The sequence below is a fragment of the Calonectris borealis genome, chromosome 3, assembly GCF_964195595.1.
Source record: "Calonectris borealis chromosome 3, bCalBor7.hap1.2, whole genome shotgun sequence".
NCBI lineage: Eukaryota > Metazoa > Chordata > Aves > Procellariiformes > Procellariidae > Calonectris > Calonectris borealis.
The window spans coordinates 116789520-117057902 of record NC_134314.1 but is presented as its reverse complement, the minus strand read 5'-3'; the positions used below and the strand labels follow the sequence as shown (position 1 = coordinate 117057902).

The following is a 268383-nucleotide window of genomic DNA, read 5'->3' as shown; positions in this document are numbered from 1 at the left end:
ATTATCTCCCACACTAGTACTGATTTTTCCCTTCCCCAGCACTTGATATCAGCCATGCCCCCCTGCCTCCCCAAACCACCCTGGGGCCAGGTTGTTGCTCCTGGCTTTCCATGGCTGGATGTGCCCAATAAATTCTAGGGAGAATTTATTCAGGCTAGAAAAAAAAAAGTCTGGTCTGAGAGTTAACTCTTACCTGGTTTAACCTTCTGATATTCCCGAGAGGACCCACATGCCTATAAAGAAAAGAGAGTCTTACTGCAGACCTGAGTACCACTGCCCATGTTTGTAACGCTGCTCAGAGAGATCCCAGCCTGAGCCCGATGGGAAGGGAGAACCAAATCCACTGTGTCCTGGTAGCTTGGGGTTTTGCCTGCACCTGGACTAAGCCCCTAGGCCACCTCATTTTTTACGCATGATAATAAATATTCACCCCTCCCTACCTCCAAAAGCATTGCCTGATTTATGCTGCTAGACCACAACCAGTACAAAACCACCCCCAAAACACAGTAAGCAAAGCCCAGCTGTGCTTTAATCCATAGGGGCTATGCAGAGGAGAGAAGGTTTCGTAAGCAGGCAGGATGCTGCACCCAGGAAGGGAGTTTCCCTACGGGGAACTGAGTCCTGGCTTCCCATCACTCACCCCCGGGGCAGCACCGCAGCCAGCAGCATCGCAGCGGGACCTCAGCATCGGCCCGGGAGCCTGCCTGCCAGCAGCCAGTCCCCAGGCCCAGGGCACCAGGAGCAGGGCCAGAAGCATCAGGGAGGGCGAAGGCTTCATGGCAGAGGTTTACCGGAGGCACAGCATTACAATGAGACAAAAAAAAAGAAAAGGAAAACCTCTCCCTCCCTAAAATAATCCCCACCCAGGCAGAGCAAATACAGGATCAACAGCTTTCCCAGCCCCTCTCCAAAACACATCCCTGCAGCAAAGGGTCTGGTCTGGGAGCCCACTCACTCATATACTGCCCTACTATCCCTGTGATAGCAATTAGCTAATCAATGAAATGAGGCCAGCTATCACTCGTTAGGGACAGACCTGCTCTTTCAATTTGCCGTCCAGTACTCCTCCTTTCCTAGGCGTTTTGGTGAGAAGGCATTATCCGTTTATAATGCATAATGCCATAAACTGGAATTAAAGCGATGCTGATACCCTGATCTGACCCAGAAGCAGAGCCCAAGTTGCTTGTTCGCTTAAAAAAAGAAAAAGATTCAATTACTGGAGGGGGAAAAAAAAGCCCTAATGTAAAAGTGAGTATTTTCATCACAACATTCTAACCAGCTTCTGCTGAAGGCTGTGATTTCCCCCGGGGCTGCGCCGTCCTGACGCAGGACTGAGTGAAACAGGTGAAACCACCTTGAAACACAAGCAGCTCCTCTCCTCATCTACACTTAGTGAAGTGTGGAAAGCAAATAGCCCAGGTGATGATGTGTAAATTATTAGATGCTTAAAATTCTTTCAGCTGTAACAGTCTATCTTGTCATTAAGGGCCACGCAGATAAGGCAATTAGGCTGTTTGACATGCGGCTTTGACAATATTCCTTTTAAAATGTCAATCATCATTTAGCAAAATAAAATAAAAAATCCTTTTTTTCTTCTAAGTCATCGCAGCTTGGCAGGCTGATGGATGTTGAGGGACAAATACACCTTTTTTTTTTGGTAGGTCGAAAAAAGCAGCATGTCAGACCTTCCCAGCCGCCCAGGGTTCGCAGCGGCGTTAGCGTAAGTGACCACGTCCCAGCTCCCGATTTTTAAGCTTTTCCACCCATCCCATGTACGGTCCCCATGGCCAAAAGGCCGGCAAGAGGCTGTGATTCTTCCAGTGACACAAACCTTCTCCTCCCATGGCCGTGTGTCTGTAACTACACATGTCCAAAGCGACTCCAAATTCCCTCTCGCTGTCCTACAGCAGGCGCGGACAGATCTGCAAACCTCGCTCCATGCTTACCATGTAAATGGGGTTCGCCCTCATGAACATCAAACAGGGTTGTGCTACCACAATGTAAACCCTGGAAGATAAGCATCCTGGCTGGACGCCCTGTTGCGAAGTGGGGAGGTCCCTAAAGTATCATTTGGTTTGCGAGGAGAACAGGAGTGTTTGCTTGATTTTAGCTTAGCAGATGGTAGAGCGGAGATGGTGAAATAAATCATAAGGCCGACTTTCTTTTTAATTTGCCGATACGTACGTATTTGAGTGAGGTATTTTAACACGTAGGGGGGGTTTTTTGTTTGTTTGGTAGCTTTTTTTTTTAGTTTTATTGTGAGTATTTCCATAAAAACGTAAATTGTCCATTAGGATGTTTGGCCCTTTTGACTAAATCCTTGTGCTCAGTGGTTGCTGATTTTCTTATTTATTTTGGGGTTGTCTGGCCCAAAAGTATCTTTTGGGGGAGAGCTGGTGGGCACATTTATGCTGGCCCGTGCTCAGCTGCACAGACAAACTGCACCACAGGGCCAAAAAACCCCAATCCCAATCTCATCCTCTCTACCAGCTCCTGAGCTCCCGGTTTCTCAGGACGGGGTTGAATCTCTCCCAGGACGAGCCGATGGACCCAACACGACCCTCAGCAGCTGGGCAGCTCCAAAGCTGCTGAGGCACCTGGGCTGGCTGCAGCCGCTGCGGGGGACACAGCCGCCTTGGGGACCGCTGGTGCAGGCAGGGCCATCAAAGGGAAAGCCACCAAAATTAAGCTAATTTCAGCAAGCACTCAAATTTCATCCCGAGGCAGCATGAGGTATCGGGTGCTCCTACTTACAGCTGTTCTGCTGTCATTTATAAGGCAACATAAACTGGCTGAGAGCTTGGGATAGATAAATTTACCATCTACCTCCCTCTAGTGATTGCATTGCTGCATAAAGAGAGGGAGGAAATCATGCTGGGCAATAGTTATTTTCATTTTCTTTCTTAGAAAATCAAAGTAACTGAACGCTTTCATTTTTTTCTGTCACTTATTCATGATTCTCTTACACACCAAAAGCAAAAGGGAAGAGCTAAAGGAGGACGAGAAATTAGGAGTTCACTCATCACCTCGTTAACTAGAAATAACTAAGGTCCAAATAAAAGAGTAACATGGGTGGCAGCTAAACGCTGCTGCAAAACCAACATTTTTATCAAAGTTGAGAATATTTTTTAGGAAAAAGAGTAACATCACTGATAAGCTTTTTTTTTTAACAGGTTTCAAAAGTTGTGTTGTTCTTTAGAGCTCGGCAAGGCGCCCAGCTAAATACCGGGGGATGTGTCCTGGGTGCCCATCTTAATGGCATCATCCCTCCGAGTGAGCTGACAGTGCAGCGCTTGCAGGGGCTACTCTATTATTTATGTATACATTATGTAGAAGGAGATCCCTGTATTTAGTTACTGGAGATAAGCATCAGTTTAATTCCCATTTCTTTGTGTCACTCGTTAGCCGGATTTATTTTAGGTCTGTTGGGGCCAAAGATGCAATTATGCTCTTAGATACAATTAAAGGTAAGGGATTTCTCAGGAGCTGATGTTTTCCTTAAATATGGAGTTGGCTTTCCTTGATCACCGGCTGCTTTTCATTGATTTGGCTGCTAATCATCTGGACTGTGCTCAGGGGTGTTTTAAATGAGCAATGCCATCATGCTCCATTTTATCACAGTGAGTGTTTTACCCATGTTGATGGTGAACTGTAATACTATTAATAAAACCAATATATAGTTTAGACTTCACGTTTTGTGGGATTTCTATAGACTAATGGCATAAATCACACACCTGCAAGATTTGTGTAAGAAGATGTGTAGCATGGGAGGGCTAAAGTGAATTTTCTCTGGGCTTTCTGATGCCTTCAAGGCACCTGTTCCTTCTTTATCCTGACCTGGGAGTCCATGGACACCATTATTTAACCTCAGTTGGAGAAAGCTATAGGATCCATCTTGGCTTAAAGGTTCCCCCTGTTGATCGTGGAGCACCTCAAGTTTGCATGGAGCCCACCTCCATAGCCCTTAGAGCCAGGATGTTTGTGTCCAGATGTTTATGTGCCTATGTCCAAATGTAGAGTCGAGATGTGTCTATGGCTGTCTCTCTGTAAAACAGTATAAAAGGTCCTGAAGATGACAATAAATTGTATAAAGTGAGCAAGTCCCTAGCTCTCTTCACATACCTGGTAAGCAGACAGAACTACACTGGCAGGGCAGAGTTTCAGCTTTCCTGGGGGGGGCACTCAAAGCCCATCCTGGCCTGAAAGACCACAAGCTTCTGAGTTTTCACCTGGTTATAAGATGAAATGGAAACAAATGCTGCTGCATGCCAAGAAAGCAAGTGCTAGCGGGCATTTCCCAGCAGACGGGCCCCGGCGGTGGGAGATGTGCCTCCAACCCCACCGGCCAGCTCAGCCCCGACCCGAAACTGGGCTGGCCCAGGGCTCCTGTAGCTCCCATCCCCGCCTTGCTTGGGGGCAGCAAAGCCTTCACCCCTGGGGTCAAACCCCGCTCAGCACCCCCATCTCTGCCCTCGCTTAATCACTGCCTTGCCATATTTCATGGTACAGTTTCTCCCAGGCAGGTGCACAGGGCAATTACCTGTTTAAACCCAAAGTATTGTCCCTGCCTTTCCCACAGCTGAGTTGTGGGAGGCTTGGTAAGACCCGCTACTGCATCCGTAAAACGAGAGTTGCTGGTCCTGACCCACTTCTGACCTCCAACCTCACCTCGACGGATGCTCCCGCTCCCCAAAGAAGCACAACCAGTTGTGCTAACACCTGCAGTCAGCTCCCACCACAGCTGGAAAGGGCAAATCTGGCTGAAAAACAGTATTGCTCAAATAAAATAAAATAAAAACCACCAAGAAGTCCAAGTTTAACACCCAAGTTGCAACATCTTGTTTAGCCCATAAGGGCAGCCTCGGATGTTGGCACTATTTTTTTCCCCATGAGATTATCCTGCAGGGTAGAGTGGGGTTCATCGGGTGCATCCCGCTGCCGGACCGAGCATCTCCCTGACACCTTGCTATGCCACTTCAGCTCATTAGCAAGGCAGGAAAAACATCCCCGTTTTTTTCTTTTTTTCCCTCCAGGGTGACTTCAATCTAAGGGCTCATGGCAGCCCACCACTGCCATAAGACCTGCCCGTAGGTCTGTGTCCAGACAGAAAAGCTGCTTGCAACCAAAAAAGAAGATGAAAACCGCCGAGGTGGGTTTAGCAGTGCCTGAGACACGGTTCACCTGGCGGCAAGAGGGACGGAGCAGCCGTCACCCTGGCCAGCCCACAGCAGCCCTGTGGTTTCCAGCTCAAGAAACGCAAGCAAGGAGCCCTTCGTGGGCTGCGGCTGGAAACCAAGTTAGGGCTCTACAGAGTTATTTTTAAATTCTTTTTTTTTAAAATTGTTTGTTACTATTTTTCAACTAAACTAATTTTTTTGACTCTTTTTTAGCTGGCCCAACCTTTGTGGGAGACGCAATGTCAGCAGGCTGCCGGGGCAGCGCAGAGGGGACCCATGAGCAAGGTGATGCTGCCGCTGCTTCTCAAACATCCCCCCAAAGCCTGGTTGGTTGTTCCTCTCCTCAGCCGAAAATAGCCCCTGCTTCCAGTTGCAATAATTTGTGATGAAGACACAAGGCTGGGCTAAAGGGCCATCGATTAGTCTCCTGTGTTGATGCTGGTTATTTCTTCAGCTGATTAATTAGCCCTGATTAATTAGAAAAGAGTGTATTTTAGCCCCGTTTCCCATGGACAAGGAGCTCGTCCACTGGAGGCGTCTGGGTCCCGCATGTCCCATGGCGAGAGCAAAGCCCTGTGAGCTTTGTTGGTGGAAATGCCCTGTGAGCAAACCAGGTGATTTTCCCAAAAACTGTGGGCTGGTGGGGACCTGCCCAGCTGGCAACGTCAGAGCAGCCCCTTCACGATTGAGATGAGGAGGGCTGGTCTCAAACCACCACCTTCCCCACAGGGGAAATGGTGCCTTTATTCCCCCATGGTCTGGAAAAAATGAAAAAAATGAAGAAAAACGAAGAAAAGGGGGAAAAAGAAAAAAGAGGAGAAGGGGGAAAAAAGAAAAAAGGAAAAAGGAAAGAGGAAAGAAGGAGGAGAAAAAGGGAAAGGAAAAAAAAAGGAAAAAGGAAAGAAGGAAAAAGAAAAAAGGAAACAAGAATGAAGGAAAAAAGGAAAAAAGGAAAGAAGGAAAAAGGAAAAAGGAAAAAAGGAAAACGGGAAAAGGAAAGTAGGAGGAGAAGGAGGAGAAAAAGAGGAAGAAAAAAGGAAAAGGAAAAAGGGAAGAAGGGGGATAATGAAAAAAAAAGGGAAAAGGGGAAAAAGGGGAAAAAAAAAAAAAAAAGAAAAAAGGAAAAAAAAGGAAAAGGCAAAGAGAAAAAGCAGTGCACTTCTAAGTCCGTGTCTGGTAGGAATATACTGGCTTTTCTAGCTGCAAACTCACCCTGGGGCGGGGGGTACGTGTGTGAGGTGGCACCTCCCGTGCCTGGAGGGAAAAACACGCCGGGGTTACCAAATACCAAACACACAGGATATCGGCACCCAGTTAATGAGTAACCTTGGAAATTCGCCACCCTCGTTACCGAGCGGACGCACGCACCCCTTGCCCTTCTCGCCTCTCGAAGGAGATTTTTTCCCACCCACGCCAGGGCCGGGGCTTTCCCGGAGGAGTGGCTTTGCCAGAGATTTGGGAAATGTCCTCATCCCTCTATTTAGAAGAAGTGGGGTTTCCCCGAGCCACTTCTCAGTCAGCAATTTCTGTGCCCATGGCTGAGTTCAGGTGATGATCAGCCTGGCTGGCGTGTTCGCTACGTGCCGGTTTTGCTTGGGCTGGTGGCAGAGGTCGAGCGCAGCCATCGCTCTGCTCTGATGGGAACAAAAAAAAAAAAGAGTTTTCCAGATCTTTCAGCTTAAAGCATGGCAACATGATGGCAAATGAGCTGCTCCCCAGAACATGCAGTAAAACACATTTTAAAAGAGATGATGTAAATAAATACCTGCAGAAATGTTTTTAAACAAAATATTTTAAAAATTGAGACACTTATGCATCTCGCCCATATGACATGCGAGCCGCTGCTTCATTGCGCTCGGCCTTTTTTCACTCAGTTAATTCAGCATCGCTCTGATGAACTGTTTACAAAAACTAAAGGAAGTATTTTCCTGCTAATAGCTCCCAAGACCAGTTTTCCATCGGGAAAGCAGGTTCATAAGTGAGCCCACGTGCCCACAGCAATACATGGGGAATTGGACTCTGCAGGGAATACCAAAAGATAGAGAAAATGGAGCCCTCACCCTGCTTCGGTGGACAGAGGCAACCTCCCCTCCTCTTTGATGGTTCCTTATTCTGGTTATGAGCCCGACACGACTCCGCCTGCGAGCCTTTCTCCTCCGGCAGTGCTGGGGGTTGGCGCTTTGCCCTGGTGTTTCCCCATCACCCGTTTTAAAGGGCATCGCAAGAAATTCACACCTAAAATTGGTGAAGCCCTTCGTTCCTCCCTGAGTCCTAGTCCAGGCTTTCAGTGGAGCTGCTGACCTAGCGGGTGCCAAAAATCACAGCATCCCTGCCGGGAGCCGCCGAGGAGGCTGGCGAACACAAAGGGTCCGGGAGGAAGGAAGCGCATCGCTGAATTGTTATGGGATCCCCCTCCATGGCCGTGGATGACCCGTGGGGCTGCGGCGGGGCTTGTCCTCCTCAGGAGAAAACCAAACCAACCAAAAAAAACCCAACCCAAATAGGAGAAGAGCACCGAGGGAATGGGAGGTGCCGCTGAGCCGGGCAGCGGAGGAGAGGATGATTGGGAGGGTGAGCAGGGAGGACCATGCGGCTGAACCAGCGAGGAAGATGACGCTCCCCGGGGGGCTGAAGGATTCCGAGGAAGGGTCTGGGGATGGACGCCTGGATGCGGGTGGTGCTTCTCCGTTCACAAGATGTTTGGAGCAGCCCTTTTCCCTGTTTTCAGGTACCTGAGGATGCCAAGCCGGATTGCTTGGCTGAGTGTCCCCAGCGAGAGAGGATTGCCAGGGCACTGGGGGGGGATGACCCAAATGCCTGTGGTGCTCAGGGGGAGCCATGAGAGCACCCCCGAGACAGCCTGCGCGGCTCCTCCATGGCTGGGGGAGAGCAAACAGCCCACGCAGCCAGGACGCAGAAGGGCTTCAGCACCTCAGCACGATCCTGGGCAGACCCCAGGTCAGCACCTACCTTGCCCAGCTGATGCTTGACACGAGTGCCTCACGGTCCAGAGAGTGCCACACAATAAATGCTCTTGCAAGGCGGGAGGGAAGTTTCTCTGTGCACATCTAGTTTCTTAGCCCTGTAAGCCACTTGCGACTATTTTCAGACACTGGGTCACATCAACCCAGGGGACAGTACAGCTCTCTTTTAACCTTGTTCCAGCCCAAATCCCAGCCCGTGCTCAGGATGAATCCCCTGTGGAGGTTTCCTCTCCCGTTGCTGCGATGGAAGGCGTCAAAGAAAGTCAATCTCAGAATCTGCCCACTCACAGTAATTTCTGCTTGGCGGTGGTGGAGAGGAGACCCAGGGCTGGGACAAGACAGCTGCCAGAAATAACATGTGGCAGGACCAGACCCTCTTCCCTGCATCCCTGTGCCTTCCCCGGTAGGATTTATACACCCCAAGTCTCTCCTGGCAGGGGCAGACGCTGCCCTTCTGCCCCAGACGCTGGGAACGATGGTGGGCGAGAGGGCTGGTGGCCGTCCCTTCAACCACAGGAGGTTCCCAAGCCAGGGCTTACTTGGGGGGACCAGCTCTGGAGGACCTGGGAGGGCTCGCATCCAGCCAGGCACAAGCAGCCTCATCCCATTCCCAGAGTGATTCCCATCTTCTGCACATCCCGAGCAGCAGGAGGAAGGAAAGGCAGAACAAAAGCCCCGCAGCCACGATGCCCCGGCCGCTGACCCACGCGCCCGGCCAGGCCGTTCATTCTGGTGGGAGGAAACCCAGGCTGCAGGCAGCTTTGTGTCCTTCTGCAAACCACTGCAAAACTGATTTATATTAAAAATAAAGAGCACACAATACCAAAGTGGTTGGGGTTTGTCTATTAATCTCTCAGCAGTCAGCTGCAAACCTAACAAATCCCCTGAAATAGCAGCAGGGAGGCATGTCCTAGCTCGTTCCTCCCTGCCCCCTTTTACAGCTAAAAATAATCAATAACAACTGTCCGAAACAAGGAGAACAAAGCAATTTTATCAGTTGCGGGATCATGACTCATATTTTTACTCGCACAGTGGCTGGGCACAAAAAAACCACGGGGCTGCGTTTCCCAGCAGCCGTGGTGGAAAATCACCTCCGAACCGCCGGGGACCCAGCCAGATGGGCCACCGTTGTTAGGACGAGCTCCTGCATCCCCTCCTTTTGCCGTGATGCTGCTGTGATGCTTTGCTGGGAAGAAATTAAAACAGAAACGATGCAGCCAGGTTGAGAGCGGCGTTATCGGCCCTGTTTTATGCAGGGAGCGGTAATTGAACCGCTCAGGAGCAATAAGCTCTGGGGAGGCAGCGGTGGTTGTTATTCTGCTGGTAATTGCTGTTTTCAGCCGCCATAGGCAGCAGGAGGAACATGTCCTGGGTTTCCTGGGGTGGCAACAGTGCTGGAGGAGATTTCTATCTGAATACCCACCCAGAAGGGGCCACCCTCCTCCCCGGGCAGCCACCCTGCTTGGGTGGGTCCATCCTCTCTCGTGCACATCTGCGCGCGGCCGTTTTGCCTCGAGAAGCAGCAGCAGCACCAAAGGAGATGCTGGCAACAGCCAAACCGGGGCCCATTTCCTCTGCGGCAACCGCATTTCAAGAGCCGGTAACAAAAACTAGCGTTTCCCACCCAGCTTGCCACCATGCTGGCTCCCACCGCGTCCGGGCAGTTTGCCGGGGAGAGGAAGACGCAGCTTCGTGTCTCTGCGTTGGCGTCACTGACGTGGAAAAAGCCCAGCGCCTTGGGGAGTTCCCCAGCCTGGCAAAAAAATGAGCTATATTGGTCTCTTCTGCCCCAAAAGAGCCTGGCCTGGCCTCGGAAAGGTGGTGGCAAGATGCCAGCACAGAGGTGCATAGCAAACCGATGTGTAAGCTCCTGCTTTCAGGATGACTGTACCTAGATCCCTGTGCTGAGAAACATGCTTTTTTGGTGGCCGGATCCTCTCTCCCCCACCGCGTTTCCTTCCCCACCGCTCTCTTGCAGCAGTGGGTGTGAGATGGCCGCAACCTTTTGCCTTTCCTCACCATGTTGGTTCATTGTTGCAAAGCTGGGGGGAAAAAACATCCTGACTTCTCCATTAAAAAAAAGCTGAAGCACCTGAAAAAAAAGAAAAAAAGGAAAAAAAAGAGGCCATGAAGGCTGTGGCCAGATTGACGTGATTTACTCCCGGTCTGCTCGGGAATGGGGTCCCAAGCGGCTGCATAGGTCCCATCCTGACCCCGGTGCCGGCTCAGCGCAGTGTGACGCTCTTTGCATCGGGTTATCCCCGTTTCAAGCCAGTGTGGCCGGGGTGATGTGCTGGTTTGCAAAAAGACTGACCCATCGCAGCTACCTGTAGGTAGCAAAACACCCTGTGAAGATGAGGCCCTAGAGGAGATATTTTCCTGAAGCCTGGATCTGCACAGCCCTGGTTAGACAAGCTCCCCAGCTATACGTTAATATGCACCCCATTTTCTCAGAAAGGTCTGTTACACACGTGCTTGCTTCTGACGCTCACGGTGCATAGGTAGGGATGATGTCACATTGCTGAAACCTTGACCAGATGTGTGCGCTGAGCTGGTGGTGGTGACCAAGGGCTGGCGGTGGGCTCTGCAGGGGATGCTCATCGCCCTGCACACAGACGTGCATGGCCTAAGGGCTTTGAAGGCAGAGGCAGCGACCTGATGCACGATTTGCCTACACCAGATACTTTCAAATATGCTTTATCCGGGCTGATACCCACCTCTCTTCCCATCTCCTTTGGCCCCACCACAGTCAGCAGCTACTCCAGGAGCCTGGCAGCACCATTGCCTTACGACGCCCTGCACGGGGAAAGATTTCATTTCCAACACGCTGCCGCCGCTGCCACCGGCTCCGCTGGGGACATAGCGAAGCTGGGACTGGAAGGTGCTGGAGGAAGGCAGCAGGGATTGCTGGGGTGTGAAAAGGCCCAGTGATGCTAGCAAAGAAACCGGTGCTTTGAGGATGATGTTGCAGTCAGGAAGCGGTTTAAGAAGCAGTGCAAAAATTCAAATCGAGAACACGTCACCGTTTTTTCTTTTATTGCCCCTAACTGCGCGCGATTCTGGAGAATGATGTTATTCCTGGTACAGAGCTACCGCTTCCTGCTCTTGCTGAAGATTTTAACACAGAGGAGAAGCAAAGAGAAAATCCAACAAACAAATCATAAAAATGAGGACGAAGCCCAGCTCTGAAAGGCTGCAGGAAATGCTGCTCCGTACACCCACGCGACAGAGCCACCGAGGGACTGCAGCAGCAAAGCCAATAAAAGAGATGGATCCTTCTTACTGCTCCTCACAGGGAGCAAATGGCTCCCAAATATCATGTCTGACAGCATCTCTTTGGAAACCATCCAGGTATGAGCCATCACGCTTCCAGCTTCAGCCAAAAGTTGGATATTTTGGTGTAAAACCCTTGGGGAATGGGCTGCTCAGAAGCAACTGTTGCATGCACCGAGGGTGTTCAATGAAGCCGGTGGCCTGATTTCAAGGCAGACACAAATTCACCCTGAAAGGTCTAAAGCCAGGATACTTTGTGTGTGCTCGCAGGGGCGATGACTGGGTCCATGCTGGCAGCGGCCATCACCCCAAGCATCACCCCACCATACATCAGCTCTTCGAGAGAAAATCAGAAACGCATCCAATTCCTCCAGCAGGACGTTCAAATGGCCACGCCAGTAATGGGAACATCCTCAAACAACAGACTGGAAGAGCTATCGAAGGGGAATTTCCCCTCCTTTCAGCCTGAACTCTCTTTTACTTCTGCTAATGACTTCACATGAAGGAATCCAGATGTTAAAAACAGCAGCCGGTGTGTGACACTTCCCCGCTCTCCTGGCTGGCTGGGCTGTGCAGGCGCTCAGGAGCAAAAAACCCAGCTGAGCAACAGCTTGCATTAGCTGAACGACTGCCAGCAGCCTCAGCGGTTCTCCAACCAAAAAGAAAAATCCCACCTGGAGTAAACTAGGATGATGGTTGGTTAAAAAAAATTAGACCAAGCAAACATCGCAGCCCTTCATGACTTTGAAAATTAAAATGAAATTTTAAAAAGCTAATAAAATATATGCTTGGAAAGGGTATTTGTAAAATGGTAGCTTGACCCCCACTTCTCTGGGTCTCTCTTCAAAGCAATCGGGCTGTGAGTGCCTGCACTGCCATGGAGGAGGCTGCTCCTATCAGCCCTCCATGCCGGGCTGGGGAAGATCTTGTACAAGAGATAATCTGCAGGGGTCAATTCATCCAATAACACATATATAGGTACTTTTGACAAATAGGTCTATTCACAGTGGAAAAGACCAGGCAGGACCGTACATCCCCAGGTGAGACTCGCTAGTGTCTATCAGCCACCAGCACTGATGAAAAATGCTCCCAGTTGGGGCATTTGTGCTCAGCTGGGTGCTGTGGGGCTTGTACAACTTCAAGGCTTTCGAGGTCTCCAGCCCCAGTTTGGTTGAAAACGGCTCGCCCACCGCCACCCTCGCCCCAGCAGCGTGCTTGCCGTGGAGCAGAGGGGCTGGGAGAGTCGACCGCATTCTTTAAATGCAGAAGTATTTCGACAGCCAGGCTTACGGCAAATGATCCTAATGAAAAGCAGCTGCTTCATGCCTGTAAATGGGATTCTCTATGCAGCATTTTGCCCTAATAGAGTAAAATCAGAAGACAGGAATTTTTATATATATATATATAAAAAGACTTGCAGTCTCAAATCTAAATTTTACTGACAGGCCAGCACCGTTGGTTGGAGGGGGAGGGTTTAGAGACGATCATTTATTGAAATAATTTATTCAAATGTGTTCAGTAAGACTTGAAGCCCGCCTGAGGCTTTACTTTGCCCACACCTCCCGGGCTTTGAGGGGGGTCTGAGCACGCAGCACCTGCTTCTGTCCCCCCAGCACACCTCAGCCCTCCAGCTCTGCTGGGCCCGGACTGCCAGGCAAACCCTTGGCTGCCATCACACCAGCATCTGGGAATAACGTCCTTCGGTCAGAGCATCACTGGTTCGGAAGACAACTTGCATCTGAACGCCCCAGCCTCTGCAAAAAAACTCGGCGATGGAGCTGTCAAGTGACCTCAAACAGCCTTAAATATCTTCCCCTGCCTCCAGCCACACTGTAAATCCCTCTGGCAAGAGAGATACACTTTATATCGCACAAACCTCTTCATTCCCAGCCTTCCCTCGTTCCCTTGGGCTGGTTTCTCTGCCAGGTCCCTCCTTGTTGGCCTCCCCGAGCTCTGGCTGGTGGCTCAGCCCCAGCTCCCGCTTGCCGGGCTCGTCCCCAGCTGGGTTTGTGTCATACGGCCATGGAGAAATCCAGTTTAACCTTCCTCACCGAGCAGGCACTCGTCCCAATGAAAACTTGTCCACGATGCATAGCGAGTGTAAGCCAGGGCTGCAGCGTCTGTCCAAGCCCAACCATCTCCATCCAGGGCAACAGCGGGTGCTCCAGCGATCAGTGGATGTGGACACGGGTGGACAGAGCAGCAGAAGCCTTTGTGAGAGGCAAGGAGCGTTGCCGTGGGGCAGGGCAGCTTGCCCATCCCATCCCATCCCACCCCATGCCTGCAGGCATCGGGGCAAAACACCTACCGATTTCCAAGTGGCCTTTCCTTCCCAGGCGGTTTCACAGCCTGCAAAAATGGTTGAGAAATGGTATTTACTCCTTTCTCTAAGGGGACAGTCTCCTGTGGAAAGAAAAAGCGAGAACCAAAACATAAACCTCAAGCATTAGAATCGTAGAATCATTAAGGTTGGAAAAGACCTTTAAGATCACAAAGTCCAACCGTTAACCTAGCACTGCCAAGTCCACCACTAAACCTTGTCCCTAAGCGCCTCATCTACACAGCTTTTAAATACCTCCAGGGATGGTGACTCAACCACTTCCCTGGGCAGCCTGTTCCAAGGCCTGACCACTCTTTCAGTAAAGAAATTTCTCCTAATGTCCAATCTAAACCTCCCTTGGTACAACTTGAGGCCATTTCCTCTCATCCTATCGCTTGTTACTTGGGAGAAGAGACCAACACCCACCTTGCTACAACCTCCTTTCAGGTAGTTGTAGAGCGCGATGAGGTCTCCCCTCAGCCTCCTCTTCTCCAGGCTAAACAGCCCCAGTTCCCTCAGCCGCTCCTCATAAGGCTTGTGCTCCAGGCCCTTCACCAGCTTCGTTGCCCTCCTCTGGACACGCTCCAGCACCTCCATGTCCTTCTTGTAGTGAGGGGCCCAAAACTGAACACAGTATTCGAGGTGCGGCCTCACCAGTGCTGAGTACAGGGGCACGATCACCTCCCTGCTCCTGCTGGCCACACTATTTCTGATACAGGCCAGGATGCCGTTGGCCTTCTTGGCCACCTGGGCACACTGCCGGCTCATGTTCAGACGGCTGTCAGCCAGCACCCCCAGGTCCTTTTCCTCCGGGCAGCTTTCCAGCCACTCTTCCCCAAGCCTGTAGCGTTGCCTGGGGTTGTTGTGGCCCAAGTGCAGGACCCGGCACTTGGCCTTGTTGAACCTCATACAGTTGGCCTCGGCCCATTGATCCAACCTGTCCAGGTCCCTCTGCAGAGCCTTCCTACCCTCGAGCAGATCAACACTCCCACCCAGCTTGGTGTCGTCCGCAAACTTACTGAGGGAGCACTCGATCCCCTCGTCCTGATCGTCGATAAAGATATTGAACAGAACTGGCCCCAATACTGAGCTCTGGGGAACACCGCTTGTGACCGGCAAATTATAATTGCGCCACAGATTAACGTCATTGGCTACGATACTGCCCTGGGCGAAGGTTAATAGTAGACACATGAGCAACAAGCATGGCCACCACTGAGTGACACCAGCTTCCTCTCTTTCTCCGCTCGCTTCTTCTCACTCAAGAAGCTGGCAAGTTGTCCACAGAGCCAGAGTTACTCTTGCTTCAAAAGCCTGGGCTTTAGGACTGTCTTTTTGGGGAGTCTCTTCAAAATGAAGACAACAAAGAGTTAGTAAATGAACGCTGCCTACATGCAATGGCTTGTTGTGAAAATGAGGAAAATAATTATCTTCTGTGCAGTTATTACAGAGTTGGTGTTCCTGCATGTTGTACTGCTGGTAATTGCTAGGAATTTCGTTTAAGAAGAAAACAAGGATTTTTGGGCCAGCTCCTGACATGGACACAGGAACCAGCACTAGCTCAGGCCCATGGTCCATCTAGCCCACTGGCTTCGCCTCCAACAGCAGTCATGAGCAAACGACCAGGGAAGAGTAAGAACAAGACAACCACTTAAGGTATTTGCCCTAAAGTGCTCTCCTGCCTTCAAATGGCTTCAGCGCAGGGGTCTTCTGAGCCAGGTGTGATTTCTGCTCAGGGACACCCGCCACAGAAACACACCGCGCTCCTGAACCAGACTCCCTTTTTCAAGTACTTGCCCAGTTTCCTCTTGAGCCCGTGTAAATTTTGAGCATCCAAAAATCCTCAGACAGGGAGCTCCACAGATCTGCTGCCTGCTGTGTAAAAAACCCACCGGTTTTTGTTGTGCTTCTGGCTTCGAGTGGCTCCCTTTGAAAATCCCCGTTTCTTGCTTTTCCAGGCCACTCATGGTTTTGTAGACCTCTGTCACGCCCCTTTTCAGTCATTTTTTTCCAAATTGTGAGCCATACCTCACATAACTGTCCCTAAGACTGAAGCTGCTCACTGCGGATCCTTGTTGACTCCTTCTGCACCTTTTGCAGTTCTCCTCTATCCTTTTTAGATGAGGAAACCTGAACCGTGTGCACTAATGAAGATATGAATAGACCACGGATTTAGAGTGCCATAAAGATGTACTCTATCGCTTTCCTTGCCATGTTTGGTGTATGATGGGCTTTGACCACTACCCACCACTACTTACATCACCCCACCATCCTGCTCCAGAGTGGCACCAGATTATCTTACCTTCTCCCTCCACTCTGTCATCTTCCACCTATCTTCCTTCATGTCTACTTCCCCTTTTACTTGGCCTCCTACAGCCCTTCTGAACTTCCCCCAGGCTGCCCACGTCCTCATCACCACCACCCTCAAAAACTTCATCTCACGAGCAAGCTGTCCCATCCCACTGCTCACCTCCAGTTCAGCACGAATACATTGAAGATCATCTTGGTTCCTGTAAGAAACTGCCCTGTGTTCACCTGCCTAGGACTCAAGATGGTGAGCGAGAAGGATGGTCCAAACAACAGAGGTCTGATTTCTGTTACAGAACGTTTGGCTTTTCTCAAAAATATGTGTGTCTCAAATCTTTCCTGAGAGCCTGAGTGGTTAGGGACAAAAGCTGTTCACTGAATTCTTAGGTATATTTATACAGCACATCTCAGATGCTCTTCTCCTCCACCATAGCTCCATGAGTCAGTGCAGAAGCATCCTGGAGCTGAGTTTCAGAGGTTATCCTTTTTTACCCCCAAAACACCAGCCCAGGAGGATATGATGCAGCTGGTAAGAGCACTGAGCTCTTCTAATTCTTTATCCCGTTTCTTAAATACCAGACTATTTCTCCTCCAAGGGTGTGTTTATAAAGATTTTCAAATCTTAACATGAACAAAAATTCCCCGGAGTAGAGGCTGGCATCATGCCACACTATATATCATTATAAAAGACAAATTCCAGACACTGGGATATTCAGAACAGACCAGAAATAAAAGAAAGAAACGCAGGGAGAATTTAAAGAGAAGTAGGCATGAAGAATGTTTAATATAATGCTAAAGCAGCACTCTTGTATTTAAGCAGATGACAAGTGACTAAATGAAATGCCGGTTGTAGCATTTTTCTTTTGCACAATTCGGGCCCTTTCGTTGCACGGATCTCCCTTCTGGGGACAGAAAGCCCCAAAGCACCATGTTTATCCGCTCACCCTCACAGAACGACAGCCACATGGGTATTCTGGTGGTTGCTTAGCCACTGGAGACATGCAAGGTGTAAACATGTATTGTATCTAGAAATAAGCTATCCACAGTGTTTTTGAAACCACGGTGCTTCACTTGAAATCATAGAAGAGAGGCAGACCCAGGGGAAAAAAAGCCACTCAGATATTTCTGTGCATCAGTTTTCCACCAGGTTTTTCATCAGGTTTTTCCTGGGATGCAGGAGTGGGCCAAGGTTCCTGCCTGCAGCTCCTGGTTTGCCGTTGACCGTGAAATCCTTCCAGCTCCGATGACCCTGGCTGCCCCTCAGCAAACTGCAGGCCCTCCATTTAGAAAAACACTCCCACGCCGAGCTTTTTCATCTTTGTTTATATACCCTCCTTCCCCCTCTCCTCTGCAGAGGAGCACGGGAAGTCATTTCGGCAAGCCTCAGCCGGCAAGAGGAGTGCGGTGGCTGAAGGCCATCATTTACCGCTTCAGCTGATCTACACGAGACTGGGTGCAGCGCCGTCCTTGCCCGGCTGGATTGCTGGTTGAAGTGCGCAACTGCTTTATTACAGACGTGATGTAGGTCTGAAATCATGCTGGCCTTTAATGCTTTTTCCCCTTAGCCTGGTGAAACTGGGAGAGGTGATGTCTTTATCATTAGGACACAACCCTACACACTCATCAGTTAAGAAGGTAAAGGATAACTCTACCGGGTTACGTAGGAGCCTCCTCTCTAGACAGACACTTTCGGGATGGATGTAAATAGGATCACACATAAAGATGTATCTTCTCTAGATCCTTCCCATTTAGCAAACACGGCTTAAGGTTTTCCTGAACAGAAAGCTGCGCTGTGCACAACAGCCTCGGACAAAGCTGTAGTCTGTGAGTCTCCCTATCCCCGTTTGACCTCTGCAATCTCCTACAGAGATCAAAGTTCATTGATGTCCTCTCCTGGTTTAGATGAGGAACAATATAGCGTCACTGAATTCAACCACAGCTTTCTCTGCGGAGAGGTTAAACTGCAGCAATTTCCCTTCCTCCTCCAGGCAGGAGGCACGGGGACTCAGAGAGTTACCCAACACAAAATAAACAGGGAATTCATTTCATCAAGTGCCTTTATTCTTTGGAGGCACGAAAGGCAAAGGACTGAGTCATAGAGGTGGGGAATTAAGAATTCTTCTAATTATTAAGTACCATTAAAAATTCCAGTGCAAAAATCATCCTTGTAATTAGGTCAGTATTAATTACCCTGAGTGAATGATTCAGATCCCTCTGGCATTAAACACCAGCTACATACAACAAACATCCTCAAACAGGGAAAATCCAAAATGGACCACCTGAGAACAAGCAAAAATAAACCAGGGGAAAGGATATCACACTCTTAACTACCCGACTGAGAGCAGAACCAGGAGGTCCATGTTCTCTCCTGCCCTAAAACACACTCAGAATAGAGGAAAAGCACATGCACACGTGACAGGACCCTCACATGTGCTGGAACTGCCGGGGAAGTGGGATAAAGGACCAGGCACCATCTGAGAATCACTACGCTGGGTCCACGCCAGTTCCTCTTCCCAAGACACAGGCACATATTTCACTTCTCCTTGAGCAGGGAAACACTCTAGAAGGCAGCTGCAACTACATCACACAGTATGGCTCAGGCAACACACAAGAGAGCTGGAAAATATGACAAATTTTGGCATATGCAAATGCAATTTTGGTGTAGCAAATAGTAGGAAATCAGTTCCAAAGTTAGATCAAATGTGAATATTTTGGAAGTTTTGAAAAAGATGCTTCAATTAGAGGTCCAAAGACAACTCCTCCATAATGCCCCTACTGTGGCATTCACTTTCTGGCAGCTCTGAACCCGATTTTCTCGCATTTAATATTCTTTCACTTGTAGCTAAAATGGTTTGTCTTGCTTTCCTGTGAGGAAGAAAGGACAGGAATTAAAAATCAGGAAGCTATAAGAGAATAAATGGATAATCAGCATCAAATAAGAACTGCTGACACATATCACATGAAGGAAAAAAAGCTCTGTTCAATCCATCACGTAACCGATAACCGACTACCTATAAAACTTTCAATTTTTCCTGTTACACTTTGTTACTAAAAGATCACAAGGGCATCAGGTTTAAGTTATATCACTGATGGCTGGACCACCAACACCCACTGGGGATGGTCCATTCCAAAAAGAGATAGATAGACAGTAAAATAAAGATACTCTTCATGCTAAATCCACATGCCGTATGGATTCTCAGGGGGCAACACCTCCCTCAATGCCCGTTTTCCTCCATGCAGAGAGTGCTTCAGGAGCACTGCAGGCTTCTACTGAGTAGGCATAGAAGATGCAGGAGAACAGGACAGTATACTATACATGCGTACCAGTTCTCACACATCACGGTGTTTTGCTCAAAGACCCTGTTTTGAGACCTGTGATCCCAAGAGTCTCAGCTCTCAGAGCAAGAAGCAAGTTTGTACTGCTCAAGTAAATTCTTCAAGCTTTTAGGCGCAGATTTCTGGCTTTGATAAGGAAGGGGGGTTAAGGCTTGTGTCCACTCCGAATTGCAAGGGAGGGAGGAGTCAGCTGACGAATTATTTTCTCATTCTTGGAGTTCCAGATACTGAATTTTCATACAGCACATAATTATGTCACAGAGCTCTTTGCCAGAGCACACAGTGAAGTCAAAAAAAAAAAAAAAAAGACAAATTCCTGGAAGATATTTTTGTTGCTCGTCACTAACCACCGTGGTCTAGAAGCAACTTCTAATCACGATTAAACGCTCTCCCGAGCTACCAGAAGCATTTTGTGCTTCCTCTGAGGGGCCTGAAGGACCAGTCTAGCCTTGGTTTGGCTCAATACAGCTCTTCTTAGCGTATAAGTTAGAACAATCCAGGTTATATTTATATAGAGAATGGATGACAGCTCTAATAACAAGAATAAATTCTCAGACTAGTTCCAACGAGGAATGTCTCTGAAATCTGAAGGGCACAAGCAAAGCTAGGTTGTGCAGCTCACCCCTTTTTAAACTCATCCAATTTCTAGGTATCTTAAAGCATGGCTTAGGTTTCAACTTTTTTGATAATTATATTCATCATTATCTTCATCTAAATGTCATTAGTATTTTTGCTGAGCACCTGGGGTTGTATCAAAACCAACTAGGATAGATTTAAGAAAAACAGAACAATTCACTGCCCTCTCTGGCATTTATTTTCATATAAGCAAAGTGGTCAACAACTAACAAGATGATGAAATTTTCTCTCTCAGGTCTCTTGGGCAGCTGCCAAACCTACGTCTAATGCAGAAGTCTGTTTCCTCCCGAACTAGAAAGATTGAAGGGAAAGGAAAACAGACAAATTCCTTTGGTTTTACATCTTCAAAAAATATTCCCTCACGCTTCACACTGTGCATAATAAGGGATCCATCTTAGCGAGGGATCATTTGTTCCTTAAGCTTAGCCTCTTATTTCCTACCCTGGCTGTTGCTTACCTGAAAGCTTTTGCAATGCCTGTAGTGGGGATTTTTGCATCCCCTCCCGCCCCCCCCCCCCTTTTTTTTTTTAAATCATTTGTATGTGCTTGAATATGGGACAATAATAAATGCAAACCATGATGCAGATTTTGGAAAAGAAGAAAAACACAAGGGGTCTCTAGGTACAGAAATGTGCTTCTATTTTCTTCAGTAACATTATTGAAGAGTATTTCAAATCTCAGTAAAATTTTGGTGTAAAATTGGATATTTTTGGCCTCTACTCACAAGGTGAGCTCTCAGGCTTAATTTCTGTAACGAGTTGACAGATGCTAGCCTCCCTACTCGCCTGAGTAGTTATACATAAATCCCACAACTGTTTCCAGCTCTATCACAACAGCTAACAATCTAATGTTACAGGATATCAGGAAAATAAGAGCACGAAATACAATGAAAACATGAAGAAAGTGAGTGATCCTACAGGTAAGAAAAAAGGAAAGAGGTGACTTGAAGGATGACATTGTTTTCTGAAGTAATAACCCAATGTTATTGCACAAATGAAAAGCTTGTCTTCTTAAAAGGAAGTCACAGGTTTTACGGAGGGCTTTCAAATACTCATCACATGTGCATTCTTGCTGGTCTGCCGGCATAACACATATGTGGTGTCCCCAAAAAAGACAAAATTCAGACCATCGTGAGATAATTTATTTTTCTGGAGGAGGAGGAATATCAGTGGCGGTGGTAGGAGTAGTGGGTAAAAACAGATGACACATTTCAGCCACACGAGGAAACACAAATGAATGAATCATGTACAATCCCCTCGCACAGCAGAAACAGCAAAAAGCAGAATTCAGTCAAAATTTAGCCAGAGGAATGGAGGAAGAGGGGAAAAGGACACAAAAATACAGCTGGAACAAATACTAAGCTGCAGCTCTTGGCTTTAAAAGCTAACAGGGGATATTTAGGGATTATTTCTAACCCTTGTAGAAACTCTCCCCAAATCTGCCCAGAACAGTTTTGTTGAAAGAAATGACAGTGGCAGTGACAGCAGAAAAGCTAACTTCAAAATCATAAAGTTCACAGCTTGATTTGCAGCTCAGCACTTTTTTTCCCCCCACTTACTCCACTGTTTGAAACAGTTTGAATCAGGCTCTGATAGAAGTCAGTGATTTTTTTTGTTTTGGTTTGTTTTTTTTGTTCTGTTTTGTTTTTTTTTTTTTTTGGGGGGGGTGGTGTGGTGTTTGGTTTTGTTTTGGTTTGTTGTTTTTTTTTTAAAAAAAGCTGAATTCCCAGGTAAATTCCCAGTGAACACTGTCCAAACTGTCTTTCCTCCATAGTCGAAGGGTCTGTCACTGAACATGAAGCCACAAAAATTAAGTACCTTAAGACTATTCAGTCCGAGGAAACCAAAATCCATTTGCTAGAGAGGGGAATATCCATCCATTCCAGCGAATCCAAAGAGGTGTTCCTGTTTCTCAATAAACCTTGAGGTTTACTGGAGAGGGAAGCATTGCATCTCCACCAACAGCTGAGACAACACGGGATAGAGGGGACAAAGACATGACGACAACAAGGCAAGAAAGATGTATGCATTTAGATAGGGAGCTCAGCAGGAAAGACTGGAAAGAGCGATGCAGGTCACTGCTTGAAGAAGCAGAGGTAGTCAAAGAGCCCAGAAATTAGAAGACTGATTGGGAATTTTCTCTCTATAAAATTTGATATTGTGCAAATTTCTATCTTGATAAGTCTTTGACAGGAAATTCAGTATTTATTCATACGGATCCCCCTCTCAGAAGAGAGCAGGGTAAGATGGAGAGAAGGGCCTGACCTAAGATCAGAACTCAACCAACACCAACAGGAGAGATCCCAAAAGCAGAGATCCCACCTCTTTGTTGTCCTTCGGGGCTGAATGAATTCCCTTTGTGCCACCACAAAACTGACATCCCAACACACCTAAGTGTCACTGAGTGACACTTGTCAGGCCTCTGTGATCATAACACATACCAGACATGCTACTGCTGACCTGAACAGACAGTTTGGGCTATAAACTTGCATGGGCAAGTTTTGAGGCCTCCCTCCACAGCTCTTCAGCCAGCAAAGATGCTGCATGCTGCCAAGTGCCCCAGCTCCTGCAGTGGGGCAGGGTGCTGAGGTATAAGCACGTAACTCATGGTCTGAAGTCCTTACGCTGGAGGGCAATTTAAAAAAAAAAAAAAAGAAAACTGCAATAACACATGAATATGGAAAACAGAGCAAAATCTGAGATCACACAGGTTTGTTCTGTACTTACACAAATGTTAACAGACCCTGAAGTGAAGGCTGACACATGAAGACCAGCTTAGGTCCAACTCACCTTGTTCAGCCAGATGTTAGACAGGGTACAAATGTTTTCACTGACAAATGAAAACAGACTGTAAATCTTTCGAAAAGGCTGGCATGCAAACTCCACGAGGTGCTGTTCAGCCATCCCTCAGCAGAGTCTAGCCAGAGTTGTTTAAACACTACTTTGAGCAGGCTGGACCAATACAAATATTATAAACTGTGATTAGCAACTGAAGACCTGGTCTGAGCACAACGAAAGAAAAGAAAAACTGACCTGCTCAGTATTTCATCCCCCCTGACATTTAGAAAATTTGCTTACATCTGTCAGCATACAGTTTGTAATATGATGTGGAGCTACAGGGAAACAAGACATCAAAATGTTCCTGTGAGGTTAAGATCAAGACTGGCTCTTTCCCACCCTGTCTTTATTCAACTTTCCTTCTTGGGAAAACCACTAGCAGATGTCTCTCTTTGCATAGCATGGGGCTTGTGGGCCATGACTTGGCTTCCAAAACTGCGCTTGTTTTACTAAGTTCTCACTCCCACTCCTGTTCTCATCTTCATCCAGCAAGGAACAGGGCAACAGCTTTAAAAAAGTTTGAGAAGAGGCTGAAGAGAATTTGAAGAGTGATGTTTTGTGCTCATGCTGATTGACATTCCTCCTTTCAGACCACCTCCATGCGTTCTTGTCTGTAAAAGGGATCCATTAAGCAGCTCTCCCAGTCCTATTTGCTTGCTAAGTTGGTTTCATGATTATTATGTGAGGAGGAAATAGTTCAGTGTAGACATGAACTCATTTGGATTGGTGCCCTCAGGCAAACCCAACTACAGTGGAAATCTTATGCATAAGAGGTGTAATAAGCCCGAAGGGAAAGGAGGCCAGGGAGTAAACTGCTTACTGTAAGCTAGATCAGCACAACAGCAGCACCAGATAAGAGCTAGATTGCTCATTACCACATCACAAAGGCCAAAATTAAGAATTACCTGCATGTGGATCCTTGTTGAATAGCATACCTAACACAGAAGTTTTCCTAAATTCTAGTCTGCATCTTTCTTGTATTCTCCAGCCAAAACTCTTTTCAAGTTTGGCTTTCAGGGCTTCCAACACCAAAAACCAGAAAGGATTGTCAGGAATTCTGTTATCACCAGTCCTGTCAAGTGCTACATTTCACTCAAGCCTACATAACATAACAAAATAAAACTGGGTAGGGAGAGAAGGAATCCAAGTGTAAGTGCATACAGTCCAAGTAACCGACCGGCAGAAAATTCTTCATTTAGAAAAAAGGGACTCCATCCTCTAGAAGATAAACATTATAATTTGTGCATTAATTATAGCTCACTTACCTTCCTTATCCAAAGGCCTGTATTTCCTCCTCCCAACTGGATTTAGAAGCAAAGGCCTGAGCCTTTATACAAACAAGCTAATGGATTCTAATGGCTTACCCTGATGCAATGTCATTTAATCACAGGAGCACTTCATTTTCCCTGCTGTATTCAGAGAAGGGAAAAAAATAAAGACTGCCTCCACATTCAACCATCTCATCTAAACACCTCTTATTTCAGTTTTCAAATTCCATTATTCCCATTATTCTCATAGTAGTCAAATTTTCTGATGTTTTCATCTTAGTAGACTCTTTCCTCTCCCTTAAATTTAAGAGAAAAAAAAAAATCCATCTTTAGCTCCCTATATTTCTCAGATCTCTTTTCACCAAATAATTCTAAGAAAGTCATTCATCTATTTATTTATTTTATAGTAGTTACCAGTTTTGCTCATTGTTTCCTTAACTGTAAATTTACTTCATAGGAAATCAGTCCATATTAAAAAAAAAAAAAAGATTACTCCCAATTTAATTACATTACTTTCACTTTTCATTTAAAGTAGCTAATACTTAAGCAATGCTCCAAACACCAGGAACTGGCAAACAAAAAAAAAAACCCCAAAACACAATCAAAAAAAACCCAGATACAACAACCTAATACTATATCTGCTTTTCAAAGACTTTTCATCTTCATTTCCCAACTGTCCCCAAATCCCATTCCCACACACTGGGAAACGTTTCTTTTCGTTTCCTTCTCTCTGTTCTTACTTATTTCTCTTACTTTTTACTCCACACACTCTCAATTCTTTGTCAAGACAATTCTTTCTCCATGGGAGTGGACCGGAGGCCCTATCAGATAGTACAGTCACCGGTGCTTCTCCACACCCAGGGTAAACAAGACAAGCCCGTCCAATTTCTTCTCCAGTACCTTCTACCTATTTAGCCCACTGGGGCCACCCGCTCAGTCTTTTCCTCTCCCTTCTTTCTCTTCTCTAGTCACTTCAGAAGGTCGGTAGATGCCTTCTCACAGCATTTCTCCTTGGCAAGTACCACTCAGCCTGTTGTTTCCTTATTCTCAGTCATGTCCTATACAAGAGGCCTGCTTTTAATCTCATGATTACAGGAAGGATATAAAGTAAATAATTAATGCTGGCACTCCACCAATCCCACCCATTTCACTAACAGGTTAATATCACATGTGCACTCCACCCCATCTTACTCATAAGAATCAATTCCTTTTCCTCTCTCTCTCTCTCTAGAGAGTCTAGAAGACTCTTAACACCACATCTCTACTTGCATTCCTCATCATCAGCATAACTTCTTTTCTTTCACTTGGCCCAAACTCTCGACAAAAATCCCACTAACATTTAGAAAGAAACAGGGTGCTTAGCATGGCTAGGAAGAACAGAGTAGGAAGTAACACATCCACAGTAAAATCTGCAGCTCTTTCAGAAAGGTGTAATTTCTCATGAGGAATGACAAGGCGCAGGGGCCAAACCTCACAGCACAATACCAGAGCACAGTCTGTCTTTAATCTATCTATCCTGGGGGTTGACAGTAAACACCTACAGAACAGAAAGGTGGAAGACCAGAAGACCTCACCTCTCCCCAAAAAAAAAGCACCACATCTGTTCAAGGTAAACGAAGGAACAAGAAAGCAGGTGAAGAAGCCAAAAGAGTTGTAGCTGCCAAGTTATTTCAAACAAAAACTTGCCAGCCATTCAATCCATTCCTTGATTCCTTTCAATTGTACAAGCAGTGTTATTGTACAGGCAATTATTTGTGTACGTACTGTTTTTCCTAGGGCACTTAACGTTCCCTTGCTTTTGCCAGAGTTTTCCATCTATTACAGCATCTAACAAATCCATGCACAATTGCGACGTTTTCTTGATAGTCTAGTACATAAGCACTAGAGAAAGTTGCCAAATAAAGCCTTTTGCTTATGAACTTTTGAAAGGCGTTGTTACTGAATGCCACACAGTAGAGTGCAACTGCTCTGTAAGGCAACTTTATGTCTCAAATGAAGCATTACAAGAAATATTTAAATCACATTTTATTTTTCAAATTCAAAAATAACAATTAGCTTTATTTAACATGTTACACATCTCACAGATTTAAAATATCATGCTCTATTTAAATATCTGAGTGACAACACTATACAAATAAAATGTTACACAAAATATATTTAAGAAAATGTTTTGGTCTTCAATCTGAACAATAAATAGACAGGCACTTCTACATATACAAAGGAAGCAACCACTATTTAGAATAACTCTTATAAGCAAGATGTGGAAATACAGAAGAAAAATCTGAATTCTGAGAACATAACTCTACATGAGACATCATGCAACTTCAAAGTTTGTTTCAAAATTCGAAACTCTTAGGATCTGCACAATTCTAGATTTGCTACCGCTTTATAGGAGATCCAAACCATGCTCTCGTAAGCAATGTGCAATTTCAGTTATTTGCATCAAATCAAGCTACCTGATCACATTTAGTGCCAAAAGAGAAAACAAGGACTGACCAGAGTAGCTTTTCACATAAATAACATGAGCAACAAGTCAGCTTTACCTCATGTAAGCTTGGGGCAGGAGGCAGACCTAACTGTATCTACTGCCCAGCCCCAAACAAAATCTGTTCTTCCTTTTCCTTATATATTCAGCTCTTTTATGGGGTGTTTCAAACAGTATTATGCTTTTTTTGTAAAAAAAGCATCATCTAATAAAAGGATAAATCCTTCAAACACAGGCACGCTTTGTACAAAAGATCATAAGTGAAGGAGAAAATACTGTTCTGGGGTGCAAAAAGACTGAAAACTATAAATTAAAAAAATCCAGTAAAGTCTAAGAGTGTTTCGTACTTAAAGTAAAACTACATTCCTCCAATTTGTGAATTTTCAATTTACAGTGGTTTCCACACACCCACACACAAACACTACTCAAGGAAAAAATATCTTTCACCATCACAATTAATGAAAGATGCATTGTAGTAGGCAATCCCTGTTTCCAATACAGCTAATCAGTCACTGACAGCTAGTTACATCCTTGAAGTCCTTTTTAAAATTAATTTAAGACAAATATTGAAACATAATGACCACCAGGACAGTGGAAAAGTCAGGACCAAGTCTTCAAGCCATCCCCTCAAATTTTAGTATTATTCTCATTTTCAAAAGTAGAGGAAAAAGTTTCCAGAGAAAATTAAACTATTAAACAGAGCTTCAATGGTCCACCAAGAAAGTCAGACCCAAACTTGGAAAGTTATATGGACTTAAGACACTTATGCACATTACTTTAACAATTTAAGTGTGGATCTTGCAAGCGTGTCCAAATCTTAATCATTTCTTGAGGTTTTCTACTATGTACTAACATTAAGTTTGTGTAGGAACATATGTTATTTCTGTATTTCTCTTCGATATCAAATGTTTTGAAGCCTTTGTGTTTTTCCGGAGCAAGCCCAAGCTTCTGAAGGCACATTCCAGTATAAACATCATCAATAGGGTAAAGGAGTACCTGGTCAGATGCATTATTCAGTCTTAATGCCAGATCACCAGAGTACAGAAACCCACCACCTCCTGCGTATGGAGGATATGAACCTTCATAAACACTTTCTGGGATGTAGTACTTCAATTTTTTTTCTCTATGAGGTCCAGCATCTTTGATCACATCGCCTATAAATAAGTCTTTGGCTTTGTCCTTTGATAAGCTCTTCAAGTAATCCAGGATCTGATGGGTATTCACAAAAACATCATCATCACCCTTAAAAATAAACTGGACATCTGCGCAACTGCTGCTGACCCACTTCAGAAACAGCACCTCTTTCAGAGTTAAATTGAAGAAAGTGTCTCTGTAGTTCCAGAGGAGAATGTCTTGGTGGGTTTCACTCTCAAATTTTATCATGTCTGAGAGATCAGGAAAATTATCCTCTGGTGGGGTCTGTCCAAGTAAGAAGACCCTTTTGACTGTCACATCCCCCGATTTTATTTCCTTGCCCCAGGATTCCCTAATTGCTTGCCTTCTATCAAAATGGGGTGTAAGTGACTTAATAGCCAGCAGCAGAAAAGGTTTATGTTTGCACTTGTTTGGCTGATCCATTAATAATGAATAATTTCTACATCTCAAATAAAGTAGAAAGTCTTTGAATCTGTCTGGCAAGTTTGCAAAGTCACTAACCTCTGAAGGTACCCACGGGTCAGGCTCACAGGAACTGAGAACACTCGAGTTAGAAATTAAGTTCTCTTCCACAGTCATATTGGAAAGCAAGGTCAGAATAGGGTTGTACAGCAGTTCCAGCTTCTGTTGCTGTTTGTTCCAATAAGCTTTGTGAGGAGTGTATTTTCTCCAGAATTTGCTGCGTGGTATAATAACACGGCCTTTTGCATTCTTCTCTTGGCTGCCGCTTTTTGAGACTTCCACAATCACATAAATAAAAATGTTTACCATCATCAGAATTCCCAGCAGCTTTAATCTTCTGCGTCCAACACTCATTTCTCATATCTGGAAAGAGAAAAAAATGACAGATTTTTTTAGCCTTCTTCCTATCGAGTTCTTGATCTCATAAAAATGCAAACTACTTTCAGACTGTGCAAGTTAGTAGCCTAAAAACAGAGGTTACCTACACCCCAAAAAAAGCAAAAACTAACTTACCTCTAATACATGCACACCTACAGCTAGTAAGGGTTTGGGGTTTCATCAGCAAACAAGAAGCTGGTAAGAATGTAAAATTTCCATTCGCTACTTAGGAATTTTACACAGCATTTCACAGTGCGTCTAAATTAGCCAGCAGTTTTTGCTCCTTATTTAAGTCTCCTTGAAACACCTGACTGTATAATAATTAGAATCTGAGCCCTCAGCTTGGCAAAGGCAGACAGAGAAACTTTTTTTTCTGCTAGTAAGGTGAGCTTAAGGGTATAGAATAAATTGCTATACGATAAGGTCAGTTATTTTTAAATGAAGTTTCAAGCTTTTATACTTGCACTCTTATACCTTCCAACTACATAACAGGCAGAGCTGAATTTTAAAGCATAGAATTCGTTTCTGTCCATTTCACTTGGCTGTTCCTTGGGAAAGAGGCTGACAAAACTGGCCAGCTGCATTGCTGGTATTCAGATCTCTGCAAACAGAAGAGAACATGAATTTTGATTTTTTTTTCCTCCAACTGGAAAAGAAAATGAATGGCAGCAGAAAGTGAAAGTGTCATTATTCCTAGGAAGGAAAAAGAAAAAGAAACTGAAGAGAAATCAAAAAAGGAGGGGAGAGGTTTCCCATATATGTAAGACCAGGAATACTAAGTGTACATCTCTTTGTTGCAGCAAAGGTAATTTTGTGACCCATCTCCAGTTTTTACTGAGAGAGAAAATGGATCAATCCCTCTTTCTTCCACAGCTGTCAGAATGAAAGGTGCACAGTACAAGAAGCAACATGAAAACAGTGTGTTCCTCTAAAGTAGTGCTTATCAAATTGTTTACTAGCCCAGGGGGATATCAATGTACAAGCTACACAAAATTTAACAAGCTATTCTAAATTGGGAAGTCAGACTAGAAAATTATGAGAATGAGTAAGGAAGTTAGTAAGACTACATTTAAGTCAGATACGGAACTTATTGTCGTAGATGCTTCCAATTGCCAGGAGAATAAATGATTATTGGAAGACCAGAAAAATCTAATGAAACGGAAGATTTGTAATGCTGTTAAGCCCAGTTGTAAACACTGCCTCAGAGGTCCTAAAGTCACAGAGCAACAGCAGTCAGGAAGGTACGCTTGAGAAGCACACCTTGTACTTGCTCTTCTTTTCATTTTATTTCTAGCCATCACCAGACACCTGAGCTAGACTGACCCTTGGTCTCTTCTGGTTTGACCAGTTGTATTTTCTTTTACTCCTCAGCAAGTTAAACACAAAATTTAGTAAGAAAGCAGCAGCTGAATAATCAGTAATCTTCCCCCCCCCCATCATTTGACCCCTGGATTCTCATTAAATCCAAGGGCGGGGGGGTGGGAGTATTTCTGAATTTAAATAAAAAGCCACTCCTAGAAACAATGGACTATGAGAAAAATCCCCACTCTTCCTTCATTTGACCTCATGTCCCATCTGCATATTTATCTTTGTATACGCTCAGGTTACATCTACTTTATTTAATGTCCTGTTCTCAGCCAGCTATGAAGTTTGCTGTTCTATTTTTAAAGTAGTTTTCTTCTATACCTCGAAGACAAAAACATACTTGTGGTCAGTACCATCATTTAAGCTAAACAGCTGAACTGTTAAGAACGTACTGGTTGGCCACACAGAGTTCAAAGAAACTTTATCTTCCTCTTTGAACTGCCACAGCAGCTTCCACTAAAAACAGATCGCTATATACTATTTTTCTCCACTTCCCGTTCAGTACACACAAAAATATGGAGAAGCAGCTATCCCGCGTTTTGTACCATCCCCATGCAGTTCAGCACGGACATCAGTGCTATCCACTCTGTCGTGTATAGCACTTCTCACTAGAACAACAAATGACGTGGTATTTGACCTATGATCCCAGGACTCCCGAGCAACAGGGTGAGAAGCTCCTCCCTATTAATAGCTAACGATCACAGAATTGTCAAGAGCTCAGCCGGAGCCTGATCTTCCAGGATATGTAGCACTACACAGCTCATCTGTTCAGAGCCCCCAGCTACTAAGCTATGAGTATTTAGCACCTCTAAGTCATCTGGATGCTTGACCTGAGACTGTTCTGAACACAATGAGACACCATTGTGTGCAAAGACTTTATTTTCAATCGCTTAACAAAATCCTTCAAATCACTAAGTCTTTTGGGTAAGCATTCAAATTCTGTCACTACAAGATCCTCCTTAATCTTTCTGGTTTTCACTTGCAGCCTTGCAATCCCCTGCAGCAAATGAGACGGGCATCCTACACAGAAAAATCTCCATTTACTGTTAAACTTGGTAGAACTTTTCATCAGAAAAAGTACCAGTCTGGTAAGATGACACTGGTTCCATCACATAAAGCACGGTAAATGCTATCAGTCCCATATGTAAATACTTCCAGTATAGTTTTCAGTCTCCTTTTCAAAAAGCTATCCAATATTGGTGATAAAATTAAATATTTCTGATAAAAGATAAGTAACAAGTGACATTGAATATCAATAAGAGTTTTAAGACATGAACACACCCCCACAATTTTGCATGAAAGCATTCTTCTCTTCTGTAATCAAAAAGCTATCTATATGTGTTTTTTATCAATTCGTTCAGAATATAACTCGTTAAGAATATCAAACCAATACTAACGGCTACCAAGTAAAAAAGGGATAAAAACTGCTTTGTTAAAGGAGCGTCCTTCTTCTAAACTAGACAAAGACAGGTTGTGTTAAACACTTATTCATAGTGTTAGATCGAGGTTCCTGAACTAAAGCAAATAGAAAACAATCAGACTTGAGAAAGGCTATTTCTATAAATTGAAATAGAACCCTCAATTTTTCAATTAATACGTATTAGCTTTAATTATTACACCTGAAGACAGCAATTGATATAAAAGGATGCCAGTTCGGCAATTGCACATTAAGTGAACTGGATTTATCACAAAACACAGTATTACAACCCTCATCACAATGGTGGGGGGGTGGCAGGGGGGTGGGGTGTTGCATTTGTAATGTTTGCTAGTGGAGGGGTTGGGTTTTTTATGCGGAGGGTGCGGTTTTTGTTTTGTTTTGGGGGTTTTTGTGGGTTTTTTTTTTTTTTTAAGTAAACACCCACAGCCCCTGCCTCAAGGCAAATCTCATTTCTTCATCTGCTTTGCTGACACTGCAGTAATTGACCAAAGTGCCAGCATGATGGAGATTTTGTGCGCTGGGCAGCTTGCTAAGGAGTAGCATCATAGAGCACAAGACAGCGCCCATTTCCTACTTACAGCTTACCGACAGCAATCTGGGCAGATCACAACAACTTTCTCCTATTCCAGTAATAGCTTCTTCTATCAGCATTAATATTACAAAAATTCCCAGCTGCTTCCTTTGACTGCTGAGAATGGAAGATGTGTTAGGGAAGCCAAAAACAAACTAAAAGTGATCTGGTTCATACTTAAATCTATCCGATGCATTTTTATATGAGTTTTGTTGAAGAACTGACATGAGCAGTACAAAACAACACATTACTTGCAAAATTCCTGTTGCTTTAGGTGTTAAAAAAGGGCTAGAACACATAGCTAGCTAGCAGAAAAAGCAGAACGCAAGAGTAAACACTATATATTGGTAAAGCAAATCACAGTACACACAGAACCTCTGGAACAGAAAATCCTGCAGAAATGTATTCCAACTTCAGCAGGTAAGGTGAAGAGAGTTACCTATACTCAAAGTTGATCTGACACACAGTTTTTCAATGCCTGTTCTCAACTTCTCAGCTACACCGATATGAAGACTGTTTTACCAATCAGTTCAAGTTTGTATAAATGATTACATTTCTGCTTATGTAACTTCCAGCTGTGCAGAGTTATGTGTCAGTATCACTGCATACATGAAGTCCATTTGTTCAAAGCCTTTAGAAAATATGCATGTAGCTAGGAAAAAAAAGGGTTAACATTAACCATACTCTGGATAAACCAAGGTTCTGCTACAGATACAGAAAGATTGATTCTGCAGAAATGGGGGGGGGAGGAGGGGAGAGTTGCCCTCTTCAGCTTCACTCCACTCTTACACTTCACTGCAGTCAAAACTAAGGTACTGATAGAAGGGAACAGATTTATGGAATCACAAAAGCAGCACTGGGATGAAGAGATGGATGGGAAAGGCAAGCCAGCGGAACCTGGGAAGAAAAACAGCTTCACTGTGAGACCAGGCAGCAATCAATAAAACAAGATGAACCGCCAACAGAAGAAGAAAACAGGTATTGCAAAGAAGCCATGAGCTACAAGAAAAGATTCTGAATGCCCCAAAAGCTTTCAGTCCAAATAACATTAATGCAAAATGGTGAGAAACTGTTCACAGATTGTTTTTAAACAGTATTATTTTATGCTTTATCTCAAGAGTGAATGTATTCCATATGCCTAAAAGGAACCTATTCAGAAATCTAGAAGAGTAGGTGTAAAATGAGAATCAGAATCACAGAATCAATCACTCTCCTGAGCTGGAAGGGACCTATGAGGATCCAGTCTAACTCTTGACTGGGAAACCTAAAAGTTAAACCATATATCCAAGAGCATTGTCCAAACACTTCTTGAACACAGAATATGAGCACTCCATCCAGTTCCAGGAATAAATTATACAAGAGACACTCTTTGCTGGAGGCAAGAATTTACACAAACAGGGGCCATGATGCCTCCTGACAAAAGACAGGGGTTACACCTGGAAGAGGCCAAAATTAAGGTCAAAACCAAGAAAAAGTACATCTAAGTGTACCAGCCCCTAACTGAAGGCACACGTGATTCATCAGTTTGAACTTCTCACATTAGAGTTAGGATCCTGCAGAAGAATTCTGATTAGCCCTGTTACAGCACTTGATTTTCTGTAATGACTTCACAAAGTTAGCATGTGAAACACGTGATGACAGCTTTAACTTAGTTTTTTTAAACTGATGCTACTAAGACATTGCTATGCACAAAAATAAACTTAAACCTCTAACTGAGGTTTAGCTATAGGAGACAAAAACACAAGAGAGAGGCAGGTGTTGCAAAGAAGTGGCTTAAAAAGCAAAGTATATTTAGAAGTTCAGAAAAAGCAATCCTCTATAGGATAGACACAACGAAACACAGTGGATTCAGATGGTGCACTAACTAGTCCTCTATAGCAAGATGTCAAAACAAACACACCTAGACTTGCAGTCCCTGAGTGCAGCCTATAATCAATCCAAACAGGAATTCTGAAGACTTAGAACTTGCTTCAAGATCCAGATTTTGGTAGATGCTGGACATTGCCCAGAACTATGAAGTAGTTTCTCTTTCCCACAGTTTTTAAGCAAGGCGCTACTTCATTTGAGTTCGAGATGTTACCATAGATAGTAAAAACCTTCAAGGTAGGACAGGCAGGTGCTCTTTTGGAAAGGTCACCAAAACATAAAGGGCATTGATAAGCATGAAAGCAAGTGGCAAATAGATACTTTGAGGTCAATCCTACCAATTTTACCAACGAAGCAACAAAAAAACCTCTTTCCTGAGAAGTCAGACCAAGTCTGTATCTAACTTATTTCATTCTGCTTATATTCAACAAAACACCCACTGAGTGTTTAAAATCCCAGAGGATTAACTGCTTACACATTAATTGAGATATCATAAGACAACTTCAGGAACGCCACTTACCTAAATGAGTAGAACTTTTATTCCAGCTTTCTATTTATCAACCCGAGTATCAAAGAACCATATATTCATACACCAAATACTGATCATATTTGTTGATTTTTAGTGATGTTAAATTTAAGTTCCTAACCAGTGGAGCCTCTTACTAAGATGCCCAATTGTTATACATTGAAGCTTCTTCTGCAGCACTCTACACATTGTCTCAGTCTCTGTAGAGAGATTAATTTCCATCCCAAGCTTCCCCTTGGAATGCCGTAAGAGTATATCTATAGCTTGAAATGAAAAACAAGCCTTCAGAAGGGAGCTACAAAAGGGAAAGCAACTGTTACCTCATGTGTCTTAATACTGACAGAAAAGTCATCCTCCTTGCTCCTAAGTACTGAAGCCCATGATAAATCATGCAAGTAGACAGATTGCTGGTGACTATTTAAAATTTAACACCTAAAAAGGTATTATTGTTATTATTGCAGGAGGGTTCCATCATTTCCCTTTCAAATAAAGGGCTAAATTTTATTAAAAACACCACTGGGCATGATGCAATGCAACAATACCCAGCAAGGATCTTTAAAAATAGTTTCAGGTCAGCAAGTAGGTTCACACAGCACAACACTGAACAGTGCAAGGGTGTTAGCTTGCGTTCAAAAGGCAGGGTAGCCTGTGGTAGCACAGTGGCCCGTGCTGCATTCCACTGCACAGCACGGGCATACCCACAAACTCTTCCAGCAAGATGAAGAAAATGCAGTATTCCTGTTTATTACATAAAGAAGGAAAGTTTCAGGGAGCAAAAGACAGGCAACAGCCATTTTCAAGGTTATAGTTCTATTTAAAAATAAGTTTAAATGGTGTTTCTAGGGGTACCAAACATCAATTTCTTCACTCCGAGACCAGTCCTTTGCTATTAAAGCATTCTTCCTATATGCTTTTACTTATGAATGATATTAATCTCTAGTCCCAACATGAAAGCTCAACAGCAGTAAAAGTAAGCTGTGACTACCAGTGAGCAGTCTCAAAAGCAGCGTATCATACAGATTTGCAACTAAGCAAACCACCCAAAGCAGAACTCCCTTAAACCAGCCTAAATATTTAGCACTGACAATTAATAATTCCCCTGGGAAAGGAAGATCAGATAACATGATGCGGACTACCTCAGGTGGTGTTCCTTCCCACACTGCATATACCCACACAAGCATTCCAGCGAAGTGCTCCACAGCAGATGCAGCCATAGTAGCACATCCGTACTTTAAGGCACTAAACCAAACCTAGGCACACTCAATGCAACCCCAGAATGAAAGAAAAAACAGTATGTTTAATCAGACTACCTGCCTCAACCCTCGCCTCTCGCAGCAGTTCCAGGCTGTTGATCCACAAGCAGCTGAACCGATCTAATCGCCTGACCCTCCTTTTGATGGAGACTTTCTCCTCCTCCCTTTCTGACTCCAAGAACTCAGGTCCAATCCCTCCCTTGCACTGGCTCTGGTGCTCTGCCAGGCCTCTCCGTAAATCAGTTCACATCACTAACCCAGCAGAAAACTAACAATGACCAGAGATGCACTCCAGATAAGCACCAGAGCGGCTACAGTGAAAGCACACAGCAGAGAGAACGGGAGCGGACGGATCTCCCCTCTTCAGCAGGGATGACAACACACCAGGAACTGAGCCTTGGTTCTGGATCCATAATCCCTTCCACCCTCTAACACAAGAGGCTATCTAGCATCATAGCAATGACAACCTTATACCTATACCCTCGTGCAAACAGTCATATAATGCCAGTCTTTGAACAGATCATGCAGACACAAGGTAAAACATCGAAGTTTTTCTCCTCCATTAAGTCTGGCAGAAGCCATGATCTTTAACTGCAAATACTTGTATCTTCTAGTGAGGACAGAAGTTATACTGTATTTTCTAAGTGGGCTGAGTAACCTGTCTGCATTATTTGACTGCCAAAGCCAAGCATTAAAAGTCAATTTATTTACTGGCGCTTACAAAAGATAAGATAATCCTTACTACCTGCAGGTATTATACCTACCACTCTACTGGTTCAGGACTAAACTATCAGGAATTTGGCAAAACAAAGCTGTAATTCAGGTATCTAACAGATACTACCACCTTTTTCTCTTTGCAGAGACCAGCTATAACTGAGGCTATAGCAGACTTGGATCTCACCATGTAACTTCATTTTGAAGCCTGATATCCCTTATAGCAGTTGTACACGTAGCACAACTTCTGGTAGTTCTAGCAATAGCGCATGCAATAGTAACACTACAGTTGTGAAGATAATTTTTTAAATTATTATTATTAAACACATCACAAGCCATATGCAGTCCCTCTAACCTCCCGTGAGACGCATCAGTTCTTCTAATACCTCAGTTCTGTTCAGTGAGTCAAAAGACATTCCTGGATTGAGCAACAACACAGTTTTAGAACGTGAAAATGTTGTTAAGAGCCCCAGGGTGTTATAAAAAGTCTGTGCAATTTCCAACTTTAAAGAACTTGGACACTCTATTTATTTTTCAATCGTACCTCTCTTTCCCCTCAGAACTTTACACAAGTCCACTTTTACACAATAGTAATTAAGAACTTCTTAAGAACTGGCAAATATTCAACAGATACCAGTATTCTGCTTCTGCAGAAGCACATCACAGTGGTTACCACTGATTAACAGTCAATATTTTCTGTGCTCTTCAAACATCACAAACAGTCTCAAACAATGTTCCAGTTGGAGGAAAGTTACCAAGATAACAATACACTACACAAAGCATCAAAAAGTGCAATGAAATTCAGAGCAGTTAATGTTTATTTTAACATCCGTTTTAATTAATTGCATATACCTGCTTTGAGCCATCTTTCAGCATATTATTTGGTTTTGGGAGAAATCCTATTCTTCCAATATTTTAATACCAAAAGACACCAGTGCAACTTGGGCATGGAATTTCAAGATCCAAGTAAATAGCAAGACTGGAGAAGGACGTGCTTATATTTTCCTAAAACACAGCCCGAGGCATAAAAAATTATAAAGAGTCTGAATAAAAGCCAATCTAACTTCACATTCTGTTTCCCACTAGTTATCCTCAGCATATTTGCATATTTTGCTTAAAAAAAAAACCCAAAACAAAAGCAAAACCAAACAAACACACCAAAAAACCCCACACCCAAAGAAAAACAATGATACAGTGAGGCATTTCTCTAGTAGTATTCCCCTGGGTATCTGTAGTAAGGTATTAGAGGGCCAGGAGCTGCATTTGAACCATGTTTAATTACTGTTATTGAACCTAATTTCACTTTCTCCAATCCCTCTTTTGAGCCCGTTTGTATTTTCTACTTTTATGAATTCCACTGGTGATGAATTCGTCAATTTTTCACACAGCGAGAACTTGGGATGACTTGCTTTTCTATTACCACACAGGAGGGGAACCCTCAGAAAATACAACGTAACAAAAAAAATTGCAGTTATTTTCTCTATGTACATTTGCCATACCAGCTATATAACGAACCTTTACCTGTCCTCTGTTCCTTCTTTGCCACAATAAGAAGTCCTAGTCATTTTATTTCTGGAACTATTTTGCACTTCTGACTAACCTTGTCTTCCCCACCCCCTCCCTTCTATTAGGTCATTTTTGATATGGCAACAACCACAAAAAAAGCATTTAGTACTTAAAGCTCACAAATAAGAATTTGTGGGGACTTTTTTAGAGCTATATGTCAATGGGGCTTGATATAAGGTGCAAGCCAGATAGTATACTCAGTCTCACTAAATATAATAAGGAGAGAGAATTACTTCTAAAATAACCACAAAATTTGAGAAAGAACTCTTCCCCACACACATCTCAGGGTATTCCCACTAGCTTAGAAAGCTTTCTCATCTAAAATATCCACACATGTAGCTGGTTGTCCAAGACCCTCACAGCAGGTAGATGATGCTTTTGCCATTTACTTTTTCAGGAAAGTCATCATTGTCTTGTGACCCATATGAAGTTGGATCTTCTCAATTCAGTTTCCAGCACCCACAAATTTTAGGACTAAAATTATCAGTAATCAACACTTATTTTGGCTGTCTGGTAAAAAGATTAACTGGACCTGAAGCCTCAATGTTCCTAATACTACACTTAACTAACTCGGTTACTCCCAAACCATGCCCTACAATTTAAGGGAATGAAGCATACACTGCACAGAATCATTGACCGTTTAATCAGTTTTGTGCTACACTTTAAAAGTTACTTTGCTTATCTTATCCATGCCACAACTCCTTTCCCAGATGGATTCTGCCCCATTCTTCTGAGATGGGCTGATGAAAACAAATAGTAAAATCCTCATAAATATTAAAATCAATCTGAAACTGCCAGTGTGAAAGAGGATTGTTAGACAGTTGCCAGTCTTCCAATGAAACAAACATTTTTGTGGTCATCTGCTCAATTCAGCCTTTGCCTTAAAGGTACTGCTTCCTTGTTACTTACTATTTTCCACTCCCCCTAACCCTCACCCGTGTACTCAGCCGCTTCACAAAGTAGCTTTACAGTAGTTACGATAATAAACTTGGGCCCTCATCAGCTCTACCACTCGTTTATCTTATAGGTTAGAAACTCAACACTATCTTTTCAATCTGAAACTAGTACAGGATTGAAGCCTGTTACATGAAAGAAAATGACCCCCAAACCTCAATCAAGCATTGGAGCGACCCGAGGCATAGTGACAAAGCTCTCCACTGTCCCTCCTCTTCTGATAGTCCATTTGTAGCCCTATTCCTACAGAAAGGTTCTCAAATATGCTCTTGTTCTGGCGTTGAAATAATGCCTCTCAGCTTCAGTAGTGGTTTTCAGAGAGTTCTACATTGCGCACCCCCCCAATTACAACAAAAGCTTCTGCAGCAGCAGCAATACTGGAGCTATCTACAGACTTCAAGAAATAACTGCACCGTTAATTCTCAATTCATTTGACACATCACATTTGCAGTCACAGGGATAAGAGCTTAGACCCAGCTTCTAAAAATATGCTGAATAAACATATGTCTGCACACAGATGGGCGAAAAACCATAGTTTCCAACTGAAATGGTGTTAAAAAAAGGAAAAGATATAAACTGTTGCAACTTCCCCACACAGAAAACGTCTCACTCCATGTGGCATTTAATCCAGTATCCTACAGAAACTTTTTTTTTTCTTTAGTGGTTAATATACTTAAGACAAGCTGATCTAATGAACATGTACTATTCAATCCAATGGTAATTAACTGGATTGAATACAAACCTTTAAAGCGTTGTAATGTAGTACTCATAAGGTCCATTGTTTTAATCATCAAAATGAGGCCCGCAAACTATTTTCAACAACCCAAACTTTCCATCAGCCAAAAAAAAAACTATGGTGAAAATGAAAGAATATATTTCTAAACTTTGACTGACTTTATCGAGCACTAAAGCAATAGTCCATATCTGAACAGCTCCCTTCTCATTCATTCTTACAGGAGCTACCATATTATGAAGGTGATATTCCAAGAAGCCTATTTGGATTATTTTTCCTATGATGGATTGAACGCAGCAATTAAGGAATGCAGCCTCAAACAGCACGTAAGGTGGAAATTAACATCACCGTTGCATTTACTACTATATAAATAAAAATTATTTTATAAAAACATCTCATGAAGGTTATTACCCAACATACGAATCTTAGAAACGCGAGAGAACATAACTTTATGCCTTAAAGAATTTTAGGTGCAGCGGTACATAAAATACATGGCATTTTCTTTAAATACAATCTAGAATTGTAACTCACAGTCCAGTTTTGTGAACCACTGCTGGCTTACAGAATAGAAGTTTCTATTTTAACTACAGAACAGGTAAATATTTTCCTCCACACAGGCTGATAGTGACTGTCATCTGGCACCATGTAAATACACACAAAATGGCTTTATGATGTTAGTTATACCATCTCATTTGTTTCCTATGATCCATAGGACAACTTCCAAATATTCTAGGCAGCTGCCTCCAAAAAAACTGTGCAATTACTATAGAAGGAAGGCACAAAGAAGTCATCGTGCACCCCACATGAGCTACGGTTCTGAAGTGAAAGAATAACACAAGACTCCACTTGCAGCCTCTCAACCTCATCCAAGTCACAACCATAACCCAGTAGATAGAACGTGTTCTGACGAGGTTCTTCTACAGCATAAGCCAGATTTGACCACACTCCATCACCGGGTCTCACCAAGACTCCAAATCGCATGGGTTAAGAGTCAGTCTTCATAAGGTAAGAACACCATACTACAAGCTTGTCAGTAGACAATCAGATTATCATCGAAGCCAACTCCTGTAGGTGCAATGCAGACAGACCCTGCAGCTATCTGAAGGGATCTGTGAGCACTACAGACATTTAAATTTCTCAGACTACGACTACCTAATGACAGCAGGTTTATCCTCTGCATAGTCTTGCTCCTCAAAGCAATCAGATAACGCACAACATTTAAAGGCATTGCTCAAAGCAGTTATGTTAAGATGAAATACAAGTAGTTAACTTGTCAGAAGCTGCTACAAAAAGGTGGGGAAATCCCTGCTACATTAAAGTTTGTAAAAGCATAATGAGAATCCAAAACTCCCTATCCCTAATAGCCTACTTGACTGCTGTCCTAAGACTACTGACGTCAGCTTCCAACTGTGGTATTAAGACTGAATAGTCCTTTCATTTACTGCTGAATGTTAAGTTCTGAATATCAGAATCCCAAAATCTTCAGAATAAGTTATACTACTATGTTTCCTGTCACCATTTTGACTAATTCCAGGTGCTTCCCTCCCTCTAGCTCCTCAAACAGGAAAAAGAAATTACCAGAACATCACCTTTTAAGGTACACTATTTAAAATAACATCTGTGAAACACAAGTTTTGTTGACTTTATATTACTGCTTAGAAATATTGCAGCAACACCCACAAAGTTTGCATCAGCTTATCTTTACAAAGTAATTCAGGACAATAAAAGCTTTTTTTTAACTTAATTAAAACCAATTTCTGCGAAATTCCTGCCTGACAGAATACTTACAGTGGAGATCTGGTGGTATCTCTTCCATCTATCTCAAACTGAACACTTCTAACCCTGAATCAAACTGATAAAGTCACAAAACCTTCAACTGGAAAGTGATCCATTTTTTCATCCATTTTTATTTAAAAAGTCAGTAAATCACTCAGATCATCCCAACCCTGTCTATATTTTAAGTTATTATTATTTGAGTTATTCTCTCACAAAAGATCTGGGTTTAATTAAGAAGATATTTAAATATTGTGTACCTATTGAATTCAATGCAAGTTAGGCCTAAGTATTTCTTTTACCTGTTAAAATTAAATCCTTGGATTGGCTGAAAGAATGTTCAGTTCATATTTGAGTTGTTTCAAGTGTTCCTAAAGAAGATCAAGGTATAAACAAGGAAAGCCCTTCGGTCATTATGAAAAGTTTTCTGTAAACTCAATCCCAGGTTTAATGTACATTCCAATTTTTCTACTGGTATAAACTACTTGAGTTTGGTCATGATTTTCTACAGGGATAAAAAAAGCAACAGAGCTCCGCATGTATACACCACAGTTACAATAAAGCAATTTAAACCATGGCAGTGTCCCTATAAATTAGTACATTGTGCTATTATTACCATTCTACACTGGCATACCTGCAGCCACACTAAGCATCTATGAAGGTGTTCCAAACTGCATGTGCAAAATAACTTGTGATAAAAAAAGTTTGGTTTCTTTGTTTAAGAGTAAAAAGGGTTTGGGTTGTTGGTTTTGGTTTTTTTTTCGGTAATTGAGATGTCACACTGACAACCAAGGGTAGATCTCAACTTGCTGTAAAAACTAATATTAAAGTTTAATACCTCAGTATTTGAGGGCCCGCAGTAGTGAAAGTGACCTGCTTTTCCCAATCCAGTATACAAAAAAAAAAGAAAAAAATCACATGTCATTCTAAGGTCAGTTCAAGCTTTAGAATTATGACATTGTGCAATTTGTTAGGAATAATCCAGAGCTGCCAGCTTCTGATTTACAAACTTCAGTTTTTACGCATCTTTGAAAAGGCTTCAGCTTGAACAAATATTAACAAATCAACAGAAGAGGTTTAACTGAATGGCAACAGAGAAATATTTCTTGGAAGAAAATTAATTGTCATTCGTCACATCGATTACAGGTTGGGGGTACAATTCCATGGTGGTTTAAAACAGTTTCAGCCATGGCTGACACATTCCTGTAATTTATTCCCTCCCCTATAAACTGCACAGTCCCATCCCACCTTTGCACTGATTTGACTGTGGTGAGTCAGTTCAGGGAGCTAAAGAGGACAATAAAGAACCTAGCAATACAGCAGCAATTAGTTTTCAGCTGGCTCACATCACTAGATTTGCTTGCCACTGTGCTGCACAAACACCAGTAACAGTGCAGGAGGGAGAAGACTCACAAAGCCAAGCAGATGCCATTTTCAATCATCTTAAGCTTTCATGTACCAGCACACTGCCGCTGCAGCCTGACACTGATCTTGTTCCCACCTTCACTCACAGAGGTCCCACAGGCAGGGCCAGACAAGCACCAGCACCCCACCAGAAGCAGATATCCTTTAGGCAATCTCAACCATAACAAGACACACCCTGGGGTTTGAATTTCTCGAACACTTTTTGTAATCAAGTCAGCAGGTTAGCTATTGAACTAGCATGACCCACCCATTTCCGCTACTCCTAGTGTGGTCTGCTGGAGTGTTATCTTCCCGTAATTACCGGAAAGCTAAGGAAGTCGATAATGAATTACCTTCCTCCCAGATATTTAGCATGTGGATCAATGCTAGTTCTGGTAATAAAGAATGAAGAATGGGTAACATGTTGAAAGCATCAGTCAGGTTTGCAATGGACGTTTAAAAAGATAAAGTCTGCTGGAGAGACACTGTCTTACTTCTTACTTTTATGCTGTATTTGAAATAAAAAAGGTGATTTAGTGTACCTATTCAAGATGCAGATAACCATAATTTCCACAAACAAGACAATTCATCTCCTCCTGGCATCTCTTCCAGCTTTATCTTAAAACCAGTAATTACTACTGCCTTAACCATATTCCAACCACCTTTATGTCTGCATAGAGAGCATTCTCTATTTAGTCAACTAACAAAACCGTCCTTCAAGCACCATACCTCAAGTCATCAAAATTTTACCTGTGCTTTGTCTTCTTGCCCGTTTTAGACCGTCAGACATAAGCCACCTACTAAAAACTACGTTCAAAAGCAAGGATGCTATAACTTGGTATGTCTGATGAGGTTACTGCCCCCGATCACCATTCTGCTTTTGGGTTAAAGGTAAACAGACACTGGTTTTCAATTTGACTTCCACGAGACGCTGCCTTTGCAGCCAGTGGCTGGGACAATAACCTTCCCAGCCATCTCAAGACATGTTTCCCTGCAAGTGCTATGCGGTTAGTCAATCAAAAGTCAATTCAAACCAAATTCACACTGTGAATATTCAGGTCAGAATTCTGAGATCTGCCTCTGAATTTACAGTACTGAACTACATAAATGTTTAAGAATGCAAAACTTGCATTTTAAAATGCAAACACATGAAAAGTTTTTCACCTTTAATTGGTTTTGGTTTCAAGTGTAATTAACAAGTAAAATTAACATGTAAAAAAAGTTTTTCACCTTTTGAAGAATTCATTTAAAGTTCAGAAAATCAGTGGAGTTGTAAGCAGAGAAGTTCATTTTTCTCATTCAAACTTGTAAAACGTAAGATACAGATCTCATTCCAGCCTATCAAGCTTAAGGAAAACGGAACAATTTCTCCAGCAGTTTTAGGCAGCTAAAGATGCATATAAGTACCAGGAGGATTTTGTGAAACTTCTTTAAGCAGGTTAGGCAGCTAACTCCCGTTTTTGTTAATAGCAGATAAGCACCTAACCCGATTAGAGACTTCTCAATCCAAGCAGGAACTTCTTCTGTACGTGTTAGCTGCAGACCAATGTGAAGTATCCACTACATTTGAGAGTGGTTCGAGTAATCAACTTTAAGCTGTTTTGCATGTCTTTTAATTGTTTTTATTCAAAAGCAAATCAACAATAAGTTTGCAATAACATTCTCCATCCCAAAGGCAGCCTTCCATTACCATTTTCTAGCATTCAAATATCAGATTAAAAAATGTCATTACTCAAGTATGATGAAACCGCTAAATTCACGTTACAGTCTAACATTCAGCCGCACCGCTCCTAAACTGAATTAAAAAATCCCACTCTTCCCCAGTCCATGAATTCCCGTATTTGCACAGTCCACTGTTATTACATTACGTATAACCCCAAAGACAAGCAAACAGAAAGGTTATTTCTCAACCCCCTTGGTTCCTCAATTCAGTTCACAACACAGCTGCACAAACAGCCAGGCCAGCACAAGAGACAGGCGTCGCAGACAGGAGCACTGCTTTAGCTGCTATGCCTCAAAACGGCACCAGCCTAGAGAAGGATGGTATCAGCAGGAAGCTGGGTGCAGGCTGAATGGCAGGTGTCTGCGGCAGGAAGCTGAGCATCCCACATGCACGCACACCTTGGCAGGGCATATAAACTTTCAATACCACACTGCTACTGCAAGTTTCATACAAATATGCATATCCTCTGGTGGTTCATACACCATTGAAAATTAATCTTTTATAGAAAAAGAATAAAATTAGTCATCCACCAAAAAAAAAAAAAGTCAAGATTTCGTGCTCATTTGATTTAGAGAACTAACTTACCAATTAAGTGAGTTAGTCAATCCACTCTCAGAGTAATTCTTCTGTGAGCTTAAGATGAAGCAGCTGCTAACTTTCAGAAGTTATTTACAAAGATGAACAAAACTAGTTCCAAGTTAAATGCTCTTCAGCTCTTACTATTGTATTTCTCTCCAACAACAAAGCTTTCTTAACCAACTGCTGATTAAGTTGTTTCATCAATTCTCCCTTTAAAAATTTCAGCACCACACCCATCACACACTGGGATTCTTTTCCTTATTTAAATGCTAATTGCTTCTCATGAGACATCAATTCAATCATTCTTTTGCACAGTTCATCACAAGACATTTTAATGATCCAGACTTTTCACTGGGTTTTACATGATCTGGAGACCTGGGGAGGCTTACTTACCTGTCTTTTAAATCCTAAAAGGCCCAATGAAATCGGTGAAAAAGATACAAGAGAAGTGCAGGATCAAGCCCAAGACACCCGTCAGTTCTTCCTATGTTAAAAGCAAAATGTGCCTGAACAGATCACAAATATTTATTCCCCAACTTTCATTTAGTGACTTGCTCATTCTGTACTAAAATGATGGGAAGAGCCTGTATTTCATTATATCATCATCATCTTTTCTTGGTTATTTTTTGCTGTTTTTTAAGCACAAAAGGATTGTGCAATGCAACTATGAAGTAGCAGCAGACTGATAAAAACATCTAAATATACATTTGTGAGGTCAGAACATGGCATAACAGGGAGATTACATTAGTAATTTTTGTTAACTGCACTCACAGGCATAAATTCTTCTCTAAACCATGTGAAGCACTTGTCTGAATATAGCCTACGACCACACTAGAAACACCAAATACAAATCCGGTGATTTCTCATGCACACAACCATAACGACCGCACCTTCTTCCTAAACTAATTGTTAACACTTTGGTTAAAAATGTTAGTTTACAAACAACCATTAAGGATTAAAATTGGGTATACCTGAAAAATATTTCAAAAGTTTAAGTTTGAAAAGCAAATGGATGCCCACTTGCTTCAAAGTACTTCTACTGCATAGTAATAGAAAATATAATAAATAGACATACTAGGAAAAAAATCCCAAAACGACAAGCTATGAAAGGGACAAAGATGGTTTCAAACTTTTGGAAGGTGATCAATCCTAATGGCCTTCCAGAAACATTAACATGAAAACCAGACATGTTAAAAGGCTCATTATTTTAATGAAATACATCTTTTTTCTATATTCTGTACTTTCTACAAAAACACACCAATCAAACTCAATAAAACAGATTATTAAAACCTTGTTGCCACAATAAGTATACTCTTGCCAATAGCTTCCCCCCATCCCCCTCTTTGGCCTATTGACAAGTTTTATAATTATACAGTTTAAGAAGCTTTAAGCGTGTGACAAACCTACAAGAAACCTACCAGGCTCTACTACTTAGAGTGCAAATGCTTCAACTGAAAAAGAAGAAATTAATGGGATTTTTACAGCAGGAAACATAACCAAATCCAGTAAAATACAGAGATCTGGAACATCAACCCTTGATGCATTTCTGACAGAGCTGCTCAGTCACTTTCCATCAAAACCCACAAGTCTGACAGCAAACAGAAAAAGCCCATCAAGTAACTATCTTCGTGAAGTTTCACAAGCTGTCTGAAGTAAAGATTTTACAAGAGAATTTGACAAAAATGAAGTCATCTGCTGAAAAAGAACAAGTTACCAAAGAAGTTGGCTGAGCATTTTAATTGACACTGTTCAATTTTTTTCCTCTCCTTTAGTTAATTTGGAGAAATACAGCTATACAGATTTCAATTAAGTACACATATCAATGACAAGCCATCCCTGCTTCTTGACTGTTGTGATAATGACAATATTGGCTGTGGTAGGAGACATATGACTTCACGTCCTATGTTTCAACACGGTCAGCACTGACATAGGCTGTCTTTTACCACCACCATTTGTTCTCCTTCAAGTGGTTTCACACAGCCAACAGGACAAACCACTATCAGAGCTAGTCCCATTACAAAAATAGCTGCATAGGTGGCAGTGAAATGACAATTGCTAAGGCTCTTGGCATTGACAAGTCACCATGGAGGAGTACTCCTCTGAAAGACTTCATTCTCCAAGGAGTCTGATGGGTAGGCAATAAGATGAAAACTCACATCCTGCATTTTTTCCCTCCATATACAGTGTAACTTATTCATGCAGACAATTGCATGTATTTGTCAGTATAGAATACAAAACCACTTTATCCACTCCTCATTTTTCATCAAAGTCTTTCTGAGCAAGCACTACTTCTATACTGATCTCCTCAGCAGCACCTTCATTACCCAGAAGTATTTAAAAAATTTAGGAGGCGCTTACAGGCAATAATAATACAATTTTTGACCACCAGTGACATTGTGTTCATTAGGAACAATCTCTAGGGAGATTAGTGAGCTGTATCTATTATGAGACAGGGCATCGGATGGCTAGCTAGCACTCCCAGTCATCTAATGCATGACCTTCAAAACAAGTCCCTTCAGCAGTGTTACCTTGCTGCTGTACCTCATTTTCCTCCATTTTCCTCATCTATTCATAGTACATGAGGAAAAGAAACAAGCAAAAATCCAAGCAAAACCAGTTTACAGATAACAGAATTACTTAAGTTCTTATTTTTGATCACTTTATGCAGTGCCTGTAGCTTCCTTACAGCCGTACAACAGTATTGCACAACATCTCAGGTAGAAAGTCACACGGTCAAAGCAAGCAGCAAAATCGGGGTTTCCTTTAAGCCAAAAGATTTCGATTCTAACCAACAGCATTATATTTTTAAGTATACGACAAATATTCTGTATTTTAATTCATCTCCACTGCAATTTTTTTTTTTAAAGAGTCTATTCTCTTTTCAAGTTGTTCACGGCCCCAGAGGAAAAAAACATCAGAAATTACATCTGCTGCACAAGAGAAGCTGATGCTCCGTTTTGTTTCCTCCGCGCATTTGGTAATAATTCGGAGCTAATTCAACTCCTCCGGTGGTTTCAACAGGCATTAGGCTGGGTCACTGAGATAACAAGGTAGCCGTTGCCAGCAGCCAGCTCCTCGGCTCGTCATCTCAACAAAGCACCAACTGTACCACTCACCGGAGTGTCATCTGCTCCCCCCACCCCACCCGCGCACACACACACCCCTCCGTGACAGCACGAAAGTCTGACGCAAAAGCGGAACTGCAAGAAGAACGTGAAACCGTTTTAAGCAACTTTAAAAGAGAACTAAATTCGAGGCTGTCTCTCTTTAAGACAGGGGAGGAATAATTAACCAGAAATTTCCTCAAAGGAGAACGCTATAATCATGTTTCCTCAACAACTTTCAGATTATATATTTAGCATGTAATTTTATGCATACATCCTTCCACAGCCAGATTAAAGTCTTCTGTGCCCAAACCCACTTTCTGTGTCCAAAACAACATTTAAAAAAAAAAAAAACCAAAACAGGGAAAAAAGCAACTGAACCAAGTAAACTCTCAATTTGCATAGTTAAAACTAAACATTAGTGTTTAATAATCAACTCCAGCAGCACTGAGCATTTTGGGAAGTCGGACTAAAGGGTTACTCAAGTAACTTTCACCATAAATTTTTGCAGGATGACTAATGAATTGTGAGCTGCAGTTTGGCCACAATCACAGCGAATAACCTGAAGTCCCCTCCCGGCGGGGTGCAGTATGTCTCGGGAAGTTAGAAGGACTAAAAAGCATCATCTCGTGAAGGAGCACATATATTCAGGCTAACTCTAGCAAAAATATCATTTTTCCCCTTTCAGATTGACTGAAGTCCATACTTCAGAGCCACCACCTCAGCACTATACTGTAACAGCAAAATCCTAACACTGCGCAGACATTAATAATTAACCTACTCGGTTACAGCTTGCTAATTAGCAGACCCCACGAGCTGTGCGAGTCTTCCAGCTCCGTCACCACCCCCGAAGAAAACCCGACGGGCGCTACCGTGCCCGCGTCCTCCCCTCTGCTTCTCTCCTCCAGCCAAGGAGAGGACTGCAGCAGCACCCAGCACTGCAGCAACCCTACGTCTTAGGTTTTCTTAGGAAAAAGCTCACGGTTTCAGCATCCTTCTCCCCACGTTTAAAAAAAAAAAAAAAAAAAAAGCGACGACAAACATACGGTCATTTAACTCGGCTGAGCTGGCCTAAGTTTCATCCATGCCAACAGATTGCGCCTCTGCCTTCCTCTCACCGAGTTTGTTGCAACATGTGCCGGCTGCCGATGCTCCTGTGCGCCAGGGTAAAGATCTCCCGTCCGCGTGGTTTAACCCCACCCTTTCCACCGCCTGTCACCTCCCCCATCGGGGGGGGGGAATTAAAAAGGCCCCCAAAATCCCAAATAAATATATATACGTCTCCGACCGTTCGCCCCCCACCGTCAGCTTATAGCTGTCAGTACACAAATAAGCTAGAGGCTACGAGGAAGAAAAACCTCACGATCTGGAAAACAAGGGGAGGCAAAAATTAAGTTAATTTTTTTTTTTCCCCGCCCCTCCTCAGCCCTTTTCGCAGCGCCGGTCCCCGCCGCCCCGAGGAGGCAGCGCTGGCGGGGGCAGCAGCGGAGCCCCCTCACGCACGTACCTTGCCAGGCTGCCGCGGGTCTCCGCCGGGATTCTTCCTGCCGCCGCCTCCACATCCACCATGCTTTTGTCCGGCCGCGGGCCGCCCGTACGCGGTGGGGGTCCCTCCGCCCCCGGCGCCGGCCTGCCGCCCTACCACGGCCCCTGCGGCCGGCGGGGCTCCATGCCGCCGCCGCGCTCCGCCAGCCCCCGCAGCGGGCGGGGGCTCCGCACCTGAGGGCGATGCCGGGGCGGCGCCGAGGCGGCCACGGAGGGCTCGTTCCGTCCCGCCGCCTCCCCGCGGGACGGCGCTCGCCGCCGCCGCTCTCTCCTCAGGGCCGGCCGCGCCGCGCCCCGGCGGAGGTGCGAGCCCGCGGCGGCCCGGCGGACGGAGCCGGACTGGGAGCGAGGAGAAGGGATGCGCGGGGAAGAACACCGGCCCCAGAAGAGGCGCTCTGGGCGCCGGCGGCCGGGGCGGGGGGGCCGAGGCGGGCCGGCCGTTGGAGGGGGCGGGAAGCGCCTCACTTGTTGCCCTGTGGCAGAGCCGCGCGCCCGCCTTCCCGCTCGTCACGCGCGCCTCCCCGCACGAGAGCGCGCGCGCGCGCACCGCCCGCCGCCTACCAGCCCGGCGCCGCCGCGGCAGCAGCGCGAGCCTCCCACGGCTCGCACCACGCGCTGCAGGCGGGTGGTGGGGGGCGGGGGGAACGGGGGGGGCGAGGCACCGAGCGCCGCGCTCCCGCTGAAACCCCGCCTCTGCCCGGCCGGCGGCGCAGCGGATTGGCGGGGCGGGCGGCGCGGCGCGCTGTGGGGGGTCCCTGCGCCCCCTCTGGCCTCGGTCGTCCCCGCGGTTGTCGGACCGTCGTGTCCCTGGGGAAGCGAGCGGGCGGGCGGAGGCGGGAGGCCTTGGCACCGCCGCCTCGCCGGCCCCTTCCCCAGCAGGACGCAGCCTCCCCACCATCCCCCCCCCCCCCCGCCACCCTACGGCTTGCAGGCACCACGCCTCGCCACCCTGCCCCGCGGGGCCGCCCCCTGAGCCCAGCGCCCCGTCCCGACCCCGCCACCATGGCGCCCGCCTGCAGCCCCGCCTCCCGTCGCCATGTTCCCACTCGACGCCTCACCCCCTTCCTGAGGTAAGACACCCCAAGAAGGGGGAATCGGTGTCCCCCAGGTGTCCACAGACACCCACAGCTCACTGCAAAACGCATCAGCACTGACTGTCGGCACAGGAGCGAGGTGTCACCCGGGGTCTCCCGCCGAACAGGAGGGTGTCAGGTTTAGGGGCCATTTCCACAGGGAGGGAGCAGCACTTGGCCCGGCAGAAAGGCAAACACCAACACGTTTATGTCTGCCAGCTTCATTTGCAGGAGAAGTTGAGGTTGCACCTCCTTCCTTCCCTCCCACAATAATAAAAACGTGTTCTGAGGTAAACATCTACTAGTTTTACGGACTGGCAGCCTCTACAGCTACAGGGGCTGCTGGCTGCGGCTACAAAACATCTTTGTGATAATGTTTATTCCTTTGGTTTTTTCCCACGTGGCATCAAGCAGAAGAGGAGCCATGCTGAAAAATGCTGTTCCACATCATTTTTTAAAAAATTTTTCTCCTGTTTAAGCAAGGTAATGGCAGCTGGCTCAGTTTTATGTGGTGGTCCTTTTTTACTGAGTCCAGGGGGGAGAAGAAATGGACTGTTTTAGGCTGTCAGTGCTTCCCTTAGTAAAGAAGTTTCTGAGAGTTTCAGATTTTGGAAATTTGCCCTCCAGAGCTGATACTAATCATGCATGACTCACTGATTAGTAACCCTCTTTTTTTTTGTTGTTTGCTTACTTGCTAAGTTGATGAGACTACAAATCCTGGCCAAACATCCCTATTAAAACAAACTAGAGATATCTCTGAGACCCAGGATGCTTACTGAAATAAAACGTGTGCTGTTACAGCAAGGAGTACAGTCTTCAGTCTCATTGTGGCCAGATCAATAGCAACCAGCAGATGGATTTACAGTTCCCATGGACTGGGAATCTCACAGCTTTTTGTTCTGTACAGGAAGAAAATGAACACATGCCATTTGTTTCTATTTTTAGCACCTGCATTCTCAATTCAATATAAGGAGAGGCCCAACCAAAGCAATTATCTCCATGTCACCTGGCACAGTCATTTAAAAACTGTTTTCACTGCAAAAGGAGAAGTAAGCATGTCCCCACAGTCCACGAAAATACACGTTTTTGCACTTCCATTTTACAGCACTCATTTTCACCAAGACTCATTAGCTGATGTGCACAGCCATAAACACAACCGGTTTGGTAAACAGCATGAGTATCCACAGCACGTACTGAGCTCCCCATACTCAGTGTCATTAAATATTGGAGGCCCATAGAAAACCTGCAGCGAGTCTCCTGGAGCTGCTCCAAAATCTCGTTCAGGAGTCTGGAAGGAATGTCCCCATCCACGATGCATTGGGAGGGACATTGCATATTTCATTCCTCTTCAAATATTTATATATGTAGTTCACGTTTGAGTAAAGCTGTCCTTTTCATCAGAGTAGAAAGATTACAGCAAAGGGAGGAATTACCCTAAATCGGCAATCATCTTTGTCCGTTAAGTAACATAAGGCTCGAAAGGAGAATTAAGCGTCTGGCAGCCAGGAGCTTGGCTCCACTGCTCGGGAGATTTCATAACAATATCTTTTGAGACCAATTAAAAAAAAAAGGAAAACAAAAATCAGCTAGAACAGTGTGTCACGTAACACTGGGTGCTAAGGAGCCTGGAAAAACACTTTGAAGCTGAAAAGTTTGGACGATGGTGAAATGGGTCTGTTGTCTTTGGGGGAAAGACATTTCTCCCTTCTCCCGGTCCCACACCCACGGCCGTGCCTGCTCCTCTGTAATCGCACCGACTCAACTGGTCACGGGGCTGCGTTGTGAAACCTTCGGGGGGGAGGTGTTTTAATCCAAATATATTCCCTGATCCAATTGGCAGCCAAGCCTCAAAAATTAGCAGAAAGGGGGAAAAATGCCTAGAATCAACATTGTCACCGAGCACAGCATATTTTCAAACCATTTTCTATCTGTGATGCCTCTGCTGTGCTCAGTGCAGCTACCCTAAAAACCTCAGCGAGGAGTAAGGCAGGAGCTCACTTTCCAGGCCTGCTCCCCTCAGTGCAGGCTGCTCGACCTTTCCCAAATCCATGCATCACGCCAGGCAAAGTGTTAAGCCTGGGAAGGTTTCTTACCTGATGCTGCCAATTAACAGGTCCCAGTACGAGTAACACTGAGTGTAGCACCATCCCGGGTAGGGGCTGCAGGGCTTCAGTGTGCCTCAGCCTGCTAAAACGGCATGAGAACTGCTCCAGTTATAAACTCAGATCTCCTCTGTCAGTCGTCAGGTTTAATAAAGTCTCATTAGCACAAAACAATCCCACGAAGCAACTCTTCCCCATCCCGGTGTGACATCCTCCCTTCAGGCTTCACTCCAAAGCAGCCTCCTTCCCTCCTGCCCCACACTCACTGAGGGCCAGGACATCTCCCCGTACGTGCCTGTCCCCACTGGGGTTTAAGGGAGGGATCTTGTTTAAAAGCACCTTGTTCACTCTCAGATTTATATGTATTTTATTTTATTTATATCTCTTTCTCCATTTTCAGCAGGCCCCGTTGCTTACAGCCACCGACACAGGAGAAAACAATGCTGTCAAGCGAGGACACAAATCCACCTGATGCCCCGCCATCCCGTGTCATGACCTGATACAACCTTATACATTAATTAATGGGAACCGGTTCCTAACAGCACCCAGACATGCTGTTCCCAGGCTTTTGCTGTTGTTGTTGATGTTGTTGCTTTGACAAGGCCTGTGGACAGGAGGGTTTTGTATCCAGCTGTTGAGACAGGTAGTGGGGTGCCAGAGTAAGGAGTAACCTCATAAAAGTACACTTTTTAAAGCACTGACAATGGAGTAGACACTAATTACACCTGCCAGTGTGACTAGCAGGGAGTACGGTCCCTGGGCCACCTCCAGTATGCGTGGTAGGATGAAGCAGGACATGAGGGACCATATCTAAATACAGATGTACAACCTCTCCTGGATGGCTGGTTGTGCTTGGGTGAAACTAAGGAATCCCTGAAAAATTTGATGTTAAAATTGTTCTGCAGTTTGCTTGATAAGAAAGGAAGTAGGATTTTCGTGTTTCAGGTCTGTAAAGCTGAGCTTTGTTACGGACACAGTAGTAAATTTTTGCTTTTTTTTTTCTCCTGAGAAAGAGAGCAAATGCTTTTGATTGCAGCTGTTGTCAGCGGCACGTACACGCTTTAATTTGGTCTGAATCTGGAATAACTTTTTTGCCTATGTATTAAAAAATACCACCTCCACTCCACATCATGATGGAAATTATGAGATCCAGTGTAGAGCCCTTGCCAGTGAGTTGCAGAGCATCAAACATTTCTCAGGGGCTGGTTACAGGGAAGTTGTACGTTCAGGGCATTGGTGTTGTGTTACTTGGTGACATGAATTCTTGTTGCCTGAGTTTTTCCATAGGTAGCGTGATATGCACAACAGCCAGAAAAGAGAGTCTTTCAAAAGGATTCAACTCTCATTTTTTATCAAGTTCAAGATAATTTCTATTTTTTCCAGGCTATTTATTCATTGCTATCATAGCAATTGGGTTCACTGGAATAAAAGCTGACTGGGGGGCTACCACGTTTACAGCTATGGAAATGAGCTATGTACATAGGCCTTTCCTCTAGCATTTGCCTGTTAATTAATAATTGGTACATTGCCAGAAGCAAAGGAGAAGTAGGAACAAGTCCCAGGTTATAAAATCTTCAAGGTTATCTTGCTCTTCTTGTTTCACAGCAGCAAAGCAAGAGCGAGAGAAGTCAGACACAGCCAGGTTGCGGCAAGACGGAGCCTGGCCAAGGGGCGCTTGCCCCTGGGGGCCATGGGCTGCTCTCCCGGGGGAGACGTCGCAGTGTGTCCTGTCCCGACACATCTCCCGGGCTCATCACAGCAGCTGCAGGCACGTCCTCCTCCAGCTACTGGAAAGCAGCAGACACTGGATTTTCCCTTGAACCTGTGTATTGCCTGGGATTCCGAGGTACCTGCTTGCAGCCACCCTTGTGAACACGGTCAGTGACTTCTCCCTGACAGCAGCTCGCCGTGAGGGACCAGCACCTCTCTCATTGAAACACCAACTAACTCCTTTCCACAGGGAGCACCTATAAGTCCAGGACAGCTGGTAGTCATTTACGTGAAGGAAGTGCTCAGCCCAGACCCCTCACACCACATCCCATAATATTAATGACGCCTCTTAGCACCACAGCCCCTGCTCCAAAGCGTGCACCCGCCGCCTGGGCCAAAAATGCTGCTGGCTGCAGGCACACACGTACTGAAATGCTTCCCAACCTCCTTCTTGTAAATACTCACCTAGTTCTCCTAGGTCAAATCCTCCCATAAGGCCAGTGCAGCTGGAATGTTTTTCTGTGATGGACCAAAGCTTATCCAGGACACAGGTCTATCTGATTTTTGTGGACAGACTGGTGTGGCTAGAGGACACCTGGAAAGCATGGGATTAACCTGAGTGTGCTTCTGTGACCAAGGAGGATAAGAACACAAGCTAAGAGGTTAAAATGTAAATAATAACAGGACCCTAAAGAATGCACAGGATATCTACCTGCATAAAAACGAGAGATGACATGCACCGGGAGCTCAGTTGCTCCAGGAATTAACTTGGTTTTTCCCACCCAAATATTGGTGACAACAAATGTTGGTGATGTGAACACAACGTTTCGGTGGTCTTCTCACACAGTCATTTTTCCTGCTTTCTCCCCCCGATACACGCATGCAAACCAGCGCGGCAAGAGCAACCACTACAGAGCTGTTTTGCTCCATTTCCCTTTGCTTTCGTGCTTTGGTGAGAAGGGGGAGATGCGAGTGGTATGTTCAGCTTTGGCAAAACCACTCAAACTGAAGAGATTGGCATATCCATCCATGTCCCCCAGAGCGTGAATTTTTTTCTGGAGCGTTGCAGCTTGCTCTTGCAGGCAAAGTGGGGCAGGATAGCGATGGTGGAAAGAAACTCACCCCTGCTACGTTGTGTGCTGTCATTTGCAAGCTGTGGGCAGAGCTGCATTGTGCTTGTATTGGTTCACATTTGCCAAGAATAATTACTCCCTGAGCTGCTTGGATTAAAGTCAGTGTTTCCCTGCTCTAGGACAGTACCTGCCTTTTTCAGACAAAGGCTGCCGTAACTAATAGCGTTTTCCTCCCAGTGAGGCTCTTTTTCCTTGTAGACAGAAGGCACAGCAGTGCAGGCAAGAGGATGGAGAACCCACTTGAAATTCAACTTCTATATCAGCAGAAACTGGACGATAATTATTTTGCAAACAACAAAAAAGTGCCCGCTATGTACAAAACATCTTTTTTGAATCCTAGAAACATGAGCCCTTACACCTCTCCTTACCTCTGTTCAAAGGCATCTCACAGCGGCGTTTTGCAGCAAGACCTGAAGAGCTGCAAAACTGAAAACTGCCAGGCAGCAGAGGCTGCAGCCGAGTCTCTTCAAAGGTAAGAAAACTGTTGACATTTAGGAAAAAACGTACTGGACCCACTTCAGCTGAACTGCTTCCATTTTGTTTTTATTTTTTAGCAGATGCAGTTTTAAGCACCAGCAAAACCCCAGCTGTGGGAAAACCTCCAGTCTTCACCTGTAACTTAAGATTTTTTAAACCATCTTGACTTCAGGCATGTCCTGGATGAGGCTCTGCTGCGTAATTTCCCTTGGACTCTTGCAGTGCCAGCTTGGGTAAGGCAACTCCAATTAAAACCAGTCCTGTATCTGGAAGGGTGCTGACATCCAAGCTGGCTGTTTCTGGGTGGCAAAGAAAACTAAGCCAACACTGTGCGCGGGAGGTTTTCCAAGACACTCCCAACAGTTTGGCAAAGCGCTTCCAGCCACCACCTGAGTGAAATCCTGCTGAGCCCATAGGAGTTGCAGACCAGCAGCGGTGGCACAGTGAGTGTTTCGCCACCGGGGCTTGGGGCTGGCACTCCTCGCTGAGGGCTCCTCCTTTGTGTGACATGAGCAGAAGGGTCTCCAAAACCAGGGTGGGGAGAGTGGCCCTGTCTCAGGGGGACAGCGGTGGGTGGCTCCTAGGGCTGCAGGGTTGGAGTGGGACCTAGCTGGGCTGTTTGAAAGCTTCCTCCGAGGCATTCGTCAGGGCCTATCCAGAGGGAGATGCAGGGCATCCTCATTTTTGTGCCAGCTCTCTGGGAACCCCCACAGGACAGCAGTTATAAGCCCTGGTTTCAGCCCCGCTACTCCCCACATCCTCCGTGCTGGTCCCTGGGTGCAGGCACCCATCCAGCACATTGGGCGCCTAGCTTGCAGAGCACCCAGGGGCCTTACTCCCAGCTGGGAAGCTCCTGCCCTGCACCATCCAGCTGCTAATGGCTTCTTGCAGGCGCTCAGGGCTCATCTGTTTTCCCCCAGGCCCCATGGATCCCCTGTAACCATTTTACGTATATTTATGCTTGTAAAAGCCACCTCAGAGGCCACAGGCCATTTGCCATGCCGCATTGCTCAGTTACACACACCCATTACTACCTGGACCTCACTGCAATGAGCAGAGGCCAGCGGTACCACCCAGGATGCAGGATGTGGCCCTTGGTGTATCAGAATTACAATATATCAAAGAAGGAAATCAGAAAACTTTTATCTTGTTATTGTAGGATCTACAGATAAACTTCAGAAATAAAAAACAGGGCAAAGGGAAATTAAATAATCCACAATATGTAGTTTTAATATCCAGCCTCATACTACGGGTTACTGAAAAATGGCCTGGAGGGAAGATACCTCCTGCATTAGGGACTGAGATCAGCAACATAATCAGAGTAAATGAAGGGTTTTCTTCATGCCGCTTGTGGAGAAATCCCTCTGACATGGATGTGCTCACTATAAATAAAACAAACTTTAGAAACAGCACAGATGAGATCTCGCCTCATAAATTAGTAAACCACTGCCCCATGTATGAAATCGCTGCAGGTTTTGTGACTTATCCTAAACATATTTAACCTCCCCCATGTAAATAGTCCTCTGAAGTTAATGGAGCTATACTAATTTGCAATGGCTGGGGATTAAGCCGCGGGGGTTAAGCATTTCTGCCGGCTCTGATTGCAGCACATTGTAGTTACAGGACTGTAGGATGACTCAGAGATGTTCCTGCTCTGGAAAAGAAACATCTGTGGCCATTACACCGTGTCACCTGTGGCCCCGTGGCACAGCCCAGATACGAGCATTCTCCCTTCCCAGGCTGTGTCCTCGGACAGAGAAATCCCGCTCTCGCCCTGCAGAGGAGGGTGCAGACAATTTGTCGGACGCTGCAATGTAAAGCTCATTTCTTTCTTTCATTCTCACTGGGGACATGCCAATGTTTTCCAGAGATTGTTTCATTACTATTATGCTGCTTGCAAGCATCTTAATTTAAATCACATTATAGATGCACCAAGGCAAAATGATCTATCCACAGCCTAAATAATAAACTGTAGTGAAAACATCCTTGGGCTGCGAGAGGCTAGAACAAGCACTAATTGAAATGTATAAACTTACATACATTATTTATAGAAAGGATCTCGATTGTCAAAGGCCCTGAGAGAGCTGGAACATGGGAATGTTTGTTCTGCCCGCAAAGAAAAATTAATTATGTAAGTTTATAAATTCCAGTTGCTTTGTTTGCTCGTCTCCTGATGTGCCTAAGAACTGCTTGAAAGGTATTTATGGTTCCTGGCCACTGCTTCTTGATGGCGTTTTTTAACCTTGTACTTCTGCATGCCATTGCCTTGCAGGATCTTGGAGCAGGGGATTAGCTTTACGCACTGTGTTCCTCGGCCGTAGAAAAATGCAGATTTATCCTGTGGTTCTGCAGTAGCAAAGTTATTTTAGGAGATGCCTGGAGGAGATCAGGGCTCACCAAGCCACCAGATATTTTGTGGAGGGTGGTGGGGCAGCTGCTGTGTTTTGGGAGCATGGGGAGAGCTCTGAGCGACTCGCAGGCAGCTGGGATCAAATGGACACCTCTCTCTGCTTGAGCCTGCCATCTCCTCCTTATGTGGCTTTGCTTATTTTCTTCTTTCACTGCCAAGAACAGAGATGCCATGAAGCCTCTAACACTTTACATGGTTTATTTTGCAAGGCAGGAAGAGTGCCACTTATTACTAAAATACAGTATATCATATAATTTCCCAGTAATGCTGTATTTGGCCAAGGCTGCCAACTGGCCAGAAAGCTCAAGAAGTATGGCAGAGAAATTACGTATCTTCAAACCCAAATGATGAATGTTTCCCCCCAGGCTCTGCTCAGAAGCACTATGGCTTTGGGTTTTGTGCTGCGATCACTGTTTTTCCCCCCATTCACCCCTGTAAAACGTCACTTCTCAAGGGTCTGAGACACTCGCCGGAATCCAAAAATGCCATTTATTCAATTACCTGGTTTTACGTATTCTCCAGTACCATCTCATTATGAAAGCTAATGTCTGAGTGCCGGAGTTTCAGTGCAGCCAGCTGCTAAGTGAATTAAAATGCAAGCTCCAGGTCACCTGCGCTCGGGGGAGATAAGAAACAAGAAAACATCTTCGGAGAAGTATTTCATACCTCCTTGTTGGCCAATGTCCTCTGACAGCCCTGCCTTTCAGGGACCTCCCCTTGGGTCCTGCTTGCTGCGATAACACCTGCAAAACGCCCCAGGGCCAAATGCCCCAGGCAGGCTTTCCATCCCTGGCTGCCCCTGCCCCTCCCTCCGACATGCTTTCAAACCCGTTTTTCCTGCAATTTCTTGCATTTCAAGATCTGCCTTGTTACCACCAAAAGGAAGGAGGAAGGGCAAGGCATTTGGGCATTTGAGCATGGGGATGATCAACCCCATTACGTCTAGGAGGAAAGCTTCATAGCACCAGCCTCTACCATCCACGGATTTTGTGCTGGGACAACAAGCTCGAGCGATATCCCAAAATAATCCTACCCAAGTGGTACCGGCAGTTCAGAGGTGGATTTGCACCAGATGAGGTTGTAGCTGCATCCCCCTTGCCACCTGTTCATGGGAGGTGACACATCATGTCCTCTGGGGACTCCTGTGGCCCCAGGGATCACCCCTGGGATTCATGCTACCGGGAAAAGGCATTTTTGTTGGTGTATGTGTGTCCCTTTTGAGGAAAGGGGGACTCATCCGCAGCTTTGGCAAGGCCTGGCTAAACCAGGTAGAAACAGCTTTATTTTGCTGCGTTGAGGGGAGAAAGCATCGATGGTGACAGCTGCCTGTCACCCTGCACCGTCACCTTTACCTCCCGACATGGCAAAGGAGGCCCAGGAGTGCAGCCTGCCCTCCATGTTGGATTAAATGGCACCCCAAGCCCTGCTTCCCCGGGATTTGGGAATAATTTAAGAGGTGGATTTTAACAGTCCCAGCTCCAAGGCGAGGAGTCATTGTCTATTTTTCCGGATGCAAGCCACATGAAACGTAATGCATTAAAAAGTCGTCAGTGGCTGCTGCGAAGGACCGCTGCGCTCTCCCCACCCGGACATTGCCGTGCGGTACTGCCTTCTTAAAAAGGCTCCCTCTGTCCCTGGCACCCACTGAGCGCCTCTTTATAAATATTTGGAATGCATGAATAAACTGTTGAAATTCCCGAGAAGGGGAAGGAAACGTTTCCACGAGTAATGTGGGACAAGCGTGAGTCATCAGGTAAAACCTCTGAGAGACTTGCGCATCTACAAATGGTCAGTAAATATCTAAATCAGGAAATCTCCTCAGAAAAATGGTAAGCGATTTATTTTATCAATAGATAGCAAAGAACTGACGTACAGAAAAGAAAATCTCTCAAAACATCAACCAGTTTATCAAAAAGTTAAAGCACAATAAAATGTGGAGGTGATGGACTCCAGCAAAAACCCTCCTATGAAACACAATAAAAGCACAAACATTAATTCTGACATTTACACTTGCAAAAAGAACCTGTAAGAAAGAGAAATAAAAAAAGAAATGTAAAATAAAGTGAGATGAAGTAACCTGAAAAATGGGAAAGTAAATCAACACCAATATAAAATAAGTATGCCTCGTCATCTGCTGCTTTCCATGGCCCAAATCTCTATGAAATATAGCGCTTGCTTGGCTTGGATTTGGAAAAACATGGTGTGCCTAAATTATTACTTTCTTCAAATACAGATATGCCTAGAAAAATACTCTAAAAATTCAGCAGTTCTGGGAATACGTGAACCAAGAAAAAAGAAAATTGCGCTAAGAGGAATTGTCTTGCCAAGCAAAGAGCAAGTGCAGGGCTTGCCAATTGTGTAATGCATGATTGAAGGTGACGGCACTTGCAGGTATTTTAGGGAGCACCAGATCATAAACGAGTGGCAACTTGGAGGAATTCCCAGAAAACAAGAAGTGATTGCATGAATAAATTGCAGGGCATTTTAGCAGTGCAAAAGGTGACATCTGAGGAAGAACCAGAATCTGAAGGTTGCAACAACATGTGGCTGCTGCTTTTGAGTCTTTGAGGTAAGAAGCAGCAGAGCTTGGGATGGGCTGCACATCTGCACTTGCACATCTGGAGTCATCACGTACACGGTGCCAGAGCTGCAGCAGCAGCCCTCGCTCACTGCGGACTTCAGTGAGCTAACCCCAGGAAAGCGCCAGCAAAAGTGGGAGCGAAGGAAATTGCTGGTGCTGCCAGGTGCCATCCCCTGCCTGAGCAGCCTCTACCTAGCTGCTCCCTGCCCTGCCTGCGCCAACACAATGCAGGTAGGTTAAATATCCAGGCTTTGATGGCACCGAGCCTGCCCCAGCCCGGCGGCACATGGCAGTCCCACTCGCAAGTGGTTTTTATTTGTTAGTAAACCAGGAAGGATGGAGATTGGGCAGATCGCAGGCAGGTATACCTGCAGGGGGGCAGGTATGAAGGAGTTTTCTGAGGTTAAGGACATTGGAGCGTGGCATGAGTTGTGTCCCAGCTCCTTCCCTGGCTGCTTTTGAGGACTGGGCAGGGAAACCTCTCCCAGATGGGACTCAGGCAAAGGCCCTCCTTCAGCCCTTCCTCCCGCTGCTTCCCCATCTCCCTCACTTTCCTCCTCTGGCTGTGCTGAGCTGCTCGTGTCCCTGCTGTAAATCTACAAACTGCCCAGCAGGCTCGACCGGTGGCTCAGGGCACGCTACCACATGGCTGCTCCCCTAGGGAAGGAAGAAGAGGAGGAGGAAGTGATGGCCCTGGTGTCATACTGCTGGCATGGTTCAGCATGCAGGCACGGGAGCTGATGCCACGGCTGGCAGCAGTGGTCTTCAAAATAGGATGAGGCCCCTATGGCCAACAGGGCTGTGCTGGGATGTCTGCTCGGATGGACCCACGCAGGAGGCCAGCATCCATGCATGGCCTCAGCCACAGCAGGAGCTGCCCGGCCACACGCTCAGGCCGAGTCTGGTTTACGTCTGGGCTTTGGGGAGGGAATTTGAAATCTCTCCTGAAGCATGTAAGCAGCAGTTTTCGTTTCCCAACACCACAGAGATATTTAGTGGGACCATCGATAGCTATTAACACCCATGAATCCCAACAACAAGCCACAGGTGCTTGTGTTCTTCACTCAAGGAAGCAGAGCAGCATCAGAAGCCTCTTCTCCACCAAGTTCAGCCAAGAGTGACCAATAGGTTGAAAACGCCATAGCAAGGGACAGACGGATGGACACACAGATAAACCATCCCAGTAGGAAGGCACAGTCCTGCCCAAGGGGGAAAAGCTGCTCTCTGTGCCCCACTAGCAGCTTGGCATTACAGCAGTCTGGGGAAGCACAGCATCTTCTTTCCCTGCCCACGTCAAACCTCGTGAAGCAGAAACGATTTTGCTGCCCAGTGACACTCCTGTGCCCTTACCCAGGGCCGGGCAGAGTGCGGTCCACAAAACACTCAGCTTTTTTTTTCCTTATTTTGCACAGTAGTTTACAAAGATCCACCAAGAAGAAAATCAGGATCATTAGGTATTCAGGGGAGGGAGGATTAGGAAGAGAGAGAAGCATCCACCCATAAAAACGTGCCCCTTTTTAACTTCTCACCTCTACTAGGAAAGTATCCAATTATTTCTTAAGTGACCCCAACATTTTTTGCCTCAGCCTCCTTGCCTGGTTAGCCATTTCACATGTTTATTATTCTTTGCATGAAATAATACTTCCTGACATCTGTTCCCAGTTTGTTTCTCTTTAATTTCCATTTATAGCATATTTTCCTATCCTCTGACCATGTTAAAATAAAACAATAAGTATGTTTGACACGGTGCAAGTTACTTAAGATCATGATCCTTCCCTGACCTTGATTTTTTTTTTTTTTTTAAACGTGCTCTAAAATGCAGGAAAACATTTTAATGAACTTTGATGAAAAGGCAAGCGGAAAGCTCAGAGAATCAGCAACACTCAGCATTTCACACCCATGCCGGCAGCCGGTTACCCGGGGACCGGCGTGAGCATCAGTTGGTGGTTACAGTCCAGTTCCACTCTGACAAGTATCAGCTGGAGGCAGATGGGGAAAGTGAGGAGACGGGGGCTGCGCAGTGCCTCCATGAGACAGAGGGGAGAACCAGGTGGCTTTAAGAGATGAGAGAGCAGTGGGACAGGCACAGTAAAGGAAATGTTAATTCCCAATGCAGTGATACAAATTGGCTTGAGTGATGCTTTCCCTTCTGACCAGGCAGATGGGAAAAGGTGCCCTTCCCTTGCTCTGAAGAGATTTTGCGTCCAAGTACAATCTGGCAGCTCCACAAGCAATAAATTCACAAGGAGAAGCAATGAGAAGTACTTTAGTTATGGCACCAGAACATTTTATGTTGTCATCTCTATCTTGAGGGTACAAGCCCTCAATATAATTTTAGCTCAGGAGGAGGTTGCTTATGAAGCTAAAATAAAATAAAATAAAATAAAATTGAAAGAATCAATGTAGCCTCCAACCAAATGTGTGTGCGCGCCTTCCCGTTAAGTAACAAAGCAAAACAGCAAGCCGGTGTAATCTCCAGCTGGTCCGTCACCATTTTATAGACTGTTGGGCAGTTCGCCAGTAGGGACCATCATGCTCCATACAAGCGTTAGCCTGCTCAGAACAGCCCCTCCACGTCCTCCTGCAGTGATAAGCTGGTAAGCGTGGTTATACATCCTGCTGTGATAAAGCCGATAAGGTTGCACCCCTGAAAGGAAACATCTGAAACTGAAAACATTTCTGCCCAGTCCTCTTTAGTCGGAAGGGTAGTGGTTGCTCTGCAGTTTGGCGCCATGGCAGAGAGATGTGGGTGCCTGCGACAGCCAAGAGCCACAGCAACCCGGGCAGTTCAGATCGTGGTGCCCTGTACATACCTTGTCTGCCTCTGGAAGCTTTCTTCACCCAGCTATTTTATCAATAGGGCTTTAACCTGCCAGGTTGCCAAGGGCGTTTTCCTTTCACCCAAATTCCGCGCTGAACAGGCACACACTAGAAATCCTCGGTTTAACCTGGGGCTTTTTTGAGGTCAAGAACAAACATCATGACAAACAGGACTAAGAGCAGCCAAGTTAAACTGTGTCCTGTCAAAGCACCGTCCTCTCAAACACACCATGCAGCTCGGAGCCAGGGCTGCACCACTACAGCTCGAGAGCCGGAAGGCTGATGAGGGCGGACAGTCTTCAGGGAAGCAGAGCAGAAGTGGCTTTGAAGGCTCGCCAGCAGGTTGCTGGATCAGGGGCTCAGCACATGCTGGAGGGCTGCTCCTTTTGGGAAACCAGCACCTCCCACTGCCCAAGAGATGCTCCTGATTGTCCCCTGGCTGCCTGTGGTGTGGGGAAGGTGTGACTCAATGGGCAAGCAAGGTTGGCCACCTTACACCCTTGGGAACTGTTTATTTAATCCTCAGCAGCACAGAGGCTCGCGATTACAGAAATGGACGTTTGTGTCTCTGCTCCCTGAACTCGCTGCACTTCATCTACTCTCCCGGGCTTTAAGCTCTAAGCAGGCAGAGTTCGCGCAGGTGGATTTGTCCTACGTAGCCCATGGTTTGGAAGGATAAACATGAGTCCCCCCTAGTCTACCTGTTTCTTCTGCTCATTTCTCCCCTGCCACAACTGGCCAATTTACCTTTGCTGTTCATCCAGCCCAGTATTTACAGCATCTGGAAGACTCAAAAATCAATTAAGGGGAAAAAGAGAAGAGCTGCGCCACACTCGAAAGCCTGATTATGCAAAGCTTTAAGTGAACAACGCTGCCGCTGCCTTGGAGAATAGGCCTGGAGGAGGGGAGAGAGAAAGCTTCACAGTGTGACTTAGCCCATACTTGGTTGTGAATGCATTGTGCAGTTATAACCAGGATTTAACAATCATTACCTATTCTATGTGCAGAAACAGGAATTATGAAAAAGTACCAAGGGTCATTTGTTTTCTGAGTTGCAATCTCTTTATTTGATTAAGTGGTCTGAGTCAACAAAGTCATGCTCTCCTCTATTTCCGCCAGTTTCTTCAGCATCTGGCTCACCTTGGCCTCATCAAACTCCAGACAGAGAAACTCCGATTCCTACAAAACAAAATTGCAAGAACAATAGCTGAGAAAGATAATGGTTTTTCAGGCATACAATGGAGGCAGGATAGCAAGTTCTGGTTTCCTGACGATCTGTGTCCCGTGTCTCCTTTTTTCCTGGTACCAGTTAAATAACCTCAGTAGACCCAGAGGTTGGCTACACACCTACCGAGCAAGAGCAGTGCGTGCCGGCAGGCCAGCCAGGGCTGCCAAAGAGGACATAGGAAGGCTGAACTCTGGCCACTTTTCCTTTCAATGTAGGCATCAGTTTGGGTCTCTCCTTAGCTACAGGCTTTTGCAAAACTTGTAGAAATTTAATTATATCTGAGATTTCCACTTTTCTTTCCAGTCTGGTGATCCCCAAAGCTGTTGCTGCAGATCCTGGGAACTGCAAAATGGTTGGAGCCGCCACACAAAGCTCATCACATACGAAAAACAGATTTTATACAGGGGAAAACAAGAATCTGAAACACAGTACAGGACATTCCAGTCTGGAAATTCAGGAGAGTTTTATATTCTCTTACACATGGGCTCTAGTGTCAACATAAACTTATGAAGCAAGTTATGAAGCAGCACTGGTTTTCTCTAAAAAGTCCTGTCACATCTTAAAAAGTAATTATTCTCTGATAAGATGGATATTGGGAAATAGTAAAAGGATCTTGTCAAAGGCCTAGAAAATAAAGAAAAAAATTGTGTAATATATCTATATATATAAAGTTCAAATGATATGGAACTCATTAATAAACACCAATGTGAAAAGGCCTCCTGAGATGTCCAGTCCATTAGCCTTACCTACTGGTATGTCTATAGTCACAAAGTATTTCCTACAGTGAGTCTGGCAGAAGAAACGTCTGCCGAGAGCGTGACTGTGTACCAAACGTCATTCCAGGTGAAGCATCATCAGTGACAGAGAAACAAATTGAAAATAGTTGAAGATGAAAGTGCAGCCAGTATGGAGGGAGGTTTCATTACGAAACATTGGAATAGTTTTAGCCATCGGAATCACTGTATATCCACTGAATTTCTATGTGTAACACAGACCCTGTGGTGCTCATAAAAGCAGAAGGGCATCTCCAGGTCTCATCTGTTTTCTACCAGACTAAAATTTCTATCATTATTTCAAAATACATTTTTCCCCAAAACATCTCCCCAAAACAATGCAACTTCATCCTTTACATTTATGGAATTAATACACAAGGATAAAATAATCCGACAAATTAAACCCATCAGCTTTTACTAACCACATTGTAGGACCGTTACAAGTGTTTTCTCCCAGGCATCAGGAATAGTTTTACCTTTTACCCTCTCTCGTTGTCCCAAGGATTCATGGGTTGTTTCATTTTTGTAAGAACCAAACCAGCAAGTGAGATATGAACCAAAATGTTGACAGAAGAAGCAAGGGGATCATTTTGTGTGCAATAATCACGAATGGCACTGCCAGAAGAATGCTAACGGGAAAGAAATGAGGTGCCAGAAGTCAGTGATCAGGAAGCCGAGCATGTGGAAGCACATGGAAGAGTTGTGCCAGGGCTTCTGCCCGGACATCAGTCACACGGGGAACTATCACAGTTCAAGGCAGAAATCAAAACGGTGATTTAAACCTTAAAACTTGAAACTTTCTAAGAAGGAAGACCTCATACAATGAGAGCAGCGTGCACTTTTTAAACTTTTTTTTTTCTTCAAATATCGCTGTCTCTCCCCTAATGCTGGGACGTAGGCGCTGGTAAGTCACTTACCATAGCTACGTTGAATGAGTCAGTCTTTGTGAAATGTTTATCTGCTAACGACCAAATCAGCCAACAGACCAAGGTGCAGAGATCAAGTTATGTATTTAGTATGCGGGTGCTTCTGGTTAGAAAATGTTTTGTAGAATTAGGGAGAACTTTGACTGAATCAGTAAAGTATCAGTAAAGTTCAGTAATAGTCATGTAACTAAATATATACCATGTAGAATATACAGATGACTATGAGGAAAGGCCTCTGCCTGAGCAAGCAATTATGCTTATAAACAGGATCCTATTGGAAACTATTACTGTAGGTTGTGGGTTTTTTTTTTTTAAATTAATTGTTCATCTCTATAATATTACATTCCAAAACATCACAAAAGTAGCATTAAACATTCGGGATCAATAACACAGATATGAAATCTAGGACTTGGAAGCAAGGGCTCTCTCGCACCATTTTTCTTGTTCTTGACAATGGTTATTGACATGTCTTATGGAAAATACCTTGTATAAAATATCTCTGCAAGTATAATTACAGCAAAGCATAATTACAGCTAGTCACTGTGCAGAAAGAAAATGTTTGGTGAGGAATTTGACAGCTTAACTCCATTTCGCAGTGGGTTTTCTTGTTTTTTCTTGTCTGATTAAGAGTGCACTGAAAAAGATCTAGGTCAGATCTGCCTGAAGAAGATGTGTTTGCAGGAGATTGCATAAGAAAGCCTGAACGAAACCCTGAAATATCTCTTTATACATTCCTTGATGAGGAAGCACTGGAAAAGTCAAATCTCAAGCAATCCGTTAGTTAACCCCTGAGGCTTTGTGAAGCATCATGCTGAAACCAGATCACAGACCCTTGCTGGAGTAAACCATTCTCTACTGAAATGAACAGAAACGGGCAGCGTCAGCCCAACCGGTGCAACTGCTGCAAATGGGGACTGCAAAGCCAATGCCTCTTCAGCTCCCCCAGCTTAATCCCCCCAGTTTTAGCATCCTTGTTTTCCCAGACCTGACCAGAAAAAAGTTTTGAGCTCACTTTCACTGCAGAAGCAGAAGCTTTTCTCACCAACCTAAAATCATCCCAGTATCTCTAACACATTATAAGTCTTGTTGCACAAGGCATCTGAAAACAGCTCTTCTCTCCATAACCTGACCTCTCTTTCCTCAACATGTGTGCCACGGCCACAGGCTGACTTCTATCTTGACCTTTTAGGGAACGACTGGCGGCACCACGCTACGCAGCCCTGGGTCACAGTCCTTGACAGGACTCCTTGACAAGGCCAAACTGCTGTTGACTTCTGTGGCTTTCCAGCCACAACTGCACACCTCAAGTCACACGAGCCCATCAACAGACTTCCCCAGGCCAGGGTCTGCCCATGAAGCCTTGAAGATCTGCATAAGCTGATTTTACAGCTTAATCACACGGTGAGTATGAGCAGATAGGAGAAGACCCAAGGTCCCAGCTCTAATGGAGATGTTTTTGCAAGAGCCTAAGGTATAAGGAGGCTTTTTTTTTTTCCTCTTCAGGTTTTGTCAGTTAAAAGGAATGTCAACTGAGCAAAAGGACACTCTTGGATTACACTAAGACTCTGCATGCCACTTTATACAAGTGTAAGTGTACCCATAGAGCATACTTTTATCTAAAAAGCAGCTAAAACTCTCCTATGTGGTTTGGACGGTATCTAAATAGTTATCACACTCTCACGTGGACCAACCTAAAACATGAATTGGGCTTTAGTTTTATTTAATACTTCGTTAGTTTATATCACCCACAAAGTTCCAAAGAAGGAGAAAAAAGGAAGAAAAAAGAAGATGGAGCTGTGAAATTAAAACTTCCCATCGCTTCCCTAAGGTGTCCTCCAGAAGCAGGACAAATTTGGTGTCTCTGCTCCTTCTCAGCAAGAAACAAGGCATCACTTCTGATACTTCCTATTGTTATAGAAATTTTCAGCCCACTTGGATCTCTTGTAGTTAGGCAAACCCAAAATGAAGGAGTCGTTCATGAAAAATAAACCTGGAAGCTAACAAACAAGAACATCAACAGCCTACCAAACACTCACTTATCCGAAGCCACCAAACACACAATGACGGCACCATGAGCCCCTTCACCGGACGGGGACCTGCTGTGGTGAATGTCTCATACTCGAAGCATGAGTAGTGGTGCCTCGAAGCCCTGAAGCACGGCACACTTGCCTACCAGACCAAAATTTGGACTTCAGCTGAGCCCTTCACAGAAATGGACAGTCTTTGGAAAAAGGCACGCGTATGCACAACGAGTGGCGTCATTAGAGCATGTCTGCGTGCAACAGAAATGGCACGTGCATCCCCACCTTCAGGTTGGAAAGCCAAGCTCGATGCTCTCAGAAAGGTGTGGGAATGGACGTCCATCTCCTGCGACCATCTTGGTTTTCTCCCCACATGCTTTCCCATCCCTCCTCTATAAAAAAGAGATGCAAAACAAACATCCAAGAAACACAAACTCCCCCCAGCCGTGAATTAGGTCTTCTAGGGTTTTTTCTTTTTCAGGAATAAGAGAGCGCCGCAAAAATATTTATATGAGAGACTAAGAGACGCACAACTTTCTGTATCTCAGTAACTACACTTAAAACCACATGTATTTTTAGAAAACCAATCCTCATGCATTCAAAACTTTAAAAAATACAGTTGTTCTCTATTGCACCAGTTTGACCAGCTACTTAAAATGGTTCCCAGCAACTCTGATACATCTAGTATTTTTAAGTTTTAGCCATTATGTTGGAAAAACAAAAATAAACCCCTCTGAATTCACATACCATTTTATTCATATTAATTTCCACTTGATTTGTAGACCTTCTACAACACTCAGCAACCAGGGAACTTGGTCACTGCCAGGACTGCAACATAAGTTGGCGGTAAATTTGCTTCGGATCACGAAGTGTCTTGTCTAAGGCTCGTTCCACGGGCTGGGGTGGTAGCTTGGGGCATCTCCCAATGCAGAAGTGAGGAATTCAGCTTTGTATGCAAATGGTGGTCGCGAGGGAGCGCTGGTACGGGTGCAGTCAGTGGGGTGCCATGCCTCACGCTCGCTGGCCCAAGGACAGTGAAGGTTGCTGCATGCAAATATTTGCCTACCCAGGTGGAAACGCCTCCGACAAAGCTTTGAGAGAGGTAACATCCTGGTACCTTTCATTGTGATTAAGAACCCACATTAATTTTCAGCCTTCACAATTTTTTTGGTCAAGAAAGACATTAAGTGGTTTTGGAAAGGACTAGCTGATAAAACAACTAGTTTTACAGTTTTACATCCACAGTTATGCATTTGCTTGCTAGCAAGGAAACCTTGTTATCCTTATTAACAGTTTTTGACACTGCGGTAAGCAAAGTGCTTTAATTATGGAGGGTTTTTTTCTTAATTAAAAGAATTGCGGGATCCAGAATTTCAAAAAAAAGTTATTAACAAAAGTAGTAAAGTTCAGAAGTGTTGCCTCTTTTTTTGGGCTGAAGCCCAACCATTCAGTGATATGTGATTAAAATAAAAAGGAACTTATTTCTTCACTTTTTAGTCTGATGTGTGAAAGGGTGAATCAAAGAAATTTCTGGCATAACATTTCCTATACAAAGAAATTTCGCTGCTTTTTAACAACTTCTGAGTTCCTCATGGCTAAGCAATAAATAACAATTTTTTTTACTACTCCATGTCACTTTTCCTTCCAGATCACTGAATATTCTGCAGCCAAGCAAACCTCCTACCTCCTCTGTTAACCAGGAAAAACACCGAGTATATTTTATACGTAAGTAATTAAGCGCATCACTGGTAAATAAAGACTCCAGAGTCATGACCGTCAAACCTCTCAGCATTTTATGTTAGCTTGGATAGTAAAAACAGCAGGGAATACCTCCAGAATCATATAATATTCTACCATAATATGCCAGCAGACAACGACATATAGTTTTCCAACTGAACAGCTGCCCCGGTCTCCTCTGCAGAAGAGGTGGTGGGCCAGGAGCCATCTGCAGATTGCATCTGGCTTACGTGCCGCAAGTCAACCCACGCTGATCTGTGGCAGGATGTGTGCGGCAGCTCGGCAGGAGCCTGGGGAAGAGATAAGGTGGCCCCCGCCAGCCCCGTGGGGTTTCACTGCTCCTCCGTGGACGCTGCCGACTTCCCAGCAAGGGCACCCAGCTGCGGGCACCCTCCTGCTGCAAAACTAGGTGCCAGGCATCCTGCTGGGACAGGCTTATTCTTCGTAGCAGGAAAAAGTACTGAAATATATAGAAGGACAACCTGCCTTTGGAGGATTTCAGGCATACTTATACATCTGAATAATATATGTCTTACGTTCAGAAGAAACACAAGGATATATAAAGCCACACACATTACAAGCTAACCAACCACCTTCTTTCAAACAGAATTATCTCTGTAAACACGTATCTAAAAAACACCTTTGACTGTTATTCTATTCTAAGCACACTAAAGAAATTGCGGGCTTTGCTTACATCAAAGCAGCAGGGTTAGGGTTAAATCAGCGATGTATTAACACCAGATGGATATCTTACAATTCACAATACAAGCAAATTAGGTTGCAAACAGAAAAGCCAGTGACGGGTTAAATAAAACAATCGCAGAGAAAGCTGCTCGGAGTGGTGCGGTACAAGGAGCCGGTCACTAAGACATCACGCAAGCCTGAAGTCGTGGTCAGCTTGCACCACACGGGAGCAAGCACGGTAGCAAACATGCACGGGAATTCAAAGCACACTCATCTTCTCCAGCAACACCCACAAGCACAAATGTCACTTTGTTTCCAAGGCATTAATTAAACAGAAAAGACAAAATACTGATTTCGGAGTAGATCTACAGTCTACCAAATTTCTTTCTTTCTTTTTTTTTTTTTTTTTTAATTTTTGCAAACAAGTATTAAGACATTACTTATCTGGAGTAAAAAGGAAATGGGCTTAGACATAACCTGCTTCAGCAACATGAGTTAGGATTACCAAAAAAATATTCTGGTCAACTCTCCCACTTCCTCCAAATTTGCCAATTCCATTTAAATACTATTTTAGTAAAACACCTGCAGGGACTACCCTGTAAGTAATACCCCAAGTCACAAGTATAACAGTATTTCAAGAGGAAAATCAATAATGGCCAACTACCTTATCAGCTCCCATTTTATACCTTACTACCCTTACAGAGAGGTACTGATGCTCCCTCCGGGTGCGCTTTCCTCCTCGCCGGCTCAGCACCAGAGCAGATTTTGCCTGTGCCAGTACAGTCCAGCTTCCCATTCTCACAACCAAGAACTGCATATTCTCAGTTATCCCTTTTTTTGTTTCTTTATCACTAAAAGATTATAATTGTAGTTGAAAAGAAAGTGTCTGGAAATAGCCAGTGAGGAAACCTAGAGAACTGGCAGAGGGATAGCGCAGACCTGACAGTAATAACTGCACCTTAACTATACAAATAAAAAAAAATACAAATCAAAGTCCTTTACACCTTTTTTAAGCAGTGCTCCATCAGGGTCACTTGGCTAGTTCTTAAGTCAACAGATTTAAAGCACAAAGTGGCTTCGGTCATTCCTCGACATTCCAGCGCTGCTGGGAGCAGGGGGAGCGGAGGTGGCTCTAACGCAGCGACGGCGAGCTGCCTGCAGAGCCCACTGGCTCCAGTGTTAAAAGGAAGCTGGCAAAAAGCCCCAGGCATGCCAGCGCCCCGGCCGCTGCCGGAAGGTATTAATAGCATGCTCCATGTTAGACTTATTTCTCTAACATGGACAGAAACTTTAAGATATTACCTTCAAGGTTTACCTGGACCTGTTAGAGGCTTGCATGATAAAGAAATGCAAATCTTAATTTAAAAAAAAAAAAAGAGAAAAAAAAAAAGAGAAAAATTCCAAACACCCTCCCCCATCCCAAAAAAGACAAGAGAAAATAAATAAAAATAATGCCAATCTAACCCAAAATTCAAATTGGAAATTAGACACTTTTTAAAATGGTGCAAGGACACATTTTCCTTGGAAAAGGCACATCTTCGAGTCATTTTTGCAATGATGCCATCCAGCTCTATCACAGAAGCCTCCCTTCATCGTAGACTACTCTTACTTACTCATTACTGTGGGAATTTGCTATTGTACTGCCCGATGGCAGAAAATAAATAATCCTGATAAAAAAACCCTGATAAACTCACGTCAGCATTATTATTACTGTTACTTGCTTCCAAACCTTTCTACAGAGGACCTCTCCTTGACACCTGGTACACACAACTCAAATATGACTCACTCTGGTGTCGCTGGCACACCCTGAAGGGCTGCTCGGTTAAGAGGTACTGGGTTTTGTTCTGCTACATGTCAAAATACACAACAAGCTACACTCAATCTCCTTGCAGACCATCAGGGTGGAAGATCATCCCAGCACAGAGCGCTTCCTTAGTGCTCCAGGTTTGCTTCTCCAAGGAATAGTTGCTCATGCCATTCCTAGCAGGACTGGGGGAAGAGCGAGACAGAAATGACTTGCGTAATTCATGCTAAAAAAAAAATAATAAAAGATAATGCATAAGTTACCATGACAATGTTCTCAAAAGTAGGAAAAGACGACCCAAAAAGAAGAAAAATATTGGATTTGAGCTTATTTTTACTTCTTCAAGAATCAGGGCAATACCACATTGAACTGGGTGATTCATGCTAAGTGGAAATACTTTGTGTCAGATGTTTATGAGAGCAATTTATTTTTGCTGCTTAGACTCTCACATTAGGAACACCTGATAAGTGGTAAAAAGAAAAAAAAAAAACTGGGCAGCCACAAGCCAATGCAGGGCGATAAAAGTACAAGATGCTGCATCAAATCTCCTATTACATTGCATCAATCGTGATCCCACTGCAAACTTCTGAAGCTATTTTTAGATTCATTAATATTCTACAAGATACACTGGAGCATAAGATAATGACATCAAAGTCTAGATAATTCCAGAAAAATCGGAATGGATGGCAATCCATTGATTTCATATGACCACATTTCTGACAATACTAAATTCATTATTTTTAATTCAGTTCAGAGCTATTTTTGCAACAAACCTATAATCATGGCCTTCAAAAACGCTAAGGCAAAGTGCAATTCATTTCCATAATACTGTATAAAATAAAGCACAAATATTTGTAACTGAAAGTGCCTTCTAATTCTTCTACATTATTTTGGTATTACATGAACCAAGAATCTCTTAAGTGAATGATTATTACACCCACATAGGAAAAACAAAGTTAACCCGCTTGCAGATTTTTTAATACTTTTAATGTAACATCAAGCCTGTAATAACACAGATTAAATAGATAAAGGATTGTAGAAAATGGAATAATTCCAGGAGCATAAGACTAGGTCTCTGATACTGCATGGCAAATGTAATGTCATTGCTTTTACGATATCAACGTACTGAAAATAGTCCATCTAGTATTTTATACCCTACATGAAAGATGAGTATTTACAGCTGCAGAGATGCACATGCTTTAACCTGTTGGTCTTTGTGTCTTTTGGAAGCACAGGTTTCTTTTCAGAAAGTGTTACAGGCAAAAAAACCCCAAACCATTATTTTAATCAGTATAACTAATTAGAAGGAAGCATACACTGAAGTTTTTATACATTTCACATCATAAAGAATTACTAAGAAAAAAGACAACTTAATACTTTTATGCAAGCTTTATATACTTTCTATATGGCTATGCTGTTTTCAGACTGGTGATATTAACCTGCATTGGTTTCTGTAAGCCTTCCAACTTCCTCTCTTTTTGATTTTTTAAAAAAATCACTTTGATTTGTACGTGTTTCCTTTTCTGAGCTGTTGTAACCTTACGTTTTCCCATTCCTCGCCCAGAGAGCAGCATCCTGTCCCGTGCGCTCCCCCTGCACAAACTCTGTATTACAGGGGTTACTTACCCACGCTTCCACTTAAAAATACTATCCCACAATGCGTAAACACAACACGAGGTTGACAATGAACAAACCGTGGACGTCTAACACGGATAATTACCCTGCGTTTGTGATTAGTGATCTCCTATTTCTTTTCATTATTGAAAGAGTGCTCCGTCATAACCGCTGTGTTCCAGATGCTGCTAGGACGCTGCTCATTCATTATCGACGTCAATTAGCCCAAACCCTCAGTTGTTTCGGAGAAAACACCGCAAATGTCTTTCCTATGAAGGCAAAAAACATTCAAATACTCCGAATGCGGAGCCACTTCATACGGCAACTTGCTGTGGCCAGAAAGGAAAGGTTATAAAAGCCACAATTCTTCTGGTACCAACACCTGTAACTTTTTATGTGGGCTTATGTGATTGATTGCCACTTGCTCAGCTTGCTCCCTTGGTTCCTCCAACACCATTTTACAACATCTTCAAGCAGTTGCGACTCAAGTTACCCCATAAAATGCCTTTCCAAATCTGCTGCGGTCATTGGCCATCGTGAGAGGTTAACAGAATGGAAAACCCTTTATGGCTCTCCCTCGCTGAAGAGCGGCATATGTTTAAATGTACATAACGTACATAGTATTTTGGCCTCCTGTCTGTTCACAGTTCAAGTCTCTAATTATAAAACTGTGAATTTGATAGGGAATTCCCAGTAATTTCTCCAACCCCGTAGTCAATCCGCTTCATAAATGTGGAGTGATTGAAATGCGTTAATAATAATTGTTTAAAAATAGCCTGGTTTGTCCTCCCGAGTCCCACATGCCAACACTGAGCACCAATGCTAAGGTGGCAAAGTCAATCATCCCCATGAAGCTGCATCGGCTTCATTTCAGCACTTGGTAAACAGGCAAAGAGATGCAGAACCTAAAATCCCTCCGGTATAGCCACAGTTTGAAATATCTACCCCATTTTTCAGAAACCTGCAGTGTTTTTAATAGTGCTCCATACCTTTTCAACACGGCTCCGACCACCCGTGGTTCTAAGCATCTGGCTCTTTGCAGATTTACCTGCACCTGCCTCGGGCACCCAGAAAATGGGGAACATCTCGTTGGGAAACGACTCTGACGTGCTTAGCTGTGGCCAGCTTCACCAAGCCTCACGCCAGGGCTTTGACGACTGAAATAAGCTGGGAGGTTGCGTTTTACTGTCTTACGCATGAGGTTGTCTCTTACCTTCTGGCAATGCCCTGTGTCCTACCCTTGCGTAGCCTGTTCATCAGCCTGAACCAGAGCTGGGTACCTACAGCAGGGCCCAGAGCATACAGAGGCTGCATTTCCACTCTGGAATGTGCTCGACTCAGGCAAAATCCTCTAGGAATTGAGCTGCTGGACGAAATCTCTATCAAGCATGCACAAATAAAATTTTCAGAGGCTCTTGAATTTTTTAAGGCAATTTTTTTTCATAAGGACACCAAGAGGGACCTTCCTGACCTTGCTGTAAACCTTGAGCTTACTATTTCCAAGGTTTTTTTTTCTCCCAAAAGTATTATGGCACTTCCTAGATGAAAAGATATTTAATTAGAAACCCCCAGAACATTTTTCCCTCCTAGTCTTGATCTTGGAGATGGACAAACCAGTTTGGGGAAGGATTCAGCCTGGCATGGGAAATACTGACCATGTAAGTTGGTCAAAACCAAAGGCCACTAAATACAGGGTTGGGTAATCCTAACTGAAGGCATTGCCATCACCATTCCCTTCTTTAGATAGGAATGGCGTTGCGGCAAGAGAACAAAAAGTCTTATGATCTAACTCCTGGTGCAGGAATGAAGTGTGAGGCACCTCTGCATCTAAACTTATTTCTAAAAAATAACTGCCCCCCAACTCTTCTCTGCCCCTACGGACACTATTTTGACACAGATGGCACATCAAACCTGTTTTCAGTTGAATTCCAGCATCTTTGAAAGCACAGCTGAGTTCAAGAGTTCTTTCAAACCCTAAAACAACAAGCGTGGGATGTTTCATCTTTAACAGGGGCATTTTCGTCCTGCTGCTTGACGGGCTTGAAGTAAATAGGTGTAACAGCATGCAAAATAAATCACTTCACCTGCTTAGTCCACTGACACTTTCTTGGTGACACTGGTATGCAACTCTGGGTGGGTCTCGAGCCCAACGGTTATGTAGAAGAAGGTGTAAACAAGCAGAGAGTTAAAATCACCCACTGAGAAATCACCAGCTAAGAAATGCATTTGCTTTCTTAACTATTCTTTGCACAAACTTTGTTTCCATTAGGCAAGCTTAAAGGACCTCCGTGCAGCTGGGCTGCAGAGATTTATATCACTTCGTGTGCATATTAGGGAGAAAGCCCTGCTCCTCCCCCGTCCTACGGGCACGGCCGTTTCCTCCCTACAACAAGAAGAAAAAGTCTAGAGAGCCGGGACTCTTCAAGATTGAGGCTTATTAGGGGAGAATTTAGGGAGAATTTATTTAGGTGCTTGTGGTCAATTTTTGGAAATCATAGAATCAGAGAATAGTTGGGGTTGGAAGGGACCTTTAAAGGTCATCTAGTCCAACCCCCCTGCCTTGGGCAGGGACATCTTCAACTAGGTCAGGTTGCTCAGAGCAACCTGACCTTGAATGTTTCCAGGGATGGGGCATCTACCACCTCTCTGGGCAACCTGTTCCAGTGCTTCACCACCCTCACTGTAAAAAATTTCTTCCTTGTATCTAGTCTGAATTTACCCTCATAGACTGGTCATCACCAGTCTAACCCCCATTTGGGAGATGGTGCGTAAAAGCTTTATGTGGAGTCACATTAATTCTGTAACAAACATGGTTGCCAGTCCCCAATCACCCTAAAAGTGTAAATTAGACTGAAACATTTTTCCTCCTTTACAAGAAAGCTTTTGGGGATCCTATACAATTCCAGTGTCTGTCATAGGATGCAATCTTCGGGAAATAGAGGCTGAAATACTACGTTTAACATTTGTATTTATTTTTCTCCATATGAATGCCCCAGTGCATGCCTAAGGATATCGGGCAGAGCTTAAGAGGTTTTAATAGAAAAAAAAAATTACAGTGATACCTACAAGTTTCACCAAACTGTACAGAGAAGCATATAAAAACAGCATTAAAAAAAAAAAATTAAAAATTTAAATTACCTTTGTGCCACTGTGAGATTTGAATCAACACATGTATTTAAAAACTAAAGGAAATATATTATATTTCTATCAGGTTCTCATCTTACTTCTTGATCACATTTTTCTCCAGCTCATCTCAGCTCCCGCACCGCTGGTAGTCCTTCCACTGCCCGTGCTCACAAGGTACCAGAGACCAGAAAGCTCCATCATCATTTATTTGAGCTCTGCTGTGTCAGCTCTTAACTCACGAAGAGTCTCTCAGTGGAACCACTGCAAGGTGATGTACTTTCCTCCGAAACTCCCCTGCAGGGGACCTTAAAGGGTAAATGTCCTTCCTCACTTATGATCATTCCTTCCTGTGCTGATCTGCATTTTTCTATTTCTATCTTGTTTGACAGCTGTACTTGTTTTCTTGCGCCATATTTTGTTCGGTTGGTCTTTTTAAGTCTGCTCACAGAGCTGAAATATCAGTCTACAGCTTCCTCTTTACATGTTTAATCTCCAAATACCTAGGCTAGTCTCTGTTTTTTCAGTCTTGTAGTACTTAATTGCTGTATGAAATTAGTCTAAGAAAAAGAGAGCCCTTACTGGAAGGATGTTCTGCTTTTACCCTAAATTCGGCTTCTCTAGTGAGAACATCAATCAGACCTGGAATTCATATTCATTACATTTTAACCTCCCTATTATCTAATATGGGAATCATTCAGCATCGCAAAAAAATTAAAATCAAGCATCACTTAGTATTATTAAAAAAACCCTTTTCAGAATAAAGTTTCAACTACTTTGTGATATTATTTACCATTTTCTTAAATGTATCGGAAAGTACCGTATTGTAGTATCAAACCCTCTGTGCCACTGGGGCATGTTTTTGTTACAGGGCATCACCAAGACTGGTGTTTGCAGACTGTGCATTTAGTTAAGTCTTAATGACATAAGGAAATCTCTGTGCTTTTAACTTAACTATTTATTTAATCAAATCGGTGTCAAGCACGTTCCTCTCAGTTACTGCAACATTTACTGGCAGGAAAACAGGAAGGAGCTGTGGGGTTAAGAATTACTTTTATACCAACTACATACACACAGTTTAAGTAATCTGCATTTAAAAATAATCTCACAGTCAAAGAATACAGTCAAAACCCGAGCAGAGAATACCTGACCTTTAGGAGGCTGCGTGACTTGGGATCCTGGCATGTTCTGGCTGAGAGCACTATCAGCTCGCAGGCTTAATAACTTGGTTAGCATCCCCCAAAACAGATCTCTTTTGCTCCCTCGCAGCTCTTTAATGTTTTGGTTTATCGGTTACATAAAGGATTCAAGTGCCCATTAATGTCCAGCCTAAAAGTATTAGACCGAATATAAAAGCTGAGTGGAAATTAATACCCTAAGATAGTTCAAGTGGCCTTATTTTCCATGGCAGCAGGCAATGCTGGCTCCTGCTGATGGCAATGGCTAAAAGATCTTGGCTTTTTGATGCCAATCTGTCTTCAGCAAGGACCATACCTGGTTTGGTCAAAGAAGAGACCGAAGATAAAAATGACTCTGAATCTGCATTTTGGAATAAGACGTGTTTAAAACCTTCTTTTCTGCTCCATTCTGAACTGCGCGCACTTGCCCTGTGGTCTAAAAGGCACCTGGATTGCCTGAAACAGAGGAGCAGAGGAGGGAGGGGAGCGCTGGGCATGTTGCTGAAACATTTCAACACACGGAGCTGAACCAAAATTACAACGCTGTTTTATTTTGGTTGCTGCAAGTTTTGCAAGTGGTTAGTAAAGGCCGTGCAAATCCTCCGCCGGTTTGCACCTCTGAACAGTGCCAGGCCATGCCCTCAAAAACTCCCATATTCAAAAAGTTCCTATATTCTTGCACCTAAGCTCTTAGATCAGCACGACCCGGCTACAGCAAATACGTTTGTGCCTACAAAATGGAATTTTTCATAAAGTAATTTTCCAAGGGCATCTGTTTATGCACATCTATCCCGGCTGTGTTTACAGCATCACAGCGATGCCAGGCATCCATTTGCTCCAGGGTATTTTACCACCTAGAGGGGGAAGAGCACAAAGCCTGGCAAAACAGATCCTCGCAGGCACGCACACCACCAGCAGCATCCCCAGCTCGTTACAAAAACATTAACCCTCTGTCCCTGGCACACTGGTGCATCATGCATATCCTGAATTACACACGAATATGCCTCTAAATGGAGAGTAAAAAGTTACTCTCATTTGCACAGAAGGACTCATCTAAAAATAAGAAAACAGTGTACCAAAGGCTTGAAAATACGCTGCAGTTCAGCACGCGTTCAGCTGGGTTTTCCTTCTTAAAATATGTAACAAGACAAAGTGGTCAGGCCAAACAGGCTTTTTTTTTGCTGTTTTTACGGCATTTATCTACAGCTTTTCCGATGATCTGAAAACAGAATTTATGGGGACAAAAGGGACTACTCAGTTACATTGCCACTGCAAACACATATTCTCAGCGGGACCAAAATAACTATACCTGTTTCTTTTCAGTAATTCACATGTATGAACTTACAAGGGGAAAAAAGCCAAATTGGAAAAAAATTGTTTTATTTCATGTTTTATGTTTTTTTCTCATTTCTTTTAGAATGCAAACTGCTGTCTTTCAATTTGCCATGAGAAACCTCCCATGGAAAGGAGGGCAGCCACGTATTTGCAGTCCAGCCTGTTTTACACCCCCTCCACCACTGCTGCTATTGCCGTCCCAAAGCCTCGGGACAGGCATCGCACTAGCATTTATCAGTAAAACAGCAGCTCTTGCTGAGTGTGGTGCAAAGATAGTGGGAATCTCTGCACCGACTTCAGTGACCTTTGGATCAAATGCACTAAAATATCAGTGTTACGTGCCAGCAGCAAGACACCAGAGGAATATAACTCTCTGCTGAAAAAATGGAGAAGCTACAGATTTGCATTTTTCTTTGCCTTTTTTTTTTTTTTTAAACACAGAATATGTCCTTGCTAATACTTGCTGCATGATACATAACTCCTTTTTTTCCTCCCAGCCTCTTTCCTTGTGTAAGAGGAAAAGCAAAGGCTCACGATGAAAGCTGACGCTGTAGGTGCAATCCTGCAAAGAGATTAGCGTGGGAGGACACTTCTGCCTGTGCAGAATCCCACTGAAGTCAAGGGGCCGTAAGCTCTGCCCACACAGCTCTCTTTGCCTCAGCTAATATTACAACGTTGGTTTATTCAAGCTGCAAGTTCAAAATTCATCCTAGAGATGAATACAGGCAATCGAATACGAGCTCTGCATTATGGTCAAAGCACCTCACCTGAATTCATCTGTTTAAAAGTCTAATCAGGACAGATCAGGACACCAGTTCCCAACATGATCCCAAAACCAGCCTTGCCATGAAGATTGTTTTAACGCATGGCACTTTATAGTCTTCTTGACAGGCATCATGTTGAACCCTATCTTTTTTTAGAAAGGTAAAAGATTCAAAGAAAAGTCACCTAATTTTCGTTGACCTCTCGTTCTCAATTCAAGGGCAAGTGGTACTGAAGTAGAAATCATTTCCATAACTGAATTGCTGAGCAGTCATTTAACAATTAAGAAGTGATCTGCTCGGCACATGAAAACTGAATATGAAAATAAGCATGTGAGAATTGGAGATACCTCTGCACAAAGAAAGGTTGCAACTCCTCCACGTCAGATATTTAATTGGTTATCTCTTTCTTTTTTTCCCCATGAACAAGGGGACGAGAGGGTGATGAAATATAGAAGAACTTAACCACTTCTCCAGAGGAAAATGGAGATGATGTGAACAGCCCATTTAGCTTTCTGTGTCTTTGCAGCAGAGGAGAAGTCTCTCTTTTTTTTCTCTCCACAACAGCAACCTTTCTTTTTTGGTCTGCATCCACAGTTTGGACATCAGCATTTAGCACAACGGAGGCATTTCTCGTTGGTAGTACATCTGTAATGCCGCAGCCTTGTTCTCCTGCATCAACAAAATGTAAGATTTGTGACCGGTTCCCCTTGGCAGATGTAAGGTCATCACTCTTGCTGTAGGACTGCGAGAAATAGGATGTGTTTCACCTCCTTCCCACTCCTGCCATCAGACTAAACATGTCCTAAGGACCAACCTAAGCACCGAGGACCTTTCTTCGTGGACCTCATACTGGCCTGGCACATCACAGCCATGAGGGTGCAGTGACACCACCCCGTGTCTTCTCACTTCAGGTCTTGAGTGGAGGGACAAGAACCAAGTCACCAAGAGTAGCAGCTCTCGGAAAAAAGAAAAGTGAATTGTGCTGTCATTTAAGGTAGGGAGAAGAGCAGAATTACAAAACCCAGCGCTCCCCCTGCCTCAAGGAAGCAGGGAACGGGAGGAGGATGTGCAATACTGAACGCTGTTGCCTGGTTTTAGACAGCTGTCCTAAAGCCAAAGTATAATAAAATCTGTGAGTGAGCCTGTGTCCTTAAAAGTGCATGTTTCTTCTCCTTTCAAACATCAAAGTACTACACCTTTTGAATCCTTGCAAACCTAGGGGTTTGTACCGATGGCTGATCTTTCTGCTGCGCACTAACAAAGCCAGAACTAACAGGGCACCGTAGTAATAAAAATACTTGTTTCTGGTTTAAATACCATGCTTTTCAGTTTCCCTGCTTACTGTCCTACCAAAGGGCTGGGAGGTAGTGGAGATTGTACGGAAAGATTTGGACTATTTTGGGGGCTAGCAGGGCAAAAAGGGGCCTGCATATAAAGGAAAAAATGGCAACGAGAACAGGGAACATCTGCCTCCCCTCCTTGCAGGGTTTTCACATCTCTCCTCACCCTGCTAGTGCCTATTATGTCTTTCTATGTCTACTACGTCTTTCTCCAAGGTTAGGAGAGAACAGTTAGCACAGATTTTGCAGCAGCAGTAAATAATTAATTTTTCAGGTTTATTTCCTCCCATTCCTTACGCTTGCTTTTATCTGCACCGCTGCTGAATGCCAAACAGGGATGTTCACTGACCATCCAACACTGGCACCCCTGGCTTTCCCTTCCTTTGCAAGCCTTTACCGCTCACACGGAGCTCAGAGAGGCTTACAAAATCCAAACGACTCCTTCTCCGAAGCATCATTCCGCCTCCCCTTCAGAGATTTAAAAAAAACCTCATCTTGGCTATATTAATTAGCAAAGCTGGGTTCAACTCATGTTAGCTGTTGTTTGTATCTACCACAAAACTGTAGTGATTAATTTCTCGGAGCCTGCCAAACCGTTTGCAGGAAGAGGGCAGGACGATGCATCGGCGTCACTGCAGACGAAGAGAGAGGTGTGTTGGCAGGGCTGCGCGGAGAATGCCAGCGTGAGCTTACCTGCATTATGCTTGATGCAAAGCCAAAAGCGGCGTTTCGTTTTCAGGAGGACTAAATTTGCTCATAAATTGAAAAGCAAGTTTGATAAATAGCTAAGAAGTTGTAAGGAAAATGGACTCGGTGGCATGCTGGGCTTATTGCATTCATTTCGCTCCACCATAGGCTCGGCAATGTACCACTGGACATTATAAAATGTGCCATTATCCTGAGATAAAGTATGCTGGGAAGCAGCTTTACATTTGGAACAGCCTTTCTCCCCCCAAGCCCAATTAACAATTTTGGAAACAAATTGTAGATACATAAAGAAAATTTTACTACTAAAAATTTCTAAATTTTTCTAAAATATCAGCCTGGGTTATAAAAAGTGCATTCATGCTATAGAGCTCCTAAAATAACCACGGAGTGACGATGCCATTTTTGACCTCCTTCGATTGATTCTCCAATAAACAAGTTCTTGATGAGAACTCAGCATTATCATTTAATGGGTTTGTGCTACTTCTGTATGCACCCATTTAACAAAGGACTGTAATTAAATGCTGATAAAATACCTTATCTTGACATTACAGACCTCAGCTTCTCATTTCAAACCAATGCGGTGGCAGCAATAGGTTTTTGTTTGGGTTTGTTGTTGTTGTTGTGGCAGCAGAGCAGGGGAGGACACCACGCACCACGAGCATCCCCTGCACCAAAAAAGTAACAAGAAAAGAGTAACTTCCAAAAAAGTAACTTCCACTATAGCTTTTAACAAAGCCAGTCAGTCACATGAAGAAATCAAACACATCTTTGGTGCACTATAAAAACACAACCACAGACCCCCGCTGAAAAACATCCCAGAGATGCTTTCCAGAAGAAACTTCTAATGTGCTGTTGAATCCTGTGCTACTGTAAAGGGGTTGATACAGATTTCAGGCCACTGCTGAATTTTAAACAATAAAATAGGTACAGACAACATTAGACTTGGCTTTTTCTTTTTTAACCTCATTGGGTTTATCTTATCACACTGCTCTTCTCAATATGATTTCACTCTTTCTTCCCTCCATCATTGCAAATGAGTGGACAAACTGTTCAGTGGTCGTCTTTGAAGGTGGGTATACTAGCTTGGCTGTGTTGATATACAGAAATATGTATTTCTAAGTTTCTTTATATATTATCTCATCAGATTTGAGGAAATTCTGACACAGCAGTTTTGGATATCATTAAAAAAACCCCAATGTCACCAAACTAAAAAAAAAAGGTTCAGAGATATGTGAACTCTTTGGGAGGACGGATAGCAAAGTGTCTGCAATAGCTGGCAAAACTCTGCCTAACATTTCTCCCCTCTGCCAAGAAGAGTTGTCCTTCACTGAACCGGGGATACCGTATCCCTGACTTGTATAATTTTCCCTGTAACATCAGGCAATCCTACGCAACTTTTTGACCTTACAACAGATTTAGACACCACTGAGGCTGAAACCAGGCAAATTTGAGCGATGCCTGCAGAGTTATACCCGACAATGACCACCCCTACACTTCACCCAAGCACATCGGACACTGAATTCGCAGGCAGTCCTGTATCACGCCTCAAATGCATCCTCCCTGTCACAGGTCACCACCTCTTTTTGACTCAGGTGGTTAGCCTGTATTTTGGGGTCTCTTAAAAGCGAAAGCTGACGTAAACCGAGAAATGCGCGTCTGTGCATATACACACTTCGTATATATGCGCCCACAAATGTATACCTACAGGCACCGAGTTTTGTTCAACAAGATGCGATACGGAATCAAACACCAGGACGTTTCTTTGCCTCCACTTCCAAGCTTCCTTCCAGTCAACGCTCCCTGTGAAAATAAAAAGCTCTTCTCCATTCCCATCACACAACTACCCCGAAGCTTTGTGAAAACCAAAGGTTCTGCTTTTGACGTGACAACCTCTCTGCATCAAGCCTCGTCATCCGTATGATTTCTGACTAGCTTTTGTGTGCCCTATTTGTGGCAGGTGGCTTTTTCCAAAAGGAGGTGATGATCATAGCCAGTCTCTTACCACCGGCCTTCGGGGCGTCACGGGCACTGGGAAGTACACACGGTGGCCCACACTGTGGGAAGGTCTTGACCAAAAGTTTAACTGGCACCTGGGAAACCACATTTTGGATGAGGGGCTAAGAGCTTGAAGGTGTTCCATTAGGACAGCCATTGCCCCGCTAGATGGGGAGCTGGGCCTGGGAGAGCACAGTCACATCCCGGGCTGGAAAGACTCGATGGTCAACCCTGAGCAGCAACTTCACGGATGCATCTGAAGCTCAGACAGCACGAGGCCCTACAGGACTCTTCCTCGAGGGAAAAAACAAGTTGGGATGAGAACAGACCCGGCCGTTCAGCGCTTGAGGTTTTCCTTGCTGGAAACCTCTGCCAACCCTGGGTAGATAACGCGCTCTCCTCCCTCCACTGTCCTCCCGCGCTGCTCTTGATGAATGCGTGTGATGAAATCTCCACCATGAAATCTCCGAGAAAGCCAAAATCTTCCTGAACAGGGGACTAATTTTAGTGCTCCCACTACAGATGAGCCTCAAAACCACGGAGCAGTACTTGCACTGCATCACTGTAGAGGAGTTAAGGAGGAGGCAAGAGGGTCACTGTCCATGACTTTGTCATGGGCCAGGTTAAAAAACACCCCAGACAGTATTTTCCACCTGGACCAGTCCTCCAATGCAACTCCCTTCTTCTTGCTAGTTTTTGGTTGCCTTGGATTCTGTGTCTCAAAATGGTCATGAATAGGAAATAATAAGCAAATACAACATCTCCACTTATTCCTACCATACGTTATACATTCTTTGTGAGCAAAACGACCAGGACTTTTTAAAATTGTGGCGAAGCATATTTTTAACTGTTACTAAAGATATAGTGAGTCATTAATGATCTGGGCGCCAGAAGACTGTGCTTTCTGAAGTCATCACTGCTCATTATTTCAAGAAAACAATTAGTCAAAATTAAAAACGAAGCCCTAGAGCTTCCAGGAACTGGATACTGTTCTTTGAATCATTCATGAACAGGATGGAGACAATAAAGGCCGTCTGGACCATCCCCTCACCCCTTTGTAATGGGTATAATAACTAAAGACAATTTCATCAGTAAGGGACAATAAAAATATAGATTCCCTTCAGGAGCTCCGGATGGGGAGGATGGAGGGGTGGAAACACTGAAAAATGATTCTTATTTACTGACCTGGCTGCATTAAACTCCAAGCTACATACTTTTTATTTTTAAACAAGAGTCTTAAGCATCTAAAAATAATAGCCTGAGAGGAATACTCATACTGGAAAACCAAGGCAATAAGTTAAAAAAAAAAAAAGTAGTGTTTAAAACTGGGATTAGACTTTTTCAAGACAAGACATTTAGAAGATAGTGTATTACCAGAAACAGAACTGAAGCCATTTCTTTTCATTAAAAAATGAATCACCATACTTTTCCCCAGCTATAACCCATTTATCTGACTATGAGGAGCCAGCATTTGATGTTCTAATCTCTACAGATTCACCCACTAAAATATAACTACTGCAGGGGCAAAAAACCCCTGGTACCTGTGTCTAAAGCACTGGTAGCACCATCTGAAGTTCTTTAGTCTCAGAATAGCAGCATCTGTAAGGACAGATGCACTCTGCTCAATGAGATTTATTGCTATTAGATAAAATGGCCAGAAAAGCAGCTTTACTAATTTTTTGTCTCAGATAAAAGCTCTAATCATTGTCCTCTTAGTTTTCAGCTATAAAGGGCAAAACGGAGTTGGTTTGTTTTTTTTTTTTTTTAAGGAAAAAAACGAAACAAAAAACCCAAACCCACCATATGTTTGGAGTTTTGGTTACATCACCCCTCCCCGCGCCCTCGCTGACCCGAGAGCCAGGCTGCCGCAGCGAGACCTCACCGCAGGCGCAGGCGCGTGCCATCAGCGGACAGCTCCCAAACAGGGGAAGCAACCCGCGCAGTTGCTCACCTGGGTCTGAATTTACTTACAGAAAGAAAAAAAAAATTGGTTTATTCCTCAAAGGAGGGCTAGGGAATCTGGATCGTGAAGCCCAGGGGATATTTTTCCCTAAGGATACCTTTCAGTTTGCAACTTTTTGTGCTTAGTCTGTGATCTACTTTTTCCTCCTGCCCTAGACTCTCTGACAGGGCTTGTCTCCGCGTGATTCAGAGCAGGCATTTCGGGACTCTTCACTGACAGCAGGAAACACAATTATCAAGTGGAAAAAAGATGAATCCTCTACCAAGCCGAGTTTCACATCTCTTCTTCAGAAAAGATGGCATCAGCACCCCCAAAAAAATGAATCATTTGAATGTGTTACATTCAGTTCATATCTGAAACATCCCCCTCGATAACCTCTTGTCAGACTGCTGACATTTTCTGGTGGCGAGCAACCGTTCTAATGCCAGTGTTAAAAGCACAGAAATATTATAAATATATAATGAAGCCTGAGAAGAGCCGCTTGCTGTTCTTTCTGCTGACTTAAACATCACACTTTGGTTTGCAGTCCAGAACGTCCCACAATGACAGCAAAGCAAGTAGCTGGCCAAGGATTAAATCTAACACTAAATCTAACTTGTCTTCCTCTTTTTCACGCTGGCGGAACACCCTCTCCAGTCTCTATCTCATGTCATCAATATCACAAACTTCTCTATTTTAGCTTTTCTGATTCGTATCTCATCTCTCCGTCTCTGCAGAAATAGAGAAGACCACCACTTGCTGCTTTGATTACAATACCCCTTCCTTGGGACAGCCTTTGGTGTACGTTTAAGGCATCTTTACGTTCAAATTGCAATAAAACATTTACTCCTACCAGGGTGACTATGTGATCACAGCAAAGAGAGTGGAAAGAAAAACCAATGTAGAAGAACAGTATTTATTATTTAAAAAAAGAAGTTGTTTCTTCTTCTTAATCTTCCCTTGTTGCTTTCCATTAGCAGTTTGGTAACTAGAGAACATTTCTTACAACACGTTTTCAACACGCCTAATGCAGTGGGTTTTATCCTGGAATCCTTGAACCACTTTCAAGAGACGAGGGAGAGTTAACTAAGGAAACTAATTTCATGGGTTTGCTCTGGAGCCACTTGCGTGTGCCACTTCCAAAGGGTCCAGTACCTCCAGCAAAATATTTTGGGCTCCACAACTCAAAAAAGATGATCCCACACTACAGGCACCATCCCAAGACTATATGAAATGAAAAGGGGCTTAATCCAGGCCATGTGCTATACTCATTTTGGGATCATGTCACTTCTATCCTTAATACTGCTGTTTTGCTGGTTTTTTGGTCCGTTATCCATGGATTGAGCATCTCCTACGGGGCATTTAATAGAAGCAGTATTTAAAAAGCAGTCCTACAGCTACTGGTGGATCTGCTGGTTAATATTTATACTCTGATAAAAGCAGCTTTGAAAAGGCACTTTTTCAGCCACATGTACAAATGTTAATGATTAATGTGCTTCTGCCTGAAGAGGGGAGGAGGAACAAGTGTAGCAAAAAGATAACAATAGTAGGAAAAAGGTTGTTAGGGAAAAAAGGTGTAAAGGTCAAAGAATGGAGGAATGGTCCACCCTGAGAGCTACTAAGTGTAGCAGCTCACAGTAAATGAAGGACGGTACAGTTTCATTTTGGGGAGAAGACAATTTGCCAGTCAGTACAAAACTTCACTACAGCAATTTTCCAACTTACCAAATTGGTCCACAGAAAAAACCAATTTTTTCAGGTGCTTTTGCTGCCTTTCATAGATGACACAACCAGGCAGCACTCTTTGAAGTAAATACAGAAATGTTTCTTGTTGGGAGGGGAGAAAACCCCTGCAAAACGTTTACGGCTCCTTTCATATCAGGCACTACAGATGTAACTGCCTAACGTTCACGAAAGACTTCTAGCTGGAGAAATCAAAATTAGACTGTACTTTCTTCCTCTTTCTTTTAGCGAACAAGCAGACGTAACAGGGCATCTGAATGAGCCATCTGAGACTTAATTTCCGTGAAACACAATACAACTTAGGATGGAAAAGCAAAATTTGAAGCAGCCTTTAAACAAAGTCTCCTATTCAGAAATACTCTTCAATACCTTAGCATGATTTTGAAGGTTTGTTAATGCGTTAAAGTATTTCTTATCAAATGGCACGCATCAGAAAAAGCCTGAAACGTGATCGGACTTTTCAGCAGTTTTGCTCCTCGCGTGACAAAACACCACTCCTGGCTGGGGAGGGGGGGGTTCCTCCTTGATGGCCCTTTCTGAGAAAGGGCTATCAGAAAGCTGCCATCTCCCACTGCACAACAACAGAGCCACTGCGCTGAACTGCTCTGCTGGAGGTCTTCCTCATCTGCTTCTTTGAAGTTTCCTCTTGTTTAACCCAAAAAGTTCTTAAAATTGCCCTGCCATGTGCCTGGAGCTCTTAGGAAAAGCACAGGCAGGAAGGCTCGTACAAAGCGCCCCACTCGTATGAAGAGAACAATAAGGCATGGGTGTATTTTAAATATCTAATCAAGGACCGGTTTTACTGTCAGAATTTTATATTACCAAGAATTCTTATTACTAGAATTCTATTATCAAGGACTGGTTTTATTACCAGAATTTTATATTCTGCACTATTTGGATGGACGGCACAAGAAAGCAAACATCCCTAATTCAATAATGTGAATCCTACCACAGCAAGGAAGTTCACGCAAAACTTTTGCTTTAATGCCTGAGCCGGTCCGGTTATTTGAAACAGAGATGCCAGTTCACAGGGCAAGCAACTACCTTTAGAGTTTCAAACCCAGAAATTCAGTAATCCATTAGCAGTTATTAGTCTTCCATTTAATTTCTGATGCCCTTACTGTTTTGCTCATGGATTATCCAGCTCTGCATTAAAAATTGTAGACATAGCATCAGACTCATATTACACAAAGCCATAACGCATTCAGTGTGAGAACAGTTTGATTAAGATTGCAAACCTGTTGCATAAGCTTTACAGAAAACTGGATTGTGCGTGGATTTCATCTTGATCAATGTGTCTAGCCTATAATCTAGTTTCCAAAAATGTCACTGTAGTTCCCTCTTTGTAAGAAAAAGAACTTGAAAATGTTTGAGAGGAGCTGATGAGATGATACTTGCTGTGAGTAAGAATGTTTATATTGGTGATGAATTAATGTTTGCATAAATGTTTGTGTGACATGGTGGTTTTCTTCCTTCAGTGAGCTTTACATGAATTTTATATGTATTTACCATCTATTAATGATGGTACCTATAAAACCAGATTGATTTCCATTTAAAAAAAAGAATTTTAAAGAAGCAGGGAAGGACCTCACAAATCAATTGCCTCTGTCAGATGACAACAACCAGACTTGTTTTTAAGTAACTGGACTTGTTTTTAAGTCATGGTTTAGCAAGGGATCAATACAAGCTGGCAATGGCAGCTAAGAGCCAAATTCAAGCCCGGATGAATTTTCATAGCTGCGAGATAGGCTTTTGCATCTTAAAACTTGGAGGAAGGTGAAGGGATGTGAAAGACCCAAGATTATGGCCAAGGAATCTTTCAGATCCTCAAATCTACAGAAGAAAAATTACATCTGAGAGTTGTCACCTTAGAAAATGAAGTCTCGGCAGCAAGCAATCCCATCCCTCCTCCCGCCCAAATCAAGCGGTGGCTCTGCGAATCTCTCTGCGCTGGGGAGGACTGATCACTAATGACCAGGAGAAACAATAGGCAGAACTAAAAACAATGGGATCGGCTCCCGTCTGCAGCTCCAGACATTGTTCCGGAGCATCCATGAGCCTGAAGGAATTTTAAGTCCCTTTCACCTATATTTGACTTTTTTTTTAAAGGGGTGCCTATGAGTGCATGTGAGCACCAATCAAGTACTTGTGAGGAAAGCTCCTGGCCTGACAAAGGCATTTCTCCTGCTTTTCAGTTTTTACAGCACGTGCTTTTGAGATTAATGCTCTTTCCACATGTGTTAAACGGCACAAATCCAAAATACAATTCAAACCTGAGACTACAAACTTCTGCTATTATATCTGGCAATCTTTATTAATGCAAGGCTTGAATATTCTCAGTAGATTAAGGAAGTGCCAGCGTAATGCCCTACGCTGCTGTGAAAGTGCCTTGCTCCAATGCATTTTATGCTCATTTGAAGGTTTCATTAGCAACAATTTTTTTTTTAAGCTACAAAAGTTTGTTTTTCTTAAGCCTTGAAGTACCTGCCAGTATTTTTTTTCCTGGAAAAAATGGCACACTTCTTACTTGCACATCTTGGAAAACCTTACAGGTTAAAGATGGACAGAGCAAGACACTCAATATCCCAATCAATATAGCACTCAATGTGCTAAATTTCAAGAGGTTGGTAGTAAACTCACCCATGAAATATTATCTGGGAATCTCAGTGTATAGGTTAAGAAGTGCATGGCAAGAGAGAAAAGAAACCCCTGGTTTCATTTGATGAGACTACTTGGGCTGCAACCTACTGGCTCGGGCCCTTCCTGATCCAAGTAGTTGATCCTTCTGCACATTAGAAATTCGCTTGGCATCACCAGAAAGCTTCACCACTTCTTTTTTATAATTCTGTTTATTGATGCCTATCAAGATGTTTGTTCTAAAAAATTTAGGAAATGGAGGTCTATGGAATCTGCTAATGAAAGGTTTATTACATTTAATTGAGGCTGATGTTGCATCTCGGTTGGGTTTATTCATTCATGCTATTAAACACAGATGGGTTATTGTATCATTAGCAAATTATGTAAAACAATCAATATTCTGTAACATGAAAAGCGAAGTTATTTTGGGCAATCAATGTAAAAAAAGGCACAATACATCTCCATAGCCCTTCCAATTTTGCTCCCTGGGTGCATTTGTTTTAGCAGCTTCCCTTGCTATCTACGTCTTGAATCTTCTCACAACTGCGATCCACAAAAACACTGACAGAGTAACTAAACACAAATTTCAAGTTACGAAACAAAGTTGTTCACATTTGCTGGTAAAACAATCCCTGTTCGTGTCGGAGCAAGCTTCAAAACACCTCCGTTAACTCACGCCGCAGATAAAGCTCTAAAAATAGTTTGCCCTTAGGAGACTTTTGACCAAAACAAATTATCCAGTTTAATAAGCATCATTCCCTCCTTATCCTCCAAATGTTATGCCCGCCAAAGGAATTAGAAACAAAACCAGCAGTTTTATCTTCCTCGAAAGTACCAAACCCTCAGGCTCCTAACAGAGTTCCAGCTCGGAGGAGTGCAACAGCCTGAGCTATACGGTGTCAGAAATGAAAGCCAGAAAATGGTTAATTAGCTCTTCAAGTATCTGAAAGGGTAGGATATATCATAGTCGACAATTCCACAAGTTCAACCTGAACTCCTGGTGCTGGATTATTGATTGTTAACGTTCTCCTCAAAGCACAGGATTACAAATATTCCTCCTGAAGCTTGTCATTGAGCATCCAGAATAAGCTCCAGAACAAACCCAAAATTGAAAATATTTTAAGAAACAGATGACTGTGAAAAATACAGAGTGAAGACAAGAAAAGACCGTGACTTTCAATGAGGCTTTTCATTACAACATCCATGCCTGAACAATCTGCTTTTCTCCCAAGTGTTGTTAAATGGTCACTTCAAGTTCTGTGTTTCAAAAATTCCCTCTTCCACTACCAGGATATTTACTGGTAATAAAACCTGATGCTTTTTTCACGCCAAACGTGTCACAGAAACTTTTGGTACAGGTGGCTTTTCTGTGGAGCTGGTTTCATTGTCAGTCTTGGGCATCTCACTCAAAATAGATATCCCCCGCCCCAAATCCCAGAAATCAACCCAAATTTGCAGATTACCAGCCTACTATGTCCACCAGATGCACTATTTTAAAATACCACATTTGTTGACAAAACTTCACCTCCGAGTTCCCTGACTTGCTTATTTTGGCTCAAACACTACTGCTTATATTGGCTGAGGCACTAATGAGAAAAAATCTTTTTGTGTAGCTATAGTCGAAGAACAACTCTTATTAAATCCTGCTGTGCACCCTTGCAAAGCTACTTGCCGGTAATTTCCACACTATGCACGTTTCTTGCTTTGAAATACATGTATGCTTTATGCTATGCAATGCATTTCTACCTAATACATTGTCAAAAATAGAAATTATTAACAGCAGATTCTTAAGGCTTTAGCTTAATAGGAATTTACAGCCGTATTTGTAATTTATCTCTGTGAGGGACAAGTCATCAACCTTCTTCAGAAAGACCCTGAAAATCATCAGAATAACCAATGTCTGAAGATAGAGAATTACAGAGGAAGAAGAGATGCATTTAATTAAAACAATGTAAAATGGAGTGTAAGTGGTTATTTACATATAGTTTAAATACTCACAGGAGGAGTGGGAAGACAGCTGGGTAAATAGGGAACACCATCAGTTTCTCCCTCCTTAAAGACAGAGGGTACTCACAACCAATTTTAAGAATTAAGTATCATTTGAAGGGATAACAATTATTTTTGCAGCAAAGCTTAGTAATAAAATAAGCACAAAATATCAGAATACTTTTCTAAAATTGCAATGAATTCCAAATTTCCTGAATAACAGTAATCATTAAATATTTTTGCATTTTACAAGATTTATCACTGAAGTAATAAAGTGAATTCTTAGAAATAAGTACTTTCATTCAGAAATAATAAAAACCAAATTTGTAAATGCCTAAGCTATAATTTTGTTTGTTTTTACAAGGCTGATGATTTCATAAAATACAGCGTTTGCTGGACCCAAATCATGCACTGACTATTTAGCTACAACTGCTCTGTTCACAAAAGTATCCGTTAATATACTTTAATAAAAGTATTATCTACACGCTTAGACTGCATTAGTGGTTTATGTTATAGCCTCTTGAGCTCACAAGGAGCCACGCTCCAACAGTTAACATGTGCATGGTCAACACGTGTGCTGGAGCATGCAATGAAGTGAGCAAGTCCACAGCCAGCGCTTCCACGTGATTTAGCACCTTCACTTCGATCCTGAATATTTTTGACTCCTTCAAGAAAGGACAAGATTAATTCTCTTCTCAAAGTGTTCACTGAGAGTAAATAAAAATGAAGCCCATCCTACCAATAGCATATTATTAAACAGAATAACACAATTGGGAAAGAAGGCGTGTGAGAGTTCGATTATCGGACACCCAAGATTGTGGCAAGCAAGCCATAGGAAACAAAAAACATATTTAAGACAAGACTGAAGGGTCCCCAAATGTATTAAAAAACCCTCCCAGAAAATGAAGCTTATCAATGAAGGGATGGGTGATGGACACCTCACGTGTCTTCTCAAACCGGGCACATACCGATGGGCAGCGCTGTGCTTGCTGCTTGAAACCACTGGTCTGAAATGGAGCGGTTCTTGCGCAATACGGCCAGTGTTTGAGAAAAACATATCACGAGCTAAAAATAATTTGTAATCTTTAACGCTCGTCACTAACTTCATATCAGGTCTGTGATGGAAACTTTCCAAAACAGTTATCGGATTCATTTCTGAAGTAGCCGGATAATGACATTTCAGATATTTTGATTTTTCTTTCTCAAGAGCAGGCTAAAAACCTAAACACACACAAGACTGGATACGGTATGAGAAAGTGTTAACTCACCTCAGCTTTTTTATTCTTCATAAAACAACAACAAAACCGCAGGACACTGATGGAAACAGCTTTAGGACGTGCAATCTAAGAGTCTTTGAAGGCTGTTAACCAGCAGCACAAGAAAACGCATGCAGGAGACTTAAGCCCAGCACAACAAGAGGAAAAAGCATCACCGAATGACGCAGGTTGCAATCTTGTCAAAGACATTTTCTAAATAAAGAGGCAAGATCTGCTGCCAAAATGAGCCTGAGGTAACTTCAGACGATGGCAATACGCCGCGTCTCACCAATAAACTTGTCTCTTAAACCAAAGGACTGTGTCGCTGCTTGAGTAACTTCAGGAGGGAAAAGCAAACATGTAATTGCCAATAAAAACCTCACCACACACTTGATGTGTGTTGTCCAAAAAACAAAGTCCAAGCTATTTATGTTTATCTGAACAGCAGGAGATGTGAGCCTTCCTCCCTCAGCGGTGGAAGCCGGGAACGTGCCTGGGGCCCTGACACCGGGATGAGGGGCCGGGCCGGTTCACGCTCTGAGCACGGCTTCAGATCAGCAAATGTCCCTAAAGCTTTTCGGGAGATCTAGATGTACCATGGTTGAGGAACCACATGGCATCCAGTTGTGGGGATGTCATGGGTGGCTGCCATGACACCTCCACAAAGCTCTGGTGCAACACTCAGTGCTGCGGACAACACCTTGGAAGCCCTCTCCCTGGGAAAACGTCCCCTGCCCCGAAACCTTTTTCAACGACCCATTTGTAAACCATAACATCAGCATCAGGCATCAGCATCTGGATAGTTAAGTCGGCAAGAAGTGGCTGGAAACGGCCCCCATCAAGTACCATCGCAGTTGGGCAGGCAAAGCCTGGCTGAAAACCCAAGTGTCCGCAACTGCTGCCCAGCTGGCCAGACAGGGCTGCTTGCAAGGGCTCGGCCTCCTGCACTTTACCAGACAAAAACGTCTTTCTTGGGAGATGTAACTTTATAACCAGGCACTATAACAAGGACTGCAATTCAGTGCCCAGAAAACAATAGACGACCCGATCCGTCCCAGGTGAACTCGCCGAACAGCGATCTGAATAAATAAAGCGTAAGGCAAGCAAAGTTATAGCTATCAGGGCCTTGTTTTTCATGTAGCAAAGCCAAAAAGTACTAAATTTAAACACTGAAAATAAAGGAGACGCTGTTCCAGTTCTTCTTCATGAGATGTTCTGCCCCACTACTCTTATTTCACAAGCCAACGTGAGAGAAGGTGAATTTTGTAGGAAAACATCTCTTTCCCTGCTAGAAAGAGGAGAGAGAGTCCTCTGACCCCCAACTGCACAGCCGCCGCGATGCCAGGGAAAAGGGCTTCATCCCTCCCAGGCTTTGTGCACGCATGCACACCGTTACACACCTCTGCAAAAAATCACTTTGCAGAGTTAACTTACAAATGTTTGGGTTTTTTTTTTTTTACGCCTGGCATTGAACTAACCTTATGTAAGCGCAAACGCAATGATAAATTACTCCACGTGCGCACGGGACAGAAGGCAGAATATCAAATGACAGAAATAGCTCCGTCTCCTTCATTGTTTATTGTTTTTCTCTAATTTTCATTTAAAATGCACTTTAGAGATAAGCACAAAAGAAGACTTTTTTTTTTTTACCCAGGTCAGATACAATGAACTTGTCCTGAAAGAATTTAACCTTACTTTTCAGTCATTCTGCAGAAACACTACCAAAAACAAAGCTTTCCGCATGCTGGGAAGAACAGAAACAAACCTGAAGCTTTAAAAACCATCCGCCGTGAACTGCAGCTCTCCCCGTCCCAAAGCCAAACACTTTGTTCATCCTTGCTGGGCTGCACCGTTCAGCTACTGGCCATCACCTCAACACTTTTTTTTTGCCTTGGTTTGGGTTTTTGTTTGGTTCTTGGGTTTGGTTTTTTTTTTTGGCCATGCAAATACACGCAGAGTATAACAACACAGATGCGTGGATATCTGGAAGGTAACGTTAAATTCAAGGGTACAGCTTCTCCCTCAATACCTGGGTAGAGGGTCGAACAGCAAAGCTGTGGCCGTGTGAGCAGGGGTGAAGACAGGCTTTCCTGCCAGCAGAAACCCTAAGCCATGGACTCCTGCACTTTATATATAAGCCAGCCCTGTTCATTAAGTCCTTCCTGAAGAGGCCCCTGCTCGCTGCTGCTCCTAAACCTAGAAGAGAGAGAAACTCAGAGCTCGGTGGTCAGAAACTCCTCAGCCCGACCTGCAGCTTCCCATTCACTGCAGGTCTTGTGCCAGCAATCCTTCCACTGCAGTTGGTAACACCAAGATGTGAGAATTTGAAAAGTCTTTTTAAGTTGGTATCATTTGCACTACAGGATTTGACTCAATGGCTCCTTCCACAGAAAGCCCCGCAATGAAATCCAGCAAGAGTTTTTCCCTTAGCAAAGAATTAGCTGATACGTAATTTCAAAGGTATATATTTTGTATGTACAAATCTCCTAAGAAGCAAAAATACTTAACGCTTTTTGTCTGGTTTACTATTAATACAAAATATATTTCTGTAAAGTGATAATAATTAAAAAATTACCAATAAAACCTCGACTAAAATTTCCCTCTTTTTGACCTACGCATTTACTTGTATATTTTTTTTAAGGAGGTTTCTGAAACCTGAGTATCAGCAGGGCTGCTCTCTGTCATGAAATTCCCTTACCCAAGGAGTGCACAGGATAAAGAGGCAAACCAGACTAAGTCAAGCTGGAAGTTCAAGATGCAGTCAGCAGGCGTTCCTATGGATTTATCCCTAATGGGAAAACTCCGTAGATAGCGCTGGCCACTTCCTGCTCAAAGGGAAAGGAATTAATTTTACCATTTTACCATAGATCATGTTTGAAAGTTGAATAAATGGGTGGGTTTTAGGATACATTGACATCTTTCAATGAAAAGATAAAACAAACTGTTTAATTCTGTCTGTCTTCAGACATGCTGTCAAATGTGATACACCAGTTTCCTACAGTTTTACAATATAGAACGTTTAAGTCATTTTACTAACCCTACAATAAATCTTTCTTACTATAATGTGAAAATATTGATACAATATTAAATTTAAATTATTCCATATTTTTAAGACGGAAGAATATATTTGCTAAAGATTAATAAAGGCAGAAGAGTCTCAGGCAAAAGAAAGAAAGAAAAACAGAATTAAAGAGGTTTAAATGTTTTTGCGGAAGCATTCACATCTTTGGTTGCAAGTTTAGAAAACTACCCAGAGCCACACAGAAAGACCTCTGTTGGAGACACCTGATCAATTTGTGGATGAAGATTTTATTTCATTTAGAGCATTAGAGGAAAAATTCCCTCTTTTTTTATAAACAGAAAAGTATTTTTCCATTATTTCTATTACAACTTCTATAAATGTGTAACCTTTATCACAAAATTGCTCTCGTCTTGGATTTCCATCTTGTTTTAAAAACTGTCTGAGAAGTCAAAGTGTAAAAGATGAAGTAATACCGCTTCGCACAGGACGAAACAGGACACCCCTCCAACACCAGAGGATAACAATCAGCAAACTCTCAGCTTTTATTTAAGGATGATGTTACAGGCACAGCTATTACAATGTCACCGAGATAACATGAGACAAAGAAATACCTCGCTTTCGTAGCGCACCCTTCCTTTTGATCCCCTTCTTACCACCAGCAACAAAAAGATTAAATAGTGTGACCTACCAAAAAGACGCAGGAAAATGCTGCCAGTCAAAGCATGAGTGCGTGTGATTTTGGAGGGAGACAAGATCATGCAGGATAGGAAAAGATGACAAATGGTCGTCTTCTCCAAGGACGGGCAGTAAAGATACATACTAGTATCACAAAGAAACTTCTCTTTACTGCATCAGTCAAACTTGGAAGATGGCTTTTTGAGATGCCAGCCGAACAACCAACAGTCTTTTACAAATATTTGCTCAATAAACCACACTGAGGGGTATTCACATCAGGTCCAGGTAGCTACGGTGCTTAAGGTAGTCTTTGTCGGGCTAAATTTGCCCTCTGAATCAACCCCGAGTCACTCCCTGGAGTGACTGGAGTCAATCCCTCCACTGACTACACAAGGAACCTACAGAGAGGAGACTCAACACACGCAGTTCAGAAGCGGTTTTGGTCGCCAAAGATTAGGTAGGGAATGAATCTTCCCAGCCACCACCTTGCACTTCTTGGAGGCAGTTGCTCGAATTTTTTTTTTAGTTGTTGGTTTCTTCACTGTTTTTATTCAGATGGGCCATCAGGTCATGTTAGTTTTGTATCCCCCTGGAAAAAGATCTTTTCCAAGGTTATCTCTGACACCCGGGATACAAGCTCCATGAACCTCTTCCCCCTATCAAGAAACTTCAAGGAATAGCCAAAAGGTCTGTAAGTGTATTAGGATCCATAATACAGAGGAAAAAAAACACATTTCTTGCAGATGAAGGCTGCTGCGGGTCCAGCTAAGCTGAAGAACAACAAAGTACTGCTGTATCTCGGGAGATCAGCGTCCATCAGAAATTTCACTGAGGTTCTGGCACTGTACTTTGAAAACAAATCCTCTCCTTCAGCTGCTGGCAGGAGGGGGAACAAACTAAAACCCAAGCAATTTCATTCATTTCATTATAATTCACGTTTTCAGACACTATCCCAGGCCCCTGGGTAGCAGGAAAACAGGTGTCCAGTGTAATGAGGCTACGCAAGGGAAGATGAGCATCACACGGAAAAGTTAGAATTGAAGTCCTCACGAATAAACCACTGCCATATTTTCAAAATTCCTGCTGTAAGAACATCTCTTTGAGCAACTGATATTGCCAGATTTCAGTGAGGTCCTCAGTGAAATACAAGCCATTAGTAAAACAGACCCGTCATCCATCACCTAGGGCCTCTTCTCTCTCTCTGTACTCTTACAAAAACCAAGGACAGCCTTAGAGACGGAACTTTAGGTGAACAAACAAAAAAAACCCTGGCTTTGCCCCGGGAAGCTTGACCCCAGGTAGGTGTTGCATGTTTTGGCAGAGCTCCTCAGGACAGCAGCATTGCCAGCATCTAAATACTCCTTTATGGGAGGCTGTTTCACTAGGAACTCAACATCTCTCTCATCATTTTAAATTTGAAATGCTCTGTTCTTCAGGTTGTATTCACCCAACCCAACAAAACGAGGGGCCAAACTCTACGGGTCTTTCTCCCACGGGAGTTATTTAACGCATGGCATCAGCCCTGGGAAAAGCCTGTCAACCTGCAACTCTGGTACGCACAAGGGATAGAGAAACAGCAGGATCAAATGTCTACTTTCACTAGTTCTTAGTGGATTTTCTCTGCTGGAGAAGTGTTTTAGCTGATGGTCCACTGTATCTTTCACATGTTTCTATATGCAGTCAGCTCCATATATTGCTGGCAGCTGATCTTTTTTTTGGTGTGTGTATATATATCACTCTTAATTTCTAAATCTAATTATTGCTAATATGACTTAGCTTCACTCTTATAAGCTCCTTATAAATCCACAGCGAAACAGGATCCTTTCTGTGAAATTCAATAGAATTGTCTTCCTCAAGCCCATGGCAACAAGCCTGTGGCTTTCTTTTTGAAGGAGGGGAAAAAAAAAACACTATTTTGAATCTCAGATCCTGAGATTAGAAACAAATAACCCACCCAAAAATCAGCAGAAGACCCCTTTTACTTTAGATACTGAAAATTAGCCTATGTCAAGCCAACATGACAAGTTATTTAGATATAACAGAACCGGATTTTCTGTGTTTCAATGTTTATATTCTTAGACTTCTCCCAGGAGAAAGCTGCCCCACTCAACAGATTTATTTCTCCCCCCGCCAACTTCCTGGTATACAGTAAGTTAGTTTTTAGTGCTTCTGGCCACTTGGTCCTTATGTGACCCACGGAATAGGAGAAAAAAAGAAAGAATTATGGTATGCTTATGCAGTTTAAGTTCTCATTAACTTGTTTGTTGACTTTACCAACTTAATGGTCCCTTAAAATAAATTCTTAGCTTATTTTGATTGTTGCAAACTAAGTATGCTTCAGGTCAGGCAGAACCAGTAATTACGGCATCGCTGGTTCAGAGAGAAGATGAACCCTTCAGAATTACGACCATCAGAGCCAGCTTGTGAGCAGCATCCCTTGGAGCAAGTTTCTAGCAGAGCCTCCCTGAGTTAAGAGTCCTCTCCTCCTTTCCAGAAAACCCTCAAGGAATCCAAACCACCTCCCCCTCCTCAGCCCCTAAATCCTCATGCAAGCAGTTGATCCCCCTGTGCCAGCACTGGCAATCACCGGAGTCTTCTGTGAGCCGATTCTGCCCACTAACCTGGCCAAAAATCAACCTAGTAAAGCAAGCGCATCTCCTTCTGGGAGAAGAACAGAGCAGAGGAGGGGAGAGGGGACTAAAACCTCTCTTTAAGCTGTGGCAGTTTGTTAGACCTGCTCAAGCATGATGCATAACTTCAATCTTAATCCATGTGGCAAATTCTTCCAGGATAGTATTAGCTAAATCACGGTACTAACCACTCCCCTGCCCCGTAAGGAGTAGGATACTGTTGTACCTGTAACTCCAGCATGATTCTGGAATCACAGGAGGCTTTGCCACACAGGGAAGGAAAATTATACAGCCCCTGGTGCCACCAGCAATGTCTAAACACAATTCTGAGTTGGTTCTGCCCTCACGCCTGCGGCCATGGCCTTGAGGTTTGTATGCAATGCATTTTCCCAGGTTTTAGAAAATTCTGTTCCAGGTTTCAGAACAAGCCCATTAAGAATTGCTTCCTGAATAAATTAAAGGCCAGGGAAGCTAGGACGATATTGAGTCATTTTGTATTTCTACTTTCAAAGTAGAAATACAAAAGAGTTCATTACCAGTATTCGTTTGAAACATATTCCTAGAAGTAGGGATCCATTTGTATTTCAGTGAGCAGCACTTTTACACAGGCAGATTCCCATGTCAGAGCTGTTCTCCTGAAGCTAAAGCAGTGCAAAGTAATAAGGCGCTGATAAGCACTAAGCAAATCATTAAAAATGAGTTTCTTCTAAGGTAAATAGCATTGACATTGCAGTGGGAATTAGATATGCCTGTTGTTTAATCATTTTGGAATCAAAGCAATAAATAAAACCCTATAAAAATTATTTGTCAGTATGTGCAGGCAGCGTGACAGTGTTTAAGATCACCATGGTACCTCACTGCAACGCTGTCGCAATCACAGTGACAGCAAGCCAGAAATCTGGAGGTGTTTCAAATGAGACAAGCTCCAAGGCTCCCTTTTAGATTCTGATTTCCTTGGGTGGAAAAAGAAAGGGGAGGCAAGTACACAAAGAAAAGATATCCTTGGGATTACTTACTGCAAGAGAAGAGACCTTGAAACTTGGTGGGGGAGGGGAAAGATAGTTATTTCCTTTAACACTCGGAACACCTTGTGATGATGACTGTGTTCAGCATCCCTGGGGATGAAACAACTCCAGAGTGATGCAGATTACACTAATAAGCAGTTCGGTAGCTTAAAAACAGTATGTGCTTCCCTAGCCCCTTTTAAACATGCTCTTAACCTAGGGTTTATTAGAAAGGGGCAGCATCCCATATAGGTTGCAACCAACTGTAACATGATAAAAGAAGTATGCTAGAGGAGAAGTAAAATCGTTGAAGATACACAAATAGAGCACACAACATCTTTGTAAGGTTAGGATTGGGACTGCTCGTTCATAAGCATGACATATGGGACTAACCCATCTCTCTTCCACATCCAGAAAGAAGTGAAGAATTTCTGTTTCCCTGCACTCCTGTGAGAAAGGAGACAAAAAGAGCTGTGGACAGGGAAGAGTTGCTATGGCAAATATTTAATGCAAACAGTAATTTTGATAATGAACTAGCAAATGATAAGCGTTGCATTCCCCTCATCTCCATTCCTGACATGGAAACAACTGTCTGTATCCCAGTCCTGTGCTGGGATACATAAGAATTATTACTCAGGTGCGACATTTTTAATATGCTAGAAATAAAAAATAAATCAAGGGGAACACAGATAGCATTGGTACTAACACGAGTAAAGCAGACCTCTGCATTTATTTCTAGTAACTACTGGATTTCCATTGAAATAACTAAATTTCTAGCCTTGCAGGAACCTCAGAAGAAACACTCCCTGGGTGTCTCCACCCTGGAAGTTTCCCTCGGTGTCAGTAATTGATGCTTTGCCCCTGGCACACCTACATCCAGCAAGTTGGCAGGGGTGCAGCCTTGTGAGTTTGAGCACAAGTTTTCCAAAAAGATAAAAGTCCACGGGCATGTATGTTTGTGAGGGGGTGAGTCACAAGAGTACCTGACACACTGCAATGATTCAAATCAGAGTGAAAATTTCAGAGGTAAGAAGGAAGAGGAGACAAAGTGAAAAGCAGAAAAGGGCAGAATAGCCTGTTACGTCCAGATGTTTATGCAAATGGAAGAGTGCATATGAAACAAAATGTACTCGGAATTTATCAGGGAGATGGAGATACGCCATTAGCTTTGTAAAGCATGACTTTTTCTGCTCATGAGCACACGAATCTGCTAACTGTACAGCGCAGCACTTACTGTGCGTGAAGGTGATGCAACACACCCATAATTGTAAGACGTATTTTTTCTGCTTAGGTTCTTACACTATCACTTTAATACCCAAAAATACCCTGGAAGCACACGAAAAAGTCCTCCTGCTTATCCAGAAGTATAGATTGTATAGATAAAGCATTTTGCTTCTATTCAAAAAGGCCAAATCTCTTCCTCAACATCTGACTCATTGCTTTCCACCTGGTTTGTCTCTAATTAGTACCAGCCAAGTCTAAAGTCTAAACACCAGCCTGAGAGATAACGATGTGCTTGTACAGAGGAGAGAGAAACTACAGACAAAACACACCTTCATAATTTCAAGTATAAGAGATTTGAACGTGCTTGTTTTCAGCACAAAAAGTCATGTTCCATCCACTCTGGTGATGCAACCTTTGCCTCCATCAGAAATATCGAGTGTCAACAGGATGCTGGGCTCTGCATTAACAATGCTTGTAGTGTGAAGTATGTTTACCACTGGGGAAAGGAAAAGGAAAAAAAAAAAAAAAATCTATTTCCGTATGCAACATACTGAGCTAGTCTTCTCTAAATAAATGGACCCATTTGTTCATACATGGAGATCTTCAGTTCTCCGAATTTATTTTCAAGTAAGTCCAACTCAAAAGTAAAGGTCTAAAGAGGAAGACTTTTGTGCAGGCTACAAACAGGGGCAGGGGGGAAGAGATGATGGCCCTTTGGTTTGCTGATATTTAATGAGACATCTGATGACTTCATCCAACGCATGCACAATTGATTCTCTCAGTAAATCTAATAAACCCCTTGATGGCATCCTGTTTGAAGCTGAGATTGCCACATGATCCACGAGTCCAAAGGCGAAAAAACATCAGAAAGAAGAACCAGTGCCCTCACATGCCTTAAAGCCACATGTCGGAGCATTAGCATGCATTATCTTTTGTACAGTCTGACATACAATTTTAATTGAGAGCGGTTTGCATACCTTCACGGCTACTACTGCTCACTTAAAATGCAAATATGCTTACTTTTAAACTGCCCTCTGCCCAATCCCAGCACTATTGCTAATCAAGTCTCCAGGGTAACAAGCCTGGATTGTGTTCATGTGTATCTCAACTAGCAAAGCTGATTCTCAGTATAATCTTCATCATGAACAAAATTATACAGCTCAGCTGTGTAAACTTACCACATAAAGCTCATTATTTAGAATACATTAGAACATTCAGGTGCCAAGTAATTCCTATATGCTCCATCCTTGTTTTTAAAGCTCTACTTCGATACTGCAGTTCACTAAATCCACAGAAGGAGAATTATAGACAAGGAGTTCCATGCACAGTTTCAAGTGAAGATTTCATACACTGCTTTAAAGAAAACCAAACCACACACAACCCCAAAAACATAATCTATTCACAGCTTCCTAGAAAAATGAGCTTTGCCACAGAGCAAGAAGCATACGTTGTTTCCGTAACACAGCACTGGTCTCAGTACCGTAGCGTAGAGAGACGGCAAGTGGAGACACCTTGCAAACCTGAACCTTCCCAAGGAGAGTCTCCGTACTTTCACGTGGTCATGGGCAGCTTTGACCTGGGACGGTTCATGGCCCTCTGCTGTGCTGCACAACTCCGATAAATTAAAAAGCCTAGGTAGCTCTGCTGAAACGAAACAGAGAACCAAGTTTGAGAGTGAGGAGGAAGCCAGGGGGGATGAAAAGAGGGAGGAAAGAGGCAGAGCAGCACCCTGAGGGTGCGGGGGCAGAAGGGAAAAGAGGAGAAGCAGAAGAAACGAAAGCAGAACTGGCAGAGAAAGGCAAGGGAGAAACGGGAAGACTCAAACACAGTGAGGTGACCTGCATCCCAGGAGCTGCTGGAGTCCGAGCCCTCCCTGGGACTCTGGCTCCGGCTCTCACGAGACATCCCTGCTAGAGCCTTCCACTCCCAACTGACCCTTCTCAAGCAGTCCCCTATTTAGCAGCTGACCCTGGAAATAGCCCCCGGTCTACCAGCAAACCCATCATAACTGATGCCCGGGCAATCTTCAAGCAACAGGTTATAATTTAGAAAAGCAGCAGAGTATCTCAAAAGCACATCCTGCACGTCGACATGCCACACATTGAACGACCTTCTACAGATGTTCCAAAGAAAATGACCTTTCTCCCCCGTCAAAGATGACAGATGCTTCCTTGGACAAACACAGCCCAATGCTAGTTGTTTTATAACGTGCTTCCTGCCTAGCTTTCCAGCCTTGCAAAATACGCACTTTAGCCAAGAAAAAAAAAGCAGCACCTGCCCAGGGTGTATTTCAGTCGCAGCTGGGCAGGCTCTGGTTTCCAAAAGCACAGGTGCGTTACACCTATCCTACTACACCAGTATAAATTAGATTTTTCTGCATGACTGCCTACTCCCTCAGTTAAGCCTGAGATTCACTTCGTTGACTAGAGTGCTTACAATATAATCGTATGATTACATTTCACTATGTATAAAATGCTATTGCTTTGCACTTCCAAATTTGGAAGAAGGAAGATGTTAAGGAAAGGATGAGGCTGGATAGCACATACACGCGCATGGAGCACAAGTCTCTGGGCAAACCACTTCAGATAAAAGGCAGCATTTGACTTAGGTTCCAACAAGAGGGACAGGAAAGAGAAGCACTAAAAAACATTTCCCAGATTTTGGATGGGGAGGTATTAATATTCTGCTCCAATATACCTCTATCTCAGATTTTCTTTGGCTGGAAGAATCCCACTAATATTTTCTCCAGTGCCTTATGAATATCATGAGTGTTCTGCCTTTATTTGCATGCAGCCTTTAAGTAAACTTATTTGCCCACAGGTAGATGTTCTTGTGCGCGTACAGGAGATCCAAGCCAGGATTTTCTGCATGCTTAATCTTAAGAAAGTCTTTCCAACCCCATTCTTAAAAACTATATTAAAAAATACGAGCACTACAACACAAAATTATTAAAATACAGAAAAATGTCAGAATTACAGTTGCCAAGCCAACCTTCTGCCCTTTTGCATAATGCGCTGCAACACAGGCTGCCATGACAAGATCCAATACTGCTTTTTTTCCAGCAGAACTCCATTGCAGGCAGTGCCCAGGCAATGAATGGGGGCTGTGTAGCGAAGCAGGCTGTGGGCTGTGGGCTGCCCAGGCTCACTCGCGTTGCAGGAGCTGGGAAGTGTGGAGTGAAGCAGATGGGGAACTGCAGGAAGAGAAAGCAGGATCTTACGGTTAAAGCAGCTGAATGATACCCTGGAGAACTGAGCTGTGCCTTTACAGGAAAGCCCGTGAAACGGCGGGCAAGTCACGCCAACAACATTTTTCCAGGTGGTCACTCACTGTGTGTTCCCTGTTTTCTCCAGGCTCAGTCTTGAGGCACCTGGAGCCTGGTTTGCAGGACGACTGATGTCCGTCACAGCCGTGGGCTCGCCATCAGAAATGTACGCTGGCTATACCACCAAGGCTCAGCATTCTGGGAACTCGGGGTTAAGAGTTTTTCAAGCTGGGCCCCAAAATTAGTGGAAATCCTTGCGTTTATGTTCCCTGCCCTCAGATTGTATCCTTGAAATGGGAATTGTAATACCATCATAACTGATCATAACTATTTATTTATGGTATTTTTTTATGGCAGTAAGATTGTAGTCTAATCAAATAGTTAGCTTTTAGGTTGAGAAATGAAACAAGACATTATTCAATCTCTGTAGGGAGTTAACTGGGCATGGCCTTGGAAGAAACATGCTAAGTCAGCCAAATAAGGGAGTACCAAGATAAGCACTAAGAGAACAGAAAAAGAAACTACGACTTGAACTACGGGTGAACTATCCTAATTAGCATAGTAAAAAACCCACCCCCGGGCAGGAAAGCCTCCTACCCAACAAAGCCCCTTCCCCACTGAATATGCGCAGTAAAAAGAAAGGACGCTGACTTTAAGTGAAGACGAGGCATACAAGAACCAACAGAAGTAAGGGTGACTAAGTGTAGATGTAAGTAGTACTGATAACTGTTGCTCGGAATGTATAAAATGCTTACCGTGTGTTTACTGAGGTGTGTTAGCTTTGTGGAGTTACCACCCAGCACCCACCTTTGCGCAGACAAGAAAGAAACAAATATCTCGGCTCTGTGTGTGAGATTGGCTCATCGCACACCGGGTAACGAACCCCGCTTGAGGGACAAAATGGTTTGCATAGGAGCCTCCAAAATAATAAATACTATTAAAACAAACAACGAAGACATTCATAATTTTGTATTCAATGCACACTGAAAACAAATGTTAAATAAATAAAGAGAGAATGAATGAAGAAGACAAACTACTTAGCAGCACCCTTTCAACAAGCCCCTTATTATCCTGGGCAGTGAATGAAACAGAGACCGTGTGGGAGAGAAAATAAACACACAACCAGAGCCAAGCAAAGGGCATAAAAGAAAGGAGGCTGCAGAGGAGCCGCGCTCAAGCAGGGAATGGTGCCAAACGAGGAAGGCGGCGAGACGGCAAAGGGAAAGCCCTGGTGACAAGTCCCTGCCCGAAGGAGAAAGCCCTGTCCTCCGAGCGGAGGGAGGGTTGTTGGACGTTGCTGTCGCTTTCTAGGATGGGAGATCAGGAGCCAGGCTGACCCAGAGCACAGCAAGCATTGGGAGTCATGTGCAAGTTCTTGGCTGACAGCAAACTTCTCACACCCTGTTTGCACGTAAAAGTGCTTGCAATACTCAGCCCTCTGGCCCGGTGCTCTGCTTGCTGCCCCAAGAGAAAGGTATAAGTTGAAATCTCTCTTGGGAGCCAGAAGAACTTGTGGAGAGCTCTGCACGTTGTCATGCAAACGGGGGTTGCAAGGAACACGCAAGAAGGGGCAGAAGGAACAAGGTTGTGTCACAGGCTTGGAGCACAGCACCACACCTCTGACAACCCCTTCCAAAAATCCTCTTCCAAAAAGCAATGGCTGAGAAAAGCAACGTCCAAAGCTCTTTGAAATAAAGTACTGCCCGTGCAGAACAGAAGTCGATGGTTTAGAATAAAATACAAAAATTCGCTAAACGCAGTTTTCTTACCAGGTAGCTTCTGCACGAGGATCATGGTAAGCCAACATCCCCCAGACAACCCCAAGGTCTCTGGGACGTGGCAGCACTGTCCAACCCCACAAGTCCCTCAGCTAAGCTCTCCTCCAGCAGCTCTGGGGAACAGTCTCCTTCAGAGGTGAGCAAGTCTTTTTGATCTCCAAGCTCTGTGCCTAGAAAAACACGCCTCTCTCTTTTTTCCCTCCTGCCCAAGAGAGAAGTTTCAGGTCCTTGAAACCGATCCATTTGTCCACCGTCTTTCAAATCCTTGCCCTCAGCTGGGAGTATTGTCTGTCTTCTGTTTATTCTGCCCTAGCATCCACTAAGCTTGACTCTTTGTCTGCAGAGGAAAGTGTTATGACCCGAAGTGGCTCGGTCACACATCATATCCAGACCATGATGATATTTCAGTGCTCTTGGATCGCTGCTTATCAGCACCATAACTGTCACGCATTGCATGTGGCATGTTTAAACCTGTAAGTACTTCTGCTCTGCAAACTTAATGCTTGTTTAATATGACTTTTAAAAAAACCCCACGCATTTAAAGAGGGTTTCTTTATCCTTTCATTTATATCTTGCATTAATTTTACCCCGAGAGTTTCAATTTAATGCAAATGCAGGTCTCTGTCACCCAGCAACCTGCACTTCTTTGGCTGACAGAGTTTAATGACATTCACTCGACTACTCTTCCCCTGGTATAAATGGAGGAGCTGCCTTTCTCTTCTGCTTTTGCTTCCTAGAAAACGAAGGCTGAGACAGTTTGCCTCATCTGCCCTGACCTGAACTAAGCAACAAGGTTTTATCCATACTGTTCCTCTGAGAAGAGTGGTTGTTAAACCATCATTAGCACTATGTGTTAATGGACAAAGGGTGGGATCTACCTCACCAAACCTCAGGCCCCTAGAGCTGAGTTAGTAACGCTTCCTTTCCTTCGGGAGTCCGTGGAAATAAATGCTTTGAGGGAATGGTCTAATGCAGACACCTGAGCTGAACCAGATTTACTGCTCCCTCAAACAGCCTGGGTTTTTCCACGTGCTCCCCGGTGAGCCACGCAGACACGGCTCGTCGCTCAAACCCCAACGGTGGCAACCTAAACACCACAGGACAGCAATGGCAATGAAAAGAAAGCACGTTTTACTACACACAGAAGTTGACTGGATTCAATTATCTTTTCTCTTCTAGTGGAAAGGGTCAGTAAGAAACGAAACAATACAGGAGGATGCTGTTGCCAATGTCTGCACCTTCAGCGAGAGAGAGCATGTGAATCAACAGCTCTTTTTCACGTCCTCGCAGCAGTAGGTATCACAAAAGCCAATTCTGTCAAGTGTCATGTTTGTTCTCATCGTATAATCAAGATATTTGTAGGCAGGAACAGGTTCCAGTCTAATTAAGTTTGATCAGACTTGAGCTTTTTCCCAGACAGCCGCACTTTATAGCCGACTATGAGCCTCGTGGTGATATTTACTGGGAAACGCAAGCGCTCCATTTCCATAAAAGCAGGCAGTTTAAAATTAGCTGCAGATAACTCAAAATGACTGCTTAGAGCAGATATGTAATTTTCTGAAAGGGGTTATTGGTTCTGAACATGATGCACTGCACTCATGATCTGTCATGCCTCATTACTTCAGACCAAATAAGTTGGGCCAGTGTCACTGGATATGCTAGAGACTCCTCAATGCCGAGCGCTCTTAAGATGCTGCCTTCCAGGCTGAAGTCTTTAAAAAAAAAAAAAAAAAAAAGCCATTATCAAACTAATTTTCTCAAGTCCTGTGGCATATTTACAGGTTAAATGGAATGAAATTTTTTTAATAGTTCTTAAAGCACAGCTCCACTTTTGAGAGCGATTCAACAGAAATGGAATCAATTGCCTTAAAAGCTTATTGCCTGTAAGCATTCAAATATTACTTCAGAGGTTTAAAGAAATAGGTATTATAGCAGCTTTGCATGTTCAACCAAGATTCAGAAGCTGTCAGAGAATTTATTCTAATTCCAGTAGCAATTTGCAAGTATCTCATTTGGTTAGGCCACTGCAAACTAAATATAGGGTGAGCATGTCCCTGATTTGCATTGGTGGAGCTTAGCCATATTTGAAAACAAGGAAACTTCATTCTTTCCATCTTGTATCTGCCTATCTAACTCACATAATATTGTTTGGGAACTCAAATTACAATGCCATAATCTTCACTAGGTCTCCATTGGCGCGATTTATTACAATTAAATCATTAGGAATGTGACGATGCATACAAGGAGGACTAAAATTCAGCACAGAGATCCTTTGGTTGTGCAGGGTCAGGGTAAAAAGCACTAGAATCTTAATTTTGTCACTAAACCAAGAGGCTTCATACCCTCCTTGTGACTTAAGAGAAAAAATCCTTAAGAACTTAAGAGAAAAAGTGGCATAATTTGTATGGTTACTTTTAAAAGTGGGACTATATTTCAAGCATTTATTAACCAAATTAAGCATATGCAATTTAAATTATGCTTTCCTTGTCTTATTAACATATTAATGAATATACATCAGCGAATTGAACTAAAAACATATCGAAGATTTGCATGTCTGATTATCTTTGTGGAGTTTTGCAACTGACAACTTGAAAGGAGGACAGGAAAAAAAAAACCACAAACTTGTGTCAAGGTCTATGCAAAATTACAGCTTAGGGAGGTTCCTTAATCAAAGGGTTGTTTAGTATCTTTTATAAGCTAAAATGAGAATCTCTTTCTAAATGAAGAGGACTTGCTCTTGGAATTATGTTCGAAGTAGTCATTTCCTCAACTTTTAAAGCAGTAAATAGGACAATGATGTCTGCACCAAAAGCACTGCCAGTGATCTCCTCCCAACCACCTCCTTTCAGAGAAAAGCAGGGAAGCTTATGCTTCAATACCCTGCCTCAGTAAGTATTTTCAAAACAACCAAAAAGAAAAAAAAAATGGAACAGAGGTATACAAGGAAACAGGGAAAAGCTATTTTGACAATGAAATTGTTGATAGCAGTCAACTTCTTGTAACAATTGAATGAAAAAAAAAAACCCCAACAAACCAGTTTATTTGTTAAAGCTGTGACTAAGTCAGGACTCGCTTGCTGTTCAGCTCTCCTCCTCGCTGTTCCCATACTTCCAGCAACACTCCAGGCAACTCAGCCAACTCTGTGGTTCAGCTTGCCATATTTCCCACCTAACGCTGGAGAAGATAATTGGACAAGTAATAAGACAAGTATTTCAATCATGTTTCTCATTAATGACCATCACCAACGTGCGTAGCTGAGAAATAGTCTAGAAACAAAGAATACTGACGTTGCTAAAATACCAAGATTCCTCTGTTCTTGCGATCTTAGCAGGTTCCCACCTCCAGATACCATTTTAGATTATTTCCAAATCAGATACCTTTTCCACACTTCTCCAGATGATGTCTACAATCCCGAACTTGTCCAACAGACGCGTCTCTCATTTTCTATTCCTCCTCCATTCTTTGAGGAAATGCTGGTACTTTGGAGAGGTTATCCTTAGCGCTCAAGTTAAAGAGACCACTAGCTAGGATTTAAAATGGGTGTTTAAAAGTGCATTTTTTAATGGCACGGCAAAGTTCTCAATTTCTTTTGCTCAATTTTGCCCTCACCCTGTCCCCCTTCAACAAATTAATCCAGACTGAAAATAATTTGGGAAAAAATAAAAAGGGTGGGGAGGGAACAAAAAAAATTTAATTTGGACTCACTCAGCCAATTTCAAATTTCAACTCTGTAAATGCGTAACTAGCGGGGTAGCACAACGGTGACAACAAGTAGTAAAGGTCAAGAACTCTAAGTCCACCTCGCTGCAAGAAAAAGACCTGTAACCCAAAACTACCATCTAAGACCCACATCTGCCTTCCTTTTGGTCTATGTTTTTAACAAGATGAAGTAAAGGCCAGTGTACTAAGGTGCAGCTGTAAGACAAATCCATTTAATATGGAAGTAAGTGAACCTGCAAATGCAGATGAAATGTTTGAGCTTCTCAGGTGCAAACTCCCACCACGCATCTGCTGAAAACCTGGCCTATACAACATGGAAGTTGGTATCTGCAAAAAGAGCCTTCTTTCCTACAGTCTTAATTCACTCCCTTGGGAAGGGGCATGAGCATCTCCCAGACTTTTTTTGCTAGCATCTGGAAATCCCTAGAAACCACTGCTAGTAGTATGAACTGATAGCAGCAGAACATCTGCAGCAGGAAGGAGAGTTTGCTTTTATGCAGACACAGCGCTAGTATTCCAAACATTTCACATGTTGATTAACTACATTTTTGTACAGGGAGCTCATAATACCTCAGCATTAACGCTCAGTTACCGACTGCCAAGGACAGTTTTGTGCACCAACAAATTCCAGCAGCTACCAGCAAAATCCCTCTGTTAGAGATTTTTGTAAAGGGAACGATGAGAAGAAAAGGAAGGGAAAAAAGTGACAGTTTTTTCTTTTTCCATTTTTAACTAGGATGAGACATGTAAGTAGAAGCACTAGAAGGACGAAAGCCACAGCTTGCTAGAAATTAGAAGAGAAATATCTCCTCGATAAAAAGATTATACAGAGAACTGCCTACGAATTGCATTCTCCTGTTGCCCATGCCTTCTGCTGCCTAATGTATTAATAGAACTGCTCACCACCACGTGGGAATTCAATTCGTGAAGAAAGGTGAAAGAATAAAGCTGCTGGCAGATAACATACAAGCTGCTTAAAAGAAATGACACAGGTTCACTCCTCCCTCAAAAAAGTAAGACACGCAGAGAAACACAGCAAGTTTAATCGTACGGTCTGCAGTGACTTTGCTTTGCTATTGTGTACTGTTGGGTGGGGTTTTTTGTTGGATCAATTCTTGCACAGGCAAAGCTGGAGTCCAGCTTTTATGAAGAAAGAGTGTGTATATATATATATATGTATGTATGTATGCATGTGTGTGTGTGTATATATATATATATAAAAAAGACAGAATAAAGAGAATCCAAAGGATTAACCAGCAAAGAAGGGTGTGAGTTACAAGCGTTTCTCCCCAATTACATGCCAGCTTTCCCATTTTTTATCTTCTGATACCTCCTCCTGCAGCAGCTCCTCCTAATTAAAATAAATTAAGAAAGAACCTGTTCTTATTTACACCCCTGAACACTACTATTTGGGGATCTCAAGAGAGACCATGACAAACCTGGAAGGATCTCCAAAGCGCTTTTCAGCGGCAATGTGACATATTGTCAAGAGTGGGAAGGCTGGCCAACTGGCAAAACAACAATTTTAAATGTACTTGGCCAGGCTAGGCCTGTAAAAACAGGATGCTTTGTCAGCCAATGCAGTGGGCACTTATGTTCATAACAACTCCTTTTTTTCCTCGAGTTTTCTAAGAACAAATTACTTGCTAATGTTGACATCCAAGTCCTCTGAAGAACACAGATGGCCAGCAACAGAGGAGCTAAGACGCAAAGAGGCCAGTTTTTTATTTGCTGTATACAGACTCTCCAGCAAAGAAATTCCACTTTTTAAACATTTTTTTTTGAGAAACAAGCAAAACGTCTTACTTTTGTTAAAAAGAAGCTAGTGGAGATTACAGTTTTTGGTCCTTCAACCATGTTCCCCTTCCTTGAAGGCCTCCTGGCCCGAGATAAATTATTTCACAAAACAGAACACATTCACTTTCACACCCGAACTACATGCTGCTGGTTTTACAAAAGGTGGGCAGTGTCAAAAGAAATCACCAACTCCTATATATTTATCCCTAGGAGGCCTCAGACCAGCAAATGCTCTCTCTGGGTCCTCAATATTTGGCAACATGGCAGCCAACAGACCCAATCTTTGCATTGCAAAGTTGCTTTTTAATAAGCCAGGAATCGATCACATTAGCCAAGCATGGTCCCCTCTGCCTCCTGCCCCAGGCTTGGTACAAGCACAATGAGAAATGGCAGCATTTTTTCATCTACCTTTTCCATTTCAGTTTATCTCACCTTCCGCAAATCGCCAAAGACCTTCCACTTCATACATTAAAGCTCCATCTTTCCAAGCCTGACACTACATTTTGCCTGAATTAAAGCCTGGTTTTGCTGCAGCAAGGTTGACTCTCTACCCGGTTGGTAGATGTGGGAGATGCAGAGCTGCTCCTCTACCCTCCAGCAGCGACCCAGGCCAGGCCCTGTAGGCGCTCTGAAGAAGGCAGAAGCTCTGACCAGGCTTGTTTAAGAGCAAGGTCATGCAGCCAAATGGTGCCAGTCTGCACGTGGCATTTTGGGCAAATGCAATGCTTTAATTTGCATATTTGCAGTCAGCCTCTATACAACTCCAAAGTCCATGGTGGTGGGGGATTGCACGGACAGTGGAGCCGTCTGTGGTTATTTACACGACAGCAGTAGTGCAAATGCCACGTTGAAACTGCTCTGCCAACCTGCCTCAAACCGAGCGACTCCTTTGGTGATGGGGGGTACACAGTTTAGGGCTTCCGAATTACCCAGTTAATGCAAAGCGATGAGGAAGCACAAGAAACTCATAAGCATCCTCTAAGCTCATTAGCGACACAGGAACTTTCTTATTAGAGAACAGAGCCAGCGCTGCGGAGGTTTTGAAGCTCATCAGCCATCTTTGCATCCAGCCTCTGCAATGTGTTCTCTTTAAATGCCGTCAGCTTTTTTCGGCCCCCCGCCCCCAACATTCAGTGTCACAGTTCCCAAACAACCGCTCTCCCCCTGCTGAAACCGAACTCCCCTTTTCCTGACCCAGAAGTTCACGCATTCAGACTGAACTAAAGCACAAAGTACAAAAGCAACAGAAACATGCGCTTGGCTCAATCTTCCACGTGAGGTTCGGTGAACAGAGAAGGAACTGAAACGCACACGGCGACTGGATTAAACAAGAAGCATGAAACCATCCGTTTCACCTGAAAGTCTGCTGGCTAAATGCTCAGGTCTGCTGTGGCGGAGACCCTGCCCGTATGTCTGCCCGTATGTCTGCCCGTATGTCTGACCGCAGTGACTTTATCCAGCTTGAGTCTTGAAGATCTCAAAGCATGCACCGCCGCAAACTCTCAGGGTAACCTATCCCAGCGCTGCAGGAATAGCAAAGAAAAGGTTGAAAAGTTAGAGAAATGCTTTCAGTAGGGAAGCCAGAATGAGGATCGAGGGCTGTTAGCTAAGGGTAGGTTCCAAAAGCATACGGACCGCTTCTGGAGGCAAGGGAGCTGGTAGAAAACCAGGGTGAGGACTTCCAGAAAAGCCACGAACAGACAGGGATAACGTAGGAATGATAAGAAAGAAGAACAGGTCCTTCTGATTAGCTCGTAAATGTGTAGCACCAATTCCAGAAAAAGGTGTAGCTGAGTGATGAAATGCATTTGTTGGAGACAATTTTCAACAGACAGGTCTGCTGAACCCAGCTGCCCCTGTCCCAGCCTCATCGTAGCCTGCATCCCAAGGCTGCAAGAGACAGCTCTGGAGGGTGTTTCATCAAAGCTACACAACATTTTATTGCTGCATGAGAATGCCAGATTGATGTTATATTGCAAAATATTTGCTGATCACATGAGATGCATAACAGATGGCAAGTTCCCTGTCATAATGTCCAAGATCTCAATATATTTTCTGAGAAGGTAAAAAATTTCAAGGGTCCAGGACTGAACCTGAATTTAGGCAAATGAAAGGCAGTAAATATGCATCGTTACGATAACATCTATCTTCATACAGCTCACCTTCAGTTAATCCAGAACTCTCCCCGTAATACCCCGAGCTCGGCTACAATCAAAAATATTTATGTCTCACTTCAATTATTCTTTTTAACTACTTCAGCAAATCCAGCTCCAGAGTAAAAGCAGTTGACAAGGAACATGTGTATGTGCATGCACCTGCACACCCGCATGTGTATAATACACAGCACAAATAAACAAGGATGGAAACTGTTAGTGCCGCTAATTGTAGAATATCCTTGCTTGTATAGGATGAACAGATGAGGTCCTCATGAAAAAAACTGTCAAATATATACAGTGGAAAAGTGACAATTCAAGTCAGACAGTTACGTAATATCTCAGTTTAATCCTCTTATCTCCCTAACATGTTGCGCTTAAAAATCCCAACAGCCACAAATAACAAAATTCTCTTCTCGTTCCCCAAATTTCACTTTGCTTTCAAGACAAGGTGACAAAAATTGAACTGTCGAAGTAAAGGACTACAGAGAGTGCCATGCAGAGGATTATACTGAGTTAAGTCAGTCAACTGTGTTCCAGTTTTCTCTGTGCCGAGTGACCCGTTGCCCTCTCTGGTTTTTATTTGCTTTTCACTGTACTGCCTTATGTAACTGTTCCCTCCAGCTCATAAATTTCCAAGGTGAACAAAAGCTCAAGTGATTACATTCGGCTTGGCCACAAAGGTGATTTTTTTCCACTAACTTCTACTTACTGGGTTTTATATTTGTAATCACATAAAAGTATTAAGCCCGTGGAGGTTAAGTTGATCGATTCGGCTTCTAAATGCCCACGCTTTCCCATTTTTGACCGGAACAACTGTTCTGATAATGTTAATAACTACAAAGATTAAAATGGATTAAGGCTGGAAAGGAAAAATTGTTTGGTCGTTGTTTTTCCTTCCAGTTTGCAGGCCAGGCTGCCCTTATTTTGGTTTGAGTACCTAGAACTGCTTTTCATCTCCCTAAGCATCGCTTTGCCCATACCGATATCCTACAAAAGGCAGTCTGTCTTTTCAGAATAGATGCTACATAAAAAGGACTGGAAGTCCATTATCTGAAGTTATTTTCAGCGATAGCTCTGAAACAGCCTGACCTGGAGTCACATGGAAGCAAAAGCAAGCGCAGCCATAATCCTTCCTCCCTATAGCATGAGTTTACTCACGACGTTTTCTTGATCTGACCTTTCTTCAGCAGCGAAAGCTACTGCTGGAGATACCCGCAGGCTAGGGAAACCAAGAGACCCGTGCTTACAAAAACGTGCAAAGCACCAACAGATCCTCAGCGGCATTCAGTCTGTAATCCTAGCAACGTAATGAGATTTATAGAAGCTAAATCCCAAGATTTTTTATTACACTGTGAAAGCATGTTCAATTTTAATATTTGTCAACGTGTGTGAATTCAGCTCATCATTTGTTTATAGCACAGCTGATACAAATTCCAACATAAATTTGCGTAGAATATACATAATTAACAAGTCAGAAACAATTTTGATTTCCCAAAAGTTTACTTTGAGACCTACCTCACTCCTTCTCAGAACATTAAAAGAATTAAATCTTCATACTCATACAAACTAAAAGTTGATGACACTTCAAGCTCCCGACCTTCAAAATCCTGGTAGCATTTTACCTCCTATATATAGCACATGACAACTGTCTACATTCATTATGAATTCTTTCTGCACTTGAATCATCAGAATTATTACCTGAATTAGTATTATTTTCTCTGAATTACCAGGGTCTGGACCCAGCCATTAGCAGAGAGCAGATGTGATATACCTAAGGTAAACTGTGAGCTGACGGTTACTTTTTCAGTATCAGGTAAGTTCTTGCGCTGGCAAAGGATCACTTCACCTAGTAAGTCCTTTCATCAGAAAGTATTTATCTCACTGGTGAGAGTTTAAAGTGACAATCAAAATATAGTCAGAACTAGCAAATATTAGATTTTCAATTTATCAAAAGTCTATTACTAATGTTTGCCCATTCTTTAAAGAAAGATTTGTTTCATATGTTTGTTTCATAGGAAGATACATATCCTTGGTGATTTCAGATTTCAGAAAAATTATATAGATTGAGAGGCTGCTCTTTGCCCTGAAATTTGAAAGAAATTATCCTAATTTCTTAACTTATACTATGGCTTTTAGTATTGCTATATAGTAGTATTTACCTACTGTATACTATTAACTAAGTTTTATGACACCTCTGTCAGGTAGATGTTTTAAAAAAGGGAAGAGAAGAGATATGTAATGTTTTGGGGAAAAAAAAACTCTAATCCATAATCCTGATGCAATTTCCTCAGGTCTTTCGGGAAGAATCCTGCAGTGGAATCCCACACCTCATGTTAAATTAGGGCAGAAAATACTCTTTGCTCATAAAACATGCTTAACATCCCACAAAACTCCAATAAAAGTGCTATTACATGCATTACCAGTATCTTAAACACTGAAAAGAAATGTATGTGAAAATACCCACTCTGTAAATAAGTTCAAGCACAAAAGCCAACAGCAAATATTCAGGCTAATCTATAACATTTGATCAGTCTCAGATATTAAACTGCAAAATACGTAACGCTGCAAGAAAGTAAAACTTACTGGCAAATAATCAGCCCAGAATACAGTGGGAACAACACAGCCCCAAGGGAGAGGCACATCTCATAAGGAAAATGACATGACAAAGCCCATAAAACAAGTTTACATATATCTTAATGCCAAGCCACAGTGCAAAACCAATGCATTGATCTTCTATTAATGACAGGGTCAGATAATAAATCCGTGACTGAAGTCTGCAGGTAACCTAACGTTGCGCGGCAGCGACCGTTCACCACACGCAGCAGCGTTGATGCAGCGGGGCAGGAAGGGCAGGCGAGGGGCGACTCTCCAGCTCACTCCGCTGTCCCTCCCGGCAGATTCGTGTCCGGTTGAAATTTCACGTCAAAAGAGCTTTACAGCGACGCCCGGAGAGGGAGAATAAGATTTAAAAGGACGTAAAGAAGGGGGCAGGGGGCAGGATGTTTTAAGAGAAAGCCAGCACGGTGCAGAGATACAGGAGGATAAAACCATTGTGCAAAAGAAAAGACGGGCTGTTCAAAAGGAAAGAATGGACTGGCAGTGATGGGTGCCGAGTATCACCAGCAGATGAAGGCAAATGCAGGCTGAAGTCCCACTGCTTTAGGATTTTATTTTTAGTCAAAAGGGCTTTCAAAGCAGAGTACTTCATGACTATCATGTTCACCTGCCTTTAACCAGGATGTATAAAGACTACATCACCAGCATAAAGGAAACTTAAAATGTCACTGTAAAATCTTTATTGAAGAAGAGGAGTTCAAACTGCAAGTTACAGATCCTGAACCAAACTTCCCAAAGTTTGGAGCACCAGTATTTCCGAATGTTTATCATTAGAAGTGTTTTTAAGAGCACTTAGAGGAAAGGGTTCATTTTTTTTTCTATTATCAGTAATGCCAAGGATAGTAAGAATTAATTCATGCAAGTTGTAACGGATTCTCAAACCCAGAAACATCTCTCTCCCATCAGAAAACATTCATGAAATTTGACATAATTCATATAACTCGGGCTACTGACATCTATGAACCAGTCATATCAAATTCCCCATTTCTAGCTGTATTAGCTCTTATGCATATATTCTTTCCGTCATGAAAGAACTGACTGATTAAAATTCAGAAATGGCAAGCAGAAAGCAACGTTACTTATTGAAGCAGAAGGAGCAGACACCCCACCAAACTGCCTGGCCTTCTGCTGGGCAGAGATCTAAATCCAGTCCAGAGACACCGAGAAGAATCGGAGCGACTTTGAGTTCTGGAAAGGTACATTTTCTACAGAGCATTTCTTTGCTTCTGTTGAAACATATGAAATATTAATGTCAATTCATTACACATCAATGCATTTGTATACTCCCCTGTTATCAAGTGTCCAAACGAAAATAGTCTGTTCTGAATAATTTACTCCTGAATCATCAGCCAGCTTTCTTCTACAAATCCAGGAGATCTTCACTATTTGCCAAATCACATCTATGACTGACAACCTTTTAGAAAAGATGTTCTCTCTGTTAAGTTTCAGAAAGGTACCAGTGTACCTTGATGTGCTATAAAACTTTATATTTAGAACAGGTAAAAATGTGCTAGCAATAAAGTAAAAATACATGTAAAGGCGATAAAACATGATGGTTTTAAGTTTGTGGGCTGGATCCAGCATGCAAGACCAACTTGTTCAACCTCCAATACTAAGTCTCTGCGACCACCTTTCCAGGAGGTCCATCTTTCCAGGAAGTCTCCAAACACATGTGGGAAGAGGCTGAGGGCTGGATGAATTGTCCTGGCAATCCACTTGCTGCTGTTTCGCTCCCGGGGCTCCCCCAGCTCCCCTGCCTCGGCCCTTCACGTGAGCATGCTGCAGACTGCCTCAGCCAAACGCTTTGGAGCAGAAAACCTATGTAAACCAAAGCTAAAGACTACATGAAACCACAGCGCCTTAAAATAAATGCCAATTTCGACTCAAGTGGTGACAATCCTAATTACTCCATGATTATTTCTGTAAGAACCAGTCTAATACCCTTATTCGAACCGATAGTCAGACTTGCCCACAGCTCACTACTGCACTGTCCTCAGCAAAGGGGACAAAAGATATGTCTGATGGCAGTTCAAAAAATACATTCACATAACCACTTCCCTATGAAATATGAAGCTGCATCGCTAAAATAATTCATTCTGGTTTTGTTGTGGGACTCTCTGGTAAGAGAAATTACAGTGTCTCAGAAATGTCTATTCTTCCTTCATGTTCACATCCCCTTTCTCTCGCTGCACAGGGTGGAAGAAATATAAATGTACTTGCTGAGTGATGTTACCGTAATAATCCATTACTGGGGAAAAAACAATTTCAAAACAAGAGTCACTAACTACATAATTCCCTTATGAAATACAACAGTGGTTCTGAGTTAAGGATTTTTTTTTTTTTTTAATGAACACGGGTATTTTTCCCATCTGCTCACTAATGTACTCATTCTAATGTACTCACTGTAACCTTTTTCTTTTTAAAAAACTTTTTGCATTCGTTACTAATGGAATATAATTATTTCCAATCTCAAGATCCTGAGCAGAAAACTCCACTTTTTTGAGGCCAGGAAAAAACCTAAAAACACATACCATTTTTGTATTGGTCACTGCAGAGATCCACGAGTGGAAGGCAGAGGGTCAGCGCTTAGGAAGGGTGAGCTTTCAAAGACTGAGAGGAAAAGCAGACTAACAGAATAACTTCAACAATACATACAGTCTCAGTAGGATCCCAATTTAGTTGTGCTTCATTCTGGCCTTGGTATAGCCACACAGTTTCAATTAAATCATTCAGTCTGCATAGGTACGCTCCGGGTTTGTGTATATATGTGTGTATTTGTATATACACAAACACACATACACATTTTAAGTATATCTAATCCAGGTACTCTTTTGCTATAAGCTACTAAAACATGAAATTCAAGGAAACTTGCTTAAATGTTAACTATTAACATCAAAATCCCCAAATTAGCTCATGGTATGATTTGCAGTAGCTACTGCTAAGAAATGAGGTTTTAAGATTCGCTAACACATTGCAGAGGAAAAAGATACCAAATTGAAACACATTTCCTGTCAGAAAAAGACAGAAAAATTGAAGATGGGAAGCTGTGCCTTTAGTTGTACATTCATATGAATTATAAGGATTAAAAAGAAATGCAGTGTTCAACACTGATAGAGCTATATATCTCTTTCAGGCAGATAAGACCAGATTGCATAACGTGACTGGTAATAAAGATGTACTTGTAACATGAAAATAGGTGTTATGTAAAATAAAGAGCTGTCTTTCCCCTCATTTGTCCTAAAATGTAAGGGATGCTTGATCATCACAATTTGTGAACTTTATTCTTTCTCAGCTTCTACTTTGCAGATATTACCTAATTTTAGTATTTGATAAGGGGAGGGGGAAAAAAAGACTAATCGACTTTGCAATGCATGGAATACAAATACAATTTTAATATAATTGCTAGTACGGCTGATTTTATGTTTGATTTCTACATCCTCGGATTTTCCAAGCTTAATGTAAAGAGAGCTGTCAATACATATATGAAGATATAACTTAAGCAAAAATTGCATTCACCACCCAGAATGTATCTTTGTATCCAAAGATGGACCACAAGTTCAAGTACCTTAAAGGCCCGGTGGTGAAAATACACTGACCTAATTTGGAGGCAGTGAATTCAGCAATAGGTAAAATGTCTCAGCACATACATAGCTAAATCAGGTTTACGTATTTTGCAAAAGAAAGCCTACCTGCCCAATTTTTCCCAGTTCCATTTCAACTATTGCAACCGGAGTGTTTATCTGATCGATGTGCCTTGATTGTGACTTCAGATCCACTCGCCAGTTCATGTTTTTCAAGACATTATCCCAACGGCTTTGATTGATCAGGCTCTCGTGGATCTTTATTCGGTGGTTCTTCCAAAATTTTGCAATGACTGCAGCTTGATCGGATGTGATGCCACCTTGTTTTTTGGTTTGGGCAGTGAGAAAAGCCTCCAGCTGATTAAAATCCATGTCTGCTGAAGCAATTGACTGTAGGGAAAATAAGAGGAGAAAAAGGGAAAAGCTTGCTCAAAAATACTCTTTAACAGTCTAAGCTGAACTAGTCTACCAAAAGATCACATCTTTAGGGTTTTACAAATATCAGACTTTAAAGGGATAGTGCAAAAAAAGCTGGGTTATGGACATAACCTGACAACCTTCATTAAAATTCAACTTGCAAGCTCCTACCACTTATCCCAGATTCCCATCCCCCAACAGCTGGAGGGTAATGGATCGGTAACAGCGACAAGGAAACTGGGAGCGCCTTTGGGATGCCGCACTGGTACAGGATAACAAAGAGACTTCTCACTGTCTGCCTGGCCCTTTCCCCAGTATGCCCTAGGCATACCCAACTGGTCACTGCTGGGAACACGGGGTCAGGCACGATACTGCTGTTCTGATGGTCTATTAAACGGGAAAGCCGGGGCAAACACGGCATGTCCCCCAGCCAAGGCTGAAACAAGTGAGAAGACATCCCAGCTCGTTGCAACATCCGCAGCTTCATCTGCCACCTCCACACCGCAGACAAGGAAGCAAAACCGGGAAATGCTGCACCAGTCAAGCAGGGCCCGCAGCGCTGGCGGCGCGCTTGGCTGCAGCGGCAAGAGTGCGAGTCTTCCCACGAAGAGTCTGTTTGCGTGAAGCAATCCGTAAAAATGCAACTGCAGCTTCTTCCGAAGGGTCAGTGGGCTCCCTCAGGCTAAATACTGTATTTGTGTTTTGCAAGGGGGTGTAAGGGATCATTTACTCCTCCCCCCTGCGCAGCAATAGAAATTATTCTTCCCAAACCCTTTTTTAATAGATACCCGGTTTTTCCATCTATTTTTCCAAAGCTGATAATCCTACAGCCTTAAATTTGCATTGCCTAACTGGTAATGGTTGCTAAATACGGCTGTGAAGGGAAGGGAGGGGAGGACAGGAGGTGGAGAGAGGAAACTGTGGCTAAGTTTCCCCATCGTAGTCTCAAGCAGATGCTTTTGCTTCATTCTCACCCAAAATGGACGCAGCTTACCCTAAATGAACACGCCACCTCCAAGCACACACCAACGTGGAGCACAGCAAGGTGAAGCGTGGCCAACGCTGCAACCCTTGGGATTTGCCTCCATTTAATTTTCCTTGACATGGTATTCCTACTGCTGTACTCCATGTGCTCAGGGAAATAACGATCTCGCCCTCGTTAGCCAAGGGGGGTGACACCGTTTGCTTCACATTGCTTGTCTGCAAAATTGGGTATCGCTTATCTAAAAACCGATGGGTTAGCGCTCCTTGAGCTTGCCGAGGACGCAAGACCTGCTGCTTCTCCCAACTCCATCAGCGATGAACTAAAATTGTCAGCGGGGTGAGCTACCGGCAGGCTTGGCTGCCTTCCTCTAGACCAGACAGATGTCAAAGTACGCAATCCCAGTCACACCAGGAGCGGCCTGAAATAAAACGGCAGGTAAAAAAAAAAAAAAAAACCACAAAAAAACCAACCAAACGACAAGAACTAGCCCAAAACAAAGAGCTCAGGTATCACGCAAGCGACAGAGAACAGCGGCAGGTTTGCTGCTTTGAAGGGAGTAAAGCCAAGACCGCGACGTGCTCAACCTTCAGCAGATACACCACCACGTCCTCCCTACCCTGAGTCTTTTCAAAAGAAAAGCAAACCAGAAACAACCCCCCCAAAAAACCACAACAACTTGTGATCTACAACGGTTACGTTGCCTTTTATCATCCAGCGTATAAGATCTTTCTCCTGAAGCTTTTATAGGTGGGGGTTTTTTGGGGTTTTTTTGTTTGTTTGTTTGTTTTTTTAAAAAAAAGAGGGACACGCTGCCTTCCCTCGCTCTCGCAATGGATTAGCTGCCATCTGTTACATGATTGAGAAAAGAAATGGCAATCCACACCAGAAGTAACTGCTCGGCTGTATCAGGGTTCCCGCTTAATAAGAGCATCTGCCAATTTATTATAAAATTTGAGATGCCTAGTGCACTGCTGTGTCTTTTCTATAGGGCATTCACTGTATCTGTATATATAGTTTGCTTTTATCGTGAAGATACTTAAGATGTAATTATCCTGTAACATCTAATTATGCTGTAAGTGAAAAAAGCACTTATTTTCGTTTTCAAAAGAAAAGCTATTTAGACTTACAGTCCTTTCCTACACCCACGTCTTACATGAACAGGACTGTCTATTAGCAGCAGCGTGGAATATTTTCTGTTTTAATATTCTTCATACCACTACATCCGTGTGTGGATCTGTTCGCATGTTGTGTGACACCAACTACCACTTTGTGTTGGTTTATGTGAAGGGGGGGAGGAACAGAGGTGAATCAACAACCCCAGCACCTTACTAAGCCCTGTCAAGACCAAGATCAAGTTGAGATGCAGACTTTCTTCTCAGTTCAGCTGTGCAAAAAATTGCCTTCTGTTTTATTTCTGTGCAGGAATCAAGAACGTAAACTGCATCCTCTGCACTGAATGAAGCAAAGGTGTCATGGAGAAACATCTAATCTGCATGAAATGTGAACCTAATGCAGATTCACTGAATCAAATAACCCTTTTCTCGGCTTGATTTTATAACTTTCAAATATTTCACATTTGTAATTCTTAGGGGTTTCTTTTAACCTCAGCCCCTTCACAACAACTCTTTTTGCGAGATGCAGCAAGATTTCTGGCAGCGCTTTGCTAAGCTGATAAAAAACACACACACAAAGTTCCTTACTGTGCTTGACACATGACATAAATCTGACTTCCACGTGTACCCAAAAGAGGAAGCTTATGACCAAGCTTGCAGTTTTAAGCATAAGGATGACAAAACAATATTACTAGGGCTTATACAGGACAGCTGAACTTGCCTGTTTGGCAAAGATTGCCAACAGATTGACGATCAGTTAAGATCCAGCGCGAGCTACGTTTAAAACCTCTGCACGTTCATGTACTATAAGCACCCTGATGTAGTTTGCTACCAAAATACTATCACATAAAAGAGAGGAAGGAAGCCATGTATCATGATTAGCAATCATTTCTCTCTCTCCCACACAGACATGTGTGCACATGTACACATAATATGGATCGCTTAATACTGTATGTGTACACAGATAAGACACCAGAAGGTAACAACCATACTGTGTTTTGGTGGAATATTTATCAGATAACGCATGCTTTAAATAATATACCAATATAGTCCATCATCCAGACTGGAATCTCTCTCAGTTTGGAAATCGGACTACTACTTAAAAACTCCTTTTTAAAAAAAAAGAATATAAATTTTAATTGGAAGCAGGTACAAGCAATCAATGAGTTATACCTCAGTATAGTTGCATGAAGATATTAATGAAGACTATTTTCTTTGAAATTCCTCAACAAAACCCACCAGCTATAAGGGTTTTCAAGTCACAGAAGAACAGCAACTCATTTTAATATTCTTTTTCATCTTAACTTGGAAACATTTCATTGTGGACAGGAACCCTGGTATAAGTTACAAAGAATGAGAGAACAATTAAGGCCTTTGCTGATCTTCCATCTCTTTTATTGTACAAACACTTACTCAACTCATTCTTTAAACAAGCATAGTTCTACTCCATTGCTCATATGAATGACCACAGTTAAATTTCGGACTTATTTTAATCTTGAGGAAATGTTTTAGTTTAACTTGGCAAAAAATTAGATTTCCAGTCATATTCTGCACAGCATTACAAACAGGTCTTTCCATTACTTTTAACAATGCTCATTTATTACATAGAATATCAAATTACAGTGAATACACCTTAGTGATATTTCTAAGGATTAATTTAAAGTTAAAACACGAGTAGCTCTTCTGTGCTTATAACTAAAGAGAGATAAAATATTACAGGTCTCCCTCTCATGCTTTTAAACCCCAGGAGCTTCGGATGAGCATTTACCACCACCAGGACAATGAGCAGCTGTTGTCCAGCTCCCACAGCAGTGATGAAGATGGTTTCACTGCCGGAATAAACAACACACACACATTTTAGCATCATTACTGGAAACTTCTCAGGGCTTAAAGGTGTTGAAACCTATTTTATCCATCAGCTCCTACAGCTGAATCACTATCAGCATTGATTCAAGAGGGCTACGTCTTACTGATGCCAATTACTTAGTCCAGACAGACCTTAAAGTGCAGGATCTACTGCAGTAACTTGAGTCACTCTACTGTCAGTGGCACACATCGTTATATTATATAGACTTTACATTCTGAGCTAAGTGCGTGTACACGGAGATCCTGCCTTAGTTGTTTCCCACCTTATCTCTTCAGCAGTCCTCAATAACCATACTTTTGCAATATATTATCATAGCCCCCTTTCTATTTACAGACTGTCCCATCTCTACGCCGTTCTACAGCATGTCAAGAAGTGCTGTGTTAGAAGTATGACACCGAGGAAAAAAAGTTATGTAGGACCTCATTCCAGTTCTTACTGGCAATCGCAACAACACAGAAATCTTAAACTAACAAAAAGCAGAAAAGTTTTCTAAGAATGTATAAAATCATAGCTACTTTATGCCAGTGAGTAATTTCATTTACATTACTGTGGCTATTCACTTAAGTGACTAAGTAAAAAAAGCCTATTTTCGAAACTAGAGTCTGTAAGAGAACACCATTAGATATTACAAATTTCCTCACATTATGTATTTTGAGATTTGTTAAAACATGCTTTTTTTTCTTCCCCTAGGAAGCACAGCTTAAGGACAGCACATCATACTATGAGCACGCAAATCCCACCCTCAGCAACTGGCTACACCTTTCTTTCCAGGGCTGGGCAGGTACTTTTGAACAACAAGAAACAGTTTTGGTCATACTGATTTGCCTTCTGTTCACCTTCAACCCATACTCACTATGTCTTCAAATATAATTCAGCCAATAAAAATATGACTTCAAATACTATTTCCTTAATGGAACAATATTTGATAATCTGGAGAGTTTTATATTGGCTTAATTAGATCCATTAGACATGGGCCTTGGTACACAGAACAGGAAAACAGACTTAAATTCATTATCTCTTCTGAGAAATAAAGCCTGACAAGCATGCAGTACTAGTGAGAAACAACAATTGGTGAAACCCACTGGGAAAAAAGAACACACTTCATTTCCAGAAATAAAACATTACTTGTTAACCATTATGGAAGAGCTCCAAGAGCTGGCCGTGCCAGCATGTGTAGGCATTTTCTCCAGCTGACCCTCAAAATTGCAGGCTGCTGCCAGCCTGAAGCACAAAGAAATCACAAGCTCAGAGAAACAAATAATTCAGTGCTGTGTACCCTACTAATGAACTTGCCTCTTCAGGTTTTTGGTAGGTGGGGGTGAGAAGCTATTCCTGTATCACAGCCTTTGTAATTCAGACGCTCTTGAAGAAACAGAACATTGAAAACCATTTCTCAGACCCTTGGAGCACACGCACGGAGCGGAGGGACCAGCTGCAGACAGGAGGAACGTGCCAAGGGACCCCACTTGGCCAAAACACTTTGATCACACAAAGCCAATTCCTGTTAACATCACGATACTACGCATTTCTTTCACTTATCATCCTCAGAAGAAAACCTTTACTGAATTTGGGGCAAATAGGGGGTACCTGCTGCATGCAGCTTTGGGGTGTGTAGCTTCTTTCCCCTTATCTAAAAAGAAACATAACCTTGGGAGAGCAGAGGGGGAACAGAAGCAGCTCTCATCATCTTTGGGCGTAACGGCACACAGAGATCCCAGTGACATTGAGCTATTTGTCAAAGTTAGCTCAGCATGTTGTTCTGCAAATAGTAGCTTCAGACAGGAGGAATATGAGAACATCTCTGCAACCCTGTGGTTTCTGGGTCCTCCTTTGTAAGTGTGTACTAACCAGACTCTCTCCCAAGGGCTGCTGAGATATCCAGTCCTGTAATAAATGAGCTGTTCCCATAGATGTTCCCTGGATATTAGTCCAGTAGACTTTCCCACGTTTCTGGAGACAGTGGAGGTTTTCAACTACTTGGTAGGTTGTGCCTCACAAACACTGTTTATTAGAGTCCAAGAGCTCTCCTGAGAATTGGAATTAAAGATAAAATTAGATGCAACAGCCTGCTTGTTTGCACTTGAAAATGGTGATCCATCTTTCAGAAAAAAAACCAAAGCTAAAGGCCACTACACCCCCCCAAAATTTGTAAGTCAGAAATCACAACTGACCTTAACAATACATTTAGTATTTCTACATCAAAGTAGAAAGATTTTAACTAATCTTTAAGTCTTCATCTAATCCATGGGAGATCACACGAATTTCTTTTATTCAGGTTTCATACTGTGTCCCAATATTATTTTAGTTTGTTTCTTACTGAGCTGTAATACACCGTTAAAAGTGAAATGAAACCGTTTGCTAAAAGAAGAGAGCTACCTGTGAATCATTAAGAGGATAATTATATATATATAGTTTAAAAGCCTGTAGATTAATTTTTTCCTAGTGTGCAATAGATCTTCTGCAACACCTACTTCTTATTCCAACCTGTAGAGCCTTTTGATTCATTGCCGAGGAGATACTAACCAGGTCCATGGACATTCAGTAGACTTGTAGATATTTTTAAGTTTGAGTTATTCTGACTTTCAGCAAGCTTTCTTCTGGGACAGGAGGACTCGCAACACACAACCACCAAAAAAAATTACTTAACTGCTACTGCAGATGGGAAAAATGTGTGTGCATGGTGAAGTTTCAGGCAAAATTACATCCTTCCTGCATTTCTAATCTTATTAAGCTTGATTCCACCCAGACTTGTCAAATGTGCACATGGAAGATAAAACTCCTCTCAATGGGTCGCTTCCATGCTTCCTGACTGACTCCTCCGTTTTCTCTCCCAAGGTTCCCAGGTTCCCACCAAGCAGAAACCCCCCAAGCCCCTGTCTTTTTTTTTTTTGCATGCAAGCTCACCAAACCCAATGTTCTCTGCTAAAATTACTTTTTCATTTGAACATGAAGTTCAATAACGGGGGAGTAGATATACAGCTATTTTTGGCCTAGCTTACAACTGAACGCAAAAGAGATCTCAGCATTAGTTTTTAAAAGCATCTGAAGTGACCACAACATTTTTTAATCCAGCCTGCCTCTGCCATTAGTCTGTGTGTCTGCTAGAAATGACCAGTTTGAACTCATAATTCCGTAAAACACCACTTCCTAAATTTATTTGCAGGAGGTGTCATTTTTCTGCGGTATGAAGACTCATTTGATGACAAAGGAGGATAAAAGGTTGATTAAAATAGGCAGCCACCAGACGAACCGCAACCTGAGCCATGCTCCTGTGGTCAGATCAGACTTCCTGCAAACCTGTTGTGCTGAGCTCAAAAAAGTGGCTCTCCCACCCCAGCCCCATCCTAAAAAACATCTTTAGCTGAAGGAAAATTGAGAATCATCAGGATTACTCTGTCTGGGCCTACTTACAGACTCTGTCAAGGCTTTATACCACTTACAGAAGAAGAATAAATAAATAATAAAAAAAAACCCACAAAACAAGCCCACCCGCTAGTAACGTTAGTCATAGCTGGATCTCCAAACGATGCCTGCATACTCAGATTACGAATACATACTAAAAGCTTGGATTTTAGGCAATAAACATAAAAAACAAGAAGTGTCACCCCCTGCCTGAATAACGGTTTCCAAATGACTTAAATCATTTCAAATAGAAAGAGGAAGAGATGTACAAGAAAAAAGGCAATGGAAAGCGCTTCTCAGAGAGCACAGATAGGCGTTGGACAGGCTAGAGGGAGGTAAAACAGAACCGAAAAAATAAGGAAACATTCTATCAATAGCAGATATACTTGCAACTACAAGGGTCAAATAGGAAGATCAAAAATATATTAAAATTGAAAATATAAATATAAATTCTCCACCCCGGCCCATACTCAACTAAATTACAGCAAAAAAATCCCAAGCTTTGCTATCAGTTTTCTCCCCACTTGAGTCAAATTCTTTGCTATGGTTTAGAAAACATTTTGCCATATGGGGTGGAGACAAAGAAATGTCACATTACCAGTAGTTCTTAAACATGCAGCTGTGTTACAGACAAGTTTGACAGGTTCAACCTTTTTCAAAACAAATGTGCATACACATGTGCTCCCTGAACTATGCTTCAGTAGAAGCAAGTTCTTGTCTTGGAGAAAGTCTAAATCTTCACAGATTACATTATTCAGTCTGAAATGGTTTCTTGTTCAGTCCTCCTGAAGGAGCTGGATTCAGAAATAAGAACTCTCGACAGATGGAAGCCATTTAATGCAGTATTGCTAAAGACGGAGAGGAAAATAAAAGGCAGAGAGAAATCCAGATAGGGCAGAATAAATACCAGATGGTAAATAAAACAAACAAAAAAAAAAAAATCAAGGGAGGGAGTAAAAGCAGGAAAAGAGAGACAGACAAACACAGTGACAGTCCCGGAATTGGTGACATGACCTGTCGTTCCCTTAGGAGACCACGTGGTCAGTGTTTTTTCTGCTCCTCCGTTCTCTTACAATAAAATAAATGAGAACTGTGTTTATCAGGTTTCTACAATCATTCTGGGAAAATTACTTGCTGCCGCAGACTACTGCTTTATGTTTAATCTCGTTTCACTTAGGAGAGTTAAAAATAGAAGTTGGAGCAGCTCGTATTTTGAAGGCACGTGGGAAAAAAAAGGTTGTAGCCCTACCCCGTGTGCAGTAATGGTGCAGACATTAGCAGAGATTATCGTAGCGCTCTGCAGGCAGCGATCCTGCCAGTGACATCAGGCAAAGCGCAGACTTGCTTTATTATAAACCAAGCACGGAAAATGGCATTGGCATCATGAATTAGTTTTCACTTTTACTCAGCGTATCTTGATTGTTTGCATCTTACAAGTTAATTATTAACTCAGCTCATTTCCTCCTTGGTTTACGTTTGGACATCAGCTTCCTTTATAGCAAAGCGTAGATGCTCCAGCAGTGAACAACATGAAATACATGAGTCACACCCCTCGGCCGTAGGATGTCTTGGCATACACTCTGACTCCAGGCTCTGCTTTCCCTCCTTTCACAGCACCACTGTATATTATCTGTACTATTCTGGGCAATAGCTGCAGTTACATTTTCCTACCTGGAAGGAAAAGGGTTCCTGCACTCCTAAATCAGGCTCGCACCGCAGCCCATCGCCACCTTGGCCCATAACCCTGCAGACACGTTTCACAGCAGCGAAGAGATCAGCCAGGAAAGGAGACGCGTTTACAGACTACACTGTTTCAAGGGAGGCAAGCAAGAGTGCTTTACCATCTGGTCATTCATCACCTATTTTGACAACTCGTGTTACCCGTTGACAGGCGAGAGGCAAGCTTCCAGTCTCAGGATACCAGCCGGCAGGTCTTCCTTTCAGCATGGATAAAATGGTTTTCCCTCTTGTCGGCTCAGTGAAATATAAAACACATTCCCTAAACCAGTAGCAGCCATGGCGGTTGTTAACAGCTGAGCCTTTAAGAGGGGAAAGGAGCAGCCGGTCAAACCCTTCGCCGTAGGAATCACGACTGCTCTGTGAAGGTCCCCACTCACCCGCTGGTGCTGGAAAACACCACGTCATCGGGAGCAAAGCCCAAGCTGGGAAGCTCAGAAGAAACCACCTTTCACTTTCCCATAAAAATATAAGTACCATTTGCTGTATCAAAAATGCTCTTGGAACTAAATGTAATAAATTATTTTGGGGAAAAAAGGCTAAAGACTTAATGAAACAGCCAAAATCTCAATCTGAAAGTGTTCTCCAATAGAATCACATTAAATATTAATGACTGCTTTAGTTACCCCAGAGGGAGTTCTCTATTTCTATCAGGTTAGGCTCCTGACCAAGACATTATCGGTAGAGCTGGCCAAGTAATCGGGTTTTCCAGCGAGTTCATAGGAACAACTCCCCACCTCTGTGCCTCCACGGACAAGGCGCACCGCCCTCGAGAGCTGCAGCCGCACGACAGTGGTTTGCGGAGCTTGCCGATACGCGGTACAGAAATTATGCGTGCCAGCCACCACAACGGGGTTCGACTCCAGGTTTCCGCTGAATTGATAAGCCGAAAAGAGATTCTTCTATAAAGTCCTCGAGCTGGGTGCCTCCGGAGAGGGACCTCAAACAAAGAAATCCCTGGGCAATTATACACTTACAATCCAAATTCCCCATCCCTCACGCAACAGTTCGGGCCAGCAGTAATATCAGGGTCTGGGGTCTTCCCGTCCTTCACCGGGTCCTCTCATTGTCTCTAGGTGGGCTGTTTCTTTTCTTATCTCTAAGGTTGCAGCTTCTGTTAACGAATGTAGCTTCCTTCTCTTCTGGCTTGAACCGGCTTCTTTTACTTGACTAGGTAAAAGCTCAACGTATCTAGGTGAAAATTCACAGCTTGCGGCCTAAAGCTTCAGCAAATTTAGCTACTAATGCTAAGCAAGTATCATCACATCACCAGTGAAAACTGTTTGGTGCCGAACAAAATCTGGCTTTAGATTTCACCGTCGCAGGCTGAAAACTTCAGCACTCAAATGCTCCAAGACAGCGCAGCCCATGCCATCAAAAAGAATTCAATTAATTTTTCCCATGGCTTTTCTTTGGCTTTTAGTCAAATTGGGGGCTGCTCACACTCAATAAACTCCCCACCATTTGTCCACACAAACTGGAAAATTTCTCCAGCGCTTTCTTTTCATTATGAGACTTTTTATAGATTTCCGGAGATGTCATAAACTGACATATCAGAGAATGAACCCTGTGAACAAAAGCACTCTCCCTGCTGAGCAAGGAACAACTAACACTCTTCTAACCTGGTTCACAACAAGCCAGAGCCAGATCCCTCTCTTTTGGTCACGCAGGAGGAGACTTTGTACAACGGATGCAAAAGAGAGGCAGGCACACAGGTACTCATCACGTACAAGGAGCCATGCCCAGTAACCGATGGGGGAAGAGTCCTTCTGCAAAGTTGCATCAGCCGCTCGTGCCTTTGGGCTCCGTAGGGTCCTCAAGAGAGGACCATCTTAGAGGTCTCAAGAGGTCTGAAGCAGCATAACAACCTCTAGCCTCTTGAGGACCCATCAGTAAAGCACAGCTTCGGCGACCCATGCATCTCACCTGTAACACGGGAAAGCAAACCATGGGGCCATACTGCAAGATCCCAACCAGCCTCAGAACCATGGCTTACCTTCTTCATCCTAGGCAATGTATAAAAACTAAGTGTGTCACCGAATGGTGTTAGAAGGGCACTCATTTCTAACCTCTCTTCTTAACCTCTCTTCTTATGTCTCCATTTGTGCATACATATTTTGGTAAACATGTACTTGTGAGCACCATATAAGTATCTGAACATCTACTAAAATCATAGTACACTGCCTAAATGTGCCATTTCTTCTGCAGAAAAATGGAGTTACGTGTATTTTGTTCACTTCAAAAAAGGTAAAAATTGAGTTTAATGAAAAATGCAAAAGAAATCACAACTAATTCAAATATATAAAATATTTGTACCGTATTTTACCACGTAAAACTAAAGTGTACTTATACAAATAACTTGTTAGAACAGAACATAAACTACTCTTGAACCAGAAATGGCAAAAAGAGTGTAAGAGAACAGCACATCTGCTGCGACAGTCTGAACAGAGACAACAAAGCCATGTGCAAATGTCAGACAAGGAGTAAAAATGTCTCTTGCTTATTTGCCCTTTACACAGATACTACTTCAGTGTCTGCATATATCTTCAGAACATGTTTCGTAATCCTGGCATCACGGTTTATAGAGACTGCAAAGAAAGGAAAGAAAAAAACTACCCACCAAGCTGAGGTAGGAATCTTTTGGCAGAGATCCCAAAACATCTCAACCAGAAAATAATCTAACCTTATTTGGAAAAAACACAGAATTTCATTCAAACTATATTTGTATTGCCACTTTTTATTGTTAGGGGAGAGAAAGAGAGATAAAAAACATGCTTTCAGAAATATATTAACATACGTAAAATGAGATAATTACAAAAATATTTAAAAAAATAATTAGAAAAACACTTACTGTAAGTCTAAAAATTGTTTGGACAAGTTGGCTATTATTTCACATTTGCTCTGCACAGTATATTTTATGTCTTCTTTCAGTGAGATTCTGTTATAATCTATTTTTACTTACGTGGAATCACATATAAACCAGCATTGTTGAGAAGTAAATGCAGAAGATGCCAAAGAATTAGAGGGATAAAAAACACATTCCAAGATCACTGTCACCTTTAGAAGCAAAACACGCAGTCCTCAAGGAGAGCAAGTAAACAGATACTGGACTCCATGGGGAGTTGAGAAGGAGGAGGGAGTCACAGGCTTGCTGTACAACTACAAAACTACCAACTTTGTAGGAGATCGAGTACTCCGAATTAGATCTTGGGCTATCGGCTATAAACAGGTGCACGTGCACTGTAAACAAAGTGAAAGGTAAATCCCACTTGCTTTGTTCAAACAGTCCAATTTTAAATCATCGGGTGGCTAAAAGCAGATTAGGATGATTTGGTTTCCTTGTATGATTTGTAAGATTTAGTTTCCCTGTATATGACTACCATATACAATGGAACACAATAACTGAAAACCTACTGTGCTTAAGCTGCAAGTGTCCAGAATACGTAACAAAAATGCCCCAAAATAAGAAACCAGTTTGGTTTTCCCAATAATGAACTCCTAATCCTTCACAATGGAGGCCATCCATGTTCCAGTCAGTTCTGACTTACTCCATACATTAAATCCTTTCTTTTTTTGAAGTTATTGTGTAAAAGCATGTATTTATAATGATAAATACAAAACTTAAAAAAGGGATATTTTAGATTCTTCCTTTAAAGAAAGTCACTCACTTCATCTTGTCCTAAAGTCAATGATCCTCTAGGGACGAACGTGGAGCCCTCTCAGTTCAGTTGCAGCCAATCCTCCCTGCCCAGGGAGGCTCACAGGGAACCACCAGCCCTTCAGGCTGGAGCTCAAGGTGCCAGAGGTTCTTACCTGACGACTTCTGCCCCATTGGGTTCAATGACTAAAACATCAACGACCAAAAGACTTCATGTAACAATTGTAGCGCCTGTTATTTTGTGCCACTAATGCTTTTTCTTTTTTTTTTTTTATTAAATAAACTATTGCAAAAATCAACACCATCCAAACACGTTGAAGAGTTCAAGGCTCCATCATACTTGGTCACCAGACTGGAAGAAATCCAGAGACTACAAACTGTAAAATGGAATAATTCTAGCCACACAGCATTTTCACCACTCTAAGTTTTTGGTATTGTCAGCCTTTTTTTTTTGTTTTAAAAGTTGTTGGATATACTGCATCCAGTTGCTGCAAACTAGTACAGCAAAAAAACTAATGTATGTCATACCAAGACTATAGCTGCTAAGCGTTACCAGGAATGGAAAATTTCAGATGTTCAGCTTGTAAAAAGGTTGACTTGTAAGTGTAATTTCCTTTTCATACGCTAGCTGTGAACTTCAGTGGCTCAAGTAAATGCCACAGCTCTCCATCTTCGACAGGGTGTTGGTTATTCAATGCATTAACAGCTCTTTCTGTTGCTCTCTTCTTGTTCTGAACGTTCCGTGAAACGAGGATGTATACATCAGCGGAGGAGATTACGCTCACGCCAATGTAAAGGATCCACTGACTAGTCTTTTTTCCTACTAAGATTAATCTTTACTTGCAATGAAAAAAATACATGTATATTCGAAGAAAGAAAGAAGTCTATTATCTGCTCAGCTGTGTGGCAGCCTCACGTGAGACCAGCAAGGTTGGAACAAGAATTTTTACTCCATTGCCAACATCAGTACTCTCCTGGAGCAAGCAAGTACTAATTTTCCTTCACACCAGTTGTAACAGACACAATTTTAGAAGTATCATATAATAAAGAATATAATTTCAGTGTACAGCCTTGCCTTCCCTTTCAGTCCTTCTTTATGCATCAAATTGAAGAAGAGACAACTCAAGTTCTCCCCTTTTCATAGGCTACATTTAAAGAGGAAAGACAATTCATACCAGCCCAGAAAATCACCAGTGCTGAGATGATGGCAGTGAACTTCATTACCCTCTTCAGCATTTCCCCCACACTTTGGGGAATAGGAAATGGAGCGTTAGTGTTACCGAAATAAAGGCATGAAACTTCATGTGAAGCCTAAGGGAGTCTTTTTCCCTTTTCAAATATATTCCATACAGCATATGTTTGATGAATACTAATTAAGTATAGTAGAAGCATTTAATTTGTAGTAATGAACTTCAAAGGCAAGATTCGACTCTCGTCTTCAATCAGAGTATACTCTTGTTAAGGTCAAGAGAAACACTGCAGGGATCAGACTGGACTAATGAATTTCAGCATAATCAAAATACTTGCCTTTCTGTGCATGCGTGCACAGCCACACATATATATAACACAACATATGCTAATCACACACACACACATATATATGTATATATGTAACATGCTAATCATACCTCTCTGGGATTGTTTTTTTGAGAAATAAGGAGTGCATCCAAAACTTGCTGGTATTACTAATGATAAAAATACTACTTGCTGGCAGAAGTTCTACAAATGCAAACAACAGAACCATACATTTGGATGGGAAAAGGGAAATCAACAGGATACGAAGCATCGCGACCACCAGGGAATCCAACTTTCTCAGCAGCACGCTGTTCTGGAAGGCCATTAACACACAATTAGCAGATTTTCAGTAGAGCATTATAAAACTAACAGAGTCATAAACACAAAGAGCTGGCACTGACCTGCCTGCTCTAGACATGACAGATAGGGCAGCCCCCACCTCCGCAACTGGGAAGAAGCAACTAGATCTCTACTCCAGGAGATACAATCAACACTGTAATTGAGGAAAGACACAGAGAGAAAGAGACTTGCTTCTCGTTTGGGCAATACAGAATTTACCACACCTATTATACATCAATGATGCAGGTCTGCTGACTTCTTTTAATTTACCGCTTTTCCGTAGATAAGAACATAAAAAAATAATATGACAGAAAAGGTCAAGTAAACCATTAAATGTAAGGTAAGCCATTGTCACTGAAGTGCCACAGTGACAGCATATCGGCACTTTACAATCTCAAATGAAGTGAGTCTTGGATTGGCTTCATTAGGTAATGACCTTTCACCTGCCTCACGCCTGAGTTATAGAAAATACTACTAATTAAATGAACGATGTTATAATGGTGGGAGCCCTCCTGTTTCTGCCTGCCTTCAGGATTTGCACTTGTAGTTGCACAGCAGCAGGAAGACTATGAAGTTTGTAATGTGGAGGTGCAGATTCCTTGCTTGCAGCCCGTTGTCTAAATGACAGCCCAATTCGTAGAGATCTGCTCACAGTGCAGAATACCATCACCTCCACATCCCGCAGCTACCAGCAATAACGCCGCCTTCTACACGCCTCTTCAGTAATTACAATAGCAATGAAAACAGTATTGCAAATATGAAAGGCTTTAACAACACAAACACCAAGCTTAGCAACTGGAGAAATCTCAAAAACAGGAGTATTAAAAAATCCAGAACGATGCAGGTACATTGTTCTTTCTAGCTGACACATACAAGCAATAAATTGCTGCTCTAGGCAGCGAAGCACTGATCTTATCGCTCCTGTCAATGTTCTTCAACCACAGCCAACCTTCCTCTCCAGTTCATTCTTTTAAAGAATTTTCCTCCTCCATTTTATGTTATTTCTACAAGCTGCACCAGTCCTTATTTGAACTGACTACACATATACATACCTAAAATCTAAAATAACTCATATTGGAAGCACTAATAACAATGCTTTGGGGCAGCATCCACGAACATTTTCATCACCACAATACAGCAGGTGCTAATTCAAGTAAACATTCAATTTTCCACCCTCCTAAGACAACGGATAATAGGGGAAAGAAAAAGAAGCAATAACTGTAGGTTTATATACTGAGAAGAGAAAATGTACGCTGCAACACCAGACACTGCAGAGGTGGCAATCGAGCTGTATAATAGTGGTGTTTCACTAAATTAAAAAGACAACTAAAATTGTTATTTAGTTGTTCCAGGCAAACATCAATTGAGATAATCATCATTTTCTCATGTATATCCAATTATAACACTATAGACATTCCCTCCCTCCCAAAATTCTGTGCAAAGTTATCGTTAGCATATTTTCACCTAGCCCAATAACAAATACAATTATTCATAATAAGCAGAGTCATTCACTGGAGTGAAAAGTGCAACACTACGTGGGGCGCGTATTTGGGTAGAAAGCACCTCATATGGACATAGTACTTGTTGATACTGCTTTACAAGCAACTTGTTTCCTTTTACCTGAATTGAGAAGAATGAGCATGCTTGCTGAGTTACCTTTTTAGTTAGTAAATGCAGGCACAACTGCCATTCTAAATGGCAGAAAGCAAGCAGTCTCTCCTATTAACTCTTCCCCAATGATTTTCTCTCAGTCTTCGGACTGAGGCTGTTCCACCTCTCAACCTTGCAGAAGCTTGGACAACTGCAAAGCGGTCCAGAGTTCATGACTCAGCCCACGTACTTGAGGAATCACGAGGTATCTGGGGAGAGGGAAGAATGACAACTCTCTTGCCATATTAGAAAATGCAAGAAGTCGTTTATTTCCCACCAGTGGCTGTCAGCAGAACTCCTTCTGAAGAAGATGCAAAAGCCTTTATCCTCCATATCTGATTGTGGACTACGACTACGACCCTACAACTTTTTCTACTCTGACTTTTCATCTAAGGGCAGACCCCTTTTATGAAGATCAAGTCGCTTCCTTCTCAAGCGGGGGCAGCAATGCTTTGGGACCTCCTCTCTAGGTAACAGCAGCAACTTCATAGGGAAAGGACTGCAGTCCCTAGCAGGACAGTGACAGTCTTTAGGGACAACACATGATAATGGCACAACACATGGTAATGGCACTAAGCAGCCTCCAAAGCACCTGCGGTTTGCTGGTGCTCCTCCACAGCATTTTACACACTGAGCAGTTTTATCCACTAGTGGCACTGAGTTTTCCCCCTTAAGCCTTTAGATCAAATTTTGATCAAAATGTTTCTTATTCAACAGATATTCTCCAAAGGCACGACGAAAAGTAATCATTAGAAATACCTGGGCATTTCACAATATAGAAATAGCTTCAAGATGGGGCTTAGATACACCATGCATGCCAGTGGCACAGCAGAGCCAAATAACAACGGTACCATCAGCCTCTTGTTTGAATGACAACGAAATGAAACATGACAGTCATTAGAAAATCTGGTAGAAATACCAGCATGATTTCTAGTGAAAACAACCGATGGGAGAGGGCTAGTGAATGTTATATATACACAGAGTTTGGGTGCATCTTATATGTTGGATATCAAGCTCTTGGTTCTCACATATTACTCACGTAGAGTCTGATTAATATTTTACCAATGACATACCAGTATGTTTATTACAGATGGTGATATCCTCAGTATTTGTGAAAATAAATACTTATAAATCAAATGTAATAAAATATTTAGACACCTCACGCTGAAATTTTTATTGTCATTTAGCCAACGTACAGTTTGTTCTGCAGCAGAAGAGCGCACCAGGACACTTCCAACACATCAGCAAGTGATCACGTTCAATAACTCCAATAGCCTACTGCCACCAAAAGGAAGAGAGTGGAATTACTCCAGACGTAAAGTAACTTTTATTACCAGTGGAACTAATACAGTAAATTAAACTTACATAAGGAGAAGACAAATATAGTATTTTAATCAGGGTGAAGAAGTCTTTGAAAACCAAAAAAAGCTGGGGGTGAGAATTTGCAAAAGCTGATCACCCCAGTTTCTCAATGTTCTGAAACCTTATGGGATAGGAGGCTGGGAAGTACGAAGGCAGACGGTAAAAAACAATGGATAGAAGAACATTGAAAGGGTACAGCTCTCCAGGGCCAGCCTTCCTAGGGCTTTGTTCTACCTTCCAGGATATTCCACACAAGAAAAGAAATGAGATTTAAAAAAAAAAAAACACCACACATTAAATTTCACTAGAGGTAAATGGAATAAAGTAACATGATTTCTCTACAAAATAAATTTGGCATTTTAGAAAGAGGTCAGATGATTCATGTGCATTCAGCAGATCTATGGGCAGGAAAGGAAACGGCTATAAGTAGATCATCACGACATCTTTTATAAATACAAAACCAGGACTACTGTATACACAAACCAGGGAGAAGAAACATGTAAATGCTTATTGCTACAGTAAATATGATACACTTTTGTGGCTCTTACTCATCTCCATACTTTTCACAGGTGCCATGCTTTGCACAGGTGGAATGCAGGAGGGCACAGGAAAGTCCTTCACCTTATTTATACTCAGCTTTAATACAAGCATTTGATTTACGATATAGATCTATGATTACTACTTAGAAGACAGGAAGTACTACAGCAATTAAGTCACAAAGATAATGAATCTCTCTGCTTCTAACCATCAAGAAGATGGGTGTCAGAGGAAAAAACCCTCAAGAGACAGGAATGAGACATTATTCATCCCATCCAATTTAGGTGCCTACATTCCCTATAAAGTCAACAGAAGACAGTAGGACATCTAATCTTTTCCACATTGATCACACAAAGGATCTGGGCTTCTCAATGGAGACATAAGAGTTACCTGTCTTCTGAACTTCAGATGCAGATCACTGCACAAAAGGGAAATGGCTGCATAAATAAGTACTCTGACTTTCTGTAGCTATTCTGCTGTTTGCTCCCCTTCCTCCACCACCCAGAGGAAGGAGAAAAATAAAACCACAAAAAGATAACACAAACATTGCTGTTAACATTTTAATCATGCAGATTTTTCACAATGAATTAAATATCAAGACTGGAATAAATTTGCTCAGGAATTCATGTGACAATTGACAAGGAAGGGACAACACAGATCTTTGAGTGGAGCTTGCTCCTTCAGGTGCTGGGGAGACACCAGCATCCAAAGACTAAGATGTTATAAGCACAGAGGAACACTTTTGAAGTTTGCTGTTATTAGCAAATACAATATAAGACCAAAAAACCCCACATTTAAATTCACAGAGATACTAAAATTGTTCCAGGCAACTCTCTTAAGTATGCATGTATGTGTTTTGCAGTTCTCAGCTGCTTACAGATTTAGTTAAGCAACGTGTAGGGCCAAGACTATTTCCCCTCATTCTCTTCCTGCCACATCGTCCAAACAAAAGAAAACAGCTCACACCGTCTCTCTGGTGTGATGGCTTCAGAGAGTCAGTTTATGCAAGCGGCAGAGATTTGTAGGCTAGCAGTGACAACTGAAAAGGAGGTATCACAAATAGTAGCTAGGACAATGGATTTTTCCACTAGGTAGATGGAGGGAGGAAAATAAGTTTAAGCTTCCCTACTTCTAAAGCACAACTCTAATAACAACCTTTCCCCCCCCCACTGGAAGGTGTGAAAGAGGGAGGGCCCTCAAAATGACCAGAAAGGCAAGGGATTTTTTAGGATGCTCTAGAACAGAGATCCTGAAAGTATCCACAGGACTTTGGTGTTACTTCTCTTAAGTCACCCACTAGAAATAAGCACCCCAAAATCCATGCATACTCGACATTAAGTTGTGTTTATACAAAGCAGTTTGTGTATTGCTCAGCTCAAAACTTCAACTTCAAAGTGTGTTGAACTGCATAAACTCTGGTTATTTCCCAGGAATTTCATCCATAAGGAGACGAGAAGAGTGGCGGCCATGAAGCCCATAAGAGACACCTGATGCGAGATGCTAATTTATGTTGGAAGGCACGACTTGGAAGACCACAGTTGTTACCAGTTTTGGTTCTTAAAGCAAGCAGCACACAGGGAATGTGATATCCTCTCCCCAGCATATTGCCGTCCTCCTAAGCTATATGCCTATACTACAACAATGGGTAAATATTTTTAAACATTTTAATTTTTCTTTTAAAAAGCACATACACACTTACTTTTGACCTTGTAACTAGTAAGAACACAGATAAAAGCAAGCAAAGCCAATTCCTTTTCAAATTTCTGACATTTTTTTCATCATACAGACCAACACAAGGTAATCCCACAGATTCTTTAGAGGACAGTAATTCAAAAGATGTTGTTTTGAAAAACAGATTAATGATCTTCAGCAATACAAATAGCCTGCAGTAAAAACAACGTGTAGTGACGGGGAAAGCACAGCAAGCAACCATGTTGCAGCTTTACTTGTACGTAAAAAAGGACGCTTTACAAAGGGAAAAAGACAACATAAAAAGCTCACTGCTAAATACGGGGGTTTAGGCATGAAAAATTATCCAGCCAAAACTACGCTACTGCATTTAGTTAAATTTTTTCCTCACATGAGTGCACCAAAAAACTTCCGACCAAGTGTATAAACCCTGCAAAACACTCGTGGATTTAACCGCCAGGTGGCAGCGGCCATCCAAGTGTTTTGCACGTGGGGGCTCCCTGGGCCACATCGAGCTGCTGGAAACCACTGCGCTTTTCTCCCTGAACACACACCAAAAAAACCCATTCCCGACAAAAATACCTACTCCTCTCTTACGCATAAAACAAAATCTGTTTTCTGTTTAAAATACCTTACTTTATACTTTGTGATGCTTTTCTCAAAACACAGTTTTCTTGTAAAAAAATCTGTATTTTGAATAATAACTGCACCCGCTCCGACCTCCTCCTCCTGCCTGTGCGGGGCGGGGACGCCAGACACCCAGAGGCAGCGAGGCCGATGAAATGCCTTCCCCCCGGGTAGACCGCCCCCGGACCGGGGTCCCGTCCCCCTCCAGAGCCCCGTCCCTCGCCCGGGCCCGCCCCGGCCGGTACCTGGAGGAGGCCGCTCATCTTGGCGCGCAGGGCGCGGAACTCCTCCGGCGCCGCCTCGGGGTAGAGCTGCCCGCGCAGCAGCTCCTCCGTGATGTCCGCGTTACCGTAGTAGGCGGCCTGGGCGATGCCACTGAGGAGGGCACTCAGCGGCTTGGAGCCCTCGGGCGGCGGCGGCGGCGGCTGCTCTGGCGCCGCCATGGTGGAGAGGGCGGAGCCACCGCCGGCCCCGCCCCGCCCACAGATACAAGTACGGCGGCCGCACAGGGACACCCCACACCGCCACCGGGGGCTGCACCGCCCCGCCCCGCCCGCAGGCGCCCACGCGTGTACCGAGTTTTCTCACGGGGGTGAGATGCGCTCTTAGCAAGCTAATCGTAACCATCAAGTACCAAACACGTACGTGGAAAAACCAGCGGTTCTACCATCCGGACGAATTTTATTTAACACAAACATTTAGGGCACGTAGCACCAAGTAGTTGTACATTTAACTTACTATCGACACAGGTAAGGACAAGGGTAATGACACACACCAACACGGAGCCGTCACTGACCAGTGTTCTTCCATTCCCTGACGATATCATGCAATTTTTCAAAGGTATCTGTGATTAAAAAAGAAAAAAAAGAAAAAACAAAAACAACAAAAAAAGCCAAATACAAAAAACTCCACCCAAAACCTGATCCTGTTAACCAGAACCAAATAGGAACGACTTGACTGGGTACAACAAATTTCTGCTTTCTAAACTGTTTCTTCAAGAAAAAGTACTCCATTTTACTAAATACTCAAATATTTTAAGGAAACTTCCCTAGGTTTTGCTCTCTGTCCCTTCGCTGTAAGATGCAGGGTAGACCACAAAACACAGGGACAGTTAAAAATGTACTACTAAAAATCAAGTGTTTTCTCTGTGCACCATTCTATACAAGTTTAAATATAAAAAAATATTAAAATGCTTTGTATGTACAAGCATATGCAGCCACAGAAGAGATTGTGTGCTTTTAAAAGAGATGTCTACAGCAAATTTTCTTCTGCTAATAATACAGTGGTATCATATACCACTCAGTTCCAATTATTTAAGCCCTTCATAGTTGCAACTTTTTCGTGACATATAAGAAATCACATGTTGCTCAAAAATAGAAAACACAATTTTATGATCAACATGATCTCTTCTGCCTAGTGCTTTATTCTGCATCTCGTCCTAAGTGGAGAAAAGGCAAAGAACACGTGCAAGTCGTCCTTGTCCAAGGGGGATCACAGCGTACCTCTTGAAGCTGGAGGTACAGGAAGAATTAACAGTATGTGCATCTAGAAGTTTCTTCCGCTCTCTCCATTCATTTGGACAATATTTAAAATGTCCTTTTCCTCCCATGGTATTTAGATTAAACAGCATCTCTAGAAGCTTTAAAGAATCTGAAGATACAGGAGAGTTTCTTTCGATCACTAGAGATGAATATATAGTGCGAGAAACGTGTAACTCCATTTGGGTCCAGACTCTTCACTGCACAGCTGACCCTTCCGAGACTCAAAACTCTTCTCTGATGAGCACAGTTCGCTGTTGCTCACGTTTGAAAAGAGAAGGGAGCAGGGCAGTAACTCTTCATGGTTTATCCGTATCATCACGGAACACGAAGTAAAATTTCTATCACTCTGGTTTAAATTTGTGAAGGTACTGTTCCTCGATGACATGCTTTCTTCTGCTGCAAGCTGATGTACGTCAGTAAGTCCTAATGAGCAATGCTGGTTTACTGACTTAGGTTGAGGTACAAAGACAAATTTGTTCTTATAATTGCTTTTTCTTCTCATATCTCAGCCTACTCAGTGCCTTGCATGAAGATGGCAAAAAAGCTGGTGAAAAGTGCACATTTTGACTTCAAAAACAGTATAAAATTGTTCAGAATGCACATGGCAGCAACCAGTAACCTGTGTCTTTAAGAATATTATTTATTTGTTTCTGTAAACAACCCCATTTTTAAACAAATTAAAAATACATTGGAAAGTCTCTCTCTCTATATATATATACACAGTACATGTTCAAACTTCACTTCATTGTGATGCCATGGTTTAAGCAGAAAAAACAGAGTTCTTGATCCAAAACTCAGCTGCAACAACCACCTTCAGCAATACAGCACACTGCGCTGCCGAGACCCAGCCCCTTCAGGAATACTTCATTTGTTATTTATCACCTGAACCGTTTTCCGGCCGTAGTGGTAATAGCTGTACGCAGATGTTACCGTTGTGAAAGCTGTGATGCACCTTTGGGGAAAACAGTTCCTGTAAGTCACTTGAGTCTAAGTACGACAATAAAAAGTGTTATTTTTAAGTGTCTTTCCTATTTTTCGATACACAGTCAAGGACTACGTCCTACAGAAATGCAGTTTACAGTTTATATGCTGAAATTCAGCGCTAAGTGGAGGATTAGATAAACAAAGGAACTGCCATCCAGTGCTACGTAGCATGCTTCTGTTTAACTGCATACTAGGCCAAATTTTTACCATATTAGCACTTGTTTTAGAGAAGGGAAGACAAAAGATTCAGTATTTGTAGCCTACATAATTTTTACCAGCTTGATAACTGACTGATGTGAGAAACTATCCCTTGGTAGTATGAAAGGGGAGCGTTCAAATCATACAAGACTTGAACTTATCATTTTACCAAAGCTAAAGCACGAGTTTCTGCTTCAGCCTCTTTTGTTCCCTTCCCAGAAGCTGTGTAGTAACCATATATATTTCTAAGTTAGCAGTGCTCCTGAGTCAAAGGCTGACACCATTCAGGTGTGAGCCACCGCTACAGTCCTGCCCCTCTGTGACCGCTGCCCTCCCTGGACACACTGCCGGACTCATCCCGGTCATTTTTGAGTGTTTATAGAGGACCCTGGTAAGTCACACCCAGCATTTCTCCATTACTCGCAACACGGTAACTCTCTCAGAGTCCCAGACAAGCAGCAAGGTAAGGGTCTTTCACAGATGCAGTTCCAGATTTGGCTTTCCAACAGGATGAAAAACCACATTGACTGTTAAGACCAAGGTTCCTAGTTCCTTAAAAGCTTGGGTTTTGCGTTTGGTTTTTGGTTTTTAACTCTAGAAGACAAGTTACACTGGATTTTCCACTACTTTAAGTTACTAAGTAATTCTGCTATCTGCTGTTCAGCCTCTTCTGAACTCTTACCTAACTGCTCAGGAGGAATAACTGCGCTTGTAACACCTGCCGTCAGCTACAATTCAGATTCAGATACAGTTCAGATCTCCAACGCTAACAGTGAAAGGAACAGTCATTATTTAAGGAGGTGTTTAAGCTCCTGTATGCCTGTTTTCATTCAATCCCTCCCCTTCCTTCCTATTGTCTAGCAGGAATCACCGATTTCTTCAGGTGCTTTTCAAAGAGGCTTCAGAAACCTAGATTTCAAGATAGCAGGTACAGTATAAAGCAAAAATAAGAAAACACTTCCCGTCTATTTTTACTGATATCAAGGTTGCTTTTTCAAGGACATTTATGGCATGCATAAAGAAAGAACCCATACAGCCTGTCTTCCCACTCCCTTCTTTTCTATTAATCTGAATTTATACTTTGCCTCTGTACACCATGTCTATTCTGAAGACTTGTTTCTTAGGTATTATTCCTGGATCTTAACTAGTTTCATTTGACTACTTTTTGCTTGTATAGTAAATTCAGTACCAATAAAAATCTAGCTCCTGTATCAGTTAAGAATAAACGTGTGAAAATACAGGGTCTATTATATCATCTCGGCACAGTTTTTTTTGTTCCACAAAAATCTCAATTACCAGTTTCTTTAGGAGTACATTGAATTATCTGAAAAAAAGTGAAGAGATAAGTTACCATAATGTCTGCAGATATATGCTGTCCACATAATTGAAAACAGGAGCTGCTAAAGAAGCTGCCACCAAAATTAGCTGAACCGCTGTATTCATCTGATAAAAGCAAAATAGGAAATGTGACCAAAATGAAGACATGTACTAAGCAAGGAATACCAATATAGACTTTTATTACTGGTTTATTAAGTATTAGTCTATATCCAGAAAGTTTATTTAGAAACTTCTTTTAATGAAGCATCTTACATACTCAAAATTAGCATGTGCTCTGACAGAGTATAGTTGAAAATCTTTCAGGATGTAAGTTGCCACCAAATTAGTTGGCACTATTTTGAAACTGCACTCAGCAGCAGCAGTAAACAGCCCCCTCCCTCCAAACTACAGACCACCCCAAGTACTGAGGAGTTATCTTTTGTAACGAGTTACTACTCTTACCTTGCTAATGAATGTTGGTTTTAATTGGGCAGTAGCATAACAAGGGTTAAAATACCTACTGAGTGTTCTCTGTTGGGGGAGAAAAGAGAAGAAAAAAAAGGCAATTCTAGTGTATCCAATTTGATATACGTCTTCACATGATACAGAAGAAAAGTCAATTGTAGCACTAAAGAATTATACTGCTCTTACATGATGTATAACACATCATACACAGGAAAAAAAGTTATCAGTAGCTCTGACTCATCTTTATGAAACCTATTTTCTGAAATACTGTTCTGCTTACAAATCTATCTGGCAAAAGAACAAGCACAGCATTACATCTTAGGCTATCCACCCAAGTTTTGAGCAACCATCAAGTCTCAAGATGAAAATCTCTTGGTTACAACTTTGTTAAAGGCTTATTCATTTCTTTATACTGGCAAAAATACAATAGATTTAATAAACTTACCGGTGGAGAAAGAGTTTTGTATCGCACATAAAAAACAGCAGCAATGAGCGCTACATCCCTCAGAATAATCATGGAAGTAAGTGAAACTGAAAAACCAAGCCAACAGGATCTCGTGAAAAATCACGCCCGTCATTAAAACCAAAACCAAAGTAAAAGAGCGCAAAATACGAAGCAAGAAGAAATAACCACTCTCAACTTCTTCTGAACAAGTTTTATGTATGACTGAAGATTTTTAACATGACTTCTGAAAAGGCTTACTCTGAAGTCTTGAAAAAATCCAGTCTATGAGAAAGTTTTTGATATAGCTACTAACTGCTACTGCTTTAAAGAAAGTACATTTGAAAATGGCAGTATATGCTAGTAATTTTTGTATATGGCTGCACGTGCTTTTTGTGAGGTCTATTGGGGGGCAGGGTTAAGTATTTAATAGGACCAAATAGCAAAGTGCAACTAACAAAGCAAGAGTTCCACAGGATACAGTTTTCCCTCCAGAAGCACAACAAATATTACTATACATAAAATTAGCTTCTTTACCTTATATAGTACATGCAAGTAATGACATTTTCTCACCTGGGATAAGATTTGCACAAGTTAGGCTTACATAGAGCACACTGATGAGAATTTTATCAGCCAGAGGATCAAGAGCACTTCCCAAAGCTGATTTCTGATTAGCCCAGTTTCGTGCAATAAATCCATCCAACTAGGAAAAACAAAGTTCAATGTTTCTCCGTTAGAAAACTAAGAATTAAAATACCTTATATATGCTATTGTTACAAAGATACTTCATGAACGACATCACATAATACAGCTAGTTTAACTAAGATGAAATGTGATACCTGTTAGCTGATATTTGTATCATGCTTTTTTCACATTACGTTCCAGATTCTGGAAGCCTCTGAACATATTCAATTCTCATTATTAAGAAGAAAAAAAAAAGAAAGGAAAAACAAAAGGGAAAAAGGAAAAAAGATAACTAATGTTCTAAAATTTACACAATTATTGTCATGATGGGTGCACCGGGTACACCTACATATGGTAACGGACCACTAGATGCATAAGCGCTGACTGGACAATGCCCACCTGGGGCTGGTCAGGGAACCCCGATATCCCCTTTGCTCCACCAGCACTAAGTCCCCTTCGGCTATCTGCGAGCTCCCTTCGCAATGTCGCAAAGGATGTACATATCATTTCTAGAAAACAATGAATATAAAAAACTAATCTGTTTATTTATTGCCATTCTACATTGGAGTCTAAATTTCAACGTATGTTAATGGGATCACGGTAACCCACGCTATCCCCAAAGTATTTCCAAACTGATGTAAACATACCAAATCCGTTACGCCAGCCAAAACAAAGACACCTAGTGCAACATTGAAATTTTCTTCAACAATCAAATAGCCTAAAACTGGCGCCAAACCCATTCTTGCCATTGATAGTATATTTGGGATCGTCCAGGGGTTTTCATACTGTAAAGGAAGAAAGTAAAAACTTCAGGCCAGGAAGGCAAACCCTAACTTGGCACGTAACAGAATTAATCAAGACAAACACACACTTTAAGCTGAACTAGCCAGAAAACCTTCTAAGTTCTTGGAAGCAGCCTGCCGTTTGCGCAAGACACACAGACGTGGCCTTGAACTACTAAACATTAACTCAGCCTTCAAAAGGAAAATACGCCGCCACCAAGAGGCTCAAAAAGCCCTTGTTCGGCTGCAAGTCTCGGCGTGACACCTGTTTCCAGCAGGCAGCGCGACTTTCGCTGTGCGACCCGGCAACAAGTGCTCCCCCTCGGGCTGCACCGCCTCGCCCCCGCCTCTCAGCGGAGGAGCGCGCCAGGCAGCCTCCCGCACCGACGAAGGCGAGAAAGTCACCGCCGCGCCGCACCCCTCCCCTCCCCGCCTCACGTACCAGCTCGGCGTAGCGCCCCGCCACACGCCGCTCCCGGGTGGGCTCCGGCGGCGCGGCCCCGCCGCTCCCCGCCCGCCGTGGCCCGGCCCCGCCGCTGAGGAGGCGCCAGGCGGCGGCGGGCGCGCGCAGCAGCCGTTGGTGCTCGCGCAGCAGCCGTTGGTGCTGCCGCAGGGCGGGCGCCGCGCGCGGCCCCGTCAGAGCCCCCGTGCCCGCCGCTAGGCAGAGGACGCCGCTGTTGCCATGGCGGCGGCAGCCCGCCCCTCCGCCGCGCCCCTCCGCCGCCTCCGCCGCCGCCCCCGGTCGGCCGGCCAGAGGCCTTGCGCCGCCGCCCGGCCGCCTCCGCCCCCCGCCGCGGAGGAGCCCCCAGAAACCCCTGCCTAGCCAAGCAGCAGCCAGCATGGTGGGGTGGCGCCTGCCCGCGGCCTCTAGGCGCGCTACGGTCCTGCCCGCGGGAGCGAGCGGCCTCCCGCCGCCGGCGCCATCCGCCGCCCCGACAGACTGGCGGGGGCTCGGGGACAGGGGACGAGCCGCGGGGCGTGCGTGTGCGGCGAAGGGTGGGGGGGACGTGCGACTTTTTGCGGCGCTTTACGGCAGCCCCCTCTCTGCCGGGCCGCGCGCTTTACGGCAGGCTGGCACCCGCGGCGGGTGCGGCGGCTGAGTTAGATCATCAGTCTCAGCTGTGAGGAGAAATAAGGGGAAACCGGTTTTCCGCCGTTTTCCGGCCTACCTGCCGGCCGAGGCTCTCCCCCGGGGGCCTCCGGGCGCGGACGGCGACGTCCATGGCGGCATGGTGGGCGGCTGCCCGGGGCCACCCCGCTCCTCCTCACGGCGGGACGGTCTTCGCGGGGCCGCGCTTTTTGCTCCAGCTGTTCTCTTACAAGCCCTTACGGGAGGGAGGTGAAGGTTTGATTTACCATAGGAGACTTCTCAGAGGATCTAAGTAGTCTCTTGTTCTTGGTATTGCTCTTCGCCGTCCCTCGCCCGCATTTACTTTAGCTCAAGGAGAAAGAAGAGTGGTTTACTTTTCCAGGTGCAATCATTTATTTGCTTCTGAGGCTCGCTCCTGCCCAACTTCCCTAACACTAAGAGACATTGTTATTTTTCATATTTCTGGCATCAGTTTATCACCCGGCTAAGGTTTGACCCCAGGTGTTTAATCAGATTTAATTACACACAGCAGTCAGTAACTGGCAAAACAAACGGAGGCTTTAAAAAAAAAAAAACAACAAACAAAAAACCAAACAATCCATGTAGGATATTTAAGTCTACCTCTCCCACAGCTGTTTGAAAGAATCAAGAAAGAGTAGCTAAAATGTGTCTGACCCTTGTTAATTTATTAATTCCTCTATCACAGCGATTAGATGCAGTTGGTTTTTTCTTTTTTAAAGGTGGGGAGGGTGAAGGCAGGAGTAGAAGAACGTGACCTGGAGGCTGGGACAGGTGATACAAAAGCGGGAGGAGTGGCTGATGCACCAGAGGGACCGCAGCAGGCGGGAGAATTGGTTTGACAGGAACCTCGTGAAGTTCAGCGAGGGGAAGTGCAAAGTCCTGCACCTAGGGAACGATAACTACCGACTGGAAAACAGAACAAAAAAAAACCATACCCAAACCCTTCCTTAATCTGTTGGCAAAGATTAAAATCAGTGTCTAATACCTACTTCCTATTGGTTGATACAGCAGGTTGCCTCTTCATGGGGGATGAACTCCCAATTCGCGAGGAGGTGTGTCTCCTCTGCTGCCCAAATGCTAACTACTGTATGCCCACGCATGCTGTAGATCGGCTCCTTATGCCACTTAATAAAAAAGGCAGAAATAATGAAGCTTATTTTCAATGTAAAATGTTTAGAAACAAATGGGGTAAAAGAGAAGTACCAGCAATGCATTCTTGATTTTTTCAGATTGGTGGGGGGGTTTTTTGTTTGTTTTTAAGACACTGAAAGCTTCTCATCTGCCATTTTATTGCACTAGACCATGATCCTGATTTCATAAAAGTCAGGAAGCATTCAGCACTTTACTCCTGCAGAACACACATTTTTCTGTGGCAGGAACAGTTACACAGAAACACATGTAACATGTTACACATCTTGTAATGGCCATTAACACCCACACCAGTGTTCACTGTTACTCTGTAACACTCTCAAACAAATCACAGATTTTGCATATATAAAGTTTAATGAAAGACATAAATAAAATCCAATTCCTGTTTTACAAATTCAATATTGTAATAAGGATATTTTCTTAAATCAGACTCACATTTCAAATAAAATCTCAGCTACGAAGACTAATAAATACAGAGCTGCAAAGCAGAAAATTAAGTCAGTTTCCATGAGGTATCACTTCTTACAGCTACAAAACTCTGTTGTCTCAAGCTGAAGGTTCCCAACTTTTTGGAAACATTTCTATTCTTTAAATTCCTCAAATGAACTACAATGCTAAAAAACACAACTTATCTTCTCATGAAAGATTTCTGGGTTTAAATTTGTGGATCTCTTTTAGAGAGACGTTTAAAATCTGTAATGGCACTGTGATAATGTCAATATAAAATACACTTTCCACTCCTCAAGGGCGAGGAAGTACATGCTAGTCTTACACAGTCTCATTTGGGCTAGCAGACCTATAGGATGAGTCAAGCAGCAATACCACGTGTCAGCTCGTCCTATGGCAGCTTAAAGCAGGCCTGTGGGCACCGCTAGTTTCTGAAAGGGACTCTCACACCCCAGTAAGCCACAGTGCAGCAGTGCATCGACTACGGCGGTCGGCTGCAGTTCAGCGTGCTTTATTGCTGCAGATCCACCAGTCCTTTCCAGAGGGAACGATTATGTCTCAAAAAAGTTTATCACAGTGGCTCTTTTTACATAGTCTGAAGCTGATAAACTCTTGAACCCTTTTTCAAAAGGTAACCCTGGTCATTTAGGGATCCAATAAAGCTTTCAAAATCAGATACCTGGGAAAAAAGAAAACAGACAAAAATAAATATCAAATTGGAAGAATGACATTTTATCTGATGTAAAGCAACATAAACAGTTTGAAAGAACTTAGTGAAATAAAGTGAGCTAAGAATAGGTTAGTTTCCTCAGCAAACGGCTGACCTACTAGGAGGCAGCATACAGTCAGTTGCACCCTTTTGTGCTTTACTTACACACTTTATGGCATGCAGAAAATATACAGAGTAACGCATGTATAAATCTAAGTTTGAAACACAAGTATCCACCAAATAAAAGTCTGATTTCTACAGTTCTCACTGATTTCCAACTATTTATTACAGGTATAGAACTTTGAATGGGCAAAAAATATTCTATATATAAAGGGAAAATTAGAATTAATTGAATTAGCTATAGGTAACTGGTCACTGAATGAATGAATGATCATGTGAGAGGAGAGTTGGCAATAACAAGTTCTGTCAGACAGGATTATGTCCAGTCAACATTTGAACAAGTTTGGAGACTGAAGCTATCTCGCCCCAGCAGGCCAAAGTAGGTTACCCAGGTAATAGAACGAACAGCATTATTGCCCATAATAAGTTCCATAAAGATAAATTAATTGTCACTACTTTTCACTCATTACACCTGACATCCAGTTTTAAGTTTTAAATTGGCATTTAAAGCTTTTTCTCACAAAGCAAAAAGTAGAATTAGCTATCGATATTTTTGTTTGGCTGAAGTCCCCCACAAGTACAGAACGCAAATCAATTACAAGATAAAACACATTTGTGGCTGCGTATCCTACTTGATGTTCCTACCAAGTTACAATATCAGGACGCTTGAAGCAAGAATGAAAACCCAAAAGGCGTATTTGGGCCAGAGAAGGCCAAGCAGAAACGTCACTGCACTGCTGAAATAGAACATGGACACCACAACAGTCTAAATTTAGGAATGAAAATAGGTGTGTCACCTGGGGAGACAGGAAGTAAAGTACACTGAAACCAAAACTGCCTTTCACGAAACAAAGCTGAATTTTATTAAGGACCGGCTTCAGAAGCAGAACCAGCCCTTACTAGCGCAAGGAGTTGTTACTGTCAAACAGCTAGCAAGATTAGTAAAGCTTACAAACAATGGCAATTCAGGAAAAAGTGTTCAGCCTAAAAGCAGCAAACACTGCTTATTTCTGTTCATTGCAGAGAGGCACAACAGATGCGCCTTTTCCATTTGCCATTTTGCAATAAGTAATTTTGACTGGTCTTGCAGTTTGTTGTTGAAGAAATGCTTGATTTCCAAACTTACTCGTATTTGTAGCTCCTTCGCAATCTGTCGAAGCTGTTGCAAGTCAAAGAGATTGTTGTAAGTTCTCTCTGCAATACTGTTAAGGGCAGAAACAAATCTTTTTGCTTGTGACCGATTGCTCATCCCAGACCCATGCTGTGAACGTTCAAAGTCCAGTTTTCCAAACTCATCTGAGTAGGTTCCCAACATGCTAAAAATATATTAAAAAAAAAGATCAACAGAAGGTAAAAGCAAGAGTGCATTAGTTTGCTTCCTGAAACATAACTGCTTGAGAAAGCTTTCAGAAGCCACATAGGAAACCATCCCCTAGTAAGAACGTCACTATCTGGGGAACCTAGATTAGCATCTGTCCAAATCACTTTTGAACTTAAATTGTTCAGCTGCAACAGAAAGAGTAATCACACAAGAGGAAAAACCTTTAGCAGTGCCTCATGTCTAAATTACTGTGCACTGATATTCATAACTGCTATGATGATACAACTCAAAGGTCTAAGTGATCGTATTCAACTTAGGGCTGCTGTCAGTTTTTAAAGAAGAGGTAACAAATCTCAACATTGGTATCATGGGCCTAAACTTGATCAAGTAATTTTTCCTCTCTGTTTGCACACCTGTATTAAAAAAAAAAGTCTTTGAATGAATAGCACCGTAATGCTTGCTTTATTTTTAGAGCAATGTGTATTACCTGTATTTCATTATTTCTATTACATCCTCAGCATCTTCCTTGGTAGATTTCTCCCTTAATTCCAGCCTTGAGCGTGCCTTAAAACACAACAAAAACCCCACAAAGGTATATTTAAGACATATTACACCTGATGTGAAACAAGGCTACAATCGCCCTATGACAAGCACAAATTTTAGAAGCACAGAGATGAAACCTGAGCCTACAGGATTTAGAGGAAGATTCCTCTATTTTTTTTGGTTAGCGTTTCAATGTCATCTGCTTTGCACTCAGATTATTAGGCTGTATCTTGGAGTTTATTTGCTTTTTAACCATGTATTCTTGGGAAGCAGCAGATCACAAATAGTGTTATTAAGGCATAGCGTTAAGGAAAGCAGTAGCAGTTTAAGTTCAGGATGGGCAGCAGCTTGTCCCTGCCTGCACCTACTTTTTCTCCTTTTGGGAGAATGTGATAGATTCTCTTTCCACCCCCTCAAGGGTGTTTTACTTTAAGAGGCTTTAAGCATCAGTAGCTCTTAAGCATTTATAAGTTTCTTGCATTTCACTTTTTTTTTAAAAACACACAAAAAAGGCATAGCCATGAATAAGCTGTCAAAAATTTTAGGATATCAGTAGTAGTCTAGGAATAATCCCTTTCCTTTCAATCCCTTAAGTATTACACCTTGAATTTACCTCCGTAAGTCGAATCAGTGACTCTAGCTGCCTCGTGGTGATTGGTGTGCTGTCTACTCCTTGGTTCTGTTTCCGGAGCTCAAGGTAGAATTCCTGGAGGACCTGAGCAGCTTCTGGAGATAAATTTGGGTGAACGTACTGCCGAGCATATCCAACATACTTCCTCAGCAGCTGATGTGGAATGGCATCAAAGTTTTCTCCTGGTAAGATCTAACCCAATTACAAAGAGCTTAGATTTCTGTCTGTCAGAACCCTATACAATAAAAATTTTAATATAAAATCTTCATCTTCTATGCAGTCCATGCAGAAATCTTCACTGTAAGGGCTTTAATGCTTCATATATGAATCATATACTTAAAAAGTACATACACTATTCTTAGACATGTAATTAAACACACTTGGCCATTTCAGAAAAAGCAGCCGAAGCTTCTCACTTGCAATGATAAATGCCAAATATGATTTAACTATATCAAGAATTCTTTCTCAGAAAAAGAGAAAATCCAGTTTCCCCAATAGTTATAAGATATATCTCCACAGAAGATTAAACCATCACTGCTGACATCCCATTTCCAAAAGTGCATGGGTTTAGCTCCAGTAGGGGATATTTCTCCCGAGACCTGGCATTTGACAATATCAGCCCTCAGACTGATCACTTAAGTTTAATGAGAAATATGCTTCCCCTCCTATAATCCCCAAATCTTCATGAGTTGCAGATGCCCAAGGATTTGTTTACACACTGCTTTATTCAGATTCAATACTTCACACCACATCATGTTATATCAAATTATTATATCCAGTCTAGTTCTGTAGCTCTTTATTGAAATCTAACACAGCAAATTTGCTTTAGAGCATCTCATGCAAAATGTCTTCTCATTACCACAACCAAAAAAACCAGCTCAGCTAATAAATTCTCTTTTGTGTGGAAATGAAGATGGCTTGAGACACATCTTAAGCAGCTCCAGCAGGGTGGGTAACATCAGCTACAACAGACAATTGGTAGAATTGGTGGCTGGGGCTTTAAATGCTTCCTCTTTAATTCAGAGCTAATTATCAGGAGAAGAATGGGAGTGGGAGACTGAGGGCATCCAGCAGGTCCCAACGCAAAAAACACCACAGGAAAGGGCATAGCAACAGTCACAAGGCAAGTCCTACCTTTAGTCTTTCAAGCAGCGGTCGATCTGAAACAACTTCGAGAACAGAGCGATCCTGCGTGTTGGTACGAGCCACAACAGCGCTGCTGCATGCTGCCTGCTTTCCAGCTCGGATTGCCATCACGTGCTCAGACAGCAAGTGATCGTGATCTTCATTTGGGGTGTCCAGCAAAATGAAAACTAAATCAAACCTCGACAGTAAGGCACTCCCCATTCTAGAGTAAAGACAAGAAAACCACACAATGCTTGTGAAAAAGTAGAAAAGTTACAGCAACTCTGCTCCACTTCAAAGACATTTAGAAAGTCCTGTCCCATTCATTCAGAATGAAGTAGAATAGCAATTTCTCTCTCAAAAGCCACGAAAAATTGTTACAGTAAGTTTGCGTTCAAGCTCCAGGGAAGTAGAAAGCAATTATATACATACTACAAGACTGCCAGAAGCACCTACTCCTAAACTTGAACTATATCAGCAGCATTTCAGAAAGTGCTCACTTTAAGTTCTCGGACACTGTTTTGGCTTTGTTATAATGTCCTCCAACTGGGTTTGCTGCAGCAACAATAGATGTCCGAGCTGGCAAACTGCAAACAATGCCAGCCTTGGCAAGGCTGATACTTTGCTGTTCCATGGCTTCCAACAAAGCCTGATGCTGGTTTCCCATCTTATCAAATTCATCTATTCCACAAATACCTGGAAGCAATTAACACAAGACAAAGACTTATTAGAAAACCCATTAACTGATGGAGAAGTGTATGCTACAATCCAGTGCTGATTGTACAATCTGATACATTGTATTTTACAATCCACCAGAAGTCCAACCTAACATTGTAGGGACTGCAGGAGACACGGAGAGACATGGAGACAAGTCTCCATTTCAGCAAGGTTTGTTTTCATTTCATGCTGCCGCAGCTGAACGATTATGAAATTGGCCTGGCTCAAAGAAGCAGTGTCTTGATTAATATGACAAAACAAGCTTTTTAAAAATAGAAGTAGATGACAAATCTCATAAGTCAGCTATTTTTCAAAAACAGTAAGAATCCAGTAGCTGCCATTAAGTTAGAGATTTCTCAACCAGGAAATCCAAGTTCTTTGACACATTAAGCAAGGCTGGTATGTGAATTGCAGAACTCCAGTTTCCTACACATCCTAAGTCCTAGGAAAGCAGGAACCGCCTCCAGAGAACTCACTGGAGAAGCTCAGAACTTCCCAAGACATGGAAAGCCAATATCATACTTAAAATTTACATTAGTCCACAATTATGCAAGCACTGTAGTTAACCTTGGACTCAGCAGCACACACCCCCTCCATGTTTGTTCATACAAAACCTGTAGCATTACAAGTATTACCTTGATCTCCAAGCACTAAAGCACCAGCTTCCAAGGCAAAATCTCCAGAAGCGCCATCTCTAGACAGTGTAACAGTCAGGCCAGAGCTGGTGGAAGTATTACCACAAACATACACACCTCGAGGAGCAACGTTACACACTGCCTAGAAGAGAAAGAAATACTTTTTCCCTCCCCAAGGTGAAGAATTTTATAAGCCTTATTCTAGACAAACAGTTCAAAGCAAACCCAAGTTTATTTTCTTCTACTTAATGTGGCCCAACAGTAACGTTATAACTCCTTGCAACCCCAAGATACATACTTCTGCAAAACAGTAGAAATAACTTTGGTCACAATACTTGCACACAGCCATGTCTACGTGTTATCAAAACTACTAGGACTTTGGGCACAACGTTTACATTTCAAAGTATATTGAAATGCTTGGGGACATGCTGTCCATCACGGAATTGCAGATACATAGTTTCTGCATCTTCAGACCCCAAGCTCTGTTTAGACTAACGTCTTGTCTGAGTGCCCAACACAAGCCACTTCAAAGGAAGCATGCATTGTTCTCCCCACAACTAGGGGATGAAAAACAGTCCTAGTCTTGTCCATGCCTCTAGTACCCAGAAAGCAGCTTACAATTTGAAATATGAACTAGAAAAACAAAGCATGGTAAGCTTGAAGAAATTTTACACAGGCTGGCAAAACACAGACGTGTTGCAGTTAAATTTGCCTAGAATACGGTTACTATAACTGGATTTTCCTAGTAAATCTAGTTACTGGTGCCTCTGTTTTATTTAAAAGATGACACCCAAAGCATATTTGTTCAGTACCAGATATGTGACAGGCACTGAGTATTGAATAAAAAAACCTGGCTCCTACAGAGCTTTGGTTTTCTCCTTGGGATATTTTTTTCTGTGACAGTGATGACTGAGAGGAGCCTTGTCTCAGGGTCTTATCTGAGGAACAGATTACTAGCTTTTCTTGAATGGCATTCCATTATTTAGTAACGATGTGAAAAAACAAATAATCTACTGTATGCTAGAGAGTCCCCATTCAGTGAAAAAATAATTTAAAAATTTGTTTGCCAAGATGCCTGCATACAAATCCATCACTTCGGTTAAGTTATTGCAAGTCATATCCTCATATAACATGTCCACATTAGAAAGATTCAGACTTTTAAAATGAGGTGTGCAGTGTTGCAGGTCTGGGTGAACTCTGTCCCTCTTTCACTTCACAGTAACCACAGGAAAAGACATGGAACTTTAAAACCATTCAGTTTAAGATGAAAAGATTATTTTACTACCCGATTTTGTCACAGTCATGCAGAAATGCCCACCAAGATTGAAACCCAAACACAGCAGCAGGTCCCTTTCCTAAAAAGCAGAGATCTGTGCTAGCAACATAGAATTAGGGTAAGAGAATGGAAGTAAACCTCACAGAATGTGAGTGACATGGTATTTAAAGTTGCATTTGTTCCAACAGTGGACTTATTTTATTTGACAACGGATCAGCTAAATGAAGATAGGAAGGAGTGGAACTCCTCACCGCAGAAAAGGGTTGGTGAAAAAAAACTATATAAGGGCAGGATAGCAAGCCTATACTTGAAAGCTCACAGGCTTGACCAAGTATACCTGCTTTGCTAAGTGTTTTAACAGGCGTGATCCCTCCTGCAAGGCTCCCTGGAAGGAAAGGACAGCAGGGGACCCCTTTGGGTACTATCCTATATTTGAGGCATCCTACATGAAAAGATAGCTCCAGTCAGGCTCAAGCAACCCTTTGGTCTTAGCGCAGCTATCCTACCATGCTTACAAGGAGCCAAAATAGCAAGGAATTAGAGAAAAATACAATCAGACAATAGAAATAAATCAACCCATACTTGCAACATTTGACTTTTTCCTAATCCTGGATCTCCAACGACCAGAACGTGTGGATCTCCTCGCACCGGGATTCTGTTCTTGTCATCTACAAACTTCTGACATCCTCCAAATAATGCCAGGGCCAAACCTGCCTTTACAATCTGTAGTGGTACATACCAACACTAGTAAGTATTTGATCATGGTGACCAATACTGACAGCTCCCTAAAATTGGCTGAACTTAAGGGTATAAGACCGCCACCTCCTTGTCACCTGTAAATACAGTCCCTGCCCCTTCCCCCCACCCCAGATAAGCTTTATAAATCCTTTAGGAGTTTACTGTGGCATAAACATTTCAAACTGAAGTTGCAAGCAGAGCTGTTAAATTACTTACCTCATGGCCATAGATTGCAGGACAAAGAGAGCTGAAAAACAAGGAACACCATAACGTAAGGGGATTATAAATTAAATAATCACTTCTTCTGTCTCTCTTGTCATACAATACCTCTATAAACATATAACTTTTGGTTAGCTGTTGCTGAATTTCTAACAGAATCAGTTTAAATCAGCAGCATCGAATTTCTTGAAATTTTCAGATAACCAGATATGCTTGAAATAGGAAAAGCCTTTCATCCGAGTTCACACAAACACAGAGGAGAACCAGTTTCCCAGTGGTTTCTGCACCCATTCTTATCTTAACCAAGTAACTACGTGTAACCCTCCTTTTAAAGGTGCTAGTTTCATGTTCTTTGACTCCACTGGGAGGACTGGAGGGACACTCAGCTAGAAGAGTACTTCTCGGTCTAAACTGAGAGTCTTTCACACCCTCTGCTCAGTTCTCACACTTCTTTCCTCTGCTCTAGAAAAGCAAAGCAGAGAACAAAATAGTGCTCGTGAGTTGAATTTGCTCAGTAAGGAGCAAAATTAATTAATTGGGGTTTTTTACCCATGGCTTTCTGTCTCAGGGTTGAACTGAAACCCTCCTAACTTCCCTGTATCCTTAAATACCTCCCAGAGTCCTAACATCCCCACTGCAATACTTCCACTTCCTCCCAAGCCCCTTGCCCACTAAAGTTTGTTAAATCTCTGTGGTATCTATTGCACAAGCCTTAGGCATTTCATAGCCTTAAGATTAGCTGTCACGTTTGTCTGAAGTTGGTCATGCTCATTCAGAAGTCTAATCCTAGACCTAGCCTAGGTCTGACACAACTTACTTCACGATGAGCCTGAACAGATTTTCCTCAGCTTGAATTTCTTGAACAGCATAGAGGTCTTTAAGTGAAAACTCCATGAACGATCTTTGAAAGGTCTCATCATCAAAATTCTTTGTTTTTTGTCCTTTACTGTTGCTGACAGAATTTGCCTCAATGTACAACAAGAACATACACTTGTCATTCTTATTTTTAGAAGCTCCTGTTAGAAAAATTGAGACAGGATGAAGGAATATTTTTTATATCATTAAGTACTTAAGTACTTAAATTCGTTAAGTTCCCTCCATTTACATACACAATAAAATATTTTGCTGGATTAGGAGGGTCTATGTGTAGAAAGAGAATTTTCTCCTAGAATAAATTAAGTTTTCCAAGAATTTTAAATTATTACACTATTCTAACCAAATATAAGTTGAATATAAAATGTTTCCACTCAATATTTAGAGGGAAAAAGAAGTCCATAGTGCAGAAGAATTAAACATGTAGCTTAATAATTAATCATTTTCTATATCCCCTAATGATTACTGAGCAGAGAATGTGGTCTCACAGTAAATCAGTACTGCAGTTCTCTGCAATATATTCTATTACAGCCTCACTGTGGGGGGGGAAAAAGAAAAAAGGAAAAAAAAGACAACTCTCAGAGAGACTTTAGGACCACCTTATATTAGTGGTCCAGAGAAGGCTTTCCTATCAGCTGACATACTAAAACATCAGATGTCAGACTGGCACTTCAGATTCAGGACCATAGTTGTGTATAAACCAGTGGGTTGCGAAACCCCCTCTCTATCATTAGACATAGACAGTGCTCCTCTTGGACAGCACTGCTTCTGGCTTTTTCAAAATAACCCCTCGTTATAAACTTTTGGGAACTTCTGAAGAAATACACACTTAATGCATTTACAACTTTGAGAGCTCAAATTAAGGGGGATGGCTGTTGTTGTTCTTGTGTAATCACTAGAAAAATCCCCACCCTAGGAAAAAAGTGTCCTCAGATGATGTATTTTACCTTCCTCAGTGCTCGACACCTTTACTATCCCTGTAATTGTGACCATATCTCCTGGGACACAGCTGTCCACAAGATCTTGAACCAGTTCACATTCGATTGTGCGAGGGATTCGGCCTGCTTCACGCTGATCATCTGACATGAGTTCCTGCACCCTGCAAAACACAAGGTGAGTGTACACTCCATGCATAACACTTCCAATTCAATTACAGCATACAAGATCTGCAGCTGTGTGCTTCCAGCCAATACTTTCCAAACTAAAAAGGGAGACAGCAGAAATACCCTGATAAACACTAGAAACACCAGTGCTGAATTTGGAGAAACAGTCTCAGTTCAGACTTTAATAAATGGGTATATATTATGCATAAAATCCAGAAAGACAATAACTATGAACTCCAGAAATAATAATTAATGTTGAAATTCAGATCTTCTAGCACTGATGAGCATGTTCATGTAGAAATAATACAGTATGTGAAATAAGATGGACCTCATAAACAAAAATTAAGAGGTCAGACATTATAGCCCTGATGAATGCTTAATTGGCATTTTAACCCTAGCAAAACCCAAGAAATTCCTCAGACCATAACAAGAACACTAGCTCACTCTACGTACAGTTGTAAAAGGCTAGCAACTAACAAGTTCTTTAAAAGTTCCCAGTTTTGGTTCTGCACTTAGAGCTCTGATAGTTTTCCTTGAGGCTCAGAGTCAAGCTTTTCTTAAGAAGCTGCAATAAACAGCACCCTCTAGAGCTGCTGACAAGAATGTCAGCACTCTTTTTTAAATGATTTTTTAAATGACCTTTATTACAGGACATTAATTAAAAAAAACATATTTAGATGTCATTTGGCACAATAAGACTTTCGATACAGAGCATGTGAACTTACAGAATCTGTATGTAAGAAGTGGGAAAAAGTAAGCAGAGTCCTGTTTTTTCCAAGCTGACAGCCTTACTGCAGTGAGCTAACGGGATGGACAAGAAACAACACATCAAACTCTTCTGAAAGTATATTATGGGCCAACAGTAGGAAGGTCATAGCGCTGATAGCACATAATAGGATGGAAGTGATGAAAACCAGACACCAGATTCCCCCATACCAAAGGTCTCACAAATTTTAGGGATACCTACTTGCTGATTAGACATAGAAAGTAGATGAATGGGCAGGCACAGCACTATTTCCTTCTACTGAGTACCTTAAGGATTGGGGACACAATCAACATCACTTCAAACTAAGATTTTTTTAACCCTCAAATTTACTTTCCGTTCATTCAAGTCAACTGTCGCAGCTGAGCAATGTAATTTAATAGGGCTTTTCTAGCTGACTTAGAGCTTATTAAAAGCAATCTTTGAATAATAGATGCAATCAGAAACAATCAAGAAAAGCTGCAGAGAGCACAAACTGAACATTTCTCAAAGAACTCAGTCATGGTAGGAGGAATTTCCAAGAAGCTATTATATCGAGTAGGTTTAATATACAAAGTATACTAGTGCTCGGATAAAACAACCACTTTGTAATACAAATTTTGAAGAGTGCTTGCTGCAAAAGAATAAGATTATTAAAGTTACACAGTGTAACATAGAATGAGCCATCCTGTCACTTTTTGACTACCCTGTTGCGTTACATTTTTGTGCAGAAGGGAAGACATGCTTACTTAACAGACTGCCAGTCCACTGTAGTGGTTAAAGGAGAACTTCTGTCAGCTGTGAAGGACCGGCCACGGCACTCAGGAACAAGGCACTGTAACGATAGTAATTCTAACTCATGCTCAATGTTTTTTTAAAATCATAATTTGAAATTGCCTTATTTGGTTTAAAAAAAGAAAGCAAAGCAACGTGATTCATTAACACAATTTCAGGAAAAAAAGCTAGGTAAATTAGGACTACAAATTAGCATATACATAATTAATGAAGAGCTATCAAGCACAGACAGCTGAACCCTGACTCATAGTAGTTAGAGCAAATACAACTGAATTGTATGATCCCCTTGGTGAACTGGTTTGAGTTTTTGGGTGGTGGGGGGAGGGGGGGTGGGGGGTGCTTTTTTGTGGGGGTTTTGTTTGTTTGTTTGTTTGTTTGTTGTTTGGGGGTTTTTTTGGCTGTGGGTTGTTTGGGGGGATTGTTTGTTTGTTTGTGGCTTTGTTTGTGGCTTTGTTTTGGTTTCGTTTTTTTGGGGTGTTTTTTTTTGGTTTTTTTTTGCTTTGTTTTGTTTTGTTTTTTTAATATTTGCAGATGTTCCAGAGGAGATAATTTCTTCACTTGAGCACGTCAGGTAACATAAAATAACTCGGTACTTTCCTATGTCTAATGACTTTTTAAATCCAAATAAAAAACAATGAAATTAAAATAGAAAATTCTAAACAAAAGCCATAAAAAAATCCAATTTAAACATAGAAAACCACTGCAGCAAGGTGGAGGAGGCTTTTTAAACATAATTGGCAAAATGGAAATGAAGAGGTTTGTTTTTTTTTTCCTACATTTGAGGGAGTTTCTACATACTACTTTTGTTTCAGCAGGATACAATTTTTCAAATAACAAGCATATGCAGTAATACAAAGTCACATGGCAAGTTTAATTTTTTCTAATGTGTCAGTTGTTTAACCTAGCTTTAAAGATTAGTTTTGGGTTCTTTTTGTTTGGATGGGGTTTTTTGGTTTGGTTTTTTTGTTTGGTTTTTGTTTTGTTTTTTTTTTTTAATACCAGTGGTGCTGCTTTTTGTCAAATCACTGCAGATAAGGGAAAAGTATGAAGTTAAATGGTTTTAACTTACCTTAGTTGGAAGAGTATACTTTCCATCAGGTAAAGGAACACTCTGAACATCTCCACATGTGCCACATACAAAAGCTAGCTTAGTGCAGAGAGGCTTAATGTTACTGACACGCACAACAGTACCACGCAAGGCAATATATTTTCCATAGCAGTTGGCACGAACGTTTTTCAGCTGAGTTAGCGGATCATAGTTGTACACCCTACACAAGAGTTAAGCATTAACATTTTGGAAGATTACCATACTTAAATGCAGAACAAAAAAAAACCCTAAAAAAAACCAAACAAAAAACCCACCAAACCCCAAAAAACCAAAAAAATCCCACACCCAACAACAACAAAAAGAAGGTTGGTACCACACCAATTATTAACAGTATTCAAGAGCAATGATTAGAAATATTTTGTCTGCAGACCCATGGCATAGCCTTTGATTCCTGTTCTAGAAAGCAGCGTAACATTTAACATTCCCCAAGTGTAATACCTCAACAGCTGTACAGTTTGTTTATATAGTGACACCTCCCTCCTGTAAACAACTGAGACTAGCAATACCACAGAAATTACTTTATAGTCATCTATAACCGTCTCTTCGAATTATTTAAGATTAAGACCAGAGTTCAGACTTGTGACACAAAAGGATCAAAGATTTATTATGCCTATACTCCAAAAGGGTGAGTTTTCATGTTTCAAGGACATAGAACCTGTCATCAGGTACAACACACTGCACCTTGTTAAGGACAACAAAGAATACCTAGCCAAATAATTCAAAATAACAAACTTTTATCATGGAATGAACCTCATGAGATTGTCTACTCCAACCCTCCCACTCAAGCAGGGTCAGCTAGAGCAGGTTGCCCAAGTACATGTCCAGCTGAGTTGTGAATATGTTCACGGATGGAGACTATACAACCTCTCTCACAGTAAAACAGCATCTTTTTGTGTTCTTACAGTTTTAATTTGTACCCACTGTCCCTTGTCCTGTCACTGGGCACCAATGAGAAGAGTCTGGCTCCTGAAATCCAGGGTTTTCCCTGCTCCGTCCGCTTAGGACCCTGAACACCACCATCTATCTCATCATTCAACCTTGCCTATGCTACAGAAACATTTTAGGAGCATAATATTTTATTGACTTATTGAATACTTTTCTCTACAAGATAACGGTCCCTAACTGTCTCTTAGAATTTGAGAGCTTGTATATAACTTTTTCGGCCACAGGTTTTTTCTAAACACATTCTACTGTGTAATTAGAAGTGTGTAGTTTTATAATAATGCAAAACTTAAAAATACATCGTAGTGTGACAAACCCCCAAATTAAATCCACCTGCCATGCCAAAACATGCTACTTTCCCATACCAAACCAGCACCAGCAGGAAAAAAAAGGAAAACAAAACAAAAATAGGGCTTATACTCCCAGTCCCCCTCAGACTCCTGAAGTCTGAGATGCCATTACTTCTGACAAAAAAAAAATTGTGCTAAGAGCTTGTTTCATTAAGAACTCAAAGGAAGTCACATTTTTAAGATAACAGTAATTATGATTCTTGTAAGTACATGCTTTTTCAGAATTAGTGTAACCTCAGCTTCTTCATTTCAAATTAAAGTTTAATTAATTAGAATTAATATTTTTGAGACTTTCTACCAGTAATCCTTTAATAGATTTAAGCTAGCATGAAATAACACATTCCTCATACATCACTGTCAAAACTTCCATACAAGGAATAATATATATTACCAGTTGTAGTTTAGGTCTACACCCTCCAAATCAACTTCCTTACGAAGACAAGCCTTTTGCTTACCAAAGGCTAGATCCTTCCCAACTTCTCCAGTAAACAGCTGGAATTTAAATACATTCCTCTGTTTTTAATCAATACGTGTTTCACAGAATAGTTGTTCTACTTATAAGTTACTTTTCTATTTATAAGCTTTTCTAGTTATAAGCTGTTTGTTCAGCTTATAAGCAGGTTTCATTTCACTTTTGTCTTGACAACAAGAGTTTAGCCTTTGTCATGGTGAAGAAAAAAGCAAAACGTACACTGTTTTTCTGGAAATAGTTTCACAGAGTCAAGTCTCAATAAAATAAATATGTAAGTCTTCAGCACCATGCATGGACACTGACAACCCTTAGACAAGAGGCAAATAGATCCTCCTGAAAACAAAACAAATACTCAACACCCATTACCTAGCATGAATGAGAGGCACGTTTATTATAGGTTCTCCATCAAGTGGTAATCCTTCCTGCACCTGCAGCTCTGCAGCATGCCTTTCAAGGTCCTTCGTTAGCACCTAGACAGAACAGAAAGGCAGACACAAATGTAGTATGGATTCAATTCGCTATTAAGCTTGATTACCATCCCTTACGATTAGAGCCACTGCTGAAACCTAAAGAGCCTTCTGCTGTCCAGTGACCCCAGCTAAACAGTGTTTTTCTGCTTCTGAACAGTTTTAAGCTTCATTTTAAATGGAATTTAAAATCAACATATTTGTTGTGCTTGTTTCTTTAATTAAAAAAAAAAGAAAAAAAGAAAAAGAATGTATGCAGTAATCTTTAATGCTGGTCAATTGTGGAGTTTTTTTTGACTAAAGTACAAACATCTGATAACTTGCCTGTCAACAAGCAGTGAATTGCTACTTTAAGAGATATTCAACAGAGCCAGGAATTCTTGAATCTGCTCACCGTTCACCCACCAGAGCCACAGTTCTGCTGCATGAGGTGGGACACACAGCACAGGTAACTCTCAGTACATTCAAAGAAAAAAACAGGAATTAGAACCCCCAATAGGGAGTAACGTGAATGTTAGAACTGCACTTAGTTTTAGTCAATTGCTTTGATGATGAATAAGCAAGATGCACTAAGACTAAAGCATTTTCAAAACAAGATTTTTTATCTCCACAAGATATGATGGAGAGATGGAAGTTTGAGTTTTGAATAAACAGTAAATTTCTCTAAGACAGAATAACAGAGATTTGGGGTTTATAACATAATTACCCTTAAGTCCCACTGATTCTTTGTGAAAGCCATGCTTCTATGTATCAGAACATCATATTTACCTGATGAATTGCCAGACCCATACAGTGCAGTATTTTCTGAGGCATATCCCTTAATTCAGTAGATATATTTGGTATTGATTTAGTTAATTCTCTGTCTTGTATCAGTTCCTTATAATCCACAAGAATACTTCCTTTTCTTTCTATTTCATCCTGTGAAACATTTAAGTGAGTAAACACACTTCAAATTATAAACACAACACATCCAAATCATGTCATAAACATTTCATACCTATGATGGAGATTATTTATATGGAGAAAATACATAAAATCTGTAATGTTATTGTATCAACAATAGGTTGGGGGGTGGAGGGGAGGTTTTGTTTTTACCTTATCGTAAAGCTCAATGCGTTGCATGAAAAACTTTTCAAAGGCTTGAGTCTTCTGGACAAAAGGAGACTTGTCAGCATAAGCTAATTAGAAACACGTTGCATTAGTAACTGACATAAGTAATTAATTCCATTTCACAAAATAATACAAACAGGCAATTTCTCTTCCATTATTTTTCTGCATTCCAAAACTGAGGAAGATGATAGATCTCTACAGTATCACAGTAGTGTTCTGTTATAAGACAGAACTTTGTCTAAGATGACATAGGACAAGCACATAGGCTCAAGAAAAGTACAGCAGAGGTATGTATATTCCAGTCTTTGACAGACTGCAGGTTTTATGTGGCTAATTGAACAGGTTTAAGAAAGATCGTATTTTACACTATTCAAGATTCCTTTCCAAGGTTTGGAGCCTACAGAGATTACAGTATGCCACAAGACTGAAATATCTACTGTATTCATATTTTTGTACAACAAATAAGAATTTCAGTTGCTTTCTGTTGAACTTATCCCCTCTACTTATAACCAGTTCTAGAGAAAATGGAATAAAAGACTTGCTACATATAATTTTGGTCTAAAAATACCTTCAGAGAAATAAAGTTTCCAGCCCTTATAGGGAATAAACTGGTCCAACGTTGATTGAACAAGTCGAGATCTTACTACAAAAAGAAAAAAAAATTAAAATGGGGATTAAAACAATGTGGATACTGCAAGTTTTATTCTCAGTTATCCTTTAGAGCACCAGGAGGCAACCAGCTGTAATCATCCAGTCCAAAAGTAGGTTGTTCTGAAAGCATTATGGCTTCAGAAGACAGGGAGAAGCACAGGAGCTGGCTCACCAGGTTCAGGCATCCTTCTCCACTCTCCCTTCTGTCCTCTGCCTCGCCATCCGCCTCGCCATCCTCCTCGCCACCCCTGAAAGCCTCTTCCCCGGGCGCATCCCCTGCCTCTGAGGTCCCTACTCATCTCGCTCCGCAGGTGTCAGTTTGGGGACGCGACGGCAAACTGAGCTAAGGAGACAGAAATTTTTATCAGAAGAGATTTAATTTAAATTAGGGTTATTTGCCAGGGGGACTTCACCTAGCAGGGCTGGGAGCGAAGGCCCCGAGGTACCTCGAAGGCCCTGCGGAAGACCCGGCCTCCCTCTCCCCACCACAGCGCCCGGGGAGGCAAAGAGGAGCCCCGGCCCCACCACGCAGCCCCGGCTACGAGAGGAACGAAACAACGGCGCCAACCTCCCGCAGCAGCGGCCGCCGCTTGCGAGGGGCGTTTGTCCCACGGGGGGCACCGTACCGCCGCCAGCCCCCTGAGGAGACAGGGAAAAACCTGACCCCCTCAGTATTCTATTTTGGCGCCGATCCCTTACTTCCGGCCCTGCAACCAATCCCGAGGGAGCATGTGGCGTCGCCATGGAGCAGAAGGCGTGGCTCGCCGGCTCTCATTGGCCAGCTCTTTCCCTTCCGAGGGGGTCTCACTCCGCCCACTCGCCCTCCGCCTCGGCTTGCCCTGCTTCAGCGCGCAGGCGCCGCCGGCCCTCCGCCCGCCCTGCCATTGGCGGGAGAGCGGCGCACGCGCCGCTCTCCCGCCAATGGCAGGGCGGGCGGAGGGCCGGCGGCGCCTGCGCACTGGCCACCCCCGCGAGAGAAAGCGCACGAGCGGCGGTGGTGATGGCGGACGGCGCGAGGCCGGGCCCGCGCATTTGTGAGGGGGATTGCGCCGTCCTGAAGCGGGACGACGTCTTCAAAGCGGTACCAGTACTACGGCGGAGGTGAGGGGCCGGCCTGGGGCTTTCGATCCCGTTTGTCATCTCCCCGCCGCGGCCGAGGTTTGCGCCTTCCCCTCCCCCACCCTCCCGTGAGGCGATTCCAACGGTCGTCGCGCGGTCCCGCCTGAAGGAATGGGGGTCCCGGTGCGGCCGATGTGACCCACAGCTTCCCTGCCATGCCAGTCAGAAGTAACAGCCTCGCTAGGCCGATGTGACAGGCAGCGTGAAAGATTTTAATGCTGCCTCGGTTCCTATGAGGGAAAAAACCCAGAAGATCTCCTGGCTGCGTTTCTTGTAAGAATTTGAAAGATATTTAAGATGGTTTTGCGTTGTCATTGTCAAACTGGTGCCGACTGAATAGGAGAAAAGGCACAGCAGCCTGAGAAGCATATCTTCATCACACTTAGCTCTCTGTGGCTGTAATTTCTGCGAGTTGCAGCATTGCCTCGTTAATAATAGGGATTGGCTTCAGTGTTCTCATCGGTGTTAGACTGTAGGAAGATGCTAGCTGTCAGTTCTGGATAGTTACTGCTTTGGAGAGGATGCTATGAAAGGTCTCCTATTTCTTTTTCCTAGGCCAACTGGCATAGCAAGAAGCGCCTGCACCCCAGCAGGAAATACTGTAATCAGTGGACACAGCCTGGGCTCTTCCCATTGCACCAGACAATTTTATAGACCAATGTGTAGAAGTCAGTATTGGGTAATGTGGCCAGACATCTGATTCAGTAGCATGGAGATTTAAAGGTACTATGCTTGAATGAGACTGGCTTAAAAATGGCATAGCTCAGACCTAGGAATCTGGGAGTACTGGTTATTGACTGGCTTAATGTTCACCAGTAGAGTCTGGCACCAGAATCAGGTAGTTACTCTGTTAGCCTGCAGAGCACTGCCAAGATCTGTTCGTTAGGTCCCTCTTCAGTTTTTGTTTAAAACCCCTATCATAACAGAAAAAAAAAAAAGTCAAAGAGTAAATATTGCCACAGGAAATTAAATAACTTTTGCATTAATTTTTCCTTTTGTATAATCTGATGAAGATAAGGACGCTCCAAGAACACGTGACAATAGCTGTGGTTGGATATTCTGTTTAGAATGGTCCTCAAAATGAAGTTTGAGCACACGCACACAATTTTTTATCTATCTAAATTCTTTTCAGTCATTTCAAGTCTTTTATAATCATTTATTAGTCTTTTAACATCTGGGTTGGCAGGGATTAATAGACTTTACGTGAGCAAGTATAATGCCATTAATTTTTTATTAAGAGTGTTTGGTAATGCTTTTTTTTCTGCTTTATTTAAATTCTGGATTGTATTTTGGGATACAAATAATACAGTTAAAATATATGCATGAATTGCACACTTCGGTCAGTACAAAACTGGAAATAACAACTCGGCCTTTTTGCTTAGCTTCAGAATTAGTGATGACTATAATGGGCATAATAAGAGCGCGTATCAGTAAGTTTGGATTCCAATGTGAATGTGGCATAGACACTGGTACCTGGGTCATTTGACAAGATCAGGATTTCTTTGGTCAGCAAGGAAACCTTTGTAGGTCAGCCTGAAAGTTAAAGACGCTGTGGGGCCTTTTTTGTGTGAAGAAAGAAGAATGCAAACCTTCCTTACTGCAATCAAAATGGGAAGGGATAATAAAATCCTTTTTTTTCTCATTTTCATATTAAACATTTCTAGGATTACATGACACTCTGTGCTGTTTGTTTTCTTCAGAGTCCTTTGGCAAGTGTTATTGCAAAGGAGCTCTGCAAAATACAGGTTCATGCTCATCTTTTTGCACTAATCTGCATGACCCAGCCTAGATTTAATATACTTTAGATTAATTTCATTCTTTGCCTTGTTCTGACTTTCTCTGTCAATAAAGGGTATTATATAATTCAAGTGCTATATTCTTGTTTTATCTGCCATTTTAGACTTCTTTGGAACTGAAAAAAAATAGTTTTCTTACTGTATGCTCGATATTTAAGTTCTTTGTTCTTTTCCTAACCAGTTTCAGTTTAATGTGGTTTTGTGGTTAATAGCAGTTAATATTTCACTTTTGATGCTTGTCCTGGTTTTCTTAGATAAAAATGGCATATATGAAGCTATAGTTTACTTTCAACGATTGTGGGTTTCAGACATAGTAAAAATACTGCTTTTAATATCACTAACTTTTTCATTATTTCAGAAAAATTATTTTTGAGAAGCAGTGGTTCTATCTGGATAATGCCATCGGACATATTTATGGAACTACATTTGAAGTAACCAGTGGTGGAAACCTCCAGCCAAAGCAAGAGGTGGAAGAGACTACCGCAGGTATTACAGAGGATTGACTGGTGTTTGGAAAAACAAGTTCTAATTAATTTGTTTCTTTGATAATACCAAAGATGATGGAAGAGCTTTCTATTAATCATTTGTTAACTTAACGTCACTTATATTCTTTCTGTCATAAAAGTGCATGGTTTTGTCTTGATCTGCTGTTTCACTAGTCCTGTAACAAATCAGCTTTTTAATATGGGAGAAAATTTGAACCTTAGTTTGGGTGAATATATATACTAAGGTGTATTTTACATATTACATTTCACTGATTGCTGAGGCAATACTTTGCAAGGCCATGAAGCATGTGGGTTTGATCCTGAGAAGTCTGCTTTCTGTGAAACTAAAATCATATGTTTCTCCAACTTAAAGATATTTAGAGCTAGATTTTACAAGTCTATATCCTTTTCCTTTAGAAACAAAAGAAGCAGGTACAGATAATCGTAACATAGTTGACGATGGAAAGTCTCAAAAACTGACTCATGATGACATAAAGGCTTTGAAGGACAAGGGTATTAAAGGACAGGTAAAAATAAGGTTTTGGTGTCGTTTCTGTGCTACCTTGATGGTTGTATATTAGTTCATGAAATAGGCTATTCTTTTTATCGGTGCATAGACTTCAGTGCTTTTTCTTTGTTCTTCTGCTCAAGTCATGTTTTTCCTAAAGATCTGTTTTTACAAAAATGCAAAGGCTATTTTCAGAGAAAACTTCATGTAAGGTTGGCAACTTTGTCAATAGAGAGTAAAGTATGAATTTTTACGGCATCAGAAGTCATAACAGACAAAAAGAAATATTAAAACTGTTAAGGAAATAGAGCTTGCATAATCACCTTTTAGTTTTGTTTGTAAGATTCAAAATATTATTTCTATATTACAGACGTATTAAAATTGTGCAATAATTAAACTATCAAAGGTGTAGGAAAGGATTAGGGATAAATACCAAAGTATTAACAAATAACACTATGTAACAAATGTACTGTCAGTGCGCCTCTAGGTGGTACCTACCAAACGTGTGATGCCTATGTTTTATCTGCACCTCAAAAGCTAAGAATATTCTCAAAAGATCAGTTCTGTTCTGTTAGAAAAGGGATTGGATTTTACCCCACACTTTGTAAACAAGAAGTGAGGCCATCTTAAATGTTAATAAACCATTGCAGCCAAGTCTGTTCTGCACATGTTATCAGCCAAAATTCTCTCTCATCTTTGGTTTACCCTTTCTAATAAAAATAAGAAATTGCTCATGCTTACATCAAGTTCATCTCCTCTTTGCATCTTGCTGTTTGCTGCTGCTCTTCAGAGCAGCTGTTCTGCTTTTGCCTGCTTAATAATGGATGGGTCCAAAGAGTTTAGAACGGTATTTCTTCTGTTTCCATGGTTGTGCTGCTCGTGGTGGTATCTCTTTGAAAGGAATGTACTAATCAGTCTGGCAGCTTCTCTATTCGTTCTCATTATCTGTGGCAGAAGATCACTCTGACTTTTCTGTATGCCCTCAGCATGTCTGTGCCATACATCTACCATACTGTTATTTTAGGCTATTAAAATACCCTACTTTGTTAACTCTGGCTTCTGAACTGTAGCTGAATATTAATTTTAGACTGTGTTGTATTAGCAGTAATAGATATTATTCTTCCATAGATGTTTGGTAAAATTTGAACTCATGTTTGTGAATGGCATGTCTTTGTGATGCAGGCTCACTTTGGAGATGATTGTTCTTTGAAATAAAGCAACCGCAATGTTTATGGGGTTTGATTTCCCATCACTTCCCACATCATTCCCAGGTCCTAAGGGATAGGTGTTAGGGTGCAGACTTCAAGAGGCATGTATACTCCCACTATTGCATAGTGCTTCCCTTTGGCTTGTTTTGCTTACCCTACAGAAATACTCCCCAGTTTCCTCCCTACAAATTTTACTGAAAAAAAAATAAAAGCCACCAAAAACCCAAGTAACCCAGATACTGCATTTAACTTTTTCCAAGAATAAGGCAAAAAAAGAAAGATATGCTGTTTCATGCCATTCATAGTACATTTTAAGTACTTTAAGAAATAATGGCTTGAAAAATAGCAATAGAATGTGAGAAGTACTTGCACTACTATATTTTGGAGCAGGTTCTTAACGCGCAATGGGAGATACAGTGTCCACATTGAAAATACTCCTTTTGCCATTCCCCACCACCACCCTCTCCAAACTCCGGTGAGGCCAGGTTGTACTATTGCTCCTCCTACACATTTAATAGAAACTTACAATTTTAGCAGTTAAACTTGATCACAACCACCAAAATAGCACTCTGCAGCATTTGTTCTTGTATTGCAGGCATAGAGACAAACCCAGAGCAATGAAAGCTTTTTTCTGTTGGAGGTCTTAACGATCCCTCCAGTTGGAACCTGAAAGTATGAGGAAGAAGAGTTGTAGTGGCAAAGGGAGGAGATTAGAACAAGGAGACCAGGAAACAAAACCTGGAATTCTGGGAAAACCTGGGAGCGAGAGAAGGAAGAAGTCGGTGGAGTATTGTAGGAAATAGTAAATGCTAAGGAGTTTGACATCATGCAAGGAGCTGGTACAGAGGTCTAGCACAATTTGGGAGGCAGAAGAAATTAAGTGGGGTAAGGGAGATGTCTGATAAATAGCCAGAGTATAGGGGAAGAACTAGCACAAGATGGAAAAAAAGATACCCTCGAGGTAGAGATGTTAAAGTCAGACAAGAGACCCAAAGAGGGAGTTGGATTAAAGTAAGTATTACATACCACATTAGGTTCCTTGTTTTGGTTTGGTTTTGTAAAATATTTTTGCCTGTATAGCTTCACGCAGGACTTAGGGTACTGTCATGCAAACCAGTTACTATGAGGAATGTTAGACCAACAGAATATGTCAGTTGTTCCATAATAACTGACAATAAACATAACTCTGCCTTATTCTAAATAAATTAAATTAAATTAAAAATAGCTAATCACTTTGAGAAAGCAGGGAAGTCTCTTTGACATTCAGCATAGGATAAGAATATGTAGGTACTGAGGCTTCACAGTAAGAGCTGAAGTAATGACTTGCTGATGCTGAAAAGAACAATCCTCGTTTTCCTTCATTTCTGGGCGTACGAGTCTGCCCTCTCTCATGAGTTAGTTCTGGCACCTAACAGACTCCTTCCCCACAAAATACCCTGTTTCCAGGATAAGCATTTTCAGTTTTATCATTTTTATGCTGGTGTTATGTAGTTAAAGAACACCTAGAAGCAGAAGTCTATGATTAAATGCCTGCACATAGTCAGGGTAGTGCTTCACTTGTCATGTTGATTAGTAGAAATTTACTTTGCCATTAACGTCAGTAGAAGTTAATGGTATACATGCCTCTATTGGAAGAAAATACTTCCAGTGTTTGTTTAAAAAAATACTATATATGAAATGAATGAGAAATAAATACCAGCTATAATAAAAATGAATTGTCTCTTCCAAGGAAATAGTTCAACAGTTAATAGAGAACAGTACAACATTCAGAGACAAAACAGAATTTGCTCAAGATAAATACATAAAGAAGAAGAAAAAAAAGTAAGTGAATTCTAAAATCTGGAAGATACTTAGTAGTTCTCTAATTTGTTGAGCTTGAAATAAGACTATTACTATGTGTTTCTTACAGATATGAGGCAGTTATCACAATTGTGAAACCATCCACTCGCATTCTTTCAACAATGTATTATGCAAGGGAACCTGGAAAAATTAAGTAAGTTTTCATTTTGTTTCTTTTTTCAAATTATAACAGAGATATTTTTTAAAATACCTGTACTACACCAGAGTATATAATACTGATCACATTTCTTTTTTTTTTCCTGTTAATGGAAAAATTGTAAATTAATGAAAAATAACGTGATACAGAAGATGAATCAATATGCTATTGCAGTGAAGAGAAAATTCTCTTGCATGCAGCAGCAGCTTTTACCATTTCCCTGCCACCAGCGTCTTGCTAATTACCTATGTAGACCTATGCTCTTTGCATTTGCAGAGGAATCTCTTGTTGCTCAGTGGCATATTGTCTCTGTTTTCTGGCTCAGTAATCAAAATAACAAGCCACCTACCAGAAGCAGGAATTTTTGTCTTTAACATGTTAGGGAATCAAATCTTCTTCAGTCAGAAGTCTCCAGAATTTAAAAACATGTGGTTAACACTGGTGGGGGAAGAGATCTAGCTGTGTTTGATTTTCATTTATCTAAATTAAGTGATACATTGTTCCAGATTTAGTTTAAGATGGACTGACTTACTGTTTTTAAAGTAGTAAAAGTAGATCTAAGATGCTGAGACTGAAAAAGCTGCTATTTATGTTATTTAAGGCTTCTCAAACTTTTTTCCTTCTCCTTCGCCCATCTCCTTCTCTTGGCTTTATTTATCTGTTAAGATTAGTTGTAATTTCCTTGTCCATCACTGAGTCTCTTCAGTGCAGGCGCTGCAGTCAGTAGAGTTAGGTTTTGATCCTGGATTGCAGGTGGTGCGTGCTACTGCGAAACAGATGAAAATCACCAAGGATACATTACTGGATTAGGAAATGTATTCAAATACCATTTGTTCTTTGCAAAACTGACATGTTAGAGAGAACAACAAAAAATTGAAAAGAAGTTTAAAAAACATTTTGTCTGACTGGCACAGCACAAGATGTGCACTTTATTATGTGCAGCCTACTTCATATTCTACTTTTTTATTTCCGTTGTAAACTTAAACACCCATTCCCTGCTAATTTCTTTTTGGCTCTGGTTCTAGTGCTTCTTTATTACCAGATGGTTAATTATAAGTTTCTGCATTGTGACTCTGAAGGTCACTGATGCTGTTCCTGAAAATCTACCTGTAATCCAACTTTTTTTGACAGGCTCCTGAGCTAATACACAGTATTTCTAACTCTAGGAAAACTAATTTGGTATTTCTCAAAATCCTCTGTCTTCTAGCCACTTGCGATACGACACCCTCGCTCAGATGTTGACTTTAGGAAACATCCGTGCTGGCAACAAGATGATTGTAATGGAAACATGTGCAGGCCTTGTGCTGGGGGCGGTGATGGAACGAATGGGAGGCAAGTAACACGGTAGCTTTAGTAATGTACAGACTGAGGGCTTGCTTGAAACTTAAGAAATGCGCATCTCTGTGATACTTTTAAAAGGCAGTACTTCAAAATACTTTGTCAGTTTTTAAAATCTACTTTTACTGTCTCCAGTATTCAGAGAGATACTTGTTTTTCCATTGGAGAAAGTTGTATTTTGCATATTTCAGTTGGATTTCTTTTTCACTATTTAAAAAAAATATGAAATTTAAAGTTGATATCACTGTATGTAGATCTATTTTAGTTTCTGTCTTAGCATAATGACATTGTGTTCAGAAAAGGCTGTAAGGAGCTTGTATGCAGATTCTTCCCAGGCACCTGGGAAGTCCAGGAAAGTGAATGGCAGAAAACAGGAACAGTAACTGGAACTCAGATAGCCCGCAGCACCGAAAATGTTCTCATTCCTCTTGTCCACTGCGCCAGTGATTTAACGTCTGCAAAATGTGTATTTTAAAACTAGTATATGACATTTTCTTGAGCGTATTCTAGGAGAAGTTTGACTTGTTTTTTATTTCTCAAACTCAGTTAATTAGTTTCATTGTAAGTCATTCAAAGACACTGAACAGAGATGACAATTATATTCTAAGCCTGGAAAGGTAGGAAATGTGATGTAATGTTGTACACCCAGATGTGCTGTCTTGGCTGAGAAGCACACAGGCAGTTATACTATAAATTGTTTTTGTTTCAGCAACTTTTGGCCATAGGGATACTTTCTGAAGTGAATTAAATAAGATGCAATTTCAATGTAACTATTGAAAAGTTCTTTTTAGTATGTTTAAGCATCTGACATCTCTTCCTTTAGAGGCTGGATGTTGAAGAAATTCTTTGCCTATTAATGGTGTTTAAATTAGCTTTTATTTTTTATCAAAACCACCCCATGGTTATAAGTAACAAATATTGTAGAAAATTTGTATTTTTAATTCTTAATTAAATTAGCTTTTATAACAATTTGTCACTGCTTATATGTTCTGTGCTAATTCTAAATACATGTTTAATACATGCATAATCTTTGAGTTACCTTGTCCTTTTGAGTTGCAGTAACTGTTGTCCTTCCAATAAAGATTTTCTACCTTGAGGCATACTTCAGCAGCCTGTTAAATTTCATAAAGGTTAGATTAAGAGCAGGCAATTTACTTGCCTATTCTTAAATGAATCCTTAATTTAAGCATTTTAGAAATTTAGAAAGTTTAAGCAATTTAAGAAATTCTGGCTTTCCAATGTGTTTTTGATTCTTTTGCTCTCATAGGCTATGGATCCATTATTCAGATGTATCCAGGAGGAGGACCTGTTAGAGCTGCTACCAGTTGTTTTGGATTTCCAAAACTTTTTTTCAATAATCTCCATGAATTTCCTCTCAGCAAAGTGGATAGTCTCCTCTCTGGGACATTTTCTACAGAGACTCTGCCTCCAGAACCTGAAGATAACGCGCTAGTGGAAGAAGAAAGCAATGGATTGACTGAGGAGAAGCAGACTTCCCTACAGGAAATAGAAGAGGAATCCACTACTGAAGCAGCTATGGAGATCAACCAAACAGAAGAGCAGGAAACAATAGACATTAATGCTGAAGATGTAGAATTTAAAGAGAACAAAGAAAAAGAAAATAAAGAAAATGTAAGAATATTTAGTGTGGCTATTCAAGTTTTATAACGTCTGTATACTTAAAATTCTGCCATCTGAATCAGACATGCTGAAACACAGCTTATTCAGGTGTTAAAATGGAACTCTGGAAGTTGTCTTTTGTCTTACATTAAGCCATCTAAAATGCAAAAAATGAAAATTCAGTCCATGCAATAGTGATCCAATATATAATTACCAGTTAAAGTGCAAACTATTTGTTTTGTTGTTCAAAGGTTCGGGAAAAGCAAAGAAAACAATGGGAGAGAAGGAAAAAGCTAATAGAAACTGCTGCTTTGTTGAGAGAGAAGAATGCTGATGGGTGAGTCTGGTTGTAGTCAGAAAGGTCTCTGAAAACACATCTACAGAAAATAGTTTCCTTTGAAACAAATAAAAGCTTTGTTTTAAAAATACCCTAATTTTTTTCTTAATGTTTACAAGCAAACAGTCAACCCAGGTGTGTCTTGGGTCTTGTTTGGTTCTTACCTGGTTGAGATTTTTTTTTGTTATTTAAGTGGATTGAAATTTCATAATCTAAAAGTCATAGTTTCCTGACTAGCTATGAGTAAACATTAAAAAAAAATTCTATCCAAAGAGAAACAGAATCCAGGTAGAACTTAGGCCGATAAAAATCACAGGATTCTAATTGGCAAAGTAGAGCCTGAAGTTTTAAATTTATTAAATTGGAACTAAGTTTGTTGTTCTGGGGGTTGGTTGGTTGGTTTGTTTTTAGAAACGCATTTTTTTTTACACAGGAAAAAACACGTAACTTCATTTTACCTGCTTTAGCCAGGATCGATTGTTCCCAAGGAACGATTTAACATGAAGATTTAATTTCAGAAGTTTAAAACAAATACGGTAAACATATTCCTAGAAATTCAGCCCCACAATAGTGTAAGAGCACTTGGTGGTTGTGGCATTTTCATGATGTTCTTAGCAAATGCTGAAGTGATTTGAGTTAATCTAGTAACATTGACTTAGTTAATTTAATAACATTCATACTCATTTTTTCCTCCTAAGAATATTGGCTCACTGGGAATAAAGCCGTTCTGCTTGGATAAATTTTAATACACATTCATTGGTTGCATTTAAATGCTTGTGTATAATTTTTGTTTTTATTATTACGAAATGTTTTAACTCATGCTCATTCATATTTTAGTATATCTCATCTAGCATATTTAAGTAAGTGGTAGAATTAGCCTTTTCTATAAAGATGCAGAGACAGGTCATTCCATGTTCTCTGAAAGCAATAAAACAGTAAAGAAGGTTTGTAAAAAGTACTGCACATCTGTTTGACAGCAGCAGCACCACTGGTGATGCCTGTGGGTGACTGTTAAGCTGCCTAAACAGTGGTAGTGTTTTGTTCTGGTTTTACCACTGTCTCCTGCACCCATCATTATAATTCATGTCTGTGCAGGGTCTGGCAAAGCGAAAATTAATATTTGACTTTACTTGATTCTTCCTGTAGTGTAAAATAGTATATTCGGTTGTTGATTAAGTTTGAGTTCAAGGAAGCCTTTTTAGTATTTGTCTCTTGTTCATTTGTTTTCAATCACTTGTATACGTCTTTTGTCCTTTGCATGGAAGCTATAACAAATCATATACTTGAAGGGATGAGTGATTTCTTGCTTTAGGAAGTCTTCAGCATGATGGGGGGGAGAAGAGAAGTTTATAGTTGCCTGAAGGTCCCAGATGGCTCAGTCAGGATCACCTTTCTTTAGTCATCTGCTTTTATAGCCCACCATTTGTTTAGATCAAGAACCACAGGGTACATATACTGCTAAGCCAGGAAAAATTGGCATGGAATAAAGAAATGCTTCAAACTAACGACTTGGCACTTGGAACAAAGAAATGCTTCAATCTAACGACTTGGTGAGTAGAGGCAGGCAGGGAAGTTAGGATTTTGTTTTGTTTTGCAAGAGAGAAACGGGGAAAGGATGGGTAAAAGCTGGTTAGCATTGGAGGTGGGGAGAAAGATTAGGACTTACTGTCAGAGTAAAGAAAAACTGGTCGTTAGTTAAAGATGGGCACCAACTTTAGGAGAATTACTTCTTGAGGTCCTTTAATAAAATTTATATCTTTTGTGCCGTGATGTGGTAAAACATTGCTTGTTACTAGATCTATTTGTTCCGTTCCGTTTATGAGAGTTGAAGTCTGTCATAGGTCTTTGAGGGGGAAAAAGGAAGACATTCATTAGGGATTTGGTATTCTTTTAAAGACGACTTTTTTAAGGTAGACTATTACATTTTTCTGATACTATGAAAGTGGAAATTGGTTTATAGACACTCCACATGTTCAGAATTAGACCACAACCCCTCTCTCTACCCTTCCCTGCCCTTCCTCTACCTCCTCCTTCTCCCCTCTCACCCATTACATTAATTTTGCGACTGGCCAGACTACCTGCTGACAGCAATATGTGCTGCCATATGAGAGAACAGAATTTGATTTCTCACAAGTCTCTCCCATCTCTCTCTTACCTTCCTGTTGTCTGGCAGAGCTCCTGGCAGTGCAGTGCAGCACTCCAAGCCTTCTGAGACACAGTCTGAGTCTTTTTTCTTTATGGTCCACTTGGTTAATTACAGAGCACAAATTTTTTGAAGTTTGGATTTGAGGTAAATCTGTAGCGTGCAAGGCCATGGCCAGCAGAAAACCAAAATGCAAACAACTGCAAAAGAATTGCTTCACATCTTTACCTCTATTGTGTTTAGAAAATTGAACATCCATTTTTACTTCCCTTTTGTTAGGTAAGTTTGACGGTGTCTCCAGTGCTGTATGGGCCCCTGGAGAACAAATGTTAATTAATTGATGGGTCTTTTCATATAGTAACTATATACTGGAGAAATAGTTTAATTAGCCTATTCTTTCTGCACAAATACAACTTATTAACTAATTGAATCGTAACCATTTTTTGCAGTATAGTTTAGCAGTGATTTTCTTGATAAAAATTCTAGATACTTGTAGAGAATCTTAAGCATCTGTAAATATGAGTTATAATGTGATATTAAAATGAGGATGAAGAATAAAATACAAAGCCTTTAAGTTGGCAAGGACATAATTTCTTTTTAAAAGATTTTTAGTCACACCTACTGAGGGATTCTTTTCTCCTTAAATAATAACTTTTTTATATAAAACTGTATTTAATGAAGATTACCCAGCCTAAAGAATCACAACTGAGATTACATTCTAAGCAACATTTAGCAGTCACAAAATCTAAATCATATTTGGACAATGGTCTTAGGGTAGAGAAAGAAGCATGCAAATTCTTGGGTCGCAAGAATTACTGTGGAGCTCAACACAGCTGAAATGAGTGCTTCTACAATGCGTTTAATATACTGCACTTTAGGGAACAAGTGTTTTATTCTCTCAATTATGCAAGTAGGAAATTGTGATTTGTTTTTATATTTTGAGACTTGTTAGAGCCATGAAAACATGCTGATTAGCAACATTTAAGCTATAATTGATTGCTGTGCTAAGTAGGAGAGAATGTCACTTGATGAATAGGTTTTAGAAGCAGAAAACTAATGCACGTGAAATTTCTTTTGCAGCTTAATTGTAGCCAGCAAGTTTCATCCCACTCCTTTATTACTTTCTTTATTGGAATTTGTTGCTCCTTCGAGGCCTTTTGTTGTCTACTGCCAGTATAAAGAGGTAAATCGAGTATGTTACTTTCGCTGTTATAGTTCAAGTTTGAGACTATTCTGCTGTATAACCTATGTGGTTTTTTTAAGCCATTATTAGAATGTTACACAAAGCTGAGGGAAAGAGGCGGTGTTATTAACCTCAAGCTGTCTGAAACCTGGCTACGAAACTACCAGGTAAGGATTACAGTACGTGGCTGTCAAAATTGCATGAATACTGGGGAGCAAAACACTCTCTGAAAACACGTGGTTTTTGGACTGACTGAAACTATGTATAAGCTTATGCATTTGTTTTCCCTGAGAGCAGTAAGAAGATATTCTGAAGAGTTTTAATGCTTCATTGCAACAACTTCAAATGGAAATATTTTATTTTCTTCTTACAATGCTTTTCATTTAAACATTTGCTGAAATATTTGTAGCACACTGACAAATCTAATAGTTGTGCTGCTTTAGTAGCTAGCCGAAAGTGAGGGACAATCTAATGTCACGTAAGAGAGATGTAGCAAAATATTACAAGTGTTTATTCATTTCCAGTCGGTTTGATAGCTGAAAAAAAAAATTAATGTTAAGAATGGTAGTGACTTACAAAATCAGTGTCTTCAGATAACACGCTTCCTGGAACCAAAGTAACAAGAACTTTGCGGTCTGGGAACTGAACAATGAAAAGAAGATGAGAAGGGGAAAGCATCTCCACAGTGAAAAATGTCAGTTCGACTAACTTTGTTTGAACAAGATGTTTGCACATGTGGAGTACCCTCTCAACTATGAAGAAGCAGAAGCATGTCTGATCTCCAAGCAGCTCGCCCTCTCTGAAGAGGTTCTTGCATTTTACTGACTTTCTCCTTGCCCATAGGCTTCTGGAGTCCATAAGGAATCATTATTTAGGGGATGACTTAATTCAGGCATGGCCTCGATTACTGACTATTGATCAGGCAACCACACTGGGAATGATTAGGAGGTTGATAGATGAAGATGTTCACACAAGTTAGGCTTGGCAAGGGTTACTATGGCTGGGTGCAGTTAGGAACAATACTGCGCAGTCTCCTGGACACAGGTAAATCGGCTTAGGGCTGTGATGGCAGTCAAAGCAAGGAGGAAGCATAACTGAAGAGAAAGCAGAAAAGTATAATGCAGCTGAAAGTGATGGTTCATTGCCATGTCTTACCTTAAGAGTAGCTACGTAAAGATTATAGTGACAGAACTGGAAATTACTGTATTACTGAATGCTGTTTTATTAGACCAGCTGTGATTTCTTGCAAAGTACACCAGTTCTGAACACATTAATGAGATTTCCATGTATCCCAAACCTCGACTTTATGATTTTGCTGGAAATGCCATGAAGAAGTAATCAGTAAGGCAGTAGCCCGTATTCTTATGTATTTCGATAACTTGACTTCTGGTATGGAGATACTTTGCCCTTTAAAGATAAATACACTTTCCAAATGGCTGTTTGTTGTGGTGACTGGAAAAAAAAAATCACATCTTATACTGTAAGCTTAAATTACACCATTTGATGTGCATATCCAGAGTGAGTTTTTACAAGTGCTTTGTTTCATGTTTGGTTTGGGTTTTGTTTTTTTAAAGGTCTTGCCAGATCGAAGCCATCCAAAACTGACAATGAGCGGAGGCGGAGGGTACCTTCTATCTGGTATAACTGTTGTCTTGGATAAAGACAAATCTGATTCCAGTAATTCAGAAGCACTGAAGATGGAAGAGCCATCATCTAAAAGATGCAAAGTTCAAGACCTTCATTGTTAACATTTGAAGAATTGATTTGGTTTTTAGATCTCAGGAGTCCTACTGTTAGTAAAATAACAAGTACACTTTCTGTGCTCTTGACAGCACAGAAGTTGTACCTGTCACACACCTGTCAGCAAAAAGCAGCAGAACTGTGTGGTAGGGAGGATTGCCTCTCTCTTCACTGGTTTACATGATCAGAATGAGAAGAAAAACCCTTGGAAGCAAACACCCCACTGAAAACACGCTAACTTCAAAAAGAAGAGAAAATCAAGAGAAGATAAAGCATCAATGAAGGCATTCTGTTTGTTTGTTGTCAAAAGTGGGTACGATGAAGTGGTTTTTTAAAAGGCTGAGTCTGAATCAACACATCTAACGTAGCTTCCCATTTTCCCAGAACGACATCAGGGTAAAACGTTCTACATAGTGATCTGCTCCCTCTTTGGGCACAGAACCCGGCTGTGTTCATTGATTGAAGGAAGTAGAATGAACAGCAAAAATCATACACTTTTCTTTCCAAAGGAACGATAAAAAGAGAATACTAATACCAAACTTTACAGCATGACCCCATGTTTTCCTGAAATAAATAAAGTATGTTCGCAAATTAAAATACCAAATAATTAAACAGAATGTCTGTATTAGTATTGCCTGTCATTTTCCTGAGAGTTGTTTTTATTTTAAGATACGACTATTTTGAAAACTGCTATATGTATATATATTTATTCTACTGTTTTATCTTTCATGATGTGTAGCTTTTTTTTTTTTTAACTTTGCATTTGCCATTTCCATTAAACTGCAGGATGTTTTTCCTAATGAGATTTATTTCCGTTTTCTTACTTTTCCCTCCTTCTGGCAATAAAAAGGTCTAGCAGAGGCTTTCGGAGAATACCCTTGCTGGCTGCACCCCGCTGAACCCCCAGTGGGGAGCTATAGGCCCATATGGGAGCTCGTAGAGCCAGCAGGACTTGGCTGCCAGTCTTGAACTTATGCATCAGTGGGGATCTGGAGCTTTGGGACCCAGTAATCAGACTTCATAAAGCTGTGAAATTCTGTATATTGGTAAGAGTAATGCTTTTTTAGGACACCATTAGCTCAAAGCAAAATAAAAACAGGGGTTATACTTTGTATGAAGAAGCAGTTAAAGATTTCTCTTGGGTGAACAGTTACAGTACATCTTCAGGTTTTTGTCTGCCTCTGTTCTGGTTTTTGTAAACTTCCCATCTTTTTTTTTCTATTTTTATGGAAAGCTTTTCTTCTCTTACTTGCATGAAAAACCCATAAATGGAGAGATTGTAGGTTTCACCATCTCCTCTGCATTCCACCAAGCACGTGGATCTGAAGAACGTGCTTTGCCCCCTCACCTTTCCGTACAGTCTAAGTGTTGCAAATCAGATGTAGGGAATAGTAAAAGCCATGCATCACATTTTTAAGTTTTTTAAAAATTCTGCATTTCTCAACTTCTTTCAAGAATTAGTGGGGAAACAGGGGCAAGGGAAGAGAAGTTTTCCTTTGCTATATGTCTGCGCATGCATACTGAAGGTAAACTGGGACTTTTAAAGCAGCCGACACCCAGCATGTGATGAAATTCGGAGACAACCTAGCTTAGAGCAATGGATAGGAGCCTGGAAGCTAGGGGCAGGCAAGAAAATGACGAAACCAGTGTGAGCCAGGAGATTAATACCGAAAAATTATCTTTTGCCTCAGTTTTCTTACCTGGAAAGCAGGCATAGGTACTTCTCTGCCACTTTCATTGAGCTGGTAGGTACTTGGCTGTCACATTCATAGCACTACAAAGGTGTAAAAACTTACACAGTAAAAGTTAGGTTAAGCAACCAACATAAGTTTTAAATTCTTACCGTATATAATGTGCTAAAAATAATAACCTGAAGAAAAAAAATCTGTTTTATCTGTATAATAAAAAGATCAGTTTTGAGAAATAAACAGTATTGGAACATCTGAAAAATTACTTTAGGTCAAAGCCAAACCGGCTTCATTTCTCCAGCATTAACACTAATACGCTCTCAGTACTGAATCCTGTCCCGTTTTTTAAATGCTTGTACCAATGAAAGATAGTAAGAAACCAAGAAATAATTCATGTAAAATATTTAAAATTATTGATGTCTCAAATTGATGGAACATACTCTGTATGTAATAGTGGAAGAGCACATCTCGATGTAACGTTCCTATTTTAATTGAAACGTGAATAAATGAAACTGTAAAGCCTATAATGAGAGAAGCATCGTTGAAATGCAAGTTATGATTGCCTGAAACTCTAGGGAGCCTCTATATTTTTACAAGTAACAAATTTGGGAAAATCCAGAACAAATGAGAAGAAAGAGAGTGCATCCTGTAAGATCGTAACATAAGTTGAAACTAACTGATGTCATGAAAAGCATCTCTAAGAGAAAAGACAAAGGGGGGGGAGGGTGAGGAAAAGGAAGGCGATGCTTGCATCCCTGTGTTTTGTCTCCATAAAGCATAGCTCAGGAACCTGATAATCGCTAGAGCCTCAAGGCAGAGCATCCAACAACTTTCATCTCCGGAGGTGTAAAACGTAACAACTTGCTGTAAGTTAATTTTGGTCAGTGATGTGTAGATAAGGGGTGGGGAAAGGTGGTGGATATTAAACCAGAGGTGGGTCCCGTCTCCTGAAGTACTCATGCAAGCTTGAACTCTGCACAGTGAGGGTGGCAAACGAGATCCAGGCGCTGTTGGCACCGCAGAGGCACTTCAGCCTTCCTCTAGAGGTTGGCAGCGCCCACGCTCAGCAGCCAACAGATCCTCAAGCCTCAGCTTCTAAATACACTGAGGATGTTCGGCAGGGTCAGGGCCTGGCCTGGTAAAGTATCGCTGCACTTAAAAAGAGACTCTGGAGCTGAGTTTATTCCTGTCTTTAGTCACAGAGCAGAGCAGAGCCTTCACTATGCAAATTTGCTGAAAATAGGAGCAAATTAGAAAAAATAAGTAATTACCAAGCTTTTCATTCTTGTGTTTTACTAAAACTAAACACGTCAAATTTACCATTAACCAAGGGTGCATGAGCCAGAAGCCAGACAACACTTTTTCAGAAGCCAAAACCACTATTTCTGCTTCATTTGATTTCCTGGAACAAGAAATCTTATACACCAATACTTGTTTCAAATTGTACCACCTAGCTTCAATGCCAAAAGCAATTTGCCCTTAAATAATGCAAATTGATGTAAATTGTATTGGCTGTTCAAAAAAAGCTCCAGTGTTACCCATCAAAAAGTCTTGAACAGGCAATGCAAACACGTAGATAAAAATGGAACGGGCAGGAGCAGTCGGAACAGCTACTCGGCTCTCGGCGCTTGTGGCGTCAGCCCTGCAGAGCAACGCAAGCAGAACAGAGAAAGGCGACAGATAAAAGGGCTGTCACAAAGCTCTTGGAAGCCACTGAATGATATTTGGTCTTAAAGTCTTTCAAGGGACATATTTTTAAGCAAAACGTTACTGATTCATGAATGTGTATTTGCATAAGCTGAGCTTTTATAAAAAAAAAAAAATCCCTAAAGTTACATACTTGAACAATTTATAAAGTTTTCTGTGCTACAACTAAAGCTATTTGCTTCTAGGTATGTACACACTCACAGACATCCTTTCTCTCATACTACCAAGGAGGAAAAAAGTACCATGCTGCAATACTTCTTGTACAGTATTGTAAATTTGAAAAGGGAGAGCCTCAGAATTTGAAGACAGCAAACAAAGTATTTCTGCAGCTGGGACACCTTCTAACTTTCCTTACTGTTGCTGGAAAAATCTGGTGAAACCATGGTCCTACTGAAGTCAAAGTTCTGTCAACTACTTTGAGCCAGGATTTGAACTTCACGTACCTTAACCAAACAAGATGAAACATTTGAGTGGTCTTACCAAAATCCCTAGGCACAGATGTGCTCACACAGTTCAAGGATCAGTAGCTCACTGAATATTTTCCGTTCACATTGCCTTACAGTTAATCGGAGACTGTTTGTGTTCTAATGAGCAGGTGGATTCAATGCGTTAAGCTGGGATGACAGATAGTACACATTCACTGATGATGTGACTCGGCTGAATTCTTTGTATAGCACCTCTCTCCTGTGGGTGCTGTTACACAAGCAACTGAAGACACTGTCACAGCAGAAAGTCTGTAAAAAACCCGCATTTGGATAAGTTAAATTAAACTGAACCCCAGATATTTGGAGTAATTGAAACTAATTACAGGATCATTTCTTTTACTGCTTCGTAGTGTCATACGATTACCAAATGCCTCCTTCCACACACCACTCACTCATTCTCCATAAGACATCGTACAGTTCCATTACGCAGAGCCCATCCTGCCCCCAGCTCGCTGGCTGTGGAGAAACGCGCCTTGTGCAAGGTCAGCCCTGCTCCAGTGCAGCACACAGGCCCTGTAACGCTCCTCACCACGACCTGCTCGCCTGCGGTAGGCAGAAAGAACGTGTTAGCAAAGCGTGTCCGGTAGGTGATTAAATTAATGGGACTACTTAGTCTGAGTAAGTGGCAAAACCAATCCACTATGTAATGCATTGATTCTGAAGCACCACGTGCTTTCCAAATCAACAAGCATACATTTGGTGTTGCAACCCCTTTGCTTCTTTAATGACTAATTTCCAGAACTAAGTAATTCACAGGACATTTTTGAGTTACTGGAGCAAATCAATCTGGTTCTTCCTTACCTCTCGTGCTCTTGCTAACTGGCAAATAAAAGGCACGGCTAGGCTCCTTGTAACTTTTTAAAAAAACTATTGGTGAACCACAAGTCAACATCTTGTACGTGATCTATCCATCTGATACAGCTTACTTTGAAATAACCCAATCAGTCAAATAAGCAAGGAGAAAGTTTCGTCCAAGATCAATGTTTTTTATTATTTCAAACTCAGACAAATATATTTCTGAAGAACACTAACACAATTATTTTCACAAGCATATTAAAAATACCTGCCTTGCATGAAAGGTTATAATACTAAACTTCATGCTATTCAGATCTCAATAGCATAATAGCAAATTAAAGACATTTTCAGCTGTATAAATCACTACACTATAGTGGACAGTAAATAGTATTTCCTGTTTTTAGGGCAAACAACAATCCAGTGGCAGTGAATTTACCACAAAATACAGGTATTGTGAGTACAGCTACACCCAGCTTTGAAACGCCAAAGCAGATCGTCTTCAGCCTCTCCTGTTGTCATTAAACTTCTCAGCGATTTTCTGCAGCTCCAAATCCATAGCGGCCAGGTTTTCCAGTTCTTTTTCCTGTGAAAACATAAAGAGCGTTTTACACATCAAATAACACTGCAAATGTTGTTTTGTTCCATGAAAATGAGAGACAAAGACGTTTCCGAGGCAGGCATCTCCTGCTACTTACTGGTCCCCAGGCAGCTTGCTGGGGTGAGGGGTGTTAACAGCAGCGCAGCACACACTTCGGAGATTTGTGCAATTTCCTGCTTTTTACTGAATTAGGGCTGGGGAAAGTATCAAAATACTCATTCTGAGAGCTGGCCCTAATCACAGCTTGATCTTTTTAGCTTTAAAGCACCATTATCTAGTAGCAACCTCCTGCTGTCTCACAGCTGCCGCTCCCTGCAGCATGCAGTCACTTCAGCCCAGGTGAAGGTCCCTTAGGAGGCTACAACCTGACGATCACAGTGGTTCTGGCTTACAACGCACAGCAAGCGGTGTGCAACAAGAGGAACACCTCCACATTACCAGATGCTAGGGGGAAAAAAAAAACGTATGCAGCCAATTCTTCTTTATTATGATGATTTGCTAACACCGTTTAACCTCTATACAAATTAGTATTAAACCTCCACTGCTCCCAGCTGAGCTTTGTGCAATAGATACAGTGACATACATGACGAGCATCTAGCTATTGCATGTAGACTCAGTTTTCCCGGACACCAAAGCAGAACAGGAAGTCCAACAAGAAAAGGATTGACTACGTGCACAAATCAGGCTTACAAGTGCAAGCCAGGTTCTGCTCTGCAATTACAGCCGGGAAGTCAACGGACAGCTGAATTTCACTCTAAATGTCCAACTTGCTTTTCACTTATACATATTAAACAACCCCACAGACCAAGTGGTGCTTGCTAATTACCTCTCTGCTCCTGCTGCAAGGGGCATCTTTGTTTTATTAGTCTGTAAGACCCTAGAGGGAGAGGTAAGGCTCAAAGAGGAAGAAAATCTCCTTTCTCTTCCCATCTTGCAGCAGATGCACATTGTCTTTATTTTACAAACTGTGCCCTGGGGTTGTTCCACTGCATTCATTCAAAGAAAGCAGATTTTTAAATCACTGAAGCCCTGGCTCTCCAAGTGACTTAGTCTTGTTTGTGTTTTTCCACGCACAATTTACCAGCTGCCTTGGGAATGGATTTAGAAACGTGCATGTAAAGTCACCTTGCGCTAGCTTTCCAGAGAAAGACCTGTACACATACCTCCTCTTCTGTCAGAGGCCTCTGGCTCAGACTGCCTCTGTCATTCCTGATTACGTGACGTTTTTTCATGTCTTCTCCAGAATTGTACAACTCTGGGAATTCAGCTGATTTCTTCCTGTAATTCAGAAGTTGTGCGAGTTGATCCATCTTGTCGTAGTGCCTTTTCATATCGTATCTGTTCGTTTTGCCAAGATTCCTCTTCTCGGTGCGTCCGTGGTTCAGAGCACTTAGGATTTGCTTTTTCTCCCACCAGTCATAGTCATTATATTCGGGGAAAAAACTCTTCTCATTCAGGGTGGGCCTGCCTTCCTCTCTGCCCTCCAGAAGCTGCTCTCCTGCGCTGTCCCTTTTCTCAAAGTGCCGGCTTTTCCACCACAGCAGTGGGTAGAAAGGGCTGTAGGATGCCGTGGCTCTCTTCTCATTCTCTGCAGGGAGACGGCTTCTGTACTCTTCCCTCTCTGCATATCTTCCCTCCTCCATATTCTCCTCTTCATTTTCCATCTGATCACTGCTGTGATGCTTCTTTTCTACTTCCTCCTCCTCCTCCTCACTGTTGCCAGGGTAGCGCTGCTGCTCTACACTGTCCTCAGTGCTGTAGTGTCTTCTGGCCTGCCCTTTGCGCTCTCGAGCGTACGCTTTCTGCGACCCTTCATCTTCATTGTCCCACAAGCGGAATCTCCCTCCAGCACGATGCTGCTTCTCCTTGCTGCCACCGCTGAGATACCTGTCCAGCTCTTCCTCACTTTCATCTCCAACATACGTCCTTCCCTCAGAATGGTGCCTCCTCACCTCAGGTGATCCATCATGGTGTCTCCTCTCCTCACGCCATTTCTCATTACTTTCTTCACTGTGGCGATGCCTCTTGTTTTCTTCTTCACTGCTCTCTTCACTCTGCTGCCACCTTTCTCTGTACTCCTCGCTTCCCTGGTCTGCACGCCTCTTCTCCTCCACCTCGTCAGACCCGTGCCTCCCATGATAACCACTCTTCTCCTCACGCTGCTGCTCAGACTCTTCATGATGTTTCTGGTGGTGGTTCCTTTTGTCCCAGAGATGGACCTCCTCTGCGTTTGATTCCTCAGCTAGTTCCTCTTTCTCACGACCATGGCCCTTCTCTTCAGAGGAGTCACCCATTCTATGCTTCCCATGGTAATGTTTGGATTTGTAGGGTTGCTTTTCCTCCTCTGTTTCTTCACTCTCATCAGATTCTTCATGCTCTTGCTGATGGGAGAAATCACGTTCCTTAGACTCACGGTGATATTTTTCACTTCTTTCTTCCTCTGCCTCTCCCTCTTCACCTTCACGAATTCTTTTGTAAGGGCTCTGCATTCCCTCCTCCGAATGCCAGTGGCCCACGGGGCGCTGATCATTCCCACCAGGGAACTCCTCTGTGCTCATGCCTCCAGAGTGGGACTTCTTGTTGAGCACAGCATGCTCTACCTCTTCGTCACGACGCTTGCTCTCTTTGCTTGCTTCTTCACTGTGGTAGCTCTTCTCCTCCTCTCTTCTAATTTCCTGATAGTGTTTCTTTTCTTCTGTATGAAGTGTCTCCTCTTGAATAGGTGTGTGGTGTCCATACTCCTCTTCCTTGCTTTTAACTTCCTCGTGAGCAAGTTTCTCCTCATCACTTCCTTTCATGTACTTTTTAGATTCCTCTTCTGCCTGACTTTGTTCTTTCTCCACACTCCCAGTATGATGTTTTTCAACCTCTGCTAGGTCTTTCAAATTCCTCACTTCAAGTTGTTTGTTTTCGCTTCTCTCTCTGTCATTTCTACCACCTACAATAACAAAAGCAGCATAATGAAGTAATCCAACTCTCCACTGAAGCATTATTTCAGTTTAAATAGATAACTGGCTTCCTAAAGTAGCAAGAAGATTTGGACAGAATTAATTTTTTAATTCTGCTTTTAAAATTAGTCATTTTCTAATATTTTCTATGTTTGCCTGGAAAAGCATTAACTAATTTTCTTTTAATTAGGCATTTTAAAAGTTCCACTGAAGTTTCCAGAATAACTTTTCCTCTTTCGTTTTTTTCTTTGTTTGTGATCACATTTTTAGTATTGAATTAAATTAACTCTCATTCCCATTAAAAAATCAATAGAATCTGGAGTTGTTTTCAGTTCTTTGAACGTCAAGCCTTGTCCATCACACATGCTTATTCACAAAAAAGACAACCATCTATTTCAAGCTACTCGAAAATATCTGGGGCTTTTAGCAAATTTTAAAAGTTCTAAATTGACTGAAAAAAAGAAACAAAAAAATCTGTTACTTTGCAATAGTTATGTTTAATCAAATCATGCTCCTTCCACTATTTCCAAAATGCTAAATGAAAGTCTGACTCTGACCACAATGGTAACAGTATATTTCTGTGAAGATATTTCTGCTTCACTTGTGTCTGAGTAACATCAGAAACAGATCACAAATCCTAAAAGTTTTCAGACAATAGCTGCACAGATTTAAAAATAGCTCATTATTTCTGAAAAGCTTCTCATTATCTGATATTCTTGGAGGAGATCTGTCTAATGGCAAAAATATGGTCCTTACCCTCTCTCTCCAGTAAGTGTTTTTTCATTTTCCAAAACATGGCAAATACACAGATTTTTCTGAAACTAACAATACGATAAACAAAGCTTGATGCCTGATGGCATTCAGCATCTCCTAGAAATTTGGGGCCGAGTTAGATAGAAATACATGTATTCCCAAAGCCCAAAGAACACCCTCTTCTGATGACTGTATTAGGGCCATACATTATTCCCTCTATAAACAAGCAGGAGACAGATGGGTTTCATTATTGCTTCTTGCTGGCAGGTAAGTTCAAGAGCCTTTTTATTGTTCTGTAATCAAATAAATGTAACTGGGCAGAAAAGACAGATGTGCATTCCATGGTTTGGCACAGTGTCAAACTTAACCACACTTCACTACAGACAGTAACCAAGCACGCAAACAGGCTTACACCTCGACACGGAGGCCGCTAAGCACCACGCTGCAGGAACGAGCTCATCTGGAATGAGCACTCCCACAGGGAGCTTTCAGCACATGTTTCCAGACCTCCGGAATCAGTACCGCAAACTTCATCGTTTCTGGGCTGAGCAAAAGACTCCCCTCTCCCGAGTTGGGCGTGGACTCAGCTGCCACCAGGCGCAGGAGCCTTGTTGATTTAAGCGGCGGTTATTTGAAGCCAGTTCCTACCCTCTGGGATGCGTTCAGCGTGTGGTCCGAACCCGGTCACATTCGTTGACCTCTCAGGCTACCTAAAGAGCTTGTCTAGTTCTCTCAGACTCTCCAGGTGGCTTACGTAGAGAGCCACGCGCGTTAGCCAAGAACCCCTGACAGGTACCAGGTCAGGCTGTTGGCTCTTTGAGCCAGACAGACTAAACAGAAGGAAATCAGAATTTTGACACTGAAATTTGGAGGCAGCAGTTTCACACAGGCTGAAATAACAGTTCACCAGCTCCAACACAGGAGAGAATCCATCTACCAAATTCCTTTCACAAGTTCAGATAATGTTGTACTTACTTTTTTTCAGGATTTCTTTGCATTCAGGATTAATCGGTGGTGCGTTTGGCTTAGATAGAGCATTGGACAGAACTTCCACTATGCACCGTGTTACCTAGAAGAAACAAAATGGGAGAAAAATTAATATGGCTAAAATGGAAATCCTACTTCCATCCCAGTTAATGAGGAAAGCTAGTTTAGGATTAGAGTTCAGCCTAATATTTATGAGTTTTGAGTAATCCCCAGCTCTACCACAACTTCCTGTGCATTTGGGCAATAAGTGCTTTGCTCCTCACTCCCATACCAGTAAGAAGAGAGTCATTAGCTCTTTTTATCTCCCCTTTTGTCTGCATAGGTAACAGGCTCCTTTTGTACATTTTTAAATATTAAATACCCTATTCAGTACAAAGGAGAATCAAACAACATGTGGTAACAGCACCCTACAAAAAAATAACCAACACAACACACATTCAAAAGATGAGGATCATCCTGTACGATCTGTCCAAATGAGGATGCTGCACAGGTGTTACCAGAAGTATCGCCTGGATTGCCAATAAACCAAAAATGCCTTTATATCCTCTATAAGTGACATGCTCCACATTTTTCATGTGTGTGTGCTGTAAGCCCCGCCTCTTTTAGCGCTTAACATTCAACTGGATAGTCTTCTCGGGGCAGAGAAAATTGATTGATTTAGGAAAGTCACACAATCTCCTCTATCCTAAGCGCTACCAAGGTAGCTCTCCTGTACACATTCATGCAAAAGGATTTTCAAGTGTTGAAGCTGTTGGTTGTGAGCAATCGCTGATCATCAGGGGTACGTGACTCTCAGACTGACAGTCTAGGTGGCTGGATGGGAGAAGACAATAAAACATTTATATAGCCGGGGGTTTTTTAACTGTTTTTAGTTATTACCAGATGTTTACTAATCTAAATGATCACACTATCAACCAGTGGAGAGGGTCTGCTGTCAGGTTACAGGTGCTGAGAGCAGCTAATGGCATTTATTTAATCAAACAGGTTAAGAATCTCTTTCCAAAGCAGGAGATGGGAGGACTGCATTAGAAAGTCCATTACATAGTTGGTAACTGTAGATACTTCATCTTTCTTCAAGTTGCCATCTCACTTTTTACAGTCCAATAATATGCACTATCAAATAATATTTCAGATCATTTTTCAGGCAGCTGTACAACGTAGAGTTTCAAAAGTACCACACTGACACAAGAAGCCAGCTTCCATTTTCATCAAATGCACCAAAGTGCATGCAGGTATCTTCTGACAGCTAAAGGGACTGTGAGTTCCACATCACTGATGATGTCTTGAGAGTTTACCCTTACGAAAAAAAACTCCATTACCCTGAGAGTTTAAAGACAAAACATGGAGAGCATGTGACTGCTATTTTCTGAAATTTGCTTTGACATACAGCTACTCACCATTTCTTCAATTTGGTCTTTTTCCACTGGAACTGCGCTGACACCTAGAAGAAAAACAAACTATTACAGACTCACTAATCCTAGCAACAAGCATCACTGACAGGAGTCCTCAGTCAAACTGGTCTGATGAGTTTTGAGTTGGCAGATCAGTAAACCAGACACATTTTGCATTACATCTTTTCTTATCCAGGCTGGAAAAGCAATGTAAAGTTGCAGCTTAGCATGAGAGAAGAGGCATGTTGACATTTCTAGCACAAAAAGAATATACACCAAAAAATAGAAAGCAACACTTAAATTCCAAGACCGGAGCTTTACTGCAAGTCAGGTCTTCATGTAGTTGTACCTATTTGGTGGTAAAAAAAAAAAACAGGAAACAAGCAAGGCGTGTTTCCACCCCAAGAACCTTTTGGCTTCTGCAAGGGGCTCTGGGTGCCCCACCACCACCTCCCCAATAGCAGACCCAATAGTGGTCTTCAAGGCTTTAAAGCAACCACTGTCCCAATCCTACTGGAGAAATCCTGTCTCGCTTGGATAGGAGGCAGCTTCTGGAGGGAAGGACAGAGCCAGAAGGGACAGGAAAATTTCCATTCACCGGGTGGTCCATTATCACCCCAAGAAATAAGCAAAAAAATCAAATCCCAGGGGAAAACAGTACTCCGGAAGGAAGCCGCACAATCCATCTCTCTCTCTCTCTGTCTTGAGGACGTGTGGGGTAATTAACACCTCCTTGCACCAGTTCTACTGTACCTGGTCAAAGGTATTTGCTTTTGGAAAGACGTTGTTGCAAATGAAACCTCCATGCTGCTTTGTTTTGCCATCACTGCTGCGATATGTCTCCAGCTGATTAATGAGCTTGGCTGCTGTGCATTATTAATAAACCGTGTCAATTCTCATCCACCTTGAGATTTGCAGAAGTGAAGTTAAGCAAGTCTGCCAGCCACACACGAGTATGTAGAAGCAAGGCTTATTGTATCATGGCTTCACAGACTTACCACATAGTGTATAATCACAGTACACAAGTGTACAGCTTGGGGTGCAGCTCTGAAGTTCTTACACAAGTCAGGATAGTCTTAAATACACCTATCACCCTCTCTGCAATACTGCTTGGTTGGGACAGTGAGAGATCTTCTGTAACAGATGAACACAAAGCAGATTATAGAGATGAAGGGGGTCAGTCTACCTTACAGCATCAGGGAAACTAACACTGCCCCAAGGAAGTTTCCTGCAAAGCAGACAAGAGCACATAGCCTTGCGCTATTGAAAGCGGCAAAACCTTTCGTCTTTTCTGTGTCTGCAGAGGAAGCAGGCATCCCCTCGAGCACTGACTCTGTGTGTAATAACTGAACGCAATACAATAATAACGCTCTTGATATTTCTACTGTCCTCTATTTTTGCTCCCCCAAACACATATGTAGGAATGTGCTTCTCCAGCCCCCGTCTCTTCTCTGCGTATACAAGTGCGATCAGGGAAGGGAACCCACGCAAGGATAGCACAGAAGGGATTCCCCTAAAATAGCACTACATCCCTACCCCATCATTTCCCCAGAACGCCAGGTGGTGTATGGGGGAGATGGTGCTATACAGAGCCAACCCTCTCCCCCATCTTTTGCGTTCAGTGCTGACTGAGCCAGGCTTTAGGTTACTTTATTTACTAACCTAGTATGCAAATAACTACCAGACTGCACAGTGCTGACACCGCTGCAGGCTAACCTGCCTGCATCCTCCATTTGAGCACAGAGGATAAGGATGTACGTACATGCGGGGGCAGGAGACTGGCAGCAAAGTCCCAGTCCCACAGGGGTTGGAGACACTGCTCTTAAGGCACGAGCTGCTCACGGTCACCACTTACATGTAAGCAGAGGGGATGACCCACTTCACTGCCTCTTCTTGACGAGGGTCCTCTGGTCCTCCAGCCCATGAGAAATCATGACATGCACAAGGGCAAACATCTGATTTTGTCCTTTTAGTGATGCTGCCACAGCACATCTACTGTGAGTTACACCCAGTTGATGCGGTAAAGCACAGAACAGCCAAACTTCTGAACGTTTTGCTATTAGAGATACCAACTTCAGGCTGCCTCTCGAGTACTATGTCAGTGGTGTGGGAATATGAAGTCAGGTTGTAATCACTGCCTTTGCCCTGTCATTCCAAAGCTCCCGTCTCTTCAAGGAGATTTACAGATAGATTAATGACCATCAAGCAAGTGCTTGGTTAATGATGAAAGCTGACATGCACAGACAAAGAGGAAGCATTAGGCTATCATAACAATGTCAGAAGCAGCAAATGATATTGGACATATGCCATATTAACCTGCCCAGAGGAACAAAATGAGTATCCAATCCATCCCAGCGCCTGAAATAATATATTGAGGCAGCTGCTCTGCCAGAGCTGATACAGGAAGCCCATGGGGAGCCAGCATGCCCCACTTTACACCGGTGCTGGCAGCGCTAGCCCGTGCCAGCTGGCAAGAGCTCCCTCGGGGCCACCTGCCAGCTGGAGATGGCTGGCCAAGACCTCTGCCTTCCTCTCCACATGTGCTCAGGAGGGGTGAAGCCATCACTCTGGCACCACTGACACCGTCGGGTGGCAGGGCAGCCACCCACCGGGCTTGCGGGGACACAGCAGACGGTACAACTGCAGGGTTTCACAGCAGAAACAAAGTCAGAGCACACACCGAGACGCGAATCCTTTCTCTGCCTGTGCAGAAAACCGAGACCACAGACCCACAAAGTAAAGCAAAGCCCTGGGTCTACTTCCACCTCCTGAACCAAATCTGCCCAGGCAGTTACGATCAGATTATTTGATTTTGCAGAAGTGCTGAGAGATGATGAAGATCACGAAAAAGGATGAGAAATGCCCGACAAATTCACACAGCTTTTGCTTGCATCTCCAAGATTGGGACAGATCTTTTGGTGGGTCCCTGATGAAATCCCCACATGGCTTTGTTTCGTTAATGCCGATGACTCAGTGCAGTGCCATTGCTCATCAAAATGTCAGCAAAAACCCTTCCTAGGGAATATCACGGAAACTTTGGCATACTGATTTGTAGCAGGAGCACTAGAAAGTTCTTGAAGTTAATGTTTCACCGATTCCCTGCCCCAACCAAGCGTCTTAGTTCATTGATTCCGGCTGACATTTGAAAGCAAGATAGCCAAAAAGGACATAAAAAGGTACCTGACCTGTTTGATGGTATAAACAGGAAATAATATTTGGTAAGAAATCCCCATGGGGTCTGTTGAATAAGTCTGGTGAGCTTCTCTGGGTTGGGATCTCTCCCCCCATCTTCCACCCTCCCCTCTGATTACAGTAAGGGCATTTGAAGGTAGTCAACTTCATTATAGAGTTTCTGTACAAGTCCCAGAGCGTTTCCATGTGGAGACCTCTAATAATCCTAAAGCTGAACTACTCAACCCAGAATGACACCAATTCTTTCAAGAAATGATGTCGTATGCAAAAAAAGCTATAAAGCCAAGCGATCACCTCATCCTATTGTGTTTAATCTTCATTTCACAGTGTGGTTTTAATATTTAATGCCACACGCCAAAAAAATTTTCTGCTAGTTAAAGCTGCAGACCTGCCACTTTACAATCACCTCCCAGTATCAAGAACTAGCTGGCAAAAATCTAGCAGCACCGCTCGAATAAAATTATACCGAGAAGCCTTTGTGGAAAGAAGCCGTATAGGGGAGACAAATAAATTAGAAGTAGCCGGCTAGCCCCCGCACAGCGTGAGGGAAACGGCCGGCCGCCGCCTGCCCGGCAGCGGCGAGCGGAGGGGCGGCGGCAGCCGGGGCACGGCTCCGGGCAGCCCGGCGGGCCCCCCGCCGTGCCGCTGGCGCCTTCCTCAAGCCCCGGCCCTACCTCACCCTCCCTCTCACCGGGCCGGCCGGAGGGGCGACCCGGGGTGACGCAGGGCGGGCCGGGCATGACGTCATACACCCACCGATGGCGTCACCCCCCCGGCAGCGGAGCGCTCCACCGCTCCCCAGAAGCAAACCACCCCCCTCAAACCACCCCGCGCCCGCCGGGGCTTTTCACTCGCCGCTCCCTCACGGCGAGGGCGGGCTTCGCTGAGGGAGCCCAACGGCCGCCCTCCCCCGGGGGGGGGGGGTGGGCCGCGCCCTCGCTCCCGCTCACCTGCCAGGGCGGCGGCCCCCAGGAGGCCGAGCAGCGCCAGCGGGCCCATGCTCCGCTCCCCTCAGCTCCGCTCCGCTCGGCGCGGCTCGGCGGCTCGCCGCTATTTAAAGGGGGGAGCGGGGGCGGAGGAGACGGGCGGGGGGCCCCGCCGGGCGCCTGCGTCAGTCCGAGCCCCCGGGGGCGGCGCCGCCGCCGCCCCCGCCTTGTCCTCTCCCCCACGGCGGCGCCGCCCGCAGCCGCGGGACCCCCTCGGCCCCCGCCGCAGGCCGCCCCCTCGCCATCCCGCCCCCCTCGCCCCCTCCCCTCCATCCCGGCCCCCGCGGCTCGCCGGCACGGGGGAAGTTTCTCCCCGGCTGGGAAAGCCGAGCCCATCTTCCCGTCCTTTGCAACTACCGCGCCTCTTCCCCCTGCCCCCCGCCCGATGTTCCTAAGGCCCCTTTACCTCCCCCCGCCCCGCCGTCCCCTCAGAAGAGGACAAAAGCGGGGTTTCCCTGCCCCTTTCTCCAGCTCAGAGGATGCGGTATCATCCTCGGGTCTTTCCCAGCTCAGAGGATGCTGAGCCTCTACCCACAGGGAGGAGGTGCGGTAATCCATCCCTCTGGAACAGCTTTCACAAGAAATCACCACTGCGTTTCCGCGTCCATTTCCTATCAAAGCCTTTTCAGGTGCTACGGCAGCCTTTTTTTCCTGCAAGGTTTCTGTCCCTTCCACTCAAATCGTTTCCCACCCCCCGCCCCCGCACACAGCAAACCCAGAACCAGAGAACGACTGGAAAGGGATCCCCGAACTTGTGTCATCTGGTGAGTGAATGACACGCAGTGTTCCTCAAGAGTTTTACTGGGGAAATCACTGCTCTTAGCATCCATCTCCACAGGCAAACCTCTCATTTACTGTGATGAAGCTCTGGGGAGCCAGGGCAAACCTACAGAGATCAAGTTTTACATAATTTTCTTAAACAGTCCCCACTGTCCCGATGGGCTGGAAAGCACAAATGACAAGCTGTGATGAGCTCTCCACAGAACAACACTCCCCCCAGCTCCCTTCAGAGCCACGCAAAGACATTGTAAGACCAGGACTTGTTTTGCTTTTCATTTAATTAACTCTTAGAGGGCCATCTCCAAATTGTGTGTATCAGTTGATCCTGTTTGTTCTCAGCGCTAAGCAGGTGGCTCTTTAATTGCCAGTGTTCATGGAGGACAATGGATCTATACATCAAAATGGCAGTTATCTCTATTATCATTCTGTGTACTGACTACTATATTGTGTATTAACAATGCCAGGCTGCTATGACCATATACCCTTTAAACGTATAAAACAGGGCACAAGGACACAACACTCCAGTAAAACTCACATGCAGCTTCATCTGTGCGTAAAGGAAGCCAGGAACGTCAACTCCATTTGAAGCTTGTTTCAGAAGACAGCCTTTAACTCCAGGAGGCAAAGCCAGATACCTCGTTCACCTTGCATTCAGATTACAATTTCTGCAAAATAACAGAACCCAGTTACCTGACCACCATGAAAAGCAAATCAACACTGCAACATCTTCTCTGCTTCCTCAACCTTCCCCTCCTGCATGCCCTTCCCATACTGCCTGTACAAGCCCCATCTCTACAGGCAGATGCTTCTTTGGAAATCACCAGCCTTGACTGTGGGAAGTCAAGAGCCTGATTCAAAAGACTATGAAGAATTTCACTGGCTCCAAGGCCTCCATGCCCTCCCCCTGTCTGTGTGAGGATTCAGCCTGGCCTGAACCTCCTCAGCAGCTCACGGGAAAGAATTTTAGGTGAAATATTTGCCATTTAAGCGTTCTCTGCTTCCCCAGGCATATAAATAGCACTCTGGTTATCTTTGTGTAACTGCTCTACTCCAGCATTTGCCTGGCTATACTTATCTTGGACATGACAGTCAAAAGGGGCAAGTGATACAAAGATGCTGAATAAAAATAGCCAGCTATTTTAGTATCTATGAGGTATTCGTACTAAGTACCTGTATCGCACAAGTCCTGTTGATAGTCAGTACAACCACCACTACAGAAGCCGCCTTGCTTGCAGAAGAGACAGCTGAGATTAAGCAGTCCCGCAGTCCCGCACCCCTGCCTCACATGGCTTCTAATCCATCCCTTGCACCACAGCAGCAACCACTGGGGCTTCACAGCTGTTTCCTCTGTGCTGGTTGGTTTATTTATATTTGACTTGTAGGATTTCTCTGAAACACTCCCTCATCTCAGCAATGTGTGGGCTGATCCCGAAGAATCAAGAAGTCCTGTATTTGCCGTTGGTAAGAGAAGATATTAAAGCACTGCCGGGGCATGTTTGGCCATCATTTATATCGGGGTCTACTGGGATCACATGGTAACGACTTCAGATTTGATCAGAATCAAGGTTACAAAGATTTGCAAGTTTTGCAGGAGGTCACCCAAGAGGTCCGTGACAGGAGCAGGGACAGAACTGGATGGAGTATACCTAATTCTATCTTCAGCACCCAAGGATAGGATTTCAAAACACGATCCCACAGACTTTTCTGCCAGTGCTGGAAAACCAGACAGAGAGAATCCAAGCACCTTGCCCACAGTTCATTAAGTCAGCCTGTATTTTCAAAACAATGTTGCTTCGCATGGACTTTTACAGCCACGTATCAGCTGGCACGAGCTTCCCCTCAGATTAGGAAAGAGATGTGACTGCATTAAGTCAGGATTACAGCAGGCGGTGGCATATTTCACTGGATCGGTTTCGAGTGGCACACCCCAACCTCCCTTCTCAGATGTGTCAGAACTTTGATCGCAGTGATACACACGCCTCATAATGTTGTGACAATCTATCGCTCTATGAATAAGCAGTATTTATCCTGCTGGATTCTCTCAAACGCTTTAAAAAAAAAATACATGTTTGGCTCATCCTAGAAGCTAGAACTTCAAAGGATGACAAGCGAGTTTCTGTGTCTGAGCTCCTTCTAAATTGAGAGGAGACTGCTCAGGGAATATGAGGACTGCTCTCCTCTAATTAGATGTGCTAGTGGGATTATCTTCATTCTTGGATGCCAATTAGTTTTCATGGAATGAAAATCCTGCAGCCTGTTTCACGAACAAACTCATCTCTTTCATTCAGAAGATGCTAAGGGGATGGATCTGGAGAAAAACACCAATCAAATCTGAAAAGCCAGCATCTCAAGGGACATCATCTATCTAGCTTCACTAATGGCAGCAAAAATCCTTTCAGAGGTCTACACATAAGCAATGCCGGTTAAACCATAATGGATAATGCAGTTGCACAGATGCTTAGGCTTTGCTGCTGTTATACATTACCATATATATATTTACACATAGCTCACTAATACCAACTGTTACAGTGGCTTAGAGCTGGTGCAACATGTAATTGAACCATGCCCCAGGAATTCAATTATCATCTTAGTAGCTCTATAGTGAGGCAGGTGCCCGGCTCATCTCCCTGTTTGTATGGTAACGGACTTCAGAGGAGTTAAAATCCATCAGACACACTCACTGAAGAGGGAACAGGCCAGTGCTCAGCTGGATCTCGTCTGTGCTGCATCCAGACAGGGCGCCTGGTAAAGCAGAAGGGACAACCTTCGGGGCTGCGTATGCCTGTATACACCCCAAAACCTTTGCACGCCTCCAGTTAAAGCCTCTGTGAGAGGTGGCAGCCAGGACCACACTCAGACCTCCTCCTTCTTATTGAGCAAAGACTATTTATTTGTACCAGGCACCTGCAGTGATGCTGATGAATGGAGCTTGCCTGACGAGCTACGGGAGGATCTGACAAATGACAGGGACAGAGGTATCAGGAACAGTGTCTGCTTGAGCTGAATCCATGGGAGATGAAATGATACTGCTATTAGATAAGGCAAAACGCTTCTAAGCACACCCTGCAGCAGCCTGTGCTTGGGTGGATTGGGCTGGTACAGTTCGTTACTTGTAATGGGTGGTCAGTCTGCACATTTCAGTTTAGCTTCTCTGTCAGCCAAAACACAATAGTGATAAAAAATCCACCCTCATAGCAGAACTGAGTTCACGGGATGCAAATCACCTGAATGCACCAAGATATAAAACCACCTAATTCTGTATTTACACAATAACCAGCTTCCAATTTAAATCTAAAATGCACATCTTTGCCTCCACTGAAATATTTTTGGGTCCTTTTTCCCCTGAAAGTTAAATACGCCTGTCACTGCCTGTGGCCTTAGCGCATGGTATCAATGAACTGCCCAGCAAATGGAGCTCCAGTTGACAGACAGAGGAGGTGTGAAGAGACCCTGTGTGGTACCGATGTGTAATTTCTGTAGCATGGGCAACTATCTTTTTTCCCTTTCTATATTTATATAATACCTCACACAGTGGGGTTTTGTTCATGCCACATGCTCTTAGGGAGTACAGAAACAACTGCTAGAAACCTACTGCTAGTCTTTAGTCTCAAAGACTTTCTTCAAAGAAAATCTAAAGAATCTACAGGATATTTCTGCTTCAGAACCAAGAGAACCTTAAAACTTCAGGTCGACTCTTCTTGAATTGTCCTTCTTGGTCTTCTTTAAGAAAAGATTTTGCTTACTTGTAACCCTCTTCTGTGCAGGATCCTTCTAGCTCCAGCTCTTCAGTGATGTATTTATACCACAGAAATAAGGTCAAATGTTATATGGGCAAACTGAAAAGAGGTTTAAAATATGCCTATAAGACATGTAATAATTTTTCAGGGATATTAAAAATATATGCACAGACTCTGCTATGGTCTTCTGGAAAAAGCCTTATGCCAGCTGATACAAATCTTCAGGACCTCTGGATACACTCACAGGCTACAGAAGCTGTAAAGATACCACCAGAATGAAAAAAAAAAAAACCCACCACAAAAACCAAAAACAAGCGAAACCCAAAACACAGGTAAGTGAGAGAGGGAAGACCAAGTCTAAACACAACCATTTCCCTGACATCCCAGGTTTTCCACATGAACATCTTCACATATGCCGCTCACACACACCTATCTCCCCCCCCGTCATTCCTCCCTCAGTGTTTGTCAGCTCAGATGGGAAAAAACTACATTATGCTGCAATACAAAAATAAATACATAAATAAAAAGCAGATTTGGGGGCCTACAGAATGAAGGACAGTTTTTCCATACTGCATTGTCAGCATGATTACCACTAAAAAGCAGTGCAGGTTCCTAGGTCCTTCCCTGACAGCAACTCACCGAATTTGCTTGCAATTACGCTGGTATGGCATCTATGGGAAAGATGACATTGATGTGAAACAACATGCATGTTTCCTGCCCGCCTACAAAAGAAAGTAGGAATTTGCCGTTGCGCCGCTTGGGATTTTTAGTCACAAGTCTCTTCGTATTATCCATGCTACCACTGCTCACCTTGGTATAAATTTCTGATTTGCTGTCAAAAAATTATGTGCTGGAGTCCTAGTCAAAACCTGCCACTCCAGATGAACCGATTGTCAAGTTAAAATGCAGCTTTGGATCCACAGGAGCCCTTACATGATTGCTCATGGCTTTATGAATTTGGCTATGACTAAGTCCTCTCCTAGCCTCAGCTGTAATGAAATTGCCTTCTGACAACAGGAGCAACCTCCGCAGCCCCAGAAGCCTCCTCCTCTGCAAGGACCCCAACACCCTCCTCACCAGAGATGAGTCCTGAATAAAGAGCAAAGCACCCCTGAAAGCCGCCAGCATGTCTCTCCTGGTAGAGTTTTCGGATGCTCGGCATCGCTGCAGGACTGGAGCTTCCATGCAGCTGATGCCCGGAGAGCAGCCCGAGAGCTGTGGAGCATCTCACCCTCCGGCCTGAGCACAGTGGAGCTGCACACCTAGATCCACCACCTCCCAAAAAAAAAGCCCACAAAACAACCCCTGCCCAACTCCCCCCAACATTTTTTTAAAAGTATGCAATTAACCATGCTGGTAACCTCCCTGGTGAAGAAGTTTGGGGCTTGTGCAGTGGACTGTAAAACAGAATGGAAATTTCTTTCAGCAAGCAAAGTGCTGACTTAAGCCCTTGTATTTTGAGTGTTGCTTGTCATTAAGCAAAAATGACTTTTACAGTTGCCTTTGCACTGCAAATAATTTCATTTAAGCAATGAAATGGCCCCATTCAGTGTTTCTGCCTGCATTTTGTCAACTGTGTATGTTTCATTTAATTTTTACAGACTGGGGCACTAGTCTGGCTTACTTAGTAATTCGTTTCTTTAAATATTTATAGCACTTCGACTCTCAGCAAGGGTTCTGTTTGGTAAGAACAGTATTGTTTTGTGGTTGATAGTGTCATGGAAATTTCAGAGGCAAATTTCAATTTTGTAAGATAAAAATATATAGATTTCTGCAACAGACTGTAACAATTTCAAAGGAAACTTCTTATTGCTGAACAACATATGTACTGAAAAAAAAAATCCCATTATGGCCTTGCACATAATTCCAGACTGAAAAGACAGTGCTGAGAGATCTATTTCATGACACCAATACTCACACAGCAAAAGGAATTGCCAAAGAAATTTTCAATCACCTCTTTTCAATTGCCACTGGCACTAAAAACAGAAACCCAGCTGCAAAAAGACCGTATGAAAGAGAGAGCAAAACCTGCAAAATGCAAAAGGAGTTTTTGCTAAGATCTCTTCCCACTAGAAAATCCTTTTTTTCCTTTGCACACCCTGGTTTTAAGACTTTCAGGCTCCCTGTGTGAAATGCTGTGCACTTATAAAAAAGGCTTAAGAGGCTTAAGTTTAAAGGCAGCCTTGGGAACCAAAAATACCTGGCAGATACTCTGTTAGTGTAAATTTGTCTAGTTCCATTGACTTCAGACATTACATTGAAATGATACCAGCTGAGAGCCAGGACCAGAGAGCACATCCCTGGCCTGTCATTTTAGGCTTTGCTGTAGATGCGTGAGTTTTCAGGCATTCCCTCCTGGGTAAGATGATAACTACCTGTATTTGTGATGTAGGGACAATTTTCCAGAGGCAAATGATAGTTATAATTCCTCTGCCATATACCATACGAACAAGGTAGGGCCTGTCAGGAATGTTGTCTTCCCCACACACAACACCCCGTTCTCTAGCACCACCATCCTTCCGCTCCTGATTTTTTTCCAGTCTCATCTACCCCATTACAACTCCAGGGACCTCAGATAACTCACCGCGACAGCGAGGCAGAGGAAGCAGAGGAACCGCATTTCAGCGCTGACCTGATGTTTTGCAAAACATCCTCCCCGCCTCTGCAGCATGCCAGCCAGGAGAGCAGTCCCCCCGGCCTCTGGAAAAGCAGCCACCATAATACTTAAACTCAGTAGGAATGAGCAGCTGGGAGTGAGAATGATCAGTGGGAAAAAGCCCAACAGACAGCGGCTCTGCAAGCCAAGCGGCAAGAATCGCTTCTCCTTGCAGAAGGAGAGTCTAGAGTTTGGCTCCTCAAAACCGAAAGCTTTCAAATGCAACCTAAACCTTCCCTCCAACTCTGCAATAACGGAGAAAGCACCCTCTCAAGGATAATCAGAATCTTTTCAGAGTAGAAGAGCTATTCTGCAAGAGGTAGAATTAATGACACATGAATTCAATGATTTTGAATGTGTCCCCTTTCTCTCCAGGGATCCCACCTTGCTCCTGCATCCCAGCCTGGCCATCCACCTGCTCCAGTGCCCTGTCCCCACATCCCTCCCTCTTGTCCCAACCATTTTGGTCGGGCATGGTGCAGTCTGGAGCTGTGCAAGTACTGACCGGCTGACAGGACAAGTGCTGAGTGACTGGCTGGCAGGATGGACATGAGCTGACTTACTTAATTGTCTTTCCCTCAGGGAGACATTAATTTGTGTCTCTCTTCTCTATCCATCTGCCAGTAACATTAATTTAAGTCCTTTTCAAACACGGATGGTCACAAACCTTCTGGCTTTGCCACCTCTGTACAAACAAGCCAGGCAGCACTGGCATACCAAAGCTCCAAGACAGATGCTACACATGGATCCCATGGCCCCACACCAGGTCCACTGCTCTGTCCCTTCTCCAAAGATCTCTCCCTAGACAGAGAGAGGAGCACGGTCTGGCAGAAAACTCACCTCCACGCTGCCTGGCACTCATTCACCATCCCATCCATCTAGCTGGTCTCGACGAAAGGTTTATGACTTTGTGGCTGCCAGAGAGCGGATATTGGGTTCCCGTTGCGCTCCCTGGAGAAGCACCAATTTTCAAGGAGCAGCACTTACTGCAAGCAGCAGAGGTTCACTGCAGCTGGCACTTGGCAGCCTATGGGCAGGACCAGGCAGAGAGCAATGGGCATCTTTGCTGACATTCAAAATCCCATCACACACTGCCTCTGCAGCTTTCCAGCCAAAAACCCTTGCAATGTGCTGCAGGCCCCCAGCCAGGGATGTAGAGCCAGCACACAGCCTGCCAGGGAATATAGAAAAAAGCTCTTTCAGGATTAAATGTCCTCACAAGGTGGAAACCAGCAGATGCCAAGAGCCATGACCTGTTATTCAGGAGTACTAATGTGGGAACCTGCCACCACTTCTCTCTCCCGACATTGCGAAGGTGGCCTTGACCAGCTGGGAGCCCAGCTCCCATGGGAAGGCAGTGGTGCCAGCTCTCCCTGGCGTCCTTAGCACCTTTGCTACCATTTGTGTTGGGCACTACCCGGTCCTCAGGCCTGTCTCTTGAAAAAGCAAGTGTAGGGCATACTCGTGGCACAATCTGCTTGGATTTCGAATGAGCGGCCATGCCCGCTCCCTTGGGCTTGGCCCTGTATCTCAGCCTTAAGTGATGCTCCAGGGTTTCCTCAGCCTTTCTGCTGGCAGCCAGTGCTGGCCACGCTCAGACAGGAGGCACACGAGGGTGACTCAGTCCAGCCACCGCACGTGACGTTTGAAAGGCTGAGCAGAAAGCATTTTAAACACTCTGGAAGGAAAAAAAGGTATGTACTGGTGCAAGCCCTGGGGTGGAGAGGTGATGCAGAGGGAAAAGCAGAAAAAGTGACCCTGAAAGAGACCTCTTTTACTCTGGACATGGGGAAGAGCAAGCCATAGCGGGTGGCTTTGCCAGCTCTCACACGAGGCGTACTGAGCCTGCAAAGTGTCATGCCCTGGCTTTGGGAAGAGACAGTTCCCGCACGCCGCCTCCTCCATGCAGACCCATGTCGGATGGCCGCCGCAGGGGGGATATTTCAGCTCAAACGGGTCAAATGCGGCAAACTTACACTGGGAACAAAGTTAACAGGACACTTTCGTTCAAGGTTAGGAGCACTCAATGCTGCCCAGCCAGTGTGTATGGGTGACTTCCACCCAGGCTGAGCAGCCATGAGGACAACCTGGAACCACCCCAGCCCACACGCTACTCTTGGTGGCAGCCTGATGGATATTGCTGCCAAAAATAGCCAATCCCTCCTTGCTAAGGGCATCAGCGCCTCCCTTGCCCCCAGCCCCAAAAGGGCAGCCATGCAGTAGATCCCTATCACGACCTGCCACCCTCTTCCAGGGCCTCGCAAGCAGGGCTGGTTCGGCCTTAATAACATTAGCAGCCTCGTTCCTTGCTCGGAGGACATGGCTGTCGAGGATGCCTGCTGCACTCAAACACAGAACAAGAAGCATCTGCGCTTAATCAGCTTCGTTTCTTTCTCCTCATGGCAGGCTGGGCACTGATGCCGTCTCTCTCAGCGAGCACCAGCGCCACAGAGGCACCCCACGGTAGCAGGAACGGGAGGAAGGGGCCCAAAAATTGTTCCAGCACACCGCTGGATTTTGAGCCTGATCCACTGCTGCCTCTGGAAAGACTTCCCCAGCCTTCAAAATAGCTCTTAGCCACAGTCTGTGTCTCCTCAGCCCAGAAGATTTTTCTCAGTAATTCATGTGCAACGGGTTTATTCTTGAACACCAGACAACCAGCATTAACACCCAGGGAGACAAAAACCTAGGTGTGGGACTTGTCTACACACACACATTTCTCACCACTCCATGCGGTACTTGCCTCATGGGCAACTATTTCTGCTTCCAGCACCAATACATCGCAAAACTAAGACCAACCTTTCCATACCAAAGTGAGAACTCAGATCACAAAAAAAAAAACCCCACCACAAAAAACCAAAACAAAGCAACTCCCCTATAGATCCAGCCATCCTGAGGGAAGAAATGCTTCGGGAATATGTAGACAGTTATTCCACGGCCACCTTTGGCTGTGCCCTGACTCTCTTGGCCTGCAGCCTATGCCCAGGGCAGTGATGCTCCCTCAGGGACCCCCCAGACCCAGGGAGGATGAGGTGACAAGGATGTGAAAACACGCCGGCCTCAAAGAGCACATGCCGAGTCACTTCTTAAACAAGGGGGCCTGGATCACAGACACAAAAGCATATTATTTCAACCTCTAACTACAGCCTTTTTAGGGGAATTGCTGTTAGGCAAGGACGTGGGTGTAAATGCCTTGTCCTCTCCTTCTTCGAAGCTCTCAGATACCCAGATCAAGCTGCTGGGAACTCGGAACAAACCAGTTTGTGAAGGTCACACTGAAAATGCGTTGCAGGGCATAGCATTGATCTCCCCTATCCCCACCTCACTATCTTTAATCACAGAATAATCCTGTTTCCCTGGCGGGAAGTGCTGATTTTAACACCCATTTAGCAGCATTCCTGGCGGCCCGTGTACTGTGTCTTACCCACAAATGCCGTCATTACAGATAATGCTGGATAGTGTGACCTGCCCTGAGGTTGACTGACATTTCCCATTACAAGAACCTACCTTCTAGGGCGAGTAAAACTTTGTTCAGCTTGAACTGAGGTGAGATTTTCCATGCCAGATGTTCTTTCATTACAAGACTTTCCCTCTTAATTCACAGCACCTGCAAATAAATAGGCCATTGCAAAGGCAATTTAAATAAAGGTTTGACCTTTCAGCCATGAGTTTTCTGGCTTCGGTTAGCTCCAGCTACTGTCTTAATCACATCTTATTATTTCATGCTCTGTGCGCTATGTGCCAGTTTTCACTTTTAAGGAAGAAATGCTGGCATATGTTGTTGGCTAATAGATGTGTGGGGAAAAATAGTCATTAGGGAAAGCCTACAGAACAGGGTATTTTTAAAATGAACTTTTGTGTTGTGGGAAAACATACGACCCACACAAAATCACCTATGCTCAATAATGAAATAGACACATTTATATAGGATGTATACTGCCTGTTGTACACCGATTTTAGCAACCATATGTCCCGATATACCCACGTATACCAAAACACCTCAAACTCCTGGGGAAAGATCCTCCACTGGTGTAAATGACCCCGGCTCCATTCACAGGGTGGGAGCTACTTCACTGACACCTGCCGAGGATCAGCTCCGGTACCTGCCTGTCGCGGGAGCTTGGCTCTCTCCCTGGCTGCCTTTCGGCTCCAGGATTGGGCAGGTCGTTGGCATGAATCAGTGCCTCCCACTAGCAGCTGTGTGGGAGTGAAAATAAAAATTCTGTCGGAGTAGGCATCAGCAAGGCCATCGATACCAAATATCCTGGAGGAGCTCCGAGCCGAGGAAAGCGGGGAATGACTTAATAGCAGGAGGATTCGTCAAGGATGACAAAATAGTTTGGATCAGGTATTTATATAAGGTTCATTCTGGGAATAGAGAGGCAGTGCTCGCTGCCTGCCAGATTTAGTCCGAAGATGAGCCCCAAAGCAACCCAGGCGGCTGGTGCGCATGGGCAGGGGGGTTTGTGCCTGCAGCAGTGTGAGTCACCCCTCTGAGACACTGAGGGACGCTGGTCCAGCTCAGCTGGAATATACCCAAGCCAAAGTGCACACATCTTTAATGAGAGCCCTTCCCAGGACCTCAGGTGGGCTTTGGATCTGGGCCACACAACAGGGAAACCCCTCAGGCATTGGCTGTCAAGTCCTCACCATGTCCTGTGTTCCTCCGACCTGGCAACGACGGACCAATTTTGGCCGTGCTTATCATACCCTGTGGGGTAGATGTTATTCCCCATCTTTTACTTCATTTACACATTTCACTTGAAGATCTTGTGGGATCTTGTATACACGCAACCCTGAAGGGTGTTGTGGGTTTTAGGTGTTGTCCTAACGCAGGCTCGGAGTGCTGCTCCTCTGCTGTGAGCCAGGACACTTTCTTGAACAAGCAGAAGGAAAAAAGCCCTCAGATTTGTTCTGTAGGGAAGGCACCAAATGCCTTTGCAAAAGCAGCCTCCACATAGTACCGGAGTGCACGGGGGGACAAACAGAGGTGACAGCGGGCTCATGGGCAACCCAAAGCTCAGGCACAGCTTCCTGGGAATAGCCCTGAGATGGTGCAGGGCACACATCTGGAGGGGGTCACGCTGGAAGACAGAGGGGAGGTAGAGGGAACATGGGCTGCAGCGGGGACACTGCCACCGCTTTGGGCAGGGCCATTGCAAGAAGGGAGGAAATACATGACTTGCACTTATGCCACCTTTGTAACGGGAATCAAGAGTCCCTGCTCTCCCTTCTGTGCAAATTGACAGAGCCGCAGCAGCATGATTTAGGGAAAGTTGGGAAAATTCCCTCCTACAGCTCTTGAAGAGGGCAGGAAGCAGAGGGCAGGAGGGCGCTGAGAGCACCTGGTATCACCCTGCCGGGCAGCTCTGCCCTGGGATCACGCAGCCGGCCCCACTGAGCAGCAAGTCACGCTTGGCCTAGAGCAAGGGAAAAACAACAACTCAGAGGGACGTTTCCTGCTGCACAAAGGGGCCGCTTGGAAGCCATCCTGCCCGGAGCGTGCACACAGCACGCGCAACAACTGGCAGGAGAGTTTCAAGGAGACTATAACTTCAGGTGCATTTTTTTGCCCAGTGGCTAAATGTTCAGTGGTTACAGCTAAGTCTGCTTTTGAAAGCTGAACCAAAGCAGCCCAGCTGTTGTCTACTGAGCTCACGGTGGTGGAGCATATTCGGGTACAAAGTGGTCCAGCATCGCCTGGTTCCTCGCCTCCAGGGAAACAGGTTATTTCCTGCCTTAAATAATGCAGTGGAGAAAATATAATATGATGGGGTGGTCACAGAAGCAAACAAAGGGAATGGAGAGAAACCAACTGTCCCGATCCACTGACCTCGGGGGAGGTTTCAATATGATCCCAGGAGCGAGATTAAGACATAAACGAGGTCAAATGCCACCAATTTCAAATGTCTTAAACAACTTTTATTATCAAAAGTTAAACTTATTAGCAATAGGATAGATTAGAAAAAAGACAGAAATTAAGCAAGCATTCAGGATAGAGTTGCAAGAATAGTCACCACCATGGATCCGTGGCGTCCCGAGGGTCCAAGTCCTTCGGTGTTTCGGAGGTGGGTGGTCGTGCCGGGGTCCAAACCTCTCGGCGTTTCTATTTCGGCAGCAGGCGGTCGCGCAAGGGCTTGTCTGGGCAGCCCCCTTATCCTCACTCAGGGGCTGCAATTTCCATGGCAACGGCACGTTGCTATGTTCCTGTGCATGCACATACGCTTCACGCGGCTCCAGCCTCGCTCCTTACACGGCTAGCACGCGGCTAGCACATGGCTGCACATGCGCACAAGCTCCTCACGACTGCGGCTAGCGCGGGGTCTCTCGTGACCTTCAGTTGACCCCAACCGAATCCTGCACACGGCGCAGCCCCTGCAAACCGGAGGTCTCTGTGGCCCCACAGTCACTCCCATACTATTCTTCGCTTAGACAAGGGATCTTTGAGACAAATGCTTTACAGTTCAGTCCCTCACACCAACAGCAAAGGCCTCTGAGAAAAAGATGATTTGCGCTTCACCAAGTGCTGAAACCACGGAAGCATCAAAGCTAAGTCAAGTGCAAGCCAGGCCGAGAGGAAAGAACTTCACCCCCTCGGAATGAAACACAATTTCTCAGAGGTTATTGCACAGGCTGGGGAGAAACGTACAGAATGTGGGACATTTTCTTGAGGGCCTCGTACCACTCTTGGTACTTAAATATCCAGAAAAAACTGTTCTTTACCTGGAAGGAGCCATCATCTATCCACCCATGGATGGCCATACTTCCAGGCCACTATTTCAGATCCTCAAAGGGCAGCTAAGCAGACTTAGATCAAACCTAATGAGCCTCTGACTGTGCTTCTGTGGCTTCTTCCAGTCACAGAAGGCAAAAAAAACCACCCAAAAGGCAACAGGGCTGAAAATTCTTGAAATACTTGAAATTCAGGGAATAGCAGCATGACAGGAGAAGGCAGATATTTTGCATAGTGTAAACTCAGCAGTGTATCAGGTGTCACGGCAGCAGCAAAGCTGGGACATGAACATTGAAAAGGCAGGAACGTTTGCATTGGAGGGTTCATCCTTTTCTATACGTAGGGATAAGGCAAAGGGACACTTAGGTCACTTCAAAAGCATTGGGCCTTTGGAGTAAGAGCATGGGTTGATTCATGTCTTTGACTTCAGGAGAGGTGAAAAATAACCACAGTGTAAGGCCTTTCTATATGCAACTGCTACAACTATCTGAACTTAGATACCCTAGATACAGATTCCTTCCCATCCCAGGAGAATTTCAAGCTTCATGAGCTTTCATTTGTTTTCTAGGAAGGCCACAAGTTTGCTCTCCTTCATTTTGCAACAAGTGTGGGGGCTCTGCCTGTGAAGGCAGTGAACCTAGAAGTGCTTTGCAGTAGCACGTCCAACCATGCAAAGAGAATCACTTTGGCCAACTATTTCCAAACCACATCCCAGGATGCCAGATTATCACCCACTTAAACAAGTGCTGAACTGAAACTTATACCCTATCCATTTTCCTTGTAAGTAACTTACCCTTCTTCAAAACTTGGTCGCTCAGTCACCTACCATGCAAAATGAGCGTGAACACAGGAATCACACTCCAAAGAAACCAAATACAGTTAAGAAAACAAACCCCCTTCTATAGACAAGACCTGCATCAAATTTATCACCTGCTCCAGAGATGTTTATTCCAAGGGGCTCTGTCTTTGCCCTTCCTTCTGTGTCAGCGTGAGACACACATCTATTTTTAGCAGGCTTATTGGCATGAGCTGAATATTGTACCTGGAAGTGAGCAGTGCACAGAAGAACTACAGGCACTCCTGACTGTAAGGGGCGCAAACTTTTCAAATGACTGCGTGTTTCAGCAGCACAGAGCTTACCATGTCCTCTGCAAGATGCCAGCCAAGATTTGTAGATGTGAGTCATAATCCAAATTTTTCAGCTGCATCCAGTCTGTTCTGCCTACGTTGCTCTTTAAAATTGAACAGTTTCACGCTCTCCTCTGCCGGTATCTATCTTCATGCTCTTTCAGCAGCCACCTATTCTCTGTTTTGTCATTGCTTGCATCTCATTTCCTAATGGGTTGAAGGGTAATGAATCCTCTTATCCTTCTTTTTGCTGCATCAGAAATTTCTAATAAGAAAACTGGGATGTTAAAGGCGGTGGCTGCGCAGCCCCAAGAGCCCAGAGGAGCTGAAGCAGAAGCATGATCTCTCCAGAGGCGCCTTGCCTCCCCTCTGGCCCTTGCTGTGTAGAGAAGCAGCACGATCCCCCCACAGCGGGACCCCAGATTAACTTCCTGCGTGGACACACACCTTCCAAACTAAGATTGCCTCATTTTGCCATAATTTAAAACCCTTAACAACAAACAAACAGCTACTCCCTTCAGTGTTTTCTAAATCTCATTCAAAAAGCGGATAAAAAGACCGCAGATCAAGTTTTTCCAGGCCCCAGGAGGAGCACCCTTGTGCACCCTTCCTCCTCACAGCCCCAAAGAGGGGCTCCAGGCAGACACCTCGTATTTGTTATGAGTGGAGAAGGCCACGTCTGGCTCTGGGGCTGATCTAGGGTCAGACTAGAGTCCATTAGGACTTCTTTTCTCTTCAATCAAAACCCAGCAGCTACCTCTCAAACATCAGTAGCAGCAGGACTCTCCTAAAGAACAGAAACCTCATATTTTGCTCCAACCTTTCTTTGTGGAAATTGTAAGGGTTTGCTTTTTTTTTTTCATTTTTTTAAAAATCTGACTAGGAGACCAAGTAGTTTTAGAGCTAACCCAAAGCACAGACCAATTCATCACCAAATCTAATACAGCAACTGAAGGGATTCAGATGCAGTCCTCTGACTTCTCCAGCTCTCTCTATCTGGGAGGTTATTTCCCTTAAAATGGCAGTTAAAAGGTTCTGCACAGCAACTCATATTTAACTGTGTGGAACAGCATAAATGCTGGCAAAAGATTACAAGCAACAACATCTGATTCACACTGAAGACCTTCCTTCCTCCCTGTACATTCTTAGCAATAGCTCCCTACATCCGTCGGCATTAATGCCCTTGTAGCTGTGACAGATCTGTGGTGGTTAAGCAATGCGAGCTGGCAGGGACAGGCTAGTACTGTTACTGTAATTATTGATAGCACACTCAAGAGCACGTTTGTTTTTTCCAGCTCTATCTATTGATGAAGCAGTTGGTATTACCTTTCCCCCTAATTTTTGCCTGAAGGATGCTACTCTCTGGATTCTGACAGACCAGCACCTGCGGATATATTTACTACTACAGAAATGATGCTGGATCCTCATCTCAACTCCTTTTTTCCCCCTAGCACCATTAACTTGAGTAGCTGGGGGAGCAGCTGAGGGTCTGCTCCAATATTTTGAGTGCCCTCCAGCTTTTATGGCAGGGGTGCCATAAAAGCAAGCAAGCAACACATCAAGCAGAACCACCAAGAAGCCGGATGTATCACTTTCACGATGACTCAAGGACAGCAACCTAAACCCAGACAGTCCCAGTATAATCTATTTGCAAAGAGAGATTGCACGAAGTAAGAGATCTTGGCCATAATTTGCAGCCAGCTGGGCCAGCAGGGCCTCTTCCTGCTCTGGGTAAAGTCAGCAGCCAAATTTCCATTGCCTTTGCTGGAAACACCTGCAGAGCACAGCAGCTGTGCCAATCTGCCAGGGGCAGCAAGGCAGGAATAGCAGCCCCATGTAAACCGCAGCAGGGAATCCGACATGCACGAAACACCCATGCTGGGATCTAGAAAGGAACAGACGAGAGGTCTCAGCAGCTGGGCTGGCAGAGTAAGAGCTATCTCCAAACTGAAATGCTGAAGATCAAATGCTAAAACTGGTGCAAGCGGTGTGGCTGTACTAGAGTAACCGCATTAGCTGGGAACCTCGATGTTGACCTTTGAGATCCCAATTGCCCTTTCTTCTTTCTTCTTCACCCATATGCTGTCATCTTCTGTACATCCCTTCCTCTTGCTCTCCGTGCTTCCTTGAACGCGTCCACACTGGAGAATGAATGGCTTCCCCAATCAGTGAGCAACATCACCACAGCAAACGACCCCTTCAGTGGACAAACCAGTGGGTGGAAAACATGCACACGTCTTCCTGGCAGAGGGAGTAAAGCAGCAAAGAAGCCACCAAGCTGGAGATGGGAGGCCTCCAAGAGAGAGACCTTAAGTGGTTGTGTGGGGGTTCATTGCTCTGTTGCTGACTGACATCAGGCTCTTTGGGCTCAGAGAGATCTGTTTCATTTTAAAGGGAAAACTCCTCCAGGGATCTCATTAGCACCATCATGAAAGACAGAAAGGAACTGGAGGTTGGTGGAGGGGTGATGATGGGGAGGGAAACAGGACAGAAGTGCTGTCAAGCTGCATTTAAACTGGCAGGGGAAGGAGCCTGGGAGCACTCTGCCCTGTTGGACAGCCTCGCTGCCCCAGGGAAAGGCTGCCTCCTTACCCTGTCTGCAGTGTGAGTGGCTGGGGTAGGGGGTCAGCATCTAGGAGAGCAGCTGCCCAAAAGCTCAATCCGAGGCACCTACTCACCCACCTGTGCTCCTGGGGCAGTCTTCCCCCTGCCAAAACCCTCCTCCTCCTCCTTGTGCTCTCACTCTTCCTGGGGTCTGTCCTCCTCCTCTCTCCCATCACTGGCTGGACACTGTTGTTTGTGGGGGGCAGCAGCTCTGGCCAAGTTCGTGCCTCTACAACTGGCAGCAGAAGACAAGGCGCCCGTGGCTGTGTCTGCAGTGGTGGGAGGCGCATTGGCATTGTTACACAGCCGTCCCACTCTGCAATGCTGAGGACTGGTTTGACACAGGATCCTGGCAGCCCTACACATTTTGAGCTGATTGCTCCTTGAAAGCTGCTTCCACCTTTCTGAAGGCTCCATTGCAAGAAAGGGATGAAGTAGTCTGTGAAAGAGCAGTTTAGTGGATCCAGAACACAGGCAGATTCCCCTCTATTAGGCTGAGAAAAGTCACAAAAGCAACACACAAAAAAAGCAAAGAACCCACAAAAATAGGAGGAAAAAAAAATCCAATTTAGTTAATTCAAAGCAACACATTTTAGTTATAACTGCAAATCAGCTTAAGAAATTCAAACAGACATAAGTTAGGCCCCCTGTGCATTGCTCACCAGTGGTAATATTCATTATTACAATTTCTTCTATGTAGCATCATAAAATGCCAAATAGGACTATGCTTCTTTCAAGTACAGCCTGTTCAAAGCAATTGGCGAGTCTTGCTTGGAACACCTGGCAAAGGGGAGGGATGCATTCATCTCCCCGTGTCTTGAAGAAATCGAGGAGAGGTGTTTATCAAGGAAATGAGTAATACAAATGGTTTGGCTTTCAGCAGACTTGGAAAGACATACAGCTGGTTCCAGCACAGGTTTGTAAAAAATTAATTAGCAGTGAGTGGGAAAAGGAGTGATGAGTGTTATTCTCTGTGCTGCAGTCTTGTTTAACTTAATAAAAGTGACTAACTATAAGATCCCAGTGAAACACCTCCTAAAATTAAGTGTTTCTCCAGAAATGGAGCTGTTGGTTTCACAGTAGAAATGATCAGGTGTTCTAAACTCTATCATGTTTCGGCTCCTAACACCAGATATCTGACAAGACTGTCAGACTCCCCTAAACATTTAGCTTGTTTTGTTATCATTAAAAATCAATGGGATTTTGGAGTCTAATTTATCCAGCTGAGCTCTGCTCTGCCTCTGTAAGCACCTCAAATATGAAAATCTGCCATAAAATAATTAGGTTTATTCTAAATTTTAATGAAAATCTAACAATAAAAATTTGGAGAAGACAAAGCTCAGAATTTTTTCAGAAGGTTTCTTTGACTTGCAAGCCTCCCAGGCAAGCTGTGAAACAAAGCAAAAGCTACATCAAAGCAGTGGGCCTGGCAACCCTGGTAAGGACTACCACGTAACTATCTTCTCCCACCCAAGTGTCTCTTTTAGAGCCTGATACATCATTCAAGAACAGAACATTTATAAGAACAACCTGTCCAGAGAGGGATTGGAAGCTCTGCTTGCTCCTGGTTGACCGCTTCAAAGGGCTCCCACATGCTGAGCAGAGGGACTTGAATTGCAGCCTTGCGCGACAGCAGCACCCTTCCCACCAAGGCTTTGACAGAGGGAGCCCAGTCCCGCATCCCTCATGCAGCTGTTTCCCTTGGGATTCACTCCCAGTTTCCACAAGCACAAAGCAAAGGAGAATTAGGCCTGCCAAATTCATAGCGATGCATCAGACCCACAGCACTTTAAATCCCCCAGGTGGTAGTGATCAAAACCAACTGCTGGAAATTAGTCCTTCAGGTTACCTTTTAATGTCATAGGGCAAGCGATAGTCACCACAACTCAAGCTGGGCAACCAGTGAATTGGGCCAGTTCCCACTGCAGCCAATGGTGATCTTGCCAACTAAAACCAGAGCAAGAAAGTTCTGGGTATAAACAGCAGCAGAGCTTGTTAGAAGAAGCAAACCTTTGCTGTAACCAAACAACACCAGATGATCCCTACTGGAGAGTAACCACCTCCATGGTTCAAACATCTCACAGAACATTTTTCTTCAACCGTCAACACACCAGGAAAATAATCACAAGGTCTTGTGCAGTGCCAACAAAGACAATAGAGTGTACTCAAGCAATGAGCATTGGCTTCCCCTCTGTGAAAGCTCTGGACTCAGACCCCATGGTAGCAGAAATCAGTGGGGGCTAATGGGTAGGGAGAGAGCTGGAGAAAGCAGCATTGCCCCTACAGAATCAATCAAGCGACCCACAGTCTTGGGCATGCTGAGATATGAGCTCTGCTTTTCCTAGATGCTCTGCATCTTACAGCAGGCAGCTACCAGGGCTGCTGGCACCAACTCTGCAGCTTCCCTATGGACACCTCTGCAGAGCTCTTACTCATGAATCTATTCCAGGTTGCTCTTAAACCAGCTCATATAGATAGGAAAAAATCCCCAGTCTGCTCAGCTGGTGCATTTGAAGTGTTAGAAACATAACTAAGGCAATAAAGCTTTTCTTTCTCTTTTTTTATCCCTCCTGTTAAAAAAATAACCTGCTCAGAAGCTGTATTTCCTCTTTGTCTCATGTACACACACACTTTTTCTGTGGAAAAAGCTCATCCGCATTGCAATCATGACCTGTGGGTTCATACATCTGTAAGTAAACACACGAGTTATCAGACACCCCATGGAGGCATAGGCGTTACAGTATCCGTCAGGTACAGAACAAAAAGTTTCCTCCCTAGGTCTGGGGCGTACTGTGCCAAGCTCGTTCAATCAGTCCGTTATAGTCAACAGCACTAGGACATCCATGCCTACACAGGTGCTGAATTTGGCCTGGGCCACTGTTCAGCTGGGGTAGGGATGTAGGTCAATTTAAAAGCCTGGTATGTAGAAATCATCATGTTTGATGTCCCAGCAACAGACACTGTATCACCCATCACCCACCCCGATTAGTCAACACATCCCAAGCAGTTACATGGGGATCACAGATGCTCCTTATGTGGTGCTGCCCTGCAGAGGTCAAAGTGGTGAGGTCTGCTCCAGATGAACCCCTCCATGGAATATGTGGTGTTGAAGGTGGTGCTAAGGGGAACAGTGTCTTTCCAAGAAAGTCACCTCTTTTTGGAGTGAAAGCCAAGCTCCAATGACAGAAACAAACCAGCATCTTGCTCACTTTTTATGTGGCATGTCAGGCCTATGTTCTGTCCGTGTTTGTTTCAAGAGGAATTGCAGGACGTCATCTGAGAGTCCAGGTGTTCTCTTTCTTTCCTCCAAGACAACCTCTCCCTCAGCTGGCTTTGAAAAACAAGCAGTAGTGGGGTGGTTTGGAAAGATCTTACACCCATCTCTGTTCAAGACCACCTGGGCCATTTGCAGGCAACGCAACGCATATTTTGTTCCATCCCGGTTTGCTAGCTCTGAAATCTTCTGTGACAGACATTGTGACGCAGCCTCGTAGGTGGGATCCATTCTGTCTGGCCGTTTTTTGCAATACATTTTGTAGAAGTCATCAAGAGATTTCCTGACACTGGTATCTTCCGCACTATCATGTTCATACATCCATGAGAGAGCATCATCATTAGGTTCAGTGGGCTCACACAGCCCTGCTTTTGGATAACATCTTACGTTTGTTTTCTCAGAGCCTCCAGCAGAAAAGCTCACAGGAACTGCAGAGGGTAGATTGTTCTCTCCTGCAAGCACAAGATCAATGAAACTCGTTAGTCACCAGGTCATCCCTGTGGCAAAATCTTTTTTTGTCCCCCCTCACTTGAGTCTGGCAAACAGGCTCTGTGCAGGAGTGAGCTAAGTACTGCTTTAAACTCGGCTGGACTGCCAGAGGGGCTTGCTGCATACATTGATACAAGATGGGCTGTATTTGGGGACCTCATATTTGTCCCAGCCTCACCCTACTGCAGTGATTGAACCTACTTAATAGTATGCACCTCCTAGCTCCTCTCAGTCATACTTCCAAAGAGGTGGAAATCAGGATCTGCTGCTGCTGGAGACAACAGCTGACCCACAGGAAAGTCTAGTTCGCAGTTCTGCCTCTGTTTCCTTTTTCTCCCTTCGTCCCGGGTCTAATTCTTCCCTTTTCATAGTTCTCAGTTTTACTCCTACAGCACAATATGCAATCCTGTCCTTCAGCTTTCAGCCAGATCTAGAGCCTCGAAACCAACACTGTTATGGTGACTGTATAAAGTTTGGGAATGGGGATTGCAAAAGAGGACCTTGTACTTCCCCCTGAAGTCCCATTTTTGCAGCCCAGCTGCACTAAACACTCTTCCCACAATCTGCAGGAATTTTTATAGATAACATTTATGTAAAGGCCAAGGACTCATTCTTGCCTAGCTCTTCTCCTCCTTCCTTGCTGACCCACATCTCTGCGTAACAGTCAGGGCTATGGTTCTTTTCTGCTCCAATGCAATCAAGGGGGATGCTTTGTACTTGCACATAATTAATACAGCGTTAGCAGAGAGACTCTTGGCAATGACATGACCAGGACGACCAGCAAGCCACACACAGCTTGTAGTATGAAGAGCCTCCATAAAGGAATCTTGAATTGGGCTCTGGTACCAGGGAGTGCCTCTAACCTCCAAGCCCGCTATGCCAGCCTGTTTGCCAAGCACCTGAGTCACCGACAAGAAAATTTGCCAGGGCTCAGCCAGAGGTTGCACAGCCATCATTTGCAAGTTACATAAACAGGATGCAGGGCGTCAGAAAATAGCTTGGTCTTTTCTCATTCTGTGAAATATGAAGCAGAGTGCAGTCCTTCGTTTCGGTAAGAGACCATGTTCAAAGGAAATCCCAGTGTGATGGCAGAAGGCTGTTCTTTCCCTCCCAGACATAAAGAGCTACACTCCCCTTCCTGAGTGGTCAGAGATTCATTAAAATAAGATGTCTGTGCAGGCATACTGTACATTGCCTCTTTCTTCCTCCCCCTACTTTCTATCTTTGATTTTCCTTTTCATTTCACTTCATCTCCGATTCTGCAACTTTAAATAGAACTTTTCCTCCTCTTGCAATGTGTCATTTCCAATGCAGTACAAAGAAAAGCTTAGTGGCTGCCTTTTAACATCAATATATGCCATCAGAGTAGCAAATCAGAGCTAATCAAAGACAACAGGTCCATTTTGCCTCAATAATCTCTCAGCCTCAGTGCCTATGTTAAGTTAGAACTGAAGCCTCATGCTTCATTCTGATAATTCAATCAAGTGGCACTTGCGCTCAGACTCCTGTGGCAATTGCAAGCCCCTGTGCCGTGCTGTCATCTTGCTACTTCTTACGTACAGCTCACAGCCATATTTTGTAAAAAAGCAGCAGCTGCCTCCAGCTACAAATCCCAACCCTACGTGATCTGGGAAGAGCAAAATCCTGTTGGTTTCATGGTGTCAGGGGAGACCTTTGCAATGCTGTTCTGCCTTTCTTCCGTGATCTTAGATTGGATATTAGGAAAAAATTCTTCACCAAAAGGGTTATCACACATTGGAACAGGTTGCCCAGGGAAGTGGTTGAGTCACGATCCCTGGAGGTATTTAAAAGACGTGTAGATGTGGCACTTAACAGACATGGTGGACTTGGCAGTGTTAGGTTTACAGTTGCACTCAATGATCTTAAAGGTCTTTTCCAACTTAAATGATTCTATTCTATTCTATTCCATTCCATTCTATTCTATTCTAAAGCCAGTATGACCTATAAAGCAGCCATCCTCTGTTGAAGCACAATCCACAGAAGTGACCAGTAAGTATTTCAGGGGTGTATTTTGGGGTTTGATTAGTCAGAAAGTACTCAATTACGGGGAGAACAGTTTTCTTTCAGTTACTGATTCAAATTGATGCATCTCTATTTTTCAACAGTAGGTCCTATCCTCTTAGTGGATTACTTTTCCTGCAAAGCCTTCTTAAGGCAAGACATGAAAAGTTAGACGCAGAATTCCCAGAACCAATCTATATCCCACCAAGTTGTACCTTTCCTCAGCTTTATTGACTATTTCCCAATACCTTCTCAAACTATGTGCCAAGACTGATCTTTGCAAATACACTCAACCCTTTTCCTCCCTGAAAGATACCAGCTGAGGTAGAGGTCCTTCCTCGACACCCTCTAAAGGGCTGATACTGCTGTTGTAATGCACAAATTTCCTGAATGATTTATAAACCACGGGGCACAAGCCCAGTAGCTGAATGCCTGCAGGGTCCAGAAAGAGCTTCTCAGCTGGGGCACACGTACAGCACACAAGCACGTCACATATGCCAGCAAATGTGCTGCTAAAGGCAAAGGCAGCATTAAACTAATCAATCCCTTTCCCCCTCCATGCACCTGCACCCCTCAAGAAAGCTGGGATTCCCTGATAACACACAGCAGCATTGCTTCAAAGCTTAGACTTCTCTGGCCAGCTCTCAGCAGCAGGAAAAATGTAGTTTTGTAAATTCTTTATTCTTCCACGGCAAACTTAACACCACAGCTGTCACACACCCTTGTGTTGGCTTGACCCAACACCTACAGAAGTCAATGCACAGTTGAAACTCGCACTCCCTTCACCTGAAATGGAGTTTCATCACCAGAGAATCTGGCCCAAATTATTTTTAGCAATTTTCACTCATTTATACTACCAAGCATGTGTTAAAGGGAAAAAAAAAACCACAACAAAAAAAAACAAAAAAAACCAACAAAAGCCCCCAAAACTGAAACAGGTCATTACTCATGTCTTGATTTCATTCTCACATGATGGATAATCATCAGTAAGAATGTATATTATTTCATCTGCGCCTCCACTCCATGCTAATTGAAGTTCAGCATTTGCAGCTTATTAGTAAAAGACCTGGGGGCTGATAAAAGGATATTCCTTGTGTTTATAAACCTGCTGATGAAAATTTAAAGTCTCCATCTGGTACAAGCACATAACCCTATCGCCTGAAGCACATAATCAAATCCTGTTTTGAACTTGGGCCACTTCCAGTGATGCAACAACTCTGCAATAGTATTATTTGCACTTCTACAAAAGCAGCTCACGTAGCAGTTTGAGTCTCTGAATAACTGTTGTTCAAGCACATGCAGTCAGAGTGTAAACTAAGACATCCCTCAAACAGCAGAGCTCCTACACTGCTGGTTTTCTGGGGAAAGAAACCCCCCCCAATTCAGGTGAGCAGCAATCCCTGCAGCTGCTACTGCTTCATTAGAGCTGGCGTTGCCATGATCTGTCTCTGTTCCTGCTAATTCTCTACTTACAACATCTGTAGCTAGATTTGTCCTGCCCTCTCCCACACTCTCAGACTGCCTTCCAGGGACCCTGCTTGTAGGACGTGTGGTTCCCCTCCTGCCCAGTCCACAAAGGCCCATCCTATTATCAGGGTCTGGTAGACTTACACTTTAGATCTGAGTATGGGAGAACTAAACCACAGTGTTTGTCATCAGCAGTTCTGTGAAAAGGGCAATTACATTGCTTGTTTTAGGGCAGGAATCATTTGCCCTAGGGCTTAGGAATGACATCTCATCCCTGGCACAGATGGAGATTGAGTCCAAGCCCACCAAAATGAATGTCAATCCCATACCCACCCCAGAGCTGCTCTGGTGCTCTCAGGTGTTAGACACTATTGGAGCAGCCATGTTCAACAAGGGCAGCAAGCCCCGTCTCTAAATGGTTCAAGCCCTTCACCCCTTTCAGCCATTTGATTGATCACATACTGTGGATAACTTGGAGCAAGGGCTGAATTTCTCTGGGTGCCTCTACTGTGCCAACCTAGACACGGACTAAGATAACTATGAGACTGAGAAAAGCGAATCATTTTTTTGAACAGAACTAAATTAATCTGGACACATACAAATTGCCCTTACGTTCACAGTAGTGATTGAAGTTCAACCAGATGTTAGTTAGATGATGCTAGAGCACATCCCTATGTCGTAAAGTCATTGATAGGACTGTTACCCAGAGTATCTCAGACTGATAGAGACTATTTAGGCACTCAACTCTAAGATGGTGTACTGAGAAAACACGTGTCTGCTTCCTGCTACAGCAATCCTGCTGGCCGTGAAGGCCCGAAGAGACCATTAGGATCAGCTTGTCTGAACAAATGTCCCTGAACAAAGATTACCAGAGAACTGAGCAACACAACAGGGAAAAGAAAAAACAAAGGAAAGGAGAGAGCTAGATGAGAAACTCTTTCCTTGGGTAAGACTGTCCCAAAAGTCACGAATACTTTACTTACTCTCCCTGGGAGTAGATGGGGCTGAGCATAACTGAACACAGCTGTTTTTCAGAGTAGTTGAAGAGCAGAACCAGGACACATGTTCTAGCTGGGGAGACAAACTCCAGCTATGGAATCCCATGTCAGAGCTTAAAACACTGCCTTGCCTGAGGCACCACCATGATTTTATGCCAAGTTCAAGATCCTGCCTCTTGGCACATCGCAGTTAATTGGTGCTCCCAAACTTTTCCTCAGAGAGGAAGACAGAAGACTCTCCTGTTAGTCACAAAGTCAGCCACTTCTTGCCCCGGACACTCCACCTGCCCTGGACACTGCCATCTGTACCTCAGCGTGCTCTTTCTACCCACATGAGTCTTCTCCCCACTGTGACTTGCCAACATGTTCTCAACATCCATGGGCAATGATGAGTCATACAAGAAAGACAAAATTTACCAGTTGTTTTGGTTGATGGTACCCATTAAGAAAGGGCCATTCAGAAGTTCTCACAGATTGTATTATTTCTCTTTTCTCATCAACCTGCCAGGATGTACCTAGGGTGAAAGCAATCATCCACAAGTAAGAAAGGGTGCCTAATTTTGTGGTTGCTATTAAGTGATAAGACAAGTGCACGCAGATGCCATCCCCGAGGGCTGCTACAGCCCTCTCACCACTCCTAGAAAATCCCTTCCTGCCTCTCCATCAGACATGTCCATATGGCACAGGAAAGCTCAAGCAGAGGCGATACTACTTGGGCTTGAGCAGAGCTCCAAACTGACAGCAAATCTGTGCCAAACCACATCATTTGGGGGATGCATCTATCTGCACAGGAGGCAAGAACAGGTCCCATGTCGCAACAGAACTCCCTACATGTCCATGCACCTTACAATTACACGTGTCGAGCACTTGAGACAGTTAATGCAGAGAAAACCATCTTTTTTTTCTTTCCACCTGGCTGATTTCCAGTGGGAGTGCACATATCATCATGGTAATGCAATTCCACTCTGCCTTGGGAAGAAAGAAGAAATTTAAGGAGAATTTAGCAGGAGTTCATTATACCCCAATCTCACACAGCACCTTAGCCTGCCAGCAATCGCATACCAGAGTGTTCAGGCATTGCAAAGCTAGACATTTTAAGACCAAATACTATTGCCCTTACTTGCATTAATAAAATTTCCATTGATTACAACTATTAAAAACCCATGCGTGAACTGCTGATTACATCCCTTTACATGAACTGGAATATATTTGCATTGTATGATTTCCATCACTAACATTTAAATTGGAATAGCATCAAAAATCCTAGTATCAAAAAAACCAGGTATCATTCCGCTAGGTGCTGTACAAACACCTATCACTTTGAGTAAATGACAGATCCCAAAGCCTTTCTTGTACAGTATTGAAGAATTATGGTAGAGTTTACAATTTCTCTGCACACATCTCTGGAGTTTACAATTTCTCTGCACACTTCTCTGCCTTGCAGAAAACAGCTGTTTTCTTCTTGCATCGTTGTTTAGGAAACCTTCCAGCATTTAAAGCAAAGGCAAAATGGAATTTTCAATGACATTATCATTCAAAAAGATTGTTGTAAACAGGGAAAATTTGTTCCTTGTGGGTATTTAAATTGTGAACTGAAAGTGAAAATAAGAATATAATAAGCCTTGCTACTTTGCTGTCTCCCTGATGACACACAAACCAGTCTTCTCAAGCCATAATATGCAGTAGACTATAGCTCACAAGATGGGATCTGTGAGACTCTGCTTTACACATGACATAACTAGCTATATTCTTCATCCACCAGCCCATGGGAGAGGCACATGTTGCTGTGTCTGATTGCTGAGGAGCTGGCCAGGAGCTGTGCAAATGCTGGCTGCTCTGGCAGGAGACCTGGAGGAGGTGAGCGTGGGAGGCTGGGCAAAAGGCAGCAAGAAGGGAAGGAAGAGGCTGGAGGAATTTGGGGTATGGAGTAGAAAAGTGAGGCAGTGATAAAGGAACAGCACTGGATATAGCCCAGTATTGAGTCAGGCTCCCTGGCTTTTTTTTCTACCTGCTGCACATCTGTAGTGTGAAAAGTTGGGAGGGGGGCTTTAATTCGCGCGGGATAAGACGTAAGCAGTTATTCTGGGGAAACATAAACCCCTCCCTTTCTGTCTAACTCCCTTAGGAATTTGAAATTCAAGAAAAATAAAAAGCCTGGCAAATGGTAAAGTGCTTTTGAAATGCAATAAGCAAGCATAGCGCATCCCCCTAGACACTCTTCCAAATGTCACACTTGGTATTAAACTCTGCCCTGCTCCGAGAGCTCACAGCTGATGCCTGCTGTGCCATACTTTTAAGATAGCTGGAAAACTCAGCTAAATGAAATCTTTCAGAGAACACACTAGTTAAACATGCTGGATTTAATAAACCACAGAGCAAGTCAGCTACAATATGAACTCCTACAAATTAACACTCCTTATTTGCTGAAAGCCAAGAGATAGGCACTGCTGTCATCTCAGAAAACCTGTTCCTAAGCAACCAACCCCCATGGTCCAGGGCAATAGGTATGGGCAGAAGCAGCGGCAGCATCATAAATACCATCACTTACGGCTGTGCCCCAAGAGCCTACTGACGATATATCCTCAGCCAGGCCCCAGAGCAATGGGCACTGGATGTAACTGTCTGTGAACAGCTGCTGTAAGTGCAACAGCATACAGGAACATCTCTCATTGCAAAGATCCCAGGTATCTCTGAAGAGATGGGCAGCAACATAAATGGGGTGCCTGAGATTTTATTTCTACAAGGCAAGTTCCTGCCTTGGAGCTTATCACCATTCTAAAAATAGAAATAGCAAAGTTAAGAACTCTTCAAATAGGCATATTTAGAATGGTTTAATTTACATGATTCTGTAGCCAGCAAAAACCCCTAAAGCATCCTATTTGTCTCAAATTGTGATTTTAAAAAAGCTTCTTAAGATCTAAGGTTAAAGGTTCTACTATCAAGAGTAACTCTTCTCTGGAACATCAATAATAAAAAACCCTGTTTATGTAGCTGAAAACATTAACTGTCAATTAAAATTATTATCCAGCAGATGAGGGCATCAAGGGACTTTATTAAACTGCAACTATCTGCTGCTTTCCTATTACATATACAGTCTTGGGAACTGACAGCCAGACTCACCTTGTCCATGTAAGGCACCAATTTCCAAAAAGAAACTCTGACAAGGCTTCTTAAGCTAATTGCTCAGCTTCCAATTTAGGCATTAGGAGAACACAGGGAAGCAACTGCAAGAATAGCACCACGCATGTGCACATGCAGGCACAGCAGCGCTGTGCTAGACCATCCTCTCCTTAGCCACAGCAAAACATCGCAATGGGCTTTCAATCTTTGACAGACAGGATCCAACACAAGCATTCCCAGGCCAAGCCTCTGCCTTCTCTGTTGGTGAAAGTAAGAACCATTCTCTCATGTCAAGTCCCTTACTCACCAGGACCACAGCATCGCTCTGCCCACGGGGAGGATTCACACCATTTGAGTCAAGTTTGACCCCTTCTGTGAGCAGGCAGAAGCCTTTTATTGAAAAGATCGATTTTTCCTTCTTTTAATCAGTAACTTGCAGTGTTGCTTTTTTATACATGGAAGGCTCTAATTTAGCCCCAGATCACATTTGTCTTTAAGCTCATCCTATTTCGGAATAAAAGCAAAAGGCTGGTGCTTGAAACCAGTGAGAAACAGTTCTGCCTGCCTGATTTTCACTGCTTAAGATTTGTGAAGAATTTTATGAAGGAAAACTGGGGTTTGTGTTTTATGGTGCCTGAAGGAGCTTTCTCACTTTATTCACATTGCACAGCTAAAGCAAATGGTAGTTGTTTCCCTTCATATTTTTTTCCTGTCTAAAAATTGTAAATTCCAGTCTTGTCTATTCTTTTTTCCAGCTGACTCTATAGAGTCAGGTCTTCATGGACTGTTAGCTTTCTGACATAAGAAGAATTTCCCAAAGAACCCTAATTAATTGAGGGGGAAGGAATTTTTATTCAGCCCCTGGGTTCGGTTACTAGCTAGTAAACTCCAGAATTCGGAAAAGGATTTGCTATGCCCACCTCTCCAGCTAAGAGCTGAGAAAGTTCCTTGGGAACCTGAGTCATCCAAGGAGACCTCTCTGAGAGACGAAGAGGGACTGATGAAAGACAACATTTTTCATAGTCCTACGGTAAAAGACGAGCAGGGAAAAATCCTTCCTGTTTCTGGCAAGACACACAAAGGAAAGATACTGTACTTTTAGACATTGTAATGCAGAACTGATGAAGCTGTGAGCTGAAATTGAAAGAGGACTTGAACATCTATGTGGATGACAACTCGTGATCACAGACAAGTCTAGCAAAAAAAAATCTGGAAGAATTATTAAATTCCATTCTTTGGGGCTTTAACAAATCCTCTGCTAGAGGCAAGAATGGGGCCCAAGAGGCAGCACGTTGTATGCTGCAGACACCCATTTTGGAGGATGGGGATAAAATAAAGAGAGCGAAACTGCCTCTTATTCTGAAATATTCAGTAATGGCCGCTGCCAACGACAGGAAGTAACTCTAGATTACAAGTATTACTGAGTAAGACAATATCACTGCATTTGTAAGTATTAAAAAGAAAACAAACCCCAAAGCAATATCCTTTCTTGATATATTAAATACTTTGTCTTTCATTCAGAGTCACACATTTTCAGTACTCAAGGGGACCAACAATCCTCAGCTGATGTCTTTGGCAAGAACAGGAATAAGCAGATCAATAGCTCAAGTTTTAACATCAGTTTACAAAAATTCTACCTTCTGCATCTCCTTGCAGAGTGACATGCATGACAGTTTGCCTGAGAAAACAAAGATATGATGCTATTCACATAGTTAAAATAGAAGAGGAAGAGCCTGTCATGACAGTATTTCTTTAATGAGAAGAACAGACTAGAAGACCAAAATATTATATAAAAATTAGCAAAAGATTTGCTTTATTTACAGATTGTGTGAACTTGGAACAGGAGAGCAGGGGAGGACTGTTCAGTGTACGCTGCCTTCCCTTGCTGCTACGGACTTGAAAGTCCAATTCATTACAATGTTAGCACCCACAAACATACACACAGTTTAAGTTGCACAGATTCACATGCATTTCAGCTCTGCTTCCAACCAGCTACGCACAGCTGTGGACACAAGTGACATGAGAATCGCAGGCAGAAAGGCAGTTTCTAGACCAAGAAAATACTGCAAAGCAAGATATTTTTTAAGCATCCTTCTTGAATTGTAGGTAAATTTATACTACTCGTAAATATTTTTGAGAGCAAGAGAGTTATGACCTATAATACTACCATTAGCCATCTTCATGGGAGGCCCTGCACTTGGAGACCTGAATCCTGATGTGGAATTGATGCCTGGGTCCACAGGACATCTACTGTAAAACAGCTGTTGTGGGGAAAAGAAAATGCTCTCAAAACTGTGGAGGTTGAAAACTGAGTCAAATAAGGCAGATGAAGGTGAAGGCTGACTTAAATATAACTTCCTTCCAATTCTTTACCCCCTCCAAACTGCACACCTGTATGTCTCTTAGTCAGATGCATCTCTGCGAGTTTGTTCAACTTTCTACCAACTTATCATTTGGGTTCAGATCCCAAATCAGCAGATTGATTTTCAGAAGTGCTGAATACACAGATGCTTTCACCAAATTTAAAAGAAGCCATAGAGACTTTAGCTCCTTTGAAGACAATGCCATCTAAGCTTTAACTTTACTAATTCCTCAGCAGCAGATCACTACAAGTTGTACAACAGAAAAAACAAGAGAGGTACCTTTTTGTTCTCAGATTTTACGGTCCTGATCTTTTGTTTTTGTCTAAGGCCAAAAGCATGAGTGTGGGAATACCACAATAAATGCTTACAGATGGACTGATTCTCTCTAGATGTGATAGAAATAGCTGTCTGTCCCTCTTCAGATCAAAGCTCTTTACCTTTAGTCAGGATTGATTTTTCACCAAGAACAATGGAGGAACACTTGCAGAGGTGGTCTCCTGAATTTACTTGCAGTAAGATGATTGTAAAACCATGTTTCTTGTCTGTGTCATGCTCCTCAAAATATGCTGCATGCCAGACAAGCACAGAAAGACTTGCAATTCTTTTAGAAGCAGGAGTAGGAAAAAAAAACACAAAGAAATAATCTTAAAAAGCACAGGCAAATAGCAGGTACAAAGGTAAAGAAATCTACTGATATTCTGGTGAAGATTTGAAGGTAGAGTGAGGCATTTTCCCAGTCTCCCTGCAGGCCTGACGTGGCTGCGCGCATTGAACAGGCTGTGCAGAGACGTAGCCAGCCCAGAGTGCCTTGGCACAGACAGAGCAGACCTACAGCTCTGTCCTCCCCTCAGTCCCACCGTGTGGGATGTGGAATTACACAGCTTCAGGCTGTTTTCTTCTGCATTGCCAGAGGAAGCTTGTGCCTCAGATATTGATCAAAAATGAAAAACCAGACTCAAATATAAGAATGGAAGCAAGATACCAATCTCCACCTATCAGCTTTCCACAGGCTAATAAATGAAACATCCTCATATTGAAGGAATCAGAAAGTCAGATATATCAAACAGTCATCAAGGAAATTTTCAGGAGACAGAAAATGTAATTTCAACAGAATACAATGAAAAGCAAGCAAGATATACAAGTTTAATAACTTGGAGGTATTTGTTCATCACTAGTCTGTGGCATTTTGGCTTGCCACTTTAAAAGTACACAGAATAAACATTTGAGCCATCTAGTTTTGCTGCAATATTACTTGAAATCAAGTAATGAGTAGAAAGATTATTGGACTAGAGAGATAGGCACATTTATAGACCATTCACAAATCTGGAGGCTTGAGAACCACAAGGGCTTTTTCTTAATTATCTACATGCTGTTTTGGGAATCACTGAAAATCTCTTCCATCAGAACCAGCTTGATAGAAGATTAGATTTTGTACAGAAGTGTTTTGCCATTTAATCAGTCAGCTTTCTGCAGGAATTGCTAATAAACCAAGCACCTGAAAACTGAAATCGGAAATGGTTATCATGTAAGAATTGCATCGGGAGTGAATCCTCAGGCCCTGGGGGCTGCACTCACCTGCCAAACTTTTCTCAGGCGGTGTCATGGCTGTGGGACTCTATATGCCTCTGAATGGACTACAAAAAGCTGAACAGCAGAGGAGAAAGGAGAAAGTCCTTAAAAAGGAGTATGACTTTAAAAGCTAAAAAGGAGAAAAATCACTGAGCAAGCAACTAAGAGCCATCTCCATTCCTATCTCCTCACTTTGTCCTCTCAGCCAGTCACGAGAAAGGCTTGGCAATACAGGCATTTCCCCGCTATAATTCAGCTTTACCCTCTAAGGGCAAACAGTAAAAGGTTTCAGTCACTCAGGATTTGTTTGCATCCCTTTAGCTGGCTGCATAGCCTATTAGTCCTGCCTTTTAGGCAAATTTCTTAGCTGTGAGCAGATCTGGGTGCACTCAAACCTCTTATTTCTGCCCCAAAGCAAACATTTCACCTGAATTACTAGTGGACACAACTCTGGGTAAACTATGAAGGTCATCGAGAGCCCAAATCCTGTTTAAAAAGCAAACAAAATAAACCCCCATGTTTCCCATCCCATATCGAGTATCACCCAACAGCAATTCTGGGATCGCTCTGCTGAGAGATTGCACAGACTTTATCAGGAAAGAGTCTGGTGCTGTGTGTGAACCACTTGCTTGGACAGTTTTTCAGTAACACCTTCAACTACTGACGAACTGTGGTTAGTGACAGTTACTGCAACCACATAATGTTTCTTCACCACAATTTTATGGCACAGATGTTTTTAAGCCACACAAGACAGTCCAGACGTATTAAGATCTTGCATTACCACACGTAGCTTGAAAACATTTACACAAATACCTGTGAACAAAAAAATTAATTCATTCCTGCAAAACAAGGACAGATAAGTCAGAGCAAGTTAGGGCAATTCAAATTTTCCTGTATTAAAGGAAACATTTTTCACCCACCTTAGGCCATGAGATTGCCTAACTGAAAATATCTACTTCATTCAAAAAATAATCACACAAGTAGCAAGGTAGGGAAAAAGATAAAACTCTTTTTTTTTAGGAGAGTTAGAGCTTGTTACTGCAGGGATCTACGAACACTGCAATGTGTTTTCATAATCTATCTGATATTTGCATGTGTAAATATTTGCACCATTTACAAACAATAAAGAACAACATCCCAACTATTTTTCAAGGTGATGTGAAGGTGTCTGTATGACTTTCAACAGAGTAGTGAGATGAATCATGATCATGTTTGTTTAGAATTTGTTCTCTGAATACGGGCTAGAGAGACTATAGAAACAGACACCCAGACACTGGGAAACACCAGCAAGTTCACAATTTGTAGCTTATTCATCAGACTCTCAAAATTGCCTGGCTCTTTTTGCAAATGTGAAGCATCCAAGGTTACTGGGGCATTTAGCAATTCCCATTGCTCTTTTGCCATGTAAATGAGAACACAGGTCTCCACATCCAACTGCTTCTCCCTCCAAAACAATACCAGAGGGGAAAAAAAGACAAGAAACAAAAATGATGAAAATAAACATGAGTAAAGCTGAACAAACAGGCAATCAACAGATAAAAGGAGTTCTCTGGAGTGTTTTTGAGTCCAGACAACCAGGGGCTGCAGCACAGCTGCTAAATGCATGAAAATGATGTTCCTAAAAACAACACAAACAAACCAACCCAGTTATCTGGGCATGTAACCAGCTTTCTGCACCAGGAATCCCCGATCAGATGGGTTTAGAGGTATCCTTGGACTAGTGATGGGGATTCTTTAAGAAACAACAAATTCCTTCAATATGAGATTGGTTGGTGCGGTGGGATTTGACAGTCCAGGTAATTTAGCTGATTATATATTTGGGTAATTTTCTTTTAACATTTTTAACCCCCAAAATTTATGATCAGCTCAAGAATTTTGTTTTAAACGGCCTAAAGAAAACACAATTCAAACAGATTGGATTCAGTGATTGTAGTAAATACATCTGTTTTATTTATAAATAAAGCAGGGAGTTCTGAAACAAAGACTTCAGTGAACATTTTCAGCTCAAGTTTTGGGATTGGTTTTCAAAGGCTACCTAGTATGTTTTTTTAGATCCAGTGTGGACAACATCAGGAATCCAAGGGCGTAAGTAATTAATTTGTATTCCGCTACCTTGACAACCTGCTTCCTTAATCTCTTTCATTTTTTCATTTCCTTAGTGGATTGATTTTTCATAAGTCATCCCCAAAGTGTCAGTACTCTCGTAAGGGAGGACACTTCTGCAGAGTGTATAGACACTTGTGCCTCTTAAAGAAGGTGTAGCTACAGGTATAAGAGCATACCAGACAATGCTCATATCCAAGAATGACTTGGTCGTGAACATTATAAACTTACTAATAAGACGGGTAGGTGCGTTTCCCACTAATTAAATTAACTCAGGAACAGCTGTCAGAAAATAAAATTGACATTCAGGGGATCCTCAGCTCCAAAGTTTTAAAACCTCTATGGTTATAGCGCTAAAGTCCTTCATTTCCTACACTCTACAAACAAATCCACTTTCCACTTTCACATTCTTCCACTTCCTCTTGGTCACATTCTCATGGCTGAAGGTTAATCATGACTCTTAAGACAACAGGAGTTATATCTAACGCGTTCTTTAGCTGGAAAAATGTTTAATGCATTAAGGACACAAAAAAGGCTGGCGCCCTTGAGCGAGCAATTGAATCAGGATAAAATAAAGGTCACTGAGAATTAAAATAAAACAAATACCTGTCTGTCTGCACAGAGGCTCAGTTGTGCCCTTAGTGCCCCCACCTTAAGCAACTGTCGCTCATTCTTTATAATAAAAACATAAGAGGCCAGTCTGCGGCAGCACAGACTTGAAAAAATTCAGAGATTAAGGTATTCAAACAGAGGTGAAGACAAAAGGTGCATTTCAGTGACAGCAGCACTTGTGATCTAATGCCAACATAAAAGCACAAGCAGAGTACAAAGAGCTAACAAAGTGAAGCCATCCTGAAGAATGCATGCAAGGTTAATCACGGGGTGTGATCCTGTTCTTTTTAAACACAACTGCATCATCACTGCCACATACTACAGAGTTTAAAAGATCTTGGGGTTTTTTCCTTTTCTTTTTTTTTTAACCTCCAGCGCAACAATGAAGGCTTATTCATCCTCCTGCCAAGCCGCAAGGAAAAGGAGACACAGGAAAAGTTATTTAAATCTGCTCCTGATCAACAAAACACTGCCATTACAGGAAGCACAGAGTCAATCTGAAGACAGCAAAGGAGTGGTCTGTCTTGGAGGAGCAGGGATCGTGCAAAGCAGGAAGAAAAACATAAGATGTTTGCTACCTTGCAGAGAAGCTTGGCAGAAATGATGGCATCACCCCGTGATGCCTCCTTTCAAACACTCACTCTTTGTGTCAGTGTTCACGCTGCATGGTCAATTGCGTGATGAGCGTTCCCATGGTTAAAACAGCGCATGCATGTGAGGTGCGATGCTTGCCTGGTCCAGGCTCCAGGGAAGCCTTCAGAGCAGAAAATAGGTTCACCACAGCACTGTCCATGCCCACCCTGGCAGCTGCGATCCCAGGGAGGAAGCAGGCTCTGTGGCTCCGGACCATGAGGGAAGCAGTGCTCTCTCTCCAGGTCTGCCACTGTCCACCCTGCACAAGTCACTTCAGCATGGAGGGGTGGGATTTATCCCTCCAGGAAATCACAGCGTGATACTGAGCCATACTGATGGACTTGGCAAATCACACTGAGGAAAATCTCTATTGGAAATCCCACAGTGGAAGTCTGCTGGCAATTACAGATGGGCTTCTAGGAATTAGGTGCCATCATCAGTAGCTGCTTTCTAACATCCACTGCCCGTCTCAGTGGGGTCCCCTCTGCCCAGATGCACTTACACACTGCACAAGTGTCTCACTGTGTTTGAGAGATCAGACTCCCAACACAGATTTTCATAGATTACAACCAAGGTAGTAGCAGTGTTTATTTTCTCAACTACATTATAGAATTTTTCCTCATGTTGCAGAACATGAATTTAAAGAAAATTTGAAATAAATGCAAATAATTGCAGTTCTTATGTTTGTACAAAAAACCCTAAGCTTTTTAAATGCAATTTACGTGAAAGGAGACAAAAGGATTTTGTACTCTTTAGCAAAAAACAGCCCAAGGAAAAAAAGGTGATTGAAAAGAAATTACATCCTGGCTACAGGTAAATTATATTACAGACAGCTAGATGTCCAACAGGAACACTTTGGACTGTGATACACATCAAAATAAATCTAATTACCCTTAAAAATCAGAGAATCTGTAAGTTTACCTAAAAAATAGGAGATGAGCTTTTAATTGTTTTCACTGCAGACACAAACAAAAGACACTGATTAACTTACTGAGCTCAAGAGAGGCAATTATTTTGCAGCAGATGCATCTGTAAGAGCAATTCTGTGACAGCTCCAGATTTAATCTGCCTTTGTTTTATGAAGACCATCTGTACAAATTATTTTTTCCCTTAGATTTTAGGTTTTGAGATGAACTCTGCTCAGACAGAATGCAAAACTCAATTAAAGCCCAGTATCAGGATCTCCTGATGCTAGAAACACATGCTACAGACTAAGTCTAATGAAAGCTCCCTAGCTGAAAACGGAGTTTAATTTCCTTTAAAAAAAGAACCCCACACGCCCCAGTTTTGTAAAAATATTAAAAAAATGACTGAAAACAGATGAACAGATTACTGAGCCCATATGAAAGGGAGCAGATTTTAAAAGTTTTTTGCCTGGAAAGAAGCTAAGACATATTTTAATAAAATACTCTCTTACAGCTAATGTGCTGTTTCATTCTGCAATATTGCCCGAAGAGCAGGGCATCTAGGTAACAAAATTCTGTTATACCGTAAATCCACAGACTTGAAAAAGTGTTTAGCAAGAGATGCCAACATCTTCATATCAACTTTCCCAATGCTGCTTCTCAGACCACTGCAGACTATAGCACTGATATCCTACTCTCTGCATGCTCAGGAGTAGTAGGGGAGGAGAAAAGTGCAATATCATCACACAGTAATTGTGGATCAGCGCACACATTTATGGCACTACCCCAACCCATCCTAATCTGGGTCTCAAGTCTTTCCCCAGCAGCCACTAGACTTCACAGTGATCCCACACTGGCCGCCTTGGCAGCAGGACTGGGCTGGGGGCTTCTTCCGATGAGAGCAAAGCAGACCGCACTGAAGAGCTGGCAGTGAAAGAGATGGGGAGACACAGAGGCCAGCATAAAGTAAGGCCACAGCTTACGTCATCAGACAGGGCTGCAAACTCGAGCCTCCAAAACACTGACCCAAGCTCCCTCCCCTGGTCCACCTGCCTCACAAGCTATTTAACCGAAATGGCCAGCTGCAGCCCAACACGCTGGCTTGCTGTCACGCTCATGCGTTGTCTGGCAGAGCCCTTACTCCCCTTGGATTTGCTGCCCCTCTGACCTGGACTGTGCTAAGATTTTCCAGTTCTCAGTGTACTCCGTGCTGCATTTCACATGGGGCAACACCGTGCCCCAGCTCACCAGCATATGTTTTACGATGGACTATTAGACCAGCTCAGGGTTATTTGGCTGGCTTTGACACTGGGCAGACCCACAAGCAACTCAAAGCCCCCAAGGCGTGGGGAGCACTCCAGCTCCCAGCCAAGGAACTAGTCATAGGGTCAACACAAGAGTTGACTATGAAGAAAAAAGCCTTAGCGGGCAGAATTACAACTGGAGTCTCCAGAAATGCAGAGGAATCCTTCTTTGGACAGCTTTCCCAAAGATACTTTTGGCCAAAAACATCCACGTTCATTCTTGATACAGTCGTGAGGAGTTCAACTAAATTTAAGGCACAGGGCTATTTAATTAGTAGATGGGAAAAAACCTGCATCCCTCTTTCTCCTATCTCAGGCCAACGCTTATCAATATTACCAATATAACGTCTGTCAATCAACCTGCATAAAAAACAGAAGTATTTTTCAAACCTATTTGCCCTCACCATCATTTTAAAGGTCCAAGGCTCAAGGCACATGTTTCCACAGTTTTGACAAACAAAAGCATGGGCTGTGTGTGACCACCAAATGAGTTAACGGCTGCTTCTGAGAAACCTAGTCATCTCCCAGGCAAGGCCTGAACTCTTCTCCAAGCACCCATACCCATGCCCCTCCACCAGCACTGCTGTGCATTTAGTGCACAGATAGGAAAAGCGCAGTAGGTTTTATTTATTCAAATTAATCCACTGAACGAACTATATCGTCCATGTCAAGTCTTCTCTAATGGGCACTGGCACTGAGTATTATTTCGGGAGGCATCCACAGACTAAGACACCATACAAAATGAAGCGATCAGTACTCGCTCCCATGCTCTCCTTTGGATGCACACGCTCTGCAGGGTGTCACATGCTGTATGTCATCCAGCCCCAAGAGTGCTCTTTGTATCGAAGTATGGCTAAGGTACAACAGATGGTTTATTGCATCTCCTTTGTCTTAGGTTTTTTGCCTTTAAGCAGGACTTAACGTGCACCAATGCACATTTGGGACAGTGATATTTTTCAAAGACAGCACTGAGCTTTAGGGAATATTTGCATGAACGTTAATGAAACCAGAGATGTTCCCGCAAACACTCCCAGAGGGAAAACAAAGATGGTTTTGGGCAAAGCGTTATACAAAAGGACAAAGCAAGAGTTAAATCAACATAGTCACGTAAATTATGTTCTAACAGATGCAGAACTGAGAACATTAACCTCTTCTCCAGGTTACTAACAGCAGCAAGAAGAGGCAGGGACAACTATATTAAAATTTTAGTGAGTTATCACCAACCAGCTGTGGTTCTAGATACCATTTAAGTTTACTTAGTTTAAACTACCATACAAGTAGTTTAGCTCTTGCCTAATTAGTTATGTTCTGCAATAACAAGTAGTAATGGTAACAACCTATCTGGCAAGACCGAGTAGCACGCACACCCATGGTCACGGTCCAACCATGAGAAGAGGAAGCAGAGACCAAAGGGTGCTACTTGGCACACCATCTCCTTTCCCATTCTGGTTCCTCTCACTGTCGCAGCCTTACTATCAAAGCAAAGGCTTGCTGAAACCTGCCACAGGTAAGGGCAATATGCCCTTCCAGGTGCATTATTCCTCAATAACTGGACTCCAATAAGGTGTTCTAGGCAGGTGACCATCTGGGGTATTGAGTTGACAGTTGATATATTAATATTTCCAATGACATAAATTCTATAGTTCCTACAGTGTTTATTCTGACAGCATTACTCCTCTTTGTGCAGGCAGGAAAGGCGCAGAGAGGGAAAGCCTGGCAGGTACAGTATGCAGTAGTGAGCTGTCCAAGCAGAGCAGTGGGGTGCCTGCAGCATTCACTCAAATCTCAAGTCCTTGTCTGGTCTTTGTACCCCTGAAGAAGATGGGCTCTGCTTCTCCTTCATTATTTGCTCCCTCCTTTCATTACAAGTGGAAATGCAATATTGGAGCCGAGGCACAGGGATATTCAGGTATGTATCCAAACTCTCCACCTAAGTTTCAAGCAACAAGCCATTTCTGTGCTCATTCATTAGTGACTAAAGCAAGAACAAGTAGGGATATTATGGTGTCCAGAAGAGAAGTAAAATCCATAGGAATACATTGGTTCCTCAGAGAGCAGCAGAAACAGCTGTTTTCAAATTAGCAGTAAACAGCATTTTGCAAAAGGAAAACCCCAGACACGTTATCAGATGTAACAGCTTCCAAAACAGCAGTGAAGCCTGATTACTTTCTCATGCAATAATCAAGGGAGGGAACTAGATTCCTGCAACAAGCCAATAACTTGCTGGCTGAGAAAAGCTATGGAGGTCTGTTTGATAGGCGCGGAGAAAGGGTGGGCCCAGCTATTGCCTGGCAGGGCTTCAAAAAGCTTGGAAGATTCAGAGTAAATCCCTTCACTAAGGCTGCTGAATCAAACCGAGCTTTCCAATTTCTCTCAAATTTGGCCACCCAACTGTTTTGGGATCACTCTGGTCTTACCAATATCTACTCCAAGATAAGCAGGATCTTGAGGCACATAGAACTGTAATATTTCTAAGGAGGCCAAATTTGCCCCTACTTGCAGCAGTACAGCTCTGTAATACTGCATTCCTTTCCATGGCTTAGCTGCACAGAGAATTTGGCTAAGTTTGACCACTACACCAGTAGTGGTCCAAACAAGATCAGTTTGGAAAGGCAAATTCTTATTTAGTGCACAGCTGAGAAAAGGTGAACTGGCAGCCAAGACTCCTGCCAGATCCTTTCAAAAGCATTTCCTTCTGAAATCATCCTACTCTTAAAAAGTGGCTAGACTGGTTTGTTGTTTGTTTTCTTAACAGGACGATCAAGAGTGGGAGACCATTGCTAGATCCCAGAAAGTACAGACCGCAACACTTCAACACAAACACAGTTAGACTTTGGCATCTAGAAACAATACAGGGGTTTTGTTCTGTGCTACAGGGAGGAAGATTTTGGCAAACTAAGGATGTAACAAAGCAGGTTACTAGTCTGAAGTATTAAAACCAGCCACATGCACTTTTTAAAGGTGGATTATTGTCTGAAAGATACCATTAGGTTTTATATCACCTCATTCTATGAGCTCTTCAGCACGCTATAGAGATAGCAGTGACCTAATCCATAATTGGACAGGAAGGTTCATCTACAAATATTTCATTGCCAGGTACTGTTAATATGAGAGAAGTCATGAAGAATTTAAGTGACTGAATATGTTGTGCATGTGTGTGGGAAGAGCACAGGCAAAACCAGCATTTTGTTTTGTGTCTGAAGAATTTGCCAAAAAAGCATGTTCGCCCTCTTTCCCCACATGGTTTAATTCATCCTGGTGGTATACATTTCACAGTTGCTAATTATAGAGCATGATGCTGACATTCTGAATATCAGATCCAACTTTCAACCTCATTTTTGCTTTCATCCTCTGCAAAAGAATGATTCCTCTTCTCTCTCTTAGAAAAAAATTCAGAGCTAGATCCTCATCAGGAGTAAATTACTAGCTCCGTATCAGCAGACTGTTGAGAGCTAACACCAATACGTGACTTCTTAACAGTGCAAAAATATTTCCCTTTATATTCCGAGATTGCTGGGCTGAAGAATACTAATATTTCCTCACATTCAATCTAACACAGGAATGGCGCAAACTCAGTGACTCAGCTACTGGAGCTAGCTTCACTTCTGGAATGCTGCCACAGGCTCTGCAGATGATTCACAGGCACGCACATGCTATTAGACAAGTGCCTCATATAAAATAATAATTAGCAGCAATAACAAACATCCTACCACAAAGCACTGGTGCAGCATGAAATGGATTTTCTCAAGTTATTTTATTTTACATCTTCTGTTGCCTTCATTATATTTTAATTAAAACTGCATCAGGAGAAAAATTAACCTAGGAATAACCTCATTAGACATCCAGAGAAGAAGCAGTGTAGAGCAATGTTAAATTCAGCAGGGATTGCAGATGGTAACTCTGTAAATCAGGTTCTGCTTCAATTCAGCACTTCAGTAGAAAGTTCACCCCTTCAAGAAATTACTGATAGATTATAAGATATCGTGAAACAGATCCCGCTTGTGCCACACCATGACCAGCAGTCAAGATGATATATTCCTCTGCAATCTTTATAGATCATAACAGCTTAAATCATTAAATTCAGAATAAGTTTATACTGTGAAGAGTACTTGGGGCTAGGCACCAGGTCAGCATATTAAGGGTGAGTATTCCTTAGGTCTGCACAAGTTACCGTATTTTTGATGTATGCTATCTGTGGGTTATCCATTAACAAAAAGTAAAATGCCACTACAAAATTAACTCATGCACAAATATAACCTAAGCTGTGGACCAAAAAAAAGTTTGTCCCCTCCTCCAACTCTCCATTGCCTGCTTCTCTACTCCAACAACTCCCTTGCTTTAGTTTCCCTCCTGCTTCTGCTTTTGGGCAGGTTATCCAGGGATTTATTTTCAAGTAACAGTACTTACAAGGTACAGACTATTGAAGGCTAGAATTGCACCCATTAAAGCATTGGTATCAGCTTTGCCATCTGCAGAATAGGAATCTCTCTTCTTTTTTTCTAAAAGGTAAAGGAAGGAGGTGCCAGGCAGGATCAGATCAGAAGTAGATCTAGTCTAGTATGTCACCTCCACTTGTGGTCTGTTCTAGGTGACAACAGAAAGATGTGGTAATGGGAATATGCAGGTGTGATCTGACACTTAAAATTAGGCAGCAATTAGTACAAGCCTTGAAACACCACCCTATGTATCCAGTATCTCAGTAACGTTTGTGTCAGCGAGAACTATTGACTTCGCTTGTTCTTATTATCCAAATCAGTGTATAATCCGCCTTCTTAATACTGCTAAACTCTTAGCTTCAATAATTTCCTGTAGCACTGGGTTTTATAATCTAATTACCTGCTGTGTAAGGAAGTGCTTGATTTTGATTCTGCTACCCTCATCTTCCAACACATGCAGAGTCAACATTCAGATTCCTCTCTAGATCATTAATATTTTCTGGATTTAACTTCAAAAAAAAAAAAAACCAACAAGTTTTGCATAATTATTTGAGATAGAAGTACACATATAAAATGGACGACTATGGCAGTGCCAAACTCCCAATTTATCTAGATGATGTTATAGTGTATTTGCCTGCTCTCCCATGTTTACTTTTTTCTGGTTCTTTTTGTCTCATCTTTTCAGATTTAAAAAAAAAAAAGCTTTTCCTGTCAGGCATCACAGCCTGTAAAAAGCTAGGACATCCTTTAGTACTAACACTAGCATCATATTATTACTTAGAGATGTATAAAATAGTCTGTGGGCATTTATGGAAGGCAGGAATGCAAAGGGCTTACTTTCTTGACAAACCCAAATAACTTTTGGAATAAGTTGATCTCTGTAACATAGGCAGCACTATCTTTATAAAATACAATCAACTTGCAAAACTCAAGCCGCCACTTGCTCCCACCTCTACCCAGGAACGAACTTAAACAGAGCACAGCTAGAAATCACTTAACATGCTGAAAAGAACAGCAAGCAGCACATAGCACAAAATATTGTCATTTGCTTGCCAGTGCTTATTACGGCAATAAATAACCAGCTGCCTGCTACCCTTCACGTATAACCTTAGCGTGGAGGCTTGCTGTAAACACAGAAGCACTGCTCAGCCTGACAGCATTCCATCTGTCTGTGAAGGAGATTTTATAGGAATATATATGTGCATGCATAAGCCAGCCAAGGGGCTCAGCTACTATGAAACCTACAGCATGCAACACCAAGAAAGAAGGGGGGTGGGGTGGGGGGTTGTTAAACTCATGAAACGAAGGAAGAAATCAGACGCAGGAGAGCTCCAGGATAAAACTTCATGTACTCTAACCCACACTGATGCTGAATCACTGGCCTACGTTGTTTTGTTTAAAAAAATATTGTGGATGATGAAAGTGTGCTGCATTTTATACTCACAGTCTGCTACTAAAGGGTTATGAGTCACTATTTTTTGTGCTTTTATGCTGTAGACTCATCAGCTGCACACCAATGAGCTCAGTAAAGTAAATCAGAGAAACAGGCAAAAAAATTGAGGCCTGAATTAAGACACACAGAGAACTAGTTTAAATCCAGTGCCAGATCCCCCACTTACGTCATTTATTTCTGTGATAGGTGCCTGAGCTGGGAGGCTTTAGGAATATTTCATCTGGACCCAATCCATGTGGTGTGGTGCAAGCCAAACATTACAGAGGGGAAGCAAAGAGACATTGAGAGCAGCATTTGAAGGCAAAGGCAGGGACTAAATAACTACACAGAAAACCACGAAAAAACTCCACAATGATCCCCACAATCCTGGGATTAACCCAGGCCACATCACTGCAGAGAGCAGAGACCTCCAGTCAGAAGATGGTAATAGCCATCCAGGCAGTAGCACTGTGTCCTACCTCGTCACACATCTGTGGAGCATCCCCTGCAACGCTCCAGGCACTGGATCTACCTTAAGCTCTACTCACGTGCAGGAAACAAAGGAGGCCCACAGCCTCCTGCTCAGCTCTTACTCCAAATTTGCCATGGCAGAATGGGGTAGGAACAAGTTGCATCCTCTCACAGCAGTAAGTCTGGCCTCTACACTAAGCAGAGTCCTGGGAGCACAGCAAGGAATACAGGTTCTCATTTCAACAGCACCAGCATCCCTTTTTTCTCCTCCTCCCTGCCACCAGCCACAGAGGAGTCCCCGAGATATGTTTCACTGTTGCCAATTCACAGCAGCTTCAAAGAAGCTTCAAAGTCAGGGAATAAATTCAGAAACAACAAGAGATCATGGCAATCAGGGCAGATGTATCTTATTTTCTCTTGCTGCACTTCAATGACAACTGTCAGTGCAGAGCCTTTTGGGTCCAATAAACTCTAGATCATTTTTCTACCACATAGTCACACTATATGTCTCAGAATAGGTTTGAATGATAGAGAGATATGTGTAGTGAAAGCCTCCCGGTGAAAAGGAGAAAGTCAGGCTATGCATAAATGATCATTGGTGTAACAGATGCCCAGAAAAGGCTGAACTTCATAGAGACAATTTAGGCCTCTGAGGGTCCTCCAAGGTTTTTTGTATAACAGGACAGGTGAATCTGACAAATTACAAGGCAAAGACCCTACTTTTAGAATCAGACAAGGAAAAAAAAAGAGTAAAAATCTTGCTAAGAGTAATGAAGAGACATCCTTCATTACTGTACAAGTTCACTGCTTAGGCCGTGCAGGTACTTCATACAGGCTCATATACCTTATCTCCGTGACGTTCAGACACGTCCAAGAGATACCGGTATTTCAGCACACAGTGCTCTGGCACATGTTGCTTACATAAGCTATCCCTGTAAACTGGTAGTTATAGAACACTCTCTGATTATTTATTTATGCATCTCCAGGGGGCTGTTTGCTATCTCGGCAGTAACTATGATGAATTACATAAAAGCACCGTCAGAGTGGGAGGAACACTCATGTACAAACATGCTCCAACATGTGGCATGATGCAAACTGCTGTCTTTCTGTGGACTGCACCAGAAGGCAAAGCTTTTCAATGTGAGAAGCGAGGTTGGGTTCAGGGCAGGTGATGTGAAGAGGCATACACTTCAGAAAAACAAGCAGAAATGAAAGCCACTCCCAACAAAACAGCGTATGTAAGAGAACAAACATGGAAACAAGAGTTTTTAAAGACTTGAGGAGTCACATTTCTTATTTATGTGTTATATCACCAGAGTATCAAATCTCCATCTAAACTACAAACACTGCTCACAACTGGACTGGAGGTGATATGCCCCAGAGCATCTGATTAAATGTGTGAAGCTCAGGGTTTACTGGAAACTCTGTAGCATCGTTACCTGAGTTCTCTGTTTTGAGTACAGCTGCCGATACAGCTGTACTGCTTTCTCAAATGCCCATGCTAACCTGGGTAACCCACACAGTGCCATGCTATCAAAGAAATATCCTGGCGGGCTGGCACAGGATGACCTTAGCATGGCTTTCCAAGCCAATTCGCCCTTTTTCGTTGTTCTGTCTAGCCAGACTGGTTTAAATTGGGATTTTTAAGCCATTTTCACAGATCTTTACCACCCACACGTAAGTGATGCAGCTGACAAGCTGAGACACCAAGGCACACTCTGCAGACAGCAGGGAAGGGTAATGCTGGGTTTACATAACAAGGTTATCACAGGCATTTCATGTTTTGCCACTTGCTGGCTGCTCAACACAAATACATACATCTTGGATCATTTTTGCAGTATCTGCTCTACAACAAGACCATAATACCAAGCTGCAAAAAGCAGCTTTATTATACAAGAAAGGAGCCAACATCTTGGGAGCCCCACACAAAAGAATCTAACATTGATGAAAAGATGCCATGAACAAGTGTCCAGGTAACAAGAACAGTCACACTCCTATACAGCTATACCCAGTTATTTCAATTACTTAAGGATTCATGGCATGCATTTTCATTTTTCTTCAAGAAAAAATAAAGTATTTTGTGGAGACGTTTCACCTGTACAGCAGTTCTTCCACTCCAAAGCGACTGGAAACATTCATGCATACACCAGCATGTTTCACAGCCGCTATTACTGTATTATTGTAGCACTTCATTATAAAAATGCATATCCCGGCTTACAGGCCTCATGACTGCTTTGTAGCTTCTCCTCTCCAGCTGTTAAAGAAAATTGGAGTTTCACTGAAATTGTTTCCTACAAAAGATGCTTCTCGTCCTTAAAAGCAGAACTAAAAATGGAACAAGTCTAACCTGGATACCCTACAGCAGGGTCTGCAAGAGCTATAGTCCAACCCCTTTGTGTTCCCATTCTCCTCTGTGGTCTTTGCCCCTCATGTCTGCGAGTCTTCTAATGCAAACTTCTTGCATGATTTTAAAGCTGAAAATACATCCTAGAGGTTTTGGGTTTTTTTGAAAAAAGGAAACGAAACCTTTTTCTCCACAGTAGTAGAGAAAGTGAACTTCTTTCTTTGCCTCTCAATGTTTCAAACATAGAGTACTCACTGCTCATACATACATTGAAATCTGGTTCATATTATCCTTGTTCAGATATATACCAGCGCGAAAAACCCAATACAACTTTTACAGGAACACAGCATTGCAAGAGGGATGGAACACTTACTGGATTCTTGTCAGAAAGAAGAGATGAAGGGAACCAGACATTCAGTCTGCTGTGGGGAGGAGGCAGCTCCCAATCAAGCAGAAGAATAGATTTGGAAGGATGCATTCATATCTGGGACTCGCTCTCAGGCGTCACAGCCTCTGTACTGATCATGTACTCTGATCGTGGGGAAATCCTGTCAAAGCTCTGTGTTGTAAAGAAGGGTCACTTTATGAAATCCTCTCCTATGGGTCTCTGAAGAGAGATTCTCAAAGTTTGGAAACAACACAGCAGAGAAGGAAAGTTTGTCTTCCTGCAGCACGGCCTTCCTCCAGACTCTGCAAAGAAGCCTGGGAGAAAAAACGATGAACGTGTCCTGCTGCTGCACACACATGGCACCCAAATTCACCACTACATCAGGAAAGCCGAAGACATTCTCCCAGCCCTCGGCACTTTGCTTGGTGAAACACTTTTTGGATACCTGGAGCCAAACAACATGAACACACTAATCAATAGTCACTTCTGAATGGTAAGAAGTACAGCTGTGGAAGGTTATCTGGGAATTCACCATATAAAAACGTAACTTGTCTGAAAAAGAGGAAATGTACTGCAGTTAAAATGGTAACCCAAGGTGATGGGTAAAGAGGGAATGCTGCCCAGCTCCCACACACGTGTAAAATATTCTCTCCATCACTGCCATTGCTATCCATCTTCCCATACCTTGCAGCCCCACAATTACATCAGTGATTGTTCCTAGAGCTCCTCAGCTTCGAAACAATAACAAAATTAATCAAAACCTATTAGCTAGAGATTAAAAAACAAAACCCATTTTGCACAGGATTCCTGGCCTCTCCCTCAACCTCACAGACACTTTAATTTCCTCTTTCCCTTTCCTGAATCCTGCACTTTCATTCAACCTATATCCTTTCTACTGGCACTTCAGCACCCTCGCACAGAGCCACGATATTGCTGAAGGGAACGGAGTAGGGCAATGAAGCAGATGAGGATCTCTGCAAGAGCAGCCTGTGCTTTCGATTCTAATCATGTGAAGGAAATGGCTCCCGCTGCTTGCTCAAAGCCAGCACCTGAATGAGAAGCAGGTGGTAAAAACAGTCCCTGGGCAAGATTGAGCCGATGAGTCAAAACAAGGCATTTATCTCTTTTATAAAAATCTAATGGAACTTGAAGAATTTATACTACAGCTTTGCACTAAAATAACTGCCACAGGAAAATAAGAATCTCTAACCCCCGTCTCCCTGCCTGTGACAAGCCAGAGGCTCGTGTCGTGGCAGGCCAAACTTAACTGCTCTGGAGTATTCAGTAAATCCCTTGCAGCCATACACAGAAGCATGGAAGAGCACCAACACCAGTGTGTGAAACTGGTATCATGGGCATTAGTGCATTTTGGAGTCACGCTCTTGAAGGAATGATACTCACTTGCTGAAATATCATCCTAGGCCATGGCTTCCATGCTGGTTACCCAGAGACATACCAGATGCCACGAAGACCTGTTAACACAGCCTTCCCCTGAAGATTCTACAGCCCAACTAAAGACAATTTATAGACAAATTTGTTTCAGGTAGGAGCTCAGTGTAGTGAAGGCAGCCATCTCAACTGGACCTTTGCTCTGCAGGGGACTATTAACTTCAGTAAATGCTCTGCTCCCTCCAGCAGTATCAATTGACTGTCAACACCTGGCATCCAGTTGCTCCAGGACAGATCCACTTCCACTGATGACTCCGAGGGGTGAGGAACAGAGCTAATGTTTTTGAAAAAGCTGAGTAGGGCTATAAAAGAAAACTTCAAGCACAGAATAAACTTCACACTACATATGCGATAAAAACCTATTTACGGAATGGGGAAGCCCAGGGAAGCACCCATTAAGGAGGAACCGAAAGCAAGGATCAGCTTTTCAGCTATGTCTGCACTGTATTTTGCAGCTTTCCAGAGCCAGTAGCATCTGCCTACCCAAAGACACCCCCATCCCGACCTGGTATCAGTCTGTATTGTGGTCAGTAAGAACTCTTGAGGTCTTCTTGTACTACCTTAGAAATTCTTATTTGTCCCCATAATATTTCATGTCATCGTGGTGGTTACAAATGATGGCTGAAAGGCACAGGCTTTATAGAGTCTAAACTTGCCTATCATTCCTCTGTAAAACACATGCTTGAATGGTTTCTGTTCCCAATCGACAATTTTCCATCTCAAAGGAGTCCACATCTGCACTTCAGAGGCGGGAAAATGATTCATGAAGAATTGAACAAAGTCTTGTTCTCTGTCATTTATTTACAGGATTTAATTCCTTCTTATTTAAACAGCTAACTGGCCTGGTAAGATAAAACAGCATTGGCATAAGTATGTACAAAAATTGCCTCGCAACCACCTTAGGAACAATTGCCATAATGACATTACTGCAGCCTGAATTAGATTAGGTCACAGCAATGGACAAACACTGATAGCTATGATGAGAGAAATAAAAGCCCAGGTTGGAATGACAGTTTAGATAAAGATAAGGAAGAAACGGCCCGCAGAGACTCTTACACCACAAACGCAGAGCAAGGCGAGATTAAAAGACCCCAGTCCCACTGGTGGGCAGACACCGCTCTACGTACCTACTACAGGCCCACTGTCTGGCACTGTGTGCTGACAGTGTGGCTGTTATTGCCAGCAAATGAACTAGGCCCCTCTCACACCAGACAACTGGTAAAAGATTAATGAGACCTAAAATAGATATATATTGTTTGTACATGCCATGTGTGCGCTTTTTAGAGCTTTATGATATACTATCGCTAACAGCCAGACTGCTGTTGTCAGTGTAAAGTAAAGCATTCATAGTCGGTCATCTCCAGTAGATGGAGCTTTAAGAAAAGCTACAAATGCGTCTATTATAATAATGAAATTAGCTATATGGCATCCTGAAAGCAGGTACAAGCTTTTGTGCAGCCTCCTTTTTGAAAGGAATGTCAATAATGGTTTGTTATCATGACATTTTATATAGATACGCAGATTCCCCTTCTCACCTGACATTCAATAAATCCCTGCTCTGGCTACTGAAGTAGGATCATATTTGTTTTCCTGACTCACAGGCCTGTCTGACCTTTAGTTTTGAATCACTAAAACACTGTCTTCACATTTCAGTTTTGCCATTTCAAGTCTAAGACAAATCCTTGAGCCTCATAACCAGGAAGGACCGGAAAACCACCTTGGAAAATACAAGGACTACAAGCACAACAAACATCAAAGGCAGATGCAGAGCAAACATTTTATTGAAAACTGTGCCAGCAGGGTTTTGGAAGTAAAGCCAATAAAAACCATGAAGTTTCCTGAAATACAAGTCCAGCAATAACAGTTGATTTAGGGATCATGTTGAAGACTCAGCACACAGCACAGGGTGGGAGGATAACGTTTAGGACTTCTAGTCTTTAATTATAGGCTGAGAGAGTAAATATTTCCATGCTGTTTCGAGGACCATCTACTGAAAGGTCTGTATACTTTTTGGGATAAAAAGGACCACATTACCCAGGATCCACAGCAGGTAGATGCCTGTATGTGGACAATGGAGACGTGGGAGAAAAAACACCACCACAATTTAGCACAGAATAGGAGACAAGGCAGTGAAAGTGCAAAAGCAAGGAATATTACAAGGGAAGGAAAGAAGAGAACAAAGCATGTGAACAGACTGCAGTGAACAAAAAGACCAGGAAAAGAGCAAAAGACAACTTTGACCTACCTGCAGGGATCCTAAACTTCTATTACTAGGTAGTAAGAGACCTTTAAAGAGAGCACCTTTTTGAGACCACTGTCCTAGCCCAGGCATAATTCAGTGCCCAGCAAGGGAAGACTTCCCTTCCTCCAATACAGGTACCAAACTGGGGAGAAAAAGAATTAAAAAGAAAAAATCTAGCAAAACAACGCACAAAGAACTAAAAGCAAGGACAGACTGCTCTGAGCCATGTCACAGACATTGCACTGCACACTGTTCTTGTCCCCATATCTCTAAAAGATCATTGACAAGCTAGAAGGGACACACAGAAGGATAGTCTAAAGCTGCCTAAAGTCTTGAAATGGCTTTTCTTTGAAATAAAAATAAAATACACCAGGTTTCTTTAGCCTGGAAAAATACAACAGGGAGAATGTTTAAGATGCCTGTAAGACCACAAATGGCTTGGAGAAAGAAACAGCAGTGATCATACACTGTTTCTTAGCCTGCAGGAACTCAGGAGATTCAAGGGAACCAAGGAAGCAAAAGATGCAAAACAAAGCCAGTGGTTCCCCACAGTCCCACTCCCACATCGAAAGAGATAGAGAGGTCCAAAAGCAGTTAGACAAATTCCTGGAAGGATCATTCATCAGGAGCTAGTGACACAGTGATATGCCATCTGTGGCTCCTAAACCAGGAGTCCTGGAAGCTAAAGGCTTGCAGGGATGGGATCACTTCTGTTTGTACTGCTCTTTAAATACCACTGTTACCTGCTGCTGAGGACGAGTTACCACTCAGGCAGTCTTTACCCTGGTCCACTTTGGGCATTCTCATACTACCCTGTCCCGCATTTTCTTCTTTGGAGATGCTTCCTGTTGTATTGTGTGTCAATTAGAACTGACAAAACTGCTTAAATCCAAAGTTCATTTGTGTGAGGCCTTGCCAATCAGACTCTGACCTCATGGCTCCTGGCAAGGTGGCTCAGTATTTGCAAATGAAGAGTCTGAAGCATTTAAGAGAAATCTCCACAAAGCAAATGATGTCTGAAAAAATAAAATAATCCGACACATTTTTGCACACAGGAAAACAAAACCTCACTAAAAATCTTTTAGCAATGTAAGGGATGCAGCAGCATACATTCAGTTAGTAAGCCTTGCTATGTATAAGCATACGGACTTTACATTTAAGATGGAAAATAGCCTGAAGAGTTATGAGCTACCTCAGAAACACATCTTCTTCTCCATGGTGAACAGGACGAATGTGTTCTCTGATTCATGGCTTAGCGGTTGCATTGGGACTATTTACTGTTCCTTACTCTGAACCTTGTTTCACCTTCTCTGACCGAACAAGGACTAAATAAACTTCCTTCAGAAGTTTAAAACAGGTTCTTTGTACCTGGGTCAGACAGGTACAAGGTGCTGCTGGGCTTTGTTATCCCAGAAGGCAGCTAGAGACTTCATTGTCCTCTGTATAGCAGATACCGATGGAGCACAGCATGGTCACTGCCCCATGGAGCTCATCAGCCATGCGAGGGGGATGCACAGAACCCACAGGTACGAGAAACACAGACCACAGCACTGAAGAGCCATGCCCAAGACCACAGAGCAAACCAGCGGCAGTCAGTGCGATGGATTTGACAGGAAAAGGACTGTAAGAAGGTGGGATAAAAGCAGAATTTGGCTTTGAACAATACATTCAGTCTTGAATGTGTGGCATATTTGTTTGCCTCAACTCATTAACTGGTATAGAAATCCTAGGTATATCATCACCCTTTAAATACATGGGAACATCTTTGTGGAATGGTGATTCCAGGAAAAGAAAAAGACCACCTCTGGAAGTCTGGCTCAGATCACAGACCTAATCAGTTCTCTTGCTATTAGATTTCACCTGAACTATTTCCTGGGTAAGAAATTGGCAAATCTTAAGGTGCATGCATCTTCAGCCACAAGGTTTCCCCCCTTCCCCATCAGGACTTAGCATTAAATACTAGAAAGCAGATATGTTTTCCTAGCTTGAAAAAATGTATCAATGCAATGCACAGAAAGTTTTCAGTCCTGCTGGGAGCTGAGCAGCCAACTCCCTGCTCAGTCAGGGGATGCACAGTCACTCAGCTCTTTGCAGGGCTGTGAGCTACAGAACCAAACCAGTATTTACTGGCATCAGCAGGGAGCTCTGAATCAGTCCCTACCTGTGAAAGTTACTGTCCAGTACCAGAAACAACAACTTCATCTCTGTCAGGCTTATTAGAGCTGGAGAAGCTCTAAATCCAGCACCAAACACACATGCATACATATATCATTAAAAAGAACCCCCAAACCAGTACCCCCGTTCCCTTCCACACATACTTAGTCTGTTGCATTTGTTAACAAAAGGTGACTCATTAAGCAATGGCAATTTGTTACAGGTCAGGCCCACTCTTAAAGCTACCATGCGGATGAGCCACTAGCTCCTAGCTCTACAGTAATCATGCAGTAGCTCTCAGTACAAGGCTACAGCATCCAGTTACAAATTTGATAAGCAACTGCTTAGGACTGGCTTTAGGGAGGAAACAAAACTGCCAACATTTAGAACCATTTAGAACCATTTAGAACCATTTAGAAACCACTTCACCGTTTAAAGTTTGATGGGAGCATCCCAAGTTGGAAATCAACCCATTCTGTTTCTGCCTCTACATAGAGAAGCTGGCGCGGGTTTAATTAGCCTATATGCTCAATTAAAAACAATGAATGAAAGGAAACAACGGTGATGGTCCCTCAAAGTCACCCTCAAATATACAAATTCCAAGTTCTGTATTGTGCCAGCACTTTTTAAGGATTTGGGGATAACATGCAGAACACGTATTATGCTCCTTTCCATGTTGAAAGGTTTGGTAATTAGATTGGTGGATACAGCTGAAACTGTGTGCCTAATGAGAGTGAACCTACCAAATCCTCTTTTTCTGGGAAAAATATATGAGCTGGGTAGCAGAAGAAAACTCACTCTGAGCAGATGATGCAACTCCAAACAAGTCAATACAAAACCTTAGACTACAGCACACAGTTGCGCTGCACAGTTTTTCCCCAGCACCTCTGAGAGACAAACTCCCAAGCTCTCCTTTACGCACAGAACCGCAGAATCCAATCAGACTTCAGTGCGGAAGAGCAACTCCTTGTCTTTGTCACTGAAGCATCTCCTCTGAGCTTGATTTCTAATTACTAACGGTTTAATACAAACTGTTCCTTTTCACAGAACATAGAGGTACTCTGAAGCATTAAAGTCTAAAAGGCCAGTCACATGACTCAGTATTTTCCCTTACTGATATAAGTATAGTGCTCTAATTCTCCTTAAAATAGGATTAATTTTCTTCCTCAGAGTGTGAAGAATAAAGCACTGTCGTCTTCTCTTCCAGGATTTATTTTTGGCTGGATTCTTTATGTAACACATTCCTGAAAAATTAATTTTCAAAAGATGTAAGACCTTCAGCGACTCAGTGGTGCTGACTGCTTTATTTTTTGTTGTGCGGTTTCCCTGTATTCCTTTTATGTAAGGTAGCATGAATTCCACTTTGCAGCTTCATTCAATATTCAACAAAACTGGACCACAAAGAGATGCTTGGAAAGTTAATGCTGCCAAACTCAGCAGAGCCATGTAGTTACCCAACCCAAGGGCCTGCCCGTGACTTCAGTGGAGCTGCATAAATTCAAGTCCACTGAGCATCTGCCCCACTGGACCACATCATCTCTACAAAATTATCAGGATTTGAAATATTTCACCTTTTTTTCCCTCTTGCGAAGACTAGAGTACTAAGAAAAATCTAGTCATATCTGAGAGTGTACTTGGTTAGAAATCATCAATTAAAAAAAAAAATACACATTCACTTGAAAATAGGTGCTTCTTTGCTTTTGATAAGTTAAACAAATCTCCCGCCTTAACAAATAACTGGATGTTTAAATGAGTATCAGGGATAAAATAAAAAGTTGCTAAAAACAGAATTTTTGGAAAGGCTAGAAAAATGACAGTTGCACCCAAAAAAAGCGTAATATAACCAAGCTTTAAAGACTCTTCATTTACATAACAAAATCAGATCCCAGCATGGCTATAATTGTAACAGACAGAAGTAGAAAGGCTATTCCCAGACAAAACCAAATACTTCACCAACAGACAACATTAGCCACCTTATGCCAAGATCCATGCAGTAAACAACGTGCAACCAACACTTCTGAGAAGTATTCCCACATCAGCCTCGGGGATTGTTTAGCATCATTTCTCAACAGCAATAAACTGACACAGGACTGAGCTCTGTACAGTGACATACAACCCCACCACCAGTTGAAAAAAAAAAGAAAAAATCACTAGCCCTCTAAGTTCCAAGCATGCAAGGCTGGTAGCATCAGAAACGGATAACGTTGCTCACTAGAGGGCAGCAGGAAACAAACCAAAACCAATAAAAATCCAGTAATTCCCAAAATAGGGGCCATGATCTTCAGCAAGGCCAAGGAAGTTATGCACAGGTCATCTACCTAAAAAAACCCCATTAATTCCGATGGTGTTTGGGATCACAGTTCAAACTGAAAAAGGTTTGCAAGTGGGAGAGCATGTTAACTTCCTGCAGTCAAAGGAGACCCTTATAACAGCACAAAGCACCTTTGTACAGCACCCTCCCCTTCATCTCCACATCAAGCCAAAAAGTAAGATAGCCTTTGGGCAATCTATAACTTTTTGTCAAAGCGAGGCTATCAGAAGTTTCTGTATCTAACCGCGGCAGCCAGGAGCACACGTACAACTCCTTCTTAGCTCAGCTTCGGCTCAGTCTGAAAGTGATTTAAAACATCACACATGTTTTGGATTTACAAAGTTAACATAGACTACTTAAATGAGAATATATAAAGGTCTTTAGCCTTCAAGTTGTCTTCAGCATGGCCTGACAAAAAGCCATTTTGGAAATTCTGCTACCTCTAGTAACAGTCCTAGCTGAGACAGCCAAGCTATAATTTCTATACCAAGTAATGAATGAATACAGTACTTCTGGGCTGAACTGAATCTTCAAGCACCCATCAAGTGCCAGCCCTGAAAGGTTGCTGCTGACATGACAAGTACAGCCTGCTCCTTTCATTTTCAGCATCTACGTCACCACTTGTGCACAACTCCCATACGGAAAAAGCACAAGCCATGCCAGACTTCTTCAGCAAACACAACCCACTTCTGCAAAAGAGATTAAGCAATTCTTGACAAGCAAGTGGACATGGTAAACAGGAGAGAACATTCAAAGAGAAGTCAGAACACATGCACCAACATTAGCATGACTCCTCAGTTGCTAATAAAAGATGTAACAACCCACTGCAAAGCATGTAAATTCACTGGGTATGTGTAGCATTTTTTTCAGAGAAATCACAATTGCCTATAGAACTGAGAGCTGTATTAACAGGTTGGATATCTCTGCTTTCTTTAACACACATGCTTGATTGATTGAAAACCCAGAGAACAACCGGAACAGTCCAAAAATCATGATGGCTTTCATTTTTAAACTGGGATGATCTTGTGATCAGGTGTCCTCTTGATGTTAGTGGCAATTTCAGCAGCAGTGCCGTGGCCCGGACTGACTGACTGATTTGCCTGGAGCCAGTGAGTCTCCAGTGAAATGGTTCTGCTCCATTTTCCCCAAGCTCTCATGACTTCTTCCAAACAGACTATTTTTGAAGGAAGCCTACAAAAAAAAGGATCGATCAAAAGGAACCTATAGCCTGGGTCCCCGCATCGGAAAAACAATTAATACTCTAACATTACTTTTTCCAGAAGCCACCATTCTAGAAAGACCATAACCTCATATGAAAGACAGGACACGTAGAAGACTGCTGTATCTTGGCATATACCTGTGCTGCTGCCAGAAAGAGCAGCTGTCCCCATCTCCTCCACATAAATATTCACGTGGCTGCCCAGCAAGCTGGGTCAATTCCCCGAGCTGACTCCTCATGTGGCCACCTGATTACCAGCGCTAAGGTTGGAGCAGGAATAAGAAGCACGGTCAAGGGCAGCCTGGGACTCCCCCTGCATTAGAGAGGTCAGGGCAGTCCATGGAAAATAACCAAAGGTAAGCCTGGGCTTAAACCTGAAGCAAATTGCAGGAACAGAAGTAGTGCTTTTGGAGAGGCAACTAAAGGTTGAACACACCCAAAATTACTTTTATTATTGATTTTTTTTTTTAAAAAAGCTAGCCACCTTTTAGATAGACAGAGGCCTCTCCAATCACACAGTGAACTCTGTCTTCCTGCTCCACTCCATCTCTCCAGCATCATCCTTCTTCTCCTACTGTCATCCTTCCTCTATTTTCTCTGTTCCTGTGACGCTACATTTTCCGTGTACCTTCTCCTTCCACTGGATGACCCTGTCTATCCATCCATTCTCCTAAGTATGCAGCTTTTTAACTACTTTTCATTACAAAGAAAAAGTGACTAAGGGAGAAGCTACAGGACAAACAAGGAGACCCATGCCCCCAAGATCGCTAGCCCCAGGGAACAGCCATGCAGGCAGATGGGGCTGAGCTCTGCCCATGCTTCAGACAGGCAGCCTCCCAAGCATGGTGCTACGGCTGAGCCCTCAAACGCTGCTTACAAGCTTGGTAGCATCACTCCAGGGCTGCGCTGGCAAACCCAGCTCTGTCAGACCACGCAGCATGGGCAGAGCCCAGGACCCTGCCTGCACCACATCCGTACTCTATTCTCTAACCCTTTTTTAGGCCGCAATTTTTCCAGGCAAAGACTATGTTTCCACTGCCCCTGGTATGCTCTGGTTCAGTGCCCTACAAGAAAAAGGAACATTGCCAGTGACTTATTTCTTTGTAAGCAACCTTTATTAGGTGCCTGTCAAATATTAATCCAAATAATTTAAGGCTTCCCCCCCACATACCTGAGCGCTGCCAAGTAAGAACTTTTGCTGGCAACTTTTCTTAATCCAGAGGAAGTAGTAAGGTGTTGCCGCAGCATTGTACAACTGAGTGATGCAGATTAGAAACATATAAACAATTAATAATTTTAAAAATTATTTTCCAGTATGGGGTAAAAAAAAAAAAGGAAGCATACTGAAAGGTTCACTGATCCAATTTAATTTTCTCACTCTATCACCACTTAAACACTTGAACTTACTATGACAATAAGCTAAAAGTATGCATGTTTGTTGCAAGAGTAGAGCCCTCACTCTCGCACAAATTGTAAACCCACTCATTTATACATAACTTAGACATTTAGTAGTATTCCCACAGGACTATTGTTTTCTTGCCTAGGGATGCCTGCTTTCAGAAGGCCCTGTTTTCATGGCTAATGGGTACTATCTTCTGCTACTACAAGTGATGGAGCCTCTCTAGAATAGTAAGACCTATGACTCAGGCACTAGGAATACCTCCATATCCATTTCCAGCTCCTGAGGTTGGGATGGCATGGTATTTCAGTCAGTCTCAGTCCAGTTCATGTGACAGATGTCACAAAACACAGCCTGTGCTGTCAGTCTGCTTCTTTCCTAAGGAAGTTGTCACATTCCCAGAGACCTAACAGCCTTTTGGAAATGCTTTTGAATCACTAAGGAAGATCCCCACCCCTAATAAAAAACTTTCAAGTTTGATGAGAAGACCCATCATCCATCCTGCCCAAGCCCAGGACGCAATCTTCTGGTCATACTGTGGGGTGCAAGCTATAGCCCCCCCTGGGCCCCCCTAATTTATCTTGTGTCACACAGCAGTTTACAATGTCTCGTGAGAAAACAAACAAGCAAAGGAGCTTCCTTTCCCAAGATATGTTTGACAGAACTTGCTTGTCCAAGAACATCTGATGCAGGCAGACTGTTTTTAAAACCGTCCTCCTGCCTCTTCTGCCACACTGACCAAACTCAATGGCTTAGAAAGCTGAAGTTACATCAAAAAAGAAAGAGAGTTTAAGTGAGTATGTATATTGGTTTGACGCTGTTATAAGGAGAAAGGAACCAAGATGTTCAGAGCATGAACCGGGTCCGATGTGATACTTGGTTATTCCACTCCTAGGAGCACAGGGTAAGGAACCATTTTACAGTGTGTATCCCATAGTTATTGCCCAGTGGTTTCAGTTGTGAGGGGTCTCTAAAACAAGCGATGAAGGAGAGGGTTCATAGGCCTGATCTGCACTCCTCAGCACACCTGGAATCCTCACTGACACCAGGGGGTGTTGGAGACAGCAAGGAGGCAGGATCTGGCCTCTCAGCATACCTTGGTATTGAGCTTCAGCTACATATTCCACACGTGCACTGTAAACGACTTGCCCGATGCTGTCATTTGGGCTTAGAGCTGCCTATCTTCATTTCTGCATATGTCTCTGCTGCTATGCCTCAGACCAGTCTTAGGACTGCTGAGTGGTCATGCAGTTCTTCTGTGCATCCCACTCATGACAGCAATCAAGTCCAGTTGCCCCGAGCCACACTAAATGGTGTTTGAGCAATTAAGCTGCCCTACAAACATTGCAGGAACTGCCTCACAGCTCCCAGAATTTCTTCATACCTGCAACACATGGCTTGTGAAACTCGAGCAGACAAATGCCTTCTAGTCTGTTTCACTGTTAGAGGAAATTACCCATCCTCCTCTCTCACGACAGCGGAAAAGATTTGCTCAGGACATTCCTCGTAGTGGTGGTCACCACTCTTATGCACAAAAAATAAAGCAAAATCTCAAACCACATACACTATTCCTCTAATGCAATATGGATCATGGAATGTGATATGGATCACGGTTTAAAGTAGAAGATTTGCATCATTAGTAACATAAGACACGTGACTTCCCGGTCTGCGTAGGAAAACCAAAGCAAAAACTGGTATCTACTGTTTGCAGATTTCATTAAAGTTCTGGATGTCCCACAATTAGAGGTGAAGACAACTGCGCAGACAAGTAGTCAACATTAACAGAGCTAGATTAGTTTGGCAGATCCTGCCGCTTACCTCTTTAGCATGCAAAATAGTGGAATTCCCACTGAAAAATATCATGTCTAATTCCAAGTTGACTTCTTGGAACTAGGCCAAAGTAAATCACTCAGTGACAGAGGAAGAAGAGGAGCCAAACTCTACTTTTACACTACTTAAGACTCCAAAGCAACCAGAAATGTCATCAGTGATGTTTCACCTGCTCAGGTGCGTTGACAAACCATCTCCAGACATTATTTGCGGATCAGATTTTACTTCCCCCCCACAATATTAAATATAATACTACAACCTTCAGCCCAGCCAGCATGAATATATGGCAAGAAGTGTCACTGGGACGGTGCGTTTCGATTTCACATTTCTTGCCATATATTGACACTGACTGGGCTGAGGGGTATAGTAATCAGAATGTGCCAGCTATCCCTTGATCTTCTCAGATACACCATTACTCCTGAGAATCTGAAGTAGTGGCTGACCTAAAATGCTACTTCTGCAGGAATCAGTCCTCCTTCAAGTGAGGAAACTGCTGTCTCCCAAGAGTTGAACTGAAGCAGTTCTCATCACACTTGTGTCATTAGCACAAGCAAACATTCACTGTTATAATTTTAAAGAAATGGGCTACGAAGACCACCTCCTGAGCTCATGAGGGGAAGATACATGATGAGCACATGAAAAATATACGGAAAAGTTTAAAAACATTTCTTACTGACTATGGTAATTTGAGACAGTATTTCCTACTGATGCCTGGAGGATTGCTCTGTGGGTTAGTTCAAGTAACTCTCTTCCTCTGAGAACACACTAAACATGAAGAAACATGTGTTGTCAAAACATTAGCAGCTGATAGTATCCTCTGAACTCATTGACCCACAGTTCACATTGTATCTGTCAAGCTGGCACAGACTGTAGTTCTGGTAAACTGTGTTTTAAGACAAAGCAGATGCACCAGTATCAAGACTGCTGTTACTTCAGTCAAATGACACACTGCCTAAATAGATAATGCACTGGCTAAATAACGAGCAAGTGGAGAGACAGAAGCTGTTACCTGTTGGCAGAGAGGGAAAAGTATCAACAGAATGAAAAAGCTCCTCGCTGTTTTCAGAGCTGTGTGGAGGCAGAAAGGGCTCTGCTAGGTCACAAACAGAGGGCAGGTCCAATATGCTGCTCTCCTCCAAATGATGACTTGGTGACGTCTCTTTTCCTTCCATGGTCCCACTGCAGAGACACAAATGTGACTGAGCTGGGTTTTTAGAGCGTGAAAATCTAAGCACAAATCAACACAAATGATCTGGCATTTTTGCACGGCTTTATGAGCTGAGAGAAGCTGTTCTAGCATACTTGTACTTCATTTAGAATAAAAGCAAGTTCAAAGATGTAAGGGAAGAACAACCGCAAAACCCACAGACAACAGCCCTCAGCCCCAAGTAGGATAATTAGGAGTCCACAACAAATCTGGCTTTCCTAGAGGCTTCCCAGAAGTACATATTCAGGCCCCAAAACTAGAAAGCTACAGAGTATATTCTCTTCAGGCTACATAATACTGCAACTTAAAAGGAAACATGTTCTACAGGGTCCCTTTCCACTGATGCTTCTAGAAGTCACAAGCCAAACCCATCCCTCCCAGCTCTGTTCATGAAGTTCATCACACTCACTAGCAGAAGAGCATCTTAAAACTTGGTAGTCTCAATCTCACAGGGATGGCAAGGATTTTCTGGTGCGGAGACAGTAGGGCAGCTGTGTTGTATACCCTTTGCACAGCACTTTGGAAAGCTGCAGTTGAACCATCCCCACATCCCAACACCCTTCTCTTGAGCTCCCTCAACCAGTCCACCACTGCAGAGGGCAAGAACACCCAGCTGGGTGGAGAGCAGGACAGCCAGCTGCCCAGCTCCACATCAAGAGCCACAGTGGTTGGGCAAGTCTTTTGGAGAGGATGAAACTAAAGTGTTCCAGTCCAGCAGCTCCAAGCACAGCCACACAAGTGTCTGGGGCAGGAGGGGAGTGAAAGGCAAAAACTTGGTGTGGCAGGAGCTCACAGGATGACAAACAGAGAGAGTAAGTAGGAATCCTTGGGCCAAAGCATGATTAGCACTGACTCAGTAAGAGGGGCTCTCAGGGAAAGACATCTGCAAGGAAAGATGCAGAAGAGGCCCCAAACACCCTCAGTTTCCAGCTGATACCTCAGTCACCACCTTTTGGGCACCTTGCACAACCCCTCGTGAGGCAGGCGAGACTCTCCACAAACAGTAAAGATTCTGAGCAGAGCACTGTTGTACTCCAGCCCACATCTCTAGCAACACCAAATAGAGAAGAAATTGACCCAGTCCTTACTGCAAAAGCCTTATGCCAGAAGGACTTTCATGCAAGAGCTCCACTTAAACACCCACTGAGCACTGATGATGAGATTAAGTGGGGTAAACGTGAGCTGACATCGTGTTTTCTTCCCCTCACTCAAGTAACAGATGATGCTTTTCATGGAAAAAATGTGGACAGAACAAGAGTGTTTCTCATGAAACATATCAGGTGCCTTGACAAACCGTCTCCAGACATTATTTGCTGATCATATTTAGTTCCCAGCTCTTACAGAGACTCCAGGAGATTTTGTGCAAGTCTCTTCCTTCATCTGTTTTGTCTCTTATATGCAATAAAAAAACCCAGATTGTGGCTACCTGCACCGCCCCGTCCATGCAGCTGTATCCTTCTGCTATTTTTGTAAAGAGTGATAGGATAGAGGAACCAGATCCAGTGGTCAGGCAACGGCTTGGGACCCTGCAGGCTCATATTTATCTCCTCTTCTATAAAATGGAGAAGGCAACACACTCTTATCTCAGGGGTGTTGTCAGTGAGGAATGTTACAGCCACAGGGGCCAAAGAAATCCCTAGACGGGATTAGTACTAAAAAATGAAGTAAATACCCCCATGCAGATTTTTTTTAAAAAAACACCATTCCTTAGGTGCTTCTGTGTTGAGTAAACTTGTAGCTAAGATGCACCTCTGACCTTTGCAGAATGCTGACTCACTAACGGACAGAGTGGAGATGTTGGCTGTGATGCTGGAGGAGACCAGCTGCCTTGCCTTGGAGGGACAAGCAAGGTCAGTGCATTCACAGAAAGTTTCCATGAAAAACGGAGTGAAACAAAGCACACAACCCTCTGCCCCCCAACAGTCACTTCAGAAGGAAGCTTCTCCTCCGTTGCTCTTCATGTGCCAAAACACAGATGATCTGTGTTTTGATGATCTGCACAAGGAACGCAGAGAAGGAGAGACTTTCCTGAAATGTTGTTTTCATGATTTGTGCTACTTTTAGAGAACAAAACTGCCTATTTCAGTCCTTGGTCTGGAAAAAAAAAACACATCAAAAACCCAACCAATCCTATCCCTCCAAGGGCAAGTGGGAGAGTATAGCAAGAGGAGCTGCTGGTGTGGTACCACAGCAGCTTAAGGCTGTCATTGATATGGGCTGCTGTGATCCTGGCCACCTCTGCCAGTTGCCTGTGCCAGCCTCCTTCCTTGTATTGCCACAACAGGGGTAACAACGGGGGCAGCCATGTGATGATCAGGTTCAGATAAAACAAATCACTTTTTTTTAAACAAAAAAAAAGGTTTCCCTTGGATCAGCTTCCTCTAGTCCTCCAACTATTTCAGAGTACAGTTTGACCATGTAAAGCAGCGTAAGTCAAGGCTACAGCAGTTCTACTCCCAAAACTGATAGAGAGACTTGTCTGTGAACCTAAGCAAGACCTCAGCTCAGCCCTGGACCTTCAGGCATGTGGAAGAGACACACTATTACCTCTGTGCCATACCTGGGAACAGCACTAATGCGGAAGCAGTCACCTTGGACAGAGTCCGGGAGCAAACAGTCAGTCACTGCTTCAGGATCTCCTCCTTCTTCCTTCATGGTTTGTCAATCCCAGCTCACTGGAATGAAACAAACAGGCTGGTTAAATGCTTCGCATCAGCTGATCGGGCTGACGGACAGTGTCACCTTTCAAAGCACATATGCCAGCTGCTGTCAACAGTCAGTCATCACATATACCACTGTTTGTCGGGTCTGGCACAGCTTTTTCTAGGAATCAGAAACAGCACATCTAGTGATGCCCTTGAATCTTTTGACAGCAATGGAGACCTCCTGGAAAGGGACCAGTACACTCTAGAAATAAAGCCAAGATTTCCTTTACAAGAAGCTGCCAGATAGGTTGTTTATTCAAACCCCGTAAAGCAGAGAAGCGAATTACAGCTGGCATCCTTCCCTCCCTCTTGCAGAGGAGCAGGTAGTTTCCCAACAGGTTTATCTAGCAGTGCTTTGACATCGATAGCCTGTGCTGCGCCAAGCCTCAAAATGCGTTTTAAAAGGGCCACGAAACCCAGCCTGCAGAGCAAGCCACAGTCCCATGAAACCCAAACCCTGTTTCCCGCCCTCTGCCATTACCTCATTATTTTCAGTGAGCAACCAGGACAAACATACTTTCTGAGGAAACCGGCTTTGCCTCCGGGCCACCCTCGACTGGCGGCACTGCGCTGCTACTGGCAATTTCCCGGACAAACGCACGCCGCTGGTCCTGCACAAACACGCCAGGTTGACGGCGCGCCGCGAGACGTGTGATGGGCACATCGGTGGGTGCGAGGCGCTGGCCTTACCGGCTGCCCTGCTCAGCTGGTTTTGGGGGGCGCAGGAGAGGGGGTCGTCTTCCTCCCAGTCTCGTTTCTTTCCCCCTTTCCTGCAGCAGAGATACGCGTTATTTCAACAGCCGCTCCCTTGGCAGCAAAGGGAAAGGAGAGCAACACAGGGCAGCCCCCCACAGGCCTGGTGCGAGCCAGGCCCCTCCGAATCCAGAACCCCCCGCGACCTCGTCATGGCTGCTGCCTCCGCCCCCCCGCCGCTTTCTGAGGAAAAAAGCAGTCTGCAGTGCCCCACGGACAGCAAAACATCGCGGAGGGGAATAAGGGGAAAGCCAAAAGCACGCCAGAGCTGCTCCGGGCCCGGCCGTACCCCCAGCCCCCCTCAGGCCCTGCTCCCCGCTGCCGGGCGGGAGACGACGGGCGCGGGCAACACCCCCGCGCTCCGAGGCCGCCGGCCGCCATGTCAGCGAAGGGCGAGGTGAAGCGGGCAGAGCCATCTTGGCTGCGGGCAGGCACGGGCAGAGGGGCCCCGGGCACGGCGCTGTGGCGGGGGGCGGGACGGCGGCGAAGCTGGCGCTGGCACGGACCGGGGCGGCAAGGGCAGACGCGGCGCCTCCCTGCTGCGCCCCCGAGCCGGCGAGAGCGTCTGCGCGGGCGGCGGGCCCGCCCCTGAGGGCGGCTGGACAAGGGCAGCCTGCGGGTCTGCGGGCGGGCGTTGTGCGGGGAGAAAGAGAAAAGAGGAGAAAAATACGTATATAGGAATGGGGGTGGGGGGGTGAAAGCTGTTTCCTGTCAGGTTTTCCTCAAAACACATTTAACTCGGTTTTAATTCTCTGGGTTCAGAGGGGAGAGGTTTTAGTATAGAATCATAGAATCGTACAGGTTGGAAAAGACCTCTAAGATCATCGTGTCCAACCGTCAACCCAACACACCATGTCCACTAAACCATGTCCCTAAGCACCTCATCTACACGTCTCTTAAATACTTCCAGGGACGGTGACTCAACCACTTCCCTGGGCAGCCTGTTCCAAGGCCTGACCACTCTTACAGTAAAGAAATTTCTCCTAATGTCCAATCTAAACCTCCCTTGGCGCAACTTGAGGCCATTTCCTCTCGTCCTATCGCTTGTTACTTGGGAGAAGAGACCAACACCCACCTCGCTACAACCTCCTTTCAGGTAGTTGTAGAGCACGATGAGGTCTCCCCTCAGCCTCCTCTTCTCCAGGCTGAACAGTCCCAGTTCCCTCAGCTGCTCCTCATCAGACTTGTGCTCCAGGCCCTTCACCAGCTTCGTTGCCCTCCTCTGGACACGCTCCAGCACCTCAGTGTCCTTCTTGTAGTGAGGGGCCCAAAACTGAACACAGGATTCGAGGTGCGGCCTCACCAGTGCCGAGTACAGGGGCACGATCACCTCCCTGCTCCTGCTGGCCACACTATTTCTGATACAGGCCAGGATGCCATTGGCCTTCTTGGCCACCTGGGCACACTGCCGGCTCATGTTCAGCCGGCTGTCAATCAGCACCCCCAGGTCCTTTTCCTCCGGGCAGCTTTCCAGCCACTCTTCCCCAAGCCTGTAGCGTTGCCTGGGGTTGTTGTGGCCGAAGTGCAGGACCCGGCACTTGGCCTTGTTGAACCTCATACAGTTGGCCTCGGCCCATCGATCCAGCCTGTCCAGGTCCCTCTGCAGAGCCTTCCTACCCTCCAGCAGATCAACACTCCCGCCCAGCTTGGTGTCGTCTGCAAACTTACTGAGGGAGCACTCGATCCCCTCGTCCAGATCGTTGATAAAGATATTGAACAGGACCGGCCCCAGTACTGAGCCCTGGGGAACACCGCTCGTGACCGGCCGCCAACTGGATTTAACTCCGTTGACCACAACTCTCTGGGCCCGGCCGACCAGCCAGTTTTTTACCCAGCGAAGCGTGCACCTGTCTAGGCCGTGAGCCACCAGCTTCTCTAGGAGAATGCTGTGGGAATCAGTGTCAAAGGCTTTACAGAAGTCCAGGTAGATCACATCCACTGCCTTTCCCTCAGCCACTAGGCGGGTCACCTGGTCATAGAAGGAGATCAGGTTGGTCAAGCAGGACCTGCCTTCCATGAACCCGTGCTGGCTGGGTCAGCCTGGGTGAGGCGAGGCAGCAGCGGGGCTGCCAGCACCGCCATCCCACACCTCGCACACGGGCTTTTGTCTCGTCCTGCTCAGGACTTGGTCGTTTTACACCGCTGCTGTGCGATCCCCGACCCAAGGCGCAGCCTGGAAAAGCCCTGAGGAGTGGTGAGCACAGCAGGGCTGCGCTGGGCCCGCAGGGTGTAAACAACATAGCGGGGCCCAGAGAAAAAAAAGAAAACCACAGTTCTCACTGGGGACGTCAGCAGGTGGGTAGGCTGTGAGTCTTTCTCCTAGGGGTTACAGAGCTCATCTACAATAATTCGTATGGAGGTCAAGGAAACAGGCCAGTAGTCGGCTGCTGCGCACCAAGGGTGTCCACGTTCTCCCACGTGGCACCGAGTTTAACAAGCAGCACAGTGGAAGCTTTGCAAACCCTGCTGGAAAATAGGAAACAAACCACGCTGAATTTGGGGCATACACATCGCTTCGGCACATGGCACGATTGCCGCATGCTGTGATGGCCACGACAGGCGTGGTGACAAGGACCCCAGCGGCAGTCATGGGTGAGCGACGCAGACATCCTGACTCTCTAACAGGGGTGCAGCGAGTGCCCCCGGCCACACGCTGGATGCTTTCCCAGCAAAGAGAATATATTGCAGTGCCGCTGACAGAGCGTGCATGGCACAGCCAGACATCCCGGGACACCGCCACCGGCAGAGGTCAGGGAGCAGCCCCTTCTATTGTCCAGGCAGGCAGTCAGGGAGGAAAACGGCCGGCCGGCCTGCCGGGGAGAAGTGCTGCCAGGGGAGAGCTGGCTGCGCTTCTTGGCACGCACGCTGCCAGTGAGACTGGGAAGGAGCTGGTAGTTTTTTCCAAGAGCCTTTGGACTGCAAAGCAGATGGCAAACTGATGTGTTTAGAAGGAAATCGTTAAAAGGAAGAAAATAAATTTGAAGTTCTGTGGTTGCCAAGAGGGTTTCGTTTTGCTCCCAGGTGAGCTGGCTCGAGCCAGGGAAGGTTCCCACAAGGAGAGCGTTTGAGTCTGCTTTTCAGGCACAGCAGCAGTGACTCTGCCTTATACTTACAGCCTCCCTCGAGCCAGGCCTGCACTTTTGGGGTCACCGTGCAAGTAGAGATGCAAGCCTAACTACCTCCTAGGCTGTAGCTAAACCCAGACACAGCTCTAGTGCCAGGCTACCTCTTGCCATTCACTGCACCCAAGAACTAACCATCCCTCTGGGGAGTGGGGTGGCTCCTTTTTTTATGAGCTGGAAGGCAGCACTCCAGCGCTTCATTTCCTTGCAGGGAGTGGGGCTGGAGCTGAGCTGGGGAATGCAAAACACCAGTAGATCTGCCTTATTTAGCTATGGGAGCACATGCAATATTACAGCATCCAGAAACCAGCCATATCTGTGGTTTCACCTCTGGATCATCCCAAGTCTCTGCCATCAGAAAAACTCTGGCAGTGAGGAACTTGGTAGGTATTGCTGGCTCCTGGAAAAGTAAGGAGCTCCAGCAAACAGAACTGACAAGGAAGCCGTAGTGCTTATTAAC

At 43.2% G+C, this 268383-nt stretch overlaps 7 protein-coding genes across 27 annotated transcripts; 1 reads left to right on the top strand and 6 right to left on the bottom strand.

The window, feature by feature from the left end:
- Positions 1-24025: 24025 nt before the first annotated feature.
- Positions 24026-50199, bottom strand: B3GNT2 (UDP-GlcNAc:betaGal beta-1,3-N-acetylglucosaminyltransferase 2). 3 transcript variants are annotated; one of them, XM_075147585.1, is made up of 2 exons: positions 49692-50199; positions 24026-28600 (listed from the first exon to the last, which is right to left on the bottom strand). In XM_075147585.1, the coding sequence occupies exon 2, from the start codon at positions 28589-28591 to the stop codon at positions 27398-27400; it is 1194 nt and encodes a 397-aa protein (XP_075003686.1). In that variant the 5' UTR covers positions 28592-28600; positions 49692-50199; the 3' UTR covers positions 24026-27397. The 3 variants fall into 3 exon arrangements, with proteins under 3 accessions (XP_075003686.1, XP_075003687.1, XP_075003688.1); XM_075147586.1 differs by lacking the exon at positions 49692-50199 and adding an exon at positions 48006-49498; XM_075147587.1 differs by lacking the exon at positions 49692-50199 and adding an exon at positions 49231-49498.
- Positions 50200-65074: 14875 nt separating this feature from the next.
- On the bottom strand, positions 65075-143671 carry COMMD1 (copper metabolism domain containing 1). The gene is made up of 3 exons (XM_075147584.1): positions 143440-143671; positions 122406-122687; positions 65075-65214 (listed from the first exon to the last, which is right to left on the bottom strand). Exons 1-3 carry the CDS (start codon positions 143635-143637, stop codon positions 65107-65109), a joined length of 588 nt encoding a protein of 195 aa, XP_075003685.1. The 5' UTR covers positions 143638-143671; the 3' UTR covers positions 65075-65106.
- On the bottom strand, positions 65075-150611 carry CRLS1 (cardiolipin synthase 1). 2 transcript variants are annotated; one of them, XM_075147582.1, is made up of 15 exons: positions 150050-150611; positions 149473-149610; positions 148715-148844; positions 148145-148230; positions 147697-147765; positions 147269-147360; positions 143933-145687; positions 137392-137483; positions 123709-124117; positions 122406-122687; positions 83804-83935; positions 81570-82176; positions 69731-79579; positions 69269-69375; positions 65075-65214 (listed from the first exon to the last, which is right to left on the bottom strand). In XM_075147582.1, exons 1-7 carry the CDS (start codon positions 150446-150448, stop codon positions 145600-145602), a joined length of 1002 nt encoding a protein of 333 aa, XP_075003683.1. In that variant the 5' UTR covers positions 150449-150611; the 3' UTR covers positions 65075-65214; positions 69269-69375; positions 69731-79579; positions 81570-82176; positions 83804-83935; positions 122406-122687; positions 123709-124117; positions 137392-137483; positions 143933-145599. The 2 variants fall into 2 exon arrangements, with proteins under 2 accessions (XP_075003683.1, XP_075003684.1); XM_075147583.1 differs by lacking the exons at positions 65075-65214; positions 69269-69375; positions 69731-79579; ... (3 more) ...; positions 123709-124117; positions 137392-137483 and adding an exon at positions 146600-146826 and having other exon boundaries at positions 145603-145687.
- Positions 150612-152560: 1949 nt separating this feature from the next.
- MCM8 (minichromosome maintenance 8 homologous recombination repair factor) lies at positions 152561-169371 on the bottom strand. The gene is made up of 18 exons (XM_075147581.1): positions 169134-169371; positions 168879-168953; positions 168296-168378; positions 167969-168118; positions 167100-167203; positions 164931-165129; positions 163816-163901; positions 162169-162320; positions 161166-161364; positions 160346-160376; positions 159974-160114; positions 158116-158257; positions 157264-157459; positions 156773-156986; positions 155621-155830; positions 154952-155028; positions 154270-154459; positions 152561-152993 (listed from the first exon to the last, which is right to left on the bottom strand). Exons 1-18 carry the CDS (start codon positions 169258-169260, stop codon positions 152901-152903), a joined length of 2469 nt encoding a protein of 822 aa, XP_075003682.1. The 5' UTR covers positions 169261-169371; the 3' UTR covers positions 152561-152900.
- A 487-nt stretch (positions 169372-169858) lies between these two features.
- TRMT6 (tRNA methyltransferase 6 non-catalytic subunit) lies at positions 169859-185237 on the top strand. 11 transcript variants are annotated; one of them, XM_075147574.1, is made up of 12 exons: positions 169956-170062; positions 170636-170803; positions 172235-172362; positions 172779-172888; positions 175807-175898; positions 175987-176070; positions 177281-177405; positions 178679-179043; positions 179283-179368; positions 182592-182694; positions 182775-182861; positions 184269-185237. In XM_075147574.1, the coding sequence occupies exons 6-12, from the start codon at positions 176039-176041 to the stop codon at positions 184440-184442; spliced, it is 972 nt and encodes a 323-aa protein (XP_075003675.1). In that variant the 5' UTR covers positions 169956-170062; positions 170636-170803; positions 172235-172362; positions 172779-172888; positions 175807-175898; positions 175987-176038; the 3' UTR covers positions 184443-185237. The 11 variants fall into 11 exon arrangements, 10 of the variants coding, with proteins under 10 accessions (XP_075003674.1, XP_075003671.1, XP_075003673.1 ...); XM_075147570.1 differs by lacking the exon at positions 170636-170803 and having other exon boundaries at positions 169894-170062; XM_075147575.1 differs by lacking the exon at positions 170636-170803 and having other exon boundaries at positions 169961-170119.
- A 4042-nt stretch (positions 185238-189279) lies between these two features.
- Positions 189280-200113, bottom strand: CHGB (chromogranin B). Its single transcript, XM_075147569.1, has 5 exons — positions 199929-200113; positions 195793-195836; positions 194384-194477; positions 190871-192645; positions 189280-189692 (listed from the first exon to the last, which is right to left on the bottom strand). Exons 1-5 carry the CDS (start codon positions 199975-199977, stop codon positions 189609-189611), a joined length of 2046 nt encoding a protein of 681 aa, XP_075003670.1. The 5' UTR covers positions 199978-200113; the 3' UTR covers positions 189280-189608.
- Positions 200114-218148: 18035 nt separating this feature from the next.
- Positions 218149-267214, bottom strand: SHLD1 (shieldin complex subunit 1). Of its 8 annotated transcripts, XM_075147564.1 has the most exons (6): positions 265308-265326; positions 264739-264818; positions 264530-264659; positions 263904-264018; positions 261146-261315; positions 218149-221328 (listed from the first exon to the last, which is right to left on the bottom strand). In XM_075147564.1, the coding sequence occupies exons 4-6, from the start codon at positions 263996-263998 to the stop codon at positions 220808-220810; spliced, it is 786 nt and encodes a 261-aa protein (XP_075003665.1). In that variant the 5' UTR covers positions 263999-264018; positions 264530-264659; positions 264739-264818; positions 265308-265326; the 3' UTR covers positions 218149-220807. The 8 variants fall into 8 exon arrangements, with proteins under 8 accessions (XP_075003665.1, XP_075003663.1, XP_075003667.1 ...); XM_075147562.1 differs by lacking the exon at positions 265308-265326 and adding an exon at positions 267197-267214 and having other exon boundaries at positions 264530-264818; XM_075147566.1 differs by lacking the exon at positions 264530-264659 and having other exon boundaries at positions 265308-265353.
- Between the last annotated feature and the right edge of the window lie 1169 nt (positions 267215-268383).

What these genes read in the sequence shown, in the direction of transcription:
- CHGB (XM_075147569.1), bottom strand. Translation starts at nt 199,977, where the DNA reads ATGGGCCCGCTGGCGCTGCTCGGCCTCCTGGGGGCCGCCGCCCTGGCA. An exon ending in GGGGGCCGCCGCCCTGGCAG is followed by an intron (nt 195,837 to 199,928) that starts GTGAGCGGGAGC and finishes TTTTTCTTCTAG; the next exon opens with GTGTCAGCGCAGTTCCAGTG. An exon ending in AAGACCAAATTGAAGAAATG is followed by an intron (nt 194,478 to 195,792) that starts GTGAGTAGCTGT and finishes TGTTTCTTCTAG; the next exon opens with GTAACACGGTGCATAGTGGA.
- COMMD1 (XM_075147584.1), bottom strand. Translation starts at nt 143,637, where the DNA reads ATGGCGGCGCCAGAGCAGCCGCCGCCGCCGCCGCCCGAGGGCTCCAAG. An exon ending in AGATGAGCGGCCTCCTCCAG is followed by an intron (nt 122,688 to 143,439) that starts GTACCGGCCGGG and finishes TTTTCCCTACAG; the next exon opens with TCAATTGCTTCAGCAGACAT. An exon ending in AACTGGGAAAAATTGGGCAG is followed by an intron (nt 65,215 to 122,405) that starts GTAGGCTTTCTT and finishes TTTGTTTTGTAG; the next exon opens with GAATCGGAGTTTCTCTGTCT.
- TRMT6 (XM_075147570.1), top strand. Translation starts at nt 169,962, where the DNA reads ATGGCGGACGGCGCGAGGCCGGGCCCGCGCATTTGTGAGGGGGATTGC. An exon ending in ACAAGGGTATTAAAGGACAG is followed by an intron (nt 172,889 to 175,806) that starts GTAAAAATAAGG and finishes GTCTCTTCCAAG; the next exon opens with GAAATAGTTCAACAGTTAAT. An exon ending in AAAAAGAAAATAAAGAAAAT is followed by an intron (nt 179,044 to 179,282) that starts GTAAGAATATTT and finishes TGTTGTTCAAAG; the next exon opens with GTTCGGGAAAAGCAAAGAAA.
- B3GNT2 (XM_075147585.1), bottom strand. Translation starts at nt 28,591, where the DNA reads ATGAGTGTTGGACGCAGAAGATTAAAGCTGCTGGGAATTCTGATGATG.
- CRLS1 (XM_075147582.1), bottom strand. Translation starts at nt 150,448, where the DNA reads ATGCTGGCTGCTGCTTGGCTAGGCAGGGGTTTCTGGGGGCTCCTCCGC. An exon ending in CGGGGCGCTACGCCGAGCTG is followed by an intron (nt 149,611 to 150,049) that starts GTACGTGAGGCG and finishes CTTCCTTTACAG; the next exon opens with TATGAAAACCCCTGGACGAT. An exon ending in ACAAAACTCTTTCTCCACCG is followed by an intron (nt 147,766 to 148,144) that starts GTAAGTTTATTA and finishes CTCCCCCAACAG; the next exon opens with AGAACACTCAGTAGGTATTT.
- SHLD1 (XM_075147562.1), bottom strand. Translation starts at nt 263,998, where the DNA reads ATGAAGGAAGAAGGAGGAGATCCTGAAGCAGTGACTGACTGTTTGCTC. An exon ending in CGCATTAGTGCTGTTCCCAG is followed by an intron (nt 261,316 to 263,903) that starts GTATGGCACAGA and finishes GTGTCTCTGCAG; the next exon opens with TGGGACCATGGAAGGAAAAG. An exon ending in TTTTCCCTCTCTGCCAACAG is followed by an intron (nt 221,329 to 261,145) that starts GTAACAGCTTCT and finishes TTGTGCTTGCAG; the next exon opens with GAGAGAACAATCTACCCTCT.
- MCM8 (XM_075147581.1), bottom strand. Translation starts at nt 169,260, where the DNA reads ATGAGTAGGGACCTCAGAGGCAGGGGATGCGCCCGGGGAAGAGGCTTT. An exon ending in GGTGTCGAGCACTGAGGAAG is followed by an intron (nt 161,365 to 162,168) that starts GTAAAATACATC and finishes TTTTTCTAACAG; the next exon opens with GAGCTTCTAAAAATAAGAAT. An exon ending in TTTAGTGCTTGGAGATCAAG is followed by an intron (nt 157,460 to 158,115) that starts GTAATACTTGTA and finishes AATTGCTTCCAG; the next exon opens with GTATTTGTGGAATAGATGAA.